The sequence below is a fragment of the Rattus norvegicus genome, chromosome 18 (assembly GCF_021556685.1).
Source record: "Rattus norvegicus strain SHRSP/BbbUtx chromosome 18, alternate assembly SHRSP_T2T, whole genome shotgun sequence".
Classification (NCBI taxonomy): Eukaryota; Metazoa; Chordata; class Mammalia; order Rodentia; family Muridae; genus Rattus; species Rattus norvegicus.
In genome coordinates this window covers 6060613-6319032 of record NC_141551.1, presented here as the reverse complement: position 1 = coordinate 6319032, position 258420 = coordinate 6060613, and the positions used below count along the sequence as shown (strand labels likewise).

The 258420-nt window shown below is 41.0% G+C and overlaps 2 protein-coding genes and 1 pseudogene across 3 annotated transcripts; all 3 read right to left on the bottom strand.

Moving 5' to 3' along the window:
* Positions 1–29746: 29746 nt before the first annotated feature.
* On the bottom strand, positions 29747–147637 carry Taf4b (TATA-box binding protein associated factor 4b). Of its 2 annotated transcripts, NM_001426974.1 has the most exon segments (15): positions 29747–31370; positions 73808–73912; positions 82245–82301; positions 86030–86155; positions 91289–91419; positions 95907–96076; positions 103341–103452; positions 104013–104130; positions 120882–121484; positions 124338–124427; positions 128195–128317; positions 128406–128567; positions 134202–134309; positions 136187–136332; positions 146924–147603. In NM_001426974.1, coding segments are annotated over 15 exon segments (2559 nt in total). In that variant the 5' UTR covers positions 147264–147603; the 3' UTR covers positions 29747–31202.
* Positions 147638–172120: 24483 nt separating this feature from the next.
* Psma8 (proteasome 20S subunit alpha 8) lies at positions 172121–236570 on the bottom strand. Its single transcript, NM_001108884.3, is given in 7 exon segments — positions 172121–173195; positions 176511–176573; positions 176918–177037; positions 203919–204041; positions 208419–208543; positions 219285–219411; positions 236370–236570. Coding segments are annotated over 7 exon segments (753 nt in total). The 5' UTR covers positions 236472–236570; the 3' UTR covers positions 172121–173102.
* Positions 236571–250045: 13475 nt separating this feature from the next.
* Positions 250046–252130, bottom strand: Mrps18b-ps1 (mitochondrial ribosomal protein S18B, pseudogene 1; annotated as a pseudogene).
* Positions 252131–258420: the final 6290 nt, after the last annotated feature.

Below are 258420 nucleotides of genomic sequence, written 5' to 3'. Positions count from 1 at the left end.
GCACCCTGGGCAACAGAAGGCAGGCTCCAGACAAAGACACCCAAGCCAGCTAACACCAACGATAACCAGATGGCAAGAGGCAAGTGCAAGCCATAAGCAATGGAAGCCAATATACTTTGACACAATCAGAACCCAGTTCTCCCACCACAGCAAGTCCTGGATAACACTAACACACCTGAAAACCTGATGCTGACCTAAAATCTTATCTCATGAAGATAGTAGAGTCCTTTAAGGAGGATATAAATAGCTCACTTAAAGAAATACAGAAAAAAACACAGGTAAATAGGTAGAAACCCTTAAAAAGGAAACAAATAAATCCCTTAAAGAAATACAGGAAAACGCAATCAAACAGGTGAAGGAATTGAACAAAGCGGTCAAGACCTAAAAGTGGAAGTAGAAACAATAAAGAAAACCCAAATGGAGGCAAGCCTGGAAATGAGAAACCTAGGAAAGAGGTCAGGAGCTACAAATGGACACATTAACAGCAGAATGCAAGAGCTAGAAGAGAGGATCTCAGGCATAGAAGATACTTTAGAAGATATTGACACAACAACCAAAGAATATACAAAACATAAAAAACTTCTAACCCAAAACATCCAGGAAATCCGTGGCACAATGAATAGACCAAACATAAGAATAATAGGAATAGAAGAGAGTGAAATTCCCAGCTCGAAGGACCACAAAACATCTTCAACAAAATCATAGAAGAAAACTTCCTCAGCCTAAAGAAAGAAATGGCCATAAATGACCAAATGCTCTGGCCTACAGAACACCAAGTAGATTGGACCAGAAAAGGCACCTCCCCCATCACATAATAATCAAAACACTAAATGCATAGAAAAAAGAAAGAATATAAAAGCTGTAAGGGGAAAAGACCAAGTAACATATAAAGGCAGACCTATCAGAATAATAACAAGATTTCTCAACAGGGACCCTAAAAGCCAGAAGAGCCTGGACAGAAGTCATGCAGACCCTAAGAGAATACAAGTGCCAGCCCAGGCTACTATACCCTGTAAAACCCTCAATTATCATAGATGGAGAAATCAAAATATTCTATGACAAAACCAAATTTAAACAATGTCTATCTACCAATTCAGCCCTACAGAGGATTCTAGAAGATAAACTCCAACACAAGGAGAGTACCTATACCAAGGAAAAGACAAGATATTAATCATCTCACAACAAAGCTAAAAGGAGAGAACCATATACACATAAAGCCAGCTACAACAACAAACAGAACAAAGTATCATCTGTTTTTAATATCTCTCAATATCAAAGGGCTCAAGTCTCTAATAAAAGGACATAAGCTAATAGACTGGATATGGAAACAGGATTCAGCGTTTTGCTCTATACAAGAAACACACCTCAATGACAAAGACAGACACTACCTCAGAGTAAAAGGCTGGAAAAAAGACTTTCAAGCAAATGGTCCCAAGAAACCTGCTGGAGTTGCCATCCTAATATCCAATAAAATACACTTTCAATATAAAGTTATCAAGTGAGATAGGGGAGGACACTTCATATTCATCAAAGGAAGAAATCCACCAAGAGAAAGTCTCAATTCAGAACATCTATGCCCCAAATGCAAGTGCACCCACATTTATAAAAGAAAATATACTAAAGCTCAAAACACATTGAACCCCACAAAATAATAGTGGGAGGTTTCAACACCCCACTCTCACCAATAGACAGGTTATTAAAACAGAAACTAAACAGAGACTCAATGAAACTAACACGTTATGAACCAAAAGCATTTAACATATATTTATAGAACATTTCATCCTAAAACAAAAGAATATAACTTCTTCTCAGCACCTAATGGTACCTTCTCCAAAACTGACCATATAATTGGTCACAAAACAAGCCTCAACAGATACAAGAAGATTGAAATAATCCCATGCATCCTATCAGATCACCATGGACTAAGGCTAGACTTCAATAGCAACAAAAACAACAGAAAACCCGCATACTCATAGAAATGGAACAACTCTCTACTCAATGATAAATTGGTCAGGAAAAATATGAAGAAAGAAATTAAAGCCTTCCTGAAATTCAATGAAAATGATGACACAGCATACCCAAACTTATGAGACACGTGAAAGCAGTGCTAAGAGGAAAATTCATAGCACTAAGTGTTCTTGTAAAGAAATAGGAGAGATACTACATTAGCAACTTAAAAGCACACCTGAAAGCCCTAGAACAGAAAGAAACAAACACACCCAAGAGGAGTAGAAGGCAGGAAATAGTCAAACTCAGGGATGAAATCAAGCAGATAGAAACAAAGAGAACAAAAGAAAAAATCAACAAAACCAAAAGCTGGTTCTTTGAGAGAATCAACAAGATAGATAAACCCCTAGCCAAACTAACTAAAGGGCCCAGAGACATTATAAAATTGACAAAATCAGAAATGAAAAAGGAGGTATGACAACAAAAATGGAGGAAATTAAAAAACTCATCAGATTCTACTACAAAAGCCTATATTCAAACTAACTGGAAAATCTGGATGAAATGGGTGAATGTTAATACCAACACTCCTCAAACAATTCTATGAAATAGAAACAGACGGAACACTACTTCATTCTATGAAGCCACTCTGATACCTAAACCACCCAAAGACCCAACAAAGAATACTACAGCCCAATTTTACTTAGGAATATCGATGCAAAAATACTCAAAGTTCTAGCAAGCCAAATTCAACAACACATCAAAAACATCTTTGACTATGATCAAATAGGCTTCATCCCAGGAATGCAAGGTTGGTACAATATAAAAAATACACTAGCATAATCCACTATATAAGCAGAATAAATAAAAAATAAATAAATAAGCAGAGTCAAAGAAAAAAATCACATAATCATCTCATTAAATGCAAAAAAAATCATTTGACAAAATATAACGCCTCTTCATGTTAAAAATATTGGAGAGATCAGGAACTCAAGGCCTATACCTAACCATAATTAAAAGCAATATACAGCAAACCAACAGCCAATATCAAATTAAATGGAGAGAAGCAATTCCACTATAATCAGAGACAAGACAAGACTGCCCACTCTCTCTGAATTTATTCAGTATAGTACTCGAAGTTCTAGCTTGAGTAATAAAACAAACAAAGAAGATCAAGGGGATACAAATAGGCAAAGAAGAAGTCAAGATATCACTATTTGCAGATGTTATGATGTGTACATAAGCAATGCCAGAAATTCTACCAGGGAACTTCTACAGCTAATAAACAACTTCAGCAAAGTGGCCAAATATAAAATTAAGTCAAACAAATCAGTAGCCTTCCCTTATACAAATGATAAATGGGCTAAAAAAGAAAATAGGGAAACACCCTTCACAGTAGTCACAAATAATAGAAAATACCTTGGTGTGACTCTAACCAAACCAGTGAAAGATCTATATGACAAAAACTTCAAGTCTCTCAGGAAAGAAGTCAAAGAAGACCTCAGAAAATGGAGAGATCTCCCATGCTCATGGATTGATAGGATTAACATAGTAAAAATGGCCATTCTACCAAAACCAATCTACAGATTCAATGCAACCCCCATCAAAATTCCAACACAATTCTTTATAGACATGGAAAGAGCAATTCTCAGTTTCATGTGGAAAAACAAAAAACCCAGGATAGAGAAAACAATTATTAACAATAAAGGAACTTCTGGGGAGAATCACCATTCCTGACCTCAAGCTATACTATAGAACAATAGTGATAAAAACCGTACGGTATTGGTACAGAGACAGACACAATAATCAATGGAATAGAATTGAAGACCCAGAAATAAAACCACACACTTCTGGACACTTGATCTTCAACAAAGAAGCTAAAAATATACAATGAAAGAAAGAAAGCATCTTCAGTAAATGGTGCTGGTCTAACTTGCAGTTGGTAGTAGAAAAATGAATATATATATATATATATATATATTTGTCACCTTGCACAAAGCTCAAGTCCAGGACCTCAACATAAAATTAGATACACTGAATTTAATAGAAGAGAAAGTGGGAAAGAGTCTCAAATTCATGGGCATGGGGGAAATTTTCCTAAATAGAATTTCAATGGCTCAGGTTCTAAGATCAAGAATTGATAAATGGGACCTCATGAAACTGAAAAGCTTCTGTAAGGCAAAGGACACAGTTAATAGGACAAATTGGCAACCTTCAGTTTGGAAAAAAATTTCACTAACACCACATCCAATAAAGGGCTGATGCCCAAAATATGTAAAGAACTCAAGAAGCTAACCTCTGAAAAAGCCCAAACAGCCCAATCAAAAAATGGGCTTTAGAGCTAAACAGAGAATTCACAACAAGGGAATCTCGAATGGTGGAGAAGCACTTAAAGAAAGTCTAAGTCCTTTGTCATCAGGGAAATGCAAATCAAAACAACCCTAATCAAAAACCTTACACCAATCAGAATGGCAACACCCAAAAGATGCCCCACAATACCAAGGGGCGCGTCGAGTTCCTCTATATTCATAGTGGCCTTATTTGTGATAGCCAGAAGCTGGGAACAACCCGGATGTCCCATGACAGAAGAATGGAGACAGAACACGTTATAGACATGGCCACGAGGATTATCTCCTAGGGACGCTAATCCAATGAGGCTAGCAGCCAATCATAACGGACATAACCCAGCCTCTGGTGTACCAACCAAGCTGTGGCCACACATCATGGCCTCACAGTGTGAGGAATCTGTAATGGTACAGGCAGGATCTGCAGAGCTTTGCTTTGGGGTGGGAGTCACAGGACGCTTTCCTATCACATCCCACTGAGTCTTCAACACTGGTGAGCTTAGCCACAACCTAAGTGAGTCTGAGCCTGAAGGTGTAAGGTACCCCAGACATAGGTAATGTTGCACAGATGGGCACTGACTTCTGGGAGCTCAACCTGTCTTTATTAATTGATCCTCCCTGAGTTAAAAAAAAATTAAGCACACATGCACACACGTATGTACATTTGTACACACATGTACAATATGTTTTACGCTTTTATTGGTACGGACACAAATATGGCAAGCTTGGCATATACTTCACTCTGTGTGTGTGTGTGTGTGTGTGTGTGTGTGTGTGTGTGTGTGTGTTGGACATGAATGAATATGATTATGACATGTACACACTGAATACATGAACATTATCCATTTTGCTTCCTGGATTGAAAGCAACTGAAACGAACATTTCTGTGGGCTCTCAGCCCTGTGATTGCAGAAGAAGCTGGCCCTGAGAGCACACCACTCAAAGTGCCTAGGACAGTCACAGTCTGAAGCCAGTTCTTTTGAGACTGAGCCAACGACTCCCCCTCTGGTGTTCAATTGTTCAAGCAAAGGAAATCCTCTGTGTTAGGGCTGAAATAACAAATTAGAGATGAACTGTTTTAACAGCAGCTGAAGCTCCCCCACAAGCATAATGTCAAGAGAAGGAGGCAGGACTGGGAACAAATGCTTCAAATCTGTCAGTTCTGGATGAACGCACACAGGTACACCCAGGGACTAAGAAGCTGGTATTTGGTGACTGCTCTGGACTAGGAGAAGATTTGGCTTATGGGGGCCATGTAATGAAGAAGAAGTAAGTTCCCACTTGGCTGTAGAGAAGGGATGCCTCTCCGTGGAGTTTTCCTTGGGTTCTGGACAAGCCGGCTGACTCTGGCCAGGTGCGTCCCATGCAGTGAGAATGCTGGCATTCACAGCATGTCTGGATGGGCTCCCAGGCAGGAACATGCCTCCACAGTGAAGGAGGACCCACACTATCTCCAGGGCCCCAGAGCAAAGGTAAGTACGAGGCTTTGTTCAACCTCCAGATCTTCAAAACAGTGAAGGTGTGGGCCAAGAATAGAATCCTGCCTTGGGACCAGTGTTGCAGCATCAGGGGAAGCAGGGAATTAATCTAATCCAACCAATCATTACTTTCTCTGCCTAGACCAGCACAGACTTTACTTTTGTATTGTTGTATGATTGCTATTTTACTTGTTCTTCAAACATAAGACTAAATATACATGTATATAAAACATACATATATATTGGTAAATTTATATAATACTAAATGTATAATATTAAATACATATAATACTAGGATGCTTCTAGGCCACACAGAAAATACGACTTGGTCTCACTCAGCCTTAATTCACTCACCTGTAACATAGGAATCATTCCCTTTCCACACTTCAAAAGATGATTCAATCGGGAGAATGAGGAGATGGCAAGTAGATGAGGAGCTCACAGGCAAGCCTAAGGTCAGGTTCTGATTCACAGAACCCAGATAAGGGCTGGATGGGCGTGGCATGCCACCCATAACTCCAGTACTTAGAAGATGGAGACAGGACAGCTCTCACATGCTGGCTAGACTCACCTGAATCCGAGAGCTCTGGACTTAGCTGAGATTTCCTGCCTCAATATAAGCAATCAAGGAAGACTTCCAGTAACAACCTCGGACTCTACATTAATAGACACACATGTATGTCCTCATACACATATTCTTTATTAAAAATACTTTAAAGTATCATTCCAGAACCCATGGAGAATAGAGTTAATATTGCTAACTCAAGATTTCTACCTTGCTCTCTAATTCAAATAGATAATATAATGTCATAGCTTATGAATGCAATCCCAGCACCTGGAAGGTTGAAGCAAAAGGATTGAGAATTTTAGGCTAACCTCAAATGTAGTTAAGGTCAAAGCAAGCATAGATTACATGAGAACCCATTTCTTGATTTTTTTTTAATGAGGCGAATAACATCAGGCAAAAAATTAGCAATGGTACGTAAGAAAAGTCAGTCCTTCTCATCCCCAACAAAACCTTTAAGGAGATGCTTGGCTGTTGAGACAGTTTTCTGGTGAATACGCTGTCATGAATTTCCATTTGTGTCCTTGGGCCTGGATGAGACTCATAAAGACTAGAGTGTGCCCACTACCCACCCTTCTGTCCCATGCCCTCCACTCTAGAAGCTGCTCTCAAGCACGCTGACTCAGGTTGGCCAGTGACCTCATGCCATGGTCAAACTGGCAGAGCTGTGTCCAGCAACATAGAACGATGGACTTCCCAGTTAATGGACTGAGCAATGTGAGGGGAAGAAAAATCCTGGGGTCTTAGATATGCGTGTCTGAGCCCTCTTGGTCCTGAGTGGTCTGGAAGGGAGAGTCCTCTCCTGCAGATACACCAGCTGGTCCATAGTGAGCGACACCCAAAAATAATGACGAAAGGGAGCCCCTGGAGACAGGAGCTTATCATTCTTTAAGCCTGACTGTTTCAGGGATGACAGGGCCTGAGGGATAACCCAAGAAGCACTAGCCTGGCTTTGACAGAGAGTCGCTAAAACGCAGATTCACTTTCCGCAATCGCTGTTCACAAGCTATTGCCCCAGAAAGGGCAAGCTCCCCAACACACTTCTCAGCGCTTCACCTGATGTTTCTGAAAATGGAAGAGGAGGTGCCTTGAGCCATGGACCCAGGGGATTTGAAGCAAAGGTGGAATGGGCAGCTCGCAGTGCCAGGGATCCTGAAGGCCACTAGAGTGAACCATAGTCGTCAAAGTTAAACAGCAGGATGTGTGGTCCCAGCAGCAAAGTGACAGGCGTTTATCATGGACAGATGTGCACTCCCCCTTCCTTCTGCTTTAGAAGCATTTCTAGAAATGTTTTCTTCTTTCTAGAAGCATTCCCGTGGTGCTCTTGTTACTCTTGTCAGTTCTGTGTGGCCAATAGCCTCTCATTGCCTTGAATCAGGACTCATCTGCCACACTCAAGTTCACCATTGTCGTGTGGGGTAGGGATAGGATTTATAGTTTAAATTTTCTTCTTTTATCCCAGTGTTGGGGCTGAGCCCCTGGGCTTGCCATTTCGAGGCATATTCTCTCATCGCTCAGCTAAATCCCAACACCACGATTTATGGCTTGAAAGGGGCTTAGGGTAGAGTTTGGCACATTCTCTTAACTGCCCTACTTTGACAGATCTTCATTAAGAGTAATTTCCCTGGACACACAGCTTTGAACCCAACACCATGACCATTACCTCCAGCCCTGCGCCTGCTCCTTAGTGCACGATGGGAAGTCCAACCCTCCTCCTTGTGTTCTCCTCCAGCCTTGGCATTATTGGCCTCCACTGCAGCCCTGCTTGTCTGCTAAAGCTTGCCCCAGATACATTCCCTGTCATGCTCAGCATCTTTCTTCTCTTAGCTCTGGAAAACTTGGGTGATTCCAGAATGGGTTGTGGCCATTAAGACTCATTAATTAATTAATATAGACAAATTAAAAGCTTAGAGATGCTTTGCTTCATGGAATGTGTGGAAAACACACTCTGCTTTATAGGCTGCGACCATGAAAAATCGTTCGATTACTCTAAAATTGCTTATTGGTGTATAAAATCTTCATCTATACAGTTTTTTTTCTTTTTTCTTTTTTTCGGAGCTGGGGACAGAACCCAGGGCCTTGCGCTTGCTAGGCAAGCGCTCTACCACTGAGCTAAATCCCCAACCCCTATACAGTTTTTTTTTTAATGCATCACATATGTAGTAGTTTAAATTGTCAACGACAGGATCTAGAATCACCTCAGAGATAAATTTCCAGGCATGCCTGTTGAACAACTCAGGAAAAGTACCTTAAATGTGGGTGGCCACATCCCTTGGGCAAGCATCTTGAACAAAAGAAAAGAGAGAGAGAGAGAGAGAGAGAGAGAGAGAGAGAGAGAGAGAGAGAGAGAGAGAGAGAGGGAGAGAGAGAGAGAGAGAGAGAGAGAGGGAGGGAGAGAGGGAGAGAGAGAGAGAGAGAGAGAGAGAGAGAGAGAGAGAGAGGGAGAGAGAAAGGAGGAATTGGGTTGAGCGCCAGCATTCTTTACTCCTGTTTCCTGACTGTGGGTACAGTATAACCAGTTGCATCTTATGTGTGGATACAGTGTAACCAGGCACTTTCTGACTGTGGAGACACTGTAACAGCTGCTTTCTGACTGTGGATACAGTGCAACAGCTGCCTTTAGCTTGCACTGCCCTGACATCCCCACTGTGATAGACTGTACCCTCAAACATCCAGCCAAGTAAAACTCTTTTTTATAAGTTGCTTATATCAGGTATTTTGTTATTGAAATAACATAATTAATGTAACATTCTATATGATATATATTACAAGTTATACAAAAGTAACTTTATTGTTTTGCTTAATACTCACCAGAATTCTATGAGAGGGGTGACAGACATTTCTCTCACAGAAGTAAAGGACTCCAATCATATCCATTCAGTAAACAGTGTGAGAGAAATTCAAATCCCAGTTTGATCTCACACTTCATAGTCCCCACCCACCCACCCATGAGCTTCCATCACAGCCGGAGGACTTGCTTGAAGTGGTATGATGGTAACAGAAAAGTGCCTGGTGGCAGGGCAGAGTCAGAGAGCGGCGAGGCAAGGCCAAAGAATGAACCCAGAGCCAGAGCAAAGCGGCTGGAGTCAGTAGACACTGTGAGGGCTGAACCAACTTGAGAACATTGAGGTACATGGAGAAAGAACCTGGAAAAGGTTCAGCAAGGCATAAGTCTGAATCTGAATGATCCAGGTGACAGGAAGGTACTACATAAACACACATGAGAGAGCAACATGCACCTCAAGCGAAAGGACTGAGGAAAAGATGACGCGCAAAGCACATATAGAAATGACTGTGTGGGAGTCGGACCCTTTTAATGGGGGGGATAGAGGCACTCAGAGAAGGTCATGAGGGGAAGAAAGACAAAACAAGACATGTATTATCTTACGTGCAGAAGGACCACTTGCCAGGAGAAAGAGAATGGGTAGAAGAGGAGAGGAGGGGCAGGGCAGTTATGGGAGGAGTGATATATATGTTTGAAAATGAAACCCATTATTTCTACCAGCTAAAAATGAATGGCAAAAAGATAATACAGATACACGGTGAACTTGCGTGTGGTGGGATTCCAGAAGCCAAACACAATCACATGAACTATACAAAGAAGACTGGAGAATTTAAATCCCAAAGCTAGCAACTTCTGAAACGATATGCCAGATTGAGAGCACAGTTGTTCCTCCATACCTGAGGGGGATTGGAACCAAGACACTCCCAATCCAACCATTACCGAAGTCCATGGGTGCTCAAGTCCCTTCCATAACATGGCTTGTTAGATGGGCACTGTGGTACAGACCAGTAGTCCCAGCTACTTGGGCAGCTGAGGCAGGAGAAATGGTTAAGCTTAGAAGTACAAGACCAACCTAAGTAATATAAAAAATAAAATAAAATGACAGTATTTGCATATCTGTGTACACTTTCCTTCAGACTGTTGGTCACCTCTGGGTACTGGTGGGTGCTATGGGATCTGAGCTCAAACTCACTGTCTCTTGCCTCAGCCTCACTAGTTCAAGGACTACATTTATGTGCCACTCTGCCCAGCACACAGTTTTTTTGTTTGTTTGTTTGTTTGTTTTGTTTCACTTTTTTGCTTTGTTTTGTTTTGGTTTTGGTATATAAACCTATATTTTTTTTACAAAAATATGAAGGAGGCACTCATGAGATTGAAAGTTAAGTAAGAGAAGTTGTCTTTCTGGGCATAGTGGTGCACACCCATAGAGTCAGCACTTGGCAGACTGAGGCAGAAGAATCACAAGTTCAAGGCCAACCTAGGCTATGCAGCAAGACCTTATCTCAACAAGTAATGGTCATGAGTTTACAGTGGATGCTGGGCACTCAGCACTACTCAGAAGTGCACTGAATCACCATTCTTTTGTGTCCCGGGATTGGCAATCAGCATGGTCAGAACCTCGGGACACCCCTTACCCTTCTGTTCTAAGCAGTGCCAGGTAGCTTTGAGGCCAAGGTTACAGTATTCTGTTTGCCTCTTAGAAACAAGAAAAGACCTGTTTGCCCTGCCTCTTTCTTCTCTGTCTCCCCTTTCTTCAACAACTTTCCCATTTGAAGCACATTCACAGAAACTTTCACTGATTTTTCAAGAACGACTTACATTTGAGGGCGCTTGGTATTGGAGTGAGGGACTTAATGCTGAAAAAAGAGGGGTAGAAAGAGACGATGGAGTGGTGACATTTGTAAATGACCCAAAGACCGGGTCCGCAGTGAGTGAAGTTATAACAAAGTTCACCATTGCACCCTACAAAAATGAGGACTTCTACTCCCTACACCAGCATTGGGTAGGGGAACAGAACCCTCTCTGAGCATCCAGTGCCCTCCCTGGACTGTGCCTGGTGAACAAAGGGAAGACAGAGGGTTCTGTGGCTCTGCCACTCACAGCTTGTGAATTTCTTCCATGAATTACAAATGCCTCCATCCTGTTGAACCTGTCTGGAGCTTGCCTCACCTAATACCAGACATTGCTTTGTCTTCATTCATCCTCAAGCAAAACCTGTCATCTGTCTCTCTTTTGGCAGAAAGACAAGTCCACTCCTCCCAGGCCATTCACTTTGGCAGGGCAGTGGTGCATGAGGCACTGCAGGGTAGCAAGGGGTGCAGGAGCCATCATGACTCTAAACCAGCTGTCCTCAGAGTTCCAGCTGTTGAGACTGCTCGTTTGTACTGCTATTACATTGGGCTTTTGGAGAAAAAGAAAATGTTTTAATCAGTGGGAATCGGTGTCCACATGCTTTATAATAAATGTCTCCAGGTAAAACTAAGGTTATTCCATACATAGAATACCAAAGTTACAGGCCTGCTTTGACTTCTGGGAAGGACACCAAGTGAGAAGCTCCCTCTCTAGGCTTTTAGAGGCCCTTGATTTAGAAAGCTGGGCACCCGTTCACCCATGCAATTCCAACCATGCAAACCAGCAGCACAGATCCCAAACCTAAACAGAAAAAATTACCCATCTATCCACCCACTTCCTGCTAACAGCATCAGTTATGAGTGTGGGCCATCCTGTTGTTTCAGTAAATTTTCAGAGCTCAAGCACTCCAGGTCTAACTGGGCCTTGACTCTACTCTAAAGAAGACATCATAGTCTGCTGTATTAAGGCCTCATTCAAGTTGATGAAAATCTGAGATTGTTAGAACCAAGACGAGGAAGAGACTTCCAGGACTCTGCTTTAGTGATCTTGGCCTTGTTCCTTCAGACCCTTTGGGGAGGGATCCAGCACTGGCCCCAGAAGTGAGCTCCCAGCAGGACAAGTGTTTCTGTTTTGTTGTGCAGACTCCCTGCTTGGCCTCTTCAGCGAGGTTCCCAGCATCCAGCGTGTGCCCTACATGGGAAGATGTCTCCTTCCTGTCCGTACTCTTCCTAAGGCTGAAGTTCCTTAAGCCAATTTTTCTTCTGTGAGGAGGAAATAGGTCCTCCTTGCTCTTTCCCCAAAGGGCTCTTTCTGGCCTCCTCCCTGGGGACCCTTACCAACCAGGTCAGTGAAACAGGAGATCACCCATGTCCAGGAATTGTGACACGTCCAACCCATGGATGTTGCCCAGATGGGAACATCTCAGACTGTGAATGTGACAGCAAGGGGACTGAACGTCACACAGGCTGATTTTCAGTAAGAAAGAGTGGCTACAGTGACCCTCCATCTGACTTTAGAGTGGATTCTCTCCTTGGATACACTCCCTGCAGCATACTCCAGAACAGATTCCACTTGGCTCCATCCCGAGACATGGCCCAGAAGTAACATATTCCCCCTCCTGTCCTCCAGGCTCACAAGGCTGGGCCATGAGTGACGTGGCTATCACCTGATCTTGGAGTCCAGCCCTATCCTGAAAGTCCAGCCATACCTTAGAAGAGGCCGAAGGTAGACAGCTGGTCCTCTGGTCACCTCTGACCTCTACAGAGTTACCTATGGCCTGACCATCACTCAGGCCTTTTCTACCAGCTTTCACAGTGACTGTCACAAATGCAGGAGCTCTGCAGGCCTGAGAAAGAACATTAAACATCACATCCACAAATGCATAGCCAGCAAGTATGTAACTTCAGACTCACTCAGGTCGTAGTCTCTAGCACTCTGAGGGGATGCCTCCTCTCAACCTCCACTCCCACAGCAGGCAGCTGAGGCTTCTAGACCACCAGCCCTACCTCCCAACCCTCCACCCCCACAATGCTGCAGTTAGACAGCTGCTGGTCAATTGTCCTGTAGTGCTAGAGGATCACACTAGAAGCCCAGGGGACTGGGGTAGGAGGATTTAAAGGAAAAGGTCTATTCATATTGACTATGACCCATGTGACCTTGCTTGAGGAGTGGAAGGGGTGTGTTGCTGGCAGTCTCTCTGCTGTGGCCACTCCCTATCCCTTTTGAAGTGATGACTGTCACAGCATATTGCCCGTGGGGTGAGAGAAGGGGACCTATGCAGGCTGTACTCTGGGAAGTACTGCTGTGACTCACAGGGGCTTAGGAGCCCAGGGAGCCTTACTATAGAACTCACTGGAACAGCTTCACTAGGGAGCATGACTCAAGTGCTCTTGCTGGCTGCAAGGTTTATGAAGCAAATAAATGGTTCTGCACCTGGAGTTCCACCCAACCATGCTGGGGAGGCACCCTGGGGTACAAATGACTGACTCAAAAGTTGGTCTGTGCTGCCACCAACAGTCAGAGGACAGCCACCAGGTCCTTCCAGAGCTGGCGTGACTTCTGCCGATTTCAGAAAGTTCGATTCCAAAGAAGCTAAACAAAGGCAGCCAAGTGATCATCACCCTGATGATGGCTTTGTAGATACCCTGACATCTGCCACCAGCTACCTGATAGTAAAGATGCTGAGTGCTCTGAGAGGGGCCCTGCAAGTGCTAAGACCTCTGACCCTGTGCGGACATAGCTTCTGTCTTCCAATCTCTAAGGGACATGTGTGTCCTTCTGTGTGTTGTAGTGAAAAGGTTCCTGCTGTAAGTCTCCAAACACCAGTAACCTGGGGGATCAACTGCCCAACCCTTCATGTGAGATTATGTCTACTCCCTACCCTAATCCCTAATCTTCTCTTCACCTGGGAAGAGGGTAAGGATTCTCCAAATACTATGGGCTCTGCAGGGCATACCTTCAAACCCTGACACGCTTAGACATAGAACAAAGAATGATACTCACTGGGAGCAAAAGGAGGTCACATAAAGACTCAGAGTCTTGACACGGGAACCATGTGCGTTTGCATCTGAAAGAGAACAGTAGTCAAGAGAATTAGCAACAGGGGATTGGTGGGAACAGACTATCCCTAAAAGATGGGTGGCAAGTTGCGGGTGGGGCAGAAGTGAAAATGGAAAAGAGGGTGAGGAGCAAGACCACGAAGGGTGACTTCAAGTTCCGAGGTCCTCCAACTGTGCTTCAAAGGAGAAGTACAATCGGATGTGGTCTTCATGCACACTCCCAGAATTCAAAACACATCAGCTGTCTGACTTGAAATTCCTTTCAGATTGGTTAAAACCTTCCTGCGTCTCCTTCCTAACCACTTCGACGGCTTTGAAGACCAGAGCTCTGAAGTTCAGCTGACTCAGTCAAGTGCTCCCTTTGCCTTTTCCCTCTATGGACACTGAATAAGCAGAGACGCGTGTTTCTTTCTGGCAGGTTGAAAGTGGCCTGCCATTATTCCTATGACCTATCAAAGACCAGATCACTGGGTGATCACGGCATGAATGGTAAGAAATCACAGGCAGAAGGGACACAAGGCACTGTTTCTTGTGGTCAACCTGCCAGGCTGTAAAAGTGTCTACTAGAATCAAGAGGATCAGAGACACGTGCTCTGTGCTAGATAACCAGGGGGTCTGATGGTTCAACCCAGTTCACTCCTGCACTCCTTACCATGGCTTACAAAGGCAGTCACTCCAGACAGCACCAGATATGTCCCAGGTTCACAAACTAACAACTCCCCCAAGAAAGATACACCACGGCACCTTAACCCTGCCTAGGAAATCACACTCAACCTGAATAATGTGTGTTGTTTATTTTGCCATACAAAAGTGTGTGTGTGTGTGTGTGTGTGTGTGTGTGTGTGTGTGAGTGTAACGGCAACTTGAGGAAGTTGGCTTTCTTCTACCATGGTCAAACTCAGGGATCAAACTCAAGTGGGCAGAGCTGTCATCAGGCAACTTTACTCACTAAGTCTGGGCCCAAGTTCAGTAAACCCTTATTCTGTGTGAAGAAGATAAAAGAAAGAAGGAGGCAGACAGTCACAGGGATGGCAGTCAAGGCCAACATCCCCCAGTGCTTGGTTCTTGCTTCACCCTTGGCACACTGTGTTCTAACCAGCTCCCCACCTTACCACGGCGGGGGAGCTCCTTTGGCAGGTCTGCCCTTCTCCATCCTGGACTCTGCTGTATGAGGTGTTCTGTCTGGTATGGAAGTCATCAGAGTGTGCCGCACGGAGGATGTAAGATCAATGAACACGAGAAGCCATGGAGTGAGGCCGGTAGCACCCCATTTTGAGATTGACTGGAAGAATGGTGTGAAATGATCCAATTTACAAACAGGAAACCTATGGAGCACAAGTGGGGGTGGGCTGCTAAAGTTTAACCCTGTAGCTGGGGAAGGGGGTCAGCGTGTTCCAGGGTGAACAAATACTCAGATTCAGGCAGCTTCCAGGCCTAGTCCTGAGGGCACAGGGGCGTGTGAGCAGCCCAGGGGCGTGTGAGCAGCCCAGGGAATGATCCAGACCATGCCAGCCCACTTTCTGTTTTGTCATGGCCACGTATAATGCCTTGGCTTGGATCGTTGCCTCCTGTGGCCCTTGCACTCCAGGCTGGCTTGACAGCATGGGATGAGATTAGTGGATAAAGTCTTTAAGACACAGCGGGGAGTTAGGTGAGGGATCTACCCTCACAGGGAGTTCTGGGACCTCACTCAGCCCCTCCCTGTTCTCTTCACTTCCTGCCTGTCACATTGGGAGTACTTGTTCCTATTATGTGTCCCCAGCACGCTGCACTGCCTTGCTCTGATTCCAAGCAACAGGGCAACTATTCAAGGACTGAAACTTGAAATATGAGCTATTATACATCTTTCCTCTTTTTAAATTATCTTAGGTATTTCATTTCAAATAGAAGACACACAGATATCATTTGCTCACCTGTAAAGTGTGAATCACTTATGTTAGTGTCTAAAACTCCTACCACCCCAAAAGCCCCATACAGTTCTGTGGTTAGTAATAAATGACTAGAACACTTTCATGCAGGACCACTACTGAGCATAAGCAAAGCAGTTTCTAAAAATCAGAGTGACTCATGAATCAAATGGAAAATTCAGTGGGGGAAACTCTCAAGAACATAATAATATTTTTTAAATCATAATTCCATGCTATAAATTCCCCAAAAGCCCATTTAAAAATGAAAATCTTTAGTTATTATCATCACTACCAGCGTTACTATTACAATTACTTTCATTTCCATGCTGCCTGATTTGGATGGAAAACTTGTGTGGGAAATTTATGAGAGGGTTGGGGAGATGGATCAACAGGTAAAATTGTTTGCTATACAGGCGTGAGGACCTGTGTTCAGATCCCCAGCGTCCACTGTAAAACCTGAGCCTGGCTGTTGGAGCCTGCAGTCCCTGTGCTGGGCTGTAGGTAGGTGGGGACAGGAGGGGACAGCAGTCCCAGTCCTGGGCTATAGGGGGGTGAGGACAGGAGGTGACAGCAGTCCCACTGCTGGGCTGTGGGTGGGTGGGGGCAGGAGGGGACAGCAGTCCCAGTGCTGGGCTGTGGGTGGGTGGGGACAGGAGGGGACAGCAGTCCCAGTGCTGGGCTGTGGGTGGGTGGGGACAGGAGGATTCCTGGGACATGGTGAACAATGGTAAGCTGCAGGTTCAGCTAGCCCTGTCGTAGGAATAAGCAGAGAGAATGCTGAAGAATGGATCCTCCTGTGGCCAGAGCCATTCTGATAGGAATTAAAGTAGAAAGGCATGGGTGAGATGGCTGTGTAGGCTTGCCACCAAGCCTGGGGATCTAAGTTAAGCCCTGAGACCCCAAAAGTAGATAAGAACAACCTACCATAAATCGTCTTCTGACCTTCACACACACGCACATACTGCACACAGACACACACACACATGCACACACTGCACACAGACACACACACACATGCACACACTGCACACAGATGCACACGCACATGCACACACTGCACACAGATACACACATGCACACACTGCACACAGATACACACAAACATGCACATACTGCACACAGATACACACACATGCACACACTGCACACAGATACACACACAGGCACACACTGCACACAGATACACACACACATGCACACACTGCACACAGATACACACACATATGCACACACTGCACACAGACACACACACATGCACACACTGCACACAGATCCACACACACATGCACACACTGCACACAGACACACACACATGCACACACTGCACACAGACACACACGCATGCAAATAAATATGAAAATATAAAAGACACGTGAGGACCTGCTTAGACACAAGGCAAATAACGCTAATGTCTTCTCTGACCAAAACATAAGTAGAGGGCATGGCCTGGTGTGGCACCGTGGCAGAGGCGGCATTTCTCTTTGTGTGAGGGTTCTTCCTTCATCTGAGCGCCCAGTGTGTGCGCTTCAAATGCAGGAAGAACGCAGTCAGCCATTTCATCTTTGCTTTAGGTCTATAACCAGCTCCTAAACATATCTGGCTTAGAAACTGACTTGTGTTGCCAGGTTGCTAATGATATTTTAAAAATCGTACTAGAATTTGTAATAAATTAAATTTATTCTAGCACCGTGTCTTTAGGCCAATGACCCTCACTCTCTAGGTTTGTGTTCCTGGGTCTGAATCCTGACTTTAGTCAACGTTCAACTGTGCTTTAAGATTCTGGATGCGGTCTGACTCACGCAGTTATGTAGTTACTGACAACGCTTTCATACTGAGAAGTCCAGGTTTACTATAAGTTAGTAAGAGCATATTTGTACTGAAATTCTCAGCATGTATAACACATATGTAAATTGTCTGGACATATTGCTAAAATTCAGATTCTGATAGAGTCACCAAGTGTTTATATTAATAACAGTATTGAGGGTGACATTCAGAGTGCTGACCCATGGATCACACACTAAGTGACCTGCCTGACGGACAAAGGTTTCCTTCCACAAAACACTGCCAAGATGTGTCCATGCCTGTGTTCAGTCTTTCCTTATGCCTGGGACACTGCCACCTGGCCAGGTTGTCTGCAACGAGGACTGTCTCTTGACTCCAGAGCAGTCATTTTTAGCCTGGCCAGATATCAAAGAGATCATTTAGTAGAAAAGCACTCTCGAAGGCATGGGTGTTCAACAGGAAGAACATTTCACAGGCTGAGGATTGAAGATGACATACATGCAGGGAGGGGTGGGGGACACGCAGTAGAGAATGAAGGCATCAAGCAAGGACGTTGGTCATAGACACAGAGACCAAGCACCTGGGCACCAGAGTTGGAAGAAAGAGATTCAGATACTGCAGGGAGGGACAAATGGTGAGCAAGCCGGGCTGACGAGGGGGCTCAGCAGGTAAAGGTGCTCGCTGCCAAGTCTGAGGACCTGAATTTCATGCCTTGGGACCTACGCTACTGAAGGAGAGACCCAACTTCCATTGGTATGTTATTCTGACCTCACACGTATGACAAGATTCACACCACACTAAACAAACATACAAGCAATATAAAGCCATCACAGGTGGCTACAGTTTGTGCTCTGTGCAGAAAGGGTTTTGTGCTCTTCGAAGCCTGACTTAGACTTATAGAAACCATTTCAAGAGTGGTATGTTCTGTAGCCTTCCACTAAATGCCATGAATGTGGACATCTTGTGTGTCCACTGTACTTTGAAACCCCTCTTTTACTTTAGCCATGATTTTACTACAGAAAATAGGGCACAAAACAAAAACAAAAACAACAACAACAACAAAACCCCCTAAATTTAAAAGATGTTTTAAATGTAGACACATTTATGGTCACATTTACCTCTAGACAGTAAGATCCCATTCCAGACCATCCTGTCACACTTAGGGTGGCCAATGACACTAAAAGGCAATTGAAGAAGAATGGAAGGGACAGTCCTGGCCGCTTAACACCAAAATTAACTCCTAGAGTTCTAGAGGCTAGAAATACAAGGTCAAGGCCCCAGCTGGGTTGGAGCGAACCAACCTGAGTGTTGTTGGCTTAAGATGGCCGTCACCTCACTTGTCTCCACGTAATCTTCCCTCTGTCTATCCTCATCCCAATCTCATCTTAACAAAACATCAGTTGCCAAGCAGTGGTAGCTCACACATTAATCCTAGCACTCAGGAGGCAGGTGGATCTCTGAGTTTGAGGCCAGACTGGTCTACAGAGCAAGTTCCAGGCTAGCCAAGGCTACACAGAGAAACCCTGTCTCAAAAAAGCAAAACAAAGCAAACAAACCAGCAAACAAACAAAATCCCAAAACCAAAAACCAAACCAAACCAACCAAAAAAAAAAGGGAGGGGGGATTGGAAGGGAGGAAAAAGAAGGCAGCAGATATACTGGAATCTGTCCTCATGGCTTCATTTTAACTCTACTTTAAACCTTCTTTCTCCAAATACAGATTCTGAGTTAGTCAGAGCTTAGGCTTTCAACATAGGAACAGCTGTGTGCGTCACAATTCAGCCCCTAACCTTGTCATGTTCTTCCTTGAGATGGCTGCTTGGCTGATACCACGGCTAGGTATCACTATAGCAAATGCCATGACAACACCATGAACCCTGCAACAGTATGGTCAATTAGATACAGTTACAGTTGGCCATGAAGGGATAGCAGGGCTAATTAGTAGATTAGTGTTGGAGGGCAGTGACATGCCTTGTGGTTTTATTGCTGGCCCTGTCTTGTTCAACACGTTTGTAGACAAGGAATGAATGCAGAAGGCATGCTTATGAAGCCATTGGAAGACGTAAAGCTGAAGCTGGGAATGGTGGTACAGGCTTGCAATCCTAGCACTCAGAATGCAGAGAGGGAGGATTAGGAGTTCAAGGCCAACACAGCAAGCCAAGCCAGTCTGAGTTAACGAGACTTTATCTCAGAACAAAGACAACTTCTGGCCGAGAGGCATAAGGAACTACATAGATGCCTGGATAATTTTAACTCAAATGTCCTCATCAATGTCCTGGAAACATCTGCTAGAGTAAAGACTAAGTTGCAATTCCTGAAAGTAGCAAAGGGCTGGGATTGTAAGGAGGCTGTGGTGTCGGGTGCATGGCCTTTGCTGTGACCATTTATGGAGGAATTACGACGGCAATTGGATATGGGGCTTGTGCTCTTCACAGAGGCCTCTGATGCAGCCTGTAAATCAGATGAGGGGGAGACAGAGGTGTTGGTCTGCCGTTTCTTACAGCTGGGGAACTGAATGAGAAAGAAAGGTCAAATCAGATCTGTTAAGAAGCCCCTCCTGAGACCCATCATCTTAGAACCAAGAATCAGACAGTGAGGAGAGAACACGGTAAAGTTGATAGAAAAGATTCCTCAGCTGCACTGGAGAAGGAAAATCCATGACAGACGTGTAGAGAGGAGCCTTTGCAAGGACCCGATACAAGGAACTGTGTTAGTCAGGAAACACTTGGCACCCAAGCTGCTTGAATTGAGAAAGGTTTTTAAACAAGCAACGAAAGATCCTGCAACAGCCTAGTTGACACCATTGGGCCTTGATAACATTTATTTTTTAGCATCCTCTTAGCCATCCAAAGCCGAGTTGAATGGATGACAGCTAGCATTCAGAGAGGCCACCCAGACCTTAAAGGTTCTGCTAAGTCTCTGTGTCTTATACACTTGGGAAAGTGCATGCAAGAACAACAAGGGTGGCCATTAAAAGAGTTTAAATGTAGGCACTCCAAGGACTAGGAAAAGGTTGGGTGGAAACCCCAGTACCAGGGGTGGGCTATCTCCTGCTGAAAATTTATAAATCATAAAAGCTACTGATATTGCTACTGGATTCATGCCGGAACTAGATGGCCATCCCCTATTGCTAAAGGCATTTCCAGCTTTAGCTGCAGGACATTTTAAAAATCAACCTGAGACTGAACTAGAAGCTTCCTTCCTACTCGGCTTCCATCATGCTGCAAGATAGCATGCAGGTTGCTCAGGGAGAATACTCAGTAATAGTTCTGCTTGGCTATGCGCCCTGCGTGGCTGTAGTAGCAACATGCGAGGCAGGATGTACCCACTGGTGAAATAGTGGCACAACTGCTTTGGGTGGCAAAAATTCATATTAGACTCAAGGTTTGCTTCCTAGGAGAAAACTCACATCTACTAGTGTGTATTCAGGCTATAAGCCTGTGGCTGGGAGGGTCATAGGCCCCAGAAGGGAGCCAGTGATAATATTTTTAAAGTGCATGTGCTATGCCTGACAAACTGTTTTCTATACACACGTTTATGCTCATAGCTGTGTTTGTCAGTTTTAATCGGACATGGAAGTGGAAGGTACATTATAAGGAGGACTCCTTTTTCTTAAATTATTTTTTTATTGGATATATTTCTTTTTTTTTTCTTTTCTTTTTTTCGGAGCTGGGAACCGAACCCAGGGCCTTGCGCTTGCTAGGCAAGCACTCAGTGGTAACTGAGCTAAATCCCCAACCCGGATATATTTCTTTATTTACATTTCAAATGCTATTCCCTTTTCCAGTTTCCTGTCGATAAGCCCTCCATCCCCTCCCTCCATCCACCTTCCTTTACCGCCCCCCCCCGACATTCCCCTGCACTGGGGGTCCAACCTTGGCAGGACCAAGGGCTTCTCCTTCCACTGGTGCCCAACAAGTCCATCCTCTGCTACATATGCAGTTGGAGCCCAGGGTCAGTCCATGTATAGTCTTTAGGTAGTGGTTTAGTCCCTGGAAGCTCTGGTTGGTTGGCATTGTTGTTCATGGGGTTGCAAACCCCTTCAGCTCTTTCAGTCCTTTCTCTAATTCCTCCAGTGGGAGTCCTGTTTTCAGTTCAGTGGTTTGCCGCTAGCAATCGCCTCTGTATTTGACATGCCCTGGTTGTATCCCTCAGGAAAGATCTATATCCAGTTCCTGTCAATGTGCACTTCTTAGCTTCATCAATCTTATCTAGTTTTGGTGGCTGTATATATATGGGCCACATGTGGGGCAGGCTCTGAATGGCCGTTCCTTCAGTCTGTGCTCTAAACTTTGCCTCCATATCTCCTATGGATATTTTTGCTCCCCCTTTTAAGAAGAAGCAAAGCATTTGCATTTTGGTCATGCATCTTCTTGAGCTTCATGTGGTCTGTGGAATGCATCTTGGGTAATTTGAGCTTTTGGGCTAATATCCACTTATCACTGAGTGCATACCATGTGTGTTTTTCTGTGATTGGGTTACCACACTCAGGATGATATTTTCTAGTTAAATCCATTTGCCTATGAATTTCATGAAGTCATTGTTTTTAATAGCTGAGTAGTATTCCATTGTGTAGATGTACCACATTTTCTAAATCCATTCCTCTGTTGAAGGGCATCTGGGTTCTTTCCAGCATCTGGCTACTATAAATAAGGTTGCTATGAACATAGTGGAACATGTGTCTTTATTGTATGTTGGAGTATCTTTTAGTCAAACTCCTAAGAAGAAATGATCAGTGTAGTGACATCCTAGTCTGGTACTCAGCCAGAGACCGAGAAAAATAATCAGACATTTTTATCACCTTCTCAAAGACTCAGGGAACATTATGAAGATGGGGCAGAAAAAAAGCTACAAGAGGTAGTGTTATACAGCAATTTCCTCTGCGTTGAAACATTTCATCCTAGATTGACACTTGTTAAGACTTAAGAAATAAATAAAGCTTACAAATCCCAGTGAACAATGCACAAGTCTCAGGAAGTTCCTGAAATTTATAAAATTCACAAGACCCCCTTACTAAGATTATGCGAAGGACCTGATGAAGAACTTTCTTGAGACTAGAAGGGCCATGCAAAATAAAAAAGTTTTCTGAAGATGTTCACTTGAAGATACACACACACACACACACACACACACACACACACACTACTTTTTTAACCACAAAAAAAGATCAACTTATGGAGAATTTTGAGTCTGACTTTAAATGGAACAGAAAGGTAGAGCAAGAAATGGGCAGTATCTTTGCAGATCAAAACATTTTAAGTTTCTAGTCTAAGGGGACACAAAACACAGTCATATCTTAACAAACTTTAGATTTTCACTATTTCTGAAGTCATAGATTGAGAGTATAAAACCTATTAAAGATATAAAATCATATATAGTGTACTTCTATAGTTGGCTGAAGGGTGTCCTTCCAAAATTCATGTCCGCTGGAAACTCAGAATGTATCGCTGGACTAAAGAGAATACTTGCAGATGTTATTTCTAAGAGTCAAGATGAGGCCATTTTAGAGTAAGCACAGGCCTATAGCCTGAATACAGTACCAGATATGAGTTATCTCCTAAGAAGCAAACCTTGAATCTAAAGTCCTTTCAGGAAGAGAAGACATAAAGACTCAGAGAATCCACGTCAGGACAGGAAAAGTTCTGTCACAAGCCAGGGCCTACTAGTAGACAAGAGACAATTAAGGAGTCCTCTAGAACCTGAGGAGTGAGTGTGGTCCTGCTTGGGCTGGAGCCTTGCATTTGGACTTCTGACTTCCAGACCTGTGAGAGAATAAGCGTCTTTTCCTTTCTGACTTGGCTTCTTTTCCTACTGCTGTGATTATATACTCTGACAAAAGCAACTTAAGGGAGAAAGAGCTTATTATGGCCCATAGTTCAAGGGAGTCGTCCATCACAGTACTGAAGCCAAGAAGGCAGTGGCTCGAAGCAGCTGGTCACATTCCTTCCACAGTCAGAAGCAGAGAGTAATGGATGTAAAGTGTATTGCTTGGCAGCTCTCTCCACTTAAAGTGAAACTTTAACTAAAAGTGAAGATTTCTCTGGAGAGTGCAGGCATGGTGCTAGGGCAATAGGTGAGAGCTTACATTGGATCCGCAAGCACAAGGAAGAGAGAGCAAGAGAACTTTCCATGGCTTGAGCTATTGAAACCTCAAAGCCCCCAGTGACATACCTCCCTCCAACAAAACCACAGCTCTCAATCCTTCCCAAACAGTCCTACCAACTGAGGACCAAGTATTCAAACATAGCAGTCTATGGATGCCAATTTCATTCAAACCACCACAGGGAGACCCGCTCGGCCTTAGGACTGGAGTCTCAACACAAAAAGCTTCAAAGAGCCAACCAGCAAGTCCTTCCCTTTCCTTGAAAAGCCTTCATTAATATCACAACCAGAAAGGGCTCTGAGTCCCATGGCACCAATCTCAAGGCTTACATTTTTATACAAGCTTTCGATTTGCTAAATAATTTGTATAGATAGAATTGTGATCACTTTTCTCCAACATTACTTCAACATGTAAAGGACTACTGTTAGTAGTGAGACAGAAAGGGCATATCCATCTTGTCCCTCAGGTAGGCAGATCTGTGAGCTACTTGAGGGAATGAGAAACATGGCCTCCACACACATTGAGTGATAGAACCGCATGACTTTCTCTCTCTCCAGTGGGCGCTGTTCTTCACACTCCCCCTGATGTCTCCTGTGGTATGGACAAAGGCCAGAGTGCTGTGTTAATAAATTGAAAATGCCTATGCTACTGACCAGAGAGAAATGCACCCCAAATACTGACAGTCATGTATTTTCAGGTTTCTTTTGTTTTTATTTGCCAAATTCCTCAGTCAGACTATATTGTTCAAGGAAAAAAAAACTTTGAGCTAAAAAGTTTACAGTTCCTTTTTTTGTAATTTCTTTGAATCACAAATTGTAAAGAATTTATGTAGACCAAGGTTCTCTTTTAATTTTGGAAGCTTGGACATTATGAATATATGACTAAACTCTTCCTTGTTTCCAATGTTATCTCCCCTCCATGATTTTAAAGTCAGCCAAAGTAAATGCTTGCTCTACCTTATAATTAATATCAAGCAGTATGTTTCCGAACACTCTATTTTACCTAAAATCGTAGGATATTTAACTTAAAACTGTCATGAGGGCCAGTGATATAGCTCAGCCAAGCAAACTTTGGCAAGCTTTGAACCCACGTAAAGATGGACAGAAAGGATGCACTCCAGAATGTTGTCCTCTGACCTCCACGTGATTATTGTGGTACACATTTAAAAGAACTGAGACAAATTTTAATTTTCTCACTGGACATGAATGCTGCACTTCAGTAACATACTTTTCCTCTAAGGAGTCTCTGAAAACCCAGTCTCATGAGTGTTTTTGAAAGAGTATACCTGGCCATATGCTAGTATTTATGCAGGCATTCCATATTTCTGAAGAGAGCACCCTTCCAGACACATACTGCATCCTGCTTCTTTGTCCTGCATGGTACCTCACCAACAGATTATTAGAGGCTTGATAAGTGAGTAGTTGGGTATGCAGGCCATCCCACCCATGATCACACCTAGGAATGTTAAATCTGTATCATCCCTGATCTGACCCACTTACTGTTGTTGTTGTTGTTGTTGGTTTTGTTTTTTTTTTTTTTTTTAAGAATATAAATCTCAGAGAAGAGGTTGGAGTGATCTTGAATCCAGGTTGGCTCACAGTGGGGGGAGGATACTAGTGATGCTTCAGAGTCACAGACAACATAGTGGGTCCATCCAGTGACTGACCTTTCTTCCGTCTCACTGCCACCCTCCTCCACCAGTAATAGGCGTAAGATACCCCTCTTCTGTTGTCCTTACGGTGCTTATTGGTGGAGGAATAGTGGAACCTACAGACAGATTTTGGTAGATTCTAGTGAAACAGTGTAATTTATAAAATGGCAAATTCATGAAATTTACAAAATAGTAAATTTCAAGTAAAAATTGTTTTCCCATGAAGACTATAACAAGATTCTACTAGCAGACCTGAACTGGAAAAGTAGGTAGGTGGAATTTAGAATAATGGAATTGTGAACACAGGTTAAGTCAGTATGCAGTCATGTGCAAGTAAGAGGGTAAGAACATAAGGACTGCACAGAGTGGTATGTCTGAAACTAATAAACATGGATGGCTCTTGAGAAGGGATGGAGGTCCTGGGGAACCTGTAAGAAAAGCATTTTGGTGTGTCCTTCTTTACAGTTTTAATGTGTCCTATATGTTACTATAATGTTTTCAATTAAACACTTGGAAGGAATGGCAATAGCGGTTCCCAACGGTACAGGGAACAGTAGACAAAGACTTGAATTGAATGGAGATATCTTAGGATTTCTATTACTGTAATGAAACACCACAAAAACAAGTTGGGGAGGAAAGGTTCACTGGCTTACACTTTCACATTGTAGTTCATCGTTGGAGGAAGTCAGGACGGGGACTCACAAAGGTCAGGATCTTGGAGGCAGGAGCTAATGCAGAGGCCATACTTATAGGCTTGTTAAGCTTGCATTCTTATAGGACTCATGACTACCAGTCCAGGGATGGCACCACCCACAATGGGCTAGGCCCTCCTACATGCACATCAATCACTAAGAAACTGCTCTAACAAGTTTGCTTATAGCCTGATCTTATGGATGCATTGTTTTAAACTGAAGTTCCCTCCTCTCAGATGACTCTAGCTCGTGCCGAGCTGACATAAAACGATCCAGAACAGTGGGTAAGGATTGTGATAGTTGATCTGAGTTGTTAACCTGGCTGGATTTATACTCCCTACAGAAACAGAACGGATATGTTCATAAAAATGTTCTCAGAACATTTTTCAGAGAAGGGAAGATCCATCCTTGATGTGGGCTGCGTCATCACACCTGCTGGGGGGGGGGTTCCTAGACTAAATAAAGAGGGGGTTGAACACCAACCAGCATTCATGTCTGCTTTGACTGAAGACAGACATCATGTGACCATCTATCTCACCTTCCTGCTGCCATGCCTCCTTGCCAACCTTGATGAATTGCCAGATCTCTTACACCATGGGCCAGAATAAACATTGCTCCCAAAGTGACTTCTTGGTGGGTATTTTGACACAGTGACAAGTAGCTCCTACAGGGTTGGAGCTGTGGCAAGACTGAGTTCAATTATCAGCACCCATCCTCTACACACACACACACACACACACACACAGAGAGAGAGAGAGAGAGAGAGAGAGAGAGAGAGAGAGAGAGAGAGAGCTCTATTAGACCTTCTTGTGGCTTCCTGACTTCCTGCACCAGTCTCCAATGCCAAGGAATTTAGCCAAGTACATAGTTGGGTAGGACAAAGCTGTGTCACTTAAAATCTCCAAATAACAATAAGCATTACTCCTGTATTACGTCCGTTTTATTGATAGGCTGATCTGAACGACTTACACAGTCACATAGTCTTTACTAAATTCTCACAGCTACCCTATAGGCCAGGTACCTTTTTTTTTTTTTTTTTTTAGATGAGGAAACAAAAGTAAAATATTTTGCCCAAGGTAAGTGGCACAGGCTTTTTATTGCTGTGATAAAACACCATGAGCAAAAGCAACTTGAGGAGGAAAGGGTTACAGTTCCACATTACAGTCCATCACTGAGGAAAATAAAGGCAGGAACAGGACAGGAACCTAGAAGCAGGGGCTGAAACAGAGGCCATGATGGAGGAGTGCCGGTCACTGACTCACTCAGCATGCTTTCTTATAGTACTCAGGGCTATCAGCCCAGTGGTGGCACCACCCCCAGAGAGCCAAACTGTTCCACATCAACCATCAACGAGTAAAGTGAACCACAGGCTTACCCACAGGTGAATCTGGTAGGGGCATTTTCTGAACTGGGCTTCTCTCTTTTAAAAGGACCCTAGCTTCTGTCAAGTTGACATAGAACTAGTCAGCGGAATTGGCTGTGATTAACAAGAGACCAGAGCAGCTAAAGTAAAACCTTTGTTTTGTGGTGACAATTAATAATGGTCAACTGCAGCTGAGAAATTAGTGGTGATTAAGAAGAGACTGGCATCACTGAGGTGAGATCTTCTGGAAAGTGTTTCCTCAGGGTCATCACACAGAACCTGTATTCTTGAGGCATCCAGGGCTGTATCATGTGCTGATAACTGAAATTGTCAGTGTGAGAGTTACCCAGGTAGTACTGTTTTGAAGGTGTGCAGGGTTCACAGACAGCAGCTGAGTCTTTCTACTGGGTGGTAGTGCTGCAGTCCCTGAGGAGAGGCCATTGGTGAAGGTACAGATTTAGTTACAGTAGAAGATCCAGGATAGAAGAGCTCGTGGAGAGATGTTGAGGCTTGGCACCATGTGACGGGGTCCTAGTCCTTGAAGAGAGCCCAGTAGAGGCCAGTGGCAAAGACTCCACCATTCTGCAGATGCTAGTACCACTACATGAACACCAAGGGCGTGCTGTAGAGTAGAACCAGCCTGAAATAATTAAGAGATATTGTGTATGCTGCAGACTAGGCAATAAAGCCCAGGAAGCTAATCCATCAGAGGCACTCCCAGAAACCTGTCTCTGATGTGATTCCTGAGCTCACCAAGTGGACAACCAAGAGAGAGTATTACAAGAAGAATGGTACAAAGTAAAAACTGTCTACTGGGTTATATTTAGACACGTGACACAATATGCTCATCCCCTGCAGAATGTAAATGGAACTTTTGAGGACAAATATGTACACACACTTAACGGATTCATTCTACAACATACAAAGTGAAAAGTTCAAGTCGGCATGTACCTTGGCCCTGTTGTTTTCCTAAAAATTATACAGTGACATTGCTGTGTTTTCTGCTGGAACCATGACATCACTAGTATGAAGCCGTAAGTACACTGCTCTTGACAAAATTCTAATGAAACAAAACTTACGCCACGTAGAATTTTGAAGAATTTTATAGGTTTTAAAAATGTTTGTTGGGTCAGTGAAATGGCGCAGCAGGTTAAGGACACTTGCTGCCAAGCTGATGATCTGCTCTCCAGCCCCACATAACAGAGCCAAGTCCTTGAAACTGTCCCGACCTCTACATGTACATGCCTATAAATCATTCGCACATACAATAAATACAAAAAAATCTTCCCAATGCTTCATTAAAGTAGAGGAGGAGGGGGAGGAAGAGGAGGGAGAGGAAGAAGAGGAGGAGGGAAGGAGGAAGAAGAAGAGGAAAAGGAGGAGGAGACAACGATGACTGGAGGTAGGGAGATGACCCTGAGTAGGAGTGTCTGGGCTGGATCCATAACACTCACGTAACAAAACAAAACTCCACCACCAACAACCAAAAGGCTTGTTAATATTGTGTATTAGACAATGCATCTGAAGAGCAAATCTACCCGAGGTCTCCATCTTGCCAACTGTGTATATCTTGTATACACATTTGTCTTCCTCTGTATAAGACAGGTCTTGAAACCTGTACAAGTTTCAAAATGCACATTAAGGAACTTGGGAACTGGCTCAGTGGGTAAAGCGCCTGCTACGATGAGCATAAGGACCCAAGTTTGGATCCCTAGTACCCCCGTAAAATGTTAGCCATGGTGGTATACTCCTGGAATCCTAGAGCTCAGAGGTGAGGAAGGAGAGAGCCACAGGGGTTGCTGGCCAGCCAGTCTAGACTTGGTACCTTGTTTTCAATTATAAGATGGAGAGATAAGAGAGGAAGACACACATATATATATATATATATATATATATATATATATATATATATATGCACCACACATACGTATATCACAAAAGGTTTTATATTAAAAATTTTGAAAAAGAGTATCTTGGTAAGAAAAACTCAATGGACCAAGAAAAGCTTTCAGAATAACTATGTTTAGCTTTCTTTTTGATTCAAATAGTGGACAAAATTACAACTATTTCAAAGGAAGTGATATAGAAACTTAGATCTAAGTGCGATTCCAGAACCCAAATGTCCACAGAACCCAAATGCAAATAAATAAGACTCTCACTGCCAGGCAGATCTGTGTCCTCCAGGGACGGGCTGCTAATAGAAGCTGATGCAAAGTCAGGGATTGAGAAAAGTTTTGTTTGTTTTTAATCATAAAATAATTATTTTAATGATGTATTTGAAATAATTTTAAACATCTGATCAATAAGATTACACAAATGTGGGAATATGCTGAACTTTACAAAAAATAAAGCTAAGCATTTAAATACACAACTTTGGGTATAGATCTCTTGGTAAAGTTCTTTTTAAAGCATATACATAATTTATGGCATTTCACATAACTTGCTAAAACAAAAATTGTGGCCAATTAAACTCGTACAATAGTATAGAATGTGGCCGTAACAGTCCCTGTGGGAAGAACAGGACGGAGAGTGACACACTGGAAATGTTTCCCCGGGAGAATTTGGCATTCTTTTGTATGTGATTTCAATTTCACCATTATTTTTGTCAGCTATAATATACACACGTAGACTTAAAACGGAGAGAGGAGGTTCTTTGAATACCAGGTTCCTCCTCAGAGGTACATAATGCACTGCTCGCATTTAGAGCCACCCACCCCAGAAGAGCAAGATGCTGACAGCACCTCTTAAGTACACAATTCAAAGGGTCTCCTACTGGTCAAATGCTCTGACCAGCAGTTAGAAATCTGAAAAGTACTGGATGCTTAAAACAGGGTAACTGGGAAACAAAGAATTCCTTCTTGGGAATTAAAACAATACAAAAACAAATCATCCTTTTGAAACATTGTAACTAAGTATTTGCCAGGCTTTCCTCTTTGGTTGACCTATGATTTTTTTTTTTTTCCATCACTAAAACAAGGATGAGCTTTGGAATTCCCGGTGCAGTCATCTCTCCTTGGAATATGACACACATCAGTTTCAAGATGCCATTTTCATCCCTTGTCAGTTTGAATGCAAGGCCTCACTCTTTCCAGTATGTTCTAGCTTTTGCACATTTCAGTGAGGTATTTGTTTTAAAACTTGGCTGACAAGATGGCCCTCACTAGGTATTGGAAATACTGCAGTGTGGGAAGCCATGGACTCAGCAACCTCAGACACCAATGGTCTCCACGGCTGTGCAATTGTGGCTCAGCTAACAAGTGGGCTCTGCCTCTATGTGTAGCTTGTCACCCTTCAACCATGGACGGTGACTTCAGCACTAGCTGAGTGAGCTCTGAGTGCAGACCATGAAGTGTAACGCTGGGACACAGGTTCAGTACAGGATGCATTGTGACTCTCCTTTACTGTACATGCAGACGCAGCCTGCATCAGAGGAAGGCACCTCATTGCTACCAAGTGGAAACAACAACAACAAAGGAAGGCAGGTAGAAGGGAGTCCCTAAATGCAGGTCAGTAAGTGATACTTCTGCATTCCCATCGGCTAGAGTCCACAGAGCACACAGTGCAAACAGCGGTCCTGCACACTGGTGACTACTTTGCAGAGCAGAGTTCGGAGCAGGGCGACAGCGAGCACGCTCCACGCCTTCTTTGGCAGCAGGCAGTGTGCGCCGGGTGCAGTGGTCACTTGAGAAGGGCAAGGTACAGGGCTCGAGAGTACTTCATCCCTCTTTCCTGTTCCATACAGAATATCAAGTCCCTGAGGCTGACTCTTGTGATTCTTGGACGAAGCAGTGGTCTGGTGGCTGTTAGGCTGCAAGTCCCGGAAGCAGAAGGGTTGTCTTTGAAGCTCTAAACAGGGAAATAACAAGGAGAAGTGTTTAAAATAAGGACTGTCGTAAAGGGAAAGAAAGCCTGTTGCTGTGGCACATGTGGCACTGTCCCTGAGAAAGCATTATGAAGGCACAGCCACTGAGGCCACGGCCTCACTCACTCACTCCTCTTCTGACCCGGCAGAGCCTGGAAGAGAGACCTCCCTCTTCTCTTCTCTTCAGGTGCTCCTTTCTCCTTTCTCCTGCCCCTCCAGGTCAGACTTCCCACTCAAAAGACTTAACAAAAAACTTCAAAGTCATGGGTGAATTTATTATTCTGATCACGGTGCTGAAGGGTTATATACACGTAAAAGGCCACTGCCACACAGCAGTCTTTTGTGCGTCAATTGTAAGAATAAACATAACAAAAGCCCACTATGGTTCAGATCTCATCAAGTTACAGTGCCAAAAAATCTTTAATGGCTCCCCAGAGGCCAGAGCTCCACTTGAAAATGTGTCTCCTTTCCTTCATACAGCATTGCGACCAGGTCTGTGAGGGCTGCCTCCCAATGCTTAGACCACATAGGAAAATGATCCTGGCCTCGGGAAGTCATGTGTCATAAGCCTCACAGCTCACAGCAAGGTGGAATAGGATTTCATTTTTAATTTGATCTGAAGTCAGTATCATTAGCCACTGTGCTATGTGGTATTACTGATGGTGCCAGGTAAGCACCATCCTGGTTCCGTCCAATCGCACACTTGCTGTTCTCTTTTACAATGGACTTTAGTTACATGCAAAGGGCAGAGATCTCCAGAAGGCCACTCAAGGGCAATCTGTTCATCTAATGAGATTTATTAAGAAGATCATGCTGTACAACAGTGATTCATAGATGGTTCTACCAGCACAAACTCACCAGACCATAAACTTTCTAAGGAAAATGATTATTATTTATGGCCCCTCTGGAAGACCAGCATGGACTATCCATAGTATTTTGTTTTTGAAACAGAGTCTCACTATTTAGCTCTGGTTGGCCTGGAACTCACTGTGTAGGTCAGACTAGCCTCAAACTCAAAAGATTTATTTTCCTCTTCCTCCCAAGTGTTGAAGTGCTGGCATTTAAAGGCATGTACTACCACACCAGCCTAATATTTCTTAACTGAGTTTACTAATTATAAACAGACCAGCCAATGTGAGATTCAAATTCATCTAAGAATGAACTGAAAGGCGGTATTCCTGCAACAAGACAGTTCCTTAAACATTGACATCTATGCATTATTTTGTCAAATTTTTCTCTTTAAGAGTTTACTTATTATTATTATTATTGTTATTATTTTTAGCTGCATGATGTGGAACTGAGTGAACAGCACGTGCCTGATATGGTGTGTATGTGGAGGTCAGAGAACAGCGGTAGAATTGGCTCTTTTGTATATTTATGTGGGTCTTAGAGCCACATTAAGTACTTAATGCCACTTAGATGACAAGGGCAACAACAACAACAAAGAAGGCAACCAACAGTCTTACCGAGTTTTGCCAGCAACCAGCACTCTACAGGTGCAGAACTGCAGGTGCAGAACTGCAGGTGCAGTAGTGGCACACACACTTTGGCAGTAACCAACAGCTCTGTGATTAGACCCATTCAACAAGATGGATACCATGTCTGGTACTAGAAACAGCTAATTATTCAGTACTAGAGAAATTATAGTTATTAAAAGAGAATCTACAACTAACTAAACAAACTACTAAATCCCTAACAATAATCCCTAAACATTGTGTTTTCATGCCAACAGATAAGGGTAGACTTCAGCCCTCATCAAGGGAATCTCTCTGCAACAGTAAGGGACCACTCCAGAAAACCACAACCAATAAAAATGCAGTTGTGGAGTCCTGTCCTAACAGGTACATCTACAAATGTGAGCAATGATGACACCAATAAACAGGTCAAACTAGATGGGGAAAAGCCTATAAGGCCTCAATCCAACACAAAGAACTATGGATAACTGAGAAAAGAGCACAGTAATTGGCTGTCCAGTGCCAAACAGTGATTCCTAAACACACACACACACACACACACACACACACACACACACACACACACAGACAGACACACACACACACACACACACACACACACACACACACACACACCACACAAAACAATTATTGAAAAAGAGAGGCCATTAATTTTAAAAAGAGCAGGGGAGAATATGTGGAAGGATTTGGAAGGAAGAAACATAATTCAATTATAATCTCAAAAATGAAAAATAAAAGCCAGGCACAGTGGTGTATTCCTTTAATCCCAGCACTCAGTGGGGAGAAGCAGGTGATCTCTGAGTTGGAGGCCAGCCTGGTCTATACAGTGAGTTCCAGGGCAGCCGGGACTATACAGAAAAACCCTGTCTTAAAAAAATACCAATTAATTAACAGATCAACTGATTACAAAGACGTTTAAATTGCTATCGTGTGTGTGCATGGTATATATGAGCGCTGAGGGGCGTACAGCACATCAGGTGTGCAGGTGTCAGGAGTAGGCTCGCTCTTCTACCATGGATTCCAGGGATCAAACCAGGTTTGCTGGACTTGCACAGCAAGGCACATTCACCCACTGCATCATTTTGCCGGCCCCAAATGAAGAATTTCTTGGAATGATAACTGTTTAAAGGGAAACCCTCATGTTGTGTGTGGGGGCATGGGGTGTACTATCATAGCCGGTACATCATAGCAGCAGGGCCTTTATAGAGAAATAGCTGTGTTATATCAAAGACAGAAGAAGAGAGTCGCTGGTCTGCACGTGATTTCATTCAGCTGGCACTGATTACTCTTGCCCAGTGCAGGACCCCTTTCTCAGAGAAAGGGGTCACCCAAACTGAGCATGCCTTCTAATCTTCAGTAACATCCTGAAGACAGATAACCCACAGGCAGGCCAGCGTGATCATGGAGACTCTCCAGGGCACATACGCCTTTTTGCCCTTTACTTCATTTTTTAAAACTATATTTTGTTGTGAAATGTATTTTCAGGATGGCTCAATGGATAGAGGCATATTTGGTACAAGCCTGAGCCTTGTGTTTGGTCCCTGGAACCCATGAAAAGGTGAAAGGAAAGAACTGACTCTTCAACGTCGTCTTCTGACTCCCGCGTGAAAGCAGACCATGCATACCCATGCACGTGCATCACGGACATAGATGCAATAAAGAATTGATTTTGTAAAAATTAAAGTATAAAAAACCATTTTGATAGGATTGGTGAGTTTGATAGGATGAAGCAAGCCTGTGGAGACTTACACAGAGGTCCTTAGGTAACATGGGAATCAAATCTTCCCATTCTGTTTTAATAACACTAAATTTTAATTATTCCCTTCACAATTTTGGTTTGTTTCGACAGGGCAGGGCATGGTGTATACAGACTATAAAACATCAAGGTCAAAACCAGTCAACCTAATTTCAAGATATTCATATCATGACTTTAGTCAAACACATTTTCTTATAGCATTCAGTTTTTGAGAGCTGTAACATCCTAACCACATCAGTCCTTTCACTAGGTTAAACTTGGTCACAGGACCCTATGGGAAGCCCATGAGGAGGAAGGAGGCAGAGTATGATCTGTGCATGTCCAATTGGTGAGCTGTGACTGAGCAGGCATGGCAGTCCAGTCAACGACCTGGTGTCTTCCTTTCTGTGACCTTTGCCACTCAGGCATCCGAGAGACGACACTTTACTGCTGTCAATTACTATCACTAAGAACGGTTTCTGCAGGATGATCTCAACAACTCAGCTTTGGAAACACCAGATACATACAACAGCAAGTCAGTAAAATGCATTCTTGACAGCGGCAGGCAATCTTGCTTGTAAGAGTTAGAGTCATTTAAAACTTTAGTGCATTCTAAGGAAGTAAAGAAGGAAGGAGAGAAGGAGGAAGGAAGGACGGACAGAGGGAAGGAAGGAGGAGAAGGAGGTAGGAAGGAAGGACGGAGGGAAGGAAGGAGGAGAAGAAGGTAGGAAGGACGGAGGGAAGGAAGGAGGAGGAGAAGATGCAGGAGGAAGGGAAGATGGATGGATGGATGGATGGATGGACAGATGGATGAATAAATAGATGGTCTTGTATAGTTCAGGTTGGTGCTCAAATCACCTCAAAGCCTCGGATAAACTCTGATTTGGGCCCTCCTATCTCAACTTCCCGAACGTTAGGACCTTGGCTGTCTGCCTCCATGCCGAGTTTACACGGTGGTGGGAATCAAACACAGGGCTTTCAGCAAGCTGCCCCAGACTTACTGACGTAGCTACATTTCCAGCTCAAGAAAGGATTTTTTTCAGTCATAAATCATATATTATTGCTAATTCTAACTCTATGCATATATGTTTACAGTGTTCACACCCCTGCCTGAACCACGTTTACATCTTACCTAAGTCTTAAAGCTGACTAGTGAGCATGTCCCAGCAATGTTGTCTTTATGAAAATACCTAGAAATGTCATTTTTACCAAAAGGCACACACGTTTATATTTTGTACTAGTATTCGCAATAATCCTAACTGGAAACACAGTGGCTATTATAAGTGGGGTAAGTTATAACAACTGAGAGGAGCCAGGACACAAAGAAACAACTACTGTATGGTGACCTTCTTGCCATGTTTCCAGACAGGCAAGCCTGCAGGAGTCAGGGGTCAGGGGTCAGGGGTCAGGCAATGACTCTCCTTGGGGATCCACGGAGCTGGGAGGTCACAGTCATTTTCTCAGGCTCCATGATGCTTCCTTCTTAGTCTGACTACTGTCTAGGGGAGAACAGTCCCTGCCTAAAACCTCAGTCAGCTTATGCTTTGCTTTTGTTTCTTTTGTACCAAAGTGGTGTTTTGATAAAAAAAACAAAAAAAAAAAAACTGCTAGCAAAAATCCCATCTCATCTCTGTAGGAAATTAAAAGGAAAGTGCAAAAGGGGGAAGAGAAGATGATAAGATGGTTAAATGCTAAGAAAATAGAGACCCACTTATCTGGGCTAAAGAACGAAGGGCTACGGTCCATGGCTGCCACATGGCAATCCTGAAGGATCCCAGGGAAGAGCTGTACTACAGCCGCCAGGCCAGGGTTGAAGAGGAGGTCACTGCAACAGGATGCAGTGGAAGGCCTGAGGCAACGTTATAAATGAAACAAACCCCAAAGGACACTCTCCAACCCACCACAACTGTCTTTCATAATTCACAACTTCACTCGCTTCCCCCAGATCATGACTGACTTAGAAAGCCAGATTCTTGAAACTGAAAAGTAAATGCCTACTGTTCTGTAAGTGGGGTAGTTAACAATAGTTAACAATGCTGACCAGTTAGTTAATAAATGACTAGTTAGTTAGATAAATGCCTACTGTTTCTGTAAGTGGATAGTTAACAATAGTTAACAATTCTGACCAGTTAGTTAATAAATGACTAGTTAGTTAAATAAATGCCTACTGTTTCTGTACGTGGATAGTTAACAATAGTTAACGATGCTGACCAGTTAGTTAATAAATGACTAGTTAGTTAGATAAATGCCTACTGTTTCTGTACGTGGATAGTTAACAATAGTTAATGATTCTGACCAGTTAGTTAATAAATGACTAGTTAGTTAAATAAATGCCTACTGTTTCTGTACGTGGATAGTTAACAATAGTTAACGATGCTGACCAGTTAGTTAATAAATGACTAGTTAGTTAGATAAATGCCTACTGTTTCTGTACGTGGATAGTTAACAATAGTTAATGATTCTGACCAGTTAGTTAATAAATGACTAGTTAGTTAAATAAATGCCTACTGTTTCTGTAAGTGGGTTAGTTAACAATAGTTAACGATGCTGACCAGTTAGTTAATAAATGACTAGTTAGTTAAATAAATGCCTACTGTTTTTGTAAGTGGGATAGTTAATTCTGACTAGTTAGTTTCACAACGGCAAAGCCATAGTAATCAGAAAATTCTTGGTTACTGAATGACTACTTGTACTCATCAACACTAAACCTGCCTCTTAGTTTTCCTTTCCTCCATGCCACCAGGTCCTTTCCCCAAGTTCACTCAATTCAACAGTGCCAAGGCTAAATGAAAAATTAATTCAGGGAGGATATAGAAGAAAAACTTTGGATCATATAGAGTGTACTGTTTCTGAAACAGGACTTCCCAATCCACTTCTCACATGAGGATATTCTTTTATATGGATTGTTAAATTGGAGAAACAACCAGCTCACCAGATGCCTAAGCAAACCTAGTATCAGCACACTCTACAACAGACCACGTGAACTAGCGTCACAGATTTGCTAGGACTGCATTTGTTCGGTGAACAAAGCTTCTCATTTCTGTAACAAAACAGCAGAGATCCTTTTATTCTTATAAGGAGAAAGTGAGTTCCAGTGGTTACAGCTTTAGATGCAACATCATTTAACAATGCAGTGACTTGGTGTGCCAGGATGGGGTGACACCCTGAGGGGAGTGGGGGATGAGCTGTGGTGAGTGGTGGGACTGGGAAGTGGGCTGCGATCAGGATGTAAAGTGAATAAATAAATAAATTAAAAAAGAAACAATGACTAAAAACAACCAGTCATAGAAATTTTTATTCCCATCTACATAATGGAGCAGGTGGTATAAAATAAAAACAATTAAAAAACCTTTCAACTTTTCCTTAAGTTCTGTCACTTTTACACCAAGTTAGAAGCCAAAACAAGAGCTGGGTAACCAGAGTGGCTTTAAGAGTCCTGCCATACTTCTCTCACTTCATGCAAACCTTTATCCAAATGTCACCACTCTTACAGAAGGACAGAGAAACTCCTAAGAGTCAGAGGTCAGGAAGAACTTGAGCAAAACAGTGTCACCTAGACAGGACGGGATGGGACAGGACGGGACAGGTACATAAGAACTCACAGCAGCATGGGGTGGGATGGGGCTCATGAGCTGCTTTCGAGAAGCTGAGAAGCTGTCCGTAGTAAGCTGTCTGCATTGCTAACCCACACTTTGATGAGTTCAAGTATTGTGTCACAGGCCCCTATGCTGGGATGATATGGTACAGAAATAATGCCAGCTGTCAGCTTCATGAACAGTCTCAAACAAACCACTTAACTTCTCTGCCTCAGTTTCCTACACTGAACAAGGGAGCTAACCGTAGTCTTCTGGATATACGGGTCTGTGTGCTGTCGCACTGGGTCAGGCTGGGCAGTTAAGTGTGCACCGTATTCACCTGTGCACATGCTCATTAGAGAGTTAATCGTTGGCTTCTTTGTTTTGTTTTGTTTTTTAGTCAGCAATACCACCTCCACCCCCAGATCTATTCAAGATTAAATGAGAATAGCATTGGAAGCACAGTATGCAATCTCTAAATGCTGGCCGGCCTTTCTCATCTTAATGAAAATAACTGGTCACCTGGGAGGCAATGAATGTTTGCAATCAGGAAAAGGTATATATAACTAGCTCCAGACAGAACCTTTCTCCGAATTAAACTTTACCACCTGTATCCATTCTCCCAAGTTCTTATTAAATCACAAACTCACTAAAGTTAGAAAAGTGATGGTTTGTTATGCTTCTCTTGCTTCTCAGTGAACTCTTTAGTGGAGCTTTCAGTACTTAAAGCTAAAATGTGTGCCAATGGCCACTTCTGCATGCAGCAGGCGGACAGAGGACACATGCGCAGCTAGACATTCTTCTCACACTTCTCCAATGAAGCCTCGTACACACACACACACACACACACACACACACACACACACACACAGTCTGTACAAGTCAAGTAACTAGAACATAAACTTCTGTACTTTTCCCTGAATTGTAAGAAGACTAAGAAAACACAAATGTTCTCTGTACAAGAACTGGGGCATTTTGAGAGAAATGGAAGTAATGGTACACACACACACACAGACACACACACACACTTCTCAGAGTGGAGTAAGGTGGAGAGAGATAGTACAGGATCCCATCTTCTGACCATGAATATAAACACAGGTGAACACAACTTCACACTCCTCCACCCCAATAAATGAGTCGTGGCCTGACGCAGTACAACAACACACAGAACTGTATGCCCAAGACTAAGCTCTCACGTCAGACACACGTCAGTCGGTACAGTGCTCGTCTAACACGCAGGTAGCCCTGGGTTTGACTGGTGGCACCACTAGTGGCTCAAGCCTGTAAGTTCAGCACTAAGAGGGTGGCGGCAGGGAGAGCAAAAGCTCAATGTCAGCCGCATCAACACAGAGAGCAGGAGGCCAGCCTAGACTGCACGAGACCCTGGCTAAAAAACAAAAACAAAACAAAACAAAAACCCAAAGACTAACTTTCTAAGCCTTGAGGGGAACACAACAGAACTTACTGAACTTGGAGGCTGACTGCCCTCTGCTGGTCAAGAAGCAAAACTTTTGAAGCTGCAGTGTCTGACTTTAACCCCATTCGCTTTATCCTTGAGAGCTGTAGCGAGGCATAGGCAGTCAGACATGTCTGTCTCTGCCCAATAATTTTGTCATTCTGGTGTGTTTCAAAGGAAGGAAGCCGACATAAGTGATACTGACCCACAAGCTTTGAGCTATGATTATGTCAGCTGTTAAAGAAATGAACTGGTAGTCATATGTACTAACCCTAATTATTACTTCAGGCCCCATCGTTTTTTTAGCAAAGTTTCCAAATGAATGTACTACACATATCCTACATTCAACATACTTTGAACCATATTCCTTTCCTTCTTCCTCTTTTATTTCAAGAAATGCAAGCATATATACATAAAATACCTAATGCAACAATCTAGATGAGCCCTAGCCTTTCCGTCCACGATGCTGTGGGGCCACCACACTTACCAACCTCACCTCTCTTTAACACACTTGAAGTCACTTACTTCTTTCAATCTTCTCACTTCTACTGTCTTCTATTATTTGAAAAATACTAATTTTTAAACAGTCTACTCTTGTATTACTATTGCTTACACTGGAGCGTGAATAACTGTTCTAAAACAACCATCTGGCAATATGATTATTCTGTTTAAAATGCTCCAATGACTAAAAATCTACAGGACCAAATACAAAAACACAAGGACATAAACAGACGTTTACATCCACAATGAAGCCAGTCTTGTCTCTCATGTCTTTATTCTTGTGAAGTAATTTCTCCCCTGGTGTGGCCAGTGAATACCAACAGTGTGCTTTCATCCTGGAGGGGCATTCTCCAGTCCTGCTGTCCTATCCTCAAGTTCCAGCACTGAAATGCTTCAGGACTGAAGTCAGGTAGTATATTTCCCCAATGCCTACAAGCACTAATGTGTCCAGTTCTCAACTAGTTGCAATCTTTACACTTCCTAGGAGTCTCCTCAAACTACAAGCTGTTCCATTATCTCAAACCTGCCCTCACTGAACTGAGGAGGATGACTGAGGCCTATGAAGACTTTTACAGTCACGGAGAAGAACCTGGTCGGTGTGTGCAGGTCCAGTGTCACACAGTAACACAGCTGGCATGAAGGAGCGCTGAAGTCAAATCACCACAAGCCGTCAAATCACCACAAGCCTTGGTCAAAATTGTGCTGCTTCTCAGCTTTAAACGCAAACAAATCTGGAAGCAAACCGTAAAGTCCTTGGGGTATATTTGCGAAGTATTATCCTGTCCTCTAAGACTGGTTCACCTACTTACTCCTGCCAAGGTACCATCAGCTGGAATTTATCCAAAACAGCAGTCTTTTTAAAGGTTTCCCTTACATTCTCGAAACAGTGAGAAGGCGCTTCAGCTAGCCAAGTAGTTTAAACACGTTGAGAACATCGGATAGCCAACTCTAAAAGCCATAACTCGACTGCCTCCAGTGGCCAATTATAAAAATACATCTTAGGACTTCTCTCAAAGTCATTAGAAAACTCATGCAAACGGTCTAGGTCTCAGTTTTCTGTTTTGTTAAAACGTCTTTACAGGATTGACAGTGAAGTAACAACAAGCAGGTCTAGGTTCATACGAGAAGAACTGCAACAGCTGCTGTGGCAAACAGCTGAAGGTATAGATTTACTAGTAGTTTTGAGTATATTAACAGATTTATTTAGAAGTTCAGCAATTATAGAGTTCACGAGCGCCATACAGGATGGAAAATACTCCTATAAAAATATCTGGACTGACAGGAAAACTGAAAGAGCCCAAGCGGTGCTGCTTTTCCATCCATAAGCTCTGAACACGACACACGGCTAAGTAATGGCAGTCTATGACAAAGCGGATTCAAAGCTAGCAGCAGTAACACAAAGAACAGGGCACTTGGTGGTGGCTGGAAGGGCTTCTGTGTGAAATGAATGATATGAATGATACTAACTCAGTCTCGGCAACAGTGAAAAGTGCATGTTTTATACTTAAAAGATACAGATGCCACTTTAAAAATGTATATCTAAAAAGTTAAAAAATAAAAAGGGTACAGAGTAAAATTGTTAAAATAATACTTGACTAATTCAAATGATAACATACAGGAGAAATAAAAAAACACAATTCCTTAAAGACCCACTATAAATAAAAACACAAGTTAGAACTACGTATGTGGAAAAAGAAAAACCATGTAAGTTCTAGGCATAAGAAAGCTATCACAACTATAAGATATTAAAGAAAGCAGGTTTATAGACAAAGAATATTTTTAGAAATGAAGATTATTCCATAATGATAAAAAGGGAATTTCTGTCAGAAAGACATTGCACGTACATGCAAGCCATTCAGTGAGAGACACAGAAACTAAAGCAGACACAGGTGAACACGATATTAGTTGTCTCACCCTCTTCTCTCGGCGCTTCATGGAACAAGCATCTCCAGCCCCAAGTAAACGAGGAAGAAGACAGAGGCTACGACACCGACTAATAATGGCCGAATATGTGTTATAAATATTCATCTAAGCTGAACAAACACTTAAACATAAGCTTCAACAGATTTAAAAGGACTGAAATCAGACACTATGTTTCTCTGTCACATGAAAACAAAACCCATGTAGAAAGGAAACACACTTCCAAACTGCTGGTATGTGAAAGCTACCAGGAAGGAAATTAAAGTTAACACAAGCATATTGTATACAACATATTAAAGTTTGTATGGGTGAAGCCAAGACAGAAAGATCATGAAAATTCATAGTAGACACGCAATGTTCAGATGGTTGAGTGCAGGCCTAGCTTGCATAAAAGCTTTTGTTCAATCCCTAGTGTCCAACAAATGTGGTGAATGCTCCAACCTGTACGACTCTTAGGAGGTAGAAGAAGGAAGATCAGAAGTTCCTTGATGATGAAGTGAGTTTTAGGTCAGCCAGGTCTACATGAAATCATGTCTCAAAAAAATGTTCAGTAATTTGTAAATTAGTGTTTGACTAATAAAACCAATGAGGCCTTTCTAGACTAATGAAGAAGTGAGAGGAGGGGAGAAAAAGGGTAACACCCACTGTTTATCAACACTGAGAATGAAAAAGAATATACTTTATTACAGACATTAAAAAGATAATAAGACATGATGAATAACTTCATATTAAAAACCTGAACAACTCAGATAACACAGAGTCTCTTATGGCTGAAAGAGTACAGTGACAGGAATAGGTGGCGCTGGTCAAACTTCATTCATACTCAGGAAGCAGAGAACAATGAATGCTAGTGCTCAGCTAGCTTTTCCCTTTGTAGTCAGTCTTGAACAGTGCCATTGCCTAATTTAGGCTGAGCCCCCCCACTTCAATTAACAATCTAGATAACTCCTGATAGTTAGCCCAGAGATTTGTTTCACTGATTCTAAATCCCATCAGGTTGACAATCAGGATTGATCACAAGTATAAAAACTGTACAAGAAACACACTTTTACCAAGCAACATAAAGAAAAATCCTATACTGACTTTCCCCACACTGAGCTCTCTGTAGACCTGGATAAGAAGTAATAAGCAGTAGCTATGATACAGTCTGAATACAATGAAGTCCTGACACCAAACCAAATCAGTCCCTTACTCCTGCGGACTGCTTCACTCAAAGTCAGACATGGACAGAATGCAGTCAGAATGCCATACAGATGACTGCTAGCCCAGTTCAAGAAAGTTCTTGCTCCCTTTAATATCTTTCTGCTGCACGTTTTGTTCTCGTGCTCTTTCTTTCTCTCTCCCCGACTTCCCTTTGCTTACATGAGAGCAGTAAGCAGTAGCCTTATCACTTCCCTATAGCCTGAACACAACTGTTGAAATTTCCTATGTGTGTGCACGTGCACACATGGATATACCCATGGAGATTAAACCTAGGACAAGCAGGCACTTGATGACAGTAATATTTCCAGGGCAATTTTTATTTTTTTTATTTTGGCACACTGTTCAATAAGTTATCAAAGGTTGGCTCTGAACTTACACTGCAGCCTAAGCAGGCCTTGAAAGTACCATCCTGATGCCTCATATTCTCAGGGAGCTGGGATATAAAATATGCTTATCAGTAGTATAAAAAACTAGTAGATAACTGTAAGTATGACAGACTTAGAGGAAACCAAAATATTATAAGGAAATAAGGATGGTAGACATAAATCAACAAGACTACAATACTCATGGATTAAAAAGGTAAGATGTTCATTCCCCACAATCTCTAGATTCAGCGCCAGCCTAACTGAGGAAAAAGCCACACAGGCATTTTTGTAACACCAAGGATTCTAAAACTCATGTAAATGCATATAGTTCATACAAAATTATACAAAAAAGCTTTTTAAAAAATTAGAAGAACCATATAGGCTGACATCAAATCAATTAATGAAATCCAGCAAAGTGGCTATATATAAAATTAACTCAAATAAATCAGTTGCCTTCCTCTATACAAAAGAGAAACAAGCCGAGAAAGAAATTAGGGAAACGACACCCTTCATAATAGACCCAAATAATATAAAGTACCTCGGTGTGACTTTAACCAAGCAAGTAAAAGATCTGTACAATAAGAACTTCAAGACTCTGAAGAAAGAAATTGAAGAAGATCTCAGAAGATGGAAAGATCTCCCATGCTCATGGATTGGCAGGATTAATAGAGTAAAAATGACCATCTTGCTGAAAGCAATCTACTGATTCAATGAATCCCCATCAAAATTCCAACTCAACTCTTCATAGAGCTAGAGCAATTTGCAAATTCATCTGGAATAACAAAAAGCTCAGGATAGCAAAAACTATTCTAAACAATGAAAGAACTTCTGAGGGAATCACCATCCCTGACCTCAAGCTGTATTACAGAGCAATAGTGATAAAAACTGCATGGTACTGGTACAGAGACAGACAGGTAGATCAGTGGAATATAATTGAAGACCCAGAAATGAACCCACACACCTATGGTCACTTGATCTTTGACAAAGGAGCTAAAACCATCCAATGGAAAAAAAGATAGCATTTTCAACAAATGGTGCTGTCCAACTGGAGGTCAGAATGTAGAAGAATGCAGATCAATCCATTCTTAATCACCCTGTACAAAGCTTAAGTCCAAGTGGATCAAGGACCTCCACATAAAACCAGATACACTGAAACTAATAGATGAAAAAGTGGGAAAGAGTCTCGTACACATGGACACAGGAAAATTTCCTGAACAGGACACCAATGGCTTATGCTCTAAGATCAAGAATTGACAAATGGGAACTCATAAAATTGCAAAGCTTCTGTAAGGCAAAGAACACTGTCAATGGGACAAAATGGCAACCAACAGATTGGGAAAAGACCATTACCAATCCTACATCTGATAGAGGGCTAATATCTAATCTATACAGAGAACGCAAGAAATTAGACTCCAGAGAACCAGATAATCCTATTAAAAAATGGGGTATAGAGCTAAACAAAAAAAATTCTCAACTGAGTAATACTGAATGGCTGAGCAGCAACTAAAGAAATGTTCAACATCCTTAGTCATCAGGGAAATGCAAATCAAAACAACCCTGAGATTTCACCTCACACCAGTGAGAATGGCTAAGATCAAAAACTCAGGTGACAACAGATGCTGGCAAGGATGTGGAGAAAGAGGAACACTCCTCCATTGTTGGTGGGATTGCAAGCTGGTACCATCACTCTGGAAATTAGTCTGGAGATTCCTCAGAAAATTGGACATAGTACTACCTGAGGACCCAGCAATGCCACTCCTGAGCATATATCCAAATGATGTTCCAACATATAATGAGGACACATGCTCCACTATGTTCATAGCAGCCTGATTTATAATAGCCAGAAGATGGAAAGAACTTAGTTGTCCCTCAATGGAGGAATTGATACAGAAAATGTGGTGCATTTACACAATTGAATACTACTCAGCTATTAAAAACAATGACTTCATGAAATTCTTAGGCAAATAGATGGAGCTAGAAAATATCATCCTGAGTGAGGTAACCCAGTCACAAAAGAACACACATGGTATGCACTCACTGATAAGTGGATATTAGCCCAAAAGTTTGGAATACCCAAGTAATTCACAGACCATATGAAACTCAAGAAGAAGGAAGACCAAAATGTGGATGTATTAGTCCTTCATAGAAGGGAAAACATAATACTCACAGGAAGAAATACAGGAACAAAGAATGGAGCAGAGACTGAAAGAAAGGCCATTCAGAGACTGCTCCACCTGGGGATTTATCTCATATGCAGCCACCAAACCCAATCATTATTGCTGATACCAAGAAATGCTTGCTGACAGGAGCCTGATATGGTTGACTCCTGAGAGGCTCTGCCAGAGCCTTACTGATTCAGATGAGGATGCTTCCAGATTATCATCAGACTGAGCACAGGGACCCCAATGGAGGAGTTAGAAAAAGGACTGAAGGAGCTGAAGGGGTTTGCAACCCCACAGGAAGAACAACAACATCAACCAACCAAACCCCCACCAGAGCTCCCAGGGACTAAACCACCAACCAAAGAATATACATAGGGGCACCCATGGCTCCAGCTGCCTGTGTAGCAGAGGATGGGATTGTCTGGGATAAAATAGGAGGAGAAGCCCTTGGTCCTATGAAGGCGTTTTTCTCCAGTGTAGAGGAATGCCATGGTGTTGAGGTGGGAGTGGGTGGGTGGGAGGGGGAGCATCCTCATAGAGGCAAGTGGAGGGGGGATAGGAGAGGGAAGAACTGGGAAGGGGGATAACATTTGAAATGTAAATACATAAACTATCCAATAAAAAGACATAAAAACAAAATTTAGAAGATTCTTATAGGCTGACTTTAAATCATTTAATAAAGAAAAACCTGTAATATAAAAATAATAGATATAGAAAATAATCAACTAATACAGAAAAAAAAGGGCTCATAATTTGAGGCTCCAACCCATGATAACCTGGACTGGTTAGTTTTGCATCATGGCAAAGCAGCACAATATACCTGTAGGCTATGATGGGGCAGAATCCTCTCAATTCAAGGTCAGGGAGCAAGAGAACAGGAGGGGCAAGTGTCTCCAAGTCCCCTTCAAGCCACACAATTAATGGCCACCTATTCGGTCATTTTTCTCAAAGCCTATACCATCATCCTATAGATATACTCCCTAGAGATGAAGGCCATATTCATTGACCACCAGAAGATATTCAATCTATAATTAATATGTTAAACTTTTTTTCAGTGTAAGATATATGGTAATAAGTAAAATGCAATGGAGGGTTTTTCCAGTAAGTAAGGTACAGTAAGGATATCTCTTGTGTGAAAAAACCCAGTTTGTGCCTTACACTAGACAAGAAAATAGCAAGAAAGGTCAACAAAGACCTTAAAGAGCAAAGTGAAACCCATAAAGCTTATAAGAAAAAAGAATAACAACAACAACAACATCGTAAAGCTTTACAAACATGGGGCAGAGCTTTTTATTTTAATCTATAAAAATTACTAATCATAAAGTGTTAGACTTTGTGATAATTAAAACCTTTATTTCTTTGAAGACAGTAGAATGAAAGTACATTGCTCAAAGGAGTCTGGAGTAGTACAGCCAGTCTGTTGAAGATCACACACAGCTCTCTGGAAAGTTAAACATGCATCTTGTTTACGCTCCAATACTTTTCAAGGATGTTCATAGTCACTTTAGATACCCTAAGCAGAATGTATAAACCCATCAAATACCTACTGCATAAGCAAATTATAGTCTTCATACACTGCTCAGCACTGCCAGGAATGTACTCCTAATGGTCAGTCCAAAATCTCAAAAACATTATGCTGAATGAAACTATTCAGACACAAAAGAGTCCATTATTCCACAAGTTTCTATTCAAAACTCTACAACAGGCAAACCTAAGGTATGGTAATAGACATGAAGGCCTTGGACCTCATTGATCGACAGTTCGTGCTACTTTTGCAGCGTACCTGAGTACCAGGTTGCTTAAAACTACTTATAATTCCAGCTCTAGATGACACCTTCTTCTGGCCCTGGAGGGTACCTGCACTCATGTGTGTCCACACACACAGACACACACACACACAGACACACACAGACACACACAGACACACACACACACACACACAGACACACACACACAATTAAATAAAAATAAATCTGAAAAAAATTAAAATAGTAATTGCAAACAGGATTGAGGTTTGCAGAAAGAATGCATGATGAAATTTTCTATAGGGTGATTAAAATGGTTTTATATCTTGATTTTAAGAAATAATTATAATAAAACCCAACACATTTTACAGCATAAATTACATCTCAAATATAATAAAAAAAACAAAAGTTCAATTAAAATTTAAACTTAAAATTCAGATTTATTCAGTCAAGGTGTCCTCAGAGGAGCCTGATAACTCAGCCATGTAGTTAGGTGCACTTTAATAAAAGACTGAGAAGTTAGTGATGCTAGAATTTTACATTCACAACTACAAAAAAAAACCAACCAACCAAACAAACCAAGTGTTTATGCTAATACCTACTCAGAAAACTTGTAAATTAAATCAAAACAAAGCAAAATATTATCTGGAAGATGCTATAAAATCCTAGACTGTGGGCTAGAAATGTATCTCAGCTGACAGAAAGGTTTCCTAGCATACATAAAAATCGAGTTTGATCCCTAGCACTGCATAAAACTGGTCATGATCACACCTGTAATCTCAGCTATTAAGAGGCAGGAGGATCCAAAATTCAAGAACATCCTCTACTACATAGCAAGTTGGAGGCCAGTCTAGGCTACAGGAGCCCTGTCATAACAAGCAAGCAAGACCGACCTAGAATATGGCTAACTCCTCCAAGAATCATTGAGACACTTAACTACCTATTGCTCAATAGGAATAGCAACAGAATTTTGGGTAGCTAAGTGGGTGAACCTGACCCCTGACAATGCTCAATGCTTCACTTTAGTGGAGCACACCTACTAAATTCTAGTAACATATTTGAAGGGAGTATCACAATGACAAAATGACATTCAGAGTTGTGGTGTCAAAATAACATTGCACGTATTTCCAAACATTCCACAGGAGAAGGTACTGGCCCTATCTTAGGCTACTGATCAAAAACATTAAAAAACGAATCACCCAATTAATAGACTTAACCTACCTTACCATTCTAACTCTGAAATTGATGACTTACCCAGCATTTCTTGCTTAACGTCTAAGGGGATAAAATACATACTTTTATTTGCTATGTCTAAGATTGATTCAAGCAAATGCAGAATTACTAATTTTGTTGACGTTTCAAATTAGAGAAATTAAATACAACCAATGAGAGCAATGGACTGTAACAAGTTAGAAATACCATTAGAAATTAAATTACTGAGTGGAATAATGCATCTCCAAGATGACCTCTATGAACAGATATTATAAAGGACCCATTTACATATAACTGGCTCAAACACACAAATACATGCATGGTACTCCCATAGGGTCCTCCATAGCAGCACTTGGTAAATAATTAAAACCTCCTTGAGTAATGCATTCTAAACTAAATCAAGCACAAATTACCTTTCTTCTGGTCCCTAGCTGGATGGTACTGCTTTGGGAGGTTATGGGAATCTTTAGGAGGTAAAATGGGACCAAGCTGGATGAATTAGGTTACTGAGGGGCCAACCTTAGGATGTATCCTGTCCCAATTCTTAACCAAGTTTCTGCTTCCTGACAGACACCATGTAAAAATCAACAGCCATCTATTCTGGCACATGGACCAAGCCTTCTGCTATGCCTACCCACCATAATGAACCCTAATTCTCTGAAAATGTGAGCAAAAAGAACTCCTCCCTCTCTTAAGTTGTAACGTATCCCATCACAGCAATGAGAAAAGCAAAACACACATACACCGCCATACACAATTGGCTGGAATATTTGATATTGTTAAGATGGCAGTATTATTCAAAATACAATTCCTATCAAAATAACACTTGCGGTTTTTGGATGAAATCATCAATCTGATCCTAAAATATGTGAAACTTTAAAAGATCCATAATTTAATCCAAACATTTGAAACCAGAAAAACAAGGACAAGATATAGGTTCACATTTCATAACTTCAAGATTTACTATACAGAGCTATAGTAATGAAGTAGTCAGTGAAACATATGGATATAAAGATGAACAGTGTGACACCAACAGAACACGGGTAACCGCGACTATCCACTGAGTCTCACAAGCTGCTGAGAACCTTCAATGGAAAGAACGGTCTTTTTAAAATGGACGCCAGACAACTGGATGTCATGGCCAGGGGAAACGATCAATCGCTTGCTCAACAACAGTCAGAACGCTTCCTCCTGAAGCAGACAAATAGAGACCCACAGACAAAGCATGTTCAGAGTGAGAGACTCTGGAACAGTCTCCACCACAGCCTTCCCTTCCCGGCTCAGGAAACCCTGAGGAAAGAGGTGAAAAGAGTGTTCACAGTCAGCGGGGATGGAGGAGTCCAAGGAAACAGCGGGTCTGCAGCTCATATGAACTCTCAGAGACTGTGGCAGGCAGCGTGCACAGGACACGCGTGGTCTGTACCAGATGGAGTCGCAGTGCTGGAAGGGGACCTGAACACATGCCCCCATGTGTAACCCAAGAGCTAGCTCCAATTGATAACCACTTGCAAATAAATCATTTTCTCCAAGGGACTCCCAGTGCAGAAACAAACAACGCTAAGGGCAGGCCCCGTGCTCAGCAGCAAACACAAATGAACTCAATAGCATCTTCAGACATTCTTTGTTGCATAAGGGCTTTTTAAAAAAAACCTTACAGGTGCTCTGCACACATGTTATGGTTTCTGGTGTTGTGTTTTTATGGGTTTCCTGTGTGGGTATGCAATGTGTATGTCTCTATGCCTATTTGTGTTTCTTTGGCTCTTTTTCTTCTGTTTGTTTTGTCATATTCCACTTGTTTGGGTTTTTTTTAATCTTATTTTACTTTATTACTTATTCCTTATAAGCATCTGTTTTCTGAGGAGAGACAGAAAGGGTATAGACTGGATGGGAGATAAAGTGGGGAGGAGCTGAGAAGAGTTGAAGGAGGGAAAACCATAATCGGAATATATTATATGAAAAAAAACCTATTTCAATAAAAGAAAATTTATTTTTAAACTACTTATTGATTTATTCATTCATTCTCTATTGTTGTGCATATGTCTACACCATGGCGTGTGTATCGATGTTCGAGCACAGCTAGAGTTTTCTCTTTCTTTAAAATGGGCACTGAATTCAGATCATCAGGCCAGACACACTGGCTGAGCCATCTCCCTAGCCTAGAAGAATGAATTTGATGTGAGTCACACCAAGTCAAACAAATCAAAGATAGAGTAAAGAGTAAATATAAGGGATAGGACATGGTAATCTTTAAGAAGTTAAAGATAGATAGAAATCTTTGTAGAACTCTGTTAGATATTATTTCTCAGCTGTGATCCTCAAAGTATAATAATCAAATCAAGACTAGGCTAGACTTTATTTCTACAAATGGATGGACGGTCAGTAAGCACATAAACACATACTTAACAGAATTAGTCATCAGAGAGATGCAAGACAAACCCGCAAGTGAGGTACACTCTACACTCACTAGGATCGCTGCAGATTTGAAATATAGTCAACTGCAGCTATACCAAGAGAAAGGAAAACCAAGTACACATGAACACATAGAAACCACACACACACACACACACACACACACACACACACACACCAAAAAACATGTTAAGTGAAAAAAAGCTGAACACAAAAGTCCATACCTCATACAATTCTATTTATAGGAATGTCCATTTGGATTACATGAACACTATTTCCAACACCCCCACCCCCACCCCACCCCCGCCTTTGCCCCTTTGAAGACAGGGCATCTCTACATGGCCCTAGATGTCTAGGAACTCATGTAGACCAAGCTGGCCTCAAACTCAAAAAGATCCACTTGCATCTTCCTCCAAGTGCTGGGATTAAAGGTGTGCACCACCACAGCCAGTTCAAACAGGAAAATCCCATGGGATAGAGAGCTGATCACCGAGAAGTGCAGGCAATCCTGAGACTGCAGGGCAGGACAGACTGCCACTTCTGTCCACCTTTGCCCACAACATCCCTGGCCCAAGAGGAAACTGCATAGTGCCTCTGGACACAGGAATATAAGAACAGTCAGATGCAGGAGCCCCTATTAAAAAATGGGGAACAGAGCTAAACAAAGAATCCTCAACTGAGGAATGTCGAAAGGCTGAGAAGCACCTAAAGAAATGTTCAACATCCTTAGTCATCAGGAAATGCAAATCAAAACAACCCTGAGATTCCACCTCACACCAGTCAAAATGGCTAAGATCAAAAACTCAGGTGACAGCAGATGCTGGTGAGGATATAGAGAAAGAGAAACACTCCTCCATTGTTGGTGGGATTGCAAACTGGTACAACCACTCTGGAAATCAGTCTGGAGGTTCCTCAGAAAATTGAATATTACACTACCTGAGGACCCAAATATACCTCTCCTGGGCATATACTCAAAAGATGTTCTAACATACAACAAAGACACATGCTCCACTATGTTCATAACAGCCTTATTTATAATAGCCAGAAGCTGAAAAGAACCCAGATGCCCTTCAACAGAGGAATGGATACAGAAAATGTGGTCCATCTACACAATGGAGTACTACTCAGTCATCAAAGCAATGACTTCATGAAATTCATAGGCAAATGCATGGAACTGGAAAGTATCATCCTGAGTGAGGTAACCCAATCACAGAAAAACACACATGGTATGCACTCATTGATAAGTGGATATTAGCCCAAATACTCGAATTACCCTAGATGCACAGACCACATGAAACTCAAGAAGGATGACCAAAATGCAGATGTTTCACTTCTTCTTTAAAAGGGGAGCAAAAATATCCATAGGAGGGATTAGTGAGGCAAAGTGTAGAAAAGAGACTGAAGGAACTCCCATTCAGAGCCTACCCCACATGTGGCCCATATATATATATATATATACAGTCACCAAAACTAGATAAGATTGATGAAGCTAAGAAGTGCATGCTGACAGGAACTGGATATAGATCTCTCCTTAGAGACACAGCCAGAACATGTCAAATACAGAGGCAAATGCCAGCAGCAAACCACTGAACTGAGAACAGGACCCCTGTTGGAAGAATTAGAAAAAGAACTGAAAGAGCTGAAGGAGCTTGCAACCCCATAAGAACAACAATACCAACCAACCAGAGCTTCCAGGGACTAAGCCACTACCCAAAGACTATACATGGACTGACCCTGGGCTCCAACTGCATAGGTAGCAATGAATAGCCTAGTAAGAGCACCAGTGGAAGAGGAAGCCCTTGGTCCTGCCAAGGCTGGACCCCCAGTGTAGGGGATTGTTTCGGGGGATGGTAATGGGGGGTGGAGGGGGAGGGGAATGCCCCCATAGAAGGGGAGGGGGAGGGGCTAGGGGATTGATGGCCAGGAAACTGGGAAAGGGAATAACATTTGTGCACGGAGCCATATTGGATTTGGGCCTAGCCGCTTTTTGACTGCATGGTTCAAAGTGACTCTGGGCTGTTTGGCCACAGAGACTCACCCCGAAGATGACTGCCATAAATCTTAAGATTGTTGGATAAAGCCTCTCCCATGAATTTACGGCACAGGAGTATAACATTCAAGGGATGCCTCAGCTCGAGCAGATACCAGTTATCTCCTCAGTCAACACCCAGTGTCTCCACCACCTGACCTCATCGCCTGACTTCTTTGCCTCCAGCTATCACTGCCTATACCCTCATCTCCCCCTCCTTCATATTTCACAAAGGTCACTCCCCCTACCTGAAAGCCTTAAAAGCTGCAATGTTCATCCCAATAAACGAGACCTTGACAACAGAACTTTTGCTTCGTCTCCTTCTTCTCTTCACCCCCATTTTGGCCCACAGGTAGAAAGCCTCTTCGGGACCCTGAATAACTGGGTCCCCGCTGGCGGGGACAAGTGGCGCCCGAACACAGGGACCCCGAAGCAAGGCCGACTACAGGACGATGGAGATAAGAGAGCTGCAGCGGGAATCGAGGACTCTTCAGGCCGCATCGCTCGTGCGTCGCTGGAGAAGGAGGTAAGGACCGGTCGAATAATTGTCGTCTAATTGCCATGGGGAAGGTATGGATTTAGGAGGCTTGTTTCATAGGAGAGATCAAGCGCTCACTCAGGGAGAGAGGATTAAGAGTTAAGAAAAAGGATTTAATCAAGTTTTTTTGTTTTAAAGGTGTCCCTGGTTAATTTTAAGCAGTGTGGGGCTAGCTTAAGTAAAACTTGTAATAAAAAAGGGACAAGGTAATGGTAAAGTGTTTTTGCATATGCGTTCTTTTAGAGTTATATTTTAGTCTTTGGATCCTGACTAGAGATAGTTTACACCCTAGACATGAGAGAGAATGGGTTTGGGAAAAACAGTCCTCCCGGACTCTCCACGGATGCTTTGGAGAAAGAGAAAAACTTTTCAGGGCTCTCCTGGGAACAGAAGAAAGGCAGGAGACGTCCTGCTTCTCTGCTGGCTCCTATTGGAGAAATGCTTATTTCTAGTTCTGGGTTCCATAGGTAGGAAATGTGGGTCCCTATCGTGGGACACCATCTAGTTTTTTCCCTCTATGTCTATTGTGTGTCCTTGGTGCACCAAGCTATCCATGTCTGTCAGTTTATGTCTGTGGTCTTTGTTTCTCGTTGTTTAAATGTTTTATGTTTCGTGTTCAAAAGAAAAAATGATAAAAACTTTATCTGCCAGTCGTTCACACCTTGACTTGGTTTTAACTCGTTTCAAGAAGGGAACAATGCATAAAAAACAGTTTCAATTGGCTTTTGGAGCCTACATCTGTAGCTAGAAGCCTAAGTCTGCTGGACAAGCTCCCCAGGGGCTGGCTAAGTGTTTATACTAGCTGATCCTAAAGACACCAGGAGCTTCACAGCTTAAAAGGTGGAACATTGGTAACAGAAAGTTGGCTTAAAACTGTAATTTGGATATGAGCCAACCTAGGGAAACAGGTCCAAATTGAGGTAATATTTTTATGGAATTCTTATTCTAGAAACCAGGCTTCTAAAAGATTTTAGGGCAACGTCTCTTTGTTGAGGTATTGGAGACCGCACCATCGTGCGTTCATACGTAGGAATTGGCAGTCATAGCCAAAGGTGTGGCTTGCCCTAAAGTTACTGTATTTTGATGCTAATTCCACTGCCCCAAGAACAGCTGCCTACTCACATACTCAGAACTCAGGTGACTTTCCAAAGTTGTGGCTGTGCTCTGGTGTTACAAAGAGATCTTAAAGATTGTGATTAAAGATTGTCAGTGTTACATTGACTAACTCAAACTTATTTATAATTAAGAAAAAAATCAAACAGGTAGAGATTGTTACAGGATTTACGAAGGATTGATGAGGTTTTAGAACTTGTGAGAGCATTACAGCTTGTTTGCTTACTCCAACTGCCATTTCAAGATAGATTTAGAGGATTGTTTTTATGCAGTTTGTTTACATCCTGGCGATTGTGAGTTTTTATTTCGTGAGCTTGCTTATAATTTTAGAGAGCCCATAAAGTGATATCATTAAAATTTTTACTAAAGAATGGCTAATAGCCTTATATTATGTAATTTTGTCGCTTCTTCAATGTAAGAAGTTAGAACTTTAAATCTTTAAGTGTATATAGAAATTTTTACTACAAACTTTTGCTCTCTAAATGAGCTTTAATATTTGGGGAGTAGCTGTTAGACTACTCCAGAAAAGAGTATTTAAAACTAATTTTAAGCTACTAAGGATATGTTAGTTGGCTAAGTACCTCACCTTACCAGAGGACTTAGGTCTTTGTTTGTTATCCTCATTGGAGATAAAGCTTCAGTTGTGTTAATACAGAATTGTAGGCTAGAGTCATGGAAGTATTTTAAAAAGCCAAACAACAGTTAATTGGTTATTACAAAATGCTGATATTTGGCCTATCACATATACAAATTTTTCAGGCAAAATTGATAATTTTACTCTTTACATGTTTTTGTATTTCCTGTATATTTGTGCATACAACTCATAGGAAATGCGCTTACTGTATTTATAGGTGGTTCATCTAATGAAAAGGCTACATGTATGATTGGATCACTTGTTTATTCTCTTGAATTTCTGCTGCTTCAGCACAGATTATTAAATTCCTGGCTTTAGCCACTGTTTTTATAATGTTAAAAAAATCAAGCTTTCAATTCACATACTGATAGCCAATGTGTGGCTTGTGGTTTACGATTGATTTCAATTACTTAATGCTTTATTAGAGACAAGTTTTCTACATGAAATCAGTGAGTGATTTCAGTGTAAATTGTCTGACAACTCACTGTCCTTTCAGTGCTCTGGCTCAGACAACTAAACAAAACCATAGACCCAGCTCTTTGAAAATGGTAATGGAGTTGATAACACACCCTCTTGAAAAGAGGAAGACTCCATTTGCTTACTTTCAACTCCCAGCCTCACCCTACCGGCTCAGGGATTTCTAGTGCGACTAAATCTGGACAATATTTATAGGATTTGGCATCTCTAATTAATGCTTATGTTTAGGTAAATAAAGCTGGTGAGGGGCTGGAGAGATGGCTCAGTGGTTAAGAGCACTAAGTACTGTTCCTTTATAGGCCATTTAAGAACTCAAACTGGATTGCCTAGACCCCTTAACAAGGGAGGACAATGATACCAGACAGATTATAGGCCTTACATAGGAACAATTAGTCAAAAAATCTCATTCTTTATATATCCAAAACAGTAATGCTGGAGACAATAATTTGGTATAAAAGTAAATTTATAAATACAAGTGCTCAGTGTCCTCAATTTAATCCTTAAGGACTTATCTTAATAAATAATATTTTAACAATATTTTAATAAATAAAAAGGGGAGTTATCCCTGTATGCTAAAATATGCTCCTTTTATTTCAATTTTAAAATTTGGATGCCAAGGAACACTCTGAGTTTATGGCACCCTACAGCTAGGCATACTTCTGCCTAGGTGAAATAGAAAGATCCACATATTGGCATGATCCTGTTCAGATATTTTATATGGGGAAGAGGGAATCTTTGTGTTTTTTCTACAGGATGCTACAGGAGTGTGCCAGCTGCCCGAGTGGCTGGTGAGACTTGCTGATCCTGGGAGCATGAAGATTCAGCTCTCCTGGTTCGGGTCCCTGGAGTCATTCCTGTGTCCTTGGAGGAATATGGAGGATTCCCACTCATCTTTTGTCATCACAGAAATTCTGGCGTTGCTGCAGTCATTGTGTCCCGTCCCACCACGGCCTGCGCTCCGACCCTCTGTGCACTGTTGCTTGGTGGAAGCTGCTGTGGACTGGGGAACTCTGCCCTGTTTTGCAGATCTCAGACATGGTCCCATTGCCTGCTGGTTGTTCCAGAGAAGAATGACCGATCCTGAACTGTCCTGGGAAAGACCTTGGCATTTTCGCTGCTATTGTAGCAGCCATTACTGCTGCAGCCATTGTGTCTGCAGTGTCTGGAGCTACCCTCCCCCAATCTATTGTTAAGCAAGCACAGTGGGTGAACTTTCTGGAGTAGTTGCTAACAATTGGGAATTCTAAATTTTATTACAGGAGAGGCTTGACTAGGCCCTTGGTGGTATGGCCATAACAGCTGAGGAGAACCAGATGAGGTGCCTACAACTTATCGGGAGAGGCTCAATTTCCACAATCTCTTATATTAATGCCATCTGGCTCCTGCTCCTTCGCCCCTGGGCTCAAGTAAGAGGAATGAGAAGATGATCCAATGTAGCTTTCCTCAGTGACGGGCAACTTCCTCTGACCCTTGACCAATCTAGACATGGAGCCTTGAGGGCGACAAGGTGGTCCTATGACAGAGAGGCTGGGGTTTGAGAGGTCGATCCTAAGACAGAGGTAGCTACACCCCGTTTAAACGTGCGGGCCGGTCAAATGCTCCTCTGCCCAGTTTCTCCCCCAATAACATACACGTATAGCCCAGAACGGTGTGTTACAGCATAAGTTCATTCCTAGCCATTGGGGTGCAGTCCTAACTGCAAGAGTGGCTTGCCATGGCCGAGCTGGGCACTCTGTGAGGCATGTCTGATCTCTCTCAGACCACTACTTCCACCTAATGGTTTTTTTTTTTAAAGAAAAATGGGGGAGATGCACGGAGCCATATTGGATTTGGGCCTAGCCGCTTTTTGACTGCATGGTTCAAAGTGACTCTGGGCTGTTTGGCCACAGAGACTCACCCCGAAGATGACTGCCATAAATCTTAAGATTGTTGGATAAAGCCTCTCCCATGAATTTACGGCACAGGAGTATAACATTCAAGGGATGCCTCAGCTCGAGCAGATACCAGTTATCTCCTCAGTCAACACCCAGTGTCTCCACCACCTGACCTCATCGCCTGACTTCTTTGCCTCCAGCTATCACTGCCTATACCCTCATCTCCCCCTCCTTCATATTTCACAAAGGTCACTCCCCCTACCTGAAAGCCTTAAAAGCTGCAATGTTCATCCCAATAAACGAGACCTTGACAACAGAACTTTTGCTTGGTCTCCTTCTTCTCTTCACCCCCATTTTGGCCCACAGGTAGAAAGCCTCTTCGGGACCCTGAATAACTGGGTCCCCGCTGGCGGGGACACATTTGAAATGTAAATAAGAAATACCCAATTTAATAAAAATGGAAGGAAAAAAATAAGAAAGTAAAAGCCCCAAAGCAGATAACTAGCTGCTGCTAACAGCAGAATAGCTAACAGCTAATAGCTGTTTTAGTATGAGTAAAATGTTAAAGGGTTAGAGTGGTGATAATTGCTGTGTGGTGAAAAGATTGTCAGTTACTGAGTTGTACACTTTAAAATGTGAATTTATTATTCTTAAATCAAGTATCAACAACTCTGTCAAACTAAAGATTTATAGGTACTGTTGAAAAATAAACTCCAATAAATAAATATTTCAAAATCAAATTACTTTTTTTTCCCACTCAATACTCTGGAATACTTGTGGACAAAGTAAAAACAGGAGTTCTAGTGTTACAGAGTTACTACTGCAAGCATATCTAGTGTAGAGTCACTGTTTTTCATGGAAACAATTTTTTTAAAACTGGTGATTGTAATTGAAAACCCTAACATCTAATTTGGGCAATAGCACAGGGAACTTAACTGTCATTCCCATTAAGGAAAGCCATACACAGTAATCTCTGGCAACAAATGCTATCAGCTGCTAATTGGCGCTTACCTATCATTTTGGAAAGCCCTTTAAAACCTAATACTTATTAAAGATAATCCTATATAACAAGCAATTCATGACTTAAAAATCACTAAAGTGTTAGCCAAATAGTTGAACAAGAGTATGAGGCACAGCATGGAGGAATACTTGCAACAATGTAGTGAGTTGGGTGAGAATGCCACAAGGTAAGAGCAGTGCTAGTCTAAACTGCAAAAAAATACCCATATAAGAAGAAAGATACAGTATTTCAAGAACTGCTTCTGGGATCCAGATCCCTCACAAAAATCATTTTAAAGCTATGTAATTTTAAGCAAGCAAGTTCTCAGCATAAGTTTACTATTAAGTTAACTTTAATGAATACACTTTGAAAGAAAAAATTACAATGTAAGTTCTTAAATGCCACATATAAATACCATGTGCCCTCAGGAGAACCTTACCCAGAACACTTAATGTAGCAAGAGTGTTAACTATGAAAAACTCAAGAGCAGACAGGATTCCTACAGTCCCACAGACTACTCTATAGAGATGGTCCAGAATTTTTTTTTCCTAGACTACACAAATTTCCAGTTTAATCACAACCATCTATAGTAAACTGCTAAAGGGAACACAATACTTTTTTACCATTTGTTTGTATCCATACCATAGTTCTTTAAGTTAAAGAGCAGAAAAGGCCAGAACACAAAGCCAGTACTGCTTCAAAAAAAGAAAGCTAATTTTTAGATTTAGATGATTACTTTCCAAGAAATTAGAAAACCTTGTTCTGGTCTTTCCACCACCCACTGTTCCTAACGGACCTTTCACTTTTGAGTCAACCTGTCAGTCTCAAGCCATGCAACTGTAAACATTTTGTTTGTTTGCTCATTCGTTCACTGGGAGAGGGGTGCGCTCTAGTGCTCCCGTGGAAGTCAGAGGACAAACTGCGGGTGCGGGTTCTGCCTGCTTCCATCACGTGGGGCCAGGGAATTAAACCAAGGTCATCAGGTGTGGCTGCAGGTCTATTAAGCCACCCCCTTGGCTTAAAAAGATTAATAATAAATATCCATTTTTACTACCAATTCTACTTCTGAAATTTGAAAGAATAAAAAGCAAAGCCATGGCTAAACCTTTAATTTCAAAAAGTATCAAACATTGTACTAGAAACCAAACATACTTAACAAAAGAGATGGGTAAATTGTGCAATAAAATGTATAAAGTAGCACTTAATGACTTGGGAAATGGATAGATTAGATCATTAAATTAAAAGTAGATTATAAAAAACAACATAACAAAATTAATTTTGTTAAGTCACGACAGAAGCTTATAGCCACTAAGCTTCCATAGCAGGTTTAAGGCCAGGCTAGGCTACATAAGACCCTGTCTCAAAACAAAAACATAAACAACAAGCAAACAAAAACAACAAAACAACTAACAATAGGATAATTAATTTCCCATAAAACTTTCTTTAGATCAAAGTAAAAGTTTTAGCTTTAAATCTTAAAATGAAATAGGAAAAGGAAGCTAAAAAAAGAAAAAAAAAAGCAATCTAAAGACTTAAAAAATTATATGTCAAGAAAAAGAAAGTGGTCCGAGAGGACTAAGAGTGAATGTCCTGCTGGGATTAAGGTAGGATCACTACAGTCACTAACCAGAAAAGGTCTGGCCTTGGAGTCTCTAGTGACAACCGTGGGGAAACAGACTCAAAGGAGCACAATTACTGGAGCATGCTGCCTTTAACAATCCTCCTTGGGATGCCAATAGCTAGATTTATTAACTCATCTTTATCTTAGAGAAGGCATTTCAACAATTCCACCCTGAGAAACTTATCAAGAATTTTGGACTCTAAATTTCTCTGGGGTTCAACATTTTTCATTCATACATGTACCTGCCAAAATGTCTACCAAAGTTGTTACGTATTGCTTACCAGAGCAATCAACATGGTATCCATATGCTGGAATATGTGTTCAGGCTACCCTTACACATAAGGCTTCAGGTAACCCTGAGAATAGATGACACTAATGAAGGTGCGCTGTTGATCTCTCTGCAGAAAACAAATTGTTCTGGCAGTCTTTATAAGAGGTATGGAGGGGAAAAAGAGGACCCTCAGATCAGTACCTACATGTTAACGGCTGCACTCATTTTCTTCTGCAACAGAATCACATGTGAGACCATTGTAATTCAAATGACCTTAGGAATAAAGGTATGACTCTCAAAGACCCCGTTTACTACTGCAAAGTTAAGGGGACTAGAGAAGTGGTCTGTGCATCGTGATTTCTCAGGTCTCTGATAAGGGCTCTACAATCCCTCCAGGAGGACAGTTTGGTATATTGGTGGGTAGTTAATTCTAGTTGCTTTCACTCGCTCTTCTTCACTTCCACAGCCCAGTGAACCAATATAAAAACTTATAAGTTGTCAGACTTGTCCATTAAAATGATGCATTCCAGAAATGTGCAAATGTGCGGTGGACCAAGGCCTAAACGCCAGTGACATTGTGGAAACCAACAGTGCTTTGGATCTTCTAGATTTCATGTGCGGTTCAGAATCACTGTCTAACAATTCCTAAGAAGTCCAATTTTTTCCTTCTCTGATGCACAATTGTAGGGAGCCATATTGGATTTGGGCGTGGCTGCTTTGTGACTGTATGGCCACAGTTAAGATGACTGCCATAAAGTCTTGAGATTGTTGGACAAAAGCCTCTCCCATGAATTTATGGCACAAGAAGATAACAAACAAGGAATGCTTTCAGCCTGAACAAGACCCTTCTGGGTCTCCAGCAGGGTTTGACCCCTGCTGAGCCCTGCTGAGGCATGTGGAAGCCTTTTGTTCCTAACAAAGGAGCAGTCTGACCTGGTACCACACACCTGGGTGGTGGTCAATTCTTTCCAGCCTTTCGTCTTCTTGGTCTTTGTCTTTAAGATTTAGGCTGGTCTTCCTGTATATTTCCCTAATTTATTCAGGTCACGTAGTCCATCTTTTGTTACCGAAGTCTTGAGCCAGGGTTTCCCACTGTGCTTCCCAGATATTTTCTACTTGGTGTACTTGGGATGTATATTTTGGTGAATAAAGTTACAGGAGGCCCTTCCTCTTCTGGCTTGACACGAATAACCTGTGTGTGTGTGTGTTCCTTTAATCCCACAGGCTTTAGCCCAATTCTCGGTACTGTGTCAGTGCGGGCATGGGGCACCGACACACAATCACACTGGCAAATGGTTTCAGGTCCTAAGTAAAGACTAAGAAGTCAAAGTATACATTTCTGGCTGTGTGGTATGGTCTGTCTTTCAAAGGGCTTCATGTCTGTGAGCTGGCTTTATGCATGGGAGTAGATTGAGGGTTTATGATTTTACCAAATTAAGTCATACTTCTGGTCACTAGACCTAGAGAACTCTTGTTTATAAACATTAAGAAAGATTTAACAGGCTGCTTATTAGTTTCATAGTTGTAAATTCTCAGAACCTCTGAGACTATTAGGATTACTGCATTGGCTTTGCTGGCCATTAAATTCACGATACATCTCTCTTTAAAAGTTGGAGCCGGGGTTGGGGATTTGGCTCAGTGGTAGAGCGCTTACCTAGGAAGTGCAAGGTCATGGGTTCGGTCCTCAACCCCGGGGGGTGGGGGTGGGGGGGGAGTTGGAGCCATTACTGGTTTCTGTCACCTGAAATTCCATTATTACCAATAAGATCAAGGAACAGAGTCTGACAGTGCCAACTCCTGTCGTTAACATAAAGCAAGAGAGCTGGAAGGACTTTTCAAGAATGTCGAGTCTTCAACCAAGCACACATTCTCTCAGTTATGATTTCTAAAAACACTGTCCTCAAGAGAACGAACTACACATTGTTCTCTGGCATCCACAAGCATGCCATGGCATGCACATGTACAGATACACATAAAGGTTTTTAAAGAGTCCTCTAGATCGACCCAGAAGACAAGTGACCAACTCTAACATGACACACGCCCTCACGCATCCTAATCTCTCCAGCCTCTGTAAACTAGGACCTGTAATAAACAAAGAGTTCTAGTGCCTACTCTGTTTTGCTTGATATAGACCTCCTACCAAAAAGTTGTTCAAGCCTCTCCTAGCCCTCTCAGAAATCTTTGCTCAGCAAGCTTCTATCAATCAATTTGGCCTGATTCAATCTACATAGTCTTTCTACCATCAATTCAAATCCATTCTTACAGTATCTCTTGGGCAACTGCAGGCAAAAGAAGAAGCGGTGTTTCTCATATCTTCTCAGGAGTCATGCATTTCACCTTATGGGGGCTACTGGAGCCTGAGTTCGCATAAAAGCTGTAAGAGGTGGCAAGGGCCAGTTCTAAGGAAGATCAGTTAACCTTTACAAGACAATCACCCTAACTGATTCCTTGGGAGGCTAACCTTCATATAAGGCTAGAAGGATTGGTTTAAACGCAATGAAGCACTGAGTTGTTCAAGGTACCCACTACTTATATTCCCACCCCTATATTTAGTTTTCCACCCTTTCTCCCAAAAGTGTTAAAATGTTAACTTAAAAAGATGCTACATGGCTGGATATTCAATTTGAGTTGTAACTCAAATCCTTATAGACTCTGGATTTGGTTTCAAGAAATCTGTGCCTCTGGCTAAAAGAGATAAAAGTTTCTTTTAGGGTAAACAGGAGCTTCAACTTCCTTCTGCCATTTGTGAGCTCAGAATTTATAGCTTCTTTCCTCTTTAAGTACTTCAGTACTTTCAAGGAAGCAATATATACCATTAGTCTTGGTTTTGTTAGGCCAGACTTGCTCTCCCCAGACCTAGCCTTCCTTATCTGTAGTGTGCAAAGTGTAGAAAGTATTTTGTTTGTTATTAGACGCCATCTGTGTCTCTGCTGTCATTAAAAACAGGGTGAAAGTGGCCTAATTAGACTACAGAACAACTTTAAAAACCAAGGACTACCTCAAGAACTCATCCTTATAGTTCTGTTCCTTTACAGTATTGATGTACACATTTTCTGACCAGTACTTGGTAAAAGAATTTTAAACATGATATGGGCAGCACCTCATAACCTATACTAACCAGGAGCTGTATGAGAACGGAATTCTGGGTACAGTTCCAATTTAGCAATGCAATACAATGTCGGCACCATCTCGAACTTTTCCTTTCTTAAATATCTTTGGAGTATCCTAACTCCTCTATTCATGTATCATGTAAGTGTGTATGTGGTGCAAGCAGAAGTCAGAGGACTGTTTCCAGGAACAGTTCTTGCCTCTTACTTTGATGAGGATCTCATCCCTGTTGTTGCACTAAACACACCAGCTAGCTGTCTGGGTCACAAACTTCCAGATGTCACTGTCTCTATCACACTGTGGAAGTGTAGGATTACAGATGTGTGCCACAACAGGTTTTTATGTGAGTCCTGGGGGACCAAAATCAGGTCACCAGGCTTTGAATGCTAGCACCTTTATGAGCTGAAACAGTTCCCCAGTCCTTGCTGCTTATTTCTGTCACTACTTTCTAAGGGGAAAAGGGGGCTTATGAAGAATTGTGTAATGTTATATCCATGAGGAACATATAGAAAACTAGTCTGGACTGCTGGTGAAAGTAGATGGCAATAAAACATTTGTGCCCTTTGAAAAATAAAAATTAAATCTAGACTTTCCATGTCAAGTGTGTACCTTTGAAAAGTCAGTGAGCGATGGGACCCACTGCTCTCTGTCTCCTGATGCTCCCTCCCCTCCTAGTCCGGACACATCAAAGGTGGAGAGAGCTCTATTTACCTTGGCACCATCAGGGCCTTTTCTGCCCTGAATTCCCTTTTGGTTCTGAGCAGGGGGTCACGCTGCCCATTTTCTGTGCATGTGTGGAGAATGACGAGCATCCTGCTGGGGCCCTAAGATAGCTGGCTTTCACTCCCAAAGCACAGAAGTCACAGGAGTAAGAGGTGGCAAGAATATTGCTGTAAAGATGAATGGCGTGGAGTGCAGGGATTATCTACTCACAGATTTCTTTGCAAAACCAGAGTAGTTCTGCGACTCCAATTAGCAATTCTTTATTAAGTGCCTACAACATGCTAAAACATTGAATTTGTAGAATAGCAAGGAATTAGACAAGAAGTTTGTACCATTATGACTGAAAGGTTTTTTTTTTCCAAATTAGACTAATGTTGTCCAAGAAATTTGGGATTATTAATGACACTTCAAATACTATTCTCTTTTCAGAACAATAAAATTGAATTTTTCTGGTTGAGGCTGTAACTCATTGGTAGAGTGGCTTCCTAGCATACAGAAAGCCTTGAGTTCAACTGCTAGCAAAAAAAAGCAATTAAGTCATTAAAGATTTTAAAATAACAAGCACTCAATACTAATTTGTCAAATCAATGTTAATTACTTTACTCAGCTATTTCAGGGGGTCAGGAACTAATAAAACTAAAGAAACTTACCCAACATACAAAATATTGAATTCCTTTTACGTAATTCAACACTGATTCAGAGGTAACATTCAGTTTTTCTTTAACTAATCTCAGTTTATTTCTTTATTAACGAATTGTATGCTTGCCTTTGTCTCTATGACCGTAGTCATTCTTTAAGAAGCCAGGTCTACAGACTGCAGAGATCAGGCTATGCTTCTCTGCAGATTCTTCCTAACAGAGAGTTAAGAAAGCTCTTTGCCTATGTCCCAACAGCAGTCCCCGATTAATGTTATTAACCAGGTCCATGGTTATGCCATGCTCCTGGTCACATACTCTATGCTAAACCAAACCATATGATATGAAATTACCCACCAGACCTGAGAAGACTTCTATTAAAAAGTCTGATACTTCCCTCTCTCTTCCCTCCTTCACCCATCTCTATTTCTCTTATTTTCATTCTTTATGAAGCTCCTTTCCTGGCTTTAAATGGAAGCTGCTGTTTCCATTTAAGTCTCTCATCATGTTTTGGCCCTTCTCATATATTGTCTGTTTACTGTTTAATGCTTCCCCTCCTACCTTGAGGCCCCACCATGGCCTGAAGGCCCTTTCTCCAAATAAACTTCATTCCTCAAAGACCTCATGTATTGGCTTTCCCTTTCCCCAGACTGACCACTGTTGTTTTATCATTATTTCTTTATTATTATATTTAACACATACCAAATGCAAAATAAAGTTCTGATAGATTTTAGAATCCTGGTGCATTTTAATTTAAAGTAGAGTATAGTCAAATAAGATTACCCCAATCTCCACAGGACTAGAGGTGTTTAGTCTTGAGAACTGCATTACTTGTGTTTTTAGGGGCCCAGGTATGAGGACCCAAAAACAACAAAGAAAACATGTAGGAAGGACTCTGAAAGCATGATTCTTTTATAGCATCATTATTCATTTATCCCGACTTTTATTGCTATTTCCTCATTCATAACAATTCCTAATTAATTTGAAAATCTTCTTCCTACTTCCCATGCTATTGCCCCCAAACAACCTATACTATATTCTAATAGCTTGAACATCACATCAAGTCAGAGTTAGGGGTAAAATAAGCTACTATAATCATTAATAAGACCCTAACTTGTATTCTGATTATTCTATCTGAATACTTACAACAGAAAATGCCTAGACAATCTATAGTATAAGTTTTTCAAAAATAATCTCTAAATATAGAACTACTAAAAAACCTTGCCAGCAGTCATTTCTCATTATCTAGACCAATTCTCAATGGTCTCTTTGATCTTCTCTCCCCAATATCCATGAACTTATAACAAAACACTTCAATGTGATGATTCCAATTATCAACCTTATAGGTAAAACCACTGAACATAAATAGTTAATAGAGACTCATTTTTGGAACTGCTGTCCAAATACAATTTGTCAAGTTTGATAATATTTAAAGAATGGTTGGTTTAAAAATAAGAACTTAGAAGAATGACCAAAATTAAATAAATACCTCCTTTTCAAGGCTTAGAACATTTAAAAGGCACCAATATTAAGACTGCACTAATTTGTGGGACAATGTAGGAACACTTAATATTTTCACATTGCTTTGTGAATTAAGATTTGAAACTAGACTCATATAATTCTAATTATTAATAACAATTTAATTTATTTCTAAGCAAAAAGTCAAAACAGTCTTCATTTTTATTTTATCTCAAGAATCAGAAATTATAGGAAAACCCCCATTTCCAAGAGTAACCGTACAGTCTACAGTTAATTCAGTTCCTATCTTTAAAGAAACAAAGTCCAGAGAACAGAATATTAAAAATTATTTCATATACCATTTCTATTTTATTTGTTAGAGAAATGGATTTAGCAATTATTACTGATACTATTCAAGTTATTGCAGTGGCCAATAAATCAGTACATACAATACCAAAAGAACATGAAATAGAGTTCTTTCCAATAAATCAGTATATATAATACCAAAAGACCATAAAATAGAATTCTTTCCTATTTCCTCCTTTTAAAAGAAAAATGCCTTAAATTACTGTGGTAGTTTAAATGAGAAGGGCCTTTATAAGTTTATATATTTGAATGCTGGGTCCAAAGTTGATGGAAATGTTTGGGAAGGATTAAGGGGTGTGGCTGTTGGCGTTCTTTCTACTCTCCACCTAACAGTTACCTGGCAATAGCCAGGTAGGCCTGGCTTACTATAAATGGGTCTGTTTGGCCCCCTCCTCACCACTCACTCTGCCCCTCACTCTGATTCATTCTCATTCTCTCTCTCTCTCTCTCTCTCTCTCTCTCTCTCTCTCTCTCTCTCTCCTCTTCCCTCTCTCCCCCCTCTTTACACATGTACCCCCGTCCCCAGTGTCTGTCTGTCTCTACCCTCTTTTCAACTCCCCTTCCCATGCCCTAAATAAACTGTATTCTACACTATATCCATCTTATGGCTGATACTCAGGCAGAAGTGATGCCTCAGCCCCTCCCACCTCACCATACCTCATTCTATAAAACATATACTTGGCTTTTTATAAAACACAACAGTAGCCTCACTGGGAGTGGGCTTTGAGGTTTAAAAAAATCCCTGCCATTCCCAGTGAGGTTCTCCCCACAAGCCCATGTTTCTGCCTCACAGTTGATGTCTGAACATGTAAGCCCTCAGCCCCTGCTCCAGGGCTGCCATGCTGCCATTCATGCTGGTCATAGACCTATTTCTCTAAGATTCTAAGCAAGCCTCTAATTAAATGCCTTCTTTTAAAAGTTGCCTTGGCCGTGTCTCTTCAAAATCATAGCAAAGTAAATAAGACAATTACCATAAGCAAAAACCAGCAAAAAGAAAACAGTCTTGAATTTCAGAATAAAAATTTTACTAAAATACCTGCTGATTGCAGAATTCAGGATAACATTACTTAAAAATCTAACAACCACCTAAGCTTAAATTCCAAGAATAGGAGAAACCTGTGTCTTAGTTCTTAAAAAAGCACCATATGTACAGAAATTTCAATGTTTATACCCAAGGTAAAGAATATCTTTTGAGAGTAAAAATTAGTATCTTGTGTTGTAATATTGACAGTTTGCACAGTCATTTTTATCTCTGTATGCTATGTTGCCATCTTGGACTTTCTTTGTCCGATTGCCTTAATAACTAAAACAGAATAAAGGGGAAAAGGAGAGTTATAAACCCCTCATCTGGAATCTCAGCTATTAGAGATGCTGTATTATATACAAATGCAAGGCCAATAGAAAGCATGGCTCTGTGACACAGCTTGGAGGAGGTCGCCATCCATAACTGGATGGAACTTTGCAATGATGCAGCTGTTTCTAGACTCCTGTAAGTAACTCCTCACTTGTACTATGTAAGCAACCCCCAAAAGCTCAATGGCCTAAACAAGCTGGACATTGGTGAAAGTGTACTTTAGTAAATCAATGGTACCCATGTAGGGTGAACCGACATTTATGTCTTCCCAGAAAAATTAAGCCAACAGACAAATTGCATAGACTGACTTTCCCACTGGAATATAAAAGGCACATTCATTTCCTACCAAACATCTGAGGACATAATATATAATGGAGGCAAAACAATGTAAAATTCTACTGGGGCTGGTGAGATGGCTTTATGGCTACAGATGCTTGCCATGCAAACCTAGAGACCTGAATTCATCCTGAGAATCTGTGTATAGGGGGAAGGAAAGGGCCAATTCTAGAAAGGTGTCCTCTGATCTTCAAAGGCACGCTATATTATGTGCACATGCATAAACATGCATCCTGAGTCCTGTATGGTAATGGAAGGTATTGTGTGATATGGTAGCCACTTCTAGAACAGAGCTAGCAGAGTATGGGTCTCCATGAGGGGTATAGGCTTGTTTGTATATTTTTTATGGTCCTTCTTCCAGGAAATGTCCTCTCTGCCAAAGTTAATGACTCCAGGATAATCAAAGTAGGAGTTTGGGAGGCAAGTGTAGGTCTATGTTATTAGCAAGAATGGCAAACACTGTGACCTTCAGGATAGCCCTTAAGGCTGTGAGAAAGAACTCTGTGAACATGAGTTCAAAACATACACTTTCTCAACTATATAACTACTACAAAATATAAAGATGCAATATGAAGTATATGAGGGGCTTCACGGGCCTAAAAGAACAAAAGCAGTTACACTATGAGCCAGCTTGTCAGAAAGATATTAAGGGAGGGGATAAAGAGATTTGGGGAGTGGTGATCTCAGAGCCAGATCCCACCCAGCTAGCTTATTGTCTGTGTTTACAAACACAGGCAGATCTCTGAATTCATTTGCAATGTTAAAAAAAATTCTCTTCTAAGAATCAATGGGTTTGGGTCATAGAATGCTGATTTGTGAAATAGACAAAAGGGAATCTGGAGTAAATGACTGCACTGATATGAGTTCTCTGTAAATAGAGAACCTGGCTTTGGTCTGTGAGAGTTGAGCTATCTGGATGAGCTATCTGGAGATCTCCAGAGAAAGCTTTCTCAAGCAGAACACAAGCTGTCAGCTTGTCAACCTATGACTGACTTCCAGTTGTTCTTTCACTGCTCCTGAACACCCCTTCCTCAGAATTCCTCTCCAAGCTGCATGCAGCTGGTCCTTGGCACATACATATTAAATAAATTTAAAAATAAGTCTTAAAATAAAACAAGATTTAATATTTTTAACATTTATGACAAATCCAAATTAAACTGAAGGCCTAGAGCCATGGTTCTCAACCTGTGACTTGTAACACTTTTGGAGGTGGAATGCACCTCACAAGGACCATATATTAAATATCATGCATATCAGATATTTACATTATGATTTATAGCAATAGCAAAATTAGCATTCTGAAGTAGCAATGAAGTAATTTTATGGTTGGGAATCACTGTATTAAAGGGTCCTAGCATTAGAAAAGTTGAGAAGAACCACTGACCTAGAGAGTTTAATGGTTAGCATTTCACTCAGGGTCATTTGAGCTAAAACAATAGTATTTCTATAATGATGACAAAGATAAAACATTAAGTACTTATTTGTTAGTAGAATTTACATAAAATTAATCCATAAAGTATTACAAGACAAGTGTTATATCTTTTTAACCTACTGGGATACTTTAGAATGGGGTTTAAAGGACTTGTCCAAATTTAAAAGCTTACAGGAGTTTAGGATCCAGCTCAGACCTGTGTTGTGTATGTACTTACTCATTACCCCACGTGCTATGGTGAGTTCTCTTAGGAAAACATTTAGCAGACTCTGTTCTGGACTAGAAACGTAGGTCAGGAACTTAAAACCATTCTTAAATGAGGTACAATACTAAATAGTAAGTGAGTGGAAAACTGTATAATATTCCAGATGGGAAAGGAAAAGAATGCTAAAATGGTCTGTTCATGGTCATGCACTTGATGATTTGACCTGTTCCACCTAGATATTTACCCAGACTCACACACATGAACAAAAACAAAGGGTAGTGGGTTGTTCAGTGCTAGACAGTAAAAAGTAATTTCTTTGCTATACTAGCTTTACCATATTTTTAAGTATATTAGGATTTGAAACATTGAAGACATTATGTTAACTCAGACTAGTAGTGAAAAAAAAAATACCATCGAATTACACTTCTGTGTGATGTCTGAGTAGTTAAATTTATAGAAGCAAAATGGAGTGAAGATCACATGAGAATGTAGAGGTGGAAAATTGTTTAATCAGTATAGTGTTTTAGTCTTACAAGATGCATAAGTATGAAGATCTTTCAATAATGTGAATATGTTCAATAAACATTACCTATACACTTAAAATGGTTCAGATGGTTGTTAAGAGGTTTTGGTATTAAAATACTTTAGATATATACTGGGTCCAGGGTGTACCATCGCTGACAGTCTATGTGAGACCCTAAGTTTAATCTCTAGAACTACTAACAATAACTAAGTAAGTAAGATATATGTCATGAGAACAGCCTTTTTGTATTGCCCAATAATATAGTCAATAGCCACAAGTAAATATTAGAATTCATGTTCATTTAAAGGATGAGAATTTCCTCCTCTAGTGCTAGCTGGCTTCATTTCAATAGCTCAATAACCATATGCAACAGGCATAAATTATTTTCATATTCACAGCAAATTCTATTAGGACAGGTTCACAGTGTGTAAAAATAACATTAATACAAATACAAATGTATTGGATTTAAAATTGTGTATGTTCAAGGTGGCATTTCAAATTAATGAGGTAAGAATTACTGAATAAATGGTGTTAACTAGTTATTAGGACCAAGGAGATAAAACTAAAGGCACATTAACAACTTTCCCTCCTCTTTGATACAGTGTCTCACTAGACAGCCAGAGAGGTCTCAACCTTGCTATGAAAAGGCTGGCCATGAACTGGCTCCCTGAGAAGATAGGAATGCACTGGCTAACCTACATTTAAACTCTTATTTAATAGAGATTTAGGAGTAAACCTAAACCACACCTTTCTTTTTGAGTGCAAAGATGCATGCACTCTCAGTTTCAGAGTAGCCAATTCATCAGGGCAGGGAAAACGTGGTGGAACAGAGAAGTACATGTCCCTGAGTCAGAAGGAAACGCTGGATGATGCACAACGCCATGGGTACGACATCCAGCACCATACAAAGCCATGGGTACGATATCCAGCACTGTGAGAAAAGCTAGAACAATGGAAATACAGACCTAAAAGGTGCGATGTAGTTCTTTTTTTTTTTTTTGGGTTCTTTTTTTCGGAGCTGGGGACCCAACCCAAGGCCTTGCGCTTCCTAGGCAAGCGCTCTACCACTGAGCTAAATCCCCAGCCCCGCAATGTAATTCTAATTAAGAAAGAGCATTCATGCTCAAGATGGCTGCAATGCCTGAACTTAGGAAGCTGTGGCAGAAGGATCCAAGTTCAAGGTTAGTCTGGGCTACACAGTGAGAACCTGTTTCAAAATAAAACACAAAGAAACAAGAAACAGAGATTACAAAAGAGAATATAAACCTAAAAGACAATAATGGAAGATTGACTTTAAAAAATAAATAAAGCTGTCAAATGTAAAGCAAACTTTATAAAAGAAAAGAAAAACAGAAAAGAAAATGATAGAAAAGGTTTTATTTCTTTAATCAATTGTAAAGCATAGTTCAGTGGAACAAAGAAAAACTGTCTCTAAGTTTGTGTATGTCTGAGATTTTTGGTAAATTTCTAGATATGGATATTTTCTAACCCAAGTTTCCAGAATCTCACTCACACAACAATTTAAGTCAAAAGAAAGCCTGAGAGGCAATGAAAGCAAAGACCTGGAAAACGACCTGAGCATTTATTGGAGAAGTGGTTGAATAAATCAGGATTCATTTAAGCACAGGACTACCATGAATCCAGGTTTCAGAAGATCCAGGCTATGAAGGCGCGTGTCTGTAACCCAGCATTCTGAGGGGGAGACAGATCCAGGCTATGAAGGCGCGTGTCTGTAACCCAGCATTCTGAGGGGGAGGTGCTCTAGAATCATCAGCTGGCAGCCTGCAGGCCATACAACCTGCAGAAAGCACAAGAGCACCGGATCCCAGAGCGAGCCTGCCTGAGAGGGTGGAAGGGGAGAGCTGAGTCCTGCCAGCTGCTCTCTGACAGTGTGAGCATTTTGACTAGAGTGTGCGTTAGCCCACTCACATACACAAATGTGCACAGAGTAATTAAAATTTAAAAACAGAACTTAGGAACAAATAATAAATAGGCTGTGATAGTTTGAACATGCTTGGCTCAGGGAGCGGTGATACTGAGGTGAGGCCTTGCTGGAGTAGGTGTGTCACTGTGGAGGTGGACTTTGGAACCCTCCTCCTAGCCTCCTGGAAATCAGTCTTCTGTTTACCTTTGGAACAAGATGTAGAACTCTCAGCTCCTTCACTAGCACCATGCCTGCCTGGACACTGCCATGCCACTAACACGCCTTGATGATAATGGATTGAACCTCTAAACCTGTAAACTAACCCAAAGTAAATATTGTCCTTTATAAGAGCTGTTGTCCTTTATAAAATTGCCTTGGTCTCTTCACAGCAATGGAAACACAAACTAAGGCAGCCATATAAACACATTTTGTGCTCAGAAATAAGAGGGCTGATGAAGTCTTAAGAGATAAGATAGGCTTAAATAAACAAAGGGGAGATTATATAAAAACGTTAGAAAGGGAAGTACAGTGAGGTCAGTCTTTGAGTATATACAGCTCTTACAGAAGAACCAAGTTCAATTTCTAACACCTATGTCAGACGGCTCAAACACACCTGTAACTCAAGCTCGAGGGGATCTGACATCTTCGTGGATAGATCCACGATGGTCATCTGTATTTACATGCCCAAACCCATATACAACACACCCCCACGCCCTCAACACGCACGTTAAAAATGAGTATTTACAAATGTTAGAATACACAGAGGTGTTTTAAAAATGGAAATGGCATACCTGGAGATCAAAATGGTAACATACTAATTAAAAATAGAGTTGAAAAGATACACATGTTTAAAAAGAACTGGCAGAATAGATTTTATAAAAATATATAGAATTTATATAAACAATTCTGCAAAGCAGAATTTCAAGAAAAGTTTGGTATCATGCAGAACAAGATAGATGATTTCCATGCCTCTTGCCTTTGTTTTCTTTTTGGCTTATGTTTTTGACATAAGAACAACAACAACAAACACTATTATCAGTACCTCATTTCCTGATTCTAGTGGTCTCTTCTTCCGTGGTCCAATGGCTGCAAGAGCTGTGAGATTAGCATCTCTATATTGGATCTGGGCGAGTTCCAACTGCTGCAACTAGAACATGGGGGAGGAAGAGTCAGTGTTTGCATAGATGCTCAGAGGGAAAACGATCACAACGCCAATTCTGTATTATTCCCAAATAAAATTATATTAACTCCCTTAGCCAAGGGCATTTCCTGATGTCTTGACTCACTAGCTCCTAATCCTTAATCTTCACACAGAAGAAACCGCTCAAAGAAGAGGAAGCACAGACAGAAGAAGCCATGTTTGAACATTACCGAGCAAATACAGTTCTAATGTACTGTATGACTTATAAACGACTCTTAACTCTCACAACCACACTAAAAGGATAATCCACTGATTACTCAAAATAAAAACAACTGCACAGTGAGGGTCTAAGAGAGTAGGGCAATTTCATAGAAGCCACCCAAAGACATGGTAGAACCAGCAATCAGAGATCAATGCTCTCTGTAAAAATATTTACAAATAAAATTTGTGGATTTATTTTGTATTTATCTTCATGGTAAAAATCTTAAGTGATGTACATTAATCTTTAATGGTCAAAACTACAAGGAACAATTTTTCAGTCTTGGGGCAACAATACAGAAGGTGTCTTATTGAAAAGGATTTCAAAGTATTTACGTGTGGAAATAGTGATGCATTTTTTATAAAGACAAAGTAAAAATAAAATATCACTGCATAAACCCTTCAGCTTTTCCAGAAGAGAAAAAAAAAATTCAAATCTCATGAAATTCTACTGCTGTGTAAGACAAAAAGATAGTTGTTGAGTGTGAATGAGAGTCAGAGCCAACAGGATCAAGAGAGTCAGTCAGTAAGAAACACTTACACTAGGAAAATTCTTTAGGAAACAAAACAGTAACCAAAGATCAAACATTATAAAAACAATAAGGACAAGCACACAGCACAGGGACCTCATCCATGAGGAGCGGGTCCCCATCACATACAAACCAGCCCTCATTTTCATGTTAGTTCACCTAGTTTCCAGAGCTGTGAAAAATAAGATCCTGTTGAATATATGCTATTTGCTAAGTTTTTTTAATGTAGTAGCATAAATATATTTAGAAAACCAATAGTCAAAGTAAGTAAACTGAAAAATATTCTATCTGCACTAAACTTTATAGGATAGAAATCCTTTTAAGCTGTAGGCTTTCTTATAAATAAATTGTTAGATAAGGGTTTTCAGAAGTTATAAAATCTTTTGTTGCTGCTGGCCTTTTTAATAAAAACTATAGTCAAGAGTCTGATGCTGCCACAATCCAGAATTTCTATGTAACAAAAATTCTGGTCCTAGTTAATCTACCCTACAGCACAAATCAAATAAAAATATATTTTAAAGGCCTTCCCTATAGATACATGGTATCTTCAAGATAAGTCATACCAAATAAGGGTCTCTTCCCATACCTTGCAAGGAAGGTTTTTAAATTGACCATGTTCATATATGTTTTAGAAAACGTTCTAAAACAAAAGAAACAAGCAAAAACATCTGAAAAACTGGCTATAGTTTTAATTTGTTCTTTAGTTATAACACATTCTCAAAAGCAATACTGTTTAACCAGCACAAAGCAAAGAAATCAGACATAACTAGAACAAGAGGAAGCTTTGGGCATTAATACAGATTTGGCATCTGTAGTTGAAGATGATGACAACATGAAACTCAGAAAAATTTTCAAAAGGATAACATAATTATGTACGCAGGAAAGTTAAAGTATCAATGAAAAGCATCATCAACACCACCACCATCCTCTTCCAATCATGGCTGGCAGGCAAAATAGCTCAGATGGGTGAGAAAGATGCTTGCTTCTGAACCTGACGATCGGGAGGTTCGATCCTTGGCACCCACATGGTAGAAAAGAGAACCAGCTTCCCAAGTTGTCTTCTAATCTTTACTTTTATATATACTGAGAGTACACGCACGCACACATTGTCACATACGAGAAAATGTAAGTCAAAAGAAAACAAAAAAAAATTACCCTAGTTTTAATGAATGCATATGGCAAAATTACAAGATACAAGTTGCCACAAACAATAATCATCATCTCCCCAAATATTAGCAAGGAACAGGTGGAATCAGATACATTGAAATGAAATGCTGAGAAATAAATTATTTATTTGTATTCCTTGAGTCTCAAAATATCACACAAGAAAAACGAATGAAGACATGACTGTGTTTATGGATTACTAAATTGGACTTGATAAAGATTTTGAAAGGTAAGGATACAGCTTAACAGCAGAGAACCTATCTAGTATGTGTGAGGTTCCGGGCTTAATCCTAGTAACCAACTCCCCTGCTTTATATACTGAAAGGATTTTTGCAAATTGACCCAAGGATCTATCTCCTGGAATGTGGGTGTTAATTAAAGGACCACAAAGGATCAGAAGTCCTGGGTCAAGACTGAGCCTCTGCCTTCCTAGCTAACTAATTCACTTCCTCTTTGGGAGTAACCTGTCCCTCACTCTTAAAGTAAACCGCTTCTTTTCTATCGCACACACAAAATCTATCTTTACCGCCTGAATGTCTATTGAAAAAAAAAAGAAAGGGAATGGAAAAATAGGCAGTGGTAGTTCACATTTTGAATATAGCATTTGGGAAGCACAGTTGGGTGGATCTCTCAGTCCAAGGCTACAGTGATCCACAGAGTTCCAGGATAACCAGGGTTATACAGAAAAGCTCTAATTTGAAAAACAGGAAGGGAGGGAGGGAAGTAAGGAAGAAAGGGAGGAGAAAGTGAACATCCATGTATAAAATAAAGCTTGAAAACATCCAATCTGGACCTAAACTTCAAATGTTATATACAAAAATAAACTCAAGGTATAGAAACATAAACTTCTATAAAAAGCACAAAAGAAAATCTTCATGAGTTGGGAGTCTAGCAAAGATTTCTAAGATGTGACATATTTATTCACAAAAGCACTAACAAACTGGTCTTCACTGAAATTAAAATCTTCTGATCTGTGACAGACACATTTGAGAAAAATCAAAGGCTAGTTTTATGTCAACTTGAAACAAGCTGGAGTCATATTGGAAGGAAAAACTCTCAGCTGAGAACATGCCTTTACCAGACTGGCCTGTGGGGCATTTCCTTAACTGATATTGATGTGGTGGGTCCTGGGCTGGTGGTCCTGGATGCTATACTATAAAAAAGCAGGCTAAGCAAGTCAGTGTGGAGCCATCCTCCATATCCTTTGCTTCAGTTCCAACATCTAGTGTTCTGGTTTGAATTCTTATCTCAAATTCCCTTCTCGATGGACCGTGATTGGCATGTATAAATGTTGATGCCTGCCTCCTGCTAGCATAGCTGAAGCCATTTTGTTCCATGTCTGCCAGCTATTTCATACTGTTGCTGTAATATGTCTGTCAGTCACTGTCACTGAAAAGTAACTTGACTCAGAGCAGGGTCATGTTGACTACAGGTTTCTTCTTATTATTATTCTTTTTTTAATTGGATATACTTTTTTATTTACATTTCAAATGTTATTCCCTTTCCTGGTTTCCTGTCCATAAGCCCCCATCCCTTCCCCATTCCCCCCCATAAGGGTGCCCCCCCCATCTACCCCCTCTTACCACCGCCCCCCACATTCCCCTGCACTGAGGGTCCAACCTTGGCAGGACCAAGGGCTTCTCCTTCCACTGGTGCCCAACAAGGCCATCCTCTGCTACATATGCAACTGGAACCATGGGTCAGTCCATGTATAGTCTTTGGGTAGTGGTTTAGTCCCTGGGAGCTCTGGTTGGTTAGCATTGTTGTTCTTATGGGTTGCAACCTATCTAAAGGTCAATATGAACTGTTAAAGTGTAACAGTCTAAAGTGGCTTGAGTCAGAGCTGACTACCAGGCAGCAGCACTTCTAGCACCTGTGTATGAATTCATTGCGGTTTTGTTGTTTTAGCCTTAATAAGCTGACATATAAAAAGGTTCGGGGTCATAGTCTCAGACTCTGAATTCTGATCTATGGCCCTGATTGATCACTCTTAGGATGTGTCTTAAATAAACCATCCCTGTGTGACTGAGTTTGGTGCAGTTTGTGGGGTGACTCCTGAATTCCAAATCATCAGCTTAAATAAACCCTTTCTTCCCCAAGCTGCTGCTTCTGGTCATGGCCTTAATCACAGCAATTGAAAACTCAAGCTAAAACAGAAATTGGTACCAGGTCATGATGTATTGTATGACAGATCTGGTCATGTGTTTTGGGGAAGATTGTGAAAGGACTTTAGAATTTCTGGCTGGAAAAGTCAAGGAAAACCAGGGGCTTAATGGGCTGTTGTGGGAGCTTTGAAGACAAGAACACAAAGAGCAATGAGGGTGATGGAGGCCTCGATTGTGAAGTTTCAGAGGGAAACAAAGACGCTGCTGAGATCATCTATGTGAGTTCTGGTGACCCGGGGCTGAAGAATCAGCCATGGTTAACAAGAGACAGCACCACTAGTGAAACCTTACTCTACTAGGACAACTGATGTTGGGCATTAGGAACTGAGATGTTAGTAGTGATTAAGAAGAGACTAGTGCCATCAAAGACTAAACCTGGAGTATTCACTCAGGGTAGGCAGACAGGCTGTGATCTATTGAGGGCTGTGGCTGCTGCATCTCAGGCTAGCAGCTAAATCTGGAAACATGTAAGAATCATGCAGATGTGCTGGACATAGTGGTACACTCTTTCGATCCCAGCACTCAGGAGGCAGAAGCAGGCGGACCTCTGTGGGTTTGAGGTCAGAACAAACAGGTGTACACAGAAAGTTCCAGGGCTACATGAAGAGACCCTGTCTCAAACAAACAGAAGAAAACAAAACAATGTTCTCCCAGGTGCAGTAGTGATCTAAACCTTTAACTCAGAATTTGGGAGGCAGAGACAGAAGTATCTCCATGATCGAAGTCATCCTGCTATACACAGAGTGCACCAAAGCAGCAGGGCGAACAGTGAAACCCTGCCTCAAAGAAGGAAAACAAAAAGTAACAATGGCAAAGGACCAAATAACAAAGTATACTTTCTATTCAGAAATGAGGCCTTATGTGCAGTATTCTATTAATTATACAATAATGGTCTGTGGAGAGTTGTACCCTGAGTTTTCAGTTTCATAATCTATTTAGAAAAACAATCCTATTTCAGAGTATATGTTTCTAATTTGTCATGCATTTTAATCACTTCCCCACAGGTTGCTATGCAAAGTCAATGTTCTAGCACATACATGATTGTAGTTCTTTTCTTCCCCTTTATTGTCTGATATAAAATGAAACTGAGAATGCCTTCAAGTGTTAAAAAGAAAATGAATGAATTTTTTGTTACACACTGCACAGATTTACAGAACTCATATTTCTCAAAGGACAAAAAAAGAAATCCAAATGGTTATAAGGGTTATAAAATATATTTTAAAAACTCTTTAAGAAATCAGGATGTTTGAACTTTAAGGTCAGATGGCTTGCTCTGCAGAATTTGGAGTGATGTACTAAGGGAAAACACTAAGGGCAAGATAAATGTTAATCGACAACATACAAACACATTTCAGACAAGTCTGCAGCTGTATGAAGCCTGTTTATTTGGAATTAGATTCTGACAATTGCTAATATACTTTAAAGCTTCACAAATCAGGATAAAATGGAAGCAAATCACCATTTATATTTTAGAAAAAATATCTATTAATACCTAAATTGTAGCAGTGAAAATTGTTTTTAGAGAGAGAAACAACAACAATCTAAAACAAACACACAAACAAAACCACTCTACACTAAAATTGAAAAGATACCCTTAAAGTTTAAGAAAAAAATGTCCGAATTCCATGGATGGCCCCAGACATTTTGCTAGACAGCAGTTAGGTTTCCAAATGGATAACCTGTCAGGTCAATGCCAACAGTGTGCAGCAGGAGCCATTGCAATGGGCTGAGACGAGGCTGCAGGCAAACCCAAAGGCAGCCAGATGAGAACAGCATCACTTGAAGAAGTCAATAGACGAATAAAAGCGATCACTACAAACCTTCATAAAAACCTGTGAATTCAACAGATTGTCACATAAACTAAACATAAAAATATGAAGTCTCTAAAACTATTTTAGGGGGGAAAAAGGAAAACCATAGGAAAACTATCAATATCAACACTGTAGTCATTAACAATTAGAGTCTAGATGTAGGCATGACTTGAAGCCTGATAGACACCCTTGCTGAAACATCTTCAAGCATAAACAAAGCTTATCACTTCTCTAAGCAGTTCTTTTGTAATTCCATATTTATAATGCTGTCATTAGTCCATTTCCTGTGAGCAGTGTGCAAAGGGAATAAAGCTGTCCTAACAGAGCACTGACTACAAAACAGCACTAATCTGCCAATGAAGTCAAGAAAACTCCCTCGTTAATACCAAAATAACAAACCACAGCATTACAGCTTCTACAAGTGTATGCCTTCATAAATTACTTTATAAGAGAATATTTCAGCTCCAGAGTAAAGTAGGGATATTTCTATAATCAAAATACCCATATGTGTGGCCTTGAAAGGGCCAGAAGGAGCCCTTCTGTAGAACAGCTCTTCTTCAACCCAGGCTAAGAAATTTGATTCCTTTTGATCACAGTAGATTTACTGTAGAAGACTTTAAAACAGTCTAGAAGGAAATTACATTTCTTTTAACCTTACTTAGAAAAGAAACAGTAAATAGAGAGCAAAGGAAGGAATAAGAAGCAGGTCTGTTCTTCACTTCAGTAAAGAGGCTGCGCCTTGCCCTACAGTGCTGTCTGAGGATTGCTGTCTACATACTGACTTCATATAACAAAGTCACCTCTTTCAAAGCTGAAGGAGGGGGGAAAAACCTAAATACCCATGTTTATGAAGCAACAACACACAGGGTAAGATAATTAACTTCCCAAGATAGAAGTGTCCAAGAAGAGATAGCCAGGGCTCACAGCAATGACAAGTGGCCTAGCTACACCTACCTATCATTAATCTAGGTTTGCTTAGAAAGAACGGTAGACATGGTTCTCAGTTAGATACATTTCCACTGGAAGGAATTTAAAATAAGAAACAATTTGCTTAAAGTGACTCCAGTTCCAACACTTTAAGCTCCTCCTTTCTTGCCCTAATCATTATACCCCTTTACCCAGAGTTCATGTACTTTCTTTCTCTATGCTACAGAAAATACACATTGATTCTAAGAATCTTACTAATTTCCATGTGTTTTGCCTCAGCTCCTACATTAATCCAAACAATAAAAGCCTTAGAACATTAATAAATAACCTGCTGCTGGCACCCAGGTGTCAGTGCTGCAATGCTGAAGACAACACATTTCATAGTTCAAAAGGCACAGCTAAGGAAAAGGTTGCTCAGGAAATCACTCTGATTTAGCACAAAGATCCTTAAAAATTGCATGAAATCAGTCAAGTAACTATAGAAACCGATTTTTTCAGCTCCATATCACACATCTCACACCTCAATTGTCTTTATTATCATCTGCTGTCAGATCCTTAACCAGGAATGTGAGCCGGCTTGATGAGTTATTCAGGAGGGAAAAGAATCTGTAGGTCAAGTGAAAAATTTCACACACACACACACACATACACACACACACACACACACACACACACACACACACACACACACCCTTTCAACCTTAGGTACCTTCATTTCATTCTGTTCTCAGTAGCTCTGGGGGCAACTCCAGTGAGATCCAATATTAAGGCTCAATTAAAATAAGCTCCAATTAGTGGAGCTTTTTTCTCTGAGGCTAGAGAAGTCAGGAAATGGATATTGGGAAATGTAAAAAGTCAGCTACTGAGAGGAGGCTGCAGACATAAATGAACTTATTTGTTGATTTCTACAGTTGCTATGCAGAGGCCTCTGGGAGTAAAAGCTTAACCAGTCTAAGCTATAAACTAAAACCCCTGCAGCTAAACATGAACTGTGTGAAACAAGGGCTCCATTCCAGAACAGAAAACTGCTGGGCCCAGAAAATTAAAAGCCAGAGGCATTTTCCATTTAAAACTAAATCCCAGTACCGCCTCCCAGCCAAAGAATTATAAGCAGTATCAGATTTACAAAACGAACAATTACCCTGGAAAAATGTAGCCTATTGTACAGTCCCAGATGCTAAATCTCAAAAGTTTCTTTTTTCTTTCTTTTAATCCCACACTATATTCCTCCAAGTATATGGTTGCAGTTTACAAAAAGCCATTTCCAGAAAGGCCTAAGCCTTGAAAATAATTTTAAAAGGAGAGCACATAGCTCACTGACCTCGTTTGAAGCACTGCCCTTGCCTTCAGCAGTTCCTGTCCTTCCCCAAGGCTTCTGCAAATGCTATGCAACAGTAAAATAAACCCTGACCTAATTGCCAAGAGTGAGGCTGCCAACCTTCCCTCAAACACAAAGACCAGCGCAGTAACTTGAAAGTCCTACCTCTTTGGCTTTCTGTTTTAATCTCAGCTGTTCTGGATCTTCTTTATTGGAGCGGCTCTGTCAAAGGAAAAGAAAATTTTAATAGAAATCATCTAAACACGAGCATTGCTATTAAATATTTAATAAATGATGATTTCTCCTGTGATTGAAAACCCTAGCTCCAGGGGCAATGCCTGGGTCTAGGCTAGCTGCTCTCCAGCCCTCGCCCCTCCCCCTTGTCATCTGGCTGCTGCTGCAGTTAGCCTGGAGGAATGGCACACTGAAATGATGCTAACAGCGTCAGTCAGGTCTAGTCAAGGCATGACATTGCTCATGCTGGAACATGGCAAAATGAAAACTGGACTGCACAGAAGAAAAGGAAAAGAAGTTTGGGCTCAAATGGAATGAAAACAAACAACACTGGATCATCCTTAGAAGACATTTTGGAAAAGCATGTGGTATTTTAACTACTATTAAAATCAAGAACTCACCTAACCTTTAACCAAATCTTTCAGAAAAGAGTAATTTCTGAAAGTACAAGTAGGAAACACACTCCAATATTTTTATTAGAGTTTTAGGTCTGATACTGCACTTAATAAAATGATACTACTGATACTTATACATGCTATAAAAAAACCAAATGGTATAAGAGTGATCATGAGAAATGTGGTAGTTGTCTTCCTTAGTTAGGTGGTGGGTTAGACATTTATCTCTGAGAGGAACATTTGAGTAGAAGTCTGAATAACAAGAAACAGGAAACCACATCAAAACATTAGGAAGACCAGTCTAACAAAAGAAACAGTAAACAAAGCCTTAAAATTATAGCAAGCATGTTAACTGACAGGATGACCATGTGTTTAAAGCATACAGAAAGTATGATAGAGAAAGGAAGTCAAGTGTTGTCTTAACAGTCAGCCATTGGAGGAAGACTACTATTGAGAGCACAAGAATGAGAGAGCACTGGAGCAACCCTTTAGCAGGCTCAACCAGGCATACAGAGCATTTACTACACAGAGCTATGACTGAAGGCACAGAGGCCACATCATGGCTAGACTACTCTCAAGCAACTGCCATGAACAGAGGTTGACGCAGAGAATGAGGGTAGGAGCTTAGAACAGCAAAGATGACAATGACAAATTGATTAGCATTCCATTTTGCAAGTCAACCAGATTTGTGGGGGGGCTAGATAAGGGGTAGAAGAATATTTAGACTAGTATTCAATAGTTTATAATGCTATTTATTGCACAGTAATTAGAAATAAAGAACCAGTAAACTGTCTTGTAACAATAGCTAAGTTCTTGCTTATAATATTTCAAGTTCAAGAAGGAGTCCTTCCCTGTCCCATCTCCCTGCCCTTCCCAGCACAGTGGTCGTGCTGGGGCTGAGACAACAGAGCAATGCCATGCTAGGATGCTTACATCCTTGTGCTTTGAGATGTCTCAGTGAGACATAAGCCACTGGAAGTCATGGCAAGGAGCACGGCCAATAAAATGGATCTGAAGTAAATAGTACTAGGCAGTCAATCACCCAAGCTGGTGACATATTAACTTTACTAATCAAAGACATACACTGATTGAGAATATAAGTGAGATGTTCCAAGGATAGTAACAGAGACAAACTGATCCAGAAGAAAATGATTCTGCAATTATTTGGAAAAGAGAGGAAGAGAATATGAATAAATGAACGATGTGTATACACTTGAAGACCGTTGAACAATTAAGTGTACAAGTCAGAGAACAACTTATGGGAGTCGGGTCTCTCCTATCAACGTGTAGAACCCAGGGATCAAACTCAGGTCATCAGGCTGGCAGCAATGCTCTTATTCCCTGAGAAATCTTTCAAGCAAGAGAAAGATTTTAATATAGAGGATAGGTTATGGGTATAAAAAGTGAGGTACAGGATTAAAGTTAGAGGCAACATGTGAACTCATGATTTTATAATACATATAAAGATACAGAAAACATTGTAGACACTTATACACGAGTATATACAGAGCCATCATACAAATATTCCCTAGAGCTATCCACTAATACATCCTATATTTAATGACACTGTTAAGCAATGAACATAGCATGTGCTCTTATACTGGTTTCTGACCAGCATCTTCAAGTAAAACATAGAAGAATTTCTCATAGAAATGGTTGATTCCAGGACGGAGGCAAGAACAGTAAAGGTTGGCTCTGGAATACATAATGACAAAAAGTAGGACATCCTCAGTGAGTAATAAAGACACAATGAGGAACAAAGTCGGCGTTCAGAAGTGTCTCCCACCTACAGGATGAAACTACTGAACGAAATACTTATTTCTGAAAAGAAAAATGGAACCTGAAGAAGAAAAAAGACAAGTAAGATGGTTGATGAACTTTGAATAGGTATCTCTTGCAACGGGCAGCAGTGTTATACTACCAACAACCTTTCACACACACACTAGATTGTTTTAAAGTAGTAGGCCAATATGCCTCAGGACTGCTCTCCAGAGATTCTCTGAATTGTATAGTATAGACAGCTACGTAACTGTAAATATACTAAAAAAAAATCCTTCTTAACTAAGATGGAGGGTACATATTATACACATATACACATACTGACTAATCGTGTGTGTGTGTGTGTGTGTGTGTGTGTGTGTGTGTGTGTGTTACATACAAAGAGTAGGGAAAGGAGTAGAGATGGAATAAATGCAAGAAAATGTGAGGATATGAGGGAATCTTTAAAAAGGGGCAAAAATGTATAGTTTGATAATATTAGTTTAAAATTGTTTCAAAATAAATCAAAGAAGCAATCAGAGCCAAGTATCAGGACTGACCCCTGCATATCCTAGCACTTCAGAGATGGTGACATGACAGTGAATTCAAAGCAGCCTGAGCTACATACTACACAGACCCTGCCTCATCCCAGGACAGACTGAAAACAGAAAATAACAGTTGGTGGGCTGGCTGTGATGGTGCATGTTTTTAATGTCAGCACTCAGGAGGAAGAGGGATACCAGTCTCTAAGAGTTCAAGGCCAACCTAGTATAGACAGAAGGTTCCAGGTAAGCCAGGGCTACACAGTGAGACGCTGTTTCAAAAATAAAGAAGATATTAGTATGTGGCTGAGAAAAAAAACTTTCAGCAATATGAGAAATTAAAAGTAAGGTCCTCAAAACAAAATCTAAGACTTTGGTGGTCAGCCTTCATAATTTCTTGCAAGCTTCAACTTCTATGAAGAAGACTGGAGGTATGAAGCATAAAACTGGAGTGGACTGAACTTTTATGTGGTACCCAGGTATTACTCGTCCTACAAAACAGCTTAAAGGAAGAATACAGGTCTACTGCTCCACCTGTCTCCCCCGCTCCTACTCCCCCTCTCCAATTCCTTTTCCACAAATTTATGTGAGTTCCATATATTCCAAATTGTTCTTGTTCTTTTTTTTTTTTTCCCTGAGCTCCAAATTGTTCTTAATGTTACTATAATCCTCTTGTGTTTTAAAAAGTGTTCTTGTTAACTTCAACTTAGTACATACCAAATATTGTCTCAAAAGTCTAACTTTTGTATAATATTCTAACTGCGGTTAGGGGCAGGTGAATAGGAATGAGATCAGGCACACCAGAATATGAGGGAGGAGACAAAAGATTAGGACTCATTAACTAAAAAACTGAAACGGCATACCACATCATCTTGGTTGAGAAACGCCTTATTAGTAAGTTCATTTTAGGAAATTCAGGAGAAATCTAAAGGCTGAGCAAAAGCAACACTGTCAATCAATGATGAAATCAATTATGATCACTGTCAGACCACATCCCTAGAAAAATCACACGGGGCTTTACCTTGGCTGCCTTCAGTAACATTTCTCTCTCTTCTAAATCCTTCCTCTGCTTCTCCAATTGATCCAGCTTTTCAAGAAATTTGAGCTGTGATCTGGTATCAGTAGACAAGATGTAATTTTCACTTCCCTGGGGGAGAGAAAGTCTTATGATTCTGGTTTTGCGTAAGGCATAACAATACAAAGAGAGCAACACACATAGGAAACCAACTTTTTCAGAAGACAATGTTTTTTATTCTGTTAAACAAGCAAACAAAATAGAAGCCAGAAATTTTAATTGACCTTAAAATTTGAGAGATGACTAAGCATTTATATTAGCAAGCCTCTTTAGAGACAGTGAAAGTAATTAAGTCAAACAGACCCTAACAATAGGAAAAAGAACACAGTAGAATATACTATTACCTATAATTCAATCTCCCTTATCACATTATTTCCTAAGTAGGCATAAATATGAGTAATTAAACCTTAGATAAAAAGCACGGAACAATCACCTCACTGAAAATGACAGGGAAAAAAAAACTAGTTAGATTGGCTTGCTCTTAACAAACTAAAACACTTCTATCCAAATAGAAGATAAAATGGCGAACATTAAAATCATAAAGGCCTTGTTTGAAGATTCCCTTAATTTAGTCTAATTTAGACCGAAACATTACTTAAAATAATCTTAATACAATTTTTATTTATAACTTATCTATTTATAAGTAGATTCTCACTACACAGACTGGGCTGCCGTGGGACTTGGGATCATCCTGCCTTAGGACTCAGAAGGAGTGGGAAAGCATATCATTTACAAATGAGAGCTGTAACAAGAAGCCTATAGTGTCTTATTTTAAGTATTCTATAAGATGACAAAATTCAAACTGTCTCACTCATTCTAGTATGCTAGAGTACAAATCAGTGCTTTCAAATGGAACTATTTTCTAGTTTTCCTCACCCATGACCTGTAGCTGCCTCTACAATACAAATATCCGTGTATGTGGTTCATCTGGGACACAGCGGAAAGGTCTTTCCCAATCTGCACGCCCCTCTACTTGTTCTCAGCAGTCAACACCTCCCCTGGGGGAGGCTCTCACAGCCACACTGGAAACACTGAGCTCAACATGAGCGCCTGGCTTGGAACGCAGCATGGCACTACTGCGTTCCCACTCTATCCTCAAGCTTCCGGCTGCTTCAGTTCACTCAGACTAAGAGACTTCATATGCCCAAGATTCTTTTTAAATTAAATTTTTATTGTTGGTATTTAACTAGATCAAAAGAGTATTACATGGTTTAAGGAAGAAGGATGTAGTAGTTGCTACTTATTTTACTTCAAGCTTAATACAAGAATCCCCCATGGTCTTTAAAGTTAAATAATACAAGATAAAATGTGGGATGCATTGTAGGCCATGCATAGAGGTTAAGTACAATAACAATTTTCTTAAATCCCTCATCTTTACCACTTCTATGTTCAGAAACTCTGGAGACATTTTACAGACAGAAATTTAATTTAGAGGGGACAATAAGCACTAAATTAAAAAGATGCACAAGCATTCTAAACTTTAACGGTATCACATCTGCATGCTGTTTTCTTTACCATTTTGGATACAACAGTCTGTGGCATAATTTCCCCTTCTCTTCCAGTTATTGCAAATAAATGCTTTTCCCTAACTCCTAAAGCCCGACTACCATTGTAACAGATATGCCTAATATCATCAAGCCCTTCCTGTTTCTAACGCAGTCTTCATGTACCAAAAGAATGAACACCACTAGACACCCAGACTCAAGTTATATTAGCACCATCAGGTGAATCCCACCTAAGATAGTTGTAATTCTGAAGTAAACTTGAATTTGTAATTAAGTGGTTATTTCTGCTTAAAGAAGGAGAATATTAGGGGCTGGGGATTTAGCTCAGTGGTAGAGCGCTTGACTAGGAAGCGCAAGGCCCTGGGTTCGGTCCCCAGCTCCGAAAAAAAGAACCAAAAAAAAAAGGAGAATATTTGTCTTTCTATATAATATACAGACAGTAATTCTAGCTTTGCTAAAGAATGAATGTAGGAGAATGTATAGGATAAATCAATAATAGTAGTAACTGTATAATACAGTGCTTCTCAACCTGTGTGTTACAGCCCCTTACAAGGGCCTTATATCAGATATTCAACATATCTAGTATTTGCATTATGATTCATAACTAGTAAAATCAGTTATGAAGTAGCAAGAATATAGTTTTACTGTTGAGAAACTGTATTAAAGGGTCACACCATTTGAAAGGTTGAGAGTCACTTATACAATTAAAGTTAAAGGATCCGTAAGTTAAATGATTAAGGTCTTCCAGGTGGGGTAAACACTACCCATTTTCTTAGAGCTATCAAATATAGTAACACATGCTCTTGATAAAACAGAAAAATGCTACCTGAGGGCTATACAACAGAGCTGTGAACGGCACGCTCAACTGAAGTCTTTTGGAAGTATTTCCCGGGGGTTAACACGTAGAAGTTGTGGTTCAGAGCAGGCCAAAGATGGATCTCGTGTTGACAGCGGAGCTTAGTGATGTGTAAGAGTCAGTCAGGAAGGGTCTTGGAGTTGTAAGGGCTGTACAAAGAGAGCTGGAGTCCCTGAACAGGCTAGTAACTCGTAAGCTCTTTTTCTTCTGTTTGTCTTGTCCAGTTCTGATGTGGTAGTTTGTTTTATCTTATTATGTTTTATTATAGTCTCTTAGAAGCCTGATTTTTTTTTTCTAATGAGAAATAGAAGGGGAATGAATCCATATGGGAAGGGAGGAGGGGAGGAACTGGAAGGAGTGAAGGGAGGGAAACTTTAATCACGATATTGTGTGTGAGAAAGCGCCTACTTTCAAAAGAAGACGTTGGATTGTTTTATGTTCTTGTACTAATGTTAAAGAGGTATCTCAGGGTCAACAACAAAGGACAGATTATAGTAACACTAGGTACTCTGGAGGCCAAGGCAAGAGGTCTTTTGAATGCAGGAGCCCAAGACCTATTTGGGTCACATAGGGAGTTAACTGGAGACGAGGAGGAAGAATGAGAGGATGCATATTAACAGAAGGGTTAAGAAGACTGTATTACTCGATGGCCCACCTGCTGCCTACTTGGTCACAAGCCAATGTGCTAATGGAAGGAGGTAGAACAGACCCTAGGAAATATGAGGACACAGCCTCCCTTCTTCTTCTCTTTTACTTCCTGAATGCCTTGAGCTCAATAGCTTTGCTTCACCAGAAATGCTACTGCCATGAATCCTTGCCATGGAACCAACAGCAACGAGTCTAACCCCCCATGGACTACAGCCTCCCAGTCTGTGAGCCAAAAGAAACGCTTCTTTATTTGGGGTTAATTAGCTTCAGCATTTGTTTTAGTAACAGAAATAGGATAAAAGTTATATAAACCCAACAATAAAGGCCTCAAATGCAAAGCAAACCTAGTTACAACTTTTTGATTGGCATCAAAGATTGAACCCAGAGCCTCATGTATACATCTTCTATTACTGAACCAAACCCCATGTTTCAATACCAGACTACATGTAGACTGTCAACAAAAAACAGATGGCAACATTTAAAACCAGCTAGATAATAATCATGTATCAATATTACACGCAAGATCAAAAAATATATATTCTATTCAACACATGTGGGACATTCTCTAGGAAACACCATGTTAGGTTATATTAGGTTATAAAAGAAGCCTTAATGAATTGAAATAATTTCAATCATATGAAGTTTCTTCTATTATCACAAAGAAGTGAAGAGTGAAGTTAAAAAAAAGTACTGAAAAAAAAAGTCCTGAAAATTTCACAAAAAAAATGTGTAAATTTAACAACACATACTCAACTAGTCTGATCTAGTGAGTCAAAGGGGAAAGAAACCAAACCAAAACAATAGACAGACAGAATAAAAGACAACACTCCAAGGATATGAAATACAGTGATCTCATACGTGTAGAGATCCATAGTGGTAACTGTCTACCCAGAAGAGAACAATCCCAAACGAACATCTTTATTTCACCTCCTATGTAATTAAAAAAAAAAAAAAAAGGAGCAAAGTAAACCTAAAGCTGATAGAACAAAGGAAACCATACAGACCAGAACAGAGATAAATAAAATTCAGAGCACACAAGCAAAGTCAGTGAAATGGAAATGTTCTGGTTCTCTGTCATGACTAAGAAAGTAGGGAAACATTAGCTAGAATAACAAAAGAGAAAGGGGAAGATACAGGCAAGAATCAAAACACACAAGTGCAGTTAACTAACACCGACTGAACTGATAGATGGATAACCTACAAAAATGGGCAGATTCCTAGACTCTGTAAAATGAAATACTGATGCTTTGTTTCCCACAGCTTTGTCTGGTGCTTATTCTGTTTTGTTTTGTTTTTTTTTTTTTTAAGTCAGTCTAACAAATTGTCACAAAGAATTTTCAAGTAAAAACCTTGACCACTCACTATAGGTCTTCTGCAATGCTACATGAGGAAGTAAGACGATTTCCCCTGCAAGTCTACTAAGGAGGCAGTGGCAGATACTGAATTTCCTTTAGTCTGTGTGGCTTTGAAGATTTGGCAAACTTAAAATCTCATGAAGTTACCTGTTCACCGATATGCCGGAAATCTAGCCCTCAGTACTTTTTAATTAAAAAAAAGTGTTATTCCTTTTCATTCCACTATCTTTTCTTAAATTCCATAATCATTCAGGGTATCTGCCCACCTCTGAAATTTCAGTTCACAACTGATCTTACCCTAAAGACCGAAAAGCAATAAAAACTACAATTCAAATACAGTAAGTGTATTATCTTTTATCTTGGTAAGTTACTTGTTACACCTAGACAGGCTCTTCTTGCATTGAGCTTTTCCTAATAGCAGCTAAGAACAGCAACGCATGACACCAGGGTCAGCACTCACTGTTACCATGTAACTAACTAAAACGCATATGGTCGCTAGCAGAGTCCAGACCACCAAAGAGAACACAGTAACCAGTATTCTATCCTAACACAACCTTCTTCCTAATTAAGCCTTGAGGAGGAAGGAGCCTCAGGTAAAATAGGTGCATGTTCCAAAGTACAACAATAAACTTACTCTGGACACTACTTAAAACCAATTTTAATTTGATTTACTATTCAAGCACATCTAAGTAAAACAATTAAGGAAACTGCTTTCCTACTAACATGAAATATATTTCTCAACTATTCTAAAAATACATGCAGATATGGAGCCTTGTCCATGAAACGACCTTTACTATTGCTCAGGAGGTGACAGTCTGTATTTCCCTAATGATTCCTTTACCTTGTAAATAGTCATTCGATGCTGAGCAATTGCAGTTAGTTTCTCTAGAAGGCCTCGTAATCTCTCCTGTGTTGCATGGGAGATCAAGTTCACAGCATCAGAGTTAAGCTCCGTAATGTCATGCTTTTTACCTGTAGAGGCAGAGAAAATCCATTACATGTTTTAGTAGTGGCTTATAATTGAAATAATTAGCACAGCAGGTATTCAGTTCCCCCTGGAAGTCATACCCATTATGAATAAAGGTTTGGAGATTATGATTTTCCTGGTAAAGTCACAACTTCAAAGATCTTAGACATTACATTAATAAAACCTAGCCTGGAGCCTCAGAAAATATAGACATTGTTTCCCTTAGCCTCTAGAATCATTCTCCTTGCAAGGTCATTTATAGGACAAAGTTAATAAGAACACAAATCAAGTTTAGTGTTCAGGGAGGAAAATGGTAACTTCAGAAATTAGTGCTATATTCTGTTAATTTTATTAATTAAAAAAATGGAAAGTTACATTTTACCCTGTTTGACACTGTTAATAATTCATGACATTTATTTCAGTGAACTCAAATTATAAATCTGTTAATTCCTTGTCTATAAAACATATCTATATACTTCTTGTCCATTTCCAATTATATTTTGTACTACTCGTGTTTTCAATAAATTAACGTGTAAAATTATACTGAAATATGCTCCAAACCTCATCATTTCATTATTAATTCCAATAACTTCCTGTTTATGAACAAATTGTTTTATCTTGGTGGTAATGAGGAAGAAAGATTTAGGGAAAAAATTAAAAGGTAAACACCAGAGCAGTAGCCGTCTAACAATCAACCATTATCAGTGCTTAAACTCTTTCTTAGGGGCACATACCTGGCCGCCTCAGTAGATATGCAAAGGTAAACATACAGGCATCCAGTGATCTAAGGTAGATATATTGTTAAAGACTGTGTACATGTGTCTGTGTTTGCCCAGGTGTGTGTTATACACGCATGTATGTGTAGTCACATGTGTGTGAGGTACTAAGGATCTAGTCCTCATATTTGCAGAAGTGTCTTATCCACTGGGCCATTTCTCAAGGCCTCTGTGATTATTTTAAAACACACACACACACACACACACACACACACACACACACACACACACACACACACGTATGTCTTCATAGTAATTTAAAAATAGTGTTTGATTTTTGTATGCTAATTTATATAATAAATACTCATATTCTCAAAGGCTGAACTATAGCAAAAACACAGTTTAATTACAACTTAAATACACTTTGACATTACCACATAGTAAATTTACATTTTAATTTGAAATGTAGTTCATAGTAAACTAAAAAGGAAGAAAATTTAAAATTATCCAACTTATTTTAAACTAAGCCTTCAAAATATAATTCATTATTTTGTAAAACACTGAACTCATTTCCAATTTCAAACTGAAATAGAGAAAAAAGGAAAACCCATTACCAAGATACAACTTCATAAAAATGTTCAGCATAAACAATTAGTTGGGCCTTCTATACAAGGAACAATAAAATTTCAAACCAATCAATGGTTAAAATTATATCCCCAACTGGGTTGGTTGGAGAGATGACTTAGAAGCCATTCACTGCTTTTCCAGAGGACCTCCATTTGATTCCTAGCACCAGTGTCCATGGTTTATAACATGTAACTCTTGTTCCAGGGAATCAATAGCTCTGGCCTCCATATGCAACAGAACTCACATACACAAATATATATACACAAATAAAAAAATATATAAATTACAACTAGATTGGGTAGCCAAGTTACTTCATGATTCTTTTTTTTTTTACATGAGCACTTAAAATTAGTGCTTGGGAAAGATTTTTTTGAAAATAATAACTATTATTTAAAAAACTAAATAAAAACAGAATTTATCTATTTAAAAATCTATACTGTTATAGAAGGTTCTGAGTTTAATTCTCAGAACAATAAATTAAAAACTAATAATAGCTGGTGTTCTTTTTTTAAAACCTGTAATATTTAAGTATTGGTAATGAACAAGTGTTAATAAATAATTCCTGAGGGTATACAACAGCCAATGTTCAAAAATACCTCCACTAAGTTAGAAAATCTGAGAGCACAAGTTAAAACTATTCCCACTTTTAACACATTTTAAAGCCAACATAATTAAGGAGTGCTAGTTAGTGACTGCCTGCTTACCACTGACTTTATTGTATGTTTGTGATTTAATTTAGGATATTAGAGGGAAAATGAAGAACAGTGACATTTAACCTAACCTTCGCACAGGAAAAACATTGTCAAATATTCTTTCAGAAAATGTATAATTTCTATTGTTTTTAAAAATGTTTCACTGATTCTTTGTGAGTTTCACATCATGTACCCTAATCTAACTCCTCTCCCTGTCTCTTCTTATCTGCACTCTGCCTTTGCAACAACCCCATCCCTGAAAAGGAAAATAAAGAAAATAAAAAAAAATCTCTGGGGCAGGGCCTGCTTTCCCTCCTACTTGCCAAAGGTGGCGAGGGGCAGGAGCAGAGGGCATCTCTCCCTAGCCCAAACCTCTTAGCAGACGAGCATTGGGCTAGTTCTCCAGTGCGCAGGCCCTTGGGACTGGCTCACCATTACCTAGTTCTCCAGTGTTCAGACCCTTGGGAATGGCTCACCATTACCTAGTTCTCCAGTGTTCAGGCCCTTGGGAATGGCTCACCATTACCTAGTTCTCCAGTGCTCAGGCCCTTGGGACTGGCTCACCATTACCATCAGGGCCAGCTCAGCTGTACTCCCTAGGTGAGGTGCAGAATCTGTTGAAGAACAGGGCCAGCTTTCCTGCCTGCTGTTAGATGGTGAGGTGGAAGGCATAATTTCTACTTTTAAGGAATGGCCTCAGATGATACCTCAGAAGGAATTTTATTATAAACAGAAAATATCTCTAGAAATAAATTAACATTCACTTCTTGGCTTTCTCCTTTAAGCTTAGATAATTCAAAGAATTTTTACAGTTTACATTTTGTATTATATTGTTTGTGTTTCATTAATAACTGAAAATAGAAATAGTTTTCCAATGTTTCCTAAAACAGAGGTTGCCAAACTATAGCCAACAGGTCAAAACTCATCTCTCTGATTTTATAGGAATCAACCACATAGAAGTTTATACCTTCCCAAAATGCATGCAGAAACTCTCCATGATTCAGTTAGGGTAACTGGAATGGAGACCTTTGGGTTTAACTAATTCATAAAGAATAAGGTAAATCCCATGAGGGTTCAACATTAAAGAAAGCTGTCCAAGGATCACCAAGAAGGCCCTGACTTCCCTACTCCAGAACAGTGTCAAAAATTACAAGTTATCAAAGCCTTCACGGCTGCAGTATTCTGTATGGAAGTCAGGGCCCAATAACAAACAGTCCTGTTCATTTGTTCATATGAAGTTCATGTTTGCTTTGGTCTGGACCAAGAGAGTTCAGTAGCTGTGGCACAAAGTGGCCCTATCACCTAGACATATGTAAGCAAATGTTGTTCATTAGTATCTTAACCTTTCTTCAAACCTTGAGAAAATGATCACACAGGGATTAATACATGGCTCAGTAGTTAGGAACACTGCAGAGTGAGTTCCAAACACTCACATTGTAAAGCTCACAATCACCTGTAACTCCAGCTCTAGGGGGACTCTACACATCTGGCCACTGCAGGTACAACACACCAATGCATAAACTCACACACAGGACACATGTACACAGCATTAAAAACAATATTTAACATTTTTAAAACTGAAAGCAATCATTTAATAAAGATTTTAATCAAACTAAAAATAAAATGTGGAAGGGAAAAAGAGCTGAATCAATGCTTTGGATAATGTGGCACTCACTGATGGTTAAGATTTTTCTCAACAGAGGCTCCTCTCCCCATGTAACTCTAGGTGTGTCAAGCTGAACAAAAACTAACCAGGAGAAACTACTGCTAATTCCTCACTAAAGACAGACAATATGGCCTTAAAGTATTCAACATACCATACATAAAATATTCATGTTAATTATGAAGTAGATCAAATATGGTACAATTCATACAAAATTTCTAATCTTGTCTATTGTTATATTTAATATGAGGTCTTATAGTCTTTCACAAATTGAAATTTAGTTCCAAATAATGAGTACATTATCTTCCATTTTCTTCCACTCATTGCAGCTACCTAAAAACCATCCTGCACCTAGAGAAAAATGTTAGAATTCTAGCTCAGCTTTCTTCTACAATAAAAGTAAAAATTAAATTTTCAGGTTGATACGAGAAAAAAATTGACCCTCATTGGGTACTCCTATAATTTATGACCTCAGTATCTAACATAAACTTTTATTTGTATACACACATATCTAAAAGCCAACAAGAGGTAAGATTTTAAAAATAAGTTCACATTAAATATTTGTGTAAAAATATGTATCTCTATTATGCTTGTCATAAGAATGAATAAATTATTAAGCTATATTATCTAACCAGAAACAAAAGGCTGTTGCAATGATTTTTTCAATAAAATGCTTTATTCTGTAATATTGAAGAAATCTTAGAACATTTTTAGAGTCCCAGACCATCTCTTTAAATAATACTTCCCCTCAACAAACATTCCTATTGGGTCAATAATCATGATTCTATACTTACCAATGTCTAAAATTCTCTTTTGTAGAGCTCCAATGAGAAGAAAAGGTTCGTCTTTGCATGACTGAATGAGTTTGCCAACAAAGTCAGAATGTGTTGCTAAGATGCAGGCATTTTCCTCATCAAGGTTGACCTCTGCCATGCAAGTCACATCATTGATGTCATCTTCCCCTCTAAAGGGAGAAAAAGTTAGAGTTTTGGGAAGGGTGTGTGTGTGTGTGGACATGCACACGCACATGCACATGCATTCATATATATACATAGTTTCAGAGTGCAAAGAAACATAAGGTCTTAGCAAAGTATGGTAGTGCCCTCTGCAATCCCAGTATTGGTGAAGCAGAGGCAGGAGAGCCAAGAATAAAAGGTCATCATTGGCTACAGAGCCAGTTCAAGCTCAGTCTGCTGCATAGCGGGGAGGGAGGGAGGGAGGGAACAAAAGAAAACAAAATCACTCTTATAAATAACAACATTATTTTATTGAGTTCACCCAGTGAAGTGAATTTAAAAATGTCCATCTTTCTCCTTAAAGCTTTTAAAACTAAACTGACATCACTACGCACAAGAGTGTGCCCCTGGAGGAGAAATCAGAACTGTCGTGTGGTGCAGAACTTATCTTCTCCTCTGCAGTAAGTGAGACACTAAGTGCGGTCTGGACTTACCCAAGCCACCCACAAACCCTCTACCGTGAAAGGCAAGGAAATGAAAACCAGCTTTGCTCTCATCCAGGATGTTAACAGCCCCTCAGGTTTCCCGTGTGCACTCCACTGTTCACTTTGTAGTGGCAGAAACACTAGGTCACAAAAGGTCCCATCCCATAAAATCCCTTGAGAAACTATTTATCTGTCTAGCTATTCTGAAATCTATTTTTAAAATTAATTTTGTTTTTATGATTCTAATTTTTTACATTCTTGCTCTTACAAGATGAATACATTAAAACATACCCTTAAGAAATGGGCTATAAAGGACCTATAAGCAAAATATTAAAAAATTCTATACATGAGCATACAAAACCAAACATGAAATAGGTTTAGGATCCTTGCTTTACAGCAGTTAATCTCATAGGGTTGCTATTTGGCTGTAGAACTAACATGAAGATGTGTACTTAAGAGAATACAGTAAAATTTCCTCAGGTTACCCTTCCCGCCATATGTAATAACAGTCTAGTTGTTCATGATTCTCATACTATCATACAAAAGTTTGATATATATTAAAACGTGTCCCATAGTGACAAATGGGCAAATGACACATCACAAACTCTGTGTCACACAGATTCTTAAATTATACATCCCTTATGATGATGATTTGTATAAAGAACAAATTATAATTATCAAATATTTAAGAAATGAAAATCCCTGATGTCCACCTTTAAAAAGCAGTATATTAAAGGTAAGGTATTACTCTGCTATTAAAAAAAAAAAAAGAAATGACAGCATGAAATATATAGGCAAGTGGGTAGAACTAGAAAAAAAATACAACCTGAGTTAGTTAACCCAGATACAGAAAAACTAACACGTTATATGTACTTAGTTATAAACGGATATTAGTTGTAAGTAAGAGATAATCATGCTACAGTCCACAGACCCAGAAAGGCTAAATAACAAGGAGGGCTCAAGGGTGGTGGTAGTGGTAGTGGGGGGACCACATGGATCTCCCTAGGAAAGGGAAATAAAATAGATTTCACAGGTGGACTGGAACAGGGGGGACCAGCCTGCAGATCACACTCTTACAGGCAACCATACAGACCAAGCAGGTTGAATTTATATATTTAGGGGTGTGTGTGTGTGTGTGTGTGTGTGTGTGTGTGTGTGTGTGTGTGTGTGATAAAAGTCCATTATTTTGAGATAGTACAAGGTCAGGGGTATGTGGGAAGGACTAGAAGAAGGTAAATTATGTATTATAATTTCAGAAAATTGAAATTATAAATAAATGAAAAGTTTAGGCATCTGGAGAGATAGCTCTGCGGTTTGGTTTCCAGCACCCACACGGCAGGTTACAGCTGCCTTTTACTGCAGGGATTTGGACAGCTCAGTGAACACTGTGTACACACACACACACACACGTGCTACACTTACCTAGATACAGGCAAAACACCCATACACAGAAGATAAAATAAATCTTTAAAAATAAATACATAGGTAAAAGTTATGACACAGAAACAAGATTGAACGCTCACAATTGAGACTTGTTTGCATCCTGTAAAAAGCATCTTGTTTTTCTCTTAAGAGTGCCTGTATAGTTCCTAAGAGGAACTCAAACCAGCTTTAGAGATCAGTTCTATGTATTACAAGCTCAATCACCAGTACTAGAATTTAATTCAAAGATAAGCTCTTTCTGACAAATAAATAGGAACTTGACTACCCAATAACTACTTGTTCTCCCAACCTAACCACAATCTCTTTGGGTACAGCTACTGGTAAGCACTCCCACAGGAGCAGGGAGGACCTCTATTGAGGGAGGGCAAAAAGAAGGAATCAAAGGGGCAGACAGAAGGAAAGCAAAGGCACATGGGCAGCAGCACTGTCAACAAAAGCAAGAAAGAACAGGACAAAGGCAGAGCTATCATGTCCAGGAATGTTTGTGATCCTGTTTTGGTTTTATTTCATTTTAAAGGAACAAAGTGGAAGTCACTGAGCCAAGGCTTCAAGGGTAATGCAGGGCCTTCTAACAGAGGTATTGTGTGAAATGGACTATTATTTTAAAGACACTTAGAAAACTTAGTACCTTAATAAAAAGCCTTCAAGAATCTGTGGAGTATCACATTACACAAACTAGGTACTACCCACTTGTTGTGTAGTCTGTCTTCGGAAACTCATTAATCAGTTTGCTTTTGATAAAGTTAACTACTTCTTTTTTTTTTTTTAAAGATTTATCTATTTATTTCATGTATGTGAGTACACTGCTATTGTCTTCAAACACACCAGAAGGGGACATCGATCCGATGTCCATTACAGATGGTTGTGAGCCACCATGTGGTTGCTGGGAATTGAACTCAGGACCTCTGGAAGAGCAGCCAGTGCTCTTAACATCTGCGCCATCTCTTCACCCCAACTACTTACTTCTTAATGTCTACTTGCTTACATTTTTCTACCATTAAGCTCTGCATTAGACTAATTCTTCCTTAGGAGATAGAATTATATTCCTATCCCAATCCACTTGAAATAAGGACCCTAGTTTTTCCACTTCCTCTCTCTTCTATCATTATCAACAGCTCCTCCTGCTTCTAACCTCTGCTTAAGGTTGCCTTCTTGTCTAATCTTCAATTTGCCTTGATCTCTGATTTTTTGCCAAAGCCCAATCTATAAGCTAGATTAACTTTAAATACTAACTTTTAAAACATCTGCCTAATTTGTTTTTAAATATTTCAATTACTTCTCAAATTGGTATTTTCGAACTTCTAAGAACATATTTTTGCCAATTATAACAGACCTTAATATGGAATCTAATCTAATGTTCAATGTTTTTGTCTCAATTTCCAAAAAGACCTAGCTTTATTTATCATATTCCTAACAAGGCAGTATATAACTTGCATGTAGATATTTGTAGATTTTTTATATGCCTTAAAATAATGTGCTAGCCTAGGACAATATAATAAGCAGGAGAAACTAGGAGAAAATGGCAGTTCTGAATCACTTTGTCTCGGTAATCCTGACTCTACCAATTACTAAGTAAACTAAAGTTTCAAAGTCTCTGAAACTGTACTTTCAGTAAAAGGGGAAAATACTAGTCCCCGCCATTAGACTGAGGACTAAGAGGAAATTTCTATCATACAAATAGGAAGTCCACATGTTCCTTAACTTACGATGGAGGTGACATTCCCAATAAGTCCTTTGTAAACTCTAAGCTTCTGAAATTGAATGCATTTAACATACTTGCTCTACCAAACATCGTAAGTCAGCTTACCCTCTGCTAACATGTTTACAACACTTTGTTCTACAGGCAGGCAAAGCGCACTGCAGCAGCAAAAAAACAAAACAAAACAAAAAACAAAACAAAACAAAAAAACCTCAAAACCATATATATATATATATATATATGTGTGTGTGTGTGTGTGTGTGTGTGTGTATGTGTGTGTGTGTGTGTATGTATGTGTGTATGTATGTGTGTGTGTATGTATGTGTATGTGTATTTATGTATGTAATCATCGGCCCTGGTTTATTCCTTAAAAAGCACACACACCTAGGTAATATGAAGCACACTTAGGAATGTGAGGTAGACACCAAGGTCTCAGGCTCTGCCCTAAGAGTTTGTAAGGCTGTGATCTGTATGACTCTTCCCATTTCTACTCATCTATCATCCCATCTAAAAAATGAGAATAAAACTTGATAGGAATATCAAGTGTTCTTGAATGAAAGCCATGAGATGCTAAGACTATATTAGAAATTAAGCATGAATATTATTTTGAAGAATGAAATAAAAGGCTATCATGATAAATAACTTTAAATGTAAGCCATATGAAATTTAAAAATGAGTTAAAGAAAGGAATCCCTGCCAGCCTCTCTCCTCATAAAGCCTCCCTACCTACAATGCACTGTGAGCCTCTTCCTTTCACTTTACCAATACTGTGCAACACCCTGAACGAACAGGTTTTGAAATTCTTTTCTTCAGATTACATTTGAGAGCAGTAGGTACTTATTAAACTGTGGTGACTGTCAAAATACTTTAAAACATTTCCAAAACAAATTTCAGTCCTTTCTTGTCTCCAGGCCTGGATGCAGACGTTTAGCAGTTCACTGGGTAGTTCTGAATTGCTGATCTATATAATGTTGAGGTGCTTTCAAAAGTATCCATTAGTCCTTTCCTCTATCTCTACTTCTCACCTGGTTCTGCTAAGAAGTTTGTAGCATGAATCACAACAGTTACCAACCTCTTTGGTTCTTCTTGGCAATAGGCCTGACCAATAAACCTAACTCAGGCCTCATAGCTTTTAACCTTTGTTCACTGTGTGCTCACTTCTAAAGTTTTTCATCAATTTACTTTATGTGTAAGCACGAAAATAACTTTTCCTGAACATTATTTACTATGATAAACTAGGTCTGCATACAAATTTTATTAGTAAACTACCATGCGCTGTATGTCCTTGGTGGAAAATACAAACTCTGAAAGCAAAATGGGACCCCAACCTCAGACTCATGCACGCTTAGCCCAGTGCTCACGACCCTGCTGGGGCAGGTTGGCGTCCTCCATTTTTGACAAGAAGAAAGAAGCCTAAGATATTAAAAGCACTGCACCCTTGAGAACAGCTGAAAGGTAAAATATTTCTAACGGAGGCTACAATTGGTTATCTAATGTTATAAAAATCCCTTCAGTGGAATTGAGTAGCTGGGAGCTTATTCAAGGAGAACACTGTCTGCTCTGTCTAGGATTCTCAGTTGGTTACCCCTGTATGACTATCAGGCCTTCCATAGCCATTTCTGCTGGGTGCTGTAAGATCTGATTTGATGATGGCATTTAGCTGCTACTTATATTTGTTCTTTTAATTGCTATATAAGCAATAAACTTACTCAAAAACAAAGATATGGAAACAGTAAAGAATTTTCTATACAGATTAATATTTAACAGCTTTGAAAGACTTCATGGTGTCATTTCTAAGACACTATGCATAGCTTCCCATGCAGCATGACAGGCATTCGGCTGCCATCTTTTTCTGGACTGTCTCTTGTGAGCCTAGCTACCATGATGTATCTCTCTCTACCAGCTCAAAGGTGGGAGAGCTGGTTTGGCCACCCGACATTTTTTGGCTCTTTTTAAAAATCGCTATCCTAAAATGATAAGACATGTATTAGCAGCAAATAAACCATACATACTACTGATGTATTTATATAAACCATACATACTATTGATGTATTTATATATACAATACATACTACTGATGTATTTATATGCATGACACATGGCACACAGAACAAGATGCATACGTTTAAAGGTAAACACAGCCTAAAGTATATTAAAGAACTTGATTCCTTTTGCACTATGAAAAAAACTGAGTATCAAATTTAGAAGTAATACAACACATGACATAACATTATTACTTTGTTTGCGATGAAGCCTGAATCTCTGGTGCCCTCTGGTGTTTTAAACACCACACAACTTCCAACTTTCATCCCAGATACACCAAGAAGCTAAATGCAAAATGTGATTTTTTTATAGTGAAAAAGTCACAAATTCACAACAAAAGTTTAGATTGACCAGGTATCTCTCAACAACAACAAAGCAGGTATCAAATATTGTGAAATGCAATCTAGATTAGTCAAGGTGGCCGAACATCACATACGACTTCTTTCTTAGTTAATACAAGTCAACATTAAGAGTCTGATTTTAAGGGGTTGGGGATTTAGCTCAGTGGTAGAGCGCTTGCCTAGCAAGTGCAAGGCCCTGGGTTCGGTCCCCAGCTCCGAAAAAAAAAGAAAAAAGAAAAAAAAAAGAGTCTGATTTTAGTTTCATTTGGACTAAGGTAGCAGTAATGCTGTTTCAAAACTAAACTCTATATTAATTTCTTAATACAGTGTAATAGGTGTAAGATTACATATAACCCAAATCACCAAGAAGTATCATTTAAGAAAATCTTAGTGCAAAAATTAAAGACACCTCATTTAAAAAAAAAAAAAAAAGACACCAAAAAAATAAACACTGTAGAAAATTCAGCCATTTCAACAAATGGTGCTAGGAACTGATTATCCACAAATGGAAGAATGAAAGTGATCCTTATCTCTTAATCTCTAAGAAAATGAACTCAATCAAAAAAGAAATGGATCAAACATCTTAATGTAGACTTGAAATTCTGGAGAAAATTTGGTACATCTATACAATAGAATACTATTCTGCTTTTAAAAACAAAGACATCATGAAATTTGCCGGCAAATGGGTGAAACCTGAGAATATCACAGAAACTGAACCGCAGTGCAAAGACTGACACTGGATCCCCCTCCCCTTCCTGGACTGCTCGGTTAGGCCTCAGTGGGAAAGGATGTGCTTACTCCTGCTGGGTTTCATGGTACAGGGGAAGGGAGGAGGCTTCCCCCTCTCTGAGAAAAAGGGGTTGGGGTTATGGAGGGAGGGATTTGTAGACTACTAAACAGGTTTTTCAAAATGCATTTAAAAAAGCATGTACAATATATAAATTATACTCAGTAATTTATACTGTAAGAAATTTTTAAATTTTTAATTTTATTAATGTATATGGTTGTTTTGCCCACATTATGTCTACGAGTTGCATGTATGTAGAAGGCCAGGAGAGGGCACTAGATCCATTAGAAATGGAGTTACAAAAGGTTATGAATTGCTATGTGGGTGCTAGGAAACAAACCAGGGCTATCTCTTATTAGAATATTTTAAAGGCATTCAAATCTGTTTATTTAGACATCATTCTTTACAACATTTTTTCCCCTGAAACTTTACTTCCACATATCAGACCAAGTTTTAACTACTGATTTTCTTTACCTGAAGCATGCTGGTCCATTTTCTTTTATTTTATTGTTCTGAATAGAAGTTGTTTGAGCTTGAAGCGACAAAAGTTTATTTCCAGGCAGACTAATTTGCTTTATGATGGAAGCTGGAAAAACAAAACAAGAAAGAAAAATATAGAACACCCTCCCCCACCCCCTACAAAGGCAATTATGTCACATTAAGAAAAATTCAGAATAGTTTTTAGTAAATACAAAATAATTAAAAGAAATGTCTTAAGCTGCCCAGAACTATGTTTAAATTTAAATAGGCTAATAAATGTAAACCCTGCATAAGAAACCAGCTTATAAACATCTCTGGATTATGTTTTTATGTAGTCTCAAATTGTCTAAAATTTAGCATCAGTACAAAAACGTCATGTGTGAAAGGCAACTGTTAATATTTCACTTATATTCATGTATCATTAACATATATTATTAACACATATTAACACATAACACTTCTAGAATGGTTTATATAATAATATAATACTTTAAGCAGTCGTTTATTTTGAAACAATCTATGCCTAAAATGTACTGTTTATGTAACTGTAACAGATCATTTCGTCCTCTCAATTTCTCTTCCCTTAACACAGCAGGTGTAAGTCCCACCATGCTCCAGACGCACTGGGATGACATAGGACTGCCAGCAGGTACGGAGGGAACTTACCAGTAGGCATTACAGCAGTCACTGGTGCCTTCTGCCCACAGGTCTGAGAGCTCAATGGTGAGGAATGGGAAATGGAGATCACATGATTGGCATTGCCTACTGAAGGCTGCTGGACTATCTGAAACAATGAGAGCTCATTACGGTCACTCAAGGAAGCATGCTGTAGCAATGAACAAGAGCTTCTATTTTTAATAATTTGGGGTTGTTCAGCTATTTATACCTCTAGCTAGAACAATAAGAATGCCTACATAAAATTTAACTTTTTTATTTTATTAAGACAAGATCTCAGGCTGCACCCAAATCCCACTGGGGAGAGAGCTGGACTCTCAGAAGTACAGACAATCCTAGGAGGTCAGGGGAGACTGCCACTTCAGCTCACATTCCTGACCCAAGGGAAACCTGCATAGTGGCCCTGGATACAGGAATATAGGAGCAGTCAGCAGTAGGAACCTGCTGGTTTCTGCCTGGGCCTGGACCTGAACTGAACTGAACTGAACTGAACTGAACTGAACTGAACTGGTCCCACAGCTCCCTGCACCCAAATCCCATGGGGGAAAGAACTGGATCCTCAGAACTGCGAACACTCCTGAAAACTCAGAGGAGACAACTACTTCTGCCCACATTTCTGACTCAAGAGGAACCTGCCTAGTGCCCTCTGGGCACAGGGACCTAGGAGCAGTCAGGGGCAGGACGCTTTGGGTTTCTGCCTGCACCTAGAGATGAAAGCCAGGCACCAAGGGTGCCTACACACCTGAGAGCAGAGGTAAGACCAATTCTTCCATGCAAAGAGACCTGCCTGGTGGCCTCAGGACACACAGAGGCAGAAGTCGTCTGGGACAGGACACTTTTGGTTTCTGTATGTGCCCGAAGCTGAACTGAACCAGTCCCACAGCTCCCTGCATCCAAATCCCACAGGGGAGAGGGCTAGACCCTCAGAAGTACAAACAACCCTGGGAGCTCAGGGGAGACCCTACTTCCGATCACATTCCTGGCCCAAGAGGAACCTGCCTAGAACTGTAGGAGCTGTCAGGGGCAGGATCCTTCGGGTTTCTGCCTGCTGCACCAAGAGCTGAAAGCCAGTCACCAAACGTGCCTACACACCTGAGAGCAGAGGTAAGACCAACTCTTCTTCAACAACAAACTGCCTGGAGCTTCAGGTCACACAAACCCAGGAGCAGCTCTCTGTTCCCAGATCTGGCTGAAAGGAAACAGGTCTACAGGAGTGCTGACACACAGGCCTACAGGAGGGTGGACCCACTGTCAGAGACAGCAAAACAAGCTAACACCAGAGACAAGGAAATGGTGAGAGGCAAATGCAGGAAGCTAAGCAACAGAAACCAAGACTACTTGGCATCATCAGAGGCAGTTCTCCCACCACAGCAAATACTGGATATCCAAACACTCAAGAAAAGCAAGATTTGGATTTAAAAATTGCATCTTATGATGATGATGACTTTAAGAAGGACATAAATAACTCCCTTAAAGAAATATAGGAGAACACAGGTAAACAAGTAGAAGACCTTAAAGAGGAAACACAAAAATCCCTTAAAGAATTACAGGGGAAAAAAAAAACAAAACAGGGGAAGGAATTGAAAAAAAAAACATGCAGGATCTAAAAATGAAAATAGAAACAATGAAAAAAGCACAAAGGGAGACAACCCTGGAGATAGAAAAACCTAGGAAAGAGATCAGGAGTCACAGATGCAAGCATCACCAATAGAATATACAAGAGATAAAAGAGAGAATCTCAGGGGCAGAAGATACCATAGAAAACATCCATACAACTGTCAAAGATAATGTAAAATACAAAAAGCTCCTAACTCAAAACATCCAGGAAATCCAGGACACAATGAGGAGATCAAACCTAAGGATAAGAGGTATAGAAGACAATGAAGACTCCCAACTTAAAGGGCCAGGAATATCTTCAACAAAATTATAGAAGAAAACTTCCCTAACCTAAAGAAAGAGAAGGCCAGAAACAACAAGAAGTCTACAGAACTCCAAATAGATTGGACCATAAAAGAAATTCCTCTGGTCAAAACACCAAACCCACAAAACAAAAAAAGAATATTAAAAGCAGTAAGGGAAAAAGGTCAAGTAACATACACAGGCAAACCTATCACATTTACACCAGACTTCTCACCAGAGACTCTGAAATCCAAAAGATCCTAGGCTGATGTCATACAGACCCAAAGAGAACACAAATGCCAGCCCAGGCTACTATATCCAGCAAAACTCTCAGTTAACATTGATGGAGAAACCAAGATATTCCATGACAAAACTAAATTTACACAATATCTTTCTACAAATCCAGCCCTACAAAGGCTAATAGATGGAAAATTCCAAAACAAGGAGGGAAACTACACCCTAGAAAAAGCAGGAAAGTAATCTCCTTGCAACAGAATCAAAAGAAGAGAGACACACAAATATAATTCTACCTCTAACAACAAAAATAACTGGAAACAACAATCACTGTTCCTTAATATCTCTCAACATCAATGGACTCAATTACTCAATAAAAAGATATAGCCTAACAGACTGGATATGTAAAGAGGATCCAGCATTTTGCTGGCTCTAGGAAACACACCTCAGAGACAAAGACAGACACTACCTCAGAGTAAAAGGCTGGAAAGCAACTTTCCAAGCGAATGGTCTCAAGAGACAAGCAGGAGTAGCCATTCTAATATAGAATAAAATCGAGTTTCAACAAAAAGTTATCAAAAAAGATAAGGAAAGACACTTCATATGCATCAAAGGAAAAATCCACCAAGATGAGCTCTCAATCCTAAATATCTATGCTCCAAATACAAGGGTACCTACATTCATAAAAGAAACCTTATTAAAGCTCAAAACACACATTGTACCTCATACAATAATATGGGAGACTTCAACACCCTACTCTCATCAATGGACAGATCATGGGAACAGAAACTAAACAGAGACACAGAGAAACTAACAGAAGTTATGAACCAAATGGATTTAACAGATATCTACAGAACATTTCATCCTAAAACAAAAGAATATACCTTCTTCTCAGAACCTCATGGTACCTTCTCCAAAATTGACCATATAATCGCTCACAAAACAGGCCTCAACAGGTACAAGAAGACTAAAATAACCCCATGCATCCTATCTGATCACTGTGCACTAAGACTGGTCTTCGATAGCAACAATAATGACAGAAAACCCACATACACATGGAAGTTGAACAACACTCTAGTCAATGATAACTTGGTCAAGGAAGAAATAAAGAAAGAAATTAAAGACTTTTTGGAATTAATGAAAATGAAGGCACAACATACCCAAACTTATAGGACACAATGAAAGCTGTGCTAAGAGAAAAACTCATAGCTCTGAGTATCTGCAAAAAGAAATTGTAGAGACCTTACACTAGCAGCTTGACAGCACAAATAAAAGCTCTAGAACAAAAAGAAGCAAATACGGGGCTGGAGAGATGGCTCAGTGGTTAAGAGCACTGACTGTTCTTCCCGAGGTCCTGAGTTCAAATCCCAGCCACCACATGATGGCTCACAACCATCTGTAATGAGATCTGATGCCCTCGTCTGGTGTCTGAAGACAGCTACAGTGTACTCATATATAATAAATAAATAAAAATATTAAAAAAAAAAAGAAGAAGAAGCAAATACTCCCAAGAGGAGTAGAAGGCAGAACAAAATCAAACTCAGGGCTGAAATCAATCAAGTAGAAACAAAAAGGACTATACCAAAAAAAAAAAAAAAAAAAAAAATCAACAAATCCAGGAGCTGGTTCTTTGAGAAAATCAACAAGACAGATAAATCCTTTGCCAGACTAACCAGAGGGCACAGAGAGAGTATCAAAATTAACAAAATCAGAAATGAACACATAACAGGATCTGAGTAAATTTTTTTAAAAAACTGGAAAATCTGAATGAAATAGACAATTTTCTAGACAAATACCAAGTACCAAAGTTAAATTAGGATCAGATAAACCCTCTAAACAATCCCATAACTCTTAAAGAAATAGAAGCAGTTATTAAAAGTCTCCCAACCAAGAAGAACCCAGCAGAATTCTATCAGATCTTCATAGAAGACCTCAGGCCAATACTGTCCAAACTATTCCACAAAATAGAAACAGAAGAAGCACTATGCAATTCGGTCTATGAAGCCACAATTACGCTTATACCTAAACCACACAAAGAACCAACAAAGAAAGAGAACTTCAGACCAATTTTCCTTATGTATATCGATGCAAAAATACTCAATAAAATTTTTGCAAACTGAATCCAAGAACACGACAAAATGACCATCCATCAAGATGAAGTAGGCTTCATCCTAGGGATGCAGGGATGGTTCATTATATGGAAATCCATGAATGTAATCTACTATATAAACAAACTCAAAGGGAAAAAACACATGATCACCTCCTTAAGATGATGAGACAGCATTTGACGAAATTCAACACCCCTTCATGATAAAAGTCCTAGAAAGATCAGGAATTCAAGGCCCATACCTTAACATAGTAAAAGCCATATACAGCAAACCAGTAGCCAACATTAAATTAAATGGAGAGAAACTTGAAGTAATCCCACTAAATTCATGGACTATACAAGGCTGCCCACTCTCTCCCTACTTATTCAATATAGTACTCGAAGCAGTAGCCAAAGCAATCAGACAACAAAAGGAGGTCAAAGGGATTGGAAAGGAAGAAGTCAAAATATTACTATTTGCAGACGATATGATAGTATACTTAAGTGACCCCTAAAGTGCCACCAGAGAAATACTAAAGCTGATAAACAACTTCAGCAAAATGGCTGGGTATAAAATTAACTCAAATAAATCAGTAGCCTTCCTCTACTCAAAGGATAAACAGGCTGAGAAAGAAATTAGAAAAATGACACCCTTCACAATATTCCTAAATAACATAAAACACCTCTGGGTGACTCTAACCAAGCAAGTGAAAGATCCGCATGACAAAAACTTCAAGTCTCTGAAGAAAGAAATTGAAGATCTCAGAAGATGGAAAGATCTCCCATGCTCATGGATTGGTAGGATTAATATAGTAAAAATGGCCATTTTACCAAAAACCAACTACAGATTCAATGCAATCCCCATCAAAATTCCAACTCAATTCTTACTAGAGTTAGAAAGATCAATTTGCAAATTCATTTGGAATAAAAAAATAAAACCCAGGATAGCGAAAACTATCTTCAACCATAAAATAACTTCTGGGGGAATCACCATCCCTGACCTCAAGCAGTATTACAGAGCAATAGTGATAAAAACTGTATGGTATTGGTACAGAGACAGTCAGATAGACCAATGGAATATAATTGAACCCAAAAATGAACCCACACACCTATGGTCACTTGATCTTTGACAGAGGAGCTAAAACCATCCAGTGGAAAAATGACAGCATTTTCAACAAATGGTGCTGGTTCAACTGGAGGTCTGTAGGTAGAAGAATGCAAATTGACCCATTCCAATAGCCTTGAGCCCAGCCTGAGATGCATACAGCCTAGGGAGGAACCTTTACAAAAGCAAAGCAAAAATAGTTACACTACTGTCACTACTGAGAACAGAATTCTAAAATTGTAGGGTTGTTTGTTTGTTTGCTTTTAGACAGGCTCTTTCTGTGTGGTTCATGCTGGCTTAGAACTCATGTCTCAGCTTCCTGACTTCTGGGGTTATAGGCATGCACCACCATATCCTAACAAGAAAATTTTAGTTCACCTTAAAATAATTATTGGCCAAGAGACTTTAGTGTAAACAGTTTTAAAAGTTCCAGTTTTAAAATTTTAAAACAAGGCTGGAGAGCAGGCTCAGTGATTGAGAGTACTGACTGCTCTTCCAGAGGTTCTGAGTTCAAATCCCAGCAACCACATGGTGGCTCACACAACCATCTATAATGAGATCTAATGCCCTCTTCTGGTGTGTCTGAAGACAGCTACAGTGTACTTATATATAATAAATAAAATTTTAAAAAAAAGACAAGATCTCTAGGATGGCCTCTGAGTAATGGGGATCCTCCTGCCTCAATTTTCCAAATGCTAATAAGATTTGTGTGTATACTATCACATCCAGATTAATGTGTATATAGCAAATTACATTGTTCAAAAGCAAAAAAAAATTATTGGATACAACAAACATTTTCTAAAGCAGAATTCAAATTTAAAAAATAGCTGTATACATATTATATTTCTTAATTTACCATGGTAAATTTCAAACATGCAAAAGCATAGAGAACAGAATGAAACCATCTATACCACTACCTAGACTGAGCAATGATTGATTCTTATATAATCATGTTTCACCTGTACCTGTTACTCACTTTTGAATTATTTAAAACAAATCTAAAAAATACTTTTATCCATAATATTTCAAAATATATCTACCAAAGATAACAATTTTATCTACAATTTTTAAAAAGTGTTATCCCAAATCCATCAGAAAGTGCTTTTCTCCCAAATAATAGTTACAAGAATAGAGTAAGAGTTGGGGATAAAGAAAGAGAAATTAAGGTGCTAACAAGACAATTACTTTTAGCTTCAAGAAAAGAGAGAAAAAGCAGAGTGTCATATTATCACTTCAAAGAAAAGCAGTCACCGTGTATTTGGGCCAGCTAGTGATAGAGAGATAATTAGAAGTTCTTAAATTTCTCCATGTTTATTATAAAGAGAGATAGTCTGCCCAAGAGACATGCTTCTGAGTAAAATTTACAAAAAATTATTATCTGTAATTAAAATGTACAAATCAAGTGTGTGCAACTAAATACATATCAAGTAAGGCACACCAGCCCTCGGGAGGCAGGAGGTTGCTGTGAGCTCCTTGTCTGTACAGCAAACTCCGAGCCAGCCAGGGCTATGCAGGAAGACTTGTCGCCAAGAAGGTGAAGTAACAAGAAATACAAAGCATGTCAGGGTCTCCTCGGAGAATAAGCACAGAATAAAATGATATTATTGTTATAACTCTTTGAAACAGAAATCTCCTAGCAAGGGAATTAAAAGTTGAACTAATTCAATTGCCATCATTATGCTGTAAGAGAAAAGTTGCATGTATTTATGACTGGTTTTTGAGAAAGAGTCTCAAACCATATAGCTTAGGTGAACTTAAACCTGTGAAGCCTTCTGCTTCAACCTGAGTAACTAGGACCGCAGACCTGAACCATAAAGTCAGGGGAGAAAAGAACGCTTGCAGAAATAATACATAGCAGTGGAGCAGACCGCACGCACATTCGGAAGTACTGGGGTTTGGGTTTAAAGGTTATGAAGTACACCTTTATGCATTCAGAAACAATCTCTGTAGTTTTGCCTTTTCTCATAATTTTGTTTTTCCATCTCCACAAAATATCAGTTTACTCTCCAAAATATCTGACTTTCTTGGAGGGGGAAAAAAGAGACCAGGAATTTTTAATTAACTTTTTCATTCCTGAAATTTGTTTGCAAATGCTGCGGGATTTGTGTAATTTTACTTTTAACTTAATCTGGTAAAACTAATTGAAGAAATATAAATTTAAAAAATGAACTGACTAAATTTACAACTTTTGTGTTCTACTAAAATTGAAAACGATCTTTTATTTAAATGAATAAAACAGCTAAAAGAAGATTTAGGAATCAAATTGAGGGACTAGGTGTTAGATACCCTAGCAGAGAGAGAGAGAGAGAGAGAGAGAGAGAGAGAGAGACAGACAGAGAGACAGAGAGACAGAGAGACAGAGAGACAGAGAGACCGACCATACTTAGGCAATAAAGGTGATAAACCTCTAAGGTGGCTGGCTTTTTCTCTCCCCAGAAGGCTCCTGGTAGATACACGATCTCAAAGCAGTATAAGCACACAATGGTTGTGAACCAGCCATCCCGGTCTTCTTCCACTGACAACCCTATATTACAAAGACTCTTCAGAAACTTAAAAGCCTTAGCACTGGAGAAGAAACTGGATTTCTGTTTCCAGAATTGACCTCTGCTTTGACCTCTTTTTCTGTGTGTCTGTGATATGTGTGTATCTTCATCCTCAATAAAAGCCTGTCTTCAACTGCTGACTCTACCTTCTCCTGTCTGTTGTAATCTCTCTCTGTTCACCCCTTTCACTGGAGTTTTCCTGCCTTTCAATCATTTAACTGATGGAGAAAATAACCTGGACCATAGACAGTAACAAAAACCACCTGACTGTTTTTATACGAAAAAGTTAAGGGTAAAATAGTAAGTACATATGAACCAAATGGATTTAACAGGTATTTATAGAACATTCCATCCTAAAACAAAAGGATTTACCTTCTCAGCTCCTCATGGAAGCTTCTCCAAAATTGACTATATAATTGCTCACAAAACAGGCCTCAGCAGATACAGGAAGATAGAAATAACCCCATGCATCCTATCAGATCACCACGCACTAAGACTGGTCTTCAATAACAACAGAAAGCCCACATATACATGGAAGTTGAACAATGCTCTACTCAATGACAACTTGGTCAAGGAAGAAATAAAGAAATTAAAGATTCTTAGAATTTTATGAAAATGAAGATACAACATTCCCAAACTTATGGGATACAATGAAAGCTGTGCTAAGAGGAAAACTCACAGCCCTGAGTGACTGCAAAAAGAGACAGGAGAGAGCATATGTCAGCAGCTTGACAGCACACCTAAAAGCTCTAGAACAAAAATAAATAAATAAACCCAAGAGGAGTAGAAGGCAGGAAATAATCAAACTCAGAGCTGAAATCAACCAAGTAGAAACAAAAAGGACTATACAAAGAATCAAAATACAAAAGCAGGAGCTGGTTCTTTGAGAAAATCAACAAGATAGATAAACCGTTAGCCAGACTAACCAGAGATCACAGAGAGTGTGTCCAAATTAACAAAATCAGAAATGAAAAGGGAGACATAACTACAGATTCAAAGGAAATACAAAACATCATCAGATCCTACTATAAAAGCCTATATTCAACAAAACTTGAAAATCTGCAGGAAATGGACAATTTCCTAGACAGATACCAGGCACTGAAGTTAAATCAGGAACAGATAAACCAATTAAACAACCCCATAACTCCTAAGGAAATAGAAGCAGTCATTAAAGGTCTCCCAACCAAAAAGAGCCCAGGTCCAGACGGGTTTAGTGCAGAATTCTATCAGACCTTCATAGAAGACCTCATATCAATATTATCCAAACTACTGCACAAAATTGAAACAGATGGAGCACTACCGAATTCCTTCTATGAAGCCACAATTATTCATATACCAAAACCACACAAAGACCCAACAAAGAGAGAGAACTTCAGACCAATTTCCCTCATGAATATTGACACGAAAATACTCAATAAAATTCTTCCAAAACAATTAGAAGAACACATCAAAACAATTATCCATCATGATCAAGTAGGCTTCATCCCAGGGATGCAGGGATGATTTAATACACGAAAACACATCATTAATGTAATCCACTATATAAACAAACTCAAAGATAAGAACCACATGATCATTTCATTAGATGCTGAGAAAGTATTTGACAAAATTCAATACCCCTTCATGATAAAAGTCTTGGAAACATCAGGAATTCAAGGCCCATACCTAAACATAGTAAAAGCAATATACAGCAAACCAGTAGCTAACATTAAAATAAATGGAAAGGGGCTGGAGAGATGGCTCAGTGGTTAAGAGCACCCGACTGCTCTTCCAGAGGTCATGAGTTCAATTCCCAGCAACCACATGGTGGCTCACAACCATCTGTAAAGAGATCCGATGCCCTCTTCTGGTGTATCTGAAGACAGCTACAGTGTACTTATATATAATAAATAAATAAATCTTTAAAAAAAAAAATAAATAAATGGAAAGAAACTTGAAGCAATCCCACTAAAATCAGGGACTAGACAAGACTGCCCACTCTCTCCCTACTTATTCAATATAGTTCTTGAAGTTCTAGCCAGAGCAATCAGTCAGGGAAAGGAGATCAAAGGGATACAAATTGGAAGGGAAGAAATCAAAATATCAGTATTTGCAGATGGTATGATAGTATACTTAAGCAACCCCAAAAGTTCCACCAGAGAACTACTTAAACTGATAAACAACTTTAGCAAAGTGTGGGGGTATAAAATTAACTCAAACAAATCAGTAGCCTTCTTCTACTCCAAGGATAAACAGGCTGAGAAAGAAATTAAGGAAATGACACCCTTCACAATAGTTCCAAATAACATAAAATATCTTGGTGTGACATTAACCAAGCAAGTGAAAGATCTGTATGACAAGAACTTATAGTCTCTGAAGAAAGAAATTAAGGAAGATCTCAGAAGATGGAAAGATCTTCCATGCTCATGGATTGGTAGGATTAACATAGTAAAGATGGCCATTTTACCAAAAGAAATCAACAGGTTGAATACAATCCCCATCAAACTTCCTACTCAATTCTTTATAGAGATAGAAAGAGCAATTTGCAAATTCATTTGGAAAAACAAAAAACCCAGCATAGCAAAAACTATACTCAACAATAAAAGAACTTCTGGGGGAATCACTATCCCTGAACTCAAGGATTATTGACTATTACAGAGCAATAGTCATAAAAAAACAAAACAAAACTGTATGGTATTGGTACAGAAACAAGCAGATAGATCAGTGGAACAGAACTGAAGACCCAGAAATGAACCCACATACCTATGGTCACTTGATCTTTGACAATGGAGTTAAAACCATCCAATGGAAGAAAGACAGCATTTTCAGCAAATCGTGTTGGTTCAACTGGAGGTCAGCATGTACAAGAATGCAGATCGATCCATTCTTATCACCCTGTACAAAGCTTAAGTCCAAGTGGATCAAGGACCTCCACATCAAACCAGATACACTCAAACTAATAGAAGAGAAAGTGGGGAAGCATCTCGAACACATGGGCACTGGGGAAAATTTCCTGAACAAAACACCAATGGCTTACGCTCTAAGAATCGACAAATGGGACCTCATAAAAACGCAAAGCTTCTGTAAGGCAAAAGACACTGTCATTAGGACAAAATAGCAACCAAGAGATTGGGAAAGAATCTTTACCAATCCTACATCTGATAGAGGCCTTATATCCAAAATATACAAAGAACTAAAGAAGTTTAACTCCAGAGAGCCAAATAATCCTATTAAAAAATGGGGTACAGAGCTAAACAAAACATTCTCAGCTGAGGATTATCGAATGGCCAAAAAGCACCTAAAGAAATGTTCAACATCCTTAGTCATCAGGGTAATGCAAATCAAAACAACCCTGAGATTCCACCTCACACCAGTCAGAATGGCTAAGATAAAAACTCAGGCGACAGCAGATGCTGGTGAGGATGTGGAGAAAGAGGAACACTCCTCCATTGTTGGTGGGATTGCAAACTGGTACAACCACTCTGGAAATCAGTTTGGAGGTTCCTCAGAAAAATGGACATTGAACTACCTGAGGACCCAGCTATACCTCTCTTGGGCATATACCCAAAAGATATTCTAACATACAACAAAGACACATGCTCCACTATGTTCATAGCAGCCTTATTTATAATAGCCAGAAGCTGGAAAGAACCCAGATGTCCTTCAACAGAGGACTGGATTCAAAAAACGTAGTACATCTACACCATGGAGTACTACTCAGCTATCAAAAACAAAGACTTCATAGGCAAATGGATGGAACTGGAAAATATCATCCTGAGTGAGGTTACCCAATCACAGAAAAACACACATGGTATGCACTCATTGATAAATGGCTATTAGCCCAAATGCTTGAATTATCCTAGATGCACAGAACACATGAAACTCAAGGATGATCAAAATGCGAATGCTTCACTCCTTCTTTAAAAGGGGAACAAGAATACCCTTGGGAGGGAATAGGGAGACAAAGTGTAGAACAGAGGCAGAAGGAACACCCATTCAGAGCCTGCCCCACATGTGGCCCATGCATATACAGCCACCCAATTAGATAAGATGGATGAAGCAAAGAAGTGCAGGCCGACAGGAACCAGATGTAGGTCTCTCCTGAGAGACACAGCCAGAATACGGCAAATACATAGGCGAATGCCAGCAGCAAACCACTGAACTGAGAATGGGACCCCCGTTGAAGGAATCAGAGAAAGGACTGAAAGAGCTTGAAGGGGCTTGAGATCCCATATGAACAACAATGCCAACCAACCAGAGCTTCCAGGGACTAAGCCACTACCTAAAGACTATACATGGACTGACCCTGGGCTCCAACTGAATATGTAGCAATGAATATCCTAGTAAGAGCACCAGTGGAAGGGGAAGCCCTTGGTCCTGCCAAGGTTGGACCCCCAGTGCAGGGGAATATGGGGGAGGGCAATAAGGGGGATGTATAGGGGAATACCCGTATGAGGGGGGAAGGGGGACGGAAGGGGGAGGGAATAGGGGCTATGGACAGGAAACCGGGAAGGGGAATAACATTTGAAATGTAAGTAAAGAAATATATCTAATAAAAAATTTTTAAAAAGCTAAAAAAAAATAGTAAGTATAGTATTTATGTTGAGTATACAATTACTATATGAAAAATGATAGGGGCTGGGGATTTAGCTCAGTGGTAGGGGGCTGGGGATTTAGCTCAGTGGTAGAGCGCTTACCTAGGAAGCACAAGGCCCTGGGTTCGGTCCCCAGCTCCGAAAAAAAGAACCAAAAAAAAAAAAAAAATGATAAAGAGGCAGTAAGTTTAGCCATTTATAGAAATTTGAATTTTTACAAAAACTTCCACAACAATCAGTAGGTTCACATTTTAAGTATTTAGTACAAAACAGAAGACCTACACCAAAAAAAAAACAAAAAAACAAAAACAAAAACAAAACAAAAAACAAAAAAACAAAACAAAACAAAAATAAACACTGAACAATTTTAGTTCACAGAACCCCTGAATATAATAAACAATAGTCACAAGGGAAAAAAGGTAGAATGTAAAGAAAAGAACACATGCAGTAATAAATCTACTTTCTTAAAGTGTTGGTAGGTAAAATATAAAATTTCGTAAAATAATATGAATTGAAACGACATAATGGTAGTTTGGAAGAATTCTTACAACTTGAAGTTTAGTTAGAGATATTACTCAAAAGTCTAAAGATATAAAATTCTCCAGAATTATACTAACCAAAAATAAATATTAAGAAAATCTTAAGCTCATGATTAATTATCATAGCATCATCAATTGGCTGACTAGAGCAAAATCTAAAAGACACCACTGATGCTAAGCTTATTAAAGAGAAGTGGTCCTGAGGTAAGGCCCTATTTTAGGCAGGTGAACTTCTCCTTAGAGCTAGGCTATAAAGCAACCAGCTACCAAGCCTGACAAGCTGGACACTGCTCACGATTGAAGGAGGAAGGAAAGAAGTGGCAATGAAGCATGTGATGAAGAAGGCCTGAAGAGAGGGGAACTGAGTGGAGTGTCAGGGCCCACAAGGTGGTCCAGGACTTTTGCAAATGTAGCAGTGACCACAGGTCATCCAGAACACATGACAAAACTAGAAACTGGTGTAGTTTCAGGAAAGTAAGAACACAGTCTCCTTCAGCCAGTCTGCTTTTGAGTTTTTTATTTAAGTCCCCATGGTGTAATTTGCAGATATGTGATCTGATTAGTGAGAAACCACACTTGTTTCAAAGCCAGATCCTCTTAAATCACTGTTCCAGAACCCATGAGTAATTATGCTCTATTCTCCTCTTGATGTAAGAGCTGCTAAGAGTCTGATCTAATCTTTCTCAGACTTTTAGTAAATGTAAGTAAGAAATCAGAAACAATTAACTTTGTATCATATTCTGTCAAATTGTGTCAATGTGGTTTTAATAATGTTGAGATTATATTTTAAGGCAGTGACCGGCAAGACATGCCCTGAATTAAATAAAGTTATCATTTGTTAAAAAAAAGATAGGATCATTAAAGTAAGCTATAAAAACTACACCTGGCAGCCAGGTGCATGCTCTTCGTGATGTAACCTTTTCATAATGAGCAGCTTGACCGAGGTACCATCCAATGTGGAGATTTTTCTTTTTAAATGACCATGTGTGCTACTTCTTAAACTATAAAGGATGTTTACTTGCTTGTTTCTTTTTAACACTCCTATGCATTGTCCCCTCACCCAAACATAGAATTAAACTGGATTGTATTTTATAATAGACTCGATGATATTTTTAATTATTTTCAACTTTAAATTCAATTTAATTTCCAAGGCTATCAAGGAGACACTTGTTGCTCTTACAGAGGACCTATGCATGACTCCCACCAGCCATAGTGGTTCACCACCTTCTGTAACTCCAGTTCCAAGGACTCCTGTACCCTCTTCTGATCCCCAAAGGTACGAGGCACACACATAGTGCACAAACATAAACTCAGAAAAATACTCATAAACCTAGATTTATCTATAAACTAAAAAACTAATGCCAATACAGACTTCTAGAGTTGAAGTTACAATGACAATTTTTCAAATCAACTTTTGAAGGCATGTCCCAGCTCAATCTAGAGCATTATGATTCTAGTTGTTGGAAGTAAATTTTATAAAATGAACTTACAGTATAGCTTTACTATTTTTCCCACCATATTTTTTTTTCTACCTAACAGGTGTGAGGCTAATCTGCTGCCTAAAAAAACACTTTAAAAAAAGCAGACTTTTACATTTTAAAGAATAAAAACAAAGAAGGAAAAGCATCTTAAGGTTTAACATTAGATTTTCTGTTATACTTTCTTCTGTGATTCTAATGATTTCCAGTAAACAGTATGTCAAACCTCCAAGAGGTACATGCTGTCAAGATATTATCACCAGCATCTTTCTAATTCAGGACACTCTAGAAAACTCCAAAGTTTTTTCCAAAAGAATAAGCTAACGGACTACCACTTAGTATGTCTTAATTCTTCATTTTCTCTTGCCTTTTCTTCATCATAAAAATTAGCTTTAAATTTATAACACATTAACTAAAAATTCATAGTACTTTTCCTAAAAAAAAAAAAAATTCTATGCAAGTTACCATTATCTCAGTTCATGGACCTTTATGCTCTAGTCAATCAATAAGATTCACCAACTTAAGAACTCGTAATGGCCAATAGAGAAGATTCTAATTCTGTCAAGTTCTACCAAAGAGAGACCTTTCCTTGGAACAGTTTCTCAAATTCTTTGGTTCTCAATCCCATTGCCCAGAGCAATATTAAAGAATCATTGAAAAGAATATTTCATGCTGGTGGTGGCACATACCTTTTATACCAGGACTCAGGAGGCAGAGGCAGCTGGATCTCTGAGTCTGCAGCTAGCCTGATGTACATAGTGAGTTCCAAGAGAGACAGAGCTACACTGGAAGACCCTATTCCCTGCCCTCCTCAAAAAGAATATTTCATAACCTGGTTTAACTTCAGTTACCCAGTAAAATTCTGCCCTAACCTGTACATTGCTCCACTTGAAATTCAAATGTAGAGTGTTAAGATAAGAAGATGAGAGGTCTCTACGTGATGGTTATCTTGACTACCCAACAATTAGACTGGCCTTCAATCTGGTCACTTTCTGTGCCTGAAGTGGCCATAGAAGGCAATCATGTGAAGAAGCTGCCTCTGCCTCTTCACACAGTATGATGACGAAGCATACACAAGACAACTAGAGTAAACTCAAACTGAGAAATCCAAAACACACATCTAACACAAACATTTATAAAAGAGAAGAGCAATCAAACAATCAAAAGAATAGCAAGCGGTGTTAAGAACTGTACTTAGAAAAGTGATTTTAAATTAATTCACCACGTAGTATCCCCATGGGTCAACAACATCTTCACAGTCTGATAAGAATGTGTCTTTTCCTGAACAAAGTAGAAAATTCTAAACAATGTCTAATCAATAAACAGCTAAAACTCCCTTCTTTTACCAAAGAATCTATTCAACCTACCAGGAATAAGAAAAAAATACACCCTTATTCACTCTACACGCACTCTCTCTTACTTCTTAGCATTTTCTAAAATATTAAAAGCAAAATGCAGCACAAGAGCCACACCTAATGGCACAGGCCTACGACAGTAGTTACCTGGTAGGACAAGGTGGAAGGATTAAAAGTTCGAGGTGAGCCTGGCCAATGAGAAAAAAGAAAGAAGGTGCTGGAAAGATATCTCAGCGGACAGTCACATAAGGTTGGGAAGAGTAGAGCATGCTTGTAAATCCAATACTGAGAAAGTGAAACAGGAGGCTTCAACTGTGAAGGGGATAGAGAACGCTCTGATGTTAAGAGTGTTTTCTGCTCTCCCATAGGACACAAAGTTCATTTCCTCACTGGGAGGGTTACAACTGTATGTAATTCCAGCTCCCACTCTGAACACTTCAGGCACCAGAAAACAGGCCACCTCCCTCCCTCCCCCCCACACACAAATAAAAGTGAATCTTTAAAAAAAGGTGAAAAGCTATCCAGAAGAAACCCCACAGCCACCCTCTGGCCATGCATGCACACGCACATGGGGGGGGGGGGGGGGGGGGGGGACACGACACGACAGAAACAGAGAAACTGAGGCCAAGACTGATAGAGACAAACAGAGAGACAAAGGCAATTTAGTCTCAAATTTTAAAAAGTTTTTAAAAGGCCAATGATATAGCTCAGTGGTAGAATGTCTGCCCAGAATGCTTAAGAATGTACAATCTGTAGCACTGAAAAAGAAGGAAGGGAAGGAAGAAAAGAGGAAAGGAAGGGGACAGGGAAGGAAGGGGAGGGGCAAATATACATAAAATTTTGAGGTACACAATCACAACTTCTAGAACTCTCAAATGTTCAGTAAAAACGCTGTGTGACTTGTCTATACAACATAGAGAGGGCAACTGAACAAGCGAGGCTAAAAGAATTCCACCTAGTCAAATCTAGGAAGTAGGCAGAGTCTCGGCAGTTTTCTGAATGTGTGACTATTTTGAGTGGCTGAGGAAGAAGTGAAATGGTACTCACTAGTTGCTTGGCTTTGCCTGCCTGTGGAATGCCAGCAGACTGTGGAAGGAGGGGGCCTGGCTGTGCCAGTGTGATCTGGACTGGAGTGCTAATGGCAGCTTTCTCGGCTTTGGTCCCAGCAGAGGTAATGGCAGTCTTCACAGATGGAAGACAGAGAGCTTGAGCTGACGCTTCTCCCAGAGTTGCTGAGGGAACAGCCAGTGCTACTGCTGCCCCAGACACGACTGGATTCTCAGGCTGAAGGGACACTGCTGCCACTGTATTTGGTACTGGTGTTGTAAGTGGTTTTGGAGTCTGAAGCAAAACAGTTGTAGCTGTTGTACCTCCTGTTGCAGTGGCTGGGGTCACAGAATGCAGCGTCACAACTCCAGTGTTTGCTCCTCCTGGACCAGCAAGTGAATTCAGAGTCTGTTGAACAGACAGAGTTCTGGGTACTGCTGCTCCAGAGACAATGACTGGGGAAACTGTACTTGTCACCACAGGAGAAGTTGCTGTTGTCATGGCACAGGAGGAAATGACCACATCACCAGAAACTTCCTGAACACAGTTCTCAATGAAGCTCTGGGAGTTTGGAAGAAGCTGTCTTAAGGCAACCACACTTTTCTAGAAACAGTAGAGGAAAGGTAGACACAGATAATTGGTAAGATAAAAGTAAAGCAAAATTTGTATTAAGCAACATCAAGTTAAGTAAGTACGTCAAGTGTTTTCAGCTGAAAAAACTTATCATTTTTGTTTTCCTATCAATATCCAGATACAATAAATTTAAAGGTCAAGGTGCTTTCTCAGTGAAAAAAATAATTTAAATTAAAAAACTAGTAAATTTATTTTGGGTAGGTCAATGATTAACTTGATAAAATAATACACTGTAGCATACTTCTCCCTACCCATCTAAGCCCATAGACAGATTATTATGTCTTTAGTATATATAAAATTATTGATAACATAGAAGAATCAGGATCATTTTGTTAAACACCTTTCAAGCATCAATATAAAGTTTTTACATCAAAATAAAACACAAAATAAAAAATGATTTAAGTTTCAACTGGAAATGTAAAGAAAAGTTCTCAGAAAAACCTAATTGGAAACATGTTAAAATAATGAAAGTTAAACTGACAATGTAAGTGTGTATTTTATTATCTCTTAATCATAGCAGGATCAACCTGAAAGGCCAAAAGTATCCTCTTCTCTATGAAGCGTTCAATACTCAAACTCTCTCAGGTCTAGGTGAGGCCAGGAGACATCAAGTTAAAAAAAGAAAAGGAGGGGTGGGATTCACAGGTCCTCAGAAAGCAGATCAGCCAAGTAATAATGTATGGGAAAAAACAAGCAAATACAATGCTTAGTAAACTACTCAAAAAAAGCCAGACTGATCCCCAGCTTGGCATTAAGGAGACAAGTACTAGTAGGTACCAATGTGAGCCCTCATCTAAAAGAAGGCCACTGGAGCATGTCATTCACAGTGGCACCCCACATGCCATCTGGGCCCTTCCTCTTTCTCTCACTTCCAGGCCCTGTTACATGCAGTTTGGTTTTTATCAGTGCTGCTGTGCTGCCATGATGTATTGTCATACAGCTAATCCCATAGAGAAGCCAATCACAAATCAGAACTCTAAAGTCTGTCAAAATATGCCTTTCTCTTAAAAAGTTTATCACCTAGACATTCCTTATTGAAATGGGAAGCTGACTGACACCATCTGTCACACAGCTCAGCCATCAATTTTCCTCCTTCTCTCTCATAATGCATCGAATAAGGAGAAAGTATCAATGGGCTAAGGTGAGCATCACCACTATGAACAGCACCTACAACTAAAACACCTTAAGAATGAAGGTCTTCCGAGGTAAGGTTTCTCCTGTTTCAATAAGTAGGCCAAGGCATCCAGACCATGGCCATGGGTCACTTCACAAACAGACATGCTGGACAGGTTCTGCTCAATCCTAGGTATGGCTATAGATGTGCAAAGACCAAATCTCATTTTATTTATACTTTAAAAACATAATACTAGGCACTGCACTGCATTAGTTCCTGGATAGTACTTTCTTAGTTTCTTTCTTTGGTCCTTCTTACCACAATTTGCACCTACCTACAGAATTAATCCTGTCACTTTCTCAGACAAAGTCCCTACTGTAGATAGCCTTAGAAAAGTGGGGTGTTCCCACCTCCTTTGCACTCATCCTTTACAAAGTCTGACCTATGTACCGCCTTTTATCCTGGATCATTATCCCAACGTTCTTAAAAGGTAACTCCTCATTCTATTACTTCAATATTTACAGAGCAAACTTTTAACTCACTACTACACTGGGTCTTTAATGACTTTATAATTTCAATTCAACTCCTTTTTAACTTCTGAAAATCTAAATGAGTTATTTTTACTCTGACAAAATAAGTTGTTATCAAAGATACAGCTCATCAAAAATGCAATTACTTCAATAACTCAGAAGAGGAAAGTCAACATTATAAATTATTGAAAATTATAATCACAATTAATTTGGCACTAGTAAATTAGCTAAATTATAACCACATTAAATCTGGCATTAATAAATCATGTTTGATTTACTTTAACATGGATCACTAAGACCTCATTCTCATTCATCCCTCCCCATCTGCTTTCTTTCTTCAGTCAGGCAGGGTCAAGTGGCTTATATCTGTAACTCCAGCCCCGGGGAGGTAGAGGCAGGAACATTAGAAATCCAAGGTACTTCCTGATTCCATGCTAAGTTTGAGCTAGTTTGGGATACATAGACACTGTCTCAGAAACACTGAAAGAGAAGAGTAGGGAACTAACTCAGAATTTAAAGCTACTTAAGTTTGAGTCCCCAACAGCCATGTAAATGTCCTGTAATTCCAACACTTAGGACACAGACAAGGAATTCCTGAAGCAAGCAGTCTACCTAAACTAGCCAAACTCTTAAGCTGTGTTTTGTGAGAAACTACCTCAATATATAAAACGGAAAGCAATGTAGAGAGATGCTCCACCTTAACACACACGCGCGCACACACACACCACACACACACACACACACACACACACACACACACACACACATGAAAATCTTTGAATATATTTCAATACAAACATTACATAATACTAAGTCATCAAGTTACATTCATGAATAGGACGTGATTCTTAGGGGAACTAGGGGGATAGCTCAGTGTCTTTGCCACCAAGCCTGGCAACCAGAGTTCTTTAGCATGAGCCTCCCTGAAAAAGAAGATGTACTCATACAAATTGTGCTCTGACCTCCATACATGTGATATATGCCTCCCTGCTCAAATAATTAAATGCAAAAGTAAACTTTTATCTAAACTGTTCAAATCAATACTATTTTGACTTATACCTTACAAAAGTAATAAGGTTTCTCTCATCAGTATCCTCACAATTATTTCCGTTTAAACATTCTGGTTTTAACATAAAGTAATGGAACCCAAACAACTTCTCCAAAGAAATACATCCCTACCTTAAGAAAAGGGACAAGGTGCGGCTGAGGTGCAGACTTGAGTTCAATATATAGTTTCCTAGTAAACTCTTCTGCTTCAATTTCTGCATCCTAAGAAATGAAAAAGAGAAGATACTTTTAGATCTATAAATATTTTAAGAAACAAAACTGGGTGCAATGGTGAATGCCTGTGATGTAGCTACTCAGGATGCTGACCAAAGAGGATCATTTTGGCCTAGGATTTGAAGGCCAGCATAGACCACAACAATCCAGTCTTTTAAAAATAAATGAAAATTTTTAAAACAATGGCAAAGTACTTTAAGATTTTAGAGAAGCATTTCATAATTAGTAAATTTAACCTTTTTTTTTCTTTTATTTTATTGGATATTTTCTTTATTTACATTTCAAATGTTATCCCCTTTTCTGGATTCTGCTCCAGAAAGCCCCCCATCCTATCCCCTGCCTCCATGGTGATTCTCCCCTACCCACTCACCCCCTCCCTCCCATCTCCCAGCCCTGGCATTCCCCTACACTGGGGCATCAAGCCATCACAGGAACAAAGCCCTCCCCTCCCATTGATGCCTAACAATGCCTATCCTGGGCTACACAGGCAGCTGGAGCCATGAGTCCCTCCGTGTGTACTCTTTGGTTCGTGGTTTAGTCCCTGGAAGCTCTGGGGTGTCTGGTTGGTTGATACTGTTCTTCTTCCTATGGGGTTGCAAACCCCCTCAGCTACCTCAGTCCTTTCTCTAACTCCTCCATTTGGACTTCCCAGTCCAATGGTTAGCTGCAAGCATCTGACTTTATTTGTCAGGCTCTGGCAGAGACTTTCAGGAGACAGCTTTATCAGGCTCCTGTCAGCATGCACTGCTTGGCATGCCCAATAGTGACTGGGTTTGGTGACTGCATGTGGGCTGGATCCCAATGTGTGGCAGTCTCTTAAAAGGCCTTTCCTTTAGTCTCTGCTCCACATTCTGTCTCTGTATTTCTTCCTTTGAGTATTTTGTTCTCCCTTCTAAGAAGTACTGAAGCATCCGCACTTTTTTCTTCTTCTTGAGCTACAAGTGGTCTGTGAATTAAATCTTGGATATTCCTAGCTTTTGGATTAATATTCACTTATCAGTGAGTACGTATCATGTGGATTCTTTTGTTACTAGGTTACCTCACTCAGGATGGTATTTTTTAGTTCCATCCATTTGCCCAAGAATTTCATGTAGACATTGTTCTCAATAGCTAAGTAGTATTCCATTGCATAAATGTAAATATACATTTTCTGTATCCATTACTCTGAAGGACACCTGGGTTCTTTCCAGCTCTTGGCTATTATAAGTGAGGTTGCTATGAACATAGTGGAGCATGTCTTTTTTAACATGTTGGAGCATTTTTCAAGTATATGCCCAGCAATGGTATACCTGGGTCCTTGGGTAGTACTATGTCCAATTTTCTGAGAAACCACCAGACTCATTTCCAGAGTGGTTGCACCAACTTGCAATCCCAACAACAATGGAGGAGTGTTCCTCTTTCTCCACATCCTTGCCACCATCTGCTGTCACCTGAGTTTCTAATCTTAGCCACTCTGACTGTTATGAGGTGGAATCTTGGGGTTGTTTTGATTTGCATTTCCCTGATGACTAAGGATGTTGAACATTTCTTTAGGTGCTGTTCAGTCATTCAATATTCCTCAGTTGAGAATTCTGTTTTTAGCTCTGTATCCCATTTTAAAATAGGGTTATTCGATTCTCTGGAGTCTAACTTCTTGAGTTCTCTGTATATATTAGATAACAGCCCTCTATATTAGAAAATAGCCCTCTATAGGATGTAGGATTGGTAAAGATCTTTTCCCAATCTGTTGCTTGCCATTTTGTCCTATTGATAGTGTTCTTTGCCTTACAGAAGCTTTGCAATTTTACGAAGTCCCATTTGTAAATTCTTGATCTTAGAGCATAAGCCATTGGTGTTTTGTTCAGGAAATTTTCCCCAGTGCCCATGTGTTTGAGGCTCTTCCCCACTTTCTCTTCTATTAGTTGAGTGCATCTGGTTGCATGTGGAGGTCCCTTGATCCACTTGGACTTGAGCTTTGTACAAGGAGATAAGAATGGATCGATTTGCATTCTTTTACATGCTGACCGCCAGTTGAACCAGCACCATTTGTTGAAAATGCTGTCTTTTTTCTACTGGATGGTTTTGGCTCCTTTGTCAGAGATCAAGTGACCACAGGTGTATGGGCTCATTTCTGGGTCTTCAGTTCTGTTCCACTGATCTACCTGCCTGTCTCTGTACCAATACCATACAGCTTTTTTTAGCACTATTGCTCTGTAATACTGCTTGAAGTCAGGGATGGTGATTTCCCCAGAAGTTATTTTATGGTTGAGGATAGTTTTCGATATCCTGGGTTTTTTGTCATTCCAAATGAATTTGCAAATTGATCTTTCTAACTCTAGGAAGAATTGAGTTGGAATTTTGATGAGAATTGCACTGAATCTATCGATGGCTTTTGGCAAGATGGCCATTTTTACTATATTAATCCTACCAATCCATGAGCATGGGAGATCTTTCCATCTTCTGAGATCTTCTTCAATTTCTTTCCTCAGAGACTTGAAGTTCTTGTCACACAGATCTTTCACTTGCTTGGTTAGAGTCACACTGAGGTATTTTATATTATTTGTGGCTATTGTGAAGGATGTTGTTTCCAGAATTTAGTTCTCAGCCTGTTTATCCTGTGAGTAGAGGAAGGCTACTGATTTGTTTGAGTTAATTTTATATCCATCCACTTTGCTGAAGTTGTTTATCAGTTATAGGAGATCTCTGGCGGGATTTTTGGGATCACTTAAGTATACTATCATATCATCTGCAAATAGTGATATTTTAGGCTTCTTCCTTTCCAATTTGTATCCCTTTGACTTCCTTTTGATGTCAAATTGCTCTGGCTAGGACTTTGAGTACTACATTGAATAAGTAGTGAGAGAGTGGGCAACCTTGTCTAGTCTCTAATTTTAGTGGGATTGCTTCAAGTTTCTCTCCATTTAGTTTTTAATGTTGACTACTGGGTTGCTATATATGGCTTTTACTATGTTTAGATATGAGCTTTGAATTCCTGATCTTTCCAGGACTTTTATCATGAATGGGTATTGAATTTTGTCAAATGCTTCAAATGCCTTCTCAGCATCTAAGAAGATTATCGTGTTTTTTTTTCTTTGAGTTTGTTTATAAAGTGAATTACATTGATGGATTTTTGTATATTAAACCATCCCTGCACCCCTAGGATGAAGCCTACCTGATCATGATGGGTGATCATTTTGATGTGTTCTTGGATTCGGTTTGTGAGAATTTTATTGAATATTTTTGCATAGATATTCACAAGGGAAATTGGTCAGAAGTTCTCCTTGTTTGTTGGGTCTTTGTGTGGTTTAGGTATAAGCACAATTGTGGCTTCATAGAGGGAATTGGGTAGTTTAACTTCTGTTTCTATTTTAGTTTTTAATACTTAGTTTTATTTCCAGGACCACAAAAAGTAAAATACATTGAGGAATTCTAATTTTTAAGAATATTAAAGTATCCTATGCTAAAATACTTGAGATCTGCTATCTGTTGGTCTGAGATAAACAGGTCATAAACTAAAAGGGAAATTTAATGAATTTATAGATGTTGCTATCTGTACACAACTTATACACAGAAAAGACTGACATAAAAATAATATTTAAAATATGTTTATCTTAGATAAATAATGAAAATTAAATATATTAAAGAATTGTTTTATGGAGTATCAAGTTTTAATGAAGTAAAAGTTTTAAGAAATATAAATAAATCTCATTAAAACATCACTATTTCCCATACAAAGTCCTCTGGACGCTCACAAAGCTTGTACGATACTAACTTACCAAAAGTTGTTCCACCAGCTTCTTCACATTCTGCCCCATTTCTGGAGACTGTGATCCACTACATGCCAGTTTTATTAACATTGAAAGGAAGTTTTTGCATTTTTTCACATTTTCTAGAACTGTCTGATATAGAAAAAATAATCACAAATGTTAGTAATAAGAATTTAGAACATAGCAAGGATCTATATACAAGGTACAAGTGAAAGTTTACCGGAGGAAGACTAGTCTGAGCAGATACTGACGTCTCGGCTTTTAGACTCGAGTCATTTGAGGGAGTAGATAATATTCCCAAACTTGATGACTTCAGGATGGATACATTATTCACCGGCTTTGCAGGAGTAACTGTGACAACATTGCTTGGTACAGTCACAGGCTGAAATTAATTAAATCAGCAGAAAGTTACATACCTGTTTATGATATCTTATGTATATCTATGATACTTTAGTGGGTACTTCGCTTTACGCTGAAAAGACTTCAAATGGATTTTGACATCTCTGCTTTCAAGTGATGGTATAATAATCTGGCCTAGAGTAGATCTGCATTTCATTCTCAGTCACCACTCTACTCTTCATTGTCATCTACCTCAACACTAGTTACTAGCAGAGTAAACTTCTAATACTGATTCCCATCTGAAAAGCAAAACTAGGAATGTTACTTAGTATATCCTTAGGGTGGTCTGTGAAAAACAAGTGTCACACAGAAAAGTCCTTAAAATATGAACATGGTATTAATGGAGTTGGGAAAATATCTGAGTGCTAACATCAGGTAAAGTCATGATCATTAGCATCCATTAAAGCTGGGCATGCAGATGCAGCTCAGTGGTCCCAGTGTTTGTGGGGTAGAAACAGGTAAATCTCCGAGTGGAGCCTTTTCACTGGGCAGCCAGTTCCAGGCCAAATGGCAAATCCCAGATTCAGTGAGAAAACCTGCCTAAAATAATAAGGTAGAGAGCAATTGAGGAAAATTTTATTCAACACACATGCATGTACAAGTGAGCATACAAGACAATACATACATACACACATTTGTATTTCTCTAAAAACAATTTGTAAGAGCATGTCTCTGTAGTTTATATAAACTTTCCTGTTTTTTTTAAGTGTCAACTACTTTTAATATGCTCAGCTATATTAATCTTATGTGGACCATCAGTATAAGTAGAATATCATTCTAAGTGATGTATTTAGTATTTCCACACTAAAATGAATTTTATTAATGTCTACATGTATCAGAATGAGATGGTATGACTTTAGCACCACCTACAGGACAGAAAGCTTAAGACAAAAACTAAGCTACAATACAAAATTAAAAAAAAATAAATCAGAGACGAGGAACAAATATACTAACTTACATAAGAACAGTGGGGTAGAGTGAATTACTACACAAATTCATCTGAGATGCTTACGTTCTCAAGAAAAGTTTTTTCTGTACATGTCAAGATAGGTAAATGGACACCAAAATTTTCCCTTCAGAGAAACTGGTATGAACATCAGACAGACTGTTCTGGTAAAAAGGGAGATAAATTTAAAATACCTATGAATAATGAATAGAACTGAAGATGAAATTCCAAGGCAAAATTAAGGCCCTGGAGAGATGCCTCAGTGATCAAGATCACTCGCTGCTTTTCAGAGGACTTGGGTTCAGTTCCCAGTTCTCACACAGGGCTCACAGCTGTTGTGAGCTCTAGTAGAGGTGATCCAACCCTATCTTCTGGCCTTCCTAGACAACATGACCACACACAGTACATACTACATGCAGGCAAGGCATCCGTACACCTAAAATAATTACTTTCAAAAATATTTCAAAATTTTAAAAATAAAAAGGCTTAAAGGTAAAATTAGAAATCACAACTGAAATCAGTCCTATTTCATTAAGTGAAACAAAGTTTCAAATGCAGCATCCAAGAGAATTCTTCCACAATCTGAATTCTCCCATATTTTCCAGAGACAATGACTTCTGAATCCTTCTAAATTTTAAGCTTTTATTGTTTGTAATAGTAAGGAAGATTCTTCAGAGATAAAAAGTGATTCACCTATCTGGAATCCTAGCACTTGGAGGTAGAAATAAGACAAGCTGTCAACCGAGGTAAACCTTGGGTACATATTAAGTTTAAGGTAAGCCTGGACTATATAAGACCCTATTTCAAGATTAATAACTATAATACTTGAGAAAACCCATCATATGATTAGCCATAAAATCTATAACACTGCATGTAGAAAGGGTAGTTTGTAATTTTTTTTTTTATGGATTCAACAAAGTATTAAATGCTTTATTTTTAAATAACCGTTTACTTATTTCCTTTTTTTTTTTTTTATATTTTTCAAACCTACTTTTTTTTTTTTTAATTAACTTGAGTATTTCTTATATACATTTCAAGTGTTATTCCCTTTCCCGGTATCCAGGCAAACATCCCCCTCCCCCCTCCCCTTCCTTATGGGTGTTCCCCTCCCAACCCTCCCCCCATTGCCGCCCTCCCCCCAACAGTCTAGTTCACTGGGGGTTCAGTCTTAGCAGGACCCAGGGCTTCCCCTTCCACTGGTGCTCTTACTAGGATATTCATTGCTACCTATGAGGTCAGAGTCCAGGGTCAGTCCATGTATAGTCTTTGGGTAGGGGCTTAGTCCCTGGAAGCTCTGGTTGCTTGGCATTGTTGTACATATGGGGTCTCGAGCACCTTCAAACTCTTCCAATCCTTTCTCTGATTCCCTCAATGGGGGTCCTGTTCTCAGTTCAGTGGTTTGCTGCTGGCATTCGCCTCTGTATTTGCTGTATTCTGGCTGTGTCTCTCAGGAGCGATCTACATCCGGCTCCTGTCGATAGTTTGTAATTTTAACTAGTGAGTATAGTATAATGGCTTTCAATGCCTAGTGAGTGGTTCCTCAGAGCAGTACTGACCACTGTGTAGGAAGCAAACAGTATCCAGTGTAACATAAGCTCACAAATGTTCTGTTGCCTGTGGGCAGAGAAAGTACTCAAGGCATCTTACACTTCCCTGGCAATATTTTATTCTTTCACCATGTTCTAGTTTGAGTCTTAAATCATCTCCAAAGACCTGCATTCTAGAGCTTGTGGCCCAGCCCCATGACACTATGGTGCAATGACAGAACACTGAACTGGGGAAACGTAAGTCAGTGGAACTCCGTCATTAGAGCTGCCATTGAGGTGGGCATTGGCAATCCCTTCTTCTTGTCTTGGGTTCTGATTATAAAGTGAGATACCTCCGAATCATACACATGATTCGCACTCCACTGCTACTGGGCCAATAGGTAGTGGCCTAAAATCTATAAAACTATTAGACAAAATAAAACTTTTCAAGTTAGTTTACCTAAGTTATTTGTTACAATGATGGAAAGCACACTCCAACACAAACTTGCCTTTCACAACCCTTTCCAACATAAGCTACTATTTGTACTTTACCAAATATGTGTAACTTCTATGCCAAACCTTAAAGAGCATGGGGAGACACGTAACCCTGGTGTTTCCACTGCAGTTATTGAATGGAGCTTTTAAACTCAATCATAACTCTCCCTTAGACTAAAATATTCTAGACCAGTCAATGATATCTCCAAAATTAGCAAGGTTGAATCACAACAATTAAACATATCTTGGAGACAGTAGAAAAAAAGGGCAAGATTATATGTGAAAGAGATCTGTGTGAAAAATTCATGCTTTACTAGATCATGCTGCACTTCAAGGCTATCTTTTGTACCTATGTGAACATTAGGCTTGTTCATTAATTAGAAACTCTAATTCTAAATTAAATTATTTAGAACCTCTATGGTCTTAACAATAGGCCTAATTATACCTTCATCATTAAATATAAACACAGAACACAAGATATCAAAGTAGATTTGTGTCGCATTTGCAACAATGTTTCCTAAATCATTTTAAACAAACTCTGACACCTATTAATAGGAAAATGCATACCTTCTAGAGAGAATCTAGAGTTGGGCCTAATCAGTACTCTAGTTCAAGAATAGTTTCAAGTTCAGACACTGAGGCGAAAATCCTTATTCTTCTACATGTTAGTAAAAATCTGGACACTTTCTTAGCCTCTCTAACATTATCACATATATAGATAGAAATCGGTGATTGATGGATTGAAAGATAGCCATTATTTTTAGAACACCTTTTTTAATCAGACTTACTGCTTATGACCCCAGATAGTAGAAAATAATGTATCTAAAGAGTGTGATTAAATTTAGAACACCAACATCGACACTGATATGTAAGTACAGTATTCGATCTAAGTAAGCAATGAGAAGATGCATCCTCCCCTAGACAAAGGGAACCTGACAGTTTCCCAGACCGTGGGACCCACTAGTGGCCCCACTGCATTAGCCTCATATTAGAACAGACTGCAGCACAGAAAAACTGAGGCAATATTCTTATGAAGGACAGGATTCTATCCTCTAAAACGCAGTAAAATCACTAAGTCAACAACGTTCTATGTGGTACTCTGTCCCCAGAGTAGGACATATACATCAATTAAGGAACTTAGAAGAAGATGTGGGAATAAACACTTACTGTGTCCCAGTAACCTCTGGGGAGCCCTACGCTTTCCAATTCTGCTGACAAGGAAAGCAGTTCCCTTATGAGAGCAGTTACTACCTGCCACCTGGTACTTCAGGTGCCTATGTCCACAAACAAGCAAGAGAGGGAGTCTGAACCCTGAGAAGAGTGATTAATTCTCATCATCTGAAAGATGTAGTTTTTAATCACATAATAGAGGATTCTATGATTTGACTATTCCTTCTAAAACTCATGTTGAAATATAATTCTCATTATACTGGTATCAAGAAATAAGACCTTTAAGAAGTGATTAAGACCTGTATTTTTTGGTTGTAAATGGGTTATGGCTGCTATTACAGGAGTAGGGATTCATTCTTAGGAGAAGCACCCTAATCAGAGGATAAGTTCGGCTCCCATCACTCCCTCCTCTATTTTACCTGCCTTTCTCCAGGAACACCATGCTCTCTTGCTGTATGATAGCTCTGCCACAGGATAAGGCTCTCCCCATATACTGACATGATATCTTAGACTTTCTATCTCCTGATTCATGAGTCAAACAAAGTTCTATTCATTACAAATTACTCAATCTGTACTATTCTTGTAACAACAAGTGGAGAAAAACAGAAAACCCAAGATAGGGCAGAATCACACAATCTACAGATCTCTAAGAGGAAAGTCTACTCTAGTAGGCAACTCCCAAGAGCAGCACAAGCTGTAGGCAAGAGTGAGGGTGATACAAGGTGGACAAAGGAGTACTGACATGATTTAGTATCAGCCTCAGGAGTAAGGCTATATGGCCTATCCTTTTAACTTCTGTTTCTCCAGAAAAGAAGCCCACCAGCATCCCAGAATGCTTGTGTATAAAACATATAAGAAGTATATATACAAAATGTAGATTTCAATGAACCATTGTAAAGAGAGTCTTGGCTACTAGAATGCTACTGGATAACTTTCACTTATCAGCTCCATTAATTTGGTCTCTGCTGCAAAGAAACGCTGGACAAAAGTACAATTTTCCAAGAAGAGTCCAGTAAAGCCCAGAAGAGTATGTTGGCTAACAGCGGGACAATGCTGACAAGGTCATATTCTCCCATGTTCTATTAGGTTGGCTGAATGAAACTTTTTCAATCGTGAGTCTATCTTAAACTTACTCTCCTTCTCTTCACAAGTATTGAATCCTAACAAATAACCTATCCAAATTATATTTTAGCATCTCCTTCTGAACACTGCAATACATGGTTATTACATGTATTTATATTACTGTAATGCATCTATGCAATGACTTACTAATAGTGACAGACACCATGTTTTCTTATTTCTGCATTAACAGTTCACTGTCTGATAAACAGCATCATATATTATATGCCTTCAATGTCTCATAGATGCCAAAATATGTGGCAAAAAAATAATTAAATAATCATGAGAAAACAGCCAGTGTGGGCGGGGACACACACACACACACACACACACACACACACACACACACAGAGTCACTTACTTGTCCTGAGGAAGCACTGGAGGCAGTGGTTGCCACAGTAGTTCCTATCTGTGTCAAACTTTTAACAGGAGCCACCGTCACTTTCTTCATTAATTGTGAGCTAGAATTCTGGGGGAAAGGACAAAGATAACAGTTATTGGCACTAGTCATTTTGTCATTTTACTTATTTCTTGACAAAGGGTCTCACTGTGCAACTGTGCTAGTCTAGATCTCAATACATATGCCTGGCTGGCCTAGAACTCAGAGCTCTACCTGTCTCTGCCTCATGGCATATGCCACTTCACCCAGTCAATATTAGTCATTTTAAATCAACTAGTATTGTGAATAAAATGAAAAGACTTTCAGCAAACTTATTTGGTATATACTGTATTTTACAAACATTCTATACTATAAGCTTAACTGGTCAGTTGGCCAGCTGACATTTCTTAAAGAAGGCAACTGATTCATAAAATAACCTTTTCTTTTATAGTAATTCTCCAATTAACTTCTATAACATTCAGCACTGAAATCTTTAACTTGGGTCAGCAAAACTCAGAAGCTAAAAGCTCTTGCCATACAAGCCTGACATCCTGAATATGATCCCCAGATCCCATGGTGAAAAGGCAGAACTGAGTCCTAAAGGCTGTCCTCTGACCTTCCCATGAGCACTGTAGCATGTATGCACCCACACTCATATACACATATCATACACAATAATAAAATATAAAATCTTAAGCTTGATTTGTCATACAGAAAACACAGATTCTTACTTAATATTTAATTATAAACAAAAATCTGTCCACCTATAGCTAAACAAAACGAGGGAAAGAAAAATGTTCTACTGACAAAGAACACAACTAGTCCATCAACTTGTGTCAAAATCGAAAGGACAGGAAAGACGACACAAAGGGTAAAGGAGCTTTGTCACAAAGTATGATGACTTGAGTTCCATCCTGGAAAGAGAGAGGTGACTTCTGAAAGTTGTCCTCTGACTTTCCCAAGGGCAACCATGCCATGCACATTGCCCCTACACATATACACACAAGGCAAACAAATGTAATAATAAAGTTAAAGGAGAAAAGGGAGGAGGAAACAAGGAGAGGGGAGAGAGGGAGGAAGGCAGTCAACCTACAACATCGACTGTCTACCTCAATTGTTCTCTGCCTTCATTTTTGAGTCTCTATTTCTCACTGAACCTGGAGCTCTTGAATCTGGCTCCAGCAGCTGCCAGCAAACCCTTAGAATCCTCTTGGTTTCTGTGCTATGATTACAGGTGTGTGCTGTCTATGCTCCTGGCACACAGTGAGTGCTGGAGACCAAACTCAAATCCTCAAGCTTGGGTTCAACTACTTTACCAACCAAAATATCTCAACACCAGCATTTTCTAGTTAAATAAAAATGTTCATAAGAATATTTTTTAAACTCATTGACACAACTAAATTTCTGTTGCATAAAAAGGCCAACATCTATATAAATAAGTCATGTCAAACAAGGCAAAACTAATGAAATATTAAAGCAGATTCCTGAAATCTGTAATGTGTAAAAAGTGAAAAACAACAAAACAAGGCCAGCAGGCGGGCAGGTGCCAGGGAGGCAAAGACAGGGGTGTCCTGGGAGGCTGCTCATCAGCCAGTCTAGTCTTCCTGTGAACTCCAGCTCTGTAAGATAAACTGAAGAGCACTGAGAAAGATGCCAGTGGGGATCAGCCTCTGGCCTGCACCCCACATGGGACCACACACGAAGGCACGTAACCACACATATACACATTCTAAATGCCTGACTCACAATGGGTATTTCCTTTCAGCAGATGTACACTGTTCTTTGACAGGAATAAAATCACTGAGTATGAAGGTACAACTTTCATTATTTTAGCAATTACCAAGTATCAAATCCAAATCCGCACTTAATTTTAAAGTTGAGAAAATTATCTCAAATTTTTACTGGCAAACATATACATGTTTATATGAATATAGTGTCTGGATACTAAGAAGATTGAGGTAGATTACCGGCACTGTACAGATCTTGACTGTTTGAGTGTTTGCTGGTACTGCTGGTCTTGGAGTTATGGTACTTGTGGTCTTGGTTCCTGCTACAGCTTGCTGAGGAGAAACCAGCATCAACTGACCACTGTTACTTTTGATCAAAACTGTTCCTATAATTAAAAGAAAAACAACTGTGACTCTGAAGCTGTTAAATAAAACACAACACATACTTTTGTTTCCCAAAACTGGGAAATGCTTGGGATAAATGCCTAACATATAATGAACTCCAAGTTCACTAATTACTATAAGACGGTAAAATTCAAAGCTACTTAAGCTGAGCATGCAGCACAAACCTGTAATTCTAGGACTAAGAAGCTGAGCCTAAAGGAATACAGGCTCAAGGCCAGATGTAGTAAGAGTCTGTGTTTTTAAAAAATAAATAAATAGCTATACAAAAATATTTTTAAGTCTTAGCGTATGATAAGATACTCCTGGGGCTGGAGAGATGGCTCAGCGGTTAAGAGCACCCGACTACTCTTCCAGAGGTTCTGAGTTCAATTCCCAGCAACCACCTGGTGACTCACAACTATCTGTAAAGAGATCTGGTGCCCTCTTCTGATGTATCTGAAGCTACAGTGTACTTACTTATACATAATAAACGAATAAATCTTTAAAAAAAAAAAAAAGATACTCCTGAAGGTCAATACTTTTCCTTCATGATACTGATACTACAGTATTACATTACGATGAACAGGAGGCTGGAGATAGGGCTCAGCAGTACTTGATACTCTTGCAGAGGACTGGAGTTCTATTCCCAGAACCCTATGTGGAGTCCTACAGCTCTCTCTTGAACTCCAGTTCCAGAGAAACGATGCCCTCTTCAGGCCTCTGAGTACACTGCACACACGTGGTACACAGACATACACACAGGCAAAACAATCATGCACATAAAAAATATCCTTTTAAAATTGGCATAGGAATAGCACAGTGATCAATTAGAATAGAAAACTTCTAGACATGTCATACAGATTGAGCATCCCTCATCAAAATGACTACTTCAAAATGTTTAAATTTTTACATAGTCTTTTCCAGAACATCTTTAACCTGAAACTATGAAAGCATTCAATATGCTCCAAAATCCAAAACAGTACAAGCATAACACTGTTATAGTAAAGAAGGGAATCTACCCTAGGTAGAGACATACCATTGTCCCTTAACTCCATTGGGTAGATTGAGGATATTGTAAGGGCCATCCATAGGAAGGCAGGCTCACCCTAAGATAATACTCTTTTCCTTCCCAGAATTCCCATTCCCTGATGTGATCCCTCAGATGGCACACTAAGAATGGTCAGATCCCAAGGACCTAACTCCAGCTCTTTTATAAGGCATCACTATTGGGAGAAAACGGTGGGAAGGACAAAAGTACCACTCAGGTCCACTCAGTAGCCTGCTCCTATAGCAATGATATCACTTATGGGGACAAGACTGTGGTTGAAACTATGGTATACAAAAATAAATCCTCTTAATTGAAAAGAAGATGAAACACAAGGGAATAGAAAGCAAAAATATCAAAGCTAAGTTCAACTATATTAAAAGTATAGAACTGGGGCTGGAGAGATGGCTCAGTGGTTAAGAGCACCGTCTGCTCTTCCAGAGGTCCTGAGTTCAATTCCCAGCAACCACATGGTGGCTCACAACCATCTGTAAAGAGATCTGATGCCCTTGTCTGGTGTATCTGAAGACAGTTACAGTGGACTTATATATAATAAATGAATAAATCTTTTAGAAAAAAAAAAAGTATAGAACTGGATAGAACCCCATAATTTGTTATTTTTCTAAGACTTGTCTGAGATTTAAAAATACAGTAAGTTTGAGGGGTTGGGGATTTAGCTCAGTGGTAGAGCGCAAGGCCCTGGGTTCGGTCCCCAGCTCCGAAAAAAAGAAAAAAAAAAAAAAAAGAAAGAAAGAAAAAATACAGTAAGTTTGAAACTGGGTATGGTAAGTCAGCCCATAATGCCAGCATGTGGGAAGCCGAGAATTCAAGAGTATCCAGTGACTGTACAGTGAGTTTGAGGCAATCTCAGAAAAATATGAAGACCACTCTCAAAAAAAAAAAAAAAGTGGAAAAAAATAAACATATCACACAACACCAAAAGGGGGAAGCTAAAGTAGCCATAATATTAGCAAACAAACAGAATAAAAAAAAAAAAAAGGAAAGAAATTCTACCAATAGGAGTACAAAAAGGAGTCTGTTGTAATGAAAAAGATCAAAAAAAAAAAAAATGAGGAAGCTGCCATATTTAAAATACAAATGCACCAAACTGAGGCAGTGGAGTCTAGGGCAACCTCAAATGTTACGTGTTTTGGGCTGTACACACAGTTCTTCCTCGAGTGCACTGGGCAATCTTAGCCCCACCTGCCCACACTATGCACACACACCCAGTCCTAACAATGCACCAAGCAACCTGTTAGCAACTCACACAAATCTAGAAACAGATTTTATCACAGGTAACAAAACTACAGAGCCTAAAATACATACAGAGAAACTGTAAATAAATATAAACAAAGAAAAATAGTTCAACACTTGTAAAAAATCCATTTTCACTGAAAGTATAGAGTTAGATGAAGGAAAGAGAATGGATGGGGGCAGAGCATTTACTCTGAGGACAATGCCTAGCAACACCAAACACTCACAGGATACCAGTAAGGAAGACAACGACTTAAAAAGCATGTAAGTCAAGTAAACTTCGCACACATATTTTACCCCACAAATTAACTGTACAGAGAAAAATTGTAAACACAGACCGTTTAAACTGGGTGTAACGGTAACAGCTGTAATCCCAGCACTCAGGAAGTTGTACAGAAATGACTGCAAACTCTAGATCAGCCTGGCTTACTTAAGCAGATTTCAGGCCAATCAGTACTAAGTGGGGGCAGGAGGTGCTGGAGAGATGGCTCTGAGGTTAAGAATGCTTGCTGCTCATTAGCAGCATCAAGCACCACAACAGGAGACTCACAATCACCTGTAACTCTAGCTCCTGGCCATCTAAATTCTGAAAGTGATTGCATTCATGTACATATATTCATTGAGACAAACAAGACATATACACAATTTAAAATATAAATAAAATCTAAAAACAAATAAAACACTTACATTAGTACACATACCAAGCCCTGATAAATTTTAAAGTACTAAAATCATAAATGTGTTGAGCACAACTACAATAGGATGAAAGTAGAAATAACAAAAAAAGAGTTGATAAATTTAGGACTATACAGATATTTAAAAATACACTCAGAAACCAACCGGTCAATTTAAAAAACTTAAAGGAAATTGGAAAATATACATAGATAAGTAATAATGAAAATATGAGATAGCAAGATTTATGATGTAGAGTCAATGAAATGTTTACAAGAAAATTTATATCTAGAAAAGTCAATCTTAAAAAGATGTCAAAGGAGAGCCAGGCAGTGGTGGCACACACCTTTGTCACTCAGCACTCAAACTACAGAGAGAAACCCCAAGTCTGGAAAAACAATGAAAAAAAGATCTCAAACCATTAACATCCCATAACCTTGTAACACTGGAAGTAGAGCAAAATAAAAACTAAAACAATTACATGTAAAGAACTGTAAAGAGAAACACTCCTCTATTGTTGGTGGGATTGCAAGCTGGTACAACCACTCTGGAAATCAGTCTGGTGGTTCCTCAGAAAACTGAACACAGGACTACCTAAGGACCAAGCTTTATCATTCCTGGGCATATACCAACAAGATGCTCCAACATATAACAAGGACACATGATCCACTATGTTCATAGCAGTCTTATTTATAATAGCCAGAAGCTGGAAAGATCCCAGATGCCCTTCACCAGAGGAGTGGGTGGATACAGAAAATGGAGTACATCTACACAATGGAGTACTACTCAGCTACCAAAAACAATGACTTCATGAAATTCTTAAGCAAATGGGTAGAACTAGAAAGTATCACCCTGAGTGAGGTAACCCAATCACAAAAAAAAAAAAAAAAAAAAAAAAAAAAAAAATCACACATGGTATGCACTCACTGGCAAGTGGATATTAGCCCAAAAGCTAGGAATACTCAAGATACAATTCACAGAGCACATGAAGCCCATGAAGAAGGAAGTGTGGATGCTTCAGTCTCTCTTAGAAGGGGGAACAAAATACTCAAGGGAGGAAATACAAAGACAAAGTGTGGGGCAGAGACTGAAGGAAAGGCCATCCATACACTGCCCCACCTGGGGATCCATCCCATATACAGACAGCAAACACAGACAATATTGCAGATGCCAAGAAGTGCATGCTGACAGGAGCCTGATGTAGCTGTCTCCTGAGAGGCTCTGCCAGAGCCTGACAAATACAGAGGCGGATGCCCACAGCCAACCATTGGACTGAGCACGGGTTCCCCAATTGAGGAGTTAGAGAAAAGACTGAAGGGGTTTGCAATCCATAGGAAGAGCAACAATATCAACCAACCAGACCCCAGCAGAGCTCCCAGGGACTAAACCACCAACCAAAGAGTACACTTGGAGGGACCCGTGGAGCAGAGGATGGCCTTATTGGGTATCAATGTGAGGAGAGGCTCTTGGTCCTGTGAAGGCTCAATGCCCAGTGTAGGGGAGACAGGAGGGAGTGGTGGGTGGGTGGGGGAGTACCCTCATAGAAGCAAGGGGAGGGGGATGGAATAGGGGGTTTCCAGAGGGGAAACTGGGTAATGTAAATAAAGAAAATATCCAATAAAAAAGTAAAGATTAAAACAAAGATAAATATAATATGGAAGAAAAAATAATTGAGAAAAATTAATAAGTCCGAAACTTGGCTATTTGAAAGAGTATCAAAACTGATAAATTTGCAAAGTGCAGTGACACGGGGATTAATCTCAGGATTGCGAGGCAAGGGCAGGAAGATTTCTGTGAGTTCCAGGATGCACTGCAACATAGTAATACCCAGTCTCATAAACCAACCAACCAATCAACAACAACCATAACAAAGCTCTGACATACTAACAAGGCAAAAAGACTCAGGAACTCCTATGTGGAACGTCCAAGGACGTACTTCCAACTTGCCCTTAGCACCAGTTACACACTCAGTATAGCCTTTTCTTCTCTTTGTAACCTCTTAGCCAAGTACAATGGCTGCTCAACAGGCATTCTGTCTGTTTCTGAGCAAACTGTAGAGAAAGAATCCTCAACAACTATAAGTCAATACACCAGGTAAATTTATAAATGAAACAAGAAATATATAAAGTACTAATCTTTATCATGAAGAAACAGACAATTTGAATAGAAGTCTAAAAATGTAAATAACAAATCAAAAAAGCATTCATATGATAAGCCCAAGTTTAGATGGCTCTATTGGTCAAATCTACCAAGCCCTGGAATAAAATGCTAATACTTGACATCTTCGAGTAAATACCATTTAACTCATTTTGTCAGGTCAATATCAGCCATGCTAGAAACAGGCAAAGAGATCACAATAAAGTATAAACCCTTTAGAACATGCATTCAAAAATTCCTGATCAATTATCAGAAACGCAATCTAGTATCCAAGTGTGGATTCGTCAATTCCACTTAGAAGGGGGGACAAAATAATCCCTGGGAGGCAGAGGAAGAGAAGGACCTAGGTGCTAGAGGAGGAGGGGAAAAAGAGGGGCAGGATCAAGTAAGGGGAGGGGCAGAGGTGGAGAGAAGAGAAGCCTAGAGGGCCAGGAGAATGAATGAAAATACACAGCAGTGTGGGGTGGGGGTGGGGAGAAACATTAGAAAGTCCCAGACACAAGGGATGTGAGAGGCTCCAGGACAACATTAGCCGAAATGTCCAACAGTGGGGAGATGGAGCCTGCAGAGACCACCTCCAGGAGATAGACATGGCCCCCCTGCTAAGGGGTGGGGCCACCCACACATCTCAAAAATTCTGACCCAGAATTGTTCTTGTCTAAAGGAAATGCAGGGACAAAAATGGAGCAGACACTGAAGGAAAGCCTATCCAGAGACTGCCCCAACCCCAACACTATTGCTGATGCCAAGATGTGCTTGCAGACAGGAGCCTGGCATGGCTGATCTCTGAGAGGCTCTATCAGCACCTGACTGAGACAGATGGAGATACTCACAGCCAACCATTGCACTGAGCCTGGGGACCCCTATAGAAGAGTTAGGGGAAGGACTGAAGTAGCTGAAGGGGACTGCAAACCCACAGGAAGAACAACAATATCAATTAACCAGACCCCTCAGAGCTCCCAGGGACTAAACTACCAACCAAAAAGCATAAATGGGCTGGTCTATGGCCCCCACTACCATGTAGCAGAGGACTGCCTTGTCTGGCCTCAGTGGTGGAGATGCGCTTGATGGCTCAGAGAATGGGGATGCTAGAGGGTAAGATGGGAGTAAGACGATGGAGGAGCACCCTCTTAGAGGCAAGAGGGGAGGGGAATAGGGTGGGGGACTCATGGACCGGGGACCAGGAAGGGGGACAATTGAAATGTAAATAAAGAAAATACTTAAATTAAAAAAAAGAAAAAAGTGAACTAGTATCTGCACAAAATTGTTTTTTGCTTTTTTGCTCTGTGAATTGCTGTGTTTCCATGGCAGAGTCTGATGTGGATGGAAGCTCTTTGACTTTTCAAGATTCTCATAATTTGTAAATAGTTTCTGAAAGAATAGCAAATGTATAAAAATCTAGATCCAGAAAGATTGTAATTCAAATGCTATAATTCAAAATACCTGACTGGTGGCTTTCTAGACTCTTCTCAAACAACCTAGAGTTAGGAAAAATGAGATAGACAGCCATCACTCTTTCAAAAGCAGACTAGGAACACAAACCCCTTAATATGCAAAGAAACATGTTTCCCTTTAGCATCCATAAGAAACAAAATTAGCTAGTTACATTTTCATACTGAGTTCTGCAAAGATGTATATGCCTAAACTGTATTTTTCTCTAGGTACCATGGGCCAAAATCCTCTCATTTTTCACATAATAATTTTCCATATTGAGTTTAAAACCACTTAGATTGCCCTTTTCTCATTTCATAAATTTATTGTAAGTAAATTAAAATACTAGGTTTTTATCACCCACCATTGATCAAAACAGATTGATTTGTCAAAACACGTTTTTATTATTTCTCTCTTTAAATTTCACCTCCAAAATTAGTGACTCCAAGTGATTATATTTGGTGTTAGTTTTATGAATGCATAGGTTATTTTCCAAAAATAACAAAAATTTCCAAAGTAATCTATGGAAATTCAAGAAATCTACAGGATTTCCAAGAGAGAAATTGTGTCTGCTTTACTTAAAGTTGTATTCATAGTATTTCACACAGAATCCGGCATATATTGCAATTACCAGTACATAACAAAATATACTATGTTATCTATCCCCCCAAAAAATCATAACATATAATATAACCTAATGTAAAAACATCTACTTTAGTAAATAATAAAAGATAATAAGCAACCAACCTAAATGGACAGTAAGTGAATTATTAAATAATAAATTATGCTGCCATTAAAAATAAAACGTTGGCTCCTGAAACGTCTTAGTAAGTAAATGAGCTTCCCACCAAGCCTGAGAAACTAAGGCACCAGTTCTCAGTCACTGGGTCAAGCTCCTCCCACCAGGGTGACATCCTGAATTCATAACAGTAGCAAAATTCGTTATTAAGAAGCAATGAAATAACTTTATGGTGGGGGGCAGCACAACTGTATTTAAGGGTCACAGCGTTAGAAATGTTGAAAGCTACCGCCGTGTTAAGGGACAAAATTCAGTCTGGTGTGGCTAGTACTTTAACCATCAAGTCATCTACCTAGCCCCAGGGTTTGAGATAGAACCTTAACATTATTGTAGGCCAGGCTGGCCTCAACCTGGAGGCCATCCTTCTGGGTTCAGTCTCCTCATTGCAATTATAGGCCCAAGCATAGCCTTAAACTCCTGAGTGGTCCAGTAAAGGAGTTGTGCACCCTCAGACCTGGCTGGATAGAAGCACTGTTAAAAACAAGTTCTATTCAAAGGAAACTCGGAAAGGAGTTAAGTACTCAAAAGAATGTATCTTGGTAAATTAAGAACTGACACACATTCTGTATAACCTACAGTTAGTCAATGTCATTTCATTCTATTGGCTCTTTTTCAACAGACCAGCAGAAATTCCCCCAAGCAACTCTTCAGGTACCTCTCATGATCTTCTACCACAAGTCCTTTAAAAGTTTCTCCTCTCTATATAGAGCTTCTTCAGTAATATACTGTACACATTTATATTTAAGTAGATCTGGATTTAAATCCCCTTTGACTTATATGAGTTACTTGCCTGACATTGGGCAATTATCTATTCTTACAGACTTTTTTTCCTTATGTGCTACCTGTCCATTATGAGAACAGAATAAAAGAAATAATAATGTATTAAAAGTGACTAACTGGCAAGCCCTCAGTAAAATAACTTGCTACAACTTATCAGCAAGCTTTCCACCTTGACAATGTTTTCTATCTTAAATACTTTTTTTTTTTTGACTTTCTAAAAAAACTTTAATGATGCTAGGTGGCAGTGATGGATGCCTTTAATCTCAGCGCTCTGGAGGAAGAGGCAGGTGGATATCTTAAGAGTTAGGCCAGCCTGGTCTATTGAGTGAATTCCAGGACAACCAGGGCTACACAGAGAAACCCAAGGGGGACAGGCAAACATTTCAATAACTAGACAAGAATGTACATTGTAGCAAACCAGTAGGTAACTTCATTCCAATACATTCACCACAAATATATAGTATCCAAGGATACACTGTTTTTACCAGGAGAGTACCTTGTGTACCATACAACACTGAGAGAGTTTTCTGAAATGTGCATAACATAATCTGCTTAGGACGTCCACAACCAAATACAACATTAGCTCAGTCTTAATCAGGGTTACTATGATGGAACTCCATGACCAAAGCAATTAGGGAGGAAAGGCTTCATTTCCCTCACAGTTCCAAATAACAGTTCATCATAAAAACCAAAGAAGGCAAGAACTCAAGCAGGGCAGGAACCTGGAGACAGGAGCGGATGCAGAGGCCAAGGGTGCTCCTCACTGGCTTGCTCCTCGTGGTCTGCTCAGCCTGCCTTCTTATAGAGCCCAGGAGCACCAAACCAGGGATGGCATCACCCACAACAGGCTGGGCCCTCTCACATAATCATTAAGAAAATGCCATACAGGCTTGTCTAAAAGCCTGATCCTATGGAGGTATTTTCTCAATTGAGGCTTCCTCCTCTATGACTTTACTTTGTGTCAAGTTGACATAAAACTGGCACCCCTCCCCACAAAAAAAAAAAAAAAAAAAGACCCTCTGTCCTTTGGCCAGAGGATACTAAAGAAATCTTTTCAATTAATGTTTCCATTTTTTGTGTAGCCCTGGCTGTCCTATACTAGGACAGCCCTGGCTCTCTAAACCAGGCAGGCTTCACTCTCACAGAGATCTGCCTGCTTCTGCCTCCCAAGTGCTGTGATTAAAAAGAGTGTGCCACCACCATCAGGCTTAATCAAGGTTTTCATGGAAGAGTTTTGTAGCACTACCGACATGTTGCCACTTTCTGCTTAGAAAAATTAATGGAAGACAAATAAAAGATAATTTTTCAATTAAGGAACAAATAACACCAGTAAAATAACTTACAATGTGTAAATTATTGCAAAGCAAAACTTTTATGCAAATCATAAAACAGCCCAACAGGATAACAAGCCTCCAAAGACTAAAAAGCAAACACAGAGGCCTAGAGAGATGGCTCAGTGGTTAAGAGCACTGACTGCTCTTCCAAAGGACCTGAGTTCAACTCCCAGCACCCACATGGCAGCTCATAACTATCCATAACTACAGCTTCAGGGGATCTGACACCCTCACACCCATGCACATGAAATAAAATTAAATAATTAGACAAATTAAACAAAAGCCAGGAGTGGTAGTACGGGCCTTTAATTTCAGTACGCAGGTGGAACTCTGAGTTCGAGGAGAGCCTGGTCCACAAGGGCAGTTCTGAGTCCCACCCCCACCCCCAAAGGCGACCAGACTCATTAACACAATGCTCACATATCACTTCAAATACAACAGTTGCACAACTCAGATCTGTCAACTTGGCCACTTGTTCCCTACCAAAAGGGCTCGCTCTTTTAACTTAAAATTACATTTATTGCACATTTAAGATGGTATAGAACACAGTATTTGGCCAGGTGCAGTTGCACGTACAAGTAATTCTAGCTCTTTGAGGGAGACAACAAGAATTCAAGGTAATCCACCCCTATACACAGGACTTCAAAGTCTGCCTGGGCTACAGGAGAACGTGTCTCAAAGGAAAAACAAAACAAAACAACACGGAATTAATAGTTTCTGTTGTAAACTTATTTAAATTTGCTTAAATTAAAAACCTCTTTGTCTGAAGTTTCAAAAACTTTCTTTTAAAAGAGGCATCCCTTTACTGGTCCTTTCTCCACAGGAAAATTAACTCCAGAGAATCCCTGTCCCCATCTAAGTGCCAGCCAATGACTCCACCGTGGTCCTGAGAGTGCCTCTTCCAGGTCTGACTTTATCTTGGATGAAAGGACCGCTTCCGTAAATACAAAATGCAGTAATCAACCTAGAGGTTATGTGAATGGTGAGGCCAAATCACTGCCCGCAGACTCTCAGCAAAGTCAAGATTAGGAAGGGCTCTCTTGGCTCTAAGTTCCTCAGAGTTACGCGGGGTAGGGGGTAGCCATGTCCCCGAGTCACCTCAGGAGAGCAGGGGTACATACCTGGAGGAAGCTGCAAATTAGCCGGTAGTTGGATTGTCGTGGTGCTGGGAGTTTTCACGGTGACTATCTGAGGAGCGGGCAGCCTGGGGCCGCCGAGTTTAGGAAGGGCAGTGACAGGAACCACTTTGGTCACTAGAGTCCCCACTGGGGCTGGCAAGGACTGGGGCGCCACAGAATCCACGCAGACATTGACAGGGGCCTTAGTCACAGGGCACAGGGCCACCGGGGTGCTCTCCACCCGCACAGGCAGCGCAGCGACCGGGGCCATAGTCACGGTCCCCGAGGCGCTCGAGACTACAGGAGCAGCGGCGCCGGCCGGCCCCGTGAGGCCCGCTGGCATGCCCTCGGAGGCTCAGCGGCAGCGATGCTGCCCTTCCCGGAGCTGAGGCGAGGAGAGCCGGGGCGGGCGGCAGGAGACTCGGGTGCAGTCGGGACGCTGCAGCATCGCGGAGCACACGCGCGCTCCGGGCCCGGCTGGCGGCGACACCGCCGGGCACTCCCTCAGCGGCGCTCACACGTGCGCGCTCAGCCCGGGTCCCGCGGCAGAAGCGCCCGGACCGGCAGCTCCCTCAGGGCGTCACTTCAGTTCCCACCCGGGGAGCTCTAACTCTGCGCTTCCCCGCCACTAATTTCAAAATCCTACAGACCCGCACGATCCACAAGCGCTCCGCGCGGCCCCCGGCGCGGCTCCGCCAGCCATGTTTATATAGCCACGCGGAGCCCTTGCGCACGCGCCCTGGCGGCCCCCGCCGCCCGGGGCTTCCCTGAAGTCCGACCTTCTGATTGGTCAGCAAGAGGAATCGCGCTAGTGACGTCACGAGGGGCGGCTCCGGAGTAGCTCAGACTCCACCAGAATCTGAGGCGCAGGTTCCCGGAAAGTCATCACGTGCGAGCCGCGAGCAGTGAGCAGCACTAGCTGACCCGCGACAGGCCGCGCCTCCGCCGGCTTATCCCCGCCCAAGCGCCTCAGGGAGCCTCCACCCGCCTCTCCTAGGATGTTACACATTAAGGAAAAAGTGCGGAGAACCGATTCTGGACAAGGTGGAATTCGATAACTCAATCCCGATTCGAATTTGTCTGGTTTCTGGTTTTACTTTTTTTTTTCCGGCGTCACTGGAAAACCTCGCAAAAATGTTCATAACAGTAGACATCGGGAAAATCAGAATAGTGTATACTTTTATCGTTCTTAAAATATTATTTTAGACTTGAAATAGCTAAAACATAAACTGGAAATTTTATCTGGAAATTTTTTCCTCTTTACTGGTTTATGTCTGTCTACTTTTAGCTTACTTGTTTTTACTGAATTTTGTTTAGACAGGATCTCACTATTTAGCTCTAGCTGGCCTTGGACTCAGCGCTTTATCTCTGCCTGCGGGTGGTGGCTAGGCTTAAAGGCTTGCCACACCTGGATGTTTTCTTTTTACTCTGTAGTTTAGGTCTGACCTGAAAGTGTGGTAATCCTCCTTGGCTTCCTACGCGCTGATCACTTCGTAGCGTATTTAAATTGTTAACTTGTTTACTTGTCATCTTCCGGGAAACTAGGACAGGTCTCGGGATTCTTAAATCTTCAAATTTCAGATATTTTCGGGGCGGGGAGAGGGGACAAGGAGGGAGAATTCCGGAGACAGGGCTTCTCACTGACTTTCCCGGAATTTATCTTTCCTCTCCTCTCCTCTCCCCTTCTCCCCTCTCTTCCTGAGTTGCATTGCAGCAAGTTCCAGGCCAGTCAGGGCTGCATAGCAAGACCCTCTCTTAAACAAACAAAAATCATACATTAAATATTAATATTAATATTATCAGGGCCCAGTAGTAAGTACACCTACTGTTTTTTGTTTGTTTGTTTTTTTCTTTTTTCCGAGCTGGGGACCAAACCCAGGGCCTTGCGCTTGCTAGGCAAGCGCTCTACCACTGAGCTAAATCCCCAACCCCTACACCTACTGTTATTCCAGAGGGCCTGAATTCAATTCCCAACAAGCACATCAAGCAACTCACAACCATCGTAACTCCAGCTCCAGATCTGACAACTTGTCCAGGGTGGGCACCAGAACTCATGTGTACATGCTCACACAGAGACACATACATGTAATAAAAAATAATAAAATAGAAAAAATAAAATGATCATAAGAAACTTAACATCCACCAAATTAAAAAAAATTGTATAAATATTTTTTAAAGAGTTCTGAGAGAATCCCTTTGCCTCTCCTGTCATTCAAGGTAAGGTTACAATAAAAAGATGACCATCTAGAAAGCCACCCTTGGCAGACGCCAACTCTGTCTTTTTCTTGGACTTCCCAGACTTCCTATGACAGTTGGATAGGTTTTTGTCACCATTATTTATTGTGGGTGGAGGGTGCTGTGCATACCACAGTGTGTGTGCTTGTGTGCAGATCAGGGAGTGGGCTATGTCCTTCAACCATGTGGGTTCTGGGTATTACTAGTAAACACTGTTACTAGCTAAACCATGGTACTGAGGTGGAGTAGTATTTTGTTGTAGCCTCCCAAATAACTGTCAATCTCATTCTGTTTTTCGTCTTCTCCATCTCTGTAAACCCTCTGAATGTTCCTCACTCTGTGTAATATAGAAATCTCCATACACACTTCTTCCGCTGTATGTCTTACATACCTCATCCAGTCCAGGTGAAAACTGTTCATGCTGAGTGTGAGAGTGAGTGAAGGGAGGATGGAGGATGGAGAGCTCAAGGCCAGCTATGCCAGTTCTTGTCTTAGAATAAACTAAACTTGTCTCCATTTCAATTCATTTACAACCCTCTCCATTCCCTACCCCAAGGATTCTACAGTTTTCTAGATCACATTGATGCTGACTCCCCCAAATGAAATTATCTTACACTGTCTGGCAGAATTTCTTGGGCATAAATATATTTAATAAATATTTAAGGGGTTGGGGATTTAGCTCAGCGGTAGAGCACTTGCATAGCAAGCGCAAGGCCCTGGGTTCGGTCCCCAGCTCCGAAAAAAAGAAAAAAAAATTTAATATTGGATTGGATTGAATATAGACAAGCGACATTTAAGCAAAACCAGTTTAAGCAATTTAAATTTTAGTCCATTTCATCAAAAGCTGAGTAGGTGAGTTAGCCTTGATTTTTCTCCCAACATAACTCACTCTCTCTCTCTCTCTCTCTCTCTCTCTCTCTCTCTCTCTCTCTCTCTCTGCTTTTTTCCTCACCTTTTCTGAAAGCCTTAGCCTCATGCTAGGCTAGGAAAAGTCCACACCCACAGACACTGGCCACTCTGTGGACCATGGCTGCTCTTCTTAATTATATTTTAACTGCAGAGCTGGAGTCCACACCCACAGACACTGGCCACTCTGTGGACCATGTCTGCTCTTTTTAATTATATTTTAACTGCAGAGCTGGCTGGTTCTGTATCAACCTGAAACAGGCTGGAGCTATCTGAAAGGAGGGAGCCTCTAATGAGAAAACGCCTCCATATGGTCCAGCTATAGAGCATTTCTTAGTTAGTGATTGATGAAGAAGGGCCCAGCCCATTGTGGGCTCTGTGTCAGCTCCTGCCTCTAAGTTTCTGCCCCTTTTGAGTTCCTGCCCTGGCTTCCTTCAATGATGAAGACATATGGCAGTATAAGCCAAAATAACACTTTCCCTGTACTTGCTTTTAGTCATGGTGTTTCATTATAACAATAGAAACCCTAACATTTCTCCTCCCTTTCCTCCCTCCAACACCTCCATGTCCCCCTCCCCACTCTCCCTCAAATTCATGGCCTCTTCTGTCATCAATTGTTAGTACACACATGCATGTATTTATACATACACACACATGCATGTATTTATATATACACACATGCATGTATTTATTTATATACACACACATGCATGTATTTATATATACACACACATGCATGTATTTACATATACACACATGCATGTATTCATATACACACACATGCATGTATTTACATATACACACATGCATGTATTTATATATACACACATGCATGTATTTATATATACACACATGCATGTATTTATTTATATACACACACATGCATGTATTTATATATACACACACACGCATGTATTTATATATACACACATGTATGTATTTATATATACACACACATGCATGTATTTATATATACACACATGCATGTATTTATTTATATACACACATGCATGTATTTATATATACACACACATGCATGTATTTATATATACACACATACATGTATTTATAGATACACACATGCATGTATTTATATATACACACACATGCATGTATTTATATATACACACACATGCATGTACTTATTTATACACACACATTCCCAAATAGAACATGTTGAATTCATTCTTTCTTTTTTTTTTTTTTTTTTTTTTTGGTTCTTTTTTTTCAGAGCTGGGGACCGAACCCAGGGCCTTGCGCTTCCTAGGCAAGCGCTCTACCACTGAGCTAAATCCCCAACTCCTAACATGTTGAATTCATGTAGTGCTACTTGTAGGTGTGTTTCAGTGCTAACTATTGGGCACTGGACAACCAATTAGAGTACTCATCCCTGGGGTGGGCCAGCCCTCTGCCTCCCAGCTTTACTAAGTAGCTGTAGTTCTTTGTGTAAGCTTGAGGCCTCATGGAATTTCCCTGTCCACTTTGGCATGTCCATTGGTGTCATCCTGGTTCAGCTTACAATTGGGCAGTCATGTCTGTGAGATTTTTGTGGATGTAGTTCCTGTCACTACTAGAAGACACAATCTCCCAGCATTTTGTAATCCTCTGACTCTTTTTTTTTTTTTTTTTTTTTTTTTTTTTTTTTTTTTTGGTTCTTTTTTTTTTTCTGGAGCTGGGGACCGAACTACCACTGAGCGCTCTACCACTGAGCTAAATCCCCAACCCCCCTCTGACTCTTACAATGCTCCCTCAGCCTTAAGTACAAAAGTGACTTGTATCCACTGGGACCAGGCTCCACAACTCTGCATTTTAGTTGGTTGTGTTTTCCCATAGTGGTGCCCAACTGTTGCACAAAGAGGCCTCCTTGCTGAGAAGTGTGGACTACACTTAGCTGTGAGTACAAGGACAGATGGCAGAGGTGTCCCTAGGGATAAGTCTGGTTGAGTGGACTAGTAGCAGTGCCCCAGCAGGACGATTTCAGCCGCAGTGAGTAGTCAGGTTTCCAGGACCAGGAGCAGACTCCTTCTAATTGACAGATCTCCCAGCTTTCCATACGCCTTCTTTGTGATACATACTTGGCATTTTGACTATGATATGTCATGGGACTTTCTTTTCTAGTCTTCTCTGATTGGTATTCTGTGTGTTGCTTCTTGGATTTGTAAGGGTATGTCTTTCCTTAGTTTGGGTAAGCTTTCCTTGTTAAAGTCAGGTCTATGCCATGGCCTTGGAATTCTCCCTATGATTTGAAGGTGTGGAGTTGTTTTGTTTTTAACTTCCTGTGTGTTCTTTCACTCTGTACTTTAAATGTTTTCATGTTCATTGCTTACATGGTCTAGATCTCCTGTTTTACCTTTGAAACATGATATTCTGTCCTCTGTTTGGTTCATTTTACTTGTAAGGCTTCCCTTTGGGTTTTCTAGTTGGGCTGTTGGGTGTTTCAAATCCATCTTCTTTTCAGCTTGAGTCCTTGTCAGTGCCCCATCTCTACTGAGTTCCAATCTCAAGTCCTCACTGGTCCCCATCACTCTTTATTCTATCCATCATCAGTCTCATGTTTGTGTTTTCTTGGCTGTCACTCAGATGTTTATTCTCTTTTAACTTTTTCTCCTTGGCTTTACTGAGCTGTTTCTATCTTCTTTCAACTCCTTGATTTCAGTGAGAAGGCTTCTGACTGCTCATTTGTTTGTCCTAGAGTTCATCTAGGTAATTCACATTGGCAAAACTTCCTGTAGGACTGTTAGGTTTGGGGAGAAGATACTGCCTTGATCTGTCATATTGTTGGTATTCCTGTGATGAGACCAGAGCATGGGACTTCTGTAGGTTGATGTCTTTATACAGGTGAAGGCAGACAAGATAAAATAAGGCCTGTCATTGGATGAGAAAGAAGGGAGCCAGGAACAGAGGTTTTTGAAGGAGAGGAAGAAGCAAGGGAGAAGGAGCTAGGAGAATCAAGATGGAGACAGAGAAGGATGGCCCAGATTTGGGTGGTCTTGAATTGACAAGGTAGTTCAGATAGATTTCTGTAGGCAAATTTATCTTATCTAGGTGGGAGGTTTATATCCTTATCAATTGTTTGTGATTTTATTGTGTGGATGTATTGTGGATTGAGAATTTAACATATAACTTTGATTGTCCAGTTTTGATTTCATTGGGTTGTAGGGAACTGGAGCAGAGTACATGGTAAGGAGCTGTAAAAGGCCAGCCCCATGCTGGACTCCTAGAGCCCTGATTTTACCCGGTAGCTGGTACCAAAGAGTTTGCAGCTAGCAGAGAGCCACAGAAGAGATACTAATTAGAGATAAATTATGGTTAGTGCCATTTCGGCCCACGGGTGCTGGAACTAACACCAGAGTGGCAAGGTACCACACTAGACCACCCAGGTCAGAGAGTACTTGGGGGCAGCAATAATTTAGCCCTAGTTCCTATTGCCCGATGGAGCTGGAACCAGTGAGAGAGCGGCCACCCAAGTTAGAGGGAGCCCAGGAGAGAAGCACAGAGTGGTCAGTGCAGGAACTGATCATGCAGCACCACATTATTTTTTACTGCAACAGACTTCTTTCATTGCTTTTAAGTTAGTTATGGATAGAACAGTGTGAGGGGAAAATAGAAGTAGGACCAGGTTGGGTGGAAAGAGGTTGGAAGTAGCTTGGGTGGAATGCAGTCAGGTGGGCAGATGAGACCGGACTGGTAAACAGGATGTGTGTGCTTCCTGTGTCAAGCTGGGTATATAGGTGCTGACAGAGCTGAGTGAAAAGGATGGATACGATGTGAGAGAATCCTGTGGTATGGCAGATACTGGCTTAACCCTAGAGTTCCTGTGCAGTGAAGGCAGGGAAGTCAAGATTAGGCTTGTACACTTGTTGTGGGACCCATAATCTTGTAGATTATGAAAAAGACATGGATGAAAAGGTCAGGATTAGCCACCAGACTGGACCCTGGAGAAGGATCTGGGAAGTGTACATATGGAGTGGGATAGCAGAGGCAGTGCAAAGTTCCTGAGGGTGTGAAGGTATGGCAGGTCCAGGGAGAAGCCTAGATGTTGACTCAGTTGAAGGAGAATATTGTGGGACTAAGCAAGAACAGAGATTCTGGATCCTGCAGAAGAATCCTGGAGGTCCCTACAAGGTGCACGTGGCCAGACTAGGCATATGCATTCTTATACATTTCTTTCTACAATTTGGTTTTTCATCTAATGATGGCAAGTTTCATTCTCTTACTCCTCCCTACCTAGCCTTAATAGCCACTGGCCTGAGTTTGGAGTTCAGCAGTAATGGTGTTATGTTTCTGTAAAAACTGGAGCAGATGCTTGGGGATAAAATAATGCATTCGTCTCTATATATGGAAAGAACAAAGGAAAACAATCCATTGATTTTGTTATGATTATCTGTTAATATTTGTAAACGTAATTGTCTTAGGGTTTCTGTTGCTGTGAAGAGACACCATGACTACATCAATTCTTCTAAAGAAACACATTAATTTGGGACGGGCCTGCAGTTCAGAGGTTTAGTCCATTATCATAGTGTGAGCATGGTGGCACACAGGCAGGCATGGTGCTGGAGAGGAGTCGAGAGTTCTACATCTGGATCCACAGGCAGCAGGAAGAGAGACACTGGACATGGCTTGAGCTTTGGAAACCCCAAAGCCCACCCCCTAGTTACACACCTCCTCCAACAAGGCCACACCTCCTAAGAATGCCACTCCCTGCTGGCCAACTATTCAAACACATGAGTCTGTGGGGGCCATTCCTATTCGAACCAGCACTAATGACACTGAAGCACACTTCTTCTGTTTATGTTTGTGTGAGTTGAGTGTACATATAAGCGAAATTATTTCTAATAATTCACTTTTGGGAACATACAAAAAGTATACAGGTTAGGGGTTGGGGGTTTAGCTCAGTGGTAGAGTGCTTGCCTAGCAAGCACAAGGCCCTGGGTTCAGTCCCCAGCTCCAAAAAAAAAAAAGAAAAAAAAGAAAAAAGAAAAAAAGTATACAGGTTAAACTGAGTAAATCCAAAGGCTACAGTTAAAATCACTGAACGAAGAAACTAAATCATTCTTACTCACTTGGACTTCTAAGCACCTAAAATATTTTCTGGAAATCAATTAAAGTTTACTGTTCTGGGACTGGAGAGATGCTTGCCACACAGGCCTAAACACATACATGTGATCACCAGAACCCCCACAAAGGAAGAAGCAAACCAACTTCACAGTTTTTCTACCTTTTAATATGCATCCTGGCTCATGGCCCCTACCTCTATCATACACAAACACTAATAACAATAATAACAAAATTTTAGTTTAAAGGGGAATTAAGACCAACTAAACAAGAAGTCTGCCTGAGGCTAAGCTTCAAACTGCATTTAGCAGCAGATGTCTTCACAGGCGATACTTTAACCCTGGTCCATGGTGGGTTTTCATCAATTCATTTAAATGCCTCCCGCAACAAGGCACTCTTACAACATGATGTTCTGTCATTTTCCTTTAGAAAGGAATATGGCGTAAACATTTTAAAAAGGGTTAACTGCGGGTTAAACATTTTAAACATTAAACATTTTAAAAAGGTTAACCGCTGGAGAGATGGCTCAGCGGTTGGGAGCACCCGACTGCTCTTCCAGAGGTCATGAGTTCAATTCCCAGCAGCCACATGGTGGCTCACAGCCATCTGTGAAGAGATCTGATGCCCTCTTCTGGTGTGTCTAAGACAGCTACAGTGTACTTATATATAATAAATGAATAAATAAATCTTTTAAAAAAAAGGGTTAACTGTGTAATCTCTTTTTAAGACTTATTTCTATTCCTATATGTTGAATCTGTCCGTGTGCATAAGCTCATGTGTACATATGCCTGCAGGGCCAGAAGAAGACACTGAGTTCCCTGGCGGTGGGATTCAGGCCATTGTCAGCTGCCCCGTGTGGGTGAGGGGAGAGAAGTCCAACACACACACTCTCACTTTCTTAGCCCTTTATGCAGTCACAGATAATACCTCTTAAAGAATGGACAGGAATTGCCAAGCATGGTAACACTGCCTTCAATCCCAGTATTCAGGAGGCAGAGACAGAGATCTCTGAATTTGAGGCTAGCCTGGTCTATAGAGTGAGTTCCAGGACAGACAAGGCACTTGTCTGTTTAAGAGACACTCTGTCTCCAAAAACAAACAAGTGAACAAAGAATGAATAGGAATAATTAACAGGGCATTTCTAACTAGAGACATTCTCCATGATCATTTCCATTTTCTAATATTGCTAGAGCAAATCTATAATAGTTCATATAATATCTATAATATTCAAAAATTAACACCAGATTTTTGATAGATATTTGCATTTTAACTGACAGTTAAAATGTGAACATTGTCCCCAGTCTGGTCATAGCTTTACTGAACCTTTAAAGATGGGCAATTGCAGCAGCTAGCTGAGGTAATGTAATGCTAAGAAATTCATTAAAATATTTCCAGAATTCTCTAACTTGAGAAAAACAAGGTTTTTTAACAAATTAAAGTTTTGTTTATTTATGTGTTTACTTATTTATATTTTGTGTGCATTGGTGTTTGGCCTGTATGTATGCCTGTATGAGACCATCAGGTCCCCTAGAACTAGAGTGACAGACAGTTGTGAGCCACCATGTGGATAATGGGAATTGAACCCAACTACTCTGGAAGAGCAGTCAGTGCTCTTAACTGGTGAGCCATCTCTCCAGCCCTACCCCACCTCCTTGGGCAGTGTAATAATTTTTCATTTCATATTAAGGTAACAAAAGGAAAACATTTGCTACTTTTTTTATTACTGTAACAAAATACCTGAGGCAAGCTACTTAATAAAGAATTTTATTTGGATATATAATTCTAGAGATGCAAGTCAAGAGACCAAATCTGGTGTTAGCCTTCATTCTAGCTAAGCCCTGAATTGGAATGGAGCACTGTATGGTAAAAGTCTGAGTCCTCAGTAAATTTCTTTTCTAGTTTTTAATTCAAAATGAGATACATACAAGTCACAAGGCAACAATCCTCAGTAATCTTCATGTCCAAGCCTCATCTGATTTTGAGAACATCCAATGTTACCTAAACGTTGGGACCTAAACTCTGGGGCCTGGTAATTGTAAAGTAAATGTTCTTAACCATCTTTTCAGTGCCCTCCTTCCACCTCAGTTGATACAATGTCTCACGTACCTCAGGCTAACCCATAAACGGAGGATGATCCTAAACTTCGGGTCTTCCTGCCCCTGCCCTCTAAATGTTGGGATTACTTTTTTAAAAGAATGAATTATTTATATTAAAAGAAGTGTGTGTGTGTGTGTGTGTGTGTGTGTGTGTGTGTGGTGTATGTGTATGTGTGCCATGTGTGATCAGGTTTCCTTAGAGACAGGAAGGCAGGAGGTATAGGATCCTCTGGAGCAAACGTTCCGGACTCCTGTGAACCCAGGTCCTCTTAAGCACTGAGCATCTCTAGCCCCAAGGCCCAGTCAGGAGATACCACACTCATTATTTGGAATGTGAAATTTTAATAAAAAAATAACTATTAGTAACTTGGCACCTATAATGTCAGCACTCTGGAGTTGGAATTCAATCCTCAGTTGTCTACAGTAAAGCTCCAAGGCTAGGCTGGGCTCCAGGAGGTCCTGTCTGGAGAAAAATGTTAGCTAGTAGCAAATGGTTAACTGTTAAAGTGTGAATTCTTTGAAGTGTCTGTATGTACCAGGCCAACAGCGCGGAAAACTATTGGTGTACCCTGAGCACATTCATCCAGAGCCACTCCTGGATGCAAGTGTTGAAAAGTGAGATGGGGAAAGGGTTGCCCCATGAATGGACTCGAGCCATGTTAGGAACGTGTTGTCTCAGTACGAGGGTCCTGGTCTGTTTGTTTTATCTTGGATCTTGGTTTGCATTTGTTTGTTAATGTTGTGTAGTTAAGAACATGTAAACAAAACTGGGTGCTGATGGTCTTTAATCCCAGCACTTGGGAAGCAGAGGCAGGAGGATGGATCTCTGAGTACAAGACCAGCCTGAATTCCAGGACAGTCAAAGATACACAGGCTTTTCTGTCTGAAAAACCTAAAAAAAAAAAAAAAAAAAAAAAAAAGATAAACAAACAAACATAGTACGCCTCAGCCTTCCTGGGATTCCAGGCATGGACCACCAACTGTGCCTTGAGTGAGTCTGTGCTACAGAATATAAAATGGCATCAGTGTCCTGAGGTGAGGTTCAGACCCCTTGAAAGAGAGGTTGACAATGCAAAAAAGTATGCCACAGGCAGCAGGATGATGCAGACAGAAAAATATTTATGAAGGGAGGGGTGGGGAGTGGACATTCCCTGAGAATAGAACTTGTATCTCCTCGCTAAGTTATGATGGAGCGCTGAATCCAGAGACACTACTTACCTGTGACTGTAGCTCTGCGCTATCCCTCAGCGCCCTCTACTGACAAAGCTCAACATTTCACCAGCTAACAATGGAGAAGGGTTTCTCACGGCTTGGCCAGGCTCCTCCATCACAAAAGGCAGACTTGTAGTACAGACCAGAACTTCTAACTAGCACTTGTGTTACCAATATTTTACACCTCAAATGCTTTTATTTAAAAATATTTTTTCAAAGAATAATGAGAAGAGCATTGCCTCACATTGTTGCAAACATCTTTAAGCCTCACATTACAACAGCTGGATCTTTGCCTCTGCATTGCTTTTGTTTCAATGTTAGTTTGGTTTGAATCCGTGAAGAAACTCTGGCCTTTAGTAGGTATGTAGTTGGGAAGGGAAAGAGTATTTCAATAGACTTTATGTTATGGTGGACAACCAAAACTTGGCAAGTGGTTTTAAAAAGATGAGTGGCAATATGGACATTGAAATATCAATCACATTTTTATACTCAGATACGTTACAGTTCTTTGGTTACATCCCTTTCTTGGTTCTTTTGGGCCTCGGCTAACGGTTGAGAAGTTGCTGCCCTCCTGTCTCAGTCCCCAGTTGCTGGGATAACAGACCTGCACCACCACATTCAGCTATGTTTCTGAGTCATGCAGAGTTTCACTATAAAATGTATATTGGGAAGTTGCTAGTTCGCTCTCAGAAGCCCATACCGCAGTGCTTTCATGCCCAAGGGTTCTTTCCAGCAGCTTCAGTACCTCAGAATCAACTGTAACTCAAAGAAATTGAATGGAAAGTTCCAGAAACAGCTGGTAAGTTTTAAACTGTGAGCTGCTGTGAACAGCATGATGAAATCTCGCTTCTCCTGCTCTCCTGCCTAGGATGTGACTCACCACCTTGGAGGCGTGTCCTCACTGGATATGCTCGCTGCGCATTAGTCACTCAGCCATCTCTGTCAGCAAATGAACTGTGGGGCATGGCACAGCTCTTGTGTTGGAAGAACCCGAATGCCATAGCCTAATGTCCACCCCCAGCCTGAGTCACGCCCTCCACCTCAGCATATTTCATCATGTCATCACAAGGAAGGAACATGTAGCAGGAGTTGTAAGAGGTGACAGTTGCTTTAGTTACTCTTCTTACTGCTGTGGCTACACACTTGACTGAGACAACTTGAAGGAGTAAAGATTTATCGTTTTAGTGCAGTTTCAAGGATCCCAGTCCACCAGTGTGGCAGAGGCTGAATGGTGCTCATGGTGACCTGTGCCTCTGACAACAATCCTTGCCCTGTTGGTGACCAGGAAAGAGAGCACAAACTAGAGCCAAAGCTTGTACAACCAACCTTCGAGACTCCACCCTGAGTGGCCTACTTCTGCCTGATAGGCCACCAATACCGCCAAAAGCTCTACAACCTCAAAATCAATGGCAAACCCGGAGACCAGGTGTTCAAACACAGAAACCTGTGTGGGAGAATTCTCTTTCAACCATAATGGAACAGAAGCAGGTATTAGAGAGGCCACATTTTCATACCTTTTATTATATTGTAGCTAGTTTTTAAAATTTATTTTATGTCCACTGGTGTTTTTCCTGCATGTATGTATGTGAATGGTTTCAGATCCTGTGAGCTCCCATGTGGGTGCTGGAGACTGAACCCGCATCTCTCCAGGTTCCTACACTGTTGTAACTGTTCGATTTTAACATTGACTACTGTTGATCTCTTGCTGTGCCCAGTTTACATAAGGCTTTAGTCTGGGCTAGGAACAGATCACCCAGGAAAAAAGATGTTCTGTGTCTCTCCATAACAGCTCTCTCATGGATGTTAAAACAAAACAAACAAACCAAAAAAACCTACCTCATCCAGGTTGAGTAAGGGTTGCTTACAGGGATGGCAGAGTTTTTCCAAAGCCATTAACACTGTCACCAACCCCTGCCAAACTGATTGACAAACTTCTGCAGAATTGAGCAAACCTGGGATCACACAATGCGCCTCATGCTAAAGCAGGAGAGGTGATCACGGGCTCCTAGAGGTGGGAACTCACACACTCACGTAGACTCCATCCTTGCTTTCATCAGGAACTGTGCTGTCTCAGGCGAACGCCATCTAACTGTGGCTGTTTGCTGCCTCGGAGTTGCTCTGGCCAGGGTTCTACCCTTCCCTCTGCCTATTACATTCTTTATGCCCCCTCCATGCTCCCTGAGAATTGAAGGAGTTGTCTTAGGTTCATATCCTGCTGAGAATAAAGCCCTGAGCCCCAGTTCCTCAAGCACAGATACATATTTACATATAAACACCAATCAAGAGCAATGGCTCCAACCACAAGGAATAAGAATAAAGCCTTCCGGCCTCCTCAGTGTCCACAGCACAGGGCTAAAGGTGCTTAGGGCTAAGCAATCATTTCTTGCTTTTCCAATTCTTTGATAGTGACTGTGGAATCTTCACATTATCCTGGCAATTAAATAATTAAAGCCATATTGCTTTAATTATTACCTTTCACAGATAGAAAGTAAGTAGCACCAGTTTCCATTGTGCCCACCCATGTCCCTGTCTTTCTTTATTGTTGGAGCACTCAGGTAGAGTCCTCTCTGGCTATGGTGTACAGAGTGTGTCCGAGAAGCACTCCCAAGAATGAATGTCTTACTACAAAGGAGATATGACATCTTGGAGTGGAGAGGGAGTTGCCTACCTCAAAATAAGCCTGCTTTCTTTCACTTTCCTGTCCAATCTCTGTATCCGTCTACAGTTGCCGAATGTCATCTGTTTCTGGAAACTGCCTGTGCCCGGTGTTCATGAGCTTCTGTGGTCTAGACACTAGTAATGCAGTCTATACGTTCACGTACACGGATCTTGTTAGAAAAGCAACCGTGAGCGCGCGCGCGCGTGTGTGTGTGTGTGTGTGTGTGTGTGTGTGTGTGTGTGTGTGTGTTGTATGTAATGTAATATCTGCCTCTGGTGCAGGAAGCACTATATATATCTGTCTTGGGGTTTTACTGCTGTGAACAGACACCATGGCCAATACAAGTCTTATAAAAGATAACATTTAATTGGGACTGACTTACAGGTCAGAGGTTCAGTCCATTATCATCAAGGCGGAGCATGGCAGGGTCCATGCCTATGGTTCAGACAGAACTGGATGTTCTATATCTTCATCTGAAGACTGCTAGCAGAACACAGGCAGCTAGGATGAGGGTTTTATAGCCACACCCACAGTGACACACCTATTCCAACAGGGTCACACCTCCAAGAGTGCCACTCCCTGGGCCAAGCATATTTAAACCATCACAATTCCTCTTCATTAGTGAACTGCTGTTCTGTCTTCAGTGTCTTTCATAAACTTACCAAAAGAGCACTGAGTTTCCTATCAACTGTATGTCTTAGCATAGCAATATGGCTTAAACCCTGACACATTACTTCCGACATGCTATTAACATTGTTTCATTTTTTTATATAAAAATTTTCTAGAAGTGGAGAGAAAGTTTGGTGGTTATAAGTGATTACTGCTCTTCTAAATGACCCAAGTTTGGCCTCCAGCATCATTGTCTGATGGCTCACAGTCATTTGTAACTTCTGCTCCAGGGGATCTGATGCCTTTGGATCTCATGCATTCACATGAGCATGCTCATACAGAACCATATACAGACATATAATTAAAAATAAGTATTTCAAATTTTCTGCAAAGAATATATAGTCAAGAGATCACACACACACAATTTGTATTTGTTTATATAAACACACACACACACACAAACACACACACACACACACGTTTACCAATATTCTAGTCCAAACCACATTTATGACAAAACGAAACAAACTAAAACCATCAGTAGTCTATTAACAGCAAAGCACCAGATCTTGGGGTGGCATTACAACCCCAAGATTTCTAGAAGACTCTTTTATACATGTTGTCCTTGTTTCCTATGAGATAGAACATTACATTCTGCAGAGAACTGGCCAAGATAACAAGACCTCAGGATGACCTTGAAAACTAAAACTATCAATACAGACAAGAAAATGCAGAATAATGAGAAAATACACAAAGAACTTCCCGTGATGTTTAAGTATTAACCCTGTATTTGCACATCATGATGCAAATGACATGTGCTCCCCTGAAGAACTGGGGAGATGTCAAATAGCTCCTTTTGTCTGGAGGGCTAGGTGAGCTGGAGAAAGGAAAGCAGATGAAGTGGTAAAGAGAAAGGCTGGACAGAAGACTTGCACTAAATCAAGTAGAAGCAGGCTACACTCGGAGCTCCTCAAGATGCTCCCTTTTAATCAGTCTGCCTCGTCAGAGCTCCTGGATAACACTATTATCTGCATATCCCTTATGTACTGGAGGCAGTCATCAGAGAGGAAGGAGCCTTAGTTGAGGAAATGCCTTCATGAGTCCCAGCTAGAAGACATTTTGTTATTAGTGACCAATGGGGAAGGGCCCAGCCTATTGTGGGTGGTGCTATCCCTGGGCTGGTGGTCCTTGGTCCTATGAGAAATCAGGTTGAGCAAACCATGGGAAACAAGACAGTAAGAAGCATCCCTCCACGGCCTCTGCATAGATTCCTGCCTACAGGATCCTGCCATTTGATTTCCAGTCCTGACTTCCTTTGACAATGAACTGTGATGTGGAACTGTAAGTCAAATAAATCTTTTACTCCCATCTTGTCATGGTGTTTCATGGCATCAATAGAAACTCTAAGACACAATTTAGCTGGAATTCTTCTGAAAGGGTCACTGCCCTCTGGGCAGGCAGTCCAGCTGCAGCTGTCTCACTGTCTTCGGTTGGAGCCACAAACATCACACAGGTGTCCTGCAATCTACACTGTTTTCAGCAATTATAGCTTTAGGCTTTGGGGACATCTCATATTCACTCTGCTGACAAAATTCCCCTAGAAGGCATGTTGATCCATAGCACATAGAGGAGGATGGCCACCTTGGATTTCTGCAAATGATCCACTCTGACTCATTGTTGGATGAGTTGCAACATGTGTTTTGGGCCTTTCTTGGGGAGCTATGAAAGTAACAGTAACATCAGTCTTTAAACTTAAACAATACCAGCTTCCAAAGAATGACTCAAACAAACTCATCAGGATGACAAAAATGAGTTCATTAAGGTTTACAAGTCAGAGCAGTAGACAGTTCTGGATGCTTTCCCCTCACTTACCAAGATCCTTTTTACCTGGCTCTAAAATCACAGAACTGATGGGCAAACACCGACTACAAATGCTACTTAGTGTTAAAACAGCAGAGGTGATGATGGTGAAATATGAGGCAAGACAAAAGTAGACTCTGGAAAACTGTGTGGGCTCTATCTTTGCCTTATAAATTCTAGCAATGTCAGAGAAGGGAGTCTCAGCACAGGAGAATCCTTTGCTTGCTATATAGAATAATGAATTGGAGGCTTGCCCTGAAATAGAGTCATTGAGCATAATTCAGACTAGTCCCACTGCAAAAGCTGCCAATCTTAATCTGTATACATGGGTAGTATTAAAATTATAATCTTTGCCTGAAATGTGTGTTTGTAATATGTATATAATTTTACATGTATGGGTGTCATGTCTGCATATATGTCTCTGTACCACGCAAATACCTGGTGCCATGGTGGCCAGAAGAGGGTTTTGGATCTACCCACTGCCATGTTGCCATGTGGGTGCTGTGAATCGAATTCAGACCCTTTGTGAAATGGCCAGTGCTCGTAACTGGTAAGCCATCTCACCAGACTGTATCTGTATCTGTATCTGTATCTGTATCTGTATCTGTATCTGTATCTGTATCTGTATCTGTATCTGTATATAATTTATTTGAGACAAAACTCTCTTTTGGCCTTCACAGCACTAGGCATTCATTGGTGTAGAGAGGTGTGTGTATGTGTGTGTGTGTGTGTGTGTGTGTGTGTGTGAGAGAGAGAGAGAGAGAGAGAGAGAGAGAGAGAGGGAGAGGGAGGGAGAGGGAGGGAGGGAGGGAGAGGGAGGGAGGGAGGGAGAGAGAGAGAGAGAGAGAGAGAGAGAGAGAGAGAGAGGGCTAAAGGCAGCATGGACTGGTCTTAGGTGTGCAGCTGAGAATGACCTTGAATTTCTATCTTCTGATCACCTCCGTCTTACAAGTATTAAGAATATAGCCCAGCGCCATTATTCCATTTATTGTAGTGCTGGAGACTGAACCCAGGACTTCGTGCATGCAGAGCAGACTCTCCATCAACTAAGGCACACTCCCAACCCCCTTTATTTTGGAGGCAGGTCTCAGAGTTTATCATGTAGACCTTAAGCTTGGTAATCTCTTCTGTCCCAGCCTCCTGAGTAGCTGGGATTATCAGCTGGCCTCACCAGACCCATACTTCCTTGGAATTTTGATCATTGATAATAAATGAGGTCAGATGTTCTCTGTGAAGAGACAATTTATTATTGTCATTTCAGAAACAAAATATAGTGTGTCTCTCAGTGAATCTTTTGAGTACAAAATGGTGGTCCATTAAAAGTACTTAACCCAACTGAGAATTCAAACAAGTACACAAATGTTTCTCTTCAAACTTGTCTTCTTACTGTGATGTGTTCTCCATTTATTACACAGAATTGAAATGTATCATTTTTACTGACTCACCAATTTTTTTTAAAAAATATAACCATATTTTGACAAAAGCTGTAAATTAAAGAAAAGGTACCAAGTATGGTGGCACACACCTTTAATCCCAACACTCCAGAGGTAGAGGCAGGCGTTCTCTCTCTGTGAGTCTAGTCTACCAAGTGAGTTCTAGGACAACCAGACTGGACACAGAGAAAATGAAAGTGAGGTCAACGGTAGAGACAGCCAGATGAATGGACAGTAGGCACACTACTGTGTTATAAACAACACCAATGCTAAGATCCAAATGGTAAAGATAGGGAGATGGACAATAACCTGACTGCTACTGTTTACAAACAACGCCAATGTTAAGATCCCAGTGGCAGGGCAGGAGAGGTGGCTTGGTGGTTTGGAGCCTGGGCCACTCTTCAAGAGGACCCACATTCAGCTATCAGCATTGGTGTTTCACAACTCCAGCTCCAGGGGTTCTGATACTCTCCTGTGGACTCCAGGGGCACAGCACACATGGTACAGAGACATGTATGTATGTATGTATGTATGTATGTATGTATGTATGTATGTATGTCTTGAGCTGTCATTTCTGGGTCTGCTCATTGCTAAGAGATGAAATGCTGCTGCTACTCCCAGTTCTGCCCTCCACACTAGAGCACGGCCCTCATTTCCTGTATCCTCACCGGATAGCACCCAAGTAGATCTTTGCAATAAAATATCTCAATTGAAACTGGCATAGTGAAAACAGCAGACTCTTCAAAACTCAAGAACCATGTCTGATCAAGGTGGCCTTCAGTTGTCCCTGCATTGCTAGGACAGTATAAGAAACCTTACATGCACACCCATGCCTGTGTCTAAACAGCTCAAAGACAAGAACTATGATTCCCCAAATAAGCATATTACTAAGGATTTCCTAGAGGGACAAAATTATGCTTTACATGATCAGAAGCTGAACGGCCACCATGTCCATCTGCATGTTCCAGAAGTAGACAGACAACCTTGTTCTGTACAAGATTAAAGCCTCAAAAGGGGAGGGAGGGGTAGAGCGAAGGTCTGGAGATCTGATCCGGCTGGTAAATGTCCTGCTGCACTTACAAAGGACCAGAGTTGGTTTCCCAACACCTACAGCCATCTGTAACTCTAGCTCTGGGGGATCTTATGCCTTATGACTTTCCATTAGCACCAGCGTGACTGCAGTTCATAAACAGCCATTCAAGAAAATCACTCATAAAATAAATAAATCTAAAGGGGGCGGAGGAACAATGGTAGAGTCTCAGTCCAAGAATGAAATCTGGAGCTCCACGTTGGTTGGTTGGTTGGTGTCAGTCCTCAAATGAGGCTGAAGATGGGTGTGAGTCCATAGACGAAGGCAACAGAAGTCCTTGCTCACAAACAGGGACCCAATATGGCAGCAAGCTCTGCCTCCTTCCACATGTGGCTCCACGCAGACTCACAATCCAGTGGATGGCGCCACACATGAGCAAAGGCCCATTAGCTGCTATGGAATTGTCTCTGGACACTTACAAAGACACTCTGAGAAAACTGCTTACTAGGTATTTCTTGATGCAGTTAAGATGGCAATCAAGCTATCATCACAATTGGAGAACTTGTGAAAAGAAACTTCTTTCCATCATTTTTCTCATTTTTAATAACTACTGTCTTATGGTATAATGAGGAAACAAATCTTAGCTAGTATTTATATTTTTGTTTTCGTTGTTGTTTTGAGACAGTGTGCCCCACAATGCAGTCATGGTTGTGCTTGGCACTGACCTTGTAGACCAAGATGACTTTAAACTCAGAGAGATCCACTTACACCCAGTGTCTTAGTTAGGGTTTTACTGCTGTGAACAGACACCATGACCAAGGCAAGTCTTATAAAGAACAACATTTAATTGGGGTTGGTTTACAGGTTCAGAGGTTCAGTCCATTATTATCAAGGTGGGAGGGAGGAGCATAGCATCCAGTCAGGCATGGTGCAGGCAGAGCCGAGTTCTACATCTTCATCTGAAGGCTGCTGCTAGTGGAAGACTGACTTCCAGGCAGGTGAGGGTCTTAAGACCATGGCCGTAGTAACACACCTACTCCAACAAGGCCACAGCTCCTAATAGAGCCATTCCCTGGGCCAAGCATATACAAGCCATAACACCCAGCTACATTACTTTTTAATAAGACTGGAAAGGACTGGCATCTGATTTTGGATTTTCAAGCTTTACATGAATGGATTTATAGTATTCACGGAGGTTTTACTAAATATCTCCTTTGTACTAGGCACTATTCCAGGTTCTGGCCATATACCAGCAAATAAAATGACACAAAGGTTACAATTCTAGTGGGCAGTACAGTCGGTCAACAAGCCTAAACAAACATATTTTACAGACACATTAGTTGGGTAGCATTAGGTTGGGGAAATGCAAGTACTTCCTTACATGGGGTAACCCATGTATACAGTGAAAATGTGCAGCACTTAGGAAGTTGTGAGCATACGCTGCATATTGGGCACTTGCCACAGCGACAGATGCCCAACAGAAGGAATTTAAGGGAAAAGGGTTTTATTTTAGCTCATAGCTTCAGAGGGTGCATTTATAGATGATTACTTGACTACATGTTTCTAAGACGACAGGCAGAGCATCATGGTGGCAAATGATTGTGGGGAGAACTGCTCACCTCTCATCAGACACAACAGACAAGTAGAAGAAAGGGACAAGCTACAGGCAAAGACCCATCTTCAATGACATAATCCCTACACTAAGTTCCATTTCGGTGAGTTTCTAGATTTTCCCCAATAGTCCTGGCAGCTGAGGGCCATGATATGAGCCTGTAACAGCTATCATCTCCATACCATAATGGTGGGGGATAGAGGAGTGTAGACACAGTTCCTCAGCTCTGAGGCTGAGAGCACGCTCAGGGTACACAAAGGTAGTGAGGCTGCAGCTTGGCAGGAAAGCAGAGGAGAATGGTAGGAGATAAAACAAAGATGTCTGTGAGTGAAGTGGACAGGATCTCCTCAGGATTTGTCAGAATTCTGTGCTCCCTCCCAGACCCATGCACAGTACACACATCCCCAGTACCAACATCCTCCGACATCTGTGTATACATTACATCACAAGAGGCAAGAGAATATGTATATTTGCTTCGGCATTTTAACATTCTTGGCTTAAGATGGAGTTTTGTGTTGTTGTTGTTGTTGTTGTTGTTGCTCTACCTCTGAGCTACAACATTTGGTTCAAACCATGCCTTCACAGTTATTTCTGCTTTATTTTGAGAAAGGGCTTCACTATACTGCAAGGCAGGCAAGCCCTGAACTAGCAATTCTCTTCTTCAGTCTCCCAAGTCCTTTGGATAACGGGTGCGTCTGACAACCATTTACAGCTTATAAAGAATCTTTGTATTTCTGCCAAAACGTTTTTGGGATTTGGGGAGAGAGGGCACTGAATCTGAAGATAGGTTTGGACTGTGTCCTAGCAGTATGGTCTTCCAATCTGAGTATAAGTGCTAACAATAACAACATTTCATATTTGTAAGTGTGTGAATCCTTTACTACCTTGGGCAGTACATTCATTCCTAAGCATTTCTCTTCTGTGATGCTGTCAGAGGTGAAATTGTTTTAATTTTCCTTGGGGCTATTTATTGGTAGTTTTGGTGGTTTGAATATGTTTGGCCCGTGGGAAGTAGCCCTATTAGGAGGTGTGGTCCTGTGGGAATAGGTGTGGTCTTGTTGGAGGAAGTGTGTCACTGTGTAGGCGGGCATTGAGGACTCCTAGTGCTTAAGCTCCACCCAGTGGGAAGAGACCCTCCTCCTTGCTGCCTGCAGAAGCAGTTTCCTTCAGTCTGCCTTCTAATCAAGATGTAGAACTCTCAGCTTCTTCAGTAACATATCTGTGTATGCTTCCCACCATGATGATAATGACTGAACTTCTGAAACTATAAGCCACCCCGATTAAGACTTTTCCTTTAAAAGAGTTGCCTTGGCTACGGTGTCTCTTCACAGCAATGAAAATGCTAACTAAGACAGTAGTGTAAGAATACACAGTCCTTTCTGCGTGTAAATTCTGTAATGAATCGCACAGGATGCTAGAACTGGTAAGTAGCATCTGTGAACAGGAAAGGTCTTCCCTGCCTTCCTTCTATTCTTCTCCCTTTCTTTGCCTAATTGCTTGGGCTCTAACTTCCAACACAGTGGGGGATAAAAAGCATAAAAGCAGGCATCCTTGATCATAAAGTTTTCAGTCTGTCATCATTGAATATGATGTTATCTTTGACTCCTTCAGAATGTTCCTTTAGCGTATTTAAGAAGTTATCTGTTTACTGTCTTTAATCACAAATGATTCTGTGTACATTTCCCCCATCGGATAGCTTACTGAAGACAGACACAGGAAAATTGGGGGCTTTTGAAGCCAGAAAAACGAAAAATAAAACAAAAACAAAACCATCCGAATCAACAGCGCACGCGCGCGCGCACACACACACACACACACACACACACAAACCCCAACAACAAAACGCAAACAGTTGTAGTTCCTAGATGTTTGCTTCGAGGACTCCTTACTGTCATCAATAGGATTGTTAGTGAGAAAAACAAACTTCTACTTCATGGCTTCACTGACAAGAGCAGCCATCACCTCCTAAATACATAAGAAAAAGGAATTCTTCCAAATGCATCAGAATCTGTTATAAATGAATGAGAACAAAAGCCAAACCCCATCTGAAAAATTAAGCCAAATATACAATTAATGACAGTTAATGACAAAAATCCAAAACCTTAAAAACATGCATATTTCCACATATTACAAAGTCAAATCAAAATTGGACTTGTTGGCAGAGTTTGAGGCTATACTGTATCAATTTTGGTTCAACAGTGAAGCCAAGCCAGTGGACACGGAGAAGCAGGACCTGCGGGGAGTAGACCGCACAGTCCTGATAGCTGGGAGAGGCCATGGCCCTCTGTCTCATGTAGGATCTGTTGGCAGGATGTAGTCCACTTACAATGAGTAAACTAGATGCATGGGAGTCAAGAGCCCACAAGAACATGGATCTCTCCCGCTAGCCGCCACCTTGACACCCATGACCCTCAAGAAATTGATGCTGCTAGACCTGGAGAACTATACATGATGGTCCAGTTGCCATAAATCTGAAGGGAAAGAATAGAAAGATTTGGAGAAGTTGAGTAGCCATGACTCTTTCACACCAGCTAAAGGCGTGAGCTCAATGTTCGGGAGCTGCCGCCCTTGCCTTTCCAGTCTTGCACAGAAACCTCTTGTAGGCATCCCTACTGCGGAATCATATAGGGAAGGGAAACGGGAGCCACATCTCCAGTCTGGCTGAGTGGCCACAGACAGAACCACAGCCGCAATGTGAAGAGTGAGAGGGATTCTGTTTCTAGAAGCACAGATCTGTGCAATTGCAATTCTAACTATACTGATGGATTCTTTTAAAAAAGAATTCTTCTACATATGTGAAACACATCTTTAATTGCAATATTTGCAATAGCAAATGTTAAAATATGAAAACCGAATGTCTATGTAAAGAAAACTGGTCAATACACTGGAAAGAATGATGCCAGTGCAGAACTTTAATCTCTGCCTTACATACTGTTAGAAAAGCAAGGTAGAAACAGTAGTGAATACGGCACTATCGGTGTTAATTTATAGGATTTGTCTCCTTGCTGTAATAAAAGCTACTCACAGAGGTTTGTTAAGGCTCACAGTTCAAGTGTATAATACACCGTGGTGGGTAGGTTATGACGGCAGAAGATTGAGGTGACTGCCACATTGTTCTTACTGTGCACAATCAGGATGCAGATATGTTTGTGCTCAGCTCATGTTTTCTTTTCTATTTAGCTTGGGTTCCTAGCCCATAGAATGGTGCAATGTACATTTTGTGTGGTTCTCCCAACTTAACTGGATTTGGATAATCCTTTACAGGAATGCCCACACAACTGTCTCTTTGATGAGTCTAGGTCCTGTCAGCTTTATAAGTTAGCCCTGTCCCCATAGGTTTGCAGCTCATATCTGCATTCAACTCCAAGTTCCAATGTCTCTAGAATCTTTACAGTTTCTGCTGGATAGATTTATGTCAACTTGACATAAGCTAAAGTCATCTGAGAGGAGAGAAGCTCAATTTAGAAAACTGGTGATATGAAAGTGTAAGCCAAATAAACCCTTTCCTCCCCAACTTGCTTTTTGGTCACAGTGTTTTACTGTAGCAGTAGAAACCCTGTACACTGTCCAAAGGTTTAAGTGCAGATTCTCTTATAAGACTGATGTCTCTTAACTGACACCTGTACAACAAAACCAAGTTACATGGTTCCAACAAACAGTGGCACAGACTACACATTTCTGTTCCAAAAGGGAGGAATGAGGGCAAAACAGGGGTTCTAGTGACCTGATTCCAGCAAGGCAGGGTCCTACAGTTCCATAACCTTCTAGAACAGCGCCGCCAGCTGGGGACCAAGTATTCAAACACAATCTGTTTTCTCTTCAGTCCCGTTTCTTAGAGTCTTCCGTGATACACGGAGCTGGAGTACAGCCCCTCACCCCCACCCCAAGGACTGCTACTTTATGAATAGATGCCAGTTGCTCACTTTTCCTGTTTTATCCCCTTCTTGTTTGTAAGGACATAAATGTTTCATTTCCTTTTTAAAAAATCTGGTATTGTATGCTAGATTTATTATAGAAGTTTTTTTTTTTAATTCCAAAACCATTAGCAACATACCCTTTGTTAAATTCACAGATTGCAAAGGAAATAGACCCTTGACACTCATGAATTTCTAAGATTGGGTGCAACCATGACATTTTGATCGCTTTTGGACAAGGATCAGATCTTGTCCAGTTCCATGTTTGCTCAGCATGTATCCAACGAGATGAGCAATATATGAAGGTGACTTCAAGTCACTGTACCTTCAGCTTTCCTAAAGCCACATATTTTTGTATGATAATGCTGTCTCCCACTCCTGGAAGTTTGCCTGTTTTGACTTAGGAATCCATGTTGTATGTGTATGTGCAAATATACATATATGGTATATATGTATATTTTTTCACTAACTGTGGGATCTTCCATCGTGTGCCAAAGAGATGAGCTTTTCACAAGTAGATAGGGTAATTACTCTACCCTTTTCTTCCAATGTCCGGCTCTTTGAAGGAGTCACTCTGTAAGTTAACTTTACAAGCATTTATTAAGTCACACCACAGGCAAGCTGTCAGAACAAGGATAAGTATGATCTGGAGCCCAGTCTTAAAGCTCTATTAGAGCCTCTCAATTAGAAGAGAAGGCAGACACAACCATTAATTTCACAACATTAATCCCTAATGAAAATTATTGTGACCTAATGTCCATCTTCCTACTGTATAGTAATAAGGACAAAACAAAGTCTAGCTGGGTATGGGAGACACACGTGATCCATTGAGATGTGGAAATAAAAGGATCAGGAGTTCAAGGTCATCCTCTGGCTACAAAGGGTGTTTGAAGCCAGTATTGGCTTCGTGAGATCCTATCTTACAAAAGAAAAACCAATAAGCTGAGCTTATTCTTGTCCCTACAATTTTAGCATTGATCACACTGCCTAACTTACAATTCTTCTGCCTCAGCCTCTAGAGTCAGCACATGTAGATTTTATCAAATTGTTGACACCTCACGAACACACTGATCTTCTTACCATTCATCAAGAAATGCAAGTCAGGTGGGGTTGGGGATTTAGCTCAGTGGTAGAGCGCTTGCCTAGCAAGCGCAAGGCCCTGGGTTCGGTCCCCAGCTCCAAAAAAAAAAAAAAAAAAAAAAAGAAAAGAAATGCAAGTCAGGGTTCAGTTTATTTTGAGAGGACTAGCTCCTTAACTAACAGAGAAGAGGCAAACTTCAAAAAAATCACTAACTTTAAAAATCATCTTTTTCCCTAGAAAAAGGTTTCTATGAAGAAAAACAACAATACTATGCAAGTTTCACAATATAGTATCAGACTTATGTGGAATTGAGGAACTTTAAAGAAAATCTTTCCATTAACCTATGCTTGAAAACAACTGACATTCTTGACGATGAACGTAGAAAAACTCGGTGGTTGGTTCCAACTCACCGATTTCTTCTAAAAGCTCAGGAAGAAACTCTAATCAGAAGAGAGCGTGAACTTCCAGTGATCCTGGACATCAGGTTGACTTCTTTGACTTTTTCTTTTCTGCTTCGTCCTTTTCCCTTTCTATTTCAGTTACCTCCAATTCAATTTCTTTGGCACTAAACATCTGGGAAAAGAAAACATCAAAAAATACCAATACTTGAATATTTTTGTATCTGTAACTTTGTGTCTTCTAACCTCAGGATGGCACAAAGTACCTCAGTAATTACAAAGTGATGCACTTGTACCAGGATGTTAAATCCCGGCCTGAGACATCCGGCATCATCACAGGGCGGGGGCATGATCCTTCTTCACACATCCTGTACATGCATTGTCATACATGCACTGTCATTCCGTGACATGTAAACGCCACGCTTATTTCTGAGAACTTCCTCTCCTTCATTCTACTGTGGGATTCTCTTACATAATTCAGCCATTGCTACAGCGAGCATGAAATGTCTCCACAGACTCAGGTATTTTGGGCATTTGGTGCCAGCCTGGTTTTGCTCTTGTAGAAAGCAATGGAAGCTTTGAAAGGTGGGGCCTTAAGTTTTATAGCTTGGTGCCACATCTTGCCCTGTCTCTACTTCCTATTATAGGGTATGTGTTAGAAGGTGAGGGAGGAGTTCTAGCCCAGACTGGGGAGCGGGGAGCAGACAGACAGACAGTGTGAGAGCATGTGTGTACACACACCTGTGAGGAGAGTATGAGAATAGCCTTACTAGAGGCTGACTATTTGATCCGGAATTTCAGGGCTGGGAGAAATATTTGTATTTTAAGTCAACCACTCTACAATAATTCTGCGAAGGCCTCCCCAACAAAAACAAGCTTACAGCAATGACAGTTTCCATTTAAGGGGTAAACCGCATGTTCCAGGAGCACAGAATGAACCAGACAAGGAGATCTGAGCATGACATAGCTGGTCCTTCATAATGCAGCCAAGGGGATAACCAGCTGTGCCTGCGGGACGGGAGGAGAGGCTAAGACACACCTCTCCCAGAACTGTGGGACCTGAGGAGAGGCTAAGACAGGCTTCTCCCAGAGCTGTCGAGCCGCCTGCCTGCGGCTTCTTGCCTCACCTCCCTGTGGCACTTCCACCTTCTCCCAGCATGGCTGAGACTTCTAGGTCTCACCATAAACCATAAAGGTTTATCACCTTTAACCTTTATGTGGGCACCAAGGTTTCTTTCTGAATCCCACCTTTAAAAAACTGTTGACATTGCTCATAAGAAATATTCTGTGCTTTCCCCCCTTTTAGGCAAATACATTTTCCCTTCAGTTAACAGTTACCCCTTTGTTCCCCTGTTAGCAGGCCATTTTATTTACATTTTCGCTTAGGTCTTGCCACTTTATCTAGATATTATAGAGCCTAGTTAAACAGGCCAAGAACCAAATCCTTGTATTTTCTACCTCTGTATATAAGAACACACATATTTTATATTTCCTTTCTGTGTAATAGTACTGATTGAAATGAATATAATTCAGTAAGGTCTACTGCATAGCTCACTATCATTTTATGAACTAGTTACTCATAGCGTTGGTGGTGACTGGGTGGGTGGGGTTGTGTTGTTTTCCTTTTTGAGTTGGGGCTTTAACTGCCCTGGAACTCACTATGTAAACCAGGCTGGCCTTAAACTCACAGAGCTCTGCCTGCCTCTGCCTTCTGGACGCTGGGATTAAAACTATGCCTGTCCCATACTTACTTGAGGTAGGTCCTGCAACATAGACGTGGCTTAGAACTTGTGACATACTGCTTTGCTTTCCCTAGTGCTAGTATAACAGGCATAAATCATCATGATAGGTTGTACAGCAATTCTTGGATGGAATAATTATTAGCCTCACTCTGTATAGAAGAGAGCTGAAAACTAATGATGGGGGCAATTTGCTCAAGGTCATCCTGGAAACGAATTGATTTGCTAGAGTGCAGACTCAGGTCAGTATACCTCAGCATGGTAAAGAAGGTCTGCCATGCTCGATTCCCTATGCTGCAGCACTACATACAACAGCATTCTAACTTTGCTTCCAGGCAATGCATCCTTCTACCCGTTGTCAACAATACGTGCATAACATGGTCACGTATGTTTACCCGAGCAGGTGTGCCCATGACTCAGCTAAAGGAAGAGTCCTGCTTTGGTGGCTTCAGAGCTGCTCAGTGTCGGCGTATCTGTCCCTAAAGTCTTATCAGAAGTGAAAATGGAGCCCTCTACTCCCCACAGCCTGTGTTTACGCTTCTGTAGGGCTGTGCAGGGGCCCTACTGCAAGTGCCTGTCCCCATTCCTCTGATTTATTGACATCTTGCTGCTGCCCTAGCCTCTTGTCCCACCTTTTGGAAAAGTGGTAAAATGACCCCACACCCACATTGTTTTGCACAGTACTGAATTTGGCATGAATTTTTCCTTAAACATAAAGGAAAACATATATAAAATCAATCTTCTAAGTATATTTTAGTACAGTTTCCCATGTTTTGAGAGGTTTTATGCATTCTATATAGAGAACCACTGGCAGATTAGGCTGCTAACAATTCTACCTCAGAGACAAGAAACCACATAAGAAAGGCTCTTAAGACACTGAGAGCACCAGCATAGTAACTGACAGGCTGCTCTGAGCTCAACTCGTAATGACTGAAGAAAGGCACACAGGCAGTGCTAGGAGTGTGACCAAGAAACATGATACTAGGGATTGAAATTAAAATGTGAAAGAGGCTCAGCAGGTAGTACATGTGGTGCACACAGGACTGAAGCATGTAGCTCAGCAGGTAGTACATATGGTGCACACAGGACTGAAGCATGCAGCTCAGCAGGTAGTACATGTGGTGCACACAGGACTGAAGCATGTAGCTCAGCAGGTAGTACATATGGGGCACACAGGACTGAAGCATGCAGCTCAGCAGGTAGTACATGTGGTGCACACAGGACTGAAGCATGTAGCTCAGCAGGTAGTACATGTGGGGCACACAGGACTGAAGCATGTAGCTCAGCAGGTAGTACATGTGATGCACACAGGACTGAAGCATGTAGCTCAGCAGGTAGTACATGTGATGCACACAGGACTGGAGCATGCAGCTCAGCAGGTAGTACATATGACACACAAAGCCTTGGGTTAGATCCTCAGAAACAGGGAAAACTGCAGCGATTAGAAAGTATGAAGGCTCTCTCATGTAGTGGAGGTAACAGACGTTCCTGCTCTCTGGGTGGGCAGACTATTAGACAGTCATGAACATTAAATGGGCCATCTGTATCAAGCTCTTATCACCTCTAAGTCTTTAGAAAACCAGGAGTAACCCCTGCTTGCAATAAGCTAGCAGACTAGCAATTCTCGGCCCAAACAGAGATCGCTGTGGTGTCAATGGATGTAGCATGCTTGCAATAGCAGTTCACAGGCACCAACAGCATTTTAACGTCTATCGAGCTATACTAGTATCTCTACTTTGGTCAAAACTCACCTTCAAAGGTTGGTCTCTTCTTATGATAGCCAGTTCAATGTTCTTTCCGCCAGACTGCACAACCTGGTGTGGAGCAAGGACACAGAGGGACTTCTTCAGCTGGTTTTGGTACAGTGTGTGGTGTGTGTGTGTGTGTGTGTGTGTGTGTGTGTGTGTGTGTGTGCATGTATGTGTGTGTGCATGTGTGTGTGTGCTGTGTGTGTGTTTGTGTGTGTGTTTGTGTGTGTGTTTGTGTGTGTGTGTTTGTGTGTGTGTGTGTGAGTGCACATGCATGGGTGTGTCACAGGGTTTGAGCCTTCAATGCTATTAAAAAACAAGCTACTTCTGAAAATTGTGTGTTTAGTGAACAAAGCAGAGTAAGGAAACCCAAAACAAATCCTCAGAGCATAGCGTATGAGGCCACTCACTTCAAGCAAAGCTTTTATTGCTAGTTTGATAGCTTCGTTGTCATTTGAAATTGCATCTTCTGTGTAATTTTTTTCTAGAAATTCCCGAACAGTTTTAGCACTCCGGCCTATTGCATTTGCCTAGAAAAGTTAAAACAAAATTATTGATACCAGTCGGTTTATTGTTACCACATATGATCAGGCTTTGGGAGCTTACTCCAGTGTTGAATAATAATAGAATCATAAAGTGAAAAATTTGACAAGGATTTTAGAGAGTCATTTGTTATGTGATTGATCCATAATATCGCCCCCGAGTCTTCCATAATTCCTTCCAGATTTACCTTAACCTCCCTAAAATTCCCAAGTTTATGTCCTCTTTTTAAACAACCCACTGAGTCCAATTTGTGCTGCACAAACACAATTCTGGACCAGTCACCAGAGCACACCAGTTACCGACCAGAACCACACCCTTAACAGAAACGGACTCTCCATCCGCTGGCCACAGCTCTCAGTCAGTCAGTCTCCAGGGTGGAGGATCATGGGCTCTCACCCCTAGCACCCATGGAGAATGTGGACCTGGTCTTTTGCAGGCAGCCAAGGCTGCTGTAAGTTGACAAATGCAGCCGTCTGTCCTGTTAAGAGGACAGCCGCAGTCCTCCTGACCTCTGTGTCTTACGCTCTTTTGCCCTCTCCTCTGAGATGGCTCTCTGAGCCTCAGGGTGAAGTGACAGATGTCTCGTTTGTAGCTGAGCACTCCATGGACACTTATGCTTAGCACTGCAATCAGCAGTGAGGACCACATCAATTACCACCCACTGCACAAAGACACATCTGTGGTGGGAACATTGGCAAAAGATATTACTTTTGAGTATGTGTGTATATGAATATGTGTCCAGAGAAGCCAAAAGACCCACCACCTGATATGAGTGCAGGGAACTGAACTCAGATCCTTTGCAAGGGCAGTATGCACTCTTAACACCAAAAGTAAACCCTTCTGCCTAGCATGGTTATTGAGACTAATTTGCTTCTCATAACTTTTTGTTAACTGGTTGCTTCGAAGAAGTACATAGCAGTTTATTAAGAAATTTCCCTGGGTGTTGAAAGCCTCACAAGCTCATCTCACAGGGACTCACCCTGCCATACACTGTTCTGACACTGAGAGAAGACTCCATAACACTACGTATGCTTGCATTTTTTTCATGCATCAAAAGCGTGAACCACACTGCCAAGTGTGGCTGCCAACCTGGGCTTGACACTCACTCCCCCCGCCCCCATGAGAAATGCAGCAGCTTTTGTTTCCTGCGGCCTTTCCCTCCCACAACTTGGAGGTTTAGTTGAGAGCACCCTTCACTTCACTTCAGTGTAGGGCAGGCCTCTCCCCAAGTGTTCCAGTTTCCATTATGATAACCTCTGTCTCTGCACATTAAGCAACATTAAGCTTCCTAGTGCTCTTTTTTATCCAAACGCTGTATTTTGAATTTCTTTCTGCTACTTGTTTTCACTATAGTCCCTGCACAAGGGAAATCAGTAGTAGTCATTCCACAGATTCAATCCTCCACATACTCAATTTTCTTCCACCAAAGACATTAGTCCAGTATGTTTTAATTTAGCCTCAAGCAAGCTCTTAGGACACAGGCAGAAAGCAATCAGATTCCTTGCCAAACTATCACAAGAATGCCTTTGTATTAGCTACTTTTAGTTGCTGTGATTATACACCAGGACGAAAAGCAAGTAATAAAACAGTCAATCCGGGCTTACGGTCTCAGAGACTCAGAGTCTGACATGAAGAGAAGCAACAAGCAACAGGAAACAGAAACAGAAGCGGAAACAGAAAGCTACGACCTCACATGTCAACCAGAACCACAGTGCAGACTGGGCCTGCTACACTAGGAGGCTACAAAGTCTCAAAACCCACCTCCAGTGACACACTTCAGGAGAAACATCTGCGGGAAGTCAGACGGTTCTCTTGTCCAGCTGTGGACTCCACAGATACCCTTATGTCCACCTCTGATATGCACCTTGATAAGCCCTTCTTTTAGCCCATCCAGCATTCGGGAAATCTGACTCTAAGGCTGTCATCCTTCTGCTAGTAAAAATAAATTTATTTAATCTAAATTTGAATTGAGTCTATGTCTTTGGTCTTTCTTAGTGGATTCAAATGCCCTAACAGTGGCACCAACTGAGAATCAAGAGCCAAGGCAAAGCGTGCTCGCTCTCTCTCTCTCTCTCTCTCTCTCTCTCTCTCTCTCTCTCTCTCTCTGTGTGTGTGTGTGTGTGTGTGTGTGTGTGTTCGTGCACACTGGGGGTTAAGTATTCAAACCAACACATTCTTTCTCCCTGCCATGGGCCCATGGCCATATCATAATGCAAAATACACTTATGAAGTTCAACCTCGAGAACCCCCACAATCTTTAACAGTTCCAATAGTGTTTAAAACCCTCAAGCCTCTTTTTGAGTCAAACTCTTAATTTGAAATTAAGAACCCCCATTAAAAAAAACCAAATGACATACTTCCAACATGCAATACAACAGAATATACATTTCTATTCCAAAAGGATATAGCGGGGAAATACTGGATCAAAAGAGGATGGGAACCCACCAAGGCAAAACAATAAATCCTGTAGCTCCATTTATGAGGTCTGGGGCTTTAGTTTCAAAGGAATTTGTGGTTTAAGCCCTCCACATTTGCAGCCGGGAACTTCTCCCTCCCCTCTCCACTTGTAGAGGGAGGTGCTGATTCTCTAATTGGTTCTTGATTGTGTCAATAAAGAAGTCAGAAGCCGATTACTGAGTGAAAGGGAAAAGGTGGGACTTCTGGGTCCAGGAGGAAGAGAAGGAACCCAGGAAAAGAGGAGGTCTTTCTGTAGGCTTTGGGAAGGAGGCACTTGACAACCCTGTAAGATCTTGGGTGGCTGGAAATAGCAGCCTCCACACCAGCAGATGGCTGAAATAGGCTAGCTGTTAAGGTTAGGGCAGGAAATTCTTTGCCCAGCATTTGTGCTATCTGACGAGTTTTAAAATAATAAAGCGGCCTGGTGTTTTTCTTCCACAGAGCTAAGGTGGGCAGGAGGAGAAAGAGAACAGCCGGGCAGTTGATGGAGGTTTGGAGAAGCTAGCGGGGGTGGGAGTTGGGGGGTGGGAGTGGAGTGTGGACTGCAGCTTCCAGTTCCTGTGTTGGGGGATGGTTGGGGATGGTTGCATTCGATCCTGGGCTGAGGCAGATAGAGCAAAGGGAACCAGGAGAGGTCTGAGCATGGGCTGAGCTCCAGAGAAAGGTGCCAGGGAAGGTTGGCAGAGCTAAGTTGGGAGCGCGGGCTGGTGGGAGCATGACCGCGGAGATAAGCCTTGAGCACCCCCCAACTCCCCCTACGCACACGCGCAAAGGAGGAGCCAGGTGTTTTTAATTTTACACGTGCCACCCACTTCCTAGTCTCTTCGCATCATCCTCTCTCTCTTAGGCTAGTTCTACTCCTTGTATGCGTCTCTCCTTGGCAGGTGCGTCCTATCTCTGCCATCTCCGACACCTTGAGATCTCTATTAAGGAACAACTGGCTCCATTTTTTGTTGTCCTAGTTAAATATAATGCTAGAATTTGATTTATTTCTGTTTTGTTTCTTATGGTGTTTTTTTTTTTTTTCCTCTCTAATCATGTCCTGAGCTTGGTTTTCTGTCAAGTTTTCCCTTTATAATCTTGCGATTTACCTGTCATAATTTTAACGGTATGTTACAGGACCTGTTTGACCACAGACCTGTAACAAGGACCTTTCCCATGATCATTAAAAACAAGTGCAAAATTCCTCCTTGTAATTACTCGCTCCCTTGCTATAACAAAGGTTTTATAGTAAGTCTGGTCTGCTTCATTCTCCTGCTATTGAGGAAACTAAGTTTGGCCCGGTCATAAAAATACAAGTTTTACCTTGCAACATCTCAATGTTAGCCTTGGTTTTCTGCACCACAACAGTCTCCATTGAAACACACACTTCACTTTTGCTGCTTCATTTAATGGCCTTTCACAGCTATTTCATCTCTCAGACTCCCCTTGTCATCTTAAGTGGCCATAGTGACTCTCGAAAATCATGAAAGAGCCACAACCCCCTTGTGTGGCATCCTCCATGCCTCACACCATCAAGTTCTGCTGCCAGCTTGAGACCTTTACCTGCCTTGAATCCATGTTCAGCAGCTTCTGTTTGCTCCTCTCTTTCCCACGTTAGAAGCTTAGCCAGATCACGGTTTGCTCTGAGAGCACCATCCCCTTTGATCAGAACAAAGCAGGCCTCTTAAGTGCACTAATCTCCTTTAACAATTACAGATCCCCTCCCCCCACATACACTTTGGCTGCAACACTAAGCTTCTTAATGTACTTCTACTCTCCAAATTGTATATTTTATATTTCTTTCTGTCCCATTTTCGCTTTTTCATTGTAGCATTATCAACAACAACCATTCCACAGACTAAACATTATGCAGTCTTCAGATTTTCTCCACCAAAGAATTAGTCTGCTGCCTTCTAATTTAGGTTCAGATAAGTTCTTAAGAGAAGAGAAGAAGTCAGCCAGCTTCGTTGCCAAAACAGCACAAGACAGCTCTGTTGCAATCCCTGTCGGCACGACAGTCCAGGATCCTCCTGTGGGCACGACAGTCCAGGATCCTCCTGTGGGCATGACAGTCCAGGATCTCCCTGTGAGCACGACAGTCCAGGATCCTCCTGTGGGCACTACAGTCCAGGATCTCCCTGTGGGCACTACAGTCCAGGATCCTCCTGTGAGCACTACAGTCCAGGATCTCCCTGTGAGCACGACAGTCCAGGATCTCCCTGTGGGCACTACAGTCCAGGATCTCATTACGACAGCTTACAGCACTCATCCACTTTTCTATTGGGGAATTCCAAAATGTTCTATACGTCTCCAAACTAGACCTTCACAACGAAAGCCTCCTGGACTTAACTGTCTGTACTACTCACTTTCCTGTTGCCGTGATAAAATACTAGGGCCACGCAGCTTACAAAAGAAAAGTTGATTTGGACTTCTAGTTCAGTTCCATGAGGAAGAATAGTTAATGGTGGCCAAGGTATGCCATCAGGGAGATGGAACTGGAAGCTTAGAGATCACACCTTCGGTCACAGTCACAACACAGAGAGAACAAATTAGAAGTGGGACAGGCCCTGATTTCTCAGACCATCCCCAGTGCCATATTTCCTCCATCAAGCCACACCACCTCCCTCAACAGCACCCTATGGGTCTGTGGAGTGGCATTCTTCAAATCAGTGTCCATGGATTATTTCCATTGTTCCCAATTCCATGGACAGAACTAAGAAAAGAGCCATTAATATCTAGTCCCTTCATCCCAACTTGAAAGAACATTGAGGAACTGCCACAGGGGGGCAACAACAGGGGACTTCCATGGGGTCAATCTCTTGCCCCTTCAGACTGCACTGTCTACATAATCACACAAGTCTCTGTTAATTTTTCATAGAATTAGTTTGCAATGGACAATCAAAGTCGAGACTTTACATTTTCTTCCTGCCCTGTAATGCCCGTTATTCTCTGTCAGTGGCTCCATGAGTTAAACCAAGAAAATCAAAGTCCCCTGAATACTTTTCTTGAGACAATATGATCCCAAGAAAGACCAAACATACACACACACACACAGTCTACAGGATGGCAAGTTGAGACATAGGGGAAGGCAGAGGGGGAAATGAAGGTCTAGATATGACCACATTTCATTGTAAATGCTTATGAAAGTCTAGAAATGTAGGAATATGAAACTTCATAATATATAAAATTAGTAATAATGTCTCTTTTAAAATACATACAACAGAAAACAGGATAAGCCAAGTGTTTTTAACAATGAGTGAGGACCCTGAAGATCTTCCTCAGAGTCTGCCCAGGTGACTAAGCAAGGATCTATGAGGTGTTTTACCTCCAAAACCCACATAGAGTTGGAAGAAAACAACCTCCTCTGACCTTCCATGAACACTGTGGCCTGCGTAGGATCACACATGCATATGTGAAGAGGTGCCTCAGTAGTTAAGAGTTCTTACTGGTCTTGCAGAGAATCCAGGTTCACTTCATAGAACCTATGCGGCGGCCCACAACCATTCATGACTCCTCCTGGCTACCATGGAAATTAGGCATGCACATAAATACATGCAGATGATGCATTCATACACATAGAAAGATACATATTAAATTTTTTAAATTTAAGAAATCTTTTCAGGCCCAAGGTTTTGCCTTTAAGGTGTCAGCTTTTAAAGTAGATTCCATAGACTGTCAGAATTTAGAGAGGGAAGATGTAAGATAAAGTGGTTCTAAATTGAAATAATTTGAAGGGACTAATGAACTAGTTAACCACAATTAAATATCTGCAGTGCTTTTTAGTAGACCTGGAAGTGTTACAATAATGAAATACTAAATTTCTTTAGGAAAATGCTTCCCACAGATATGTAGAGCTCATTAGATTCTTTAACATAAAAAGAAAAAATTTTGGAGAAATTATAATCTTAAAGGTATAACATAGTATCTTACTTCTCAATTTTAAGTAGTATGCTTAATGTTGAAAACAGCAAAACCTGTCCCCAAAGCATCATTACTATTAGTGATGAGGCCTTAGTCTATAAAAGTGAGTTCCTGACAAACGGGTATAGGATAATCTTTCATTAAACACACACCTCACTCATACTCATGCTTACTATGCCCTCTTATCAGGGTTTATCAGTGTCCACTATCAGCTCATTTTAATGCTTTTAAATGAAAGTTTAAAGAAATAAATAAGAAGCAAGAAATCTTTGAATATAAAGTTTGAATGGTAATGGCAACTGTGTAGTAAAATTTTTATAAGCAATAACATAAATGAAAGAACAGATTTTTATAAGCATATATACCACTTATTACATACATTTTAGGTACCTATACTTCAGAACTGTTGTAACCACATATATATATGTGTATATATATATATATATCACAAAATATTTTGTTAAAAATCAATCAGGATTATGGTGAAAGAAATTCAGAATTTAATAATCTGAAGGCCATATTTCCTCATCATAAAATATATTATAACTATTTACCATAAGACAAATCTTGAATGTTCAGGACACAAACTTTCTCTAGTACATTTTTATGTAATAGAAGAAATAATTAGAAAATTACGTTCAAAAATAAGAATTGATAAGGTTTCAAAAGTTCAAGAGATTACTTCCAGCTGAGATACAAGTAGGCCATGTTATATGCCTTCCTTCTTTATTCATTAACTATAATCATTGCCTCTCTAGAACGTAAGATTCCGGGTTGGCGCTAGGATTCCAATAGTGTAAGACACAGACGACAATCCCAGCCTTTGGATAGTTTAAAGTCCATTGTGACTTGGGGAAGCAGACAATGCACAAGGAAATATTACGTAAAACTATATGCTGGTGGAAAATACAAAATAAACCACGAAGAGAAGGGGATGCGGAATAGATTGCAGTGCCAGGAAGAATGGTTAGGAGAGGTATCTTCAAAACCATGCAGACATCTTTGAGAAGAAAGCTCAAAGCAGAGAAAAGCAAAAGAGAAAAGCTGTGAGGAAGCATGTGCTGGCATAGAAGAACTGAAGACACAGTGTGGCTGAGCCAAGATGGCAGGGACAGGTGGACAGCTAAGTAGATGAAGGGACTAGAGGAGCAGAATAAACTTCATTTTGTTTTTCAGACTCATTGTTTTTCAGACTCCAGTTTAAGTTAACTCGCCCTTAGAGAGGCATCGACCCCACCCTTGAGTTCTGAGAAAAACATGAAATGTCTCTGACAGTTCAAAATAGACAAAGCCGCTGAAGAAAGCAGAGTGAACTAAGAAAACACTAGTCATTCCCCAGTCAGGATGCTCCTTTCTGATGTTCGGTCCCTCCTTGTGGTTTGACCGGATGTTGTGAGCAATCAGCTTAAAAGCCAACATTCCTTTACCCCTCACATAATGCCAAGACTTGGAAACTCCAGCTTGCAGATTTTTCCTTTATAAGCCCCTTTCCCCTAAACCTCAGGGCAGCTCTCCTATCCTGTTCCATCATCAGGAAGGTTTGTGGCCCAGGCTCGCAAGCTTGAAGAAAGACTCTCTCGGGTTGTGGTTCCTGATGGTCTCTGGGGATCTCACAGTTTGGGCACATCATTTGGTGAGTTGGCCAGGAAATCCCCAGAGCCCAGGACTCCCTCCCCAAATCCTGACCCAGAGGATCTGGCATCGGCTCTTAAGTGTCTAGAATCTTTGTGTATTGCCTGTGTCTCTTCTTTTGTGGGTTTGTTTATTCGTTTGTTTTTGTTTTGAAAAACAAAAGCACCTGGAGGTGTTGGTGTATGTGTCCGGGAGTGACTTAGAGCAGAAGTGCTGGTAGGTCACAGCAGCGGGGGTCAAGGAGACATTCACCCCCCAGGGTGGATGAGGTGCTAACACCCCCACCCTATCAGTTAGAGGAATTTTTGGTGAAAGACCAGAATGTTCCACCATCAGTTACTTTCCTTCCTGTGTTGCTTTCAGTTTCTGAAGTAGGAGACTGTGAGTCTGAGTTATTAGATGGTTCATTTTTGTTTTCAGTTGCCAAGCGGTTATTCTATGTCTGTCTGTCCTGATTCTTGTGTTGTTTGGTCTTTTTCTGCATTGGACTGTGACAGATACAATGGGACAGACCACCTCTGACCCCCTCAATCTTATTTTAATTCATTTTAAGGAATTTAAGGCTAGGGCTCATAACCACTTTTTATATGTGAAGAAAGGGAAGATGGTCACTTACTGCAGCTCGGAACGGCCAGCTCTAGATGGTGGATGGCCACCGAGGAGACCATCCATCTCCCCACTGATCAGCACTAGAAAATAAAGTGTTTCAAAAGGCTCAAGGACACCCTGATCATGCCCCTATATAATAGTCTGGAAGGACTGAGTTACTAACCCTCCACCTTGGAGTGAGCCTTTCCTCTTTCCCCTTGCTAAAACTTGTCAACAGAAATAGTTCCAACCCTGGTGACCAACAAGTACCTCTCTAGTTCCCTGTTTTTCAAGATAGTACCCCAGAAGATCTCATCCCCCTTTATGGATCCCCTTTACCTGTGCCACAGGGTGACAGGGAGCAATTGGAGCTGGCTCCAGCACTGCCACATGCCCTGGTGGCATCAGCTTTGGGCTCAGAAGGGAGATCTGCATGGGGCACAAGAAGTAGGCACAGTGTGTCCCCTGATATTAGAGGGCCAGAAGCAGATTCCACTGCTCTGCCCCTATAGGCAACGGGGCCAGCAGACCAACCTGGGAATCAACCTCACTATTACTGACCCTTTGATGCTGTGGATGCAAAACGTCCAATTTTCTGAGAACCCTAAGGACCTTATTGACTTCTTAAAGTTCTTTTTACTCATCAGCCGACCTGGGATGATTATCAGCAGCTTTTTCAGGTTCTTTTTACTACTGAAGAAAGGGAGCACATTTTCCTAGCGGCTCAGAAAAAATGTTCTAGGAAATAATGGCACCCCAACCCAGGACCAAGCCCACAATGATGAAGGATTTCCCCCTTAGGAGACCAGACCAGGATTTCAACATGGCTGAAGGTAAGGGGTAGCTCCAGGTCTACCACCAGGCTCAAAGTGGCTGCTAGGTGGCCCACTAATTTGGCCAAGGTTTATGATGTTAGGCAGGGAGCAGATGAAAGTCCAGCAGCATTTCTTGAACAGGTCCTGGAGGCTTTCCATTGCTATACATACACAAACCCCGAGAAAACAGAGAATTCTAGCATGGTAGCCTTGGCTTTTATCAACCAGTCAGTGCTGGACATCAGGAAGAAATTACAGAGGCAAGAAAGCTTAGGAGAAAAGTTACTGAGGGATCTAGTGGAAGTTGCAGAGATACAATAACAGAGAAAGTTTAAAAGAAAAACAGATTAAGACAGGAAAGACATTGAATAGAGATTTGGCCAGAGTCATCCTAGTCAACAATGCCTCGGATCCAGGAGAAAGGAAATGTCAGCTCCAATGGATTGTTAGAGGAAAAGAGACTAAAGGAGGCTGCCAATCACAATCGGGTAAGAATCAATGTGCTTACTGCGAGGAAGAAGGTCATTGGGCTAGAGACTGTCCAAAGAAGAAACAGGCTATGGTCATGGGGGAAGAAGATTGAGGAAGACAGGGTTCAGAGCCCCCTCCCTGAACCCAGAGTAACTTTTAGAGTAGAGGAGAAGCCCCTGGGCTTCATGGTAGATACTAGGGCTCAACATTTGGTGCACCTGAAGGCCGACAGGCCAATGTCTTCCAAAAGGTCCTGGGTCCAAGGGACCGCAGGTACCAAACAACATTCATAGACTACCCAAAGATCAGTAGATTTGGGAATGGGATGGGTAACCCATTCATTTATAGTCTTCCCTGAATGCTCCTACCCCTTTCTAGGGAAAGATTTGTTAGCATAGGTGAGAGCTCAGTTTCATTTTAAACTGAAGGAGTCCAGTTATTGGATCACAAAGGCAACCCAATCCAGGTTCTAACCCTTAACTTGGGCTCTAAGACGGAGTATGGACTATATGAGTCACCAAACTCCCCATAAGACTTGGACATCTCGATGAGGAAATTTCCCCAAGCATGGGCAGAAACAAGGGGCCTAGCAAAACATTGACCTCCGGTGTTTGCTGAGTCTAAACCAGGAGCTGGCCCAGCTTGGGTCCACGAAAGCATGGAAGGGGGTCACACCCTATATTTGTATATTGGCCCTAGGATCCTCAAGCCATGCCAGTTGGCTTGGAATACTCCACTGTGACCAGTGAGAAAGCCAAATTGTAGTGATTACCATCCCATCCAGAGCCTATAGGAAGTTAATCATGGGGTAATGGACATACACCCCATGGTGTCTAACCCATATACTTTGCTGAGCTTGATGTCACCTGACTAGAGGTGGTACTCTGTCCTTGGTCTAAATAATGCATTTTTAAGTTTTCCCCTAGCCTGCTAAGAGTAGGGAATACTTTGCCTTTGAATGGAATGATCCAGAGGAAGTCATCAACAGACAGCTTACGTGAACTTGCCTTGCCCAAGGCTTCAAGAACTCACCCACCATCTTTGATGAAGCTCTGCATAGGAACTGAGTGAGTACCAAACTAACAACGCAGATATTACCCTTCTCAAATATGTCGATGATCTTCTGATTGTGACAGAGGCCATGGAGTGTTGGCAAAGGGGCCTCAGAGATTCTTGCAGACTCTAAGGGTGCATAGGGTATCAAACATCAGCTAAAAAGGTGCAGCTCTGCAAGACTGAGGTGAGTTACCTCAGTTACATTCTGAAGGAAAGCCAATGATGACTCTCGGCAGCAAGAAAAGAGACTGTCCTCAGTGTTCCTATCCCCTAACCCCCTTGACAGGTGAGAGAGTTCTTGGGGTCCACAGGCTTCTGTAGGCTATGGATTCCAGACTTTGCTGTGATGACTAAGCTTCCATAAGAAGCCACCAAGGAAAGTAAGGACTTTATCTGGACTCCAGAACAACAGAAGGCTTGTGAAAAGGTAAAGCAGACCCTGTTGTCTGCCCCTGCTCTGGGGCTGGCAGACATCACTAAATCATTCCATCTGTATGTTGACGAGCATGGAGGTGTAGCTAAGGGGTCTTAACCTAAACTTTAGGGCCATGGAAACAGCTGGAGGCTTATTTATCAAAGAAGCTGAACCCAGTGGCAACAGGATGGCCACCTTGCCTACATATTATTGCAGCTATGGCACTGTTGGTCAAAGCTGCAGATAAATTAACTCTGGAGTAGAATTTGACTGTGACTACCCCATGCAATTGAAGTGGTACTCAAGCAGTCTCCCGAGAGGTGGCCGGGTACTGCCCACATGACTCATCATCAGACTTTACTAATCAACCCGGCCAAGTTACTTCCCAGCCACCTGTTTCCCGGAACCCTAATGACTCGCCTACCCAGTCCTGACTTGGCCCGTCCGCTCCATCAGTGTGACCAGACTCTGGCTCAGGCACATAGCATCCTACTTGAAGGACTCTCGGCTTCCAGACGCAGAGCAAATTTGGCTTTCAGGTGGAAGCAGCTTCCGCCATGACAGCCAAAGGAGAGCAGGGGCCGCCATGACTACAGAAATGGAGGTAATCGGGGCTCAGGCCCTTCCTCCAGATACCTCAGCTCAATGGGGTGAGCTGATAGCGTTAACACAGGCCCTCATCATGGAAAAGGAACTGAGTGTTACTTTAACATCTATACAGACAGCTGGTGTGCATTTGCAACCGCTCATGTGTATGGAGCTACTTACCAGGAATGAGGGCTCCTAACATCAGAAGGAAGAACAAATAAAGGTGAAATTCTACAACTCCTTAAAGTTCTCTGGCTGCCAAAAAGATTGGCAATCATTCATTGCCCAGGGCACTAAAAAGGAATAGCACCAGTGGCTGGAGGTAACAACCTAGCTGGCAAGGCTGCTAAGGAAGTCCCTTTATAGAAACAGTCATGTCTGTGTTGGCCACTGTCTTACCTAAACCGTCTAATCCTAACCTGCCAAAGCAACTGGTCTACACAGAAGAAGAGATTAGCTGGACTAAAAAAAACCCAGCCCATGAGTCAATGTCTAGAGGGCTGGTGATGATTGGCTGAAGGTAAGCTAATAATGCCTACCTCTTTAGCAAAAATCATTCTTAGAAAAATCCAGAGTCACCCACATGGGTGTCAGATGAATGGCAAATGTGGTCAGACAATCCAAAGTGACTTTCAAGGCTATACAGAGCACTCTTTACAAACTTTAAAGCTTGCCAGCTGGCCAATTCTCCCAGCAACCCCAAGCCTCTAGGTTCCTGACTGTGAGGTAAGAGATGGAAATTGATTTTTGACCTCTGAAAAGAGGTCAAACCAGGAAGGTCCAGCTACTTGTGGACACTTTCTCCAGGTGGACAGAGGCATTCCCAACTAAGACTAAACCAGCAAAGGTAGTGGCCAAGAAATTGCTGGATGACATCTTGCCCAGGTATGGATTTCCTCATATGATAGGGTCAGACAATAGACTGACATTTGTGTCCAAGGTAAGTCAGGATGTAGCAAAGGTCACTGGGGCAGATTGGGAATTGCATTGTGCATACTGATCTCAAAGCTCAGGGCAGGGAGAAAGAATGACTAGGACATTAAAATAGACCTTAAATGAATTAGCCTTAGAGACTGGTGGGTACTGGATGGCTCCTTACCTTTACCCTATATCGGGTAAGGAATTCTCCTTGCCAGATGACTAACCCTCTTGGGCTTATCCCAGCTTCCATTGTACCCAGCCTGCAGTCAGCAGCCATTGCAGACCTGGAGGATGATGATTTAATATTTAGGGTCAGAGCTACCCAATGGGTTCATAAACATGTTTGGTCTAATTACATGCCCTTTATGAAGCAGGCTTGGTTCCAGAACCACATAACTTTCAACCAGGAGACTGAGTCTATGTGAGGAGATTTCACCAAGGCACGTTTGAGCCCAGCTGGAAAGGACCTTACATCATCCCCTTGACCTCGCTGACTGCCATTAAAATGAACGAAATCACCACCTCACTACACCACACACACACCAGACCTGCTGATCCCTTCTCCACTAAAGAACACTACCTGACTCCAGCCTCAACAGAACGGAAAGTTCAAAAGGGCACCAATCCCCTCAAGTTAAAATCGACTTAGTCCTGAATCTACTGTCCCTATTAACTGTATGTATTGCAGCCTCTAATCCATACCGGCCTTTTGATTTAACGTGGGTGACTGAAAATTCTGAGACTGGCTATCATGCCCAACTGGCCTGTAAAAGGGTCAAATGGAATATCCCAGTTCCCCGACTTGATTTTTGATTTATGCCAGCTGGCTGATAACTCATGGTCCAATACCCAACAGACTCCTCAAGATTCATACCTTGAATGCTGATAGAGGACTTTTTACATATTTCTGAGACAAAAAGAACTATCAAATGTGGTGGTCCCGAATAGTTTTACTGTGCTGCCTGGGGATGTGAAACGTCAGTCACTGGAAATAGGGCGTGGAGGGTGTTGAAAGAGGATCTTATCACGGTTGCCCAACAAGGAGATAGGCCAAAGTTTTGTCAGGTTCACTGACAAGAGAAAACAAGCCAAGGGATGGGAAGCCAGAAAATGTCTGGTCTCTGACGGCATCATCGGGGTTAAATCCCAGATTTCTCTCTACAGTCAAACTCCTAATGAGGCTAACCACTGTCATCACCAATGGCAGGAGACTCAAGTCAAATTCTAGCACCCCTTAAACCAGTACTGGTCCCAACACCTTCTAGACCAACAACTACCTTACCGTCAGTTACCCAATCACAGGGACCCTTAGTTTCAGAGCTCCCTCTTACACAACCAGAATCAGCAGATCCCCTCTGGATGACAAATACCTTCCAGATATTAAGTGCTTCCAAGCCTGAACTTACCACCTCCTGCTGGTTAGACCTTTTATAAAGGTCTTGGGTTAATAGCACAATACAAAGTTTCTGAAAGACATTCTGCATGTAGATGGTCTCAGGAAGGTCCAGCTTTAACCCTCCAAAGCATATCAGGACAGGGCATCTGCCTGGGAAAGGTCCCCTTGTCATATCAACACCTCTGTAATTAAACTGTTCCCATAGTCCATTCCAATGGATTATCCCCCCAGAACAGGTATGGTGGGTCTACTTAATAGGACTAACTCCTGTATGAACGGAGTGGTTTTTAATTCTTCTACCCCAGGCAGGTTCTATATCTTGGTTCAATTAATGCCCCGTATAACCTATTATTCAAAGGAAACGCTTGATAGGACAAACTGAGAGGGGCTTAATGAGACAAAAAAGAGAACCTATTTCTTTGACTTTAGCATTGATTCTAGGCGCAGGGCTAGCCAGAGTTGGCACTGGAATAGCTGCACTGGCATTACAGGAAAGAACTATGACAGTTTAAAAGCAGACATGAATGAAGATATCCAGCGCCTAGAAGGATCCGTTTCCCACCTGGAGCATGACAGAGATTCTCTGAGTGGAGTAGTGTTACAAAATAGGCGGGGACTAGACTTAGTGACTAGTCACTAATCACTCTGCCAATTGGCCCAAGTCCACTGAACTGGCAAGAATCTGAGGCACATCACCATAAGTTTTTTGATGCATTTCTCTCTATGGAGTCCCAACAAATGGAACTTAATTACACAATGTAAAGCAAGGCAATACATGAGTGTTGTTAGCAAAGAATCCTGTATCACACTCTTGCTTTAGCAGAACATCCTTTCACCTGTGTCTGCTTCAGTGACTTGTTCCTTCATGTGTTTTGTCCCAGCAAAACACCATCAACACAACTGACTTTCCAAAGAACCCTTAAGTTTCCACTTCAATACTGTTTCTGAATCCGGGGCATCTGACTCTTTTACCATTAAAAAAGCAGCAAGCTAATTTACATAACATGTAAATAATATGGTATAAAATCAAGTCTGAACCCAATAATTAGAAATAACACTGAGGTGCTCAGTGGAGTGCATCTTTTAATCCCAATAGGCAGATCTCTCTGAGTTCAAGACCAGCCTGGTCTACAGAGTGAGTTCTAGGACAGTCTTGAAAAACTAAAAAAGAAAAGAAAAAACAAAAAAGAAAAGAACACTGAGACAATGTTGAAATACTTAAATTCATTTAAAAATAACATGTGCATTATATGTTTGCTATATTAGCCTTTTTGGTCAACCACTACAAAATACCAACAATTAAGTGACTTCAAGAATGAAAAATTCTCAAAGGTCTGGAGACTTGAATTGTAAACTGCTTTCAAACAAGGGTTTTCTTACAATATCCTCACACAGCCACCCTACCTCACCCCAATCCTGCTTTGGAAAAGTATGATTTTAAATAAAACCATAGCCTTTATATTAACTTACTAGAATTTGTTATGTTTCCTTCAATTCATAAGTTGAAGTCCTAACCCTTCAATATGACTAGTTTTGAAGCTAAGATATTTGGTGAGATAATTGAGGTTAAATGAGATTCTTAAAATTAGGACTTTAATTTTTGTGTCCTTTGAGATGAGAGACACCTAAGCCACCTTTTCTATGAGAACATGCCACCAGGAATGGGAAAATATCCCAGGGCCCCACCTCTATGAAGAGACCCAGCCAGTTAACAACTACTGGAGGGTAGAATTAGTTCCCCCACCAGGGATAAGCCCTCTAGTTGGTCATCCAGTACAGTGTGGCTAACCCTAAAATATATACATAATAAAAGCAACATGAAGCAAACAGACTCAGTGATTTTGTGTGTACATACATACATACATACATACATACATACATACAACACAAATATACACATATACATATGCGTGTAACAAGAGTGAAGAAAAAGAGGCTATAAATTTGGGAGGGAACAGGATAGAGAAGAAGTGTTGGAGGATGGAGAGCAAAGAGGGAAAGTGTATGATTATATTTTAATTAAAAATAAAATACTTTTTAAAAGTAAACTTGAGCAGAGAGATGGCGCAGCAGTTAAGAGTACAATCTGCTCTTCCAGAGGATCTGGGTTTCATACCAAACACCCACATGGCAACTAAACCACCACCTGTAGTCCACATACATGCACTTATGCACACACACTACACGCACACGCACACGCTCGCACGCACACACATGCACGCACACACGCACACACACACACATGAGCAGAAATAGTTAATTCGGGTGAACTACAGCATCGTCTGAGCATTAGAAAGAAAGGGACATTTTAATGTCCTCAGTGAAGTGTTCATATTCTACCCAAAGTAGTTGCTTTCTAACACTTGATTGCAGGCTAGAATCTGGAACCACACATTTTAAACTTTTTTTAAAAGATTTTATTTATTTATTATATATAAGTACTCTGTAGCTGTCTTCAGACACACCAGAAGAGAGCATCAGATCTCATTACAGATGGTTGTGTGAGCCACCATGTGGTTGCTGGGATTTGAACTCAGAACCTCTGGAAGAGCAGTCAGTGCTCTCAATCACTGAGCCTTCTCTCCAGCCTTTTTTTTTTTTTACCAAAAGGAAAGGTTTATTTGGCCTACACTTCCACATCATTGTCTATCACAGAGAGAACTCAGAACATCAATTCAAGGCAGGATCCTGGAGGCAGAAGCTGATACAGAGGCCATGAAGGGGGTGCTGCTTATTGGTTTGCTCCTCATGACTTGCTCAGTCTGCTTTCTTGCACAACTCCAGACCACCTGCCGAGGGATGGCACCACCCACAGTGGCCTACCTCCCCCACACACACATCAATCATTAATCAAGAAAAGGCCCCACCGCCCACAGACTTGTCTGTAGGCTAATGCCACGTAGGCACTTTATCAACTGAAGTTCCCTGATGACCAAGTTGACAAACAAACAAACAAATAAACAAAACCAGCACAGCCACAGTGACCACCAGAGGAGACCACCACCTTGAAGAGAATTGGAGTTCCAGGTCCCTGCCCCAGGCCTCCTCCAGGACCATTCCAGGTGCCTCATGACTGCCCCCACGTGGCCTCTATGGACACTCATGTGTTTCTGAGTTACCTGTGGACACCTGCTTCTGGGTATAGAGGGGAGAGTAGTCACCTGTCTGTGCTTTCCTCGGATCTTACTATGCATGGGAAACAATCCCCACCAATGCCAAGAGTCAGTCTTCACGTGCACAGATTCCCTTTGGACTTAGCAACGGGAGAGGGGACCAGAGCCTTGGGGCATGGTATAAATATCCAGATTGGGCTGGTCTTTATGCATCTGACTTTTTCTTTTTTTTTTTTTCAGTTACTACTGTACTTTATTGTGTTCAACCAAATCACCATGTTACAAAAATAGCAAGCTGCCATAATAAAAAATAAGGCTCCTCTATCCAGCACCAGATAGCATCATTTTACTTTCAAGCCTAGAAATTGCACACTTGTATATAAACCAACCGAAGATGAGGATTGAGAGTTCATCTTGGTGGATTTTTCCTTTGATGAATATGAAGTGTCCTTCCTTATCTTTTTTGATGATTTTTAATTGAAAATTGATTTTATTTTATATTAGAATGGCTACTCCAGCTTGCTTCTTCTGACCATTTGCTTGGAAAGTTGTTTTCCAGCCTTTCACTCTGAGGTAGTGTCTGTCTTTGTCTCTGAGGTGTGTTTCCTGTAGGCAGCAGAATGCAGGGTCCTCATTGCGTATCCAGTTTGTTAATCTATGTCTTTTTATTGGGGAGTTGAGGCCATTGATGTTGAGAGATATTAAGGAATAGTGATTATTGCTTCCTGTTATATTCATATTTGGATGTGAGGTTATGTTTGTGTGCTTTTCTTCTCTTTGTTTTGTTGCCAAGATGATTAGTTTCTTGCTTCTTCTAGGGTACAGCTTGCCTCCTTATGTTGAGCTTTACCCTTTATTATCCTTTGTAGTGCTGGATTTGTAGAAAGATATTGTGTAAATTTGGTTTTGTCATGGAATATCTTGGTTTCTCCATCTATGTTAATTGAGAGTTTTGCAGGATACAGTAACCTGGGCTGGCATTTGTGTTCTCTTAGGGTCTGTATGACATCTGTCCAGGATCTTCTGGCCTTCATAGTTTCTGGCGAGAAGTCTGGTGTGATTCTGATAGGTCTGCCTTTATATGTTACTTGACCTTTTTCCCTTACTGCTTTTAATATTCTTTCTTTATTTTGTGCGTTTGGTGTTTTGACAATTATGTGACGGGAGGTGTTTCTTTTCTGGTCCAATCTATTTGGAGTTCTGTAGGCTTCTTGTATGCCTATGGGTATCTCTTTTTTTAGGTTAGGGAAGTTTTCTTCTATGATTTTGTTGAAGATATTTACTGGTCCTTTAAGCTGGGAGTCTTCACTCTCTTCTATACCTATTATCCTTAGGTTTGATCTTCTCATTGAGTCCTGGATTTCCTGTATGTTTTGGACCAGTAGCTTTTTCTGCTTTACATTATCTTTGACAGTTGAGTCAATGATTTCTATGGAATCTTCTGCTCCCGAGATTCTCTCTTCCATCTCTTGTATTCTGTTGGTGAAGCTTGTATCTACAGCTCCTTGTCTTTTCTTTTGATTTTCTATGTCCAGGGTTGTTTCCATGTGTTCTTTCTTGATTGCTTCTATTTCCATTTTTAATTCCTTCAACTGTTTGATTGTGTTTTCCTGGAATTCTTTCAGGGATTTTTGCGATTCCTCTCTGTAGGCTTCTACTTGTTCTCTAAGGGAGTTCTTTATGTCTTTCTTGAAGTCCTCCAGCATCATGATCAAATATGATTTTGAAACTAGATCTTGCTTTTCTGGTGTGTTTGGATATTCCGTGTTTGCTTTGGTGGGAGAATTGGGCTCCGATGATGCCATGTAGTCTTGGTTTCTGTTGCTTGGGTTCCTGCGCTTGCCTCTCGCCATCAGATTATCTCTAGTGTTACTTTGTTCTGCTATTTCTGACCGTGGCTAGACTGTCCTATAAGCCTGTGTGTCAGGAGTGCTGTAGACCTGTTTTCCTGTTTTCTTTCAGCCAGTTATAGGGACAGAGTGTTCTGCTTTCGGGCGTGTAGTTTTTCCTCTCTACAGGTCTTCAGCTGTTCCTGTGGGCCTGTGTCTTGAGTTCACCAGGCAGGTTTCTTGCAGGGGAAAAGTTGGTCCTACCTGTGGTTCCAAGGCTCAAGTTTGCTCGTGGAGTACTGCCTAAGTCCTCTCCTCGGCAGCAGCAACCGGGAAGATCTGCGCCGCTCTTTCCGGGAGCCTCCGTGCACCAGGGTTCCAGATGACGTTTGGTGTTTTCCTCTGGCGTCTGGATGTGCACAGAGTGCAGTCTCTTCTGGTTTCCCAGGCGTGTCTGCCTCTCTGAAGGTTTAGCTCTCCCTCCCACGGGATTTGGGTGCAGAGAACTGTTTATCCGGTCTGTTTCCTTCAGGTTCTGGCGGTGTCTCAGGCGCAGGGGTCCTGCCGCTCCTGGGCCCTCCCCTATGGGAACCCAGAGGCCTTATACAGTTGCCTCTTGGGCCAGGGATGTGGGCAGGGGTGGGCAGTGTTGGTGGTCTCCTCCGCTCTGCAGCTTCAAGAGTGCCCACCTGATCAGGCGGTGAGGTCTCTCTCCCACGGGGTTTGGGAGCAGAGAGCTGCTCCTCTCCAGCCTTTTTAAACTGGGACTTTTAAAACTGTTTACACTAAAGTCTCTTGGCCAATAATTATTTCAAGGCGAACTAAAATTTTTTTGTTAGGATATGGTGGTGCATGCCTATAACCCCAGAAGTCAGGAAGCTGAGACACGAGTTCTAAGCCAGCATGAACCACACAGAAAGAGCCTGTCTAAAAGCAAACAAACAAAAAAGCAAACAAACAACCCTACAATTTTAGAATTCTGTTCTCAGTAGTGACAGTAGTGTAACTATTTTTGCTTTTAGGTTTGCTTTGCTTTTGTAAAGGCTCCTCCCTAGGCTGTATGCATCTCAGGCTGGGCTCAAATCATTTATCCTCTTGACTCAGTAACAGGGTGCTGTGATCAGTTTTAACTTTGAATAGTCAACAACTTGGTAGTTTGGAATGAATCTTTTATACTGTGCCTTGGTCCCCTGGAGAACACTGGCTCACAGAATTATACAGATATTCTAAATGTTGGCCTATCTCATTTCTAAAATATCAAATAAAAAAGAAACTTTAGGATAGTTTCATCAAAGAAATATTGAGAAACTGTCGGGCACATTGTGATAAATACATGGTTCCAAATCTTGCTTAAAACCTTGAATTGTATCATTAGCAACAAATACTATCTGATGTTTTCTGCAGAAACAGGCTCAGCCTCTACAATCCTGAGAACACGTCCTGGCAAATTTTACATCTGAACAAACACCACTGCTGTCTATTGTTCTGGGATTCACAAGTGAAGTACCATTAAATGTGGGCAGTTCTGACTGCAAGGGAAAGAACAACCTAACTGCCTTTCTGAGCACACTGTCCTTGCAGAAGTGCTGTGTGCACGTGATCACTCCCTCACACAAAATGCTGAAGGGCGGTGCATGTGGCCAGAATGTTACAGCAGCAATTAACAGCACCTACTCTTTCATCAAAGATAATTTGAATTTGCTCGTTTACTTGCTGCAAATTCATGATGGTGTAGAGTAATGAGTACCACTAAGGCTTGGTGCTCTGGCTCTAACTGCTTTACCACATTTAATTATCCTACCTGTCCACAAATAAAAAGGGAATGGTTACTCATGGGTTGTAGAGGCGCAGCTAGCCTCAGACTTACATACCATGGGAAGGAAGAATGCAGTGATCAGGGGCAATCGCATGACAACTGACTTAGCATTTCTTATTGGCTTCCAGATGTTCAATCTTGCCCCTTTATAGAAATTCTGAGGAAGCACTGAGATTATCAAAGGGGTAGGAAAGGGAAACTCTCAAAGATTTCTCAAAGTTTTCTTCAATTATTGATAAGGCCTCAGTCTTCCATTGGTGACTTCAGCTGGTGACTGAAGGGTTCAGTGGCTCACCTGTCCACACCTTATTCAACTGGAGGGGCAGCGAAGTTCCCATCTACGACCTCAGCCCATTGTCATGTATTGAGGAAATTATACTTGCTCACAAGATGCCTCAGATTTCACTGCCAAGGGTGGAACTCCACTCCCCAGCTTAATTCCTACGCCGACAGTGAGGGTATCACGAATATTTCTGGATTGATATGATACTAAAATGCCCAGTCAGCTTGGAGGCCAGAAGAGAAACAGTTGTGGAACCCATCTCTTCTTAGAGCAGGATACAGCTGGACAATCACTTACGAATTTACTTTGGGTTGGTTGCTATAAGATTGTCTCCTACCGCTTAAACTACAGAATCAATCGTAAATTGGCCAAGCTTGTTGGTCACTCTGATCTAAAGGTCTTTGATAGAGAACACTGAGTATCTGTGGTTTGAATATGCTTGGCCCGAGGAGTGGCACTATTAGGGGCTGTGGCCTTGTTGGAGGAAGTGTGTCACTGTGGGCTGGGCTTTGAGACCCTCCTCTTGGCTGCCTGGAGGGCAGTCTTCTCCTGGCTACGTTCTGATCAAGATGTACAACTCTTGGCTCCTTATCCAGCACCATGTCTGCCTGAAGGCTGCCATGCTTCCTCCATACTTCATGCATGGACTGAACCTCTGAGCCTGTAAGCCAATACTAATTAAATGTTGTCTGTTATAAGATTGTCTTGGCCATGGTGTCTCTGCTCAGCAATAAACCCCTAACTTAAGACAGTATCCCTGATAAGGACTTATCCAGGTCAGCCAGCTCCTTACATGTAACATGCCTGCAGGTGTTGTGAAATCACAGAGCTCAAACCACATTTCCCAGGCCCAGAGGCTGTTCCTGCCACACAACTGTGATTTACCACTGTTTCCAGACACCATGAGTGAACCCGGCAGTTCCAGGCCCCTTGATTCCTCTGTTGTCCTGTGGATGGCTTCTATGCAGGGGCTGTGATAATGGTGGTCATGGACAGCCAGCTGTTGCCAGATAAAACTCACACTGGACACTGAAAGTGACAGTTGGCAAGGTGATTGAGAGCTGGCAAACTCCCCTTGTAGTGGCCAGACAAAGTGATGATGTACAAGCAGAAAGACAACAGACTTTCAGACATCAAAAGGACTCAACACTAAATTCAGATTTATTTTTCATCTACCCATCTTGGTCCTCTTTTCCAGATTATCAGACTTTTATTCCAAGACACTAGGGTTTCCTGCTAATCTTGGAATGTGCACTAGTTTTATACATATTATCTAAGGTATAATACTCTATTATATTATAATATTACCTAAGGGATTATATTATATATATATTATATTATATTATTACCTAAGGTATAATACTCTATCTCGAGCTTTTGAGATACGCTTTCTCTTATCATGAGTCTTACCATCATCTTGTAGTTCTAGGTACAGTAGAACTGAAGAAACCTTCTGAAGTAAAGAAATCTACCCCAACACGGGATTCCCATGAGAGCTTACAGTCTCCCTGGACCAGTCCTGAGACCAGACATGGTGAAAGTCTGCCTTCCAGATCTCATTGGCCAGGAAAGACATAGAAAGTACTTTACACACTCACAAAAGCATTACTGGAGAGGTCTATCAAAACCAGTTACCTCCTGGAGTAGGGATTTACAGATCCTATTTTGAGAACTGTAATTTATACTTTATACCTCATTTAGCTAAATACTTTACACATTTAGGTCCCCGCAACTGCTATATAGAAAATAATTGACCCATGCCTACTTTCATAACAAGCCTGTGGACAGAGTCTTTCATAACCCAGCTAACATACCACCACATGGCTTGTCTTTCTCCAGCATCCAGAAGGTAACAGGTTTGTTTTAGGCTCTCGTATCTCCAGTGTTCAGAACAGGTCTTGGCAAATCGGCCTTGGTCCTCTTGTTGAAGGAAGAAGAGCTCCCTTGCACCTCTATTCTCATCTAGCTACCGGTCTGTTTCTATGCTCCTCTTGCTAATCATAAAAAGACAAAACCACTGCCACTGCCTTCCTCATCGCCTATGTTTTTTTTGGGGGTGGGGGAATTTCAAAAGTTATGAACATATAATAAAATATTAACAGTATATTCTTTATCTCTATATGTGAACACTGAGATATGTATTGTGCTTCTCTCTCTCTCTCTCTCTACACACACACACACACACACACACACAATTTCAGTGTTATAGATACCATATTTCATTACTTTCATTTATTTTGTGGGTATGAATTGTGTTGGGGGTGGAGGTCAGAGGACAATTTGAAGACGTTAGTTTTCTCCCATCAGGTGGGTTCTGAGAATTTAACTCAAGTCATGAGACTTGGCCAAGCATCTCTACCTCCCGAGCCATCCTGTCAGGTCTAGGTGGTCTATTTTGACTACACTATACTTACCCGATCCAGAGAGCTTCACGGTATTATCTAGTGTAAGCCCACATGTGAGTATCTCTGCGCTTCCAAAACCTTCTTTGAGGCTATTTTCCACATCCAGAATATAATCAACAATTATGGTTCACATTCGTCCGTTTTGATTCACTTGCATTAGAAAGTCTCCTTGTGTTTATTCTGTCTTTCAATAGCAGGAGACTATTTCATGGTCTGAATATATCCGATTGTTCCTTCCTTATTAGACTCAGGTTAGACCCAGTGGTACGAAGACTTCCAAGGTGATACTATTTCCTTTTCAAGGCATCATCAGGAAGCACATTGTCATTTCAGCCACCGTGATGGCTATTTTTGTCAACTTGTCTACATCAAGAATTAACTAAAACCCAAGTTGCTGGCATCTACAAGGAATTTATTTTTAGTTTCTTAAGACAGAGTTTATCTGTTTACCCCTGAGTGTCCTGGAACTTGCTATGTAGACTAACTCACCCGGCAAGAGACTTTTCTTAATGAAATCATTTGATATAGGAAGACCCACCTTGTATGGGTCCCACCTTTTGGTGGCGGTCTACACAGAGGACATGGAAGAAGGAAGTTCTTGAGATGCCTGCTTGCCCTGGCTCTCATTAGCAAGTTCACTCTTTTACTGGTACTAGAGCTTCCTTCCTAGGATTCTGGTGTGAGCTGAGACCGCCAGTCCCTTGGACTGTCCATTGGTAGACAGCCACTCTCGGACTAGCTGGACCACACTCTATAAGCCACTCTAATAAATTCAAATAAAGTCTTCTCTGATACTGGACACAGTCTCTAAGTTCCCGTGTGTGGAGGATGTTTCTACAGAGAGCATATTCTCACTAGACTGGAGCTGAGGCTGCTATTTGACTGGCAGACACCAGAGCAGAGCATGCTTCAAATTCAGATGCCTTCAGACATTAGGCCAACTAAAATGAAAACCACTTTAACACAAATTTAAAACTACATTAGAACGAATAGTAATGTTGCAAAGGTAACTGCAAACTGAAGATAGCAAGTTTAAACTATATTTCAAGAGTGACCGTATAACAGCTAGCTTTGTTTAGGGCAATGACTGAAAGGCACGGAAAGCAAGTAAGGGCAGGGCTGGCTCTGCAGGGCAGGGCAGGGCTGGCTCTGCAGGGCAGGACTTGCTGCTGACCCTGAAGAACCTCGGTTGGATCCTCAGGATGAAAAGACAGAAGAAGAAACCTGACTACTGTGGGAGGTCCTGTAACCTCCACACATTTACTTCACACGCACAATAAACAAGTGTAATAAAATGTAAAAAGAAAGAGAGTGCAAGTCATAACGTTTCTAAGTGGCAGGATGAAATGCTAACACTTTTCAAAAGTAAATCCATAGCTTCTGTCTACTAGCTTCCGCAGGCAGATTAAAGGCAGCCGAGAAAAGCACCCGTATGTTGGTTGCAAGACTATAATCGGCTGCTTTATTGGCCTCCAAGTTAAGAAACAATAGCTTAGCAATGAATATCCTAGTAAGAGCACCAGTGGAAGGGGAAGCCCTGGGTCCTGCTAAGACTGAACCACCAGTGAACTAGACTGGTGGGGGGAGGGTGGCAATGGGGGGAGGGTTGGGAGGGGAACACCCATAAGGAAGGGGAGGGGGGAGGGGAATGTTTGCCCGGATACCGGGAAAGGGAATAACACTCGAAATGTATATAAGAAATACTCAAGTTAATAAAAAAAAAAAAAAAAGAAAAAAAAAAAGAAACAATAGCTTGCTTTTCCCCTTGGAGACTGTACTTCATGTGTATCCCAACCTGGCCCCGAGCTTACGGTACAGCTAACCGTGAGCCTGAACTTCAGATCTTCCCGCACTCGTCTGCTGGATAGCTGCTCCTGGGAATCCAACCCAGGGCTCCATGCATGCTAGGCCAATGCTGTGCCATGTGAAGTACATCCTCCGCCCTCGGTAGAACTCCGACTTTATACAGGTAATAGAGGCCATGGTGATGTTTCCAACCATTTATTTCTTTGGCTTTTAGTACTTGTAAAAATAAGCTCAATGTGGAATTACTTAAAGCTTGAATACTGAACTTTAATAATGAAGTTAAAATCACTTATACTACACTCTGGAGATGTAGCCTTATTCTTACACAGGGTAGTTTATGAAAATTCACCGCTGGAAACTGTTACTAGTTTCTCTGGGCCCTGGGCATTTATATTTCCTTTGAGCACACCATTAAGGAAGGTAGTAGTATTTTGAAACAAGAATAACTTATGCAGAAAACAATTCCACGTAGCATGTGAAGATTATTGCTATATGCTAACAAATAGTAGGAATTGGAATTTATGTTATCTGACTCTCCTAGAATAGAGGACATGGGACTGGAGACATAGCACAGCAGTTAGAAGCGCACCCTCATGAAGGCTTGCAGCAGTTCCAGGGAGTCTGATTTCCTTTTCTGGTCTCTGAGCACTGGGCATGCATGCAGTCAGACAAAGCATCCATACATATAAATGGAACAAATTAAATATTTCGCTGTGGAAACCAGACTCAGAAAGACAAATACTATATTTCTCTCCACAAAACACATGAAAGTAGGTTTGCAAGGTAGGGGTGGTAAGAAACAGGGATGGTACTGGATGAACAAACATGAATGGAGTGTGTGCATAAAATATTAACACACCTCAAACATCAATGCAATGTTTATTCACCTGTTTTGGGTTTGTTCTGTTTGTTGTTTGTTCTGTTTTCTGAGACAAGATCTCACTCAGGCTGACCTGAAACTCACTATGTAACCCTGGCTGTCCTTGAACTCCCAGCAATTCTGTGGCCCCAGCTTTCTAAAAGCTGGGATTATAGGCATGCACCATCATGGCTTGCTTCCATCAAGATCTTTTCACTATCCTAAACAATCATTTCTGAAGAATAAATGACTACAGTCTGTAGTCTGTGTTACAGTCACTATTTTGTTCTTTTTTTTTTTCCGGAGCTGGGGACCGAACCCAGGGCCTTGCGCTTCCTAGGTAAGCGCTCTACCATTGAGCTAAATCCCCAGCCCCTACTGTCACTATTTTAATGCAACACGATTCGGTCTTATCCCTGAAAGCAATAAATCATTTGCATTTATTACAAATCTTGCAATAAATTAATGCATTTATCTGACAAGTTCTATGAAAAATTAATAAATTCATTACTCACTTTCCAAGCGTGGTAAGTACCGGAGGGATCTGTCTGATACAATCTTGGGATACCATCATCATCAAAGCCTACAATTAAGGCTGAAATACCAAAAGGCCTTCGTCCATTGCTCTGGGTATATTTCTAAAAAATAAAATTTATTTTTACCATAACACTGTCTTAGTATTCTATTGCTCTGAAGAGACACCATGACCAAGGCAACTTTTATGAAAGAAAGCATTTAATTGGGGGCTTGCTTACTGTTTCAAAGGTTTATTAGTCCAATATCATCATGGCAGGGAGCATGGCAGCAGATAGGAGTTGTTCTGGGAGAAGTAGTTAACCGGTAAGAAACTGGGCTTGTGTGGGCTTTTGAAACCTCAAAGCCTACCTGCCCATGACACACCTACTCCAACAAGCCACACCTCCTAACTGTTACAATCCTTTCAAATAGGTGCACTCCTTGGTCACCTATATATGACCTACTTTTCTGATTTTTTAAGAAAATGTTTTAGTATTTTTAATTACGTATGTATGTGTCTTTATGTAGGTGTGTACATGTGAGCACAGGGATCCCATGGGGCTGGAGCTCCAGGTGGTTATGAGCTGCTAGGACCCAACCTCTGGACCTCTGGAAGAGCAGTTAAACGCTCTTAACCACTGAGCCATCTCTCCAGCCCCTACATTTCTAATTTTGTTGTATACATTTTTAGTGTTTTTGACTATTGTTAATTCATAATGACACTTTAAATAAATCAATGTGCATAATCTGTAAAATATAATCACAAATTTGCTAATATTTATTTTTTCTTAAAAGACCCTTTACTCCATCTTTGTTCAGTTTTTTTTTTTCTTTTTTTCGGAGCTGGGGACCGAACCCAGGGCCTTGCAGCTTGCTAGGCAAGCGCTCTACCGCTGAGCTAAATCCCCTACCCCTCCATCTTTGTTATATCCCATTTTTAAATTAAAGTTTTAGGTCACTGTATCAATTTTGTTCTCAGGCATGCCTTCCCCCTTGGCGCTCCCTTCCCCACCTCCTGTTGCTGGTGCTTAGCTTCCCTCCTGCGCTTTCACGTCTGTTGGATCTCATTCTTTAGTCAACCAAGAATGTAGTTATGTGTGGTGGCTTGGATAAGAATGGCCCCAGGGGCTCGTGTGCTCGCGTGTCACCAGGGAGTTACGCTACTTTGGCAATTAGGAGGCATGGCCTCATTGGAGGAAGTGTGTCAGTGGGGTGGGCTTTGGGGTATTCAGATGCTGGAGCCAGGCTCTGTGCCCCCCACCCCTGCCTCTCTTCCTGCAGTCTGTGGGTCCAGGTGCAGAAGTCTCCACTCCTCCCCGGCCCTGTGTCTTTGTGCCACCACGCTCCCAAGCATGGTGACAGTCGACTAACCCTCTGAAACTGTAAGCAGGCCCACTTAAATACTTTCTTTTATAAGAGTTGTCATGGCCATGGTGTCACAACAAAAGAACCATGACTGTGACAGTATGAAATCTCTTTGACCCAGTGGAGGACTGGGCATTCGCTTTGCTTGTCAGAAGCTGTGTTAAGAAGCTGTGCTTTAGAAGCACGCCCTTGTTTGCCTAGAGGAACACTGTAGCTACTGTTAGGGCTACTCCTACTTGATAATATTGCTACCAAGTGTTCTCTGTTCACTGTACTGTGCCATCTCCTTCTGTCTCAGGAAAAGGGACCTTTTGTTTCTCTTGAAGAAAAGCACACATTTCCCCTATAGACAACACAACACTAACATCAACTACATTTCTTATTACACTGTGGCTGGAACCACACTTCCCTATACACAGTGCAACACTGACACCAACTCTGTTTCTTATTGCTCTGTGACTGGGAACCTTCTGGACCTGTGCTCCAAGGAATGGCGTTCGGAGACGGTTGGAGGAAGAGGCAGCCCTGACAGAAGGCTACAGACTGAATACATAGGTAACTTCACTTAGCTCTGTGTGTGACTGGATGTGGCGCTGTATAATTCTGTGGTTTGAAACAGATTTTAGTTACTTTCTTTCGCTTTATCTACATATGGGATCTATTTTCAGTTTTCAAGTGTATACTGTCATGCTTTGCTAGTAATGTTTGTACAAACTGCTGAGCTATGAACACAAATATCCTCTTTTAAAATATGGGCTATGTCTATAATTCCTGTGTACTGTCTAATATTCTAGTTCACACTGACGTATGACATAGATGCATTAGATGTTTTAGAAGAAAGATCTTCTTACTTTACTTTTTAATCTTTCATTTTAGTAGAAAGGTAATATAAGCAAGTCAAATCTGGCCAGAGGCGCAGGTTCCAGTGGCGATCTTACTGTCACAGGCTTACGACTATGTTTCCACAGTCTATTCTCAAGGCCTTGGTTTCTCCAGAAGCAGCTTTAAAAGCCACACGTAAGAACCTTGCATGTGTGCAGTTCTGTGTCTTGCTTTTTGCTAAATTCCCTTTTAACAACTTGGAAAATTGAAACAAATAAGAGTAGCAACACAAAAGTTGCTTCTAAAACCAAGCAATAGGCTTTCTAAAACCAAAAGAGTGCTTCGATGTGTGTTATCCTCACGGAACTTTAGTATTTGGATTTACAAAGCACCTATAAAAACCTCCACGTAGAACCAGGGCATCTCCCCTGACAGAGCAGCTGGAGGTGCAAGTCAGCGAAGCCGGAGTGGGGGTGGGGTGGGAATGGGCCTACCACCCGTGCTCATGGAGGGAAAGCAAATCGATAGCTTCCTGAAGGCGTAAGATACTGGAAAGCCAGGGTTCCATCGTTAAGTTACAGCATTTGCAGACTACTCTTGACAAACTGCTTGTTAACAGAGGGACAGCTTAAGGAAATATGGTGCGCACATATGACGTACACACACTAGAGCGTTCTAAGCACAAAGAAGAACCAAATTACCCTGTTGTAGGGTAATGAATGGAACTGGAAACAATCCTACTAAGGGAACTATAGCAGTCTCAAAGAGAAAAAATAGATTTTCTCTGCTTTTGGTTCCTGTATTTTAAATCAACACATAAAGTCATGTACAAGTCAGGCAAGTACAGATGATGTTTCATGTATGTGCAAATGACATGTTATATATGTACAAATGAAGTGAAACCACAGAAGAATGGAGGGGGGGTTTAGTGGGGTGAGAGGTGAGAGGGAGGATGGAGATGTGGAATAGACATGGGGAGATTTGTCCAATATACAATATATACTTACTGGAATATATTTACATTCAGAAACATATTTGAAAAGAGGAATGCTGGCCCAGTAGGACAGACAGACGAGTGGGTAAAACGCTTGCTGCCAAGCCTGACCTGAGTTTTGTCACCAGGGCCCCCTTGCTAGAAGAGAACCATCTCTCTCAGCTTGTCCTCCGTATGAGTACTGTGACACATGTCACTGAACTCAGGATAAATATGTAACTAAAAATGTCCACTCAGGGACTGGAGAGGTGGCTCAGAGGTTCAGAGGCCTGGCTGCTCTTCCAGAGGTCCTGAGTTCAATTTCCAGCCACCACGCGGTGGCTCACACCATCCATAATGACATCTGGTGCCCTCTTCTGGCCTGCAGGCATAAATGCATACAGTATACTGTATACATAAATACATCTCTTTTTTTAAAGATTAAAAATATTTTTTGAAGAGAACATGAATTGACACAAATCCTCACACTGAGCATCTGGTTAAAGGGATTAGGTGACAAAAAAGAAAACAAAAAGTCTAAAGTTCCTGTTGAAGGACAATTTGCTCAAATAGAAATGAAAAAAGTGAACCAGCATGTGGGGAATTTAATGTCACTAATAGTAAAACACAAATTAAAGCAACTATTACATTATACAATACTCAGGGAAAGAAAAATGAAAACCAGTATTGATGAGCCCTCGGGGATAGCTGGCTTCTAGGAAACAATTTGGCCCATATAACAAGAGCCTTAAAATCAATTACAATCTCCAATCTGGTGACTGTTTACTTAAAACAATTTAATAATACAATTTTAAAAAGAAGAACAAGCAGGATCAAACCAGAATAATGATATTGGGTATCAGGGAGAGGGAGAACAGAAGGTTCCGCGTTGCCACCTTCAAATGACACCAGAGCTGGTCACAGAGTCAAACATCAGGGTAAGTGAGAGGAAGCCAGCCCTGCGTGCCACCGTTACTCTCAGCATTCAATAACACGACATGCATGGATTCAGAAAAGATCTCTCCTAACCCTGATAGGTGGACTTTGGTTTACAGGTGAAGTAATGGATTTATCTTTGGAAAACTTTAAGCAATGATATTGTTATTGTATCTCTAGAAGGTAAAATTTTCCTTTAAAAATCTCACATTCTCTAAAAATATTATAATACCAAGAATTGAAACACACTTTACACACACACGTGCATGCGGTAATTCTGCGAATGAATACGGAGCCGAGGCACTCCGTGACTAAGTGCTGGGAGCTCCTGCATATTTCTAAGACAGGACCAATGATGGCGAAAACAGAAAGCCGAGAGACGGCGCTACGAGCTAAAGCTCACCTGCTTTAGAGTCGCTATGAAGCGAGTTATATACTCTACGGTGACAGGGTCCTCCACCGTGAGCTTGTGGCTCTGGCACTCCACCCGCGCTCTGCTGATCACTACTCTGGCGTCAGCTGTCAGACCTGTAAAAACAGTCAAAACTGTAACGTCTATACATGTCTCAAAATGTAGTTTCCTTGTCAAAAGGTTTAGTTTTCAATTCTTTCTTACAACACTTTTTGCCCTGCAGTAACGTCTTCAGAAGGAACTAGAAAGTGCCACGTGCCTTAACTGTGATTTATTTCCTTTTTACGACTAATTTCACATGTCCCCCTCTCATTTGTAAAGGAAATAGTAAGTAGTTTACTTTAAACACTATTTGTAAGTTGGGTTTTATTTTTCTTATGAAAGCAAGAACAATACACTATTCTGAAGAACATAGGCATTGTATTCAGAGTACGTTTGAATAACTGTGATATATCAATTCTCAATTTTTTTGTCAAAATGAAACGTTTGGAAGTCAAAGATGTTAAAACAGACGGACCTCTGAGAGAGATAAAATATCCAAACAAGTAAATATTAATTCTCAGCATGTCCAGGATGAGAGCGCACGTACCAGCTGAAGTCAGAGACTGAGGCACGTGACTGACAGGACACTGAGTGTGCACAACTAAGGACTGCACTGGTGTTCGATGTTTTTGTGGCCATTTTGTTTCTTTCACCACATTTTTAAAAAAGTTTTATTAAGTGTGTGTGCACGTGTGTGCCTGTGTGTGTGTGCATATGTGTTCTCAAAAATGATTTATTTTTATCCATGTCAGTTTAGAATTACATTGTTTAATTGAAATACATTTGTGAACTTTAAGTTTGTCTTCCACTATTGATTTCTGGTTTCATTTCTTTTCAAGCAGAAAGATACTAAATATGATATCATCTTTTAGACTTGTCAAGAACTGTCTTGTGACTATGCTAAAGGACCTTTTTTTTTTTTTTTTGCTGAATGAACATTTTAAGATTCAATATAAAATACCTCTTAACAAAACAACTAGAAACTAAGCAAAAATATATGATGAAACATGTTGCTGTGGGAGCTGAGGACTTGAGTGAATGTGATGGGGTGGGGGGAAAGACAGAAGTCCTGAGTGGGAATGTACTAGTCGCCTGGCTCTATCAAGGATAAATGCCATAGGCCCATGGAAATTGGCAAAGCCGTCCTCTAGGGTCAGGGTCAGATTGATGGCAAAGCCTTCCTCTGGTCCAAGTACAAATATTGACAGTGTATTCAAGTGGCAGTGTTTAGGAACAATTGGCCATTGTGTGCAGGGCTAACAACTGCACTTCCTCCAGATATTCACAGCTTGAGACTTTTGCCCTATAGACACGCCCCACCAAGACCAGCTCTCATCCCTGTGCTCTGTCTGTACCACACATGCTGAGGTTCCAGGTTGCTGAAGCAGTCAGTGTGGCTTAGGCACACAGCCCACCTGACCCCAGCTATTCTGTACATATGTCTGTGGGTCTTCTTTCTTCGTACCCTTGCTACCATTGATCAGGTTAAGGTGACAAGCCGTGCAGGATGCAGCAGCATGTATTAATCTATAGAAAGGGCAAATATGCACAAGAAAATATGCTCAATACTATCATTCTTGGGTAAATAGAAGTTTAAGCCACAATCAGAAATTGTGCATAGGGCTGGAGAGATGGCTCAGTCGTTAAGAGCACTGACTAATCTTCCAGAGGTTCTGAGTTCAAATCCCAGCAACCACATGGTGGCTCACGACCACCTGTAATGAGATCTGATGCCCCGTCTGGTGTGTCTGAAGACAGCTACAGTGTACTTATATATGATAAATAAATAAATCTTTAAAAAAAACAACTTTCAGTTTCTGCCTGTGCCTGAAGCTGATCCAGTCCCAAAGCTCTCTGTACCCAAATCCCATTCAGGAGAGAGAGCTGGACTTTCATAGATGCAGACAATCCTGAGAATTCAGGGGAGATTACCACTTTTGCTCATATTCCTGACATAAGAGGAACACGCCTAGAACCCTCTGGACACAGAAACCTAGGAGCAGTCAGGAACAGGATCCTTCTGGTCTCTGCCTATGCCCAGAGCTGGCCCACAGCTCTCTGTACCCAGATACTGCTGGGAGAAAGCCAGTCTCAAGGAGTGATAACAAGCAGGCTTAAAGGAGGGTCAAGCCACTGTCAGAGACAGCAAGACCAGCTAACACCATAGACAACCAGAGGGTGAGAGGCAAGCACAGGAATCTAAAAAACAGAAACCAAGACTACTTGTTGTCATCAGAGCCCAGTTCTCCCACCAAAGCAAAATACTGGATATCCCAACACACAGGAAAAGCAAGATTTAGATTTAAAATAACATGTCATGATGATGATAGAGGACTTTAAGAAAAATATACCAGACAACACAGGTAAACAAGTAAAAGCCCTTAAAAAAACACAAAAATCCCTTAAAGAATTACAGGAAAACACAAACAAACAGGTAAAGGAATTGAACAAAACCATCCAGGATCTAAAATGGAAATAGAAACATTTCCTGGAGATAAAAAAAACAACCCAAAAACATAGGAAAGAGATCAGGAGTCATAGACACAAGCATTGCCAACAGAATACAAGACAGAGAAGAGAGAATCTCAGGGGCAGAAGATACCATAGAAAACGTTGACTCAATCATCAAAGAAAATGTAAAACACAAAAAGCTCCTAACCCAAAACATCCAGGAAATCCAGGACACAATGCGAAGGCCAAACCTAAGGATAAAAGATATAGAAGAGAGCTAAGATTACCAACTTAAAGGACCAGTAAATATCTTCAACAAAATTATAGAAGAAAACTTCCCTAACCTAAAGAAAAAGATGCCCATAAACATACAAGAAGTCTACAGAACTCCAAATAGATTGGACAAGAAAAGAAACTCCTCCCATCCCATAATAGTCAAAACACCAAATGCACAAAAGAAAGAAAGAATGTTAAAAGCAGTAAGGGAAAAAGGTCAAGTAACATATAAAGGCAGACCTATTAGAATTACACCAGAATTCTCACCAGAGACTATGAAACCCAGAAAATCCTGGGCAGATGTCATACAGACACTAAGAGAACAGGCTAATATATCCAGCAAACTCTCAACATAGATGGAGAAACCAAGTTATTCCATGACAAAACCAAATGTACACAATATCTATCCACAAATCCAGCCCTACAAAGGATAATAGATGGAAAACTCCAACTAAAGGAGGGAAACTACACACTAGGAAAAGCAAAAAAGTAATCTTCTTGCAACAAACCCAAAAGAAGAGAGCCACACAAACAGTAATTCCACCCCTAACAACAAAAATAACAGGAAACAACAATCATTGTTCCTTAGTATCTCTTAACATCAATGGACTCAATTCCCCAATAAAAAGACATAGACTAACAGACTAGATATTGAAAGAGGACCCAGTATTTCCCTGCCTACAGGAAACACACCTCAGTGACAAAGACAGATGCTACGTCAGCATAAAAGGCTGGAAAACAATTTTCCAAGCAAATGAAACAAGTGGGAGTAGCCATTCTAATATCGAATAAAATTGACTTTCAATGAAAAGTTATCAAAAAAGAAGGAAAGACACTTCATATTCATCAAAGGAAAAATTCACCAAGATGAATTCTCAATCCTGAATATCTATGTTTCAAAAGCAAGGACACCTACATTCATAAAAGAAACCTTATTAAAGCTCAAAATACACATTGTACCTCATACAATAATAGTGGGAGACTTCAACACCCCACTCTCATCAATGGACAGATCATGGAAACAGAAAATAAACAGAGACATGGAGAAACTAACAGAAGTTATGAACCAAATGTATTTAACAGATATTTATAGAACATTTCATCCTAAAACAAAAGGATATTCCTTCTTCTTAGCACTTCATGGAACCTTCTCCTAAATTGACCATACAAACAGTCACAAAACAGGCCTCAACAGATACAAGAAAATTGAAATAATCCCATGCATCCTATCTGATCACCACGCACTAAGACTGGTCTTCAATAACAACAATAACGACAGAAAACCCACATACACAAGGAAGTTGAACGACACTCTAGTTAATGATAACTTGGTCAGGGAAGAAATAAAGAATGAAATTAAATACTTTTTAAATGAAGGAACAGCATACCCAAACTTAGGAGATACAATGAAAGCAGTGCTAAGAGTAAAACAGATCTGAGTACCTCCAAAAACAAACTAGAGAGAGCATGCATTAACAGCTTGACAGCACACTCAAAAGTTCTAAAACAAAAAGGAGCAAGTACACCCAAGAGGAATAAACAGCAGGAAATAATAACAGGGCTGAAATCAACCAAGTATAAGCAAAATAAAAACAAAAATAAAAAAAAAACAAAACAAAAACAAAAAACTATACAAAGAATGAACAAAACCAGGAGCTGGTTCTTTGAGAAAATCAAAAAGACAGATAAACCCTTAGCCAGACTAACCAGGGGGCACTGAGAGAGAATCCAAGTTAACAAAATCAGAAATGAAAAGGGAGACATAACAACAAAATCTAAGGAAATTCAGAAAATCATCAAATCCTATTACGAAAGCCTATAGTCAACAAAACTGGAAAATCTAGATGAAATGGACAGATACAAGGTACCAAATTTAAATCAGGATCAGTTAAACCATCTAAACAGTCCCATAACTCCTAAAGAAATAGAAGCAGTTATTAAAATTCTCCCAACCAAAAAAGCCCAGGACTAGATGTGTTTAGTGCAGAATTCTATCGGACCTTCATAGAAGACCTAATACCAATACTATACAGACTATTCCACAAAATAGAAACAGAAGGAACACTACCCAATTTGTTCTATGAATTCACAATTATTCTTATATCTAAACCATACAAAGAAAGAGAACTTCAAACTAATTTCCCTTATGAATATCTATGCAAAAAATTCAATAAAATACTCGCAAATAGAACCCAAGAACACATCAAAAACAATTAGTCATCATGATCAAATAGGCTTCATCCTAGGGATGCAGGGATGGTTCAATATACAAAAATCTGTCAGCGAAATCCACCGTATAAACAAACTCAAAGAAAAAAAACACATGAACATCTCATTAGATGCTGAGAAAGCATTTGACAAAATTCAACACCCCTTCATGATAAAAGTCTTGGGAAGATCAGGAATTCAAGGCCCATAAACATAGTAAAAGCCATATACAGCAAACCAGTAACCAACATCAAACGAAATGGAGAGAAACTTGAAGCAATCCTACTAAAATTAGGAAATAGACAAGGCTGCCTACTCTTTCCCTACCTATTCAACATAGTACTCAAAGTCCTGGTCAGAGAAATCAGACGGCAAAAGGCGGTTAAAGGGATATAAATTGGAAAGGAAGAAGTAAAAATATCACTATTTGCAGATGATAAGGTAGTACACTTAAGTGACCCCAAAAGTTACATCAGAGAACTACTAAGTCTCATAAACAACTTCAGCAAAGTGACTGGATATAAAATTAACTCAAATAAATCTGTAGCCTTCCTCTACTCAAAGGATAAACAAGCTGAGAAAGAAATTAGGGAAATGACACCCTTCACAACAGCTACAAATAACATAAAATGCCTTAGTGTGACTCTAACCAAGCAAGTGAAAGATCTGTAGGACAAGAACTTCAAGTCTCTGAAGAAAGAAATTGAAGAAGATCTCAGAAGATGGAAAGACCTCCCACGCTCACATATTGGCAGGATTAATATTGTGAAAAATGGCCATCTTGCTCAAAGCAATCTGGAGATTCAATGCAATCCCCATCAAAATTCCAACTCAATTCTTCATAGAGGTAGAAAGATCAATTTGTAAAAATCATTTGGAATAATAAAGAACCCAGGATAGTGAAAACTATGCTCAACCATAAAAGAACTTCTGGGGGAAATCACCATCCCTGAGTTCAAGCAGTATTACAGAACAATCGTGCTAAAAACTGTATGCTAGTCGTACAGAGACAGGCAGATAGATCAATGGAATAAAATTGAAGACCTAGAAATGAACCCACACATCTATGGTCACTAGATCTTTGACAAAGGAGCCAAAACCATCCAATGGGGGGGAAAAAAGACAGCATTTTCAACAAATGGTGCTGGCTCAATTGGTAGTCAGCATGTAGAAGAATGCAAATTGACCCATTCTTTTTTTTTTTTTTTTGGTTCTTTTTTTCGGAGCTGGGGACCGAACCCAGGGCCTTGCGCTTCCTAGGTAAGCGCTCTACCACTGAGCTAAATCCCCAGCCCCAAATTGACCCATTCTTATCTCCTTGTACAAAGCTCAAGTCCAAATGGATCAAGAACCTCCACATCAAACCAGATACACTCAAACTAATAGAAGAGAAAGTGGGGAAGAATCTCAAACACATGGACAGGGAAAATTTTCCTGACCAGATCACCAATGGCTTATGCTCTACAATCAAGAATTGACAAATGGGACCTCAAAAAATTGCAAAGCTTCTGTAAGGCAAATGACACTGTTAATAGGACAAAAAGGTAACCAATAGATTGAGGAAATATTTTTACCTATCCTCCATTTGATAGAGGGCTAATATCCAATATATACAAAGAATGCAAGAAGTTAGACTCCAGAAAATTAACTAACCCTAATAAAAATGGGGTACAGAGCTAAACAAAGAATTCTCAACTGAGGAATATCGAATGGCTGAAAAGCACCTGAAGAAATGTTCAACATCCTTAGTCATCAGGGAAACGCAAATCAAAACAACCCTGAGATTTCACCTCACACCAGTCAGAATGGGTAAGATCAAAAACTCAGGTGACAGCGAATGCTGGCGAGGATGTGGAGAAAGAGGAACACTCCTCCATTGTTGGTGGGATTGCAGACTGGTACAACCATTTTGGAAATCAGTCTGGAGATTCCTCAGAAAATTGGATGCAGTACTACCTGAGGACCCAGCTATACCTCTCTTGGGCATATACCCAAAAGATGCCCCAACATACAACAAAGACACATGGTCCACTATGATCATAGCAGCCTTATTTATAATAGCCAGGAGCTGGAAAGAACCCAGATGCCTTCAACAGAGGAATGGATACAGAAAATGTGGTACATCTACACAATGGAATATTACTCAGCTATCAAAAACAATGACTTTGTGAAATTCATAGGCAAATGGATGGAACTAGAAAATACCATCCTGAGTGAGCTAACCCAATCACAGGAAAACACACATGGCATGCAGTCACTGATAAGTAGATATTAGCCCAAAAGCTCAAATTACCCAAGATACAATCCACCAACCACATGAAGCTCAAGAAGGACAACCAAAGTGCTGATGCTTCAATCCTTCTTAGAAGTAGATCAAAAGTATCCATAGCAGGAAATATGGGGACAAAGTTTGGAGCAGAGACTGAAGGAATGGCCATTCAGAGCCTGCCCCACCTGGGAATCCAGCCCATATACACACAGCCACCAAACCCAGACAATATCGCTGATGCCAATAAATGCATGCTGACAGGAGCCTGAGAGGCTCTGCTAGAGCATGGCAAATACAGAGGCAGATGCTCACAGCCAACCATTGAACTGAGAACAGGTTCCCATTGGAGGAGTTAGAGAAAGAATTGAAGGAGCTGAAGTGGCTTACAACCCCCATAAGAACAACAATGCCAAGCAACCAGAGCTCCCAGGGACTAAACCACTACCCAAAGAGTACTCATGGACAGACGCATGGTTCCAGCTGCATATGTAGCAGAGGATGGCCTTGTTGGGCACCAGTGGGAGGAGAAGCCCTTTGTCTGCCAAGTCTGAACGTGCCCCTGCCTCCCCAGTGTAGGGAAATGTCAGGGTGGGTAAGTGGGAAGAGGTGAGTGGTTGGGTGGGGGAAAACCTTCTTAGAAGAAGGGGGTTGGAGGGATGGAGTAAGGGGTTTATGGATGGGAAACCAGAGAATTGGATAACATTTGAAATGTAAATTAAAAAATCCAATAAAAGAAAATAAATCTGTCGTGTAAAAATAAATAAATAAATAAATAAACACATTGTGCATATTTAAAAGAATGATAAAAAAAAAGTCACTACAAAACCAAGTGCTGTGACAGTAGCGACGTAAACAACACAGCCACTTTACAATCTGGCACTGAAAAAACACTAAAGATGTATTACCCCACAAGCCGGCAATTGTATGGTATCTATTCCACAGAAATAAAACTACATATTCCCAAAAACTCCTACCCCAAGATATTCACACTTTTCCTGTAAAAAGCAAAAACTAGAATGGCCCAAAGATAAGCAGGCAGCCTGTTAACAACAGTGGCCCATTCAACAGGCCACAATGATGAAGGGAAAAGCTGCTGCTAACACCTCCAGCCGCCAGGGGGAGCTGCAGAGGACTTGCACCAAATGAACAAGGGTCGCCAGCAAAGGTTCCACATGTGAATCAGAGAAGATTCAAAAATAACAAAATTATAGAAGCAGACTTGACCAGTGGGCGTCTGGTCAGAGAAGGGGAAGGGACTGGCATGAGTTATGTTGAGCTGACAGAACAGTTGTGCCATGAATACAGTGGGAACAGCGTGAATCTACGTGTGGGCTAAGTACACCCAAACTGCTCAACAGATCTTCTGCAGAGAAGTGAAACCTCTGTTCCCAGAGACTCTTGTACTTAAACGTCCATACTTCACTTGTAATGGACGAAAACTGGAAATGGCTCAAATATCTTTTAGCGGCTGAGCTGTTAACAAAGGCGGGACATTCTCATACCACACCACTTCTCATTACAAACATCGCATGTATACAGATGCGTAGAGAGCTGCTGAAATCTCGGCCAGTTTATATTGGCTTACGCAAATGGTTTTAAAAATGGTATCCCTGAGGGTAAGTGTAAAAGACTCCTTTGTGTTTCTTAGAAACTTCATTTGACTCTTTAATTATAAAATTTACAAAATACTACAGGACAGGAAATGATTCAGCTGCAGGGTACCTGTCGCCTAAGGTTAGCCCCCCACACACCCACGTAAGCCAGCACAGGCAGCCATGCTGTGACCCTAGTGCTGGAGGAAGCGGACACACCTGGTCCCCAGAGCCCTGGCGGCCCTGGAGCCCACTAGACCAGGATGACCTCTACCCACAGAGAAGCCTCTGCTTCCTGAGTGCTGAGATTAAAGACCTCCAGAAAAGATCCAGTAGAAAAGCAATAAAGGAAGCTATCCTAAACCACCTCTGGCTTCCCTGTGCATGCCCAGCCGTAGACACGCGAGCAAGCTCTATACACACCCCCACCCCCAACGCAATTTTGGGTTTGAGGGTAGACAAAGGCCAAGTGTCTGTCGGGCATAGGGCTTCTTAAAACTTTGCACACTCATGACTCCTTTGGACCAGAGAAACTTTTACATGTATAGATGTATAGATATATAAAACAAGTACACAAACCAAATATTTTGTGAAAATAATTGTTTGGTATACATGCAATTGTATCATTAAAAGAAAATAAATTGGGGTTGAGGATTTGGCTCAGTGGTAAAGCGCTTGCCTAGCAAGCACAAGGCCCTGGGTTCGATCCCCAGCTCAAAAAAAAAAAAACAAAAAACAAAAAAACAAAAAAAACAAAAAACCAAAAAACCAAAAAAAGAAAAAAAAAGAAAATAAATTTGCATACTATTGATAGTTGTTTATTTTCACACAGTTAATGGCTGAATAATTGGTACAGTTGGTCATTGAGCAGCTTCTGTCTTTTTCAGAGTTGATCAATACTTTGATTTTATAACAATCAATGCTGAGAATGCAACTTCATATAAATACATAGAACAATGTAACATGATATATTTAAAGTAATCTCAGAGATATTTGGAAACTCTGTACTGTCTTAGTCAGTACTCTGTTGCTGAGAAGAGACACCATGACCACAGAAGTCTTATAAAGGGGGCTTGCCTACAGCTTCAGAGGCTGTGGATTACCATCATGACTGGATGGCAGCATGTAGGCAGACTCAGTGTGGAGAAGTACCTGAGAGGTCTATACCCGGATCCACAGGCAGCAGGGGGAGTGGGACACAGGACCTGGCTTGAGCATCTGAAACCCTAAAGGCCATTCTCAGTGACACACTTCCTCCAACAAGGCCACAGATCCTAATCCCCAAGTAGTGCCACTCCCTGGTGACCAAGCATCCAGATATGTCAGCCCAGTGGGGCCATTCTCATCTAAACCAACACATATACTGAATCAAATTCATTGAATATTTGTTTATGAGACTCAAGCCAACATTTAAAATCAAATGTTCTAACACATATAATCAAAGGTACACCAATTTGATATATTTTGAAGAATGGTAGTTCAAAATATTGTCTTTGTCTCCCACAATGAAGGCATTATGCTACCCTCTCTCCGTCCCTCCCTCCCTCCTTCCTCCCTCCCTCTCACCCTTCTCAAACTGGAGTTGGAGGGATGGCTCACCAATTAAGTCAGATTTAAGTCAAGGTCAGTTACCTGCGTCCACACCACGCAGCTCACAACTCCAGCTGAGGAGTATCTGACGCCCTCTTCTGGCCTCTGCAGGCATCTGCACTTACATGCAGAAACCCACACATATATACATATAATACAAATAAAGGTAAATAAAAATCTTTTAAAATTCTATAAATCCTATAAGTTATAAGTTCTATAAAGCACAGTAAGGAGAAGTCCATCTTTCACATGGATGCTTTACTGTCGAAGTTCATTATTTTAAAACTCCCAGTCTACAGAGCCCTGGGCTTTAAGTATAGGTGATACTTTGTACTTAAGTAAATGAAGCAAAAGTGTAGCACCAGGGTAGCTGTGTTACTGGCCTCCTACAGGAAAGTATCATAGGTACCACTGAGCACCAGTACGCACCTGCGAAGGCCATGCAGACATGGTCATCGAGGGCGCAGATTTTCCTCACAGTCCTTTCATCTTGAAGCTTGGCCACTGACTTTTTTTCTACTCCGAGCACAACTATATTAGTTCCTCGAATTCCAACCTATAAAGACATTTTTTGTAAAAGTAAATTTAAAGTCAAAACTGGCTAATTACTCTAACATGTTTCAAAGAGTTAAAGGGTTTCTCTTAATTAATAAAATGGAAAAGGAGCCATCTAGAAAGTAGGCTGTGCAGGTGCTGGAAGACTAGATACTCAGTCCCCAGCCTCAAGAAGAAAACACAATCAGTGGTGCATGAAAACCACACCTAAATACACAACAACTTTAGGGTGAATGAAAGGAGAGGCTGGTGATCCAAGCAGATGCCTTTCAGTGGCAGAACCAATCCTGACAAGGTAGGCTGGGGCTGGGAGATGCCTCCTCTTTGGGAAAGAACCTTGCTCTATGAGAAGGAACACAGCATCCACATGAACATGCCAGGTGGGTTCCCAACAGCAAGCCGACTTCCAGCTGATCTAGGTGAAATGGCCGGTGTCTGGTTCAGTCAGAGGACAATTTTGGGAGCTCAATTCTCTCTTACAACCACTTGGTTCCTGGGGGCAGCACGCAGGGTATCGGGCTCAACAGCAAGCACCTTTCCCTGCAGTCATCCAGACCTGGTCTCTGCCTTTTGAATGTGGGTGCAATGTGCTCATCTGGCCCGAGTTCCTCACTGAGACGTCCCCACCCCGAGGGACTGCATCTTTCAACTGTGAGCAAATAGGGGTATTTGACTTCTTCTCTTGCTTGTCTCACGTTTGTGTCATTCTTCTATCTTTCCACCCTAGCTAAGACCTGAAGCACTGTGTATTGGATAAAAGTAAATAAAGCAAATACGTTCGTATTGTTCCTGATTTGAACTGCTCCCCATTTAATACAATTCTGGCCCCCAGGTTTGCCATATATAGTTCACATATGTTCCTTCTATTCCTAGTCTCTTCTGAGCTTTTATCACCACGAGATACTGAATTTTGTTAAAAGCCTTTTCTGTATCTACTGATAAAATAATCATGTGTTTTTTGTCTTTGAGTCCATTTTTTCCCATTTTTCTCACTTAGTATTAGGTCTTTGAGAACTTCAAATAATGCATTTTGACCATCACCTCTCCTCCAACTTCTCCCAGATTAGCTTGCCTATCCACGCAACTTTGTGTCTTCTTTTCTCAAACCACTGGAGTCCAATTTGTTCACGTCTGGTCATCCCCGCCCCTAGAGCACGGCTGACCTATCAGGGGCCTCAAAGAAAACTGACGTACTCTTTCCCGGAAGCCATCAATTGCCAATCAACCTTTGCTAGGAACGACTTTGTGCTCTTGGTCCCTCTCCATGCTGGGATTTTGTCTAGCTTGAGCTCACATAGGTTTCTGCCTGCTGTCATAACCACTGTTGAGTTAATATGTGTCAGTGCCTTGTTATTTCCATAAAACAGTTTACTTGCAGTCATTGACCACCTCCGGCTCTAACACTCTTTCCTCCACCTCTTCCACAACAATTTCTGAGCCTTGGGAAGAGGGTATGTGATGTCGAGGTCCCACTTAGGGCTCAGCACCTCACAGTATAGATACTTAGCCATTGTGGGTATCTGTATTAATCTAATATGTCCATTTATCAAAATAATAACAATAATTTCTCCCGTAGGACCAAGACCTAAGTAGCTACAGGTTCTTGGCCTAGATTATGGGGCCAAGACTAGACCTCAGTGTTTAGAGCAGGCAGTAAATAGTCAGAATATGGTTGGTTGCTCCCGTGAAGTTTGTGCCACTATGGATGGCATCAGTGAGAATGTCTTACCAAGCTGGACATTATTGTGGCTTCCATGGTTCGCAATGCACTGGCCTGAAACCATTTATGTCAAAAGCTAAGCAAAGTCACCCCTGGTTAGTACTTGGATGAGAGTCCACTGTATTACATTTATTGCTCTGTTCATGTGAACCCTATCAGAATCTAAGTCAAATGACTGTGATGAATAAAATTCCTGATGTGTTCTTGACTTGAGTTTCAAGTATTTTATTAAGAAACTTTGTATCTATCTTCATCAGAAAGAATGGCTTGTAATTTCCCTTTGTGAGATCGCTTATCTTATTTAGTAACAGAGTAATACTGACTTTGTAAATAGAGTTTGGAAGCATTCCTTGCTTTTCTAATTTATGGAATAGCTTGAGAAACAGTGATGTTAGTTTGTCTTTAGTGGTCTAGAGGTGAGCAGCAAGATCAATCTAGGCCTGAACCTTTGTCAGGAGAATTTTTATTACTGTTTCAATCTTGCTGTATTACAGATCTGGTTATATTATCCTCATGATTTAATTTTGGTCAGTCATATATAATCACGTTTAGGATTTTCTAATCTAATGGAATATTGAGTCTCTAATAATCATAACAGTTTTCTGAATTTCACTGTCATGCCTGTTTTATTTCCAATTTTATGAATTTAGACATTTGCACACAAGTATTTAATGTACACTGAACATATTCTTCATGCCTGATCCTCCTCTGTGAGTTGAATGAGGAATGTTCCCCAAGGCTTGGGTATTTCAACTCTGGGTCTCCAGTGGTCACACTATTTGAAGAGGTTTAGAAGGTGCGCCATTGCTAGAGGAAGTGTGTCACTAGGTCCCACTTCTGGTTTATTCTCTATGCTTTATGCTTATGATTTGAAGATGCGTACTGTTTCCTGTTACTATGCCTGTCAATTGTTGTTATGCCTTCCTATTTTGATGGGCTTTTATTTTTCTGGAACTGTAAGCTAAAATAAATACTTTTTTCCATAAGTTGCTTTGGTCGTAGTATTTTATAGAGCAATAGGAAAGTAAATAATCTATCCTGTTTCTTCACTGAAAAGGAAAGGTATCATATTATCCATGTTGGATCTCAAAAATCACTGGCAGTAGCTGTAGATGATCTTAACTTCCTGATCCTTGCATCTCTTTCAAGATCTGAACTTCCAGAGGCCTGCTCATGCGGGGCAGGGAATCCAACTCAGGCATTCATCAATGTGCGGCAGGCACTTTACCAATGGAGTTACAGCCCAGACCTCTCTCTTTCAGTTAGGTTGGATCCAATTCTTTGATTTGCTCTTTGATTGTCTGCCTTTAAAAACATATTTTTGGGGGCTGGGGATTTAGCTCAGTGGTAGAGCGCTTACCTAGGAAGCGCAAGGCCCCTGGGTTCGGTCCCCAGCTCCGAAAAAAAGAACCAAAAAAAAAAAAAAAAAAAACCAAAAAACCAAAAAACAAAAAAAACAAAAAAAACCCAAATTTTTTGTTTTGTTTTGTTTTTTTCTTTTTTTTTTTTTTTTCAGAGCTGGGGACTGAACCCAGGGCCTTAAGCGCTCTACCACTGAGCTAAATCCCCAAACCCTAAAAACATATTTTATTAATTTCTGCTCTGATCTTAATTCTTTCTGCCTCTCTGCTGATTTTGTTAGAGCCTTTCCGAGGCTCTAACATCCATCATTAAGTTATTAATTTCAGATCTGACTCTTCAATATAGACATTTGTAGCTATAAACTCTTAACAGTGCTCACTGCTCTGCCTGTGTCCTGGCATATTGTTTTCATTTCCACTTCCTTCTCATTTCCTTTTTATTCCTTCTATGGCTCATTCATCATGGTTTTCAAGCTCACGAATATGTACATACCCAAGCTTCTACTATTATTTATGCTTTTTTCATTTTGGTCAAATAATCTCCCGGTATTTAAAGATTTACTTTGCCTCCTGTTATATGATCTATTTTATTTACTTTTATTGGATATTTTCTTTATTTACATTTCAAATGTTAGCCCCTTTCCCGGTTTCCCCTCCGCAAACCTCCCACCCCTCCCCCTGCTTCTATGAGGGTGCTCCCCCACCCACCCACACACTTCCACCCCCCACCCCACCCCGGCATTAACCTACACTGGGGCATTGAGCCTTCACAAGACCAAGGGTCTGTCCTCCCACTGATGCCAGATAAGGCCATCCTAGGCGATATATGCAGCTGGAGCCATGCAAACTCCTTCTGCTCCTTCAGTCCTTCCCCTAACTCCCCCATTGTGGTCCCAGTGCTTAGTCCAATGGTTGGCTGTGAGCATCTGCCTCTGTATTTGTCATGTTCTGGAAGAGCCTCTCAGGATACAGCTATATCAGGCTCCTGTCAGCATGCACTTCTTGGCATAAGCAATAGGGTCTGGATTTAGTGTCTGCATAAGTGATGGATCCCTCATGTGGGGCAGTCTCTGGATGGCCTTTTCTTCAGTCTCTGCTCCATACTTTGTCCCCGTGTTACCTTTAAACGAGCAATTCTGGGTTAAAAATTTGGAGATGAGTGGATGACCCTATCCTCCAAGGGAAGGCCATGCCTAACCTCTGGATATGTTCTTTACAGGTTCTCCCTGCCATTTGTTGGGGATTAAGCTAATGACATCCCTGTTGAGTCCTGGGAGCCACTTGCTTTCCTGGCATCTGGGACTGTCTGGTAGCTACCCCCAGATCCCAATCCCCCATTGCTAAAGACCTCGGTTCAAATTCCTGGCTCTCTATACATCACTCCTGTCTCCTCCCAGACCTGATCATGCCCTTCCTTTTACCCTCCCCCTCCTCTCTTCCTCCCAAACCCTTCCCACCATCTTCTACCTCCCATGATTATTTTGTTTCCCCTTCTTAGTAGGACCGAAGCATCCACACTTAGCTATTCTTGAACTTCATAAGGTCTGTGAGATGTATCATGGATATTCCGAGCTTTTGGGCTAATATCCACTTATCAGTGAGTGCATACCATGTGTGGTTTTTTGTGACTGGGTTACCTCACTCAGGATGATATTTTCTAGTCCTATCCATTTGCCTATGAATTTCATGAAGTCATTGTTTCTAATAGCTGATTAGTACACCATTGTGGAAATATATCACATTTCTGTATTAATTTCTCTATTGAGGAACATCTGGGTTGTTTCCAGCTTCTGGCTTTTATAAATAAGGCTGCTATGAACATAGTGGAGCACGTGTGTCCTTTTATATGTTGGAGCATCTTTTGGGAATATGCCCAGGAGAGGTATAGCTGGGTCCTCAGACAGCACTATGTCCAATTTTCTAAGGAACCGCCAGGTTCTAGTTTCTTGAGTTCCTTGTATATATTGGATATTAGCCCTCTATTGGATGTATCATTGGTAAAGATCTTTTCCCAATCTATTGGTTGCCTTTTTGTTCTGTTAACAGTGTCATTTGCCTTACAGAAGCTTTGCAATTTTATAAGGTCCCATTTGTCAGTTCTTGATCTTAAAGCATAAGCCATTGGTGTTCTCAGGAAAAATTTTCCCTGTGCCCATGTGTTTGAGATTCTTCCCCACTTTATCTTCTATTAGTTTGAGTGTATTTGGTTTTATCTGGAGGTCCTTGATCCACTTGGACTTGAGCTTTGTACAAGGAGATAAGAATGGGTCAATTTGCATTCTTCTACATGCTGACTACTAGTTGAACCAGCACCATTTGTTGAAAATGCTGTCTTTTTTTCCCCCCGTTGGATGGTTTTGGCTCCTTTGTCAAAGATCTAGTGACCATAGGTGTGTGGGTTCATTTCTGCGTCTTCAATTCTGTTCCACTGATCTACCTGCCTGTCTCTGTACCAATATCATACAGTTTTTATCACTATTGCTTTGTAATACTGCTTGAGGTCAGGGATGGTGATTTCCCTAGAAGTCCTTTTATGGTTGAGAATAGTTTTTGCTATCACTGATTTTTGTTATTCCAAATGAATTTGCAAATTAGTCTTTCTAACTCTATGAAGAATTGAGTGGGAATTCTGTAGATTGTTTTTGGCAAGATGGCCATATTTACTATATTGATCTGGCCAATCCATGAGCATGGGAGATTTTTCCATCTTTTGAGTTCTTTGATTTCTTCGGAGACTTGAAGTTTTTGTCATACAGATCTTTCACTTGCTTGGTTAGAATCACGCCAAGATATTTTATATTATTTGGGACTATTGTGAAGGGTGTTGTTTCCTTAATTTGTTTCTCAGCCTGTTTATCCTTTGAGTAGAGGAAGGCTACTGATTTGTTTGAGTTCATTTGATATCCAGCCACTTTGCTGAAGTTGTTTAACAGGTTTAGGTGTTCTCTGGTGGAATTTTTGGGGTCACTTAAGTACACTACCTTATCATCTGCAAATAGTGATATTTTTACTTCTTCCTTTCCAATTTGTATCCCTTTGACCTCCTTTTGTTGCCTGACTGCTCTGGCTAGAACTTTGAGTACTATAATGAATAAGTAGGGAGAGAGTGGGCAGCCTTGTCCAGTCCCTGATTTTAGTGGAATTGCTTCAAGTTACTCTCCATTTAGTCTGATGTTGGCTACTGGTTTGCTGACTATTGTTTTTTACTATGTTTAGGTATGAGCCTTGAATTTCTGATCTTTCTAAGGCTTTTAACATGAAGGGGTGTTGAATTTTGTCAAATGCATTTTTAGCATCTAATAAGATGAACATGTATTTTTTCCATTGAGTTTGTTTATATAGTGGATTATGTTGATGAATTCCCATATATTGAACCATCCCTGCATCCCTGGAATGAAGCCTACTTGAACATATTGATAATTTTGATGTGTTCTTGGACTTGGTTTATGAGAATTTTATTGAGTATTTTTGCAATATGATCTATTTTAAATCCATTTCCATGTACTAATGAGAAGAGTATGGAGTCTACAGGTGCTGAGACGGAATATGACCTCTGTAATCTCCAGTGTCACTTAAGTGACGCTTCTCTCAGTTTTCACCAGGATGACATGGTGAGGCTGTGCAGTTAGAATGAGCCACTGTTATCTTGTTGGGGTTGACATGTGTCTTTACATTGGTAGCATTTGTTTCATGAAACCAAGGGCTCTTGTGTTTTGTTCATATATGTTTAAAACTGTAATGTTCTCTGGGTGATCATTCCTTATCTACTTTTAAAAGTAGTTTTGTCGGATAGTTTTCTGTTTTCATGTCTTGGAATACCTTTTTCCATTTTTTTCAGTCAGGGGTTGTATACAGTTTTGAGGTGCATCAAATAGATTTCATGAGTTTAAGGTTTTGCTTCATGACAGAACTCACAGAAAGCCTCCTGCCTTTGTTTTCTGAGAGCTTTGGCTAGATCCTATTTTTTTAATTCAATCTTCTAGTTTGTGTCTTTAGGCTAAGAAATTTAGACCACTAGTATTGACTTATTGAAATCTGCTACTAATTCCAGAGACATTTTTTCAATATTTTGTGTGTTTTCTTAGTCCTTGTTTGCTTATGTTGTATTGTCGTGTGGTTTAGTCTTCCCTTTGGCCTCATAGATTTATTTGTTTATTTGTTGGAAAGATTCCTTCAAAAATCCCTTTAGAGCTAGTATAGAGGTCATAAATTCCTTTAGCCTTTTATTATTTTTTTTCTTTCTCCTTCATTTATGATCAACAGCTTTACTGTGTATTGTAGTGTGGGCTGATAACTGTTTTCTTTCAGAACTTGAAATATATAATTCTAAGAACTCAGAGCTTTTAAAGTTTCTGTTGAAATATGGTGTTATTATGATAGCATGTTTTTGTGTGTGACTTGGTGTTTCCCTCTTATAGTTGCCAAATATCATTTTTTCTCTTGTATATTTAATAATTTGACTATAATATGATGAGTGGAGATTGTCTGGCCTATTTAGTGTCCCATAATGTTGTGTTTTGAATGAAAATGGCTCTCATAGGCTCATACGGAGTGGTAAAAGGATAGGGACATGTGGCCTTGTTGGAGGAAGTGTGTCACTGGGGTTGGGTTTTGGGGTTTCAGAAGTTGAAGTCAGGCCCAGTGGTTCTCTATCCTTTCTTGCTGTCTGCCAATCTGGGTGTAGAACTCGGTTCCTTCTCCAACACCATGATTGCCAGCATGACACCATGCTTTCCACCATGATGACGATGGACTAAATCTCTGTACCTATAAGCCAGCTGCAGTTAAATGTTTTCCTCTGTAAGAGTTGCACGATCATGGTGTCCCTTCACAGCCACAGAAACACTAAAACAGAAGTTGCTACCGAGCGACTGGGGTATTGCTGTTATAGGCCTTACCATGGTTTTGCCTGGAGAACTATGGAACATTTTGGGACTCTGGATAGACTGAACATTTTAAGTGGGGCTTAATGCACTCCACTAGTGTGAGCACGGAAGGCAGTGGTGCTGAGGGTGATTTTAATTGTGGGGGCTCATGAGGTTTCGGAAGAGAATTTTGACATGTGACCTAGAGATCATCCTTGTGCCATTCCAGCAAAGAATGTGGCTGTATTCTCCCCTTGTCCAAACAAATAGGCTTGAGGCTAAGTTAGAGAGTTTTGAACTCACAGCATTGGCAGAGGAAGTCTCCAGACAACCGAGTCTGAACTGTGCTGCTTGGTTATTGGTGGCTACATTTATGCAGATCTATACCAAAGATGACAAGCTGAGCAAGGAAAAACCCAGGATGTACAGTTTGAGAAGAAAAGGAACACCAAGAATAAAGGGAGGGGTGACTACAGGGCACCCACATAAACTTCTTACTGGTGAAGAGACTAACGAAAAGCACACACTTTCAACCCCAGCACTCGGGAGGCAGAGGCAGGTGGATTTCAGACGCCAAGGACAGCCTGATTTAGAGTGAATTCTAGGGTAGCCACGTTTAGGCAGTGAAGGAAACAATCAAAAAGAGAAAGATGATGTTTTCTATGTAACTGATCTAATTCGGTCATGTTCCAGCCCCAGCGAGCACCAAAACCTGACAGCTGTGGCTACTGGTTTTGGCTTTAGAGTCAAGGATAGAGAAAACGGAGTATGGAATCGCCTTCTGTGACTAAAGAAAGCTGATGAGATCAAGACCATGGCTGCATGGAGGCCCAGAGGCCACTGTGTGAGGCTGCGAAAGGCCTCTGTATGAAGCAGTAGAGGTAAACCCTAGATTGCTTTGGCAGCCCCAAGATGCTGGAAATGCCAGAGCTAGGGGGTAACTGCCAGTGAAAGTTGGCAACTGTGTGGAACCAACCCAAAAGAAAGAAGTGTGCTGCAGTCAACACAGCTGGGGGGTTAGAGATCTGAAGAGCACTTTGATACCAAGCAGAAAGACGCAGAGTTCGTCCAGTTGGCTTTCAGCATTGCTCTGGTCCAGTATTTCCTAACTATGGCTCCCTTTCCTCTCCTTGGCAATGGTAAGGTATAACTTGTGCTATTTGCTTGTTGCAAGTACGTGATCTGCGTTTTCATTTTGATTTTACACACTGCCATGAGTATCAGAGACTTTGAACTTCCGATGTTAAACATTGCTGAGACTGTGATAGACTATGGGGACTTTTGAAGTTGGACCGAATGCATTTTGTACTATGATATCGCTACAAGCAAATGGGGTCAGAGAATGGAATGTGGTGGTTTGAATTAAAATGGCTCCCCATAGGCTTATAGAGCACAGGATTGTTCAAAAGGCTTAGGACATGTGGCCTTGTTGGATTGGTGCAGCCTTGGAGAACTGTGTCGCTTGGGGTGGACTTTGAGGTTTCAGGAACTCAAGCCAACGCCAGTGGCTCTTTCCCTCCCTACTGCTTCCTGATCCACATGCAGAACTCTGAGCTCCTTCTCCAGCACCAGGTGTGCCTACGAGGTGCCACATGTCCCACCATGACAATGAACTAAACCTCTGAACCTGTAACCCAGCCCCAAATAAATGCTGTCCTTCGTAAGAGCTGCTGTGGCCATGGTGTCGATTCACAGCTATAGAAACCCTAACTGAGATCTACACATCGATCTACAGTGTCTTATACATAGCTTCTCTCTATCTGTGCCATTGTCTGAACCTTCAAATTGTTCTGCATTACTTTATGCCCAGAATTTTGTCCTTCCTCGATCTGTTCTATCGGTGAGGGTTCTATGGATCTTAATAGAATATCTGACCATTTCACTCGCAGTACTTTTAATCTGCATTTCTTTTCACTACTTCTCTTTATTGAATTTTACTTTCATATCCTATTTTTACTTCCTTATTCTCTCCAGTTGTGGGGTGTGTGTGTGTGTGTGTGTGTGTGTGTGTGTGTGTGTGTGCGCGCGCGCGCGCGCACGTGTGTTTTAAACTCATTCAGGACTTTGTATACGCTCTGATTTCTTCAAATACACTTATAATCATTCTTTTGAATTTGTCAAGGATATCATCTTGTTTACTCTCATTTGAGTATATTACTGAGATTAATAATTTCTGAAAGAGATGATGCTTTTGTGTTTCATGTTTTTTGCATTAGATGGTAAATCATTGTTTGGAATTTTCAAGGTATTTCTTGTTTTATGTGTCTGGGTTTTGCCTCATATGTGTCTATGCACATGTATCCCTGGCGCCCATGGAGGCCAGAGAAGGGATCCAATCCCTGGGCCTGGAGTCATCCATGTTTGTGATCCACTACATGAGTACTGGGATTCATACCAGGGTCCTCTGGAACAACAGCCAGTACTCTTCACCACTGAGTCATCTCTTATGCCCAGAGCATTTTTATTAATGGAAATGTTTGTAATGTTCAAGAGGGACTAGATCATAGTACATTTGAAGTGCTGTTTTTCCCTACTAGGCTTCTGTTCCAAATTCCAGGCTCAGTCTTTGGTATTCTCAAAAAAAAAAAAAAAAAAAAGATTACTGGTGCTGCCTTATTCTGGCCTCCATGGACACATGCAGGTAAAATATCTATATACATAAAATAAACCAATAAACACTGCTTGGTTGGTAGTTGAAACCTCAACTCTTTCAGCACTTATTCCTGGGATCCCAGATATTGATCACATTGCTGGAAGTTCTAGTGGGAATCTCATATGCTAGTCACACACCTAGTAGTCCTTTGGGGTCAAGTAGTGAGGGCTGCTCTTGCCTTTGAGTAGTTCATTGTCAGTGGGAGGTCTCATGACAGATGTTGGTTAAATTTCTTAGCATTCCTTCAGAAGACTGGTTTCTAATGGTACTGTTTCTCCTAAGGAGGCCCTTGTGAGGCTGGGTCACTATAATACCGATCCACTCTTCGTGAGTCAGGATGCAAATGTTGGTCCCTGGGTCTGAGTAGTCTTTCCTGATGTTGTTGTGCTGCTTGTAGTCTGTGATCCCTATAGACACTGTCTTTGACTTGTTTTACATCTTGCCAAATCCTGTGTAGTTCTCAAATCTTTTCCACCACCTCGAGTTGCAAGATGGCTGTGAGCTGTCAGGTGTTAAGTGCTGGGAAATGAACTCAGATCCTCTGGAAGGACAGGAAGTGCTGATGCCACTTCTGGAATCCGTTCTGAGTGTTTTTCAGATGCTCTCAGACTGCTGCTCAGGTTGCAGGCTCAGTGAATATCCCAGGTCTCTCCGTCTGCTGCTGCCTGCAACGTTTGGAGCCTGCTTCTGTCTCATGCTTTAAAATACAGTGGGTGAGGCTGGTTAGATGGTTCAGTGCCGTGGTTAAGAGTACCTGTTGCCTTTGCTGAGGCTGGGGTGGTGGTGGTGTGTGCACGTCAGTTAGTAACACACACACATACACACAAACAACCGACTGTAACCCCATGTTTCAATGCCATCTTTTGGCTTCTGAGAGCACTGAACAAATACATACATGTAATTTTATAATTTAGAAAGAAGTTAGTAGGAATTGGAGAGATGGCTCAGCAGTTAGGAGTACTGACTGCTCTTCCAGAGATCCTGAGTACAATTCCCAGCAACTATAATGGTGACTCACAACCATCTGTAATGGGATCCAATACCCTCTTCTGGTGTGTCTGAACACGGCTACAGTGTGCTCATATACATAAACTAAATAATTATTTTTAAAAAATTAAAAAGAGGCTAGTAAGCTGGTCTAGCAGTTTAAATTGTTTATTTCTTTGTGTGTGTGTGTGTGTGTGTGTGTGTGTGTGTGTGTGTGTATACACTCACTTGCATGTGCATGTGTGCTGTGGTACTTGTGTAACTTGTGGTCATAGTATAACTTGTCTGGGGTTTAGTTCCCAGCACCCAAATTGTTTTTAAAATAATTTCTTTATTTTTAAGTGTATGGGTTTTTGCTTGCATATATGCCGTGTGGTACATGTGTCCAGTGTTCTTTCCTAGAACCACATAGAGTGAGTTACAACCTCCTCTATCTCCAGGGGACCCAGAGCCCTCTGCTGGCCTCCATAGGCACTACACTCACATGTGCACACACACACTTAGACATACAAATTAATAAAGATATAATTAAACAATCTAATTACTTTATTTTAGTGATTAATGTTAATTATTAATTAATTTAATTAACAAATTAAATTAATATAATCTCTAGCCAATATCAATCTTTGAGTTTTAAACATGTATATTGGTTGTATACTAGATTTGTTTGTTTCTTGATTTAACTCAAGGTCTTGCTATGTAGCCTAGGCTGGCCTTGAGCTCGCAATCCTCTTGCTCAAGTGCCACCACACTCAGTATTATATTTTGCACAGCTGCTTTCTGAACTCTCTTGCAACACAGGCCTCTGTGCAGGGCCACTTGTGACATGGCAAATGGGCTCCACTAGAGCGAGTAACAGAAAGCAGTATGGGCAAGCGGAGATGAGGAAACGGAGCCACCTGATTGCCCTCCATCTGCAGAGTGGCATTCCATCACTTCATTCATTAGAAGTAAACCATCAGCATCGCTCATCTGAGGGGCCATGACCCAGCATGAGCATTCAAGCTGAGGCAAAGGGGTAACTTCAGGAACACCTTAGTCTAACCAAGTCGGTTATAGTATCACACGATTCACATTCATAATAAAACTGCAGCTCAACTCAGACAGAGGCACCGTCTTAGATTCTTACTTTCCTGACCAACACCAACGAGATAGTCAGGACAGTGTTTCCCGGGACCTGCTTTGTTACCACTTTTGTTGGAGCCCTAGCAACAGCTTTTATCTATATGATTATCACAGGGGTGTAACTGGTCTCTCCAAATCTAGTTCTAATCTCATCCCATCCAATGCTCACAGGGTAGCTGGAGAAATCTTTGGAAAGGAGAGGGGAAAAGGAAGAAGAGAAAGAAGAGAGGGAGGGAGAAAGGAAGAAATGGAGGTGGGGTGTATCTCAGTCACCATTCTTTGCTTCCTACTTGGCATATGTAGAGCAGATTCTCACTAAGCAAACAAAGACAACAGCAAGACACAGGACAAAAGGATCCAAGGACATTTGTACTGTGCATGTCATCTGTCCTTTGTGCTGAAGCAGACGGGCATCATCTTGCTTGAAACAAACCCTCACCACCATCTTGGGACTCATATCCCATCAGCTCCTCCAGAGAAGAAAAGTTAGCAGGATCTCTAGTGGTGGACTTGCAGGACTGGGTGCCATGACCCAGTGATATATATATATGCAGTCTGTTTTGAGAAGAAAATATCAAGAACCTAAAAAGGGACAGTAGTCACCCCCAAATCCTTCCAGGATCCTTCAGGTTTCTGGACTCAAACCTTCCTATTGTTTTCTCAGCCATTCTGAATGTCTTTTCACTCTACAATGTAGTTGTCTTGTCTTCCCACATGATATTCTCTTTGTTTAAAATACTCTTCCTTCCTCTGCTTTCCACCTCCTCACCTGGTAATGTCCATCTTTCCAATGGCTCCTTAAATATGCTTTCTAAGGAGGGTTTCTCTTGTAACTGCAATTTCTGTAGCATCCCTTGCCATCTCTAGTATTATACTCATTTAGGCCTTGTACGGACTTTTTATTTTATAATAAAGGGAATCCCAACATAGCCCGCGCTGGCCTGGAACTCACAGTCTTCCTGAGTGTTGCTGTACGGTCATGTACCACCATTCCCATCTCGGACTTTTCTCTTATTTCTCGGAGTTTCTTTTTTTTTTTTTTTTTTAAAGATTTATTTATTTATTATATATAAGTACACTGTAGCTGTCTTCAGATACACCAGAAGAGGGCATCAGATCTCTTTACAGATGGTTGTGAGCCACCATGTGGTTGCTGGGAATTGAACTCATGACCTCTGGAAGAGCAGTCGGGTGCTCTTAACCGCTGAGCCATCTCTCCAGCCCTCGAAGTTTCTTTCTAGACAGTAAGTTCTTTAAAAACTAGGATAGTATCTACCACTTCACAGTGAAACCCTACAATCTAGGTTAGCATGTAAGTCTTTTTGAAAGGACTTAGAAAATTGACATGCTGGAAGGACCAGAGACAAACTGAATCAAAAAAGGGAAGAATCATAAATAGTAACAGTTCCAATTAATAGTTTATGTGAATTACATCTTAACTTGTATTGCTTCTTTCACACACATCAATCTTATGAATAAGGAGCTATTTTGATGTTTATTTTACTAAAAAAAAATACTACTGCTATGGCTAGGCAGTCAAGAGCCTTTATTGCTCACATAGAGGACTCTGGTTTGGGTCCCAGCACCCACATCTGGTAGTTCATAACTGCTACAACTCCAGCTCCAGAGGATCTTACGCCCTCTTCTGGCTTCGGAGGATATCAACACACACAGTGCACACAAACTTAGGAAGGTGCACACAGTCATATACAGAAATAAGACAAACAGATCTCTCAAATTATAAAAAGGAACAATTAGTTAAAAACACTTGCTCTTGCAGAGGACCCGTTTTGGTTCCCAGCACTCACAGGGTAGTGTACAAATATCCACACCTTCTGTTCGATTAGACTAGGCTGGCGAGTCGGAGAGCCCTGGAAAGCCTTCTGCTCCCCCTTTCATTATAAACACGTAGCTCTGTGCATTATCTAAACACAGGTTCTGGAGCCTCAGCTCCAGGTCTCATGCTTGCACAGCAAACATTTTGCTCATGGAGCTATTTCTCAGCCTACGAATGGAGATTCTTAACGGAGAGGTAAGGGCTGAAATATCACTCAACAGGAGCGCACACACGCAGCATGTTCAGGGCCCTGGGTTTGACATCTAGCACCAAGAAACAAAGGACACAAATCAACATTAAAAAAATAAAATATGGGTGGTGGTGTACCCCTTTAGTCCCCAGCACTCAAAAGGCAGAGGAGGATCTCTGAGTTTGAGGCCAGCCTGGTCTACAGACTGGCTTCTAGGACAGCCACAGTTACACAGGAAAACCTCGTCTTGAAAAAGGAAAAAAGGAAAAGCAAATGTTTTCCCTTCTGTGTACAGTGACAGAAACATTGATTAGTGAAATCTAGAAGCCACCTCTTAAAGATGTGGATACTGACTAAGGAACGCTATGAAAGTTATACAACAGAGCTGAGATTCAACAAGTTAAAATATAGCCCTCATAAAAATCCGGGGTCAGGGAAAGGATAAATCGAAGAATGAGAATAAATTTTAACTTTTTTATGATAATGCTATGATTCACAGGCTCTCCTAAGATTGCGGTACTTTTCCAAAATGTCATTCAAATATATTTTGTCTTTATAGAAAAAGAAACTGAACCAAAAGGAAGGAAGCCTTCCTTCCGGCCCCAGTATGTGCTGTTAGCTAATTATCAAGCAGGGAGCAGAACCTGGGCTCTCTAATTATGGCCCATATAATTTTTATATCATCTTACTAAGTAATGTCATGTCTTCATAGCGGTCAAAGCTGATCAGGCAGGCTTACTTGTAATCCATCATATCTACTGTTTATAGACAACAATATTTAACAGCATAACTTTATTCAATGTAAAAGGTCATAGCACCCTCAAGGAAACACAATGAATAACTCCATAAAAAGATGCAAATTATAATTTCATAATTCTGAGGTAAGAGTCTCATCCTTCCAGTGTATCCTTAAAGATGCCCAGTGCAGGTCTGTTTATGTCCTTACCCTTTTATAGCTCCTTACAAAGGAGCTATCAGTCAGCTCCGTAACATCCTTAAAGCTCTTTAAATGAGCCGGTGTGGTTTCTTATCACACCCCCATCTTATCCCATTACTTATTTTAGGCTCTAAAACTGGGGCATTATTTCCTAACCATATGCTACGCACCATGCTGGGGACTATATAACTTTTTGTTTTTATCAAAATGGTACCCCTTTGGTTTAAGCAATACCGGGCTTTCCTTAAACTTCTAGTTCTAACAAAGCTTAACTAGTGGGCCCATGTAAATAGGAAAATATTTTTAAAATGATCTCTTTTTTTGTAATTATTTTTGCCATTTTACATTTGATAGATTTATTAGATTTATAACAAAAGTGAATTAACTTCTTTCCATTATCAAGTTGATATAGAAGTGGAAGCTGATACTTGTAGACTGGGAGATGTTCTGTGAATTCTCATAGCTACTGTCTCAATTTCCAAAACACACACAAACATAGTCGTGAAATTTGAGAGATTTTTTAAAAAAAAATCATATCCTGTATTCATGGACTAGGGCTCAGAAGCCTGGGGGGGGGTGCTAGATCTTTCACTGGGGCACTTTTGTCCTTTAAATTTTTCATAAATTATGATGATTATTGAACGCAGTTAAAGCTTGGCAGCAGCGTAACAGCTGTCCTGGGTATTTAAAAGTTTTCAGGTGATGTAGATTCATAAGTCTAAAACAGGGTAGAATCTCATGAAATTTCCAGTATTACTTGAACACCCACATGTGCGTGCACACACAGCAAGTGCAAAAGTGAGGATTTGGGAGGGCCGGGGCCTTTGAAACACTGCCAAGTACTGAGGTTGAAATCTGAGCAATTACTTTTAATGAAGCCATTTGGATTAGCATTTCTAACTGTTCTCGCACTAACAGGAAGTTAGTATTTGATTCGTTCTGGGACTGGGGGCGTGTTGGCGGGGGGCGGGTGGTGGTGCTGGAAGGTTTTAATTTTTATCAAATTTTTATATGAAAGAACTACAAACTCTACCTTGGGTCAGTGGATTCACAAGGAAGTGGCCCTGAACACCGATGTAGAATGTTCTAGGTGTTTTGTCAGTTAATAGAAACATACACCAGTCTGTGGCTGTTGTTAAACAAAGGCAGTTGCAGAGGGCTGAACTCTGTAACCTCCACTGCCAACCTGAGGCTGTGTCCCCAGTAAAGGAAATATTTCTCACACCAGAGCCTTTGCCCTGGGAGCCAGAGCTGGAATAGCGGCTGCCTGGGGGAGCAGCTTACCGCGGTGGAGCCTTTCTTCACTGCTTCCTGGGCATACTCCACTTGGAAAAGGTGTCCATCCGGGGAGAAGACAGTGATTGCCCTGTCATACCGAGAAGCCATCACGCAGGCCTTCGAAGAATCCTACAAGGCCTCAGAAGCTGCCTAGGACAGGGGTCCGCAGGGCCTGCTCGTGCTAACGCTCGGAAGTAGTTACTCTTGAACGCCCAAGTGCTCCCAACCGCCTCCGGAAGTCCTGGAGTTCCAGACTTTGTTCCTCCCCCCCGCCCCCTCCCCCAAGTCTGAGCGCCTTTGGCTGTCTTGCTTGTGTGGCCTGAAGGATAGGAAAGATGTCAAAACACCTAGAATATATAGATATACTTCGACGGATCTCTGAGTTGAGACTAGCCTGGTCTACAGAGTAAATTTCAAGACAGCCACGGCTACACGGAGAAGCCAGCCCTGTCTTGTAAAAAAACCAAAAAACCAAAAAAGTGAGATTCTCTTTTGATAGTAGACTTTGAATCTACCATCTTGCACACTACATCCCTGAGACACATCCATCCCTTGCTCCGACTTTAAAACTTGAAACAGTCTTCCTAAGTTGCTCAGGTTTGCAAAGAAATTACAATTTTACCAATGTCATAAGTTTCTTCTACCCCCCTCCAGCTTTGTAAACAAAATAGAGCTTATGGGCAAATAACGCATTTACTCAAGAACATACTCCATCAGATTAATATGAATGGAGAGGATTAATATAATAGTGTTTTAATTAAAGAAAGAAATAAGGGTCCAAAGATAAATATGTCTAAAGCTGAACTGTAGCAAGAGTTACATATAACCCAGTTGCAACATTACTGCCTGTGAAACAAGTCTTTGTCCTCATCAGTAAGATGGGAATATTTAAAAACCTGCAGCAATGTGTTCTGAGGTTAAAACGTGTTTATAGGTGTCATAACTTAAAATGGTTCCAGATGGGTACTAACAGGCAGGTACAGTTAGCTATTATTACTTGCCATGTATTTTTTATTAGATACCATTTTCCATGGGGAGGGATCTTAAAGTTGATGAAATCAACCTTAACTGAGAGAGAGAGAGAGAGAGAGAGAGAGAGAGAGAGAGAGAGAGAGAACAAAGAAACTCATTTCTCTTTTCAAAATCCTAGATTTTAGTTGACTTCTGAAAACGAGCTGTATTCATCCCTCCCCGACCCCTTCAAACCTTCTTTTCCATTAGCCACTCTTTAGAAAGCTTGATCCTTTGGAGGTATGTCCTGGACCAAAATCATCTTCTCTTACAGTTATTTTACTGCATCAGGACAAACCATTTGCCAGGAGAAGTTTCTGAGAAATATTTGATTACTTTGCTAAATATTCACTCTTAAAAAAAAAAAAAACCAAACTCGTTATACTCATAGATTCACAGGAAGCCTCAAAAATGGAGAGAGGGGGCTCTTGTACCCAGTTCAGTCTGGTGGCTATAGTTTCCTACCTACAGTAAGTACAGAATGGATACCAGGAAGCTGACATTGACGTCCTTCACAGAGCTTTTCTAGATTTCAACAACTTGCTGTACTCCTCATATGCATTTCCGTGCAGTCTATCAGGTGTAGGTTGCCACCACACCCACCTCCATAGTCTAAGTCCCTTGAGAATTCCACTTGCAAAACACACCTACCTATTCCTGCTTCAGTTACTTTGACAAACAGTAATCCGTTCTTGATCTCTTAATTTTCTCTACAAAAGGTTGATATCTAGGATATAAATGTCTTATGAATTTTTATTTTAAAAAATAAATATAGAGCCACAGGAAGTTAGGGAATGCTAAAGTGCTCCCTTACATGGTCAAGCATAACCTTTAAAGTCACAGAACAGTAGGAAAGCCAGCGGCCAGCATTAGTACAGGGAATAGCTATACATTTAAAGAAAAATTATTTTTTACTATTTGCATTGTGAGACTAGAGCGAGGATGTGTGTATATACATGAGTACAGGCTTCTGATAGCAAGATGAGGGTGTCCAAGCACTGGACATGGGGCTACAAGGCAGTGTGGGGCACCTGGTATGGTTTCTGGGAACCAAATTCAAGTCTTCTCTCTATAAGGACAACACGTGCTTTAAACACTGAGCCATGTCTCTAGCCCTCTGTCTAGTTTTGACTTAAAAGCATTTTGTAAAGGGTAAAACATATTAGAGGACGCACTTTAGAAATATTAGGAATGTTTGGCCAGGAACAGTAGAGTACACCTTTAATCCCGGCATTCGGGAGGCAGAGGCAGGTGGGTCTTTGTGAGTTCTAGGCCAGCCTGGTCTACATAGTGAGTTCCAGAGTAGTGAGCAGCTACATAGAGACACCTTGTTTCAAAACAAAATTAAAGATCGAGGCTCCACAAATTCCATCTAAAAAGTTCTGTATCTTTGTGCAGATATGTTCATGTGTGTACGCAATATTCATTAACACTTAATTATCCCACCTATAAAACCTGTATAATTCCTTGCTCACAAGGTTGTCGCAGTGAAAGAAAATTAATCATTGAATAAGCTCTCCCATGGCCGTCTGGAACAGAGGAAGCTCTTTAGAATATTGGCTATTATTATTTATTATTGAGTCGAGAAAAGATGACAACTTTTTAAGAAAGGAAGCACACAGTTGTAGCAGGAACCAGTTTATACCTCTTTAAAATGTGTGTTTAACCTCTTTTAAATGTGTATTTAAGCCGGCATGACGGCACTTGGGAGTTGGAGGCAAGAAGATCAGGAGTTCAAAATGATCTACAAAGGGGTTCACGGAAGCTCAGCCTCATGAGATCCTACCTCAAAAAAGTCAGAAAAGTTCAAAGATCTATATTTGAGCAAATATACATTTGGAGCTGTATAGAGAAAGGAGTGAAAAGACACATGTCAACTTACCAAAAGCCTTCTTGGCAACAGGCTAGAGATTAGAAAGGTGTATGAGGGAGAAATTGTTATATTAAACTGTGTCTCCCTCTTTCTCCCTTTGTCTCTGTCTCTCTTTCTCTGTGTCTCTGTGTCTCTGTGTCTATCTGTCTGTCTGTCTCTCTCTCTCCCTCTCTCTCTCTCTCTCTCCCTCTCTCCCTCTTTCTATCTCTCTGTATGTATGTATGTCATCTAGAATTTTTTTGAGCATAGATTACCTTACACTTACCAGAAGTAACCAGCATGAAACAATTTAATTCCTAGAGGTTCCAGGGCACCTGATGCCTCCAGCCTCCACAGGCACCTTCACACACACGCACATATCCATATGAACATTCATAATTTAAAATAAAATAAGTCTTTAAAGAAGGTCTGTGTTCTCTCTAAAGTGCTAGCAAAGAATGGAGATCGGTGGTTCCACGGTTCTGATAGACGCAGAAAAGATAGGCTTGGCTTTTACCCTTGAGGTATTTGCCTATTCTCCTAACACAGTTAAGAAACCAAAGTGGACCTTGAGAGACAAAATAGAAGACCAACACCTGTCCCAATGTTGTGGTACACATTTAGACCTGTGTTGAGTCCCAAAGGTTATGGCATAGAATACAAGCCCAATAAACACAACAAACATGCTTCAGTTGTGTGTTCTGTGGCACAGGGACTGTCCTCTCACATGTCCTCTACAACATGTCGGACCAGTCTAATGTGATGATCGCCAAACATAATGATATACTGTCTTAAAATTAGAAATTGGTTGAGACGTGTGTATACGACCATATGTGTGCGTGTGCGTGTGTTGTATGTGTGCTGTGGCATGTACGCATGTCAAGGACAAAGGACATCTAGTGTGGCAGTCCTTGAGCTTTCTGCCTTCTTTGAGATAAGGTCTTGACCACTGCTGCCCTCATCAGAAGAGCTGGCACATAAGATTTTGGGGATTCTCTTGTCTTTCATCTCAGGATAGAAGTTCTGGGATTAAAGATTTGGCTACCACACCTAACTTACATAGGCATTGGGAATCCAAACTCAGGTCCTTAGACTTTATCCCTAAGCCGCATCCTGGCCTCCAAATAAACTGAACAGGAGCAGCGAGCAGGTAGATTATAAGAAAGCCCGTGCCACTGACATTCACTGTACAAGCCAGAGGCGTTAACCTGCCTTGCTTATTTTAACTGTTTAACTTTGAAAGTTTTGCACAGCAATTGGGCCAGGTCTAGGCAGCTCTGCTGCCCCTTGAATCAGACTCAACTGAAGACTGGTTTGTCTCTTGCACCTGTGTGACTCAGTGGCGGGAAAGAACCACTTACGTTGGTGTAGGAAGAAAGGGAGAGGTCACTGAAATCACGAATAAAAATTAGAAGCTGGAGAGGTGTTGCTGCAGTTAAGGCCACTTCTCACATAACCAAGCCTCTCACAATTCCCTGTAACCCCATTTACTGGGGAGCCAGCGTTCTCTTCTGCCCCTGTACACACACACACACACACACACACACACACACACACACACACACACACACGCCCATACATAAGAAATAAATCTTTAGAATATTTTATAATAAAACTCAAAATCCTCCAAAGTGTCTTACAGTCAGTAAAATGCAGTCACTGGAATTCCTGGTTCTTTTTTTTTTTTAAACTCAAAGAACTTAATTGACATTAACAGGTTTTTAAAATATCCAAACAAAAAGTTTTCAGATCTAGAAAGAGACAGAGATTTTCTTGCACCGAATAACGTGAATATTTAATAATTTCCATCTATAACTGGAAGAAAATCAGTTATCAAACTGAAAACTTCTGATCTTTGGAGATACCGAGAGAACTTCCAGGGGTTTTACATTGTCAAAAATAGAGTGGACTACTAATTATATATACTATATATTATATAATATATATATACATATATATGCATGAGTGCTTTGCCTGTGTATATGTCTATGTACCACATTCATGTCTGGTACCTGCAGAGGTCAACAGAGGACATTAGATTCCCTGAAACTGAAGTTATGTGTTATTGTGAGCACCACGTGTATGTGAGAAACCAAACCTGGGTCCTGTGCAGGAAGAGCCCAAATAAAATTTTTAATCTTTTTTTTGCTTTATATCGCAATATCAACCCCTCTTTTCCTCCCAGTACCCCCTCATGCAGAACCTATCCCCATTCCTCCCTCCCATTCTCCTTTGAGAAGGGAGAGCCCCCCTCTAGCTATCACACACACACACACACACACACACACACACACACACACACATCACTCCTACCTTCTGAGCACATCAGATTGCTGAAGGACTAGGCGCACCCTCTCCCATTGTGGCCAGACAAGGCAGTCCATTTAGGGGAGCAGGAAGCACAGGCAGGTAGGCAGCAGATTCAGGGGACCAGTTGCTCCAGTTGTTGGGGATCCAGTTGTCCATCTGCTACGCATGTGCATGGGGATCTAGGTCCAGCCTGTGCTTGGTCTTTGGTTGGTGATTCAGTCTCTGGAAGCCCCCAAGGGTCCAAGTTAGTTGGCTATGTTGGTCTTCCTGTGGAGTCCCGGTCCTCTTCAGGTCCCTCAGTCCTTCCCCCAACTCTTCCATAAAACTCTCCGAGCTTCACCTAATGTTTAGCTATGGGTCTTTGTACCTCTTTCCATTGGCTGCTGGGGGGAGCCTCTCAGAGGACAGTCATGCTAGGATACTGTCTGCAAACATAACAGAGCATTGTTAATAGTGTCAGGGAATGGCTCTTGCTCATGGAATGGGTCTCACTTGGGCCAGTCATTGGTTGGCCAGTCCCTCTGTCTCTACTCCATCTTGTCCCTGAACATGTTGTAGGCAGGGATACAGTTTAGGTTGAAGGTTTTGTGGGTGGGCTGCTATACTTATCTCTTCACTGGGAGTCCCTAGTTACAGGAAGTGGCCACTTTGGGATCCATATCCCCACTACTAGGAGTCTCAGCCAGAGTCTCTGCCATGGATCCCCTGGAACTCCCCCCATCCCAGGTCTCTGGCATGTTCTAGAGATGCCGCCCTCCCCACTCACTTTCCTTCTCTCTTCCCTGCTCTCCCTGCATCTGATCTCCCCTCCCTCCTCTGCTTCCCTCCCCATCTTCTCTCCCACCTAGTTCCCTCCTTACATCGGCCTCCAAAGCCTATTTTGTTTCCTCTTCTGAGAAAGATTCAACCCATCTTCCCTTGGAGCCCAAGCACTCTTAACTGCTGAATCATTCTCCAGCCCTACTAACTCAATATTTATATTTTTGTTGCATGAATATAATTATATGTGTTCATATTTTGCAAAAGAGAAAGTAGGTGAAGCTTCTGGCTCGATGTAAATGAAGACTGTAGCAACAAACTTAAACTAAAACATACGTCATTCCTTATTATCTACCACTCATTCCTTACCGTCTACCACTCATTCCTTACCATCTACCACTCATTCCTTACCTTCTACCATTCATGAGAAAAATAGCCAGCTTAAATTTATAGTGTCGTTCAACAATCGATAGAGTATTTATTATATTTTTGACTATTGAACAACTATGTTACTGTTCAAAATGGCAAAGTGGGTAGCACATAGAAAGCAATCTTGCTGCCTTCACATAAATCTCACTGGTTTGAAGTCTGAGAGGCACTGTGTAGACCCCTCAGTTGAATGGACAAAGTTCTTTTCTCCTGGAATGCTCACTTTGTACATGAAAGAATGTCTGACAGACTGGCTATCCATCCAGGCAGGCAGACATCTGAGCACGAATAAGATGAGCCCAGTTACTAACAGGATTTATCCCAAAGGCAAACTCAGTCTTTTGGGCAAACATTAGGATTCTGAAGACCTTTAGCTCATCATTATGAACCAGGTCTCAATAACCAAAGACTCTCAGAATAGAGTGACAATGACATTTGCCAATATTTTTGTTGGTTTGATTGAGGAGACAAGGTCTTGCCATGTAGCCCTGGTTGCTCAGAACATGATACAGAGACCAGGCTGGCTTCGGATTTGTGATGATCCACTTGCCTCTGCCTCTCAAGTGCAGCAGTTGTTAAGCATGCGCTGTTAGACCTTGCTGTGATGATTTTGATGTAGAATATTCTTAAGACATGCATTGATTTTTGTATATGTGCTAGTATTCCATAGTAATTAAAGTTTGATATGAAAGTACATATTAGTAAAGGAAACATTCAGATAGATGAATGGACTTTAATATAAAGAAGACTAAAAGTTTATTAATATTGTTTTAGATTATGGATATCAACTAATCTGTAGGAAACAATTTGCCGAGTTTTAGTTTACTACCAAAAAGTACCTAATAATATGAAGTCACTGAATTATTGATACAAAGTGCTCAAGAAAGAATTCAAGTCCTCCTTTGCTGGCGAATATTGCTGTAAGAATATTTTAGCTGTATATCCAAACGGAATGCCACGTTGTAATAGTTTAAATATGGAAGCACATATGAGACTCTATCTGTAATTAAGCGAGGATAAAAGGGACTCGGTGGCAAAATGTTTCCTAGCATGTGTGAAGTCTTGAGTTCAATCCCCAGGACTGGGAGACACAGGGGAGAGAAGGAAGAAAAGGCAGTGCCACTCTTCTCACTAAAATATTGGTTTTGAGGCTGGAGAGGTGGCTCAGTGGTTAAAACACTACCACTTTAGGAAAAAGACCCAGCACCCACATCGGGCTACCTACAACTGCTTGTAACTCCAGACCAAAGGGATCCAACCCCTCTGGCCTCCACTGGCACCCACATTCACATGCACATACAGAGACACACAATCATAATTAAAATGATAAAATTGCTCTTGCAAATGAAATGATTTCTCATAGAAATATGTTGTTTGTGAATATGTAAAAAGCATTTTTCGTGAGTTATCAATTAAAGCGTCTTTAACTTTCTAATCCTTAAATATTAATAGATATGGCATGTTTTAATATCGCTCCTTAAGATAGTCGAAATGTTTTAGAATGGAGCTGAAGGGCTGCAGCTTTGAAAGCCTGGGGGAGAGAGCTCTTCGTAGCTAACGCCCTGGCAGAGCAAAGGGCAGCTTGGGTATGTGTGAGTTTTTCATGTTATGTCTTGTGCTTGATCAAAAATAACCATGCGGTAAGTAGCCAAAGAAGTGGCGCCCCCAACAACAAGAAGAACAGTTGGCATGCAAACAGACAAGGGAACGTGGAACACATTCATCTCCTAGATCTGAGTTATGGAGCTAGCAGATGCATGTGTTTAAAGTGTAAGATAATCGTACTCACGGGATTAAAGACAAGGTTACAACTTTCAGACAAGTGACGGTAATGGAGTGTAAAGCACATTGGCTGGTGTAGATGCTCTGTGAATAGAGTTTAAAATGGCTCCCAGAAACAAAAGCGGTGTGCGTAGATGGGAGTAACATAAACTGTATGAAAGCACAGACACATAAGGTATAGAGGCACGGAAAGATTTGACTAGATGTGTTAAAACACCCACTTACATAATAGTCAGGCAGGTTATTTACATGACTGAGTAAGAATGATAAACAAAGATGCTTCAATGGTAAAATTTCAAACAACAGAAGGATCAAACTTAATATTTAGGGAAAACCACATACAACACATAATAAAATTACACTTAAACAACTGTAAACTTACATGAACTTCAATGAGAAACTCTTTAAAACCATCTGAATATAGCTACCGGCTGATTTCTATATTGACAGGAATTCAGTTTTCGACATGGCCAAAGAAAACAGCCATGAGTGTGGCATTTTAGTGGAAAGCACAGCCATTAAACTGGAAGGGAAGGGAAGGCATTCTTCTTCATACGCACAGGCCATGTTAGTCACCAGCAGACACTCACTAAAGGAAACACCAACAGATGTTCTTCAAGCAGAAAGAAATGATCCAATAAGAAACAAAAATATTAATTTAACAAATGCACACACATAAGATCAAATAAATATCAATTGTATGAGAGGATGACAGTCTCTTATGGGTTTACACAGAGCATTAAACTTGGCATCAAGGTTAATATACGATGTGTAAAGGGGCAAATGAAGTTAAAGTGCCCAAACTTTTATTGTTGTGCAGAACAGTAAACTTATTAATATTAATGCTTGATTGGTCTAAAAGGCATACTTTGTTCCTTAGGGAAACTACCAAAAATTCATATAAGAATGTTTAAAAATAATAAAAATTAATCAAAAACGAGAAAAGAGCTAGATCTGGTGGCACATGACTATGATCCTAGCAGTCAGGGACCAGAGCTGCCAGGACTGTCAGAAGTTGGAGGCCAGCATGGTCTGCATAACATATGGATCCAGTCTGCCTTATCCAGAGTAAAAACTCTGTCTCAAAACAAACAAGAAAAAGGGGCCAAGAAACAACAGGACCTGGGGCTGAAGGTCAGCTCTAGCGTCTAAGCATAGGACATCCGAAGTCCTGAGTTCAATCCCTAGAGAGGACAGGGAAGGGAAAAAAGAAAACAATACAGTATGAAAATAAAAAGTGATCTGATGCCTCTGGCCTGGAGGGTACCTGCACTCACATGTACACACACACACACACACACACACACACACACAGAGGAACAGAGTAGTTTTTAAAGAAGAAAATGATAAAAAGTGATGCCAGAGTTTTTTAATGCTAGTTTTTATTTAGGGCAAGTGTGCAGTTTCTATGTGTGTATCTGTTCCTGCATGTGAATGCCATCAAGACATCTCTCCAGTACCTTTCCCTCGGACTCTTCTTTTGTTATAAATTAATTTAGTTATTCACTTTATGCCCCAGCATCAACCCGTCCTCTCCTCCTAGTCCCCCATGGCAGCTCCTCTCCCTATTTCCCCCTCCCATTTTCCTCTGACAAGGGTGAAGCCCGGAATCCCCTCCCCTCCGGACACTGCAGGATTAGGAGCGTCCTCTCCTACTGAGCCTGGACAAGGAAGCCCGGTTAGGGGCATGGGAGCCACTGGCAGTGGACAGATTCAGGGACAGCCCTCACTCCAGGTGTTGAGGAACCCTTATGAGGACCAAGCTGCATATCTGCTGCATTATGTGCGGGGGTGGGGGAGGCTAGGTCCAGCCTGTGCTCACGTTGGTTGGTGGTTCAGTCTCTGGGAGCCCCCAAAGGTCAGTTGACGCTGTTGGTCTTCCTTTGGAGTCCCTATCTCAATCCTTCCCCTGTCTCTTCCACAGGACTCCCTAAGTTCCAGCTAATGTTTGGCTGTGGGTCTCTGTATCTGTTTCAGTCTGGTTAGGTTTCGGTCTGCAAGCAAAACAGAGTATAATTAATAGTGCCGTGGAATGGTTCTGCTGATGGGATGGGCCTCCATTCTGGCCAGTCATTGGTCGGACGTTTCCTCGGTCTCTGCTCTGTCTTTGACCTTGCACATCTTATAGGCAGCATACATTTTGGGTTGAAGGTTTTGTGGGTGGGTTACTGTCCTTTTTCCTCCACTGGGAGTCTCCGATGGCTACAGGAGGTGGCCACTTCAGGATCCATATCCCCCACTGCTAGGAGTCTCAGCTAGTCTGCCATGGCCCTCCGGGGCCTCATCCCATCCCAGGTCTCTGGCGTGTCCTAGAGATGCCCCCTTAACCCACTGCCAATTTCCATTCTCTCTCCCCTGCTCTCCCTACACCTGATCTCCCCACCCCTTTCCTCTTCCCATCCCTTCTCCTACTCAGTTGCCCCTCCCTCCACCTCTGATATCTACGTTTATTTCCCCTTCTGAGAAAGATTCAATTAGCGTCCCTTGTTGCCTCTGCTATTTGAGTTCTTTGGGTCTGTGGATTGTAGTGTGGTTATCTTGTATGGCTAAAATCCACTTAGTGAGTACATACCATGCGTGTCGTTTTGGATCTGGGTTACCTCACTCAGGATGGTATTTTCTGGATTCACCCATTTGCCTGCAAAATTCATGATGTCCTTGTTTATAATAGCTGAGTAGTATTCCATTGTGAAAATGAATCACATTTTTAAAAAAATCCATTCTTTAGTTGAGGGACATCTAGTTGATTCCAGTCTCTGAGTATTATGAATAAAGCTGCTATGAACATAGTTAAACAAGTATTTAGTATCTTTTGGGTATATGCCTAGAAGTGGCACAGCTGGGCTTGAGGGAGAACTAGTTCCAATTTTCTAAGAAGCCACCAAATTGATTTCCAGAGTGGTGGTACAAGTTTGCGAGCAATGGACAAGTGTTTTCTGTGCTCTACAATCTTGCCAGCATACGCTGTCCCTTGAGTGTTTTTTAAAAAATATTTATTTATTATGTATTTTTTATGATTGCCAGAAGAGGACATCAGATGCCATCATAGATACTTGCGAACCACCATGTGGTTGCTGGGAATTGAACTCAGGCCCTCCAGAAGAACATTTTGTACTTTGAGCAGCTGGCCATCTCTCCAGCCCCATCCCTTGAGGTTTTTTTTATCTTAGTCATTCTAATGTGTGTGAGATGGAATCTCGGAGCTCTTTTGTTCTGCATTTTCCCGATGTCTAAAGAAGCTGAACCTTTCTTTAAGTATTTCTCGGCTAAGATTCCTCTCTTGAGAATTCTGTTTAGCTCTGTACCTCTGTTTTCAATTGGGCTATTTGGGTTATCTAACTTCTTGCAAAAACTATTTTGGATCTTAGCCTTCTGTCAGATGTAGGGTTGGTGAAAATCTTTTCCCAATTGGAAGTCTGCATTCTCTTCTATTAACAGTGTCCTTTGACTAATGGAAGCTTTTCAATTTCATGAGGCCCCACTTATTAATTATTCATCTCAGTGCCTGAGCCATTGTGTTCTGTTCAGGATGGTGTCTCTCATACCAATGAGTTCAAGACTAGTCCCCCATTTTCTGTACTATTAGATTTAGTGTATGTGGTTTTACTTTGAGGTCTTTGATTCACTTGGAATTAAGTTTTGTGTGGTGTGATAAGTTTGGATCAATTGCATTGTTGTACATGCAGACATCCAGTTAGATTAGCACCGTTGTTGAAGATGCTTGCCCTATATCATTGTATGGTTTTGCTTTTGTCAAAAGAAAATCAAGTGTTCATTTTTGGCAATTTCTTTGCCAAAAAAATCAAGCGTTCATAGATGGGTGAGTGTATTTCTGGGTTTTCAACTTGACTCTATTCTATTGGTCAACCTGTCTGTTTTATATCAATATTATTGCTGTAGTCATCAGTATTGCCGTTGTCCATCCCGAGGTCAAGTTTGGTGGTACTCCAGAAGTTCTTTTATTGTTTAGCTATCCAGTGGGGTTTTTTCCCATTAGAAGTTGAGAATTATTATTTCAAAGTCTGTAAAGGATTGTATTGCAGTTTGGATAAGAATTGCATTGAATCTGTATATTGCCTTTGGCAAGATCACCATTTTTACTATATTAATCCTACCAATCCATGAGCATGGGAGATCTTTCCATATTCTGATATCTTCTTCAATTTTGTTCCTCAGAAACTTGAAGTTCTTGTCCTACAGGTCTTTTACCTTTTTGGTTAGAGTTACACCAAGATATTTTATATTATTTGTGGCTATTGTAAAGGTGTTGTTTTCCTAATTTCTTTCCCAGGGAGTTTATCATTTGTAAAAAAAGGAGGGCTACTGATTTCTTTGAGTTCATTTTATATCCAGCCACTTTGCTCGAGGTGTTTATCAACTGTAGGAGCTTTTTGGTAAAATTATAGTCACTTATGTATACTATAATATTCTCTAAGAATAGCTATACTTTGACTTCTTCTTTCCGATTTGTATCCCTTGATCTCTTTGTCTTATTGCTCTAGCTGGGAATTCAATTGCAGTATTGAAGAGATATGAAGAGAGTGGGCAGCCCTGATTTTGGGGGAATTGCTTTAAGTTTCTCTCCATTTAATTTAACAAAAATGGGAGCCGGAGAGATGGCTTAACAGTTAAGAGTATAGTATACATTGCTCTTCAAGAGGACCTGAGTTTGATTCCCAGCATTCAGGTGGTGGCTACCTACTCTCTGTTACTCCATGTCCAGGGGAGCCAATGCTGTCTTCTAGTCTCTGAGAGCACCAGGCATTCATGTAATGCACAGACATACAGACAGGCAAAATATCTGAACTCAAAAATATTAATAACTCTTAAAACACAAAGCAATCATTCAAGAGTGGAAAGCAAAACAAATTCTAAAGAGACCAAGACATTTGAGAATTGCTATCTACAGTATGTATATTTACTAATAATAATCTATTTTAATTAAAACATAAGAAACTTATAGTAACTTTTTCCATCCCTTTGATTGGTTTATCACGGACATTTTGTTTTTATTTTATAAATTGTGTGTGTGTGTGTGTGTGTGTGCATGTGTAAATGTGTGTGTATAGAAGAGAGGGTAATGTATTTTCATGTCCCAGTGTGCATTTGACCTTAATGTCTTAGTTGGTATATTATTTTGGGTTTTATTGTTGTGAAGAGACACCATGACCAAGGCAACTTTTGTTTTTTTTTTTTAATTATTTATTTATTTATTTGTTTGTTTGTTTGTTTGTTTGTTTTGTGTGTGTGTGGAGACACAGCTCTATTGTATAAAAGCTGGGCCAGGAGGTTTAAAATAGGTTTAAAATGTACTATCAAGCGATGCGCATACAAGTCTCAGGTTCGTATGTAAGCCCTCTCCAGAGTTAGCCATATACATCTAGATCTCCTCTAAACTTCAAGTGTGCTTGTCCTCTTCATAGCAGTCATTTCCTTTTGGAGTCTGCCACTGTCACAAAACAGAACCCTTTCCAGAGCACACACCACCACATAGCCCTAGACACCACTCCCTAAGTCTGACTTCCCCAGGTCTTGAGTTCTAAGCATTCTGGGAGCCGGTCTGCTCAGTGGAGGCCTCTGCTGGTGGTGTAGAGGGCATCTCAGGCGACTCAGGCGGGGGAAGGCCACTTGCTTTTTTTTTTTTTTTTTCCTGTTCCCTGCTTGGAGAATTTTTTTTTTCATCTTTATTGACTTGGGTATTTCTCATTTACATCTCGATTGTTATTCCCTTTCCCGGTTTCCGGGACAACATCCCCCTAACCCCTCGCCTTTCCCTTCTATATGGGTGTTCCCCTCTCCATCCTCCCCTCATTACCACCTTCCCCCCACCAATCATGTTCACTGGAGGTTCAGTCTTGGCAGGACCAAGGGCTTCCCCTTCCACTGGTGATCTTACTAGGATATTCATTGCTACCTATGAGGTCAGAGTCCAGGGTCAGTCCATGTATAGTCTTTGGGTAGTGGCTTAGTCCCTGGAAGCTCTGGTTGGTTGGCATTGTTATTCATATGGGGTCTTAAGCCCCTTCAAGCTCTTCCAGTTCTTTCTCTGATTCCTTCAACCGGGGTCCTGTTCTCAGTTCAGTGGTTTGCTGCTGGCATTCACCTATGTATTTGCTGTATTCTGGCTGTGTCTCTCAGGAGAGATCTACATCGGTTCCTGTCAGCCTGCACTTCTTTGCTTCATCCATCTTATCTAGTTTGGTGGCTGTATTTGTATGGGCCACATGTGGGGCAGGCTCTGAATGGGTGTTCCTTCTGCCTCTGTTCTACACTTTGCCTCTCTATTCCCTCCCAAGGGTATTCTTGTTCCCCTTTTAAAGAAGGAGTGAAGTATTCGCATTTTGGTCATCCTTCTTGAGTTTCACGTGTTCTGTGCATCTAGGGTAATTCGAGCATTTGGGCTAATATCCACTTATCGATAAGTGCATTCCAAGTGTGTTTTTCAGTGATTGGGTTACCTCACTAAGGATGATATTTTCCAGTTCCAACCATTTGCCTATGAATTCCGTAAAGTCGTTGTTTTTGATAGCTGAGTAGTATTCCATTGTGTAGATGTACCACGTTTTCTGTATCCATTCCTCTGTTGAAGGACATCTGGGTTCTTTCCAGCTTCTGGCTATTATAAATAAGGCTGCTATAAACATAGTGGAGCATGTGTCTTTGTTGAATGCTGGAGCATCTTTTGTGTATATGCCCAAGAGAGGTATAGCTGGGTCCTCATGCAGTTCAATGTCTAATTTTCTGAGGAACCTCAGGACTGATTTCCAGAATGGTTGTACCAGTCTGCAATCCCACCAACAATGGAGGAGTGTTCCTCTTTCTCCACATCCTCGCCAGCATCTGCTGTCACCTGAGTTTTGATCTTAGCCATTCTGACTGGTGTGAGGCGGAACCTCAGGGTTGTTTTGATTTGCATTTCCCTTATGACTAAAGATGTTGAACATTTCTTTAGGTGTTTCTCAGCCAGGCCACTTTCTTTTAGGAAATTTCCTTGATAGAGTCGGCGAAGGCGAGACAGCTCTCTCTCTGGTTGCTGTTGCCAGCTGTACCACAGATACCAAGGTTCACCCAACAACAATGTGGGGACTGGTGGAGTAACACTGACAGCTCCATGTACAATACGAAAGTCAACATCTCAGGGCTGAACCTGGGGAACGTAGTAAATGAGAAGACCATACTTCCTGGCTTTCTGGATGGCCTGGGTCAGCTTCTTGTGCTGCTTCATACAGACCCCTGTGTATGAGGCATTGAAGATGATACCCGTGTGGGCACAAACGAACTGTTCCAATAGCTTTACATTCCGAATGTCAACATGCAACTTTTGATCCTGGCAGATGGGGCAAGGATTCCCAGCAACTTTATTGTGATTCATACATTCGGGTCTGCTGTTGTGGCTCACCGTGACCTTTGTGATTTCGGTGGTAGTCAGTCAAACAGGGTGAGAGCCATAGCGGTTCTGGTATTCTTCTGAATTCAGGTATTTCCAAGGTTTGTTCTCATGAGGGGGAACAGGAAATGAGGATGCAGCATCTTCTTCAGGAGGGCCTCTGGTGCAAAGAGTCTGGAGGGGAACCTGAGCTACGTAGGAACATTGTAAGAGTATAGGATACAGCCTTAGCAGCATGCCCAAGGCAACTCTTATAAAGGAAAATATTTAATCGGGGTTGGCATCTCCAACTTCTTGGGGTTTCAAAAACAATCCAGGCTTCCTTCATCTTTACAGTTTCACACAGTAGCCTATCTGGGTCTCTGTGAAGGGACCCCCCTGACACATGCCTTCCCTCAGCAGCTTTTTTTTTTTAGCTACAGAGGGAGAATATATAACCCCTTTCTTACATCCCTGACTCTAATACTAGAAACCACATGACCAAAGCTTCCAAGTTCTGCTTGCTGGGTCTGGATCATGGCCCCTTTATTCAAACACATTTTCATCGGCTTTCTGTTTTAGATGGTCTCTTTAACTGCTTGAGCTTTTTTCCCCTTTAACTCCTTTCCACAGATTGAAAGCTTAGCTGGATGTGGTCTTGCCTGAGGTCATCACTTCCTTTCATCCATTTAGCAACCACCTTTTCTTTAAAGATTTTATCTTCTGGAGCACTGGACTTAGTTCATTACACCTCCTGGTGTCCCTTTTCTCCTCACACCGTACATTTTATAGTTTTCCTTGTTTAGCTGCTCCTTTTAATTAAGATCTGCATAAGAGTGACCTCCAATAACCACATGACAGAGCCAATACTAAGCTGTCTTGAAATCTCCTCAGCCAGTGCCATTAATTCAAAGTTTTTTATTTACCTTCTTTATTTAGCCTTTGTCTGTAAGTTGGTTGGGTTTTGGGTTTTTTGTTTTGTTTCATTTTTGGACAAAGGCAGAAAGCAACCTTGTCACCAAAATACCACAAGAAAGGTTTCTATACCATTTACAATTTGTTCTTCTCCTTTGGAACATCTTTAGCCAGGGTGTCATCAACATTATTCAGTACTACTGTCTTCCATGTTGCCACTACTAGGCTGGCCCACTAAGCCTGCTCAAGACAGTCAACTGCTTTCCGATCCAAAGACCCAAAGTCCACACTCTTCCAACAAGAAGCATGGCCAGGACTGGTACGGCAAGACCCTGTTCCCTGGTACCAACTTCTCTGTTAGACAACATTCTGTGGCTATGAAGGGACAGCACTGTAACGCTTAAAGAGGAAAACATTTAATTGGGTCTTGCTCACAGTTCCACAGATTGTCATCACGGTGAGAAGTATAGCGGTACACAGGCAGACACAGTGCTGGAGAGGCATCTGAGAGTTCTACATCCAAAGCCACAGGCAGCAGGGAGACAGACTTTGGGCTTGGGAGGAGCTTTTGAAACCTTGAAGCCCCAGTGACACACCTCCTCCAACAAGGCCACGCCTCCAAGTCCTCAAAGCAGTGCCACGCCCCGATGACAGAGCATCCAGATATCTGAGCCTATGGGGACATTCTTATTTCGACCACCACAAGTGGGCAAAGGTCCTTGCCTTCCACCTTGCCTTCAGCAGGTTCCTCTTTCTTGTCTGCTGCTTTGTGTACCAGGCTGGCTGGCTCACGAGATCCCGGAAACTCCCCGTCTCCTCCCATCTGCCTCTGATGGTTCAGGTGTTATAGATGCAGGCTACTAAGACTTTATGTAGGTTCTGGGATTCAGACTCAGGTCGTCACACTTGGGTGTCAAGCGCTCCCTGGCACTGAGCAATCTCACAGCAGGAACTTTAACTTTTTAATTTTACTCTTATCTGTGTACATGTATATATTTCTGGGTGTCAACATCATTCATGTGTCTGGTGCCCATGGAAGCCAGAAGAGAGCAGCAGATTCCCTGGAGCTGAAGCTACAGGCAGTTTCGAACCACCGTGTGTGTGCTGGGATCTGATTCCAGGTCCTCTGCAAGAGCAGCACAAGCTGTGGTATTAACCACCAATCATCTCTCCAGCCCCGGATTCTTTGTTTTTAAGACATGACCTCACTAGGTGGTATCTACTCTTGCTCTTTAACTCACGGTCCTCCTTAGTTTGCCAAGTGCCAGTTGCAGGCCTGTATTAGTGTATGCTTGTCTCAGTTGGGTTTTATATGGATTTTATTTTTAAAAGATCTATTTATTTCGTTTAATTATGCAATGTGCACATCGATGTCTGCAGAGGCCAGAGGAAGGCACTGGATCCTCTGAGCTGATTAGTGCACAGGTGAGCGTCTGCTGCAAAGTGTTGGTGCTAGAGTCTGAATATGTATTATGTATACATATAATATGTATTATGACCTCTTTAGTATTCATTTTCTGCCTCTGTTGCTTGCAATAGGAATTGAACTCAGAACCCCACCTATGCTATGCAAACAGTCTACAGAGGACTTACACTACTTAAAGAAAACATATTAACATAATTGGTAGCTTTAATATGTATCAGGGATATGAACAACTTATAAATATTTTACTATTCTCAACCTTTTGTACAATGTTACATTAGAAAATAACAATGAGTTAGTTTCCAGTGCTTCTTTTTGGCTAGTTTTCTTGCCATATGGTCCTACTATATAGCCCAGGTTGTTTTTGAGCTCAATCTTCCTGCCTCAGGTTCCTAATTGTTAGGCTGACAGGATGTGCCATCACGTCTGGCTTTCTAGTAATATCCTAACAAATTATCATTGAGCTAATGTGTCTAAACAACACACATTAATTCACTGTTTTCCAGTCTTGGAGGGTAGATATCTGAAATAGGCTGAGGTAAAGGTCAGTAACTTTTAGCAATGGCCACCCAAGTCTTTGTCAAAATGGCTTCTTTCTGACTCCCTGCTCATCAGCCTTGTAATTCCATTCCCTACATGAGGACCCAGCTGGGCACTCAGGCTAATCTCCAGGTCTCAAACTCAGCTGGTTAATCACATTAATTCTACATGGGACCTTAACTCCAGTTGGCTGTATATGCTCATGTAATCACAGCACATAGGAAGTAGTCATCTTTAGGATACAGAATTCTGTCTGCTGTCCTCATTTACATGAAAACCAATTGGCAGAAATTATATTTCACTCTCACTCTAGAAAGAACAGCGATTTTACTAAGGACAGAACCACTGAAACACATATTTTTAGAAAAAAATACTTGTTTTTGATTGCTTTTTTGTAACAATGTTTCACACTGCATCCCAGGCTTGTTGGGAGCTTAGGTAGTTGAGGGTGGCCTTACACTTAGGCAATCCTCCTGCTTCTGCCTCCTGAGTGCTGATATTGCAAGCGTGAACCATCATACCTGGCTTAAGAAATATTTTTCTGCATCACTAAATCTCAACATACAACTGATTCAGTTCAGCCTTAATTCAATGTTTGATTATAGAAGAAAAGGTGAAAATGCCCCAGGTAGGCTTTTGCAAGAATCTACTTCAAATAAAAATTTCTGGATTATTAAAAATAAAATCTTTTTATGGAGAACTGGGAAAGGTAGTTTGTTCTGACTAGAATAATGATCTTGCATACAGATGCATGCTGTTCTTTTGATAGGTGTGAAGTCTGTGGAAGCCACTACTTACATGGGATCACCAAATGCAACAAGACTGTGGGCGGAAATATTTTGAGAAATGTCACCCTGAGGGGTTTGCTCTGAGCCCAATTACAAGCTTTGCCTTTTCAGTATATTTGAAAAACGTATGGGAGACAGAGACTTAAAAGATCAGTAAATTTTGTAGTACAGATGTTCTATTAGTTACAAAGCATTAAGTATTAAACAAATTCTCCTATGCAAAGTTATCTCTGACATCTGCATGTACAGGATTTATTTTTAGAGAGATTAAAACAATTAAAATTAACCCCATCGATTTTCATTTCCCTAAATACTGAACAAATTCCAGGAATACTTCATTGAGTCAGTTCACTGAATTATATTTAAGGGATACAAAGAGATTTACATGAAACATTAAAAAGGGAAACATTTGAAAGTGGAACTTGAAGTTTTCTATCACTACACTGTCAATATTAGCTTTGCCTTTTGATTTCCATTTCTTTCTGCATTTGTTAGTGTGTGTAGCCAGGACTTCATTGCTCATGTGATAGTTTTACTCATGCTGAGCCACTTGTGATGTCTGTCTGAGCTCTACTGCAAACCTATTATTCTCAGTTACCAAGTTGGATTATTTGGTCCATGAAGATATTAAATAATGGGGATGATGTACGTGTTTGGAAAGATGGTTCCCTGGGAACATTTTTTTAAGTCCCCAAAGCCATTTTTCTTGTTTTAGGAAGATTTCCATTTTCATTATTTGTTTCTTCCTCAGCTAAATACTGGAGTCTCTCCTTTTACTGTTCACCCCTCTGACAATTCACTGCTTTCCTTAGTTAGGGTTTTATTGCTGTGAGGAGGAGACACCATGACCACAGCAACACTTACAAAAGAAACCGTTTCATTGGGGCTGGCTGGCTTACAGTTCCAGAGTTCTGCTCCATTATCATCATGGTGGGAAGCACCTCAGTGTTCTGGAGAAGGAGCGGAGAGAAGGAACACCTCTGGACTTCAATCTTTTCTTCTCTCCAAATTCTCTACTTTTCCAGGGAATGCTAATTGATTGGTGGGGGTTTTTTGTATTTATTTATTTATTTATTTATTTATTTATTTATTTATTTATACCAATGAAGTTTGAAGGTAGAGTAGTGTCTTAGTTTTACCGCTGTAAGCTCTCATTTAAAGTATCTGAGTCCCGACTGGAATGTGAGAACTTTTCACATGTATTTATTTTTCTTTTAAAAAACCGGAATGTAGAAATTCAGACAAGTGCTGACTTGGTTTGCTTGTAGGATTTCCACACTATCTGCCAAGTGGACAAAGTGGAGCCATAGGACTGTTTCGGATTCAGTTTTCCCACTGAAATACTGTTACTAATTACTGTATTGCTGGAAAATCAAATCCTTGCCAACCATCAGACACACAGTGTTAGCAGTGGACAGTAATTGGTTGTTTAGCCTTCGAAAGAATTTTCAGATGTGCTTACATGAATCCATTTGTATCACAGTGTATTCCTTACGTTTAGAATAGTGAAAGGCAACAAGTTAATTCCCAAGAACAGTTACCATGGTATGGGGAGAGAGAAGGTTCCATCCTTTGTTCTTAGAATGGCCTGAGTCTTCATCCTTTATTGTGTCTGTGTGTCTGTGTGTGTGTTGCAATTTTTCACCTGCACAGGGCAGAGGAACCACATGTGGAGGTCAGAATAAAACTCGACTGAGTTGTTTCTCTCCTTCCACCCTGTTGGACCCACGGATGTCGGGCTTGGCCACAAAGCACCTTTACCAGATGAGCCATCTTGAAAGCCTAGTCTTCACCCTTTAGATTTCTTTAAATCTAGTGGAGAATTCCCAACTTAAGTCACACGAGTAGCCTGTAGTTCTGACCTTGTTTGCTCATTGTTAAACTTGACTTACATGCATATTTGGTTTTGTTTACTTTGTGTATATCTTTTCTATATGATGGCATGAAATCTTTGAGAGATTCCGGTGCAGTTGGTTAGTTCTACCACCCATATAGGGCACAGACACCCAGAACTGCTGAATAAATTAAACTGACCTGTGAAATTTATTTGGAATAACATTAAAAAATATGTTTACTTTTTACTTTATTAATAATTTGGGTACTAATTTTTTGTTTTTGTGAGACAGTGTCCCTCAATGTAGCTCTGTCCTGGAACTCACTCTGTAGGCCAGACTGGTCTTGAACTCAGAAATCAGCTTGCCTCTGCTTCCTGTGTGCTGAGATTAAAGACGAGCACCCCCATCACCCGGCTAGACACTAATTTTTGTGCATCAGTGATGTTGAGTAATGATTCACATACACTTCCCTTTTGTGCGACTGGGAAGTCTACGGTTGCAGAATTAACCCGCAGCAACGTGTTCCTTTTTAATTTGCAGCTGTTGGCTTTATTCCCCTCATACTGACTTGAAGTCTGGGCCTAATTAAGCACCAAGTATTTAACTGGAGAAGAGGGTGGGTTTTCACAGCTTCGTTCCAAAGGCCCCAAGTCAGATCAAGTAGATCCACAAGTGTGAGGAGGGTGTATTTCTAGGCCAACTTTGAGTCCCGGGTTTTTTTTCGGTTAGGCTAGACTTGGCGAGCGTGCACTCCAAGGTGCGCACGTGGAGCTCTGGGAGCCATTTAAACTAGCGAATCGGCGTTCTCTGTGCTGACCCGGTAGGCGCTCCTGAGTCCCGACTGTCCTCTTTTCCTCTGGGCTGCGGCCTGGGCGAGCCTCTTCCCCAGGGGGGTCGAGGGCGCAGTTAGGGGTTAGTGTAGCAGGCGGGCCCCGTGTTTCCTGTGACAGCGCGGCCCAGCCGCTCCCTCCCGTCGTGGCGGGACCATTTCCTGAGCGTCCGGGCGGAGGCGGCCGGCGCGGCGCTACCATCAGCGCAGGGACGCGG

Coding starts and splice junctions, on each gene's coding strand:
- Taf4b (XM_087592589.1), bottom strand. CDS start 134,291: ATGAAGAAAGTGACGGTGGCTCCTGTTAAAAGTTTGACACAGATAGGA. Junction 128,568..134,201: donor CCAGTGCTTCCTCAGGACAA/GTAAGTGACTCT, acceptor AATTAATTTCAG/CCTGTGACTGTACCAAGCAA. Junction 96,077..103,340: donor AATGGACCAGCATGCTTCAG/GTAAAGAAAATC, acceptor TTCTCCCTTTAG/AGGGGAAGATGACATCAATG.